The sequence below is a fragment of the Phascolarctos cinereus genome, unplaced genomic scaffold (genome assembly GCF_003287225.1).
Source record: "Phascolarctos cinereus isolate Bilbo 61053 unplaced genomic scaffold, phaCin_HiC Scaffold_2;HRSCAF=192, whole genome shotgun sequence".
Lineage (NCBI taxonomy): Eukaryota > Metazoa > Chordata > Mammalia > Diprotodontia > Phascolarctidae > Phascolarctos > Phascolarctos cinereus.
The window spans coordinates 209193598-209481955 of NW_027555625.1; the positions used below are offsets into that span (position 1 = coordinate 209193598).

The window sequence follows — 288358 nt, forward strand, 5'->3', positions numbered from 1 at the left end:
GGATAGATCATGCAAAAAAAAAATTTTTTTTGTCTCCAAACTTCTCTTGTCTGTGTTTCTATGTATCTGTCCCCAGAGCCACGCTAACATGGGAAAGTCCTTTTAAAACCTAAGAGTTTTATTTAAATATGACTAGTTTACTCATACAACTAATGTGGAGTGGAGGAGTCCACAGTAAGGTTTCCTTGAATCTGAGCTCTTTCTTACAATATGGTCATACAATTTAGGCCAAGGCAGATTCCTTTCTTTTTCTTTCTTTCTTTCTTTTTTTTTGTGTGTGATGAATTATCCAGACTGATGATTAGAGTTCAGTTTTCTCTAGAACAGGCATCCTTAGCGTGGGATATATGATTTTGCTTTTTAAAATATTTTGGTAAATATTATTCAGTATAATTGATTTCCTTTTGTAATACTTTTGTTTTTATTTCATGCATTTAAAAACATTGTTCTGAGAAGGGTCCATCGGTTTCACTAGACTGCCAAAGGCATCCATGACACAAAAAAGGTTAAGAATCTCTATTTAGAACCTTTAACTCTGTTTCAGGTGGGTGGATGCAAGTCCACAAAGTTTCAGTGATATATAATCAGTTCTTCCCTTAATCCTGATTTCTTCTCTCTAGCTCAAGAGATCTCAGTTGAAGCCATGCCATGTGTTTAAAAGCACAGCTGTTCCAAGTTGCAACCTGAAGTCACTAGATGGGAATATATAATTAGTTGACTTTGAAAATAATTTTGGTTAAATTTTTGGATTTCATCATCATCCTTTAGCATTACTAGTGGCAAGATCTCCATCAAATTTGTTCACTAATGTTCACTCAACCATTTGCTGGCTGCCCAAAGCACTCTGCTGCCACTAATGATCAAGGTAAGGAATCAAACATCTGTTAAAATCTCAGTTCTTTGCTTCATTGCTGTGTTGAAGTGTTGTTGCATTCTTGGAGGCTAAATAAATGGAGTACAAACTCAGGCAGGTCTAGCATCTAGAAAGACTCCCAGTACAGACCTTGGCATGGGTCATTTGTCTTTGAATTAACGACCAGCCTGACAGGCACTAAGCTTGCATTGGGGATGAAGGGAGTAGCAGGTGTTAGATTGAAGGCTTCTGTGCTTGCTGGTCAAGGAGTGGAGAGAAATTGGCTTATATGTGTGATTATGTAGAGCTTTGATTGAAGGACCATAGGTCATAGTATTATAGACTGAGCTAAAGTCCAATCCCCTTCCATTCCCCTGTCCTCCATTTTTACAAGAAAATTAAGGCCCAGAGAGATTAGATGACTTTCCCAAAACCACACATACAGTTAGTAACTGGTAAAGGACAGATTTGAACCTAGCTCCTGCACTTTATCGACCATCCACATTGCCTCTTAAGCAGAATGGAAAGAGTTATAGAGTTCATTCAGTTTTTAGAGAATTTGATAGTAGTGCAGACAAAATGAGGATGCACAGAGAGATTTAAAATGGGTTGGAGAATTGATTCAGGGTCTGGGTAGGGAGAATAAGTTGGTGCATTCCAAAGGCAGCTTCAGAGCTAGCAAGTGCTACTTGTGCATTGAACCATATAAGGGATCCAATGAGATTAGAGGTCATCAAGTAATAGAACTGGGATTTGAACCTTGGATTTGTCCCCAATATTCTTTCCATTACAGTGGGCTGATTCTACTGGAAATGCAAGATTGCCTTCACCTTCTGACCTTCCTGGGGAAAAAGATGCCCTAATTGGGCAATGGAGGCTAAGCTATCACTATATCTTCTGCTGGGTGTAGGCCCTTGGCTTACATATATGAAAGAAACAAGCATTTATTAAGCACTTACTTTGTGCTAGTTACTGTGCTAAGCAAGTAGTTTACAAATATCTCATTTGAGTATCACAAAAAAAAAAACTGGGAGGTAGGTGCTATTAGTATCTGCATTTTACAGTTAAGGAAAATGAGATAGACTGATATTCAAGTGATCTGTGCAGGGTCACATCTTAAGTGTCTGATGTTGGTTTTTAACTCTGGTCTTCCTGACTCCTGGATTCTGCTATCTAGTTGCCTCTATAGATAGAAATACTTTGCTAACAATCTTTGTGTTTGTACTGAGGCAGGTAGGTTACACAATAGATAGAGTACTGGGCCTGGAGTAAGGAAGTCCTAAGTTAAAATCTAGCCCCAGATACTCAGCAGTTATGTGACCCTGGGCAAATCACTTAACCTTTCTCAGACTCAGTTTCCTTGTCTACAAAGTGGTGATAATACTAGCACCTACCTTCCAGGGTTGTTGTGAAGATCAAACGAGATAATAATCATGAAGTGCCTGGCACACAGTAGGTGCTATATCCGTGTTAGCTCTTATAATGATTATTTCTGTCCTCCTGCATTAAAGCTGAAGAATGGTTTCCCTTGGATAGATGACTGGAGAGAAAACCATAAACCCTCCCTTTGCCACATGGCTCCGTTTTCTTTGTGCCTCATTTCCAAATCCATAGTCCCCATTTGTCCTCTCTGGCAATGTAATGCTTTCTGGGCAGCTCCCAGTGACTATCAAGCCTTCTTGGCCAGCCAGATCCCTGTGGCTCTAGTCTGTCTGCTGAACATCTTTACACAATGACTGTGATATGGTGCTGGGGGGCATCTCAGTTTGAATACAATAGAAATTATCAGTCCCAAACCACAATTTTCCTGTTCAAGCTCAACTCTTCTCTCTCCTCCCTCTCCTTCCCTCCTTCCCCACTGGCAGGTTGCAGAAGACAATACCACAGTTGTTCAAGGAATATGGCCCCGGGCCCTTCAGGTTGTTGTTTACGTGTGGCATTAAGTCAAGTATGATATAGCAAAGCTGTATGGGTGTGTTTAGTAAGGATTTTTCCTAATACTACCTGGAGGCTTTGGCTGTCTATTACTGTCCTCTGCCAGTAACTCTACCTGTTGTCTTTGAGATGCTGTAAGCACCCTGAAATAGATCCTCTCTTCTGAGGGAAACGAGAGCTGTTGTATTGATTAGAAAGACATAGAAAACACATACCACACGGTAGCCTCTGGAGCTGCTTATGCATCCATGGATGGTTCTTCTGTCCAAGGCACATTTTCTGCATGCTTAAGATGCCCACAAAATTCCCATGTGGCAGGTAACAGATTAAAATGTAATTGGGAAATATTTAGCAAAATAAATGAAAATACAGCACAATATAGACACGATTAATACGTTGTTTTCGAAGTCAGTATGTGGGTTGCAGGAATCTGTTTCTGTTGGAATGTGACTTACCTGCTTAAGAGAGTAGCAGAATTGTGCAAGGTTATCTCTCTGCCTTACTGGGTCACAGGGAAGGCCCATGGAATAACCGTATACTCCTGTGCGTTTCCTGCCCCTGAGGTGGACCCCTTACATTCACAGCAAGTTTGTTCAGTTTTGTTCTCAAACCTTGTGTCACAGTCAAAAGAGTTCTAGGTCTGTCAGAGGACCTGGGGTCCAATTCCATTTCTGCTACTTATTAGCTACATTCCCATCAGCACGTCACTAGGCCTCATTTTCCTCTGCTGATCCTAATTAATCACACCAAAATAAATTGCACTGAGGTGTTATGGGACCACGGCATGAAAGCCGAAGGTTTTCGCATTTTCCGAAGGGAACTCTGTTATTTCAGGAGTTGTCTGCTTGACAGGAGACAAAAAGATCAGGTGATTTTTCCAGATTTGTGATTCTGGTTTCAACATAGATGCAGGAGAATTAAGAAAAAGAAATAGATTTAAGAACTGCTTGCATAGGAAGATTTCCAGAGCCCAGCACAGGGCCTTTCACACAGTAAGCATTTAAATATTTTCTGAATTGAATTATTAAAGTTTTTCTTTGTATCCTCTCATTTTTGCATAAGCCTGGAATTCTGAATGCACATTTGGGGTGAAAGTGAGTGTATTGTGAACAACCAGGGTTGAGTGTTGGTGAAATGTTTTTTTTATTGACTATCATTCTACACTATTAATTTTATATTTTCCTTTATTGACTTCCTGACTGACATTTAATGAAGTACATTTTTCAGAACTTATTTTTGTTATTGTTGCTATTTTACAACTTGGGTGCCAGCTAGAATAGAAAATTTGCAGGACCATAGTACTGAGTCCTTCCAACATAGCTCTGTCAGTTAGATGCCAATAAATAACAGTGATTTCAAGGGTGATTAATCATAATCATTATAAAGCACTTTGGCCAATCCAGCATCTGTTTCCATGGATACAGCAGCTGGCTATCAAGGGTTTATAATTTATATGTTTTGGTTATTGTTCCCAGATGACTATGAGGATCATTGTATAAAGCACGACCTTTTAACTTTAGGCTTTGTAGCATACGGGAACCCTGAATTCTTTTGGATTAGTTTCCATTTACAATTTAGGGGAACTCTGAAGACACAAGGTAGGAACTCGTTACTGGCTTGAAGTAGTGAAATACAGAAAAAAAAATTAATTGTGTCAAGTTATCAAGTGATCACCGAAGGAGCAGCTCAGCTGAGGCTTGAACCCTAGCCCTCTGGATTTATAGCCAGTGATCTTTCCACTGAATCATTCTGCCTCCATTGGAAGTGAGAAAATCATCTTCACCTCCTTCCTACTTTTCTGGAGAAGCTGTCACCTGAGTTGCACAATAGGGGCCAAGTTATCATTAAATCCTTTGTTGACTGTAAGCTCCTGGCCTACATACAGAAACTCTTTGCAAGCATACTTTTGGTTTGTATTGTTGAGGTGCATCAAGACTCAGGAATGTTTTCCCTTAGATAATGGGAAGGCCACAAATCTTCCTTCTGTTCCATAGTTTTCTTTGTACCTCAGAGTTCATCTAGTCTGTAGGAAGTGAGGCCTAGTGAGGGTAAGTGACTTGTTCCTAATGATAAATCTGGTGAGTGCCTGGACCCATCCTGGATGAACTCTCTTAGACAGGCAGTACTAACAGCCACATGCTATTCGTGTTGCAGTGGAGGTTCATATAAGTCTGATCCTTTTATATTGGGTCATTTCAGAATCAGTATATGCGGAAGAGTAGCTCTGGACTAACTTGATTGGGACCCAGAGCAATTGCATTGGGATAGGATGTAGTGTTGTTGTTATCTATCATCTTCATTTCATCCCTTCCAGTTGACCTTCTCTTTAGAAATGCAGTGTGATTATCATTTGAATTATTGTAAATTTATAGGAGGAAGCCAATTGAAGACTTTCACAGACAGTGAACTTATCCCTTCCCTCTGCAAGAATAGTAGGAGAGGAATCCCCATGACTCTGGAGGATACTCCATGCCTCCTGCCCAGAAGGAAGGGGGAGAACTTCCACTTATTAGGTATCTATGTGACACTGGGTATGACCATTAACTTCTCTTTGCCTCAGTTTGCTCATCTGAGCAAATTAAATTTGTAAAATGAGAGGGGGTTGAACTAGATGCCCTCTAAGACCCCTTCCAGATCTAAATTTATGATCTGATGAACTGGGTAGATGAATATCTTCTACAGAACTTACTTTATTTATTATACTTATAGCCAAATTTCTATTATCTGTATTTGATTATAGGTACCTTATTTTCAACTCTCTTTTCAACTTAGAGTGTAATCTGGAGCACAGAGAGGCTCAGCAACTTGCCAAGAGATACATGGACAGTATGTCAGAAGCAGGATTTGAACCCTGACCTTGAGGCTGGCTCTCTGTGTATGCCATACTTCCTTTCCCCCTTACCCCAACTAGGTTAAAAACATTTCCTTTGCCATGGATGTGCAGGGTAATCAGGACATACAATGTTTATTCCCCTTCTTCACTTAATTATTTACTGCTAAAGCAAGCCTGATGAAATAATGCTTATTTCTTAAGGGCTTTCTTTGTGCAGAGCACTATATTAAACACTGGGAGAAACACAAGATTTTAATAACGCAGATACAGTTCCTGACCTCAGGGAGTTTATAGTCTGTTAGGGAGATGAAGATAGCAACACAGACATTACCTGATAAGTCCATTTGAGACTTAGAAAATAAAGTATTTCAAAAGATGGTAGAAGAAATGTAATTTAAGGCAAGGGCTGTTTTGTCTTTTGTCTGAGTATCTCTAGTGTTTAACTATGGGCAGAAGGCTTATGGTACAGTCATACCTAAAATCTCTCCCCAACTCCCTGAAATTCAAAACTTCATATTCACCAAAGACACTTCTCTCTCCTTTCATCCTTGTGACATGCACAACCTCAGCATCGTGCTTGACTCTCTGCTTTTCCCCTCTAGTTGTCACACTTCACTCCTCAGCCATTTGCTTAGTAGCTATCATACCACTCTGCCTTTCCCTCATCCTGCTTTCCAGTTCTGAAACCATAATCAAATCAACTGCCGTTCCTACTATGTGTTAATCTCCCCTCTGCCTCCAATCACTATCCCCATAACTTTCCAAAGCTAAATAATCTTTCCTGTTCTTTTCTTTAAATTGCTGAAATAGGTTTGATTTATTGTGAATCTAAATGAATACATTATATTCACTAAGGATACGAGAATACAAACCTCTTGGGAATGATCCCCTTTAGCTTGAGTGTGGGTGATAGAATCTGAAACGTTAGCATTTATTCCCTTCATCTTCATCACACAGATGATGTTTTTTCTTTTCCACAGGAAGCCTACAAATATAGTGACCACAATTTGTGACCCTGTTTGTATGTTGAGAATTCTTCCACAGCTAAGGTTCAGGGAGACAGCAAGTAGGAGCAGCCACAGATATTAGAATTCACAGGACAGATAGTCAAAGAAGCAACCTTTATTTCTGGTGCTAGTGAGCCAAGAGAAAAGATTGACTTAACAAGTTCTGTAAAAGGATAACAGTGGAATCTAAACAGGAAGAAACCTTTGAAAGCATTGTAAAACAGGAAGATGCCAGAAGCATTATCCAGAAATGCCCTCACCTTGGGCACAGGTGATCTCACTTGGTGTTTGAAGGATTAGGAGAACATTATGAAATAATAATTATCTTCATTTTTCAAAGACAAAAGCAGGACATTATCTATCTATCTATCTGTCTGTCTGTCTGTCTGTCTTCTGTCTGTCTATCTATCTATCAATCAATTGTCTCCCCTATTAGAAAGTAAGCTTATTAAAGGCAAGAAATATCTACCCTTTTGTATTTGTATCCCCAGTGCTTAGCATATTGTAAGGAGCACATAACAGGGGAAGGAGCCAAGATGGTAGAGTACAGGCAGCAACCCAGCTGAACTCTTCCAATATTCTCTTCCAAACAACTTTAAAGTAACTCCTCAAATCAAATTTTACAGCAGCAGAGCCAGCGAAAGGGAAGAGTGAGACATTTTTTTTCCAGCCAGAGACAACTTAGGAAGTCAGCAGGAGAGGTTGGTGACACTAGGGGGTGTGTTGGCCTGGAGCGTGCAGCAGAACCAGCAGCAGTGGAGGGTATTGGAGGTGGTCATGACAGCAGCAGCTTCAGCTTCAAGAGGTCTCAGCCCAGAGGAAGTAAGGGGGTTGGAAAACCGGTCAGAAAGAGATTATAGGGGACCTTTTGTAGGCACAGGATGCAGCTGGAGCTAATTGGCAACTCTATTACCCATAAGCAGTTCTGAATCACAGTTCCAGGGCAGAGAGGAGAGTTTGTAGTCATTCACAAGAGAGCAACACTTAGTTGTAAGGCAGAGAGAGCTAGTGCTTGTGGCTGTAGGTGAACAGGGAAACTGGTCATAGTTTCAGGGCCAAGAGGAATGCTAGTGATTACAACTGCAGTGGAAAAAGGGCCCTTCCTGGATAAAAAACAGAGTGCAAACTAAGACAGCAGTGACCACACCTCTCCCCAGATCATACCACCTTGGAAGCACCAAAAACTGGCAGAATCCCAGAACTAATTCTGAAAACAGCATCATAAAAAAGCCTGAAGCTTGGCACAGTGCTTCCCCACCCCCAGGTGTGCAGATACCAACTTTAACATAAAGTTCAAAGCCAAGAAATAGGCTAAAAATATTTGCAAACAACAACAAAAAGAATCTATTAAGCTGCTGGCAGCAGGAAAGATCAAGATATAAAAAGAAGGCCACAATGGGAAAACAGCTACAACCAAAGCCTCAAAAATTCTAATGGTACCCAAGCCCAACAATAATTCTTGGTAGAGTTAAAGAAAGAGATAAGAAAGATAGACAAAAAAATGGGAAAAGAAATGAGTGATGCAAGAACATTATGAAAAGAGAATTAACAGTTTGGTAAGAGAGGCACAAAAATACTGAAGAAAACACCTTAAAAAACAAAATTAGCCTAACGGTAAAAGAGGCACAAAAATTCATTGATTAATGAATTAATTCCTTAACAAGCAGAATAGGTTAAATGGAAAAAAAATGTTCAAGAGCTCACTAAAGAAAATAACTTTTTAACAATTAGAATTGGGGGGGGCAGCTAGGTGGCACAGTGAATAGAGCACTGGCCCTGGAGTCAGGAGGACCCGAGTTCAAATCTGACCTCAGACAATTAACACTAGCTGTGTGACCTTGGGCAAGTCACTTAACCCTAGCCTAGCCTAGCCCCCCCCAAAATAAAAAAAAAAGATTAGAATTGGGAAAGTTGAAGCTAATGACTCCATGAGACTTCATGAAACAATCAAACAAGGTCAAAAGAATGCAAAAAAAAAAAAAAAGAAAATGTGAAAAATCTCATCAGAAAAAAAATGACATGGAAAATAGATTGAGCTGAGGTAATTTAAGAATTATTAGACCACTTGAAAGCCATGATAAAAAAGAGCATACATATCATATTTCAAGAAATGATCAAGGACAACTGCCTCAATATCTTAGATCCAGATAATAAAAGAGAAATTCAAAGAATCCACGGGTCATCTCCTGAAAGAGATCTCATAATGAAAACTTCCAGGAATATTATAGCTAAATTCCAGGGTTCCCATATCAAGGAAAAATATTGCAAACAGCCAGAAATAAAAATTCAAATACCACAGTCAGGATCACACAAGATTTAGCAGCTTCTACATTAAAGAAACAGAACAGAAGGCTCGGAATGTGATGTTCTGAAAGGCAAAGGAGCTAAGACTATAACCAAGATAAAAACCTGTGCAGCAAAAGTGAGTATAATCCTTCAGGGGAAAAAAATCAACAGTTAATGAAATAGAGGCTTTCAAGCATTCCTGTTGAAAAGACCAGAATTGAATAGGATATTTGACATTGAAACAGAAGATTCAAGAGAAGTCATATAAGACACTCAAAGTTAAACTGTTTACATTCCTATATGGGAAGATGATACATGCAGTTCCTAAGAACTTTATCATTAGAGCAATTAGAAAGAGTCTAAATAGATGGAGAGCATTAGTGTGAGTTAATTATGTTGGGATGATCTAAAAGAAAAAAATGAAAGAGTGAGAAAGAAGAATGCTCTAGGAGAAAGTGGAAGGGAGAGGTAGACACATAAAACATGCATACAAGGAAGACCTTTTATAGTGGATGGGAAAATGGGGAGGGTGATGGGCAATACTTGAACTTCACTGTCATTGGAATTGGTTCAAAGAGGAAAAAAATATACACACTCAGTTGGGTATAGAATTCTATTTTACCCACTAGGGAAATAGAAAGGGAAGGGGATAAGTGGTGTGAGGGACAGGATGATAAAAAGGGAGGCCAAATTAAGAGAGGTAGTGGTCAGAAACAAAACAGACTTTTGAGGAGGAACTGGATAAAAAGAAAAAGAGAAGAAAAACAGAAGAAAATAGGATAGAGGGAAATGCACAGTAATAGTAAATATGAATGTGAATGGGATGAGCTCAAACATAAAATGGAAGTTGATAGCAGAATGGATTAGAAAACAGAATCCAACGATATGTTGTATACAAGAGACACACTTGAAACAGAAAGACACACAGAGTCAAAATAAAGGGCTGTAGCAGAATCTATTATGATTCAATTGAAGCACAACAGGGATAGCAATCCTGATCTCAGACAAAGCAAGAACTAAAGTAGACCATATTAAAAGAGATAATCAGGGAAACTATATTTTGATAAAAGGTACTAGAGACAATGAAGTAATTAAAAAAAATACAGCAAGTTTCTCTGATAAGGCCTCATTTCTCAAAGATATAGGAAGCTCAGTGAAATTTATGAAAATAAGAGCCATTTCCCAATTGATATCAAAGGATATGAACAGGCAGTTTTCAGAAGAAGAAATCAAAGTTATCTATAGTCATATGAGAAAATGCTCTAAATCACTACTAATAAGCTCAATAAAATTAAAACAACTCTCAGGTACCACGTCACACCTACTCAGAAATGACAAATACTGGAAGGGATGAGGGAAATAGGTACACTAATTAGTTGTTGGTGGAGTTTTCAATTAGTCCAACCATTCTGGAAAATGGTTTGAAACTATGCCCAAAGGGCCATAAAACTACATATACCCTTTGACTCAGCAATACCATTACTATGTCTATCCAAAAGAGATCAAAGGAAAAGAACCTATTTGTACAAAGATATTTATAGCAGCTCTTTTTTTATAGTGGCAAAGAATTGGAAATTGAGGGGATGCCCATCAGTTGGGGAATGGCTGAACAAGTTGTGCCATATGTCTGTGATAGAATACTATTGTGCTCTAAGAAATAACAAAGGAGGTGGTTTCAGAAAGAACATGGCAAGACCTATATGATCTGATGAAAAGTGATGTGAGAAGAACTGGGAGATTATTTTGCACAGTAATAGCAATGTTGTAATGGTGATTAACTGTGAAGGACTTGGCTACTTTGATCAATACAATGATCTGAGACTTCTGAAAGACTCATGATGAAAAAATGCCATCCACCTGTAGAGAGAGAACTGATGAACTCTGAGTGCAAATCAAAGCATGATTTTCTTGCTTTCTTTAGTTTTCTTTTTTGTTTTTTTTATGATATGATCAATATAAAAATGTATTTTTCATGATTTTACAAGCATAATCGATATTATTTTGTTTGCCTTCTCTGTGTATGCAGAAGGGTGGGAAGGAGGTAGAGAATTTGGAATTCAATTTAAAAAGAAAAAATGTTAAAAACAAATAATTAAATAATAAAAAACAAAAAAGGGCAATCATTCATATTGGCAATGAGTAATTATTTTTATAATTAAAATTCACATATTTTAATATGTGGTATATAGGAAACATAGGCATAATTCTGGAGTTTTCTCTAGCCTCCTCCATTTGGCAGAGATTAGGAAAGTGGTGTCAAACTCAAATAAAAACTGGGGCCATTAAACCATACATAAAGATCCCTGAAAGCTCTTTATTGACTTAGAAAATCATATATTTATGTTATTTATGTTCTGTTATATTATTTATTTTGTTCAATATTTCCCAATTATATTTTAATCTAGTTTGAGTCACACTGGAGTGTGTTTGCTCTCACAATGCAGCCCTTACCCTCCAGGCAAGTGTTTGATACCTCTGGACTAGAGCACCAGATTACCTACTAACTTTGACAGGAATAGAGAACGCGGTGCTATGGAGAAAAAGGAGAAGACAGGCGTGTCATATCAATGGCTTTTCACATTGAGAAGATCATGGCAGTGACAAAACTTAGCTGGAGGTATGGGCACCTATAAAAATTCCAGGTCAGGAATAGTGGACAATGGGGTCCTGAGGGTGCTGAGGAGGTAGTGGTGGGAACATAATTAGAAAAAATGAGACCATATTTAGCAAAAAAAAAAATCTACTTGATAATTTTCCTTCAGTATGATTGGGGTGGGCTGAATGCCTTAAGTTGTGTGTAGAAGCTTTAAGTAATTTATTTATTGGGAAATGGAGGGATCAATTCTTCTTCATCTTCAGAATAACCTTGAATTGAACTGGATGAAAAAATTCTCCCTCTCTGTTTCTCTTATAAGATTGGTAACACAAGATTCAATGGGTTGTTTAGACTTTTTTCTGCTTTGAGGCAGATAATATTTATGACGCTTTTTCTAGTCTCATTCCAGTGAGGAGTAAGCAATTCAATCATGAATAGAAAGAACCATGCAGGTGCATAAATTGGCACCGAAGGTATGGCTGCTGTTTCTCAGCTGAAAGTTCTCTAGGCCAACTTTCCATTGACCCATAAGTCAGAACGTCATTAATTAAGAAAGTGACCATTTATGACCAACCAGGCAAAACTAGATCCATTGGCAGATTAATTATTTTTCTACCTTTAAGTGTTACCAAAGCAGCAAAAGGAGCTAGGTGGGGGAAATAATAATGGAAGATTCTTCCTAGGAAAGGTGAGTTTGAATAGAGGTTTTAAAAGGGGAGAGAGAGGAGAGATTGGACTGAAGCTGTCCTAGAGTATACCAAATAAACATGATAAAGAAGTACTATTGTGAATGGTTTTAAAAAGTCCTAAGCCTATTACAGGCAATTCCAAAAGTATTTGTTTTAATGAATAAGTATGACTGATTATAGCTAATTGTAGTTTAATACAATTAATGGTTGGAAATTGAGGAAAAGATGGTGAGTAAGCCAGCTAGGAATACTTAGGTAACCTGAAGTCTGACTTTTGATCAGCTCTGATGTGCTTGAAATCATACTTGTTAAAAATTGTTTTCCGTGTACTTGGCATGACTTAGTGGTTACAGGGCCTACTGTATGGTCAGGAAGACCTGAGTTAACCTCACCTTGCCCCAAACCAGGCCATCTCCAAATCATGCCATCTGCATTCCTGCTCTCCTTTGCCTCCTCAGATTCTCACCTCTGGGACATATAGATGAATGTCCGTGGAGGTAAAACACTTAGCAAGAAATAGTGGAACCAATGTGCTTCTAATTTTGACAGCAAAGGAAGGGCTATAGTAGTAAATATTTTAGATAACTAAGCAACTTCCTGCTTTGATCACTGGAAGCCTAAATCTAATGGAACTTCTTGGAAATCATATTTGACTCTCCCCCTTTCCTTCCTGCCCTGCCCCATTGGACTGACATGGCTAAAATCAGATGCAGTCATAAATACTTCTGTCTTATCCACTCACCTGTTTTAGTTGTACCTTCCTCTTCCCTAGGCCTCCTGCATGTTGGGTGGATTCTCTTAGGAGGACAGATAGGGTGGAGTAGACTAGAACTGAACAGCAAGAGAAGGGTCATGGTTAGGTTGTGAGCTGCACTGGTAGAAGGAATACTTCGATTGGGAAGGAAGGTAGGAAGAGAACAAGCATTCACTACTATGTGCTAAGTGCTTTACAGATTTGACCCTCATGACAACCCTGGCAAGGAAGTGCTATTATTATCATCCCCATTTTACAGTTGAGGATACTGAGGCCAACAGAACTTAAGTTACTTTTCCAGGGTCACATAGCTACTAAGTATCTGAGGATGGATTTGAACTCACATCTTCTTTACTCCAGGTTTAGCCTTCTATTGACTGTGCCACCTAGCTTAGAAACATTATCAGTTGGAAATGGGGGGTGGGGTGGAGATTATGGAGTAGTGGCATGGTTTGAAGATGGCCAGGGAGTGGTATGGAGAAATAGTTCCAGGTCATCAGTCCTATTGACTTTTGTCTTGCTGCTGGACTTCAATGACTCTAGAAGAGAGAGTAAGCCTATGCCTTTGTGCAACTCTGCCTCACTTAAATTCAATTCACTTGAGAGTCAAGACATCAGCCTTGATGTCATTGGTCTGCTTCGAAATTGAAGGACAAACAACAATAACAACAAAAACAATGTGAGCCTCTCATTTGTCTTTATTATAGTCCTTTCCTTCATGGAGTCACTAAGCATTTTTTCCCATTTAGCCTATATTTTTCTTGGGCTGGCCTTCCCTTGATCTCAGTCTCTTCCAAATACATCTCTTTCATTTGCTCTTTTTCTGAACAAAGGAGAAAAAATGCCTGTCACCTCATTTCTCTCGTTCACCCGAACTACACTTGATTAAAAGCAACTTTCTCTAAAACCTCTAATGAATCTGACTTTTAAAGATCCTGACATTTGCTGAATTCCTAATAACTTTCCTTAAGGCCTATTTTTGTGGCCTCGCACCATTTCTTTGCAACTTGAAGGCAGAGTAATGTTTCGTACTTCTCATGAATTTACATCATTGCGTTGTTTCTAGCATCCTTTCTGGTGTAAGATAAAAATGGCTTGCATCCAAATTCCCCATGCCAAATTTAATTATGCCTTAATTCAGGCCCACTTTTAATAGAAGGTGATAAGAAAGACAGCTACTACTACACTCTTAATTACTTTCTGTTTCTCAAACTTATTCTTTTGCACTCTAATTCTGACCCATTGGAAGCCAAACATAAAAAAAAAATCCTATCACATCTCAGATTAAGAAAGATTGGAACTTTCCCTCCATTCTTCTCTCTCTTTCTTTATACATCCTTTCCCTTGATAAAAAAAGACAATAATGATAATATCAAAGTCAACCAATCAACAAGCATTTATTAAACTCCTACAATGTGCCTGGGAACTGAGCTAGCAGCTAGAGATAAAAAAGACAAAAATGAAAAACTGACTTCTGCCATTAGGGAATTTACAATGTACTGGGGTAGACAACGTGTGTTAACATGAAATATGATGGAAATAATCAGGGAAGCTTTTCTTATTGATTGGCATGATTCCCCTGCATGGAGCTGGCCACCTTCCAGTGTCACATGTGCTGTCAATCAATCGACAATAATATAATAATGATAGCTAACATTTATATTATGTTTATTATGTACCAGGTAACGTTAAATATTTTACACATACTATTTCATTTGATCCTTACAACAGCGGAAGGTACGTGTTATTATCACTCCTATTTTACAGAAGGGGAAACTGCGGCAAACACTGCTTAAGTGACTTGCCCAGGGTCATGCAGCTAGTAAATGCTTGAAGCCAGATTTGAACTCAGGGTTTCCTGACTCCAGGTCTACCTCTCTATCCTCTGTGCTATCTAGCATATATTAAATATCCACTACATGGAATTGGAGAGCAGATACTGGATTTGGAGTCAGAAGATTAGCTCTACCATTTACTAGCTTGGTTTGTGCAAGACACTTAAACTCTTTGAGGTTCAGTTTCCTTCTCTATAAAGTGGGGATGATATCAGCGGTACCACCTGCCTCGAAGGGTTGCTGGGCAAAAGAGAATGAATATAAAATGCTTTGTCATCATAATGTAAGTTTATTTATTTATTTTTGTTATTTCTCTTTCATGACATTCCACCTCCTTTCTTGGTGCCTTTGGGCAAGCTGTCCCTCCATGCTTTCAATGTACTTCTTCTACCAGTTCTAAAGATTGCTTAGGTTTCTTAGCAAAATCTCTTCAGGAAGCCATTTATGATGTGGACCCCACCCCCTACTTAAATTCTAGTACCTTCCACCTCTAAATAACCTTTTACATAAACCCTAACCAGAAAATTACCTTACAAATGCCTTTTATTGGGGGAGCCACTGTAAAAGAATGTAAACATACTGGAGTAGGGATTAATTCATTTTTCCATTGTGTCTTCAGTGTCTAGCACAATTCTTGTCACATGGTACTCATTTAATATGCACATGTTGATTAACTGATAGCATGTATGACATTGAAAGTGGGCCCACTCTAGGCATAGGGATGCAGACAAGTCTTCTTGGGGACATCCTTGGGAGATGTAGAATCTAGTTGAGTGGGACCAAAATGGTACGCAACAAGAAGTTCCTCTTGAAGACTTCTTGGGAGTTACAGAAGTATGCAATTTAATTAAAAAAACCCCTTTACATTATGGACTTTTTAATATGTCACTGGGATTATAACCATGAGAAACAGGAGTGTGGTACAGTGGAAAAAGCATCCACTCTGGGGTCAAAGGATGGAAGTTGAAATGCAGTGTCACTTCTCACCTGTATGACTTTGGGCAAGTCACTCACTTAACCTCCCTGTCCCTCAATTTCTTAGTCGAAGATAAAACTAGGTGGACTTAGAGGTCCATTTTAACTCTAGATCTATGATCCCTTAAGAGATCTCTTAAAGATTGCAATATAATGGGAGTGAGGTAAGACATGTACCCAAATAAGATGCTAGAGGCAGTGTGATGTAATGGAAAGAATGCTAGATTTGGATTTAGAAAGACTAGGTTCAGTGGCTTTGCCACTTGTGACCTGTATAACTTGGGGAAGTCATCAAATGTCTTTGGGCATCAGTTTCCTCACCTGAAAAAGAAGTGAGTTGCATTAAATGACCTCTAACAACCCTTCCAGTCCTAAATCTAGGATGATCATGTGTTTAAGTTCCAATGAAAATCCCACCTCTTATAGGAAGCCTTTTCCAACCTCTCTAAACTCCAGTGCCTTACCTCTGTTATTTCCTGTTTATCCTGTACATAGTTTGCTTTGTATATATTTGTTTGCATGTTGCTGCCATTAAATTAAGGACAAACAACAACAACAACAACAACAATAACCTTGAGGGGAGGGACTGTCCTTTGCCTCTCTTTGTAACCCCAGAACTTAGCACAGCATCTGGCACATAGGTGCTTAATAAATGTTTATTGAATAGAATCAAATTGATGAAGTGACCATGACCAGCTGCGTAATCTTGGGCAAACTATTCAAACCTTGCTGAACCTGAAGTTCTTTGTCTCTAAAATGGGAGAGTGTGGCTATATGACGTCCAAACCCTCTTCCCCAAATTTTATGATTCTAAGTAAAGTATGATATAGGCAAAGGAAAGATACACATTAAATGATGAATTAATTGTATATGTACTTATTTATTTGCATGTTGAACCCTCACAAAAAATTACTTCATACCCATCAGATCTCATAGCTTGATAGTTTTCCTATTAACAGAACTTAATAGGGGTGGTGTGTTACAATGGAGAGATCACTGGCTCTAGAGTCAGAAGACCTGGGTTCAAATCCTAATTCTGCCACTTAATTCTTGGGTTACCTTGACCTTGTGCAAGTCTCTCTACCTCTGTGGACCTCAGTTTTCCTCACCTATAAAATGAAGGGGTTAGACTAGATAATAACTTAGGTTTCTTCTATTCATCAATTTCCTTTTCTTCCAAAAAATTGTTGCTCCTACATATTTTCACAAGCTAAACTATATGAGCAATTGTCTTGGCTTATTTTATTCAAATAAAATTAAGATTTTATTAGAATTTTATGAAAATACACAATCTTAAACATGTGGCAATATATTAATAGAACTCTTTGGTAATTTTCATATCTGTAGCATAAAATAAGAAGCTCTTCTATGTTATCATTAGTATGATGGATGACCTTGTTTTTCAGTGCAAAGTTTCCTAAAACATGATGTCATTGATGATATTCTTTAATTATATCTTTCAGAGCATTAAAATATTCTCAAGAGGTGAAAGGGCAATAAGTCTCAATCATGCTGTGTAGTCTTCTATCAGACTGGAGACAGAAAAAAAAGGTTGTTACATATCTATTGAAATCTGAATAAATTCCCACATGGCACAACTCTAGGTTGTTTCTAAATCCATTAGATTGAGCTAAAATTCTCTGGAGACATCACATTCTCTCCAGGAGCTGTTGTGTTCTGTAGAATCCAAATAGCTGCTCTCCAAAAGTGCCAGATTCCCTTGCAGTGGTGGGAGCATCCCTGCCATGTGCTTGACTTTCCAATGGTAACAGACCAGAATGGGTTATTATTATTAGTATTGTTATTATTTTTTTGTTTTTTGGTGAGGCAATTGGGGTTAAGTGACTTGCTTAGGGTCAAACAGTAAGTGACAAGTGTCTGAGGCCGAATTTGAACTCAGGTCACCCTGATTCCAAGGCTGGAGCTCTACCCACTGTGCCCCCTAGCTGCCCCTGTGCGTCATTTTCACTGCTCCACCTTCACATCCCATTTCCCCACATAAATTTCTTGTACCATTTTCTCTGAGGGTCTTAATGAGAGGAAACCTTCCCACTTCTTCCTCCAGGTCAGTCAGAGAAGGCCCACTGCTTGAACTTCACACCAGTGTGTGTTTGCCCTGCATTTTCACTTTCATCAGGGTAAATCTTCAAGGGAAATTAAAGAAAAAAAGGCACCAAGATTAGTTAGGATGGCCTAGGAAAAGAGGATGTGAAGTGTTTCCTTCATCTCAAAAAGGAGATGATATACATGATGAGCTGCTGTCCCAGCTGGAAGATCTATTCTTTTCATTCAAGAATCTGTATGTCAGTGGGGTGAAAAAGTGATCAAAGTAAGGCAGCCCTCAGCACTATCCCTCAGGAAGGACTTTATTTTCAGTGGAAATTGGATGTACTCCCATGGGAGTTGTATTAGGAAATATTGTATCATTTGGCCATTGCTTCAGTGTAGAAAACTCTGCCCTAATTTCTAAGATGTGTGTGTGTGTGTGGGAGGAATAAGCATTTATCTGTTGCCTGTTATGTGCCAGACACCATGCTGAGCACTTTACGAGTATTATCTCATTCGATCCTCACAACTCTGAGAGGTAGGTGCTATTATTATTCCCATTTTATACTAGAGGAAACTGAGGCAGACAGAGATTAAACTACTTGCCCAGGATAACTCAGCTAGTAAAAGTCTGAGGCTGAATTTGAACTCGGGTCTTCCTGCCTCCAGATCTAGTACTTTATCTACTGCACTACCAGCTGCCTCAGGATTCTATGGGATAGCTATTAGAAAGTCATGTATGTTAAAAATCCACCTAAAGCCTCATCACAACAAATTAGGATTCTATTTGTAGCCCTTTATGGGCTGTATAGCCTACTGGGAGGCATAGATTCCCTACTGCCTCCAAAATAAGGAGAGTAGAGTCCTTCCATGTTCTGATTGCATTTTATTGCTGAAATGTATCAGTTACAAAACATGAGATTAACAAAACAGAAATATGTAAGAAAGATTTCCTGTTGCTGTATAAATAGTTAATTGCTGTACATTTATTGGGGCAGTTAGGTGGCACAGTGGATAAAGTATTGGGCCTAAAGTAAGGAAGACTCATCTTTTTGAGTTCAAATCTGGCTTTAGACACTTCCTAGCTGTGTGACCCTGGGCAAATCACTTAACCATGCTTGCCTCAGTTTCTCATCTGTAAAATGAACTGGAGAAGGAAATGGCAAACTACTCCAGTATCTTTGCCAGAAAAATCGCAAATGGGGTCATGAAGAGTTGGATGTGACTGAAAAATGACTCAACAACAACATGCATTTATTAAGCATTTACTACATGCCAGAAATTGTGCTAAGTGCTAAAATATAAAGCAATACAAATATACAGTCCCTCCTCTTGAAGACCTCACATTCTAATGGAGAAGATAACACGCAAATAACAATGTCCATACCAGATCTAGACAGTATATTTGGAAATTAATTTCTGTGGGATGGGTCAGGATGGGGCCAGGGAAAGGTCTCTGGCAGAAGTTGGGACTTGAACTCAGTCTTGAAAGAGGTCAGGAAAGCCAGTAGGCTGAAGAGATGAGAGTAGGAATGAGGGTAGCTACTGAAAAGGAATGGTGTTGGGAGATGGAATCTCCTATGTTCAAGCGGTCTTTGCCAGTTGTCTTGACTCAGGTCTTGCCACTGGACTCTGATGACTCTGCAGGAGATAGGCTGATGACTTTAGGTAGTTCTGCCTCACTTAAATCCAATTCATTTGCAAGTCAAGGCATCATCTCCTGATGATATTGACCTTCCTTGAGAACAAAGGAAGAACAATTAAGCCCTATGTGCAAGGAGCATCAAGAAGGCCAGTGTAAGCTTAAATCTGCATCATAGAATGTGTGGAAGGGCATTAAGTATAAGAATAATGTAAGAGGGAAGGAGTCAGGTTGTGAAGAGCTTTCAGAATCAAACAACTGATTTTATAGTTGATCCTAGAGGTAAAAGAGAGGCATTAGAGTTTATTGGGCATAGGCATGGTCAAATCTGCACTTTAGGAAAATCAGTTTAGCAGCTGAGTGGATGCTAGATTAGAGTGAGGAGAAATTTGAGGCAGGGAGACTAACCAGAAGGATATTTCAATAGTCCAGGCTTGAGGTGATCATGTCAGGATGGTGGCTGTGTTGGTGAACAGAAGGGGATTTATAATGAGATTTTATGGAGGTAGAAACTGACAAGACTTGACAATAGACTGGATATGTGAGTGAATGTGAAAAAGTACTGAGGATGACACCAAGATTGTGAATATGGATGGATGGGAGTATAGTTGTACCCTTGATAACGGTAGGGATATTCAGAAGAGGGGAAGGTTTTAATGGAAACTTCATGAGCTCTGTTTTGGATATCCAGTTTAAGATGTCTAAGAAGCTGTTGATTGATGTAAGACTGGGGCACAGAAGAAAGTTCAGTTTAGATGTATAGATCTGAGAGTCACCAGCATAGAGATGATAATTGAATCAATGGGAATGGATAAAATCACTAAGTGAGACAGTAGTGAGAAAGAAGAGATTTTATTATTGTTACACAAGGGGAGGCTGCATGGATAGTGGAAAGAAAACTAGCCTTGGAATCAAGAAGACGAGTTCAAGTCCTGCCTTTTACTCTAAGATGGCTCCCAAGATGGTTATGCCATCTTGGGTAAATCACTAAACTTCTCGGGGTCTTATCTGTAAACTGGTCTCTAAGATTTCGTCTATCTCTAGTTTTATGACCTCATGAGCCCTCAAAGCCATAGGCAACATAGTGCTGTCAATCTACACTGGTAGAGGCAATTGCCTCATAGGTAATACTCATACATATGCTATACTATATATACATATATATGTAAATATATATACACATACATATATACAATGTGTGCACCTGACCTATGAAATACATAATGCCCATACGTATGTGTATTACACACATATGTGCTTGTGTGATTTGTCTATTACTATATATATATATATATATATATATATATACATATATATATATATATATATATATATATTTGCATGGAAAAGGATATGTCATACCAGAATTGATGTTTTTAAAAACTTAAATATAAAACAAATATATATGGAGATAAATCCCTATCCCCCTCTGCTCCAGCCCACCAAGAAAACAAAGCATAAAATGAAACCAAGTCTCAGCAGACTCACTTTCTAATGGCAAACAACCTAGATTATTCATCATATCCTGTACTCAACTTCTTTATGTGTTTAATATTGTAAAATGATGGATAATCTTTGTAAAGCAGTAGAATGCTTGGTGTCTGGATTGACAGTTGCTAGAATAACTACTGAACCTCATGTAGACCTACTCAACCTACTAAACTATTGGGCACATTATATTAGCTCCTTCTTGAGACCTACTTTATGTTCTTTAATAACACATGATCTAATTTACCAAGTAAATATTAAATATTATTTCTACTATTGTAATATATTTTGACAGGAGAAATCTATTTTCAACATAGTAGTATTTCTTTCTTTCTCCTGAAGTAGTTCATAATATCAGGCATAGAAATAAAACCCCCAAGCCAAACTGCGTTAGTACATAATGGTTTCCTCACTTCAACATCCCTTTCCTAGAAAATCTCTTTGGTTTATTGGAGGTTAGGAGGTGTGAGAATAACTGAGTAATGTGAGTTTTCTCTCCCCTACTGGGTCTCTTTTCTCCTTATTTCTTCTTTCCTCTCTCCCCACTCTTTCCACCTCTCCCTTCTTTTCCTATTTCCTTTCTTCCTTCCCCCCCTCCTCTTTCTACTCTACCCTTTTCTATTTGTTTCCTTTACTCCTTCCTCTCTCCAGATGAGAGATGATAGCTATGACCATTTACCCTGCTCTCACATTCCTTCATCCTCTTAGGCTTCTCAGGCACTGAGGAATTTGAGCTCGTATTTTTTCTTGAGCCTCCATAGGCCATGTTGCCCCCTTTTTAGGGGCTAAGTGGCTAGCATCTCTATTCTATTTCAACACACATTAAGCAATGGCCCAGAATGGAGACTCCACTCCCTTTAGCTAGAATGGAAAAGAATAAATGAAATGGATAAAAATATGGGCCCTTTTCTTAGGATACATATAGCCTTGGAAGGGCAGAGATGAATAAGGAGGTCCTTATAAGGATCTCCTTCCTCCCTTACGACCAGCTGTGATTGAAGAAATCACAAACTCCTTTAGTCAAGAATGCATCAAGAGCCCCAGCAGGTGCTGCTCTGGCTCTTTGAAGATGCTGTGACAGTTCTGGGTATGCAGTCAATGGAAAAAGGCTTCTCCCATCCCTGTGGTAGTCTAGCACAGAATGTCCATTTGTGTTCCAGTCCTGTCTACCAAAAGCAGCTACCTGTCGTCTTTCACATGGATGATGCCTTCTCAAGTGGTCTGAGCACATTCCATATCCCCTTTACAATTTGTAATAAGAAAAAGAACAAAAACTTATGTTATAAGCTTACTGTATGTAATACATAGTGCTTTCAGGATTATATGGTGCTTCATATGTATTTTTCATTTGATCCTCACAACAGTCCTGTGAAATTGGCAGTGCTGGTATAATTATCTCCATTTTAAAGAAAAGGAAATAGAGGTTCAACAATGTTAAATGATGCACCCAAGATCACATGTCTGGCAAGTGGCAGAGCTTGGATGATAACAGGGGAACATGGTACAAATACTGACATTTCAGGGTAACAAAGAAAAAAAAGGGAAGGAGGAACATCTCTGCTTGGAATATTTTCAGATTGCAATTAACAACAGGTTATGGATGCTTTCATCATCATCTTCAGCATCACTTGTTGTTCAGTTGTTTCAGCAATGTATTTTAAGTAGGTTGAATGGCTGGATCAAAAGAGGAATCATTAATGCTTTATAGCTTGGAAGGAACTATTTAGTGGAGAGGTTCAGGGATCTGCCCTTGGTCTCATGCTAGTTATATGTGTGTGTATACATGTGTGTATGTGTATATATGTATAAGCATATCTATATCTATACATATTTTAATGATTTGTATAAAGGCATAGACAACACATATAATTTGCAGATTATACAAAACTGGCAGAGATAGCAAAACAGATTGGATGACAAAATCAGGACCCAAAAGATTAGTCCAGATAAAATAAAATTTAATAGGAGTGGTTATAAAGTTTTATACTTGGGTTCAAAGTATTGACTTCATCAGTATAAGTTGGTCTTGGTCTTCATTCCTCTCTAAGTTGCACTCTTAACTCTGTGGACTGGCCACAGAAATCTTTTCATCCTGCAAGTTCGCTCTTGGAAATCATCTTTGGACCTCTCACATTGGAAGTACCTTCCATCCCTATGACTTCTTTCTGCAACAGGCAGTCCCCCAAACCTCCATTTTAAGAAGCACACACAGGGCAGCCATGTCTTCATTTCTCTCTGGTCTGCATTCCTGACTCTGAATTTTCTTTACCATACCTAGAATGGTGTTCCCCATTTCCTTTTCCACCAATTTAGCTTCCTTTTTTATGTTGTCTTCTCCATTCTTCTAATAAAATCATATAATTCATGTTCTTAAATTTTACTTTTACATGTATGTGCATGCATCTCTCTCTATATATATACACACACATACACATATACATATATGTACCCACATGCTGTATATATTATATAAATTCATATATGCACTCATATACATATATTTTGATGGCAAAACTAAACCAGTCTTAACTGAGATGTAATTTTCTCTTATCTCTCATTTTCTCCACACACATTTATTTGTAAAGAGAATTAAATTACAAATACAAAATAGAAATGCATTTGTTAGCACCTGGTACCGTTGTTCTGAAAGAGATATTCATTTTCCCCTCCATGATTGCAAATGTTCCCCAAACTAAATATAACACAATTGAATTTCCACATAAAAAAAGAAGAAAATCAACAAAATATATTTGCATTGGTTTTGTAATTAAGGGCACGATTAACCTGTGCATTGAAACTTCCTCTAACAAGAATTTGCAATTTTTTTGTGGTTAATTTCACTCAACAAGAAAGTGAAAGTAATGGGTAATTATTTTTCTCTTACATGCCCTCCCATTAGATTGGATGTACATTCTGGGTCTGAGTTGTCATTTTTTTAAAAATTCCAGCCAAGTTTTCAAGTTGAGTTTAATATATTTTCCCATTTTTTTTTAATATGGGCTTATTTTCATGGGAACAGAAATAATTCTGGGCTACCCTGTCAATCATTTGCTTTACATGGTTTGCACCCATACATGAAAAACAGAGAAATTCTTGGACCTTCTGCTTCAAGCAGTCTACCTTATACATATATGAAAACCTCAGTTTAGAAACTTTGCTGTAATTGACCACCTGATGTGTAGCTGGTGAACGTGAACTGGTGAAGTGATGGTTAACGTCACAGACGGAAAATGATTATATATTTCATGCAAATAGGTCATCTCTTCTACTTCTGATGAAGTTCTGTCGTCTATGGCATTCATATAAGTAGTAGAGTAGACTAGGTTTCTTGGACCTTTCTGCCACTTCCCTGGAAGCACAAGGAATAAACTGGCAGTACTTCTAATTAAGGCAGTTTGTTGGTTCTTAAAGATGACTTATGATACTTTTATTTGACATGTACTGACATCTATACCTAATGGTAATGTTCTCTATTCATTGACTTCATTTATTTATTCATTCATTTGTTCATTCAATATATATTGATCAAGCATTTATTATCATTATAGCTATAGAGGCAGCATGCAATAGTGGATTGAGACTCACTTTCGGACTTCATTGGACTAAGCAAAACCTGTATCCATAGAGAGAGTACAAACCTGTATTGTTAGAAAGTTTCCTCACTGGGAGTTCCCTATACTGTAAGTCGAAAAACACCCCTTATGTAATGATTTATGGTTTTCATGCATACATCTCATACATAATTACATTTGATCCTTAAAATAGATCTAAGAAACAGATAAGCCAATACAGTATTACCCCATTTTACAGATGAGGAAGACAAGACTTAGAAAAGATTTTTGCTCACAATCATTCAGCTTGAAAACTAGAGAGTTTGGTTTTAAACTCAGATCTTCTGATGTAAAATCCAATGCTCTTTCTATTAAGTCATGACGCCTCTATATGCAAAGAACTGTATTAGGTGCTTTGGGGAACTTCAGAGAAGAATAAGGTAAGATTTTTGCCCTCAAAGAGGTTATAGTATGAGTCATAATATAAATACATGAATAATTATAAAACTAGTCAACATGTGAGAATTCACCCAAGTGCAGTGGATACTGTTGGGTTTGGAGTCAGGAAGGCCTGAATTTGAATGCTAGCTCAGACCCTGAGCAAGTCATTTAAACTCTCTCAGCCTCAGTTTCCTCATTTGTAAAATTGGATAATCATAGCACCTGCCTCAGATGGTTGTTGTGGGGATTTTATAAGATAAAATATATAAAGTGCTTTGAAAACCTTAGAAAAATATATATGTATATATATGTACATGTTAGCAATTACAATTAAGATTATTAAGTTCCATTAACTTCTCAGTACCTTAGCTAACTCTCTAAGAATTTTAGCACAGTTTCTGGCCTGCTTTGGTAGAAGTTTCCTCACTAGAAATTCCCTATACTAATGAAATCACAAATCAAGTTTTTAAGAAAGGAGTATCATAAACAAAGTTCTATAAGAATTCAGAGGATCTTTAACTCCAATAAAGTTACCTTGGAAGAGGTAACATTTGAATAAACTTTACATCAAAATTCCAAATTCTCAGCCAAAAGCTTCACTAATAGAACCTCATTTACTTCATTAGGAACTGTCTATTACTTCTTAGAACATATTAAGGAAGCTAACCCCTGGGCAAAATCAAAGATGGGAATTTGCTAGGCTAATTATACCCCTGGTCCATTATTTTTGTTATTTGACTTGGGCCTTAAAGGATGGGAAGATGGAAGTAATTTAGGGAAGGGCATTTGAATCTGAGGGAATAACAGGAACAAAATAAAGTTTGTGCAGGGAATGGTAAGCAGCCTAGCTTGACTGGAATTTAGGATGTATAAAGGAGGAGTGAGCAGCAAGCCTAGAAAACTAGACTATGGAGGGCCTTGAGTATTAGACTAAGAAGTTTTGATTTTATTCAGTAGATAATAGGGCACCACTGAAATCTTTTGATTATGGAAATTGTGATGAATGAAAAGCTTGAGAGATATTTTCTGGGTATTTAATCATTTTATTAATTATGGCTAGCAAATAATTAATAAAAGGATGGTCATTTGGCCATCTCTCTTAAACCAAAGACAGATCATGGAAGCCTATTGATGCTTATATGTCCTTGGAAGAATGGGTATTCCCATGGCAATCAACTCTGATTGGTTAACAATTAATGAGAAGTATAAATGTTATAATAAGAGGTGGACCTATTCTAATAAGGGGCTAGGGGATGTGACCTTGATTATGTCACTCTTACTCCCCTTCCCAGCCCTAGGGAATCTAGGCAAAGGATCTATCCCCGGCCCTACCCCCCCAACCCCCCACCCAAGCATGAGTAGAACACAATAGGCACTCCAGTTGGGTAGGATCTGAAAAAGATTGAGGACAACATTAAATCCAATCTCCTAATCAGCCCCATTATTCAGGGGGCTGATTTGACCTAGTAGAAAATAAGAAAATAGGAAGGGAAAAAATCCTGAATCTCCCCAACTAGTTATTAATATAAGAGAGAAATAATCATATTTCTCAGAATTAAGTAGTGAAAACATTGCTTCAGGGGGGTTTATATAATGGTGACATGTAGGAGAAGGTGAGAAAGGCTAGAGGCAGACAGGCCAATTAAAACTGTGACTATTAGTATATTTAGGGTAAGGTAACACAAAGGTTTGAACTAAGGTAGTAACAGTGAGAACAAAAAAGAAGGGATGAATGTGTGGCGTAGAAAAGGAATAACAAAGAGAACCTGGGAAATAATTATGAGTATGGTGACAGGGTATCTGATGAGATGACCTCCTCACAGATGACTGAAATTTTGAGCCCAGAGCACTGGGAAAAAGGTAACAAATATTAAGAAAAAGAAGCCATTTTTTTTCCTATTTGGAGGTGTGTGATTATGAGTTCTATTTTAGACACATTGAATTTGTCCTGACAGCATTAAACCTCCAAAGATTTGTCTGCCCAATAGGAAGATATAGTGTAAGATAGTAGTTCAAGTGATAAGTTGGAGATGCAGATGAAAGCGTGGAATCATCCTCACACAAGTGATATCTGAAGCCTGGAAATTTACTGAGGTAACTAAGAGACAGTGTTTGAAAGAGAAGAATGTAGAATTGAGCTTGCTATTTTTCACTATCTTCTAAGGGATAGGTCAGTTAAGCACTTTAGATTCATAAAATTAGGACTAGTGGATAGAACTTTGTACTGGGAGTATATATACTATATAGTAATAATACTAATTCATGTTTATATATCACTCTAAATTTTACAAATTGCAAAAAAGAAAACCAAAAACTTAGGTTATCTTATTACGGTTTCACAACAACCCTGTAAGGGACATAGTATGTTCCTTTTATGATGCCATTTTACATATTTAGAAACTGAGGCTGAGGGAAGTTAAGAACCTTCATAGCCTTACAGGGGTGGGGAGCCTCTGGTTGTGAGGCCACATGTGGCCCTCTAGGTCCTCAAGTGTGGTCCTTTGATTGAATCCAAACTTCACAGAACAAATCCGTACCCCTGCCTTAGTACATAATATGGTGCCTGGCACAGACTAGATGTTTAATAAAAGCTTGTTGAATTACGCTGAAGTGACACAAACGAGATAATGTTTATAAATCATTTAGCTCAGTGCCTGGTACATAGTAAGTGATTAATAAATGATTTTTCCTTTCTCATATGGGAATCAGACTTGGCCTTAGTAGTGTGGCACAGTGGTTCAAAGTGCTGGACTTAGAATCAGGAAGATCTAGGTTCAAATCTCACTTCTGAAACCATTGTATCAAGGACTTTAAATTATGGTTTCTGCCCATGGAGAAAAAAAAACCCAAAAGAAAACTCTTTTCCATTTTGGTTTGAGTTTTAAAAATTTTAGCTAAACACCTCTCAAATTGTGGTACTTTTCCTCAGTGGGAGTAGGCAAGAGTACCATGTACTGATATGGTGTCAGGAACATAATTCTGGTGCATGAAGTAGGTTACACAAAAACCCATACATATATGCACACACACACACACACACACACACACACACACACACACACACACACAGAACATTCCCATTCAACTGTAAAGTTATTTTTATCTTGTGTCTCCTTATGAATCTTAAGTTTTTAATCCCTTCTTTTTTAAGTTTGAAAATTATGATTATTCTGCATAATAAACTGAAGTGGGATCTAGTGTAGGGAAATGCTCTATAGCATCTATAGAATAGAATATGATAAAAGCAATATTGAGATTCTCATCAAAACCAAATGTATAAGAAAGGCACAGTGGGACTGAAAATGCATGTACTCTGATTCTCAAGAAGTTCTATCTAAGTTCACTTGGCAAAAATACCTGAAATGAAACTACTTAACCCTAAGATATTGGCCTTTGCTCTACAAACAAATTGTTTCATTTTATTTATTTATTTATTTTTATAAAAAAGTGGTTGCATAATCTTCTAGTTAAAGTTCTGAATCCTCAGTGAAAAACTTCCCCACTAGGACTGGTTGTAGTTTTAGTGGAAACCATCCATTAACTCTCAAAACATGTTAAGGAAGCTAATACAGGCAAAAGGAAAGTCACAGGTATTTAACAAGCTTGTGCTTTCGATCTATTATGTATATCATATTTTCAGACAAGCTTACATTAAAAGGCTCTTTAAAAAATGTTTTGGACAATGCAGGCTCCCAAACACTTACAGGCTTTCAACTTTGAATTTCTAATGAGCTGAAAAGGAAATTGAACTTTTCTCTGGGTAATTCAACTAGAATCCCCCCTTTTCTAATCTCCCTATGCATACCAGTTTTGGAAAATGACAGCTTGCTCAGGCCCTTGGCAGTGCCTCTGTGGGGTGAAGAATGCAAGAGGAGGAGAGCTCAGACTTGACTGGTTCACTTTAAGCTCATTGATCAACTTCTTCCTTAAAGGAGATTAGGTTACAGTACTTTGAGGAAGTCTGGGTAAAATTAGGTCAGGTGTTTTCACTAGGTAGTACTATTCAGTCCCCTGAGAAGTCTCTGTTTTAGTATGTGGAAGGAATTAAATGTGTTAATTAACTGGGGTATTGTTCTCCAAAAATAGCTTTACATCTACTCTGCTACATTGGAAGAGGAGAAGGAAGAGCTTTCACAGGAATCTTTAGTTGCTGAGGGAATGAGCTGAAAGGCAACTCATTTGGTATTATAGGCTTGGTATCTATCAAAGTCACACCATAGAAGTGGATATACATAAGACTGGATCTGCCTGGAATCTAAATTAAGGAACTTTAAATATTTGACATTGGTTTCTCTCTTCTCTTCCCCTGACCTGTGATTATAAATATTCTTCAACACTACTTTCTACTATCTCCTTGGGTCTTCATCCCTTGTTTATGCCTACACATGGAATATATGGGATATTAAAGAAGGACTAGCACCTCTGGTGTGAGGGCTTGCTGAGCCCTTTTTGTGACTGCTTATCCACTTTTGGTATTTATGTGGCATCCAACTCTCACCTGTGTCTCCAAGAAACTAGCATGCACAGTAGCCACACCCCAGTATAACCATTTTGGCAGATGGCCTAAACTAGGTTAAGCACAACCAACAGGCCTCACACCGATTGATGAATTAGGGGGATGTCTACCCCAAGCATGTAAAGATTTCTGCCAGTGGAATGGGTGGATGAGAACAATTTGTAACAATGGAAATGAAGGCAGAGGAAGCTGGCACTATGGAGCACTTAGAGCTTGGTCAGACATCGAAGATGCCAAGGTCATCCATTGCAAGCCAGGCTATCACTACTCATCTTGACTTTTGTCTTGCCACTGAACTTCAATGACTCTGCAAGAGAGAGTGAGGCTAATGACTTTGTGCAAGTCTACCTGACTTAAATTCAATGAATATGCAAATCAAGACATCACCCTGTGATGTCATTGGTCCTCTTCAAAAAACAAAAAAGAAGGAAGAGGAAGAGGAGGAGGAGGAGAAACAACAACAACAGTAACAAACAACAATGCCCACACATGTAAGCAACCTGAACCATTCCCTTCACTGGCTACTTAGCTACTCTTTATTTTCTCCTATTTCATACTTTTAATCTTGTTTTTCATCCTATTTTTTTATCCTATAACATACTTTTCTTACCTTGTTTACCCTTTCCCTGTTCATAGTTACCTAGGGCCTCTACCCAGGGATAGTAGTTAGCCATCAGAAGGGAGGAATGATAGGATTATCGGCCTAGAACTGGAAGAGATCTTAGAGGTTATCTACTCCAACTTCCTATTTTACAGAATGGGAGCCCAGAGGGATTAAGTGACTACTCCAGGTAATACAGAGAATGACAGATGGTATTTAAATACAAGTTCTGTGACTCCAAGTTCAGTCCTCTTTCTGCTGTACCTCATCATGTTGAATAGTGGCAGGAAATTGCTCTTAATATATGGATGCTGAGGACGTAAACAGATCATATTAAACCAAGGAAATGTAAAAGTAGAGTTGATTGGTTTACTCAGTCAAATCACTCCAACCCCACTTAAAGTTATTGATAAAATGTCTAGATACCTAAACAAAGTGAGAATATATCTTAATGAACCAATTGTTCATAAGCTTTAGAGTAAGTGTGAATAATATTTGAAACTTGAGTGAAGACACAGAAGAATGTATAACCTGAGAAAAACTGGTCATCTATAAATCCTCAGGTGAATTGAAAACTGAAGGAATTGGAGAGTTTGGAAGTAGATCAGGATTCTAGTAAAACTCCTGAAGAAGAATTCTCTAAATGGGCCAGGGGATGAGAGGCCTCAGTTTTAGTCTTGAACTAGGTCTATGTCTCCCAGCCCCCCCTACTCAATCCTCTTCTGCTGCATCCTTTTGGCTGACACAGGACCTTTCAAGCTGGGAAGGATCTGGAGAGTGGTAAAGCTTCCATCTTCCCATCAGTGTCTTATTAGCATCATCAATCAGACAAGGATAGGTGGACTTAGAGTTCCACAAAAGAGCCCAACAAGGAAATTACAGCATGCCTACTAAGGGATGTTTCTAGAATACTTGTGTCAATTGGAGAAAAGGACTTCCAGGAACTAGAAACTGAGTCATCACTTTGCCATATGCGCTTTCTAAGTTTGAGCACGCTTTTCCTGGGAGTCTGTGCATACTTGAGTTTGAGGGTTAACAGAGCCTTTGGGGGGAATGTTTTGTATCAAATGTTCTTACTGTAGCCCCTTAGTAAATACTCCTATCTAAAAGCTACTTAAGGCTGGCTGAGTAAAATGATTGGTAATCTTTGGAGAGAGTATACGAGTAGGGGTTTGAGCTAATGGCATTAGATAAATACTCCTTACTCTTTGAGGGTACCCCTATGACTTTAAAGAAAATATGTACCCTGAAAATATGGACCTGAAACTCACTTTGGAGAGTGAAGATTGAGATAACTACAACAGGAAAACCACAAACCCTACAAATAGGAAAAAAAGAACCAGAGTCACTTGGAAAGTCAGGACAGAAAAGGTAGTAGTAGAGGTATGAGTTGGCACCTTTTATTGAGAGTAGGGAGAGGGAATCATGATGGAGAGTTAACGCAATTTTGTGAAATTCTGCATACTGCTGAATCAGTGTTCATCCTCAGGTCTCAACCCCCATAACCATGAAGTTAGAGCTGGGAAGTAAGCATCTTGGATGGTATTTGTCCTTTATTTGCTAAAGCTCTGCCAACTGATTTAAGGACTTTCATTGCTTAGCAAGTGGAATTGCTTGGTGGCTGCTTAGGGTGATAGGTAGGAGAAGGAGGTGTGGGGCTTATGGCTTAAACAACACTGCCACTGAACTGATTGTCCTTATTTTTGACTAATCTTTGGCATCTACCCAGCTCAAATAGAATTCTGTTCATTAGTAGAAAGGAAAACTGGCATAATAAATTGCTTGACTATTTTTTCCCTTACAAGGCCATCCCTAGTAAACTCTTTTCTCCTGCTTTCTTCCATATCACATATTCCAATACCCTCATTTTACAGATGAGGAAACTGAGTCTCAGACAGTTAAACTGGCTTGCATAGTCCCACCAGGAGAGCATTCAAATAGGGGCTCTTTGACTTTAAAAAAAAATAAATTTCATTAAAAAAACCCTAATAAGCATTTATTTTATCCCTTCCCTTCCCTCTGCCCCTAAGGAAATAAAACCCTTTTAAACGCATAGTGCATAGTCAAGAAAATAAATTCCCACATTGGACTTTTAGTATAATAGAGCTATAAAGCAAACCTTAAAAGTTAGCATGTAGGGAAAGAGGTTAATAGTGTGAAGGATTGACAAACTGGTCAAATTGAAGAGGGATAATAATAATGATAATGATGATGATATCTGACATTTACATAATGCCTTAAAGTTTGTAAAGCATTTTATATGCATTATCTCATTTGATCTTTACAACAGCCCTATGCCACAGCTACTACAGGTTTTATTTCCCCGTTTTATAGATAAAGCAACTGAGGCTTAAAGAGGTTAAATGCCCCTGGTCATACAACTAGCAAATGTCTGAATTGGCATTTAAACTCAGGTTTCCCTAATTCTAAGTCCAGTATGCTGTCCCCTATGCCATTCTGCCTCTCCTTATATTCATTTAATCTATGTCTTAATTGAAAATGAAAACAGAAAGCAGAAAGTCCATTGTGACCTCAAGTGTTCCTTACTAATGATGATTAATCAGCCTGATTCTTCAATTCCAGCTCTGCAGGGCAATGTATTGGAGTGACTGAATGTGTGTGTGTATGTGTGTGTGTGTGTGTGTGTGTGTGTGTGTGTGTGTGTGTGTGTGTGTGTGAGAGAGAGAGAGAGATATTTAATATTCTCACATAAATCTATGACAGTCTTTCCTGCCTTGGTTTATGACTCCCACTCTCTAATGTCAAGTTAAAGAATCATATAGAACATCACTATTGTGCATTTATGTCTTGAGCTTTCACATCAAAAGAGCCTAATTGGTAATGCAGCAGGCAATGGATAACTGAGTTTGTTCTTGATAACTGCTACAATAGCCATGAAGTACTGGTGAAAAGACTATCTTTCAGCTCCTGAAATTTTGGGGAAGCTAAGAAAGGAGGCAACATGTGACAAAGTCAGAGTCATTGGGTATTCCGGTGAATGACATCTTATACTTGAGGCTAGTCTAGTTCCACTCCAAGCCTACATGTTCAAATTAAGGAAAGCTGGAGGTTGTATCAAAGAGTATAGAGCGCTGGGCCTGGAGTCAGGAAGACCTGAGTTCTAATTTGACCTTAGACGTTTACTAGCTGTGTGACCCTGGATCACTGAACCTTTTTTGCCTCAGTTTTCTCACTTGTAAAATTAGCTGGAGAAGGAAATGGTAAACCACTCCAGTATCTTTGCCAAGAAAACCCCAAATGGGGTCATGAAGAGTTGGGCACAACTGAAACAAGCAAGGAACAAATATATGCCTTGCCCAATCCCGAGCCACCTTACTCTGAAAACCCCCCACATTTACTTTAGTGCAGACCAGAATATCAGGCCCTTGTCAATCAGGCTCAAAATCTCAATCACTCTGACTTTTCCCTTCCTCCCTGCCATCCTTCCTCCCAAAACCAGTCAATTGCCAAGCATTATTAATTACTCTTTTGCATTGTCTTCATACCTGTCTTTCCCCCTTACTATCCCCCATCTTCACTCTCAACTCCACAACTATTACCATTTTTGGTTATTGTCATAAATCCCTATTGGCCTCTACAAATCCAATCTCTTTCCCTCTCTACTCTATACATTATGGATGGAGCAATACTCCTAAAGCACAGCTCAGATCACTCCCTTGCTCAGAAACCTTCAATGACTTCAATTTGCCTACATGACATTCAGATTCTTTACTGTAGCATTCAAGGCTTTTCATAATACAGCCACAACTTATCATGTCAACTTTGTCTTTCTCTACCTTCCCATCCATATACTATCTAACCAAATAGGGCTGCTCCCACAACATGCCTTGTGCTTTTCTTCTGGTGTATTTATTCATCCTCTTCATTCCCCCTGAAGTATTCTCCTCTGGCATCTCCATCTATTAAAAGCCTATCTATTTTAAAGTCCAGATCAAATACCATAAACTCCATAAAATCACCACTGATGGCCTCCATATGGATGTCACTCTTCTTCCTTTATACTTCCAAGAAAGGACTTTGCAAAGTTTAAAGTGAAATAGAACTATGTTATCATTATTATTTCATGGCAATTTCTATTTTTCTTATTGTTATTCTTCCCAACTTTGTAGTCATTTGCATACTTATCATATTTCCCTACTAGAATCTCACTCCTTAGAGGCAGAGACCATCTCTTACTTTGTATTCTTCTAGAGCACCTAGCACAGGGCATCACTCTTAGTAGACACTCAACAAATATTTGATATATTAAATTGAATTTTCACACTGAGCTGAGTTCTTGATGCCCTACAAATCAGAGATGTCCTTTGTAAATCCACTTCAGACTCAGTTTCTTGAGCTGCACTGGAACCAAAGTAGGAGGGCAGGTATTGCTAGTCAACCAGCTATGAACTGGAACATTCTCTATGTGATATTTGCCTCACTGGGGAACTCTAACTATTGGTTTTCCCCTGCCTGGAATTTTTATAATTATGGCTGTAGTGCAAATACAATCAATCTCTTGACATTTTAGGAGCCAGGGTCCTGAAATTCACATGGGGCTCTCAGACAGAAAAAAAAAAACCTCTGGGGAAGTTTTAAATGGTGTAAAAGGGAACCCTGTTGTCATAGAAATAATTGTACAGCCATCCCTTGACGTCAAGGGAGATTCTTGGTCTTGACCTTTGGCATTCCCAAATGCTTAATTGGACAGGAAAAAATGAATCAATGAGTTGTAAGCAAGATGGTGAACAGCTGTATTTTTAATGACTACTAAGATACTTTGAACAGGGCATAATAAGAGGCAGATATGTATGTGTTTTGCGTGATCTGAACAGTGCAGGGACCCTTACCTACATTGTTCTGCATACTATACTTCTATTAAAACAGTCTAAGATTACATTAGCTTTTTTTTTTTTTTGGCAGCCACATCACAAAATTGACTCATGTTGAGCTTGCATGCTTCCAGTGATTACCACTTCCCTTTCTAAGTCTTTGCAAGCCATCTGTTCCATAATCCGTTGTAGAATTTTGTTGGGATTAACAGAAAATTCACTGGTCTATAGTTTCTGACAGCAATGAGTTATCCATCCTGCCTCTTACCTGATAAACCTTGTTACCAGTGGCCCACATTGTGATTCACATGGCCAATATTATCTGCAATCTGTGGTTATGTAGGGACTGGCCCTGAGACTTTGGCCTTCATTAGTACAGTGTTCTTATGAATCAAACTGAGTAGCTCAATCTCCTAATAGCAATCCTATAGTATGATGCTTCCCCCCCCATCATTAATTCATACTATTAACTCATCATGATATTCCCAAAAGTGAGGGGATATGATCCTTTAATAGTATTATCTTTATTTTATGGGTAAGAGGTGGGGAAACGAAGTTCTAGAAGTGAAGTGCCTTGTCCAGCATCAGAAAGAACCAAGAAAGATCATTGTGTCAGACAGCTAGAGTGGGAAGAGACTTCTGAGGCCATCTAGTCCAGGATCAGCCTCATTTTACAGATGAGGAAACTGAAGTCCAAGAGCAGTTAATTGACTTGTTATATACTAGTATCAGAAGTGGGATCCTAAAGACAGGTTCCAAAGTAGCCTTCAAGCAGTAATAGACTATACCAGTACATAGCATGATATTCCCAAGAAGATACAGAGACAGAGTAATATGTCAGTGAAAGTGAAGGTAGAGATTCTTTTTGTTCTGCTAACTTAACACTCTAATCTATGGAAGTGACTCAGAATGATGAAAGGTGACTCAATGCATTTGGCTGGAGGCAATTCATGACAGATTCTGAAGAGTTATGAGTCCAGGAAGAATAATGAGGGACCACTGAGGACTCCCAAAGCAAGGACTAGAGCCTAAAAAGACCAGGTAACCTCATCTGAGATTGCTTGAGCCAGGATTTATATATGACATGATGGAATGTGCTTGTTATTGGACCAGTAGAGGTAGCAACAGAATTTATCCCCTTTGCTTTTGGGATCTACTGTTAATGACATATATTCCTATGAAAAGCAGGCTATTTATAAAATAGACAAAAAAAAATAAGCCTTAGGTTTGAAGCTCAGAAAACATGCATTATCTTTGAATAATTCATCTGGGATTTACATGAGATTTAAGGTCCACACAAGACATGTATAGTGTGGTGCAGATTGAAGGTCCATATAAGACATATATAGTGTGATGCAGTGGATAGAATGCTGGACTTGGAGTCATGAAGGCCTATGTTCAAATCTTGCCTCAGACACTTACTAGCTGTAGATCCTGGGCAAGTCACTTAAGTTTCTCAGTTTCCTCCTTTGTAAAATGGTGATGATCATAATAGCAGATAGCTCCCTCACAGGATTGCTATAAGGATAAAGGTAGATAATGTATGTAAAGCAGCTTGCAAACCTTATAAAGCAATATATAAAAATTAGATTATATATGTACACACACAGAAACACACATATGACCTTCTTTTGAGCTCCTTATACAGTGAAAGGATTAATCACTAGGGAAAGACCAAATCTGTCTGAAAGTCTAGATGTTCTGCTAATGAGCCCTTTCTCTAACATAGAAATCTAAGGACTAGATGGAGGGAGATTAAGCTGAGGGAGACATAGTAGGTATCTTGCCTCAAATCAAAAAAAGAAATGGACCCTCAAGTTAGCCAATATAATTAGATTCTGTAAGAACATATTCCAGTGAGGTCATTTCAGTTGAGTTTCATCCTGCCAAAAGGCAGTGTTAGGATAAAGCACTTATTTCCTTGGAGAAAAATTTAAGTATATTTTAATTCATGTCAAGGCTATTTTAATGCCTATCCATGTTGCACAACCCAGCCCTAAATATTAGAGATTGGGAGGAGTAGGGGTTGTGAGGGGGGAAGGGGTGGGATGTCCAATTTATGACTGTTTGCTAACAGCCTTCTGTAGTGAGCCCTAATCCAGTCTGTAAATGCCAATAAGGAGATTCTCTAGGGAATTCATTTGTGGAGCTGACCATTGGTGTAATAGTGCATCTGAGCTATTAAATTAGTGTATTGATGATTAAGTTACCTCTTGTGGAGGAGTGATTCTTTCCTAATTCCTGCTGCTTCTGCTTGCTTTTCCAGAATCACATCTCTACTTTTGTCTTTTTATATTTAGAACAAATGCACAACCATGAGAGAAGACTGTGAACTCTCTCCAGTGTCATTGGGGTTGCATTGTGCTGAACTCGATAAGCTGTACATTATAAAGTAGGAAGCAAAAACCTCTTTAGATTAAGCCCCTGGATTCTAGAGAGGGGGTGCAGTAAGACAGTCTTTCTTTCTATAATGTGCCACCACTCCTGGGGCGGTGTTTCACTATGAGCCTACCAAGAAGTTCCATGCTGAGCTAAATCACACTCCTTAATTAGACAGGAGACTGTAAGGCACTACTCAACATGGGTATTCTTCAGAGCTGTGCCAGTAGCTATTGAAGAGAGGTAGTTCACAGAAGCCTTCAAGTTGAGAGCAGTGGTAGTGTGAATGGAGGACATACTGAAGGGAATAATAAGAATCATATCTCTCATTTATATAGCACTTTAAAGTTTGCAAAAGTACTTTATAAATGTTATCTCATTTAATCTACACAACAACCCTAGGATGTAGGTGCTTTTATTATCTCCTTAAAAGGGGATATGCCTTAAGAGGGAGTTATTATTATCCCCATTTTACAGATGAAGAAACTGAAACAAACAGGTTGAGTGACTTTTCTTGAGTCACACAGCTATTAAGTGTCTAAGGGAAGATTTGAACTCAGGTCTTTCTGACTCCAGGTTCAGTGCTTTATTCTCAGTGACACCAAATACCTTCCTGTTTCAGGTAGGAAGACCAATTAAGAAGCTGTTGCAATAATCTAGGTGGGAGGTGATGAAAGCCTATGCTAAAAATTTAGCTGTGAGAAAAGAGATAAGAACTTAATTCTAAACTTTTATTAAATCTAGGCTTTCTTAATATGGGACTTCATTGAATTAGATTTTCTTCAACAGGTTTCACTGATATCTAAAGGGGAAACTAAAAAGTAGGTGCCCAAATAACTTCATAAACCTGAGTTTGGGGGAATAGACATCAGATTCCTATAATAAAATATAATAAATGTTTGTTGAATATTATTGAATTTATATTAACTTCTGGGAGATTTGGCTGGTTGGAAGATAAATAGCAGCTATGAGGAGCAATCTCTTTATGAGAGGTGGGCTACTTAGAAATCACTCTCCTCTCTAATTATCATGCAAGTAATTTCCTTTCATGTCATCCTAACTTGGTCAAGTACTGCTATTTATTTTGCATTAAGTACTATCATGTTTCATTTCCTATTTGACTTTCCACTGATAAGAATGGTGTCAGAATGAAAAGTACCTGGGCTACTAACTTATACAATGGTGCTGCTTCTAAAGTACCTTCAAAAACTGTTATTGTATTCATTCAAATGTGGGAAGCTAGAACCTCAGAGGAGCTTCCCTTTTATTAGTTCAACTACTTTCAAATCCAGCATGACTTTTATTATTTTTAAAAGAAAAACTTTATCATCTCATTCAATCAACATATACTAAGCCCCTACTATTTGCCAGACTATGAGGATAGAAAGAGAAAAGTGAAATCATTTTTGTCCTCAAGGAGCTTCCATTCTGCTGGGTTAGGGGAACAGAGATAAGACGTACATGTGTGTGTATGTTAATCTGTAAATATAAATACATGTATATATGTACAAACCAGATACAAAATAGAAGGTAATTTTGCAGGGGAAGATAGTGGCAGTGGATGTAAGGGGAGTCCGCAAAAAAGGCTGATATAGACAGTGGTTCTTGAGGCTTTGTGTGTGTGTGTGTGTGTGTGTGTGTGTGTGTGGCAATTGGGGTTAAATGACTTGTCCAGAGTCACACAGCTAATAAGTGTTATGTGTCTGAGGTCAGATTTGAACTCAGGTCCTCCTGACTCCAGGGCCAGTGCGCTATCCATTTCACCACCTCACTGTCCCGCTTGAGATTATTCTTGAAATAACAGGGATTCTATGAGATAGTGGTGAGGAGGGACAACCAATGGAAAGGGATATAGACAAGAGATAAAGTGTAGCATCCATGGAGCAGGAAGACAGCCAGTGTGGGGTTGATACTTTGAATGAAAGAAGGATAGTAATGTGTAATGAGCTGGGAATGTAGATAGACTAGGTATGTGTAATCTATGAGATAAGACTGTAGAAAGTACCACCTTAATTTTAACTAAAACTATCTCCTAAACAAAATGGTACCTTAAAAAAAGAAAAGAATGTTAGCACCATTTCCCACTGGGAAAGGCACTGAATGTTTTTGTGCTCTAGGCAACCTCTAAGACTATGAGTTGCTGAGAAGCCTCTGACTTGCATTAGTAGAGGAGTTTCTTCACTTGAAAGTTCACTCTATCAATAAAATCACAGGTCCAGTCTCTTCCCCTTTTCTCCTCCTTCAAACCTTTATAAGGTCCTATATTCATGTAGACCTGTACCTGAAAGCTGTTTCTCCTCACATGATGGTATTTTATTTGAAGTAATGCTTGGAGGTTGGAGTGTATCTACTCCTTGTCTGAAAGGCCTGTCTCACCAAATGAAAATGTTTTAAATGGTCTGAACATTTTAAAAGGGACAGAATTGTCACCATCATAAAGATCTCCTATCTATTGGTCCAATATTTGAAAAAAAAGTTGTTATATTCCAGGTTTATTTAATGAAAATATAATTACCCAGGCAAAAGTGAGTGGAGATCTAAAAAAATAAGGTTTCGGGAGGAAAAGGACAGGGCTTGTGGAGAGAGTACATTTTCAGGAGGAGTAGGCTGGGAGGGAGCCCTTTTCAAATATTTCCTGGGGACTCAGAATTTAAACTTGCATCACTATAATTCTGTGGTATATTTTACACTATCCCTCCATCCCTGTAGGGGATGGAGCTGTAACACAAGCCAGTGATTGGTCACTAGGCTGAGGAGGAAGTCCTCTCAAAGCAGAAGGTCAGGGTCCAAATTAACATCCCTGTAGGCACAAGATGAAAGTCCAGACTGGACCAATTGGTACTAGGAATTCCTTCTAATCCTAACATCTATGAAGGAGACTAAATAATAAGTAAAATGAAAGAAGTCTAAGCTAGGTACCTCATTTCACATGGGTACTTCCTCCTACCCCATAATGCTCCTTTATAAAATGCAAAACATGATAAAAAAATTATCACCAAGGATTTAATTGGCAGCTACCATGCACCCAAGACTAAATAAAGAGATTCAGGAGTACAAAGAAAATAAGAAACATGGCCTCTGCTCTCAGAAACTTTTAAGTTGGCAGAACAGAGAAACTTTGGTGACTGTATGTGGTGTGCAAAGAAGAGGAGCATCCATGGAGGCTTTTGAGATGTTAAGCCCAGGGCATAAGGAAAATGGTAATGCCATTAATTAAAAAATAGATGTCAGGAGAAGATCAAGGTTTGTGGGAGGAGAGGATGAATCCAGTTTTAAGCATGCTAAGTTTAGGGTGTTGGTTAGATATCCAGTTGGAGATGATCATTTTGTAGCCAGAAAAAAAATTGTTTATGTTGACTTGTATATTTTCTTGGGACAATTTTAGATTTTGGAAGTGACCTTCAAGATAATCTAGTATGATCTCATTATTGACAGATTAGGAAACTGAGGACTGGAAGAATTAAGCTGAATATGTTACTTAGGGATGGGTCCTAGAGCTGTGGTACAGTGGGTAGAGTGCCAGGCCTGGAGTCAGGAAGACTGACTCTTGAGGTCAAATCTGGCCTCAGATACTTACTAGCCATGTGACCTTGGGCAAGTCACTTAACCCTGTTTGTCTTAGTTTTCTCTGTAAACTAAGTTGGAGAAGGAAATGGCAAACCACTCCAGTATCTTTGCCAAGAAAACCCCAAATAGGGTCACGATGTCAGACATGAATGAAAAACAACTCAATAACAATATCAACAGCAACACTAGACCCATGATTTCATTAGTATAAGAGAACTCCCAAGTGAGGAAAATCCCTTTACAAATGGAGGTTGGTACTTTCTTTTCAATTTATAATCTTGGAGAGATGACCAGAACACTGAGATATTAAATGACTAGCCAAAGGTCACCATACATAGCAATATGTATCAGAAACAGGACTTGAACCCAGGACTTACTGGCTTTAAGCCCTGATTTCTATCTGTCTACTACGGTGTATTGACTTGATAGATGTTATAAACTCATGTAGATTTTACATTCTCAAGGTCAAAGAGTATATTTTATTTCTTTTATACCTTCTCATTAGCTCCTGGCACACTGCCCCATATCCAACAGGATTTAAGTAATTGATTTTTGGTTGATGGAATGAATGAAAATCTAGGTCATGATGCTTTAGAACAGGAGTGATCTAAATACATCTCCTGGATTTTCAGGGTTTTTCCTTGTTTCTGTAGCAGTTGCTTGAAATAAAGTGCGGCTGTGGTGAACATGATTAATTTGTGTGTGCTCTATTAGTGCCAAGTCCTGCAGGAGGCCTGTGGATCCATAGCATGAAGATTTATATAGTACTCAAACTATTATTACCAAAGAACCTCATAGTGAAATTTTTGTGGGTTCCTATCAATATAAGCTGTGATGAGGAAAGAAAACAAAACACTTTTTCTACAACTGAACTCCTGGTTGAAGTCAGGTTGATGTTCTAGCAATGTCTGCCTCCCCTACTAGAAGGCTGTATTCCTTGAAGACTGATATTTGAAAAGAGAGGGAGGGGGACTTCTGCTTCCGGAGCCAAGATGGCAGAGTAAAAAGGTAGTAGTTCTCATCCTCCCCTATTAACTTCTGAAAACCCAGAAAATATCGCCCCAGAAAAAACAAACAAACCCTGGAACAGCTGAACTAGAAGAAAGATGGGGAACAGCAGTGCAGCAGCCCAGCAAACGGGTCTCCCAGTGCTTCAGCAAAAGCAAGGGAAGCAGCACTACAAAGGGCCCCAGGTGGATAAGCACCCTACAGCATTCATCTGAAAGGAGCTAAAGAAAGCAACCTAGAGTCTTCCTAAAGTCCCAGCCTTGCTGATTCCAACCCAATACCAGGTAAGCTGTCAGAAACCTACAGCCTCTAACTGTCAAACAGGAAGAGATCCTGAAGCCCAGGTGGTAGAGCAGGCAAACACCAACACCTGGACCTCCAAGTGCCTCAGGGAGGGCAGGGGAACTGGTGGAAACCAGCTCAGAAAACCACCAGGTGCCTCGGCACTCTACCACAAAGGAGTCTCCCAGTGCATTAGCAGAAACCAGGGAGGCAGCACTGCAAGGGGCCCCAGGCAGTAAACACCCTGCAGCATCCGTCTAAAAGGAGCTGAAGAAAGCTAAAGGAAAGGAAAAGCAGGCAACCTAGAATTGCCTGAAAGTTCCAGCCTTGCTGATTCCAGCCCAACACAGGTAAGCTGCCAGAACCCTACAGCCTCCAATTGCCAACATAAGAGGCCCCAGCACACAAAGCCAGTGAGCAAGGCCTAGGCTCCCAACACAAGAAGCTTGGGTCAGTGCCTTCTGTTTCCCAGCAGGAGAGCTCAATCTCTTTAAAGGCCCGGGAATAAAGAAACCATGAGTAAAAAGAAATGTACTATAGATTCATATTATGAGAAGAGTGAAGATCAAGACAGAAATTCTAGAAAGGACAACATTGTCAACAAACCCACATCTGCAAATCAAAAGGGAATATGAACTGGTCTGAAGCCCAAAAAGCCTTCTTAGAAGAGCTCAAGAAGGATTTTAAAAGTCTAATGAGAGAGGTAGAAGAGTCCTTAAAAAATACAATTGGCCAATTGGAAAAAAAGTACACTGAAGAAAACAAGTCCCTAAAAAATACAATTGGCCAACTGAAGAAGGAAGTACAAAAACTAACAGAAGAAAACAATCTGTTAAAAACTAGAATTGGACAAATGGAAACTAATGACTCTATGAGAGAGCAAGAATCAGTCAACAGAAACAAAAAAATGAAAAAATAGATGAAAACATAAAATACCTCATCAGTAAAACAACTGACCTGGAAAATCGATCCAGGAGAGACAATTTAAAAATCATTGGACTACCTGAAAATCATGATAAAAAAGAGCCTGGACAGTATCTTTCAGGAAATCATAAAGGAAAACTGCCCTGAAGTCCTAAAACCAGAAGGTAAAATAACCACAGAAAGAACGTACCGCTCACCACCTGAAAGAGATCCCAAATTGACAATGCCAAGGAATATAATAGCAAAATTCTGAAATTACCAGATGAAAGAGAAGGTGCTGCAAGCAGCCAGAAAGAAACAATTTAAATATCATGGAACCACAGTCAGGATTACACAGGACCTTGCAGCTTCTACATTAAAAGACTGCAGGGCATGGAACATGATATTCCATAAGGCAAAGGAGCTTGGATTGCAGCCAAGGATCAACTACCCTGCAAAAATGAGCATGATTTTTCAAGGGAGGAGATGGATATTCAATGAAATAGGAAACTTCCAAACCTTCCTGATAAAAAGGACAGATCTCAAAAAAAAAAATTTGATCTTCAAGTACAAGATTCAAGAAAGACATAAAAAGGTAAATGGGACAGAAAGATACAAAATGTTGTTAATAAGGGTGGACTGTTTACATCCCTACAAGGGAAGATGACACTTGCAACTCTTGAGAACTGTATTGTTATTATACCATGTTAAAGGAGTATACATAAAGGGGGTGGATATTAGTTGACTTTGATGTAATGAAAAAAAAAATCTAATCAAGTGGGTTAAATGGATCCAAGTAAGTGGATTAGTCTGATCTTAGAAAATGTACTGAGAAAGGAGGAGGCAGACAAGGGTAAATTACATTACAGGAAAAGACAGAAAATCCTATTACAGCAGAGGGAAAGAAGGGAGGGGGGTGAGCATTGTTTGAACCTTAGTCTTGCCAGATATGGCTCAAGAAGGGAATAACATCATCAGTTAGGTGTAGAAATCTAACTTGCCCTATAGGCAGTAGGAAGGAAAAGGGGAAAGAAAAGGGGGGGGATAGAAGGGAGGGAAGAAGCAGTAAGGGCAAAGGGGAAGAAAAGGAAAAGGGATAATAGATGGGAGGAGAGACTGAAGGAAGCAGTGGTCAAAAGCAAAATACTAGTGGGGGGGAAGGAGAAAGGAGAAAGAAAGAAAAGCATAAATGGGTGAAAAAAAGGATGGAGAAAAAGACACTGATAGTAATCATAACTGGGAATGTGAATTTTCTTTTTCTCTTCTGTTGAGTTTTGTTTCCTCTTTCTGATGGTTTCTCCTATTGGTTTTAATTTTACTTACAACTTCACTAATGTGAAAATATGTTCAATAGGAATGTCAATGTGTAGCCTATATCAGATTGTGCACCATCTTGGGGAGGGTGGTAGGGAGGAAGAGGGAGAAAAATTTTAAACTCAAAAGCATATGGAAGCGATTGTTGATAAATCAAAATAAGTTAATAAAAAAAATTTAAAAAAAAGAAAAGAGAGGGAGGGACAATGAAAAAATATTCAGGGAAACGGAAGGTTTTTTGAACAGGTATGGTTAGTGTGTCCATCACTGGACATATCAACTCAGTCCTGTGGTTAGTGCATGGTGTTACTGAGACTTAATGGGAGCCGATTTTATTCCCACATAGGACAACAGACTTTGCTTTCTCCCCACCATAACCACAAGTTGCATTCTGACTTTAGCTGGTCATCATGCAATTGTATAGAGATATTTGTAAAATGCTAATAAGTGTGAGATTGATGATGATAATGGATGAAGATGTTGGAGGTTGTAGGAGGATGATGGTGGAGGTAGTATAAAAGGAATAATGATGACAGTGTTAGATGATTAGATGTTAGATAAAGGATGATGGCAATGATGGAGGATAATGGATGAGAGAACGGTGATGATGATGATGATGATGGTGGTGGTGGTGATAGATGATGAATTAGAATGTAGAACTGAGGAAGGTGATGATAGTAGAGAATGGCGATGATGACAAAGAAAATATGTAGCAGATATTGAGAGCAGTGTTGGATAGCAGAAATATCACCAGTTCTGGAGTCTGGAGAGACCTGGTTTCAATCCTTCTTCTAACATAAATTGTGTGACTATGAGTGAATCACTTCTCTGAGTTTCAATTTTCACCTTTGTAACTTAGGAATAACAACACAGTAACAACCATTACTGCTTTGCAGGAATGTTTGTAAAGTACTTTGCATGTAGCACTAGTTATTGAGTACTTTGCATATGATACTATGTGCCTTTTCTACTATTATGGTTTGCTAAATGTCCACTAAATGCAAAGTGCTATGCTAATCCCTTTGGGAGATAGAAAGATGTACTATGTCCTGGGACAAAACAAAATAATAGTGCTTATCCTGAAGAAGCTAATGTTGCTCAGGCAATTGGTGTGGGGAATGGCTCACATTTATATAACACTTTAAGATTTGCAAAGTTCTTTACACACTTAATCTAACCTTGATAAAGTAGTATATTATTATTATTCCCATTATATAGATGAAGAAACTGAGTGCATAAAAATAAAGAAATGAACAACTGAAAGGTCATACAGGTATAATTTGCATCTTGTTGGTCACAAGGGAGAATTTATGAAAGAGTTTATCCATCATGCCTACTGATCATGTACCTCATAGCATCTTTTGGTTTCGTCATTTCCATATCATCATTATAGTTCTCATCCAGCAAAAGTTCCCACCAATGCTGCTGTTTTCATTTTATCCCACTTGTCATTACTGTAGGAGAAATTTAATGGCCCAGAGTACAGACATGGTGAAGGGTATTTGTACTGGGGAGAATAGGATGAGAAATGCAGCCAATAAAGAAAACTTACCTAGGTAAACCAAAGAGCTTAATTGAAATATAGTGTTGAGAGTGGAGAGGGAATAAATGGAGACTAAAGAGCTGTTGAAAATTTTAAGATCTATTCAAATTTACAAAACTTTTACAGACAATCTGTGGATGATTCACTATGGAACATTGTTTATAAAAACAAATACGACACTTAGACATACGGGAGAACATTAACATCCCTTAATCTTTTTCTTTTTTGTAAGGGGGCATTTTGTTATTCTTTTTTTAGGGAACTCCCAGTGTGGAAACTTTCTGCCAGTGCAGATCAGCAGCTTCTTATATCCTAGTCTTCAAGGATTGTCTGGGAGCACTGAGGGGTAAAGTAAATTGCTCATATTTACACAGCTAGTATGCTTCAGGGACGGAACTTGAGCTCGGGTCTTCTTGACGCCAAAGAGGCCTCTTTAGACACTGCACACAGGATATTTCTTAGAATCAAGAGAAATTGAGAAACATTTAAGCTGATGCTAAGGCTCTTGGCCCTGAATGAGAAAAGGAGCTGTGGAGGATGAGCTCTCCTATGAAAAAGGGAATGAGGTTGTCTTTGAGCAGCATGTTTCTTTTCTCCAGATGACATTTTTCTATCTCCTTCCCCCTGCCTCCCAAGTCAAGCCTGGCTGAAAGATGGTATTTATTTAACATGTATTCAATATCTATTAAATATAGATATTGAAAGCAGTGGGGGTGGGAGTGGAAGAGAGGGTGGGGACAGAGTTGTCAAATAATGCTGGCTATCCCTCACCAGATTATAGAATCTAGAACTAGAAGGAACTTTCAGATTACTTAGTCTGAGAATCTAGGTTATGGTTCAAATCTATTTAAGAGTGTCATAATTGCATCTAGTAAGGTAACAATGAGCCTTCAGGGTATGGAGATCAAAGCTCTTGTCACTAAATCTGTGTTAAGGTCATTGTTCATTTTGCTATTCAGGGCACCAGACTGCTTGGACTTTTGCCCTTTCTGATCTAATGAACTTGAACTCCAAACCTACTGTTTTTCTTTACACTGAAATTTAGCGTTCTTGAGCTTCTCTATTTCCCGTTTTAGTTGGCTACTTAAGATGACTTGGAGAAGGAAATGGTAAACCATTCCAGTATCTTTGCCAAGAAAACCCCAAATGGGGTCATCGAGAGTTGGACACAATTGAAATGACTGCACAACTTAACCTGATTAGCCTCACTTAAGCCAATTTAAATATGTGGTCTATCTTGTCCATTCCTTTAGGACCTTAGTTGTCTGGTCTGGTTGCCAAAAGTATAATAATGTGAAAAAATGTCTATAAACAAAATCTTAAATGACTTTGTGACACATTGACTAGTCTAACTGTAGCTTGTGAGTAGCCACTTGGATGGTTCAGTGGATAGAGTACTGGACCTAGAGTCAAGAATATTTGAGTTTAAATTCTGTCTTAGACTCTTACTAGCTGTGTGACCCTTGTCAAGTCTCTGAGTTTCAGTTTCCTCATCTGGAATATTAGGTTAGTAAAAGCTATTGCTGGGGACAGCTAGGTGGTGCAGTGGATAGAACTCTGACCTTGGAGTCAAGAGGACCTAAGTTCAAATCTGACCTCAGACACTTGACACTTATTAGCTGTGTCACCCTGGGCAAGTCACTTAACTCCTGATTGGCTCACCAAAAAGAAAAAAAAAGCTATTGCCTCTCAAGATTGTTGTAAGGATCAAAGGAAATTATGTTTCTAAAGCACTTTGCACATTTTAAAGAGCTATAATAATAATGATGGCTAGTACATATCTAGCACTTCAAGGTTTGCAAAACACTTTGCATGGTTTATCTCATTTGATCCTCATGACATCACTATGAGTAGGTTGTAGGTTGTCCCCATTTTACAGACGAGTTACAGATAAGGCTGAGAAATTATTATTATATCTAGGACAGAATTTTTTGGGAGGTGGCACAATGGGGGTGCAGAGGATGTTCTGATTGTATATGCAGTTTTTCTGGGAGGGGAAATGGTTCACGTTTAAAAGTATGACAACCTCTTTGGTTGGGGAAAATATGGACACCAGGAGATGGGTGATATGGTAACAGCTTCCTGGAGCAGTGGTGGCATGGATTGATGGAAGGAAGGGAACTATGCTCAGATCAGGAATGAACCATGCCCATTCTCCCTTTCCCAAAGGAAACACACCTTTCTAGGAAAGCAGCATGTATTCTCTTGTCTCTACATTTTGAAACCTTGGGATAAAATTCTTATTGCCCTAGATCTGACAAGAAAGTAGAGCCATAAGAATGATCTACCTTAGACTAAGACCAGCTTGTGGCTACATGAAACTCACATGGCATGTGAAGTTAGTGGTATCATCACCTGGTGGGAAGGTGTTTGCAGCCCATGAATGAGTGACAAAGCCAGTCAATTGCAAAAAATGTGGGTGAGGTCTATAAACTCTTGAACTGGAGAGTTACGTCAAGACAATCCCCAGGGCTACTGAGGCCCAAGAAATCTCTCTCTGGCTAGAAGGCTAGACTGGGATCTCATTAACTAGAAAATGAAAATTTCTCTCTTTTTCATAGGGGTTGAAATTAGCTGCTTTCAGTAGTCAATGGTTGATAAACATTTATTAAGTGCCTACTGTGTGCTAGACACTGTGCTAAGTACTAGGCATACAAAAAGAGGCAAAAGACGAGGCTTCTGCCCTCAAAGGAGTTCATAATTTAATGGGGATGATAAAAAAGCAAACAGATATATTCAAACAAGCTATATACGAGATAATTAAGAACTAATCTACAAAGGGAAGGCACTAGAAATAAGAGGGTTTGGGAAAGACTTTCTGTAGCAGTTGGGATTTAAAAGGAAGCTGGGGAAGGCAGTAAGAAGGCAGAGATAAGGGCGGAGAGGATTCAAGACATAGACATAGGGAATAGAGAAAATGTCTGGAGCCAAGACATGGAGTGTCTTGTTCATGGAACAGCAAAGAGGCCAATGGTATTGGATCAAAGAGTATATTGAAGGGGTGTGTATGTGTGTGTGTGTGGTGTGTGTGTGTGTGTGTGTATGTAAAGTATAAGAAGATTTGAAAAGTGTGTGTGTGAGAATGTGTGTGTATGAAAGGCTGTGTATGCTAAAAGATTTCATATTGATCATAGAGGTGATAGGAAACCACTGGAGTTTATTGAATATGGGGTTGGCATGGTTACACTAATCACTTTGGGGGTTGAATGGAGGATGGATTTGAATGGGGAAAGACTGTTATCAGTCAGACCTACCAGCAGGTAACTTCAATGTTCTGCATATGAGGTAATCAAATCCATGGGAGCTGATGAGATCACCAAACAAAGTAGTACAGAGGGAGAAGAGAAGAGGGCCCAAGACAGAAACTTGTGGGATGCCTATGATTAGAAGGCATGACCTGGATGGGCATTGAGATAGATAGGAAGAGAATTAGCAGAGAGTGGTGTCCCAAAAGCCTAGAGAGGAGTGTTAAAGAGAAGAAGATAATCAACATTATCAAAAGCTTGAGAGTGGTCAAGGAGGATGAGGACTGAGAAAAAGCCACTGCATTTGGCAACTAAGTGATCACTAGTAACTTTGGAGTGAGCAGTTTTGTTGGAATAGTGAGAGGTTGGAAACCATATTGTAAGTGATTAAGAGGGCAGTGAGAAGAGAGAAAGTGGAGACACCTATCATAAATGGCCTTTTTGAGGTGTTTAGGCATAAAAGTCAGAAGAGATAGAGGATGATAGTTCTAGGGGATGGAAGGATGAAGTGAGGTTTTTTTTTCAGGGTGGGGGACATGATGTTTGTAGGCAGTAGGGAATAAGCCAATAGACAGGGAGAGATTGAAAATAGTTAATAGAGTGGGGATAATAAAGGAGACAATCTACCGAAACTCTGCCTATGAACTTTGATATTTAGTTGAGTGGGCAAACACACACACACAAATCTATACCTGTAGGAATTCTATCATAGCCTCAGGGATTGTTTTATCTTGGATTGGGTAAATTCACTCTTAGAACTTCAGGCTATGGGACAAGTACACATCTGCCTCTTCCATGTGGCTCTATGGAAATTCTATAACTGTCAAAGCTGCTGCCATATCTTGGGTTGGAAAAGTTCACTATCAAGTTTCTTGTCCCTGGTCTGCTCTCAGGAAATTAAGTAGGAAGAATGTGCTCAGGATCTTGAAGTCTGGGAAGTTAACTTTCATATTTAGTGGGCAAGAATACATAGTTTGACATGTACTTCTGAAGTAAATTGCCATTAGTATTTTGATGTTGAGGAGAGAGGGAAATCCCCTCCCCCTATTACACTTTAGGGAAAAAAGTCTCAATGGAAAAAGGGAAAAAGTAAAAAAAAAAAGTGGTGGTGATGGGGGGGAGAGTAGAGGGCCAAGACTGTACCAAGATAGTTACTGAAAGAACTGAAATTTTAAATTCTTCACTTAAAACCTTCTAATAGAAATGAAGATGCAGGTAAAAATTTCACAAGTAAGTTTGAAATACTTTCATGTATGTTAAATATTAGCCACCAAATATTACAGACCTTGAAATTTCAAAATCTCTGTGAGGCATAGATTCAATTGATTTCCTGCCTCTGCTGGTTTTAGAATAAACGTAATAAAAAGAAGAGCAAAAATTTCCAGAATTTTTTCATCCTGCAAATGTTTGAAATATTATGCACTCATACATTACCTTTTCTACTCACACCCTAAATCTTAGAAAGTGTGATTTGCAGGTATTACTTCCATTTTCTCACATAGTCTTCATAAGTAGAAGTTAAGCTTCTTGAGGGCAGGAATTATTTTGTTTTTGTAGCTTAACTTCCTCCTGCAAAGGAAGGAGAAGTAAAGAAATTCTAGAAAGAACTAGATAACCATCTCTAAATCAAATCAATATTTACTATAACATATGTTGATTTCAATATGGCAGTGGGCATAGGTTAGCATAGGAAGAAATATGTTGAAAAATATAGGTCAGAAATAGGAAATGAAAGAGGTAAAAGATTTGTAAATTGAACAGAAGTGTTATGTCTCCACCTCATGAATCAATTTTCTTTGAGAAAAAATAGTTGGTAGTCTCTGAACATGGTGAATACTGAATAACATCCCCCAAAAAAGGAAATTGATTATATTTTAGTGGACAGGAAAAGACTCATTCTTGTGTAAGAGTCATTCCTGAAGCAGCTATCTGTGTATAGTCATATCAGTAAAGAGAATGAGGGTGGGAAAAGCAGCTGGATTAAACCAAATATACTTGGCCAAGCAGTATACTAAATGAGGAGGAAATCGCTGCTTGCCTTGAAGTTATGAAGATTTGAATTCAAATCAGGTCTTGGACACTTACTAGATGTGTAAACTTGGGCATATCACTTAATCTTTGTCTACCTCAGTTTCCTCATCTGAAAAATGGCTATAACAGTAGCACTTATCTCCCAGGATTGTTGTGAGGGACAAAGTAAAATAATAAAGCCTTTGTAAACTTTAAAGTGTTATATAAATGCTTGACATTATTATGATTATTGTTATTATTAGATGTGGCTGAAGGAGGGGAAGATATTAAGTGAGTTGAAAAACATACCTTATTAATATAAAATACTGAGAGAATATTAACAACTATTATGATATAGTGTCTAGTTTCTCATCTATATAGCATCTTAATTTGAACAATCTTCACATTGTTTGAGGGAATTCTCACATAGATATGATTATAGTTTCATATGATTATATGGTAATTTGCAGTACCTGGTATTACACTTTGTGCATGGGAAGTGCTTAATACATGTTTTTAGCTGAAATATCGCAATGTTAACTCATATTGAGCTTGTGATCTACAAAAATGCCTAGATATATTTTAAATGAAATATTATTTAGCTATGCCTCTTCTGCTATTTTATACTTGAGAAGATGACTTTTTATACTCAAGTGTAAGATCTTATATTCATATTAAATTTCATCTAGTTAAAAACAAATATTCTAGCCTATCAAATCTTTTTTGAATCCTATTATTCATGTTATCTATTCATTCTAGCTTTGTGTCTTCTGCAAATTTTATAAACATGTCATCTATGTCTTTATTGAAGTCATTGATAAAATTATTAAAGAAGAGATTACTAAGTAGAGTATGTTGGACACCAGTGGGAACCTTTATCTAAGTTTGACATCAGAACATTCCTTGGATTTGGCTATTCAACCCATTCTGAAGAAATCTACTATCACCCAACCAACATCTTCATCTTTTCTAAAGAATAGAAAGGAATACTCTGTTTTTGCCTTGATAAAATGTGGGTAAACCATATCTAGAGCATACAGTTGATCTACCTATCTAACAAACTTGTAAAATATAAAAACAAAGAAATGAGGTTAATCTATTATTCCCTGTTCTTGATGAAACTCCTTGTGATGATGTTTTTCTAGGTTGAGTAACCATGCTTTAAAAAAACATATTTCAGCATTTTGCTAGGAGTTAAGAAGTCAAGGCTCACTCACCTATATTTGATATACTTTATTCTCTATATCTTTTGGAAAACTGGAATAGTAAAGGTAACTCTCTCATTAATTGAGTGTCTTGCAAAGATCACTTTTAGGAACTCAACAGTCTTATCTGCTAGTTCTTTCACTAGTCCTCCGTAGATTGAATTCAGTTCATTTGAGCTCAGAGCTTCAGTTCTGAGCCATGGGATACATTTAAAGTACTAAAGATTACAAGCTCAAGTTTTACAGAAATCCTCTCTATTTCTCATTTTCAAATGAGACACCAACCTAACTTCTAGCTTTAAATAAAAGAGAGGGACATGGAGGAAATTTCATTTTATTGTTTTGTGGGGGAATATTCTTATATTGTGGGATTTTTTGCACTTAATAGCATTTTATTTTTTCCAGTTACATGTAAAAATGGTTTTCGACATTCATTTCTGTAAGATTTTAAGTTCCAAATTTTTCTCTCTCTTTCCTTTTTCTCCCTCTCTTCCCAAAGACAGCAAGCAATCTGATACAGGTTATACACATACAATCATGTCATTAGTGATGTCGTGAAAGAAGCATCAGAATAAAAGGGAAAAGCCATGAGAAAGAAAACAAAACAAAACAAAACAAAATTGAAAATAGTATGCTTTGATCTGCATTCAGACTCCATAGCTCTTTCTCTGGATATAGTTAGCTTTTTCCATTACAAATCATTTGAAATCGTCTTGGATCATTGCATTGCTGAGAAAAGCTGAGTCAGTCACAGCTGATCATTGCACAATGTTGCTGTTACTGTGTACAATGTTCTAGTTCTGCTCACTTCATTCAGCATCACTTCATGTATGTCTTTACAGATTTTTCTGAAATCTTCATCTTTTTCATTTTTTATAGAACAGCAGTATTCCTTTTTCATGTACCACAACTTATTCAGTGATTCTCCAATTGATGGACATCCCCTCAGTTTCCAATTCTTTGCTACTGCAGAAATAGCTGCTATAAATATTTTTCTATATGTGAGTCTTTCCCCCCCCCTTTTATTACCTCTTTTTGGGATACAGACCCAGTAGTAGTATTGCTGGATCAAAAGGTATGCACAGTTTTATAGTCCTTTGGGCATAGTTCCAAATTGCTCTCCAGAATGCACAACTCCACCAACAATGCATTGGTGTTCCAATTTTCCCATATCTTCTCCAACATTTATCATTTTCCTTTTGTGTCATATTAGCTAATCTGATAAATGTGAGGTCGCACCTCAGAGTTGCTTTAATTTGCATTTCTCTAATCAATAGTGATTTAGATCATTTTTTTCATATGACTAGAGGTAGCTTTAATTTATTCATCTGAAAACTGACTGTTCATATCCTTTGACCATTTATCAATTGGGGAATATTGTGAGATTTTAGATGCTTACTACAAAAACATTTTTGTCAGATTGTATTTTGAAACTAAAGATGTAAATTATAATCAGTAAGCATTTATTAAGTGTCTACCAAGCACTGCACTGACTTCTTTCAGCTTAATTAAAAAGAAACATTAGATCTCCTTAATCTTTCACCATGATACTGGCATTTTAGTAATATAACAGTACATCTATGTGTTAACAAGAATTGTTTTAAATGCTCATCAGTCCATATCCTGCATCTTGTTTTTCACACTTATTTTGAGTGTGGTCAATGTTGATTGAACAAAGCAGTTATTTCTCATTTCTCCACTTTACGGTTCTTGGGAGAAAGTTGCATTGTTTTTGGCCCTCTTGATGTGGTCGTTCTTTGGTCATCTGCTCACATCAGCAGCTTTTTCTCTTCTCCATTTGCAAGTCAACTTGCCAATTTCTTACCATGTCATCTTTAATCAAGAGCAAATAATGTTGCGTGCTTAAGATTGCTGAGTTTCTAGGTTTTGAGCTTCATAAAGTTGAATTGCTAACATTTCAAATCCTAGTATTTAAGCTTGCTTTGCATACTGGAAGATTTCATATATCTTATAAGACAGCTTTTGTTTTGTTTTGTTCACACGTCAAATGTGGGATATACATATAAATATCATTGCTGGTCAGTAAATATGATTTAGCTTGCGTTTACAAGCATTAGCCTCATTACATTTTCCCAAAATCATTAATATTTTCAATTTTATTCAGAAAGTGAAAATCTAGATAGTCTCATATGGTTGATGATTGATTAAATTGACCTTGTTCTTGATCTGAAGAAGTAGAAGATTTTTAGACTACACATAGGTCTCCTAGTACTTAGCCCCTTATTAAACACAAAATTTCTGATGCTATTCATGGAAATAGAGAACTAAGAGAGTTCATTTTAGATATAATATACTAATATTTTTATGAAGCAGGTTCATATTTTTGTGAAATTTAGAAATTCATTGATTTTAAAGAGACAGAGGAACTAGAGACCAAATTTCCAATATTCACTGGATAATGGACAAAGCAAGGGAATTCTAGAAAAAAACCCCCATCTACCTCTGCTTCATTGATTACATTAAAGCCTTTGTGTGGATCACAACCAAATGTGGCAAGTCCTCAAAGAGATAGGGAAACCAGATCATCTTATTTGTCTCCTGAGGAACCTGTATACACATCAAGAAACAATAGTTAGAACCTAACATGGAAAAGGAGTACAACAAGACTATATGGTGTCACCTTATTTATTTAACTTATATGCAGAATATATTATGTGAAATGCCAGGCTGGATGAATCAAAAGCCAGAATTAGGGTTGCCAGGAGAAAAATATAACAATCTCAGATATGCAGAAGATACCACTCTGGTGGCAGAAAATAAAGAAGAATTAAGAAGCCTCTTGAGGGTGGAAGAGGAAAGGGTAAAAGCTAGCTTGAAGCTTAACATAAAAACACACACACACACACACACACACAAAAACCCCCTCTGAGATCATGGCAACTGGTCCTATCACTTCTTAGCAAATAGAGGGAGAAGAAATAAAAGCAGTACAGATTTTATATTTGTGAACTCAAAGATCACTGTAGATAGTGACTGCAGCCATGAAATTAAAAGACATTTGCTCCTAGGAAGGAAAACTATGGCAAATACTGACAGCACACTAAAAAGCAGAGATACCACCTTGCCAACAAAGGTCTGTGTAATCAAAGCTATGTTTTTTGCAGTGATAATGTGTGGCTGTGAGAGTTGGATTATAAAAAAAAGTTAAACACCACAGAATTGATGCTTTTGAATTGTTGTGCTGGAGAAGAATTTTTGAAAGTCCCATAGGAGATGGGAAGAGATCAAATCAATCAATACTTAAGGAGATCAAATCAGTCAAGGAGGTCAAATCAGTCAATATTTAAGTTAATTCTGACTATTTCTTGGAAGGACAAATACTAAAACTGAAGCTCAAGTATTTGTTCATATAAAGAGAAGATAGGATTCATTGGAAAAGACCCTGATGTTGGGAATGATGGAAAGCAAAAAGAGAAGTGGATGACAGAAGGTGAGATGGATAGATATGATCATGGAAGCAACAAATACGAACTTGGACAGACTTAGAGAGATAGTGGAGGATAGGAGGGCCTGGTGTGGTATGGTCCCTGGGGTCATGAAGAGTCAGACATGACTGAACCACTGAACAACAGCAACAGCAATGATGGATTCAGTTCTCTACAGCTTAAGCTTGTAGTGAGTGACCAGAAGGATACCCACTCTCATATTCTAAGACAACAGCCCCTGTGTCAGAGGTCCTGTTGCTATTTTCAGGAAAATCCAAAAGTTCATAGGGTTTAAGTCAGAATTATAGCCAAATTAAGTTTTTATCATTTACAAGAAGGTGCTTATCAATAGGATAAACAGGAATTTCAACAGTATAAATAGGAGATTCCAGAAACGAAGCCAATGTCAGTGCTTGGCCATTAGTGAGAAGCTGGGAAGGGAGGAAGTAATTTCAAGTCAACAAAGCATCTGGTGCACAGAAAAGGAACTTTCCAATGAGATTAGAGTAAGGGGCAATGAATCTGCCAGAGTTTGCTTACTTGGGAGTATCAGGTCTATCTGATTTTGCTCACATGGTCTCCTGGCAGGTGTAACTGCATGAAGACATGGCCTGAAGACAAAAACAGTCAAGGTCTTTATGGAGGAAAGGATCAGAAAGACCAATATATAGGCCAGGAGTCTCTTCCATGTTATTTTTATTGGTAAACGTTCTCATGTTGTGAGTGTTTAGAAGATTTCTACTAAATAGATTTTAATTCAATATATCATAATGCTTATTTAAATTTTTAATCTTAGCCTGGTGCCATTTGTAATTATGCCTTCCTGTTTCATTTTTATCTGATGCCTTTTCTTGAAAAGAACTATCCTACCTTAAATTGCTGTTATTTTCTAGCATTCTAAAATAAATGCCATAGCCTGGACACATCTTAACCAAATTGGGAAAGAGACAGTTTATCTCTAGTGCCACTCACTTTTTTCTTCATGTTCTCTCCCATTTCAGTATCTACATTGTTCATACTTTAGGGAGCATATCCTAGCAGATAAAGTAGAGTCAGGAAGCCCCGAGTCAAAATTCTACTCCTTATGCTTAATGGCTGTGTTATTTGGTGAAAGTCACTTAAACTTTCTGAACTTTAATTTTGTCATCTGTAAAATGTGGATAATCATACCTGTCAATGTGGCTCAAATGAGGTAATGTATGTAAAAAGATTCCTAAACCTTAAAGGGATATATAAATGCCAACAAGTATTATTTTAGTATCATCATGCTGCCCATTCACTGCTTAGTAGGCATCTAGGTAGTAGAGGAGAGAGAACATTGGATCTGGAGTCAGGAAAACTTGAGTTCAAATCCAAGCTCAGATGTTTAGTAGGTATGTGACCCTAGGGAATTCACTTAATCTCTGTCTGCCTCAGTTTCATCATAAAATGAGGATAATAATAGCACCTATCTCCCTGGGTTGTTATGAGGCTCAACTGAGGTGATATTTATAAAACACTTTGAAAACCTATAATTCTCCTCTTCCTCCTCCTCCTCCTCCTTCTTCTCCTCTTCCTCCTCCTCCTTCCCCTCCTGCCCCCCCCTTCCTTATCCTGGACAAGTTAACTCATTACTCTATGACTTAATTTTATTGTCTGTTAAACTAAACAATTTCTTAGTTCATTTTAAGTTTTAAATTCCAAATGTTTAAAATCTCTAATCTGTGCTGATAGAATAGTAGATCAATATGTTGCCCCCTCAGGCAAAAAAAAAAGTCCCCCCCCCAAACAACTCTTTTTTCAGGGAAGGAAAATGAAGAAGATATTTTTGGTAGGTGAGACTTATAATACCATTTAAGTTACTACTGTTCCTAATCCCTGGCCACAGCATTTTAAATTAATCTGGGTATCCAGAAGCTTTTCTTTTGTCCATGTGTTTTTGGCTATCCTACTTCCCCTTCTCCATATAAGAGTTTCTTAGGATAACAAATGGTTCTTTGCTATTCTGCTTTGTATTTTGAACAGTGCTCCATACCTGTGACCAACCACAAATATTTTAATGTGAATTTTTATCGTGTTATCTTTCTTAGGAATATTTGATTTTTTGGTCTCTGATTGTGGATTAAAAGACTCTCCCCTCCATCCCCAATTATAAGAAATTCAAGCATATATGGATAAGTGGGAAGGTATTAGAGATCAAGGATCTTATCATGTATGTGGGTGCCTAGTCTATATATGTGTAGGCCAACCCTAGGCAAAAAATAAACCTACCTTCAGTAGGCCAATTAAAATAACACACTGTCAGCATGTTCCCTAAGTTACCATTAAACATCTTCTGTACGCCCAAGAGTGACTTTTCCCATATTTGGAGTAACAAATCTTGGCTCACAAGTGACTATTAGGATCAGACCCAGGACATTGGGTAATTCTCATTGCATCCCATATGGCCTAGTCTGCAGGTGAATGTTTTCCTGGGTGACTGAAACTCAATGAAAAAGCCTTGAGCAAGAATGAGATGAAAATGATAGAGAATACAGATGAGCGCTCTACAGATAGATTGACATCATCTATGTCCATATCATGGATTGGATTCAACTGTCAGATGGTTATGTATTATTCATGATTAAACTCTGGGTAAAGGTACCAGATGGCAAAGGGATATTCATGGTCAGATCATAGTTGTTAGATTAATTATAAATCAACATGAGAATTAGATAATAATAATTTAGACCCATCAGAAAGAGATATGCTGTGGATTGTAGAGTATAATGGAAAGCATTTCAAAAATAAGGTTCATAGGTCATTAGGTGATTTTAGAGCTATTCTATTGTCAACCAGTTGCCTTTAAAATAGACTCTGAAGGAATATTAACTTTTCTCAGTTTCTGTTAGCATGTGGCTTTGGACATAAGTATTGTCTATTATAAACATTGGTTGGAAAATACTAATCCTTTAAGGGAACAACCCATATTAACCAAAGTGCTAAGAAATCCAAAGAATTGGTAGCAGGTTTCTTGAACTTTGGACAGTAAGGGTAGTTTTGCTGGCATAAACATACCAGACAAACTGAGCACCAAACACCGTAACTAATAATAGTGACTTAAATTTATATAATGCTTTAAGGCTTACAAAACACTTTATTCACAACAATCCTGTGACAGATACTGAAAGTATTTCTAACACAATTTTGAAGATGAGGAAACTGAGACACATGGTTATTAAATGACTTTCCCAGAGGCATGCAGCTAGTGTCAGAGAAGTGATAAAAACTAATCCAAGCTCCAGGATTTTCTCCACTGTACAACACTACTTCATTAAATGATTCTATGAACTAGTTCCACAGATGTACTCCTATCAATTCTCTTTGATTCTTATATTTGTAAAAATTCAATTTTGTTTTCAGCTCTGAGTTCTCTCCCTTTCCTCTTCCTTCTCTTGATTGAAAAATCAAGAAAACCCAAATCCCTTACAGACATGTATAGTCAAGTTTATAGTCAGACAATAAACATTTTTAAACATCTACTATGTGCCAGGCACTCTTAAGCAAAACAAATGCCTGAATTGGCAATATCTAAAATTACACATACACACACACACACACACACACACACATGCATTATGTATGTACATCTATATTTATCTTTGTCTCAATTTGTGCTCCGAGTCTATCACCTCTCTATTTGGAGCCAGTTAGGTGCTACAGTGGATAGAGCATTGGGCATGGAGTCAGTTGTGGTTGTGAGTATCAAAGGAAATAATATTTGTAAAGTGTTTAGCACATAACCTGGTATGTTGTATGCACTATATAAATGCTAGCTAATTGTTCTCATTGTCATATTTATTATTATTATTATAGCATGTTTTATCAAAAGTAGTTTCATTCATTCTCAAGGTGGTGAAGGTGAGGGGCTCAGGTCTTTTGGTTTCAGACAAGAGTTAATGAGTCAAACTTCATCACGAAGCAGTTTTGTAATGTAATATAAAGACCAGGATTTGAATCCATGCTCTGTTACAGCTCCTATGGAATTATTATCTCTGCTGATGATTGTCAAGTCTACTTATTCATCCCTAACTTCTCAAATGACCTCCAGTTTCACATCTCCGATTAGAGATATTAGATATCTCAAACTGGATGTCCTATACACATATTAAGCTTAATATATCCAAAATTGAACTCATTATCTTTTCCCCAAAATCTTCCTCTTTTCCTAACTTCCCTGTTACTGTTGAGGGTAACACCATATTCCCATTCACATAGGCTTGCAATCTAAATGTAATCCTTAACTCCTCATTTTCTCCCATTGCCCCTCCTACAACATCAAATTCTTTGACAAACCCCATTGATTTTACCTTTGCAACATCTCTCACATATGCCCTCCTTTTCCTTCTCTGACACTGCCGTCACAGGTGATGGTAAAGGCCCTCATCACTTCACGTCTGAACTTTTGCAATAGCTTTCTGGTTGGTCTCTTTGCCATGAATCTCTCACTACTTTAGTCCTCCCTTCAATTGTAAATGTAATCTTCCTAAAATGCAGATCTGACCATGTCAGCTCACCAGCTACCATTCAATAAAGCCAAGTGATTTCCTATTACCTCCAGAATCAAATATAAGACCTGCCATTCAAAGCCTTTCATAACCTGCTCTCCTCCCTTTTTCCAGTCTTTTTGCATCTTATACCCCCACCATACTCTCTTCAATCCAATGACATTGGCTTCTTTGCTGCTTTTTGAACAAGAAACTTCTTTCCTGACTGCAGACATTTTTCACTGGGTATTCCATATGCCTGGAATGTTCTCCCTCAACACCCTTATCTCCTGGATTCTCTAGATTCCTTCCCACCTAAAGTCCTGCCTTTCAAAGAAGCCTTTCCCAATCCCCTTTAATTGTAGTGTCTTCCCTCTATTGGTTATCTCCAGTTCATTCTGTATATTGTTTGTTTGTATGTAGTTGTTTGCATGTCTTTTGCTTTTTTTATATCCCCAGAATTAAGCACAGTACCTAATACGTAGTAAGTATTTAATAAATGTTTATTGACAGATTGACTACTACTTCCTGTTGTACCTTGGGCAAGTGTCTTAACCACTCTAAATCTTTGTTTACACAACTGTAAAATTAAGAATATGGACTAAATGATCTCTAAGGTCCCTTCTAGCTCTTAATCTCATGATTTTATTATCCTGCAAATGGCTCTACTAACCCAAGGCCACAACCTGAGGAACTGACTACATATAAACTCAAAGGGCCCCACAATAAGACTGTTATTCAAGGGACACATAATTCAAGTCAACCCTATCCTGAGCCAGTGACTGAAGCTCTAGGCCCTAGGCATTCGAGTATGTGATTACAGTATCTTTGATAACTCCTTCTTAAGTCCTTCTTCTTCTCTCTCTCCTCCTCCTCGTCCTACTCTTCCTCCCTCTCCCTTTCCCCCATTGCCCTCCCCCCCCATCATTTGGGCAATGTACATTCTTCATCTCCCTCCACTTCCTAGTCAAAATATATATTGGATTTTCATTATAAGATTTTTTTTTTTAGTCAGGTAAGCTAATTGAGCTTTGTTTCTGCAAAATTAATAAAACATCAAGATTAAAACAAAACAACCACAGCAAGAATGGAAATATTTTCCTTCTAGGATAAAACAAGCCTATCAATCCACCCAAGCCTACCATTTGAGTACCAAAAAGAGAAAGGGAATGAAAATCCTGACTTGAGGAAGACTTGATTTTTCCCATCCATGGTGTGTGCCATCAATTTTTTGGGGGGATTTCATCTTTATATATGATGATGACTACCCAAGTCTATTACTTACCATTGTATCTGAGGTAATAGAGAGAGTCCTTCCTGGCCCTGCCACTTGCTAGGTGTTGTGAGCCCCTTGTCAGGTTTTACTTCTCACTTCCCTCATCTGTAAAATGGGGATAATATCTCTTTTACCTGTTTCATGGAATTGTGATAATCAAAGGAGATTATATAGAGCAATATATAGGAATTTGGGATGCTACGAGACAGAGAGGAGATAGAAATAGGTGTTATCCTTTCTAGGAATATTTTATCTTCATTTCCAGGTATTTTGGTCATGGATAGAGTGATATAAATAAATAAAACTTTAAAAATAGTGACACAATATCATTCGAATTCCTTTTCATGAATTTCTGTTCTTTCCTCAGACAAGGATCAAGTGACCAAATGCATTCCCTCTCCTAAAAGTAATTGAAACATACATATACACATACACACTTATTTATATGTTAAATGTAAAACAATGACAACTTTTCAGGGAATAGTGAATTTGATTCACTAGTATTTATTAAGCATCTATTATATATAAGGCACTGAAAATAGTCATGATAATTGTTAACATGCAGTGAAGTAGTGCAACTCCCTCAGTGAAGATCTGCTAAGAGGGGATATGAGCAATTAAGTGGGAGTTGATCTTCAGTAGAGCCAGGTGGATTGAAGATGCTGAGAGACAGAATTATTGGAAGATAAGGACATAAACGACAATAACTTGATTCAGGTCTGAAGGGTAAAATCAGAATGGACTGCACAGAAGAGTTTAATTTCAAAGGGAAATGCCTTGAAGAAGGGCCTGAGGGCTTAAAAGAAAGTAGGGACAGGAAACAATTCTTTCATGTTTTAATCATATGCCCAACTGCATGGTGTATGATTCTAACGTTTTATTTATATCAGATGAATAGTTTGATCTGAAACTCATAATATCCTAAACAATTTACTTATCTTCTCAAACTGACTGAGGTTATTATTGTTACGTTAATTTTTAAGAATTTTGTACAAGCATGATACATTCTGCTACAACTGCTCATTTTAATTCTGTGTATCATTATGTGCTTCTTGTAAACTACGTATTGGATCCTACTTTCAGATCAATTTTGCTTCTTTCCTTTATTTTGTGAGTGAGCTCATCCCATTCACATTCATGGCGTCTACGGTTGTTTTTTCCTTTCTATCATATCCACTTACAATTTTTTTTTTCTTCACTCTGTCCCCAATCTTTACGAAGTAGAAGAAAACAGAGAAAGAATAGGCATGTGGATCAACACTGGTAATCTGTAATTAAAATGGTCTGATGCCATTTTTCTGTCCCTTCTGCCTTCACCCAGACTAGACCCCTTTACAGGTTGTTACACTTTCTCTACTTTTAATCTTCCTTTTATAATACGTCCTCTGAAGTTGAACTTGAATTGCATTTTTTCTAGCTCTATGAAATAATTAGGCAGCTTGATTGGTATAGCACTAAATAAAATTAATTTAGGTGGAATTGTCATCTTTATTATATTGGCTTGACCTATCCATGATAAATTAATATTGGTCCATTTGTTTAGATTTTTCTTTGTGCCAAAAATGTTTTACAGTTATGTTGATATAATCCCTAGTCTTGTCTGGTAGGTAGACTCTCAAGTATTTTATATTGACGACAGTTATTTTAAATAGAATTTCTTTTTTTTCTATATCTTCCTGCTGGATTTTGTTGGTAGTATATAGAAACACTAATGATTAACTTGGGTTTATTTTATATCCTGCAACTTTGCTGAAGTTAATTATTTCAACTAGTGTTTTTAGTTTATTACCTAGGATTCTTTAAGTATACCATCATATCTTCTGCAAAGAGTGATAGTTTTGTTTCCTCATCACCTGTTTTTATTCCTTCAATTTCTTTTTCTTGTCTTATTGCTATAGCTAATAGATGTACTTGCTTTACTCCTGATCTTATTAGGAAGGCTTCTTGTCTAATCCTATTATAGATAATGTTTACTCTGGGTTTTAGATAGGTGCTACTTATCATTTTAGGAGAGCCTTCATTGATTTCTATGCTTTCTAGTTTTTTTTTTAATAGTAATGTATTTTATCAAATTTTTTTTGCATGTTTTGAGATAATCATATGATTCTTGTTATTTTTGTTATTGATATGGTCAATTATGATATTTCCCTAATATTGAACCAGCCCTGCATTCTAGGTATAAATCCTGCCTGTTAATAGTATATGAGCTTTGTGATCTATTACTGTAATCTTCTTGTTAGTGTTTTATTTAAAATTTTTGCATCAGTGTTCATTAAGTAAATTGGTTTATAGTTCTCTTTTTTTGCTTTCCCTGGTTTAGGTATCAAAACCATATTCATGTCATAAAAGGAATTAAGTATGGTTTTTATGTCTATTTTTTCAAGTAATTAATACAGTACTGAAATTATTTTTTCCTCAAATGTTTGGTAGCATTCGCTTGTGCATCCATCTGGTCCTGTGGATTTTTTTTTCCCTCAGCGAACTCATTAATGTCTCTTTCCTTCTTTAAGATAGGGTAATTAAGTAATCTATTTCCTCTTCTGTTAATCTGAACAGCTTATATTTTTGTACATATTCATCTATTTTACTTAGACTATCAGTCTTACTGACATACAATTGGGCAAGATCACTCCTAATAATTGTTTTAATTTTATCTTCGTTGGTGGTGCATTCACTTTTTTCATTTATGATATTAATAGTTTGGCTTTTTCTTTTCTAAAAAAACAAATTAACCAATAGTTTGTCTATCTTACAGTATTTTCGCACAAAACCAGCTCCTAATTTTATTTGTTAGTTTGATATTTTTATTTTCAATTTTATTAATCTCCTTTGATTTTCAGGATTTCCATTTTGTTGTTTAACTAGGGATTTATAATTTTTCTTTTTCTAATATAGTTTTATTATTTGCTCATTAAATTAATTTAATTTTTCTTCTGAGAGTTTGGATGCTATGCCATTTGGTATATGCATGTTTAGTATTGATATTACTTCATTGTCTGTGGTTTCTTTTAGCAAAACGTAGTTTTTCTGATCATTCCTTTTATTTACTTATTTGTTTTAGCTTTTTTACTTGTCTGAGGTGATGATCACTACCCCTGCCTTTTTTTACTTCAGTTGAAGCATAATAGATTCAGTCCCAGACCCTTATTTTAACTCTGCATGTGTCTCTCTCTTTCAAGTGTGTTTCTTATAAACCACATATAGCTGGATTCTGGTTTCTAATCTATTCTGTTGTCTGCTTCCATTTTATGAGTGAGTTCATCTTATTCACTCTCGCTGTTATGATTTTTAACTGTACATTTCCGTCTATTCACTCTCGCTGTTATGATTTTTAACTGTACATTTCCATCTATCTTTTTTTCTTCTGTTTATCCTTTTTCTTTTTTTATGCTATCCCTCCTTTAAAGTCTATTTTACTTTTGTCCACTGTTTTCTTTTATCTTACTCAACAAGGAAGTAGGAAAAGAAGAAGATAAAAGAAAGGAGAGATAAAAAAAAGAGTGCAGATAGAAGTATATTTATACATACACATATACATATATTTTCTCTCTTTGAAACAACTTAGAAGTAAAGTTCCAGTGAAGTTCAAGCACTGAATTGCCTCACCACCACCGTTTCCCTGATTCACTATAAAAGGTCTTCCTTGCATGCCTCTTCTATGTGAGATAATTTCCTCCATTCTTCCTCTCCCTTCCCCTTTTCTCAGGGCACTCCTCTTTTTTGCCTAACCCAACATAATCTACTCACTCCTGCACCTTTCTTCTTTGTAGAATCCTTCCATCTATCCTAACAATGATAACGTTCTTAGAAGATATTTATTACCTTCCCATATGGAAAGGTACACAAAGTTTTACCTCAGTGAGTCCCTTATGATTTCTCTTTCATGTTTACCTTTTTTGTGCTTCTCTTGAGTCTTATATTTGAAAATCAAATTTTTCTATTCAACTCTTGTCTTTTCATCACAAATATTTGGTTGAAAGTCCTCTATTTTATTAAATATTTACTTTTTCCTTTGAAAGATTATACTCAGTTTTGCTTGGTAAGTTATTCTTGGTTGTAATCCCAGCTCTTGCTTGGCAGAATTTTATATTCTAAGCCCTCCACTACTTTAACGCAATAGTTGCTAAATCTTGTGTGATCTGGAGTATGCTCCACATTATTTGAGTAGTTTCTTTCTGTCTGCTTCCAATATTTTCTCTTTGAGGTAGAAACTCTAAATTTGGGCTATAATATTCCTGGAAGATTTTATTTTGGGATCATTTTCAGAAAGTGATCAGTGGATTCTTTCAATTTCTATTTATTCTCCAGTTCCAGGATGATATCAGGGCAGTTTTCCTGGATAATTTCTTGAAATATGGTGTCTAGGCTCTTTTTTTGGATCATGGATTTCAAGAAGCTCAATAATTATTAAATTCTCTCCCCTTAATCTATTTTCCAGATCAGTTGTTTTTTTTTCCTTCAATTAAATATTTCACATTTTCTTCAATTTTTAAGATTCTTTTGACTTTTTTTAAAATTATTGATGTCACTTTGAGTCATTGGCTTCAACTTGCCTAATTCTAATTTTTAAGGAATTTTTTTGGTGGGATTTTATACCCCTTTTTTTTTTATTTGGCCAATTCTGTTTTTTAGGGTATTATTTTCTTCGGTATAATTCTGTATTTCTTTTACCAGGCTGTTAGTTGTTGTTATTGTTTTTCCCCCCATAATTTTCATCCTTTGCTTTGATTTATTTATCCAATTTCCTCTATTATTGATATTGTTTTTGAAAACTTTTTTAGCTCTTTCAGGAATTCTTATTGGGCTTGTGTCTAATTCCTATCTTTTCTTTTAGGCTTTGCTTGTAGCTTTTTGACCTCTTTGTCTCCTGAATTTGTGTCTTGATTTTCTCTGTCAATTAGTAGCCTTTTTATGACCAGGCTTTTTTTTTTTTAAATTCTGTGATTACTTTTCCACCCTCTTCCTTGATTTTAATCTTTGTGTTAATGTCACACTCTGTTCTTGGTGTGAGGGGCGCTGTCTAAAGCTTCAAGCTTTTTCATACTAATATTTTCAAAGCTAGTTATGGGATTGTGGAAGTTTTCAGTGCTTCCAAGGTGATGTGTTCTGGGGAAAGGTATTAGTCACTGCTCTCTTGGTCTGCGCACTTGTTCTTATCCAAGGAAGGCCCCTGATCCCATGAGATTGAAATTGATGCTGTTCTTTAGGGCCTCTCATCCCTTAAGGTCAGAAATGATACTCAGGGTCCCTGATCCTTTGGAGCCAGAAATGATACTGCTTTTAGTGCTCCACTCCCTTTTGATTAAAAGTACTCCTCCCTGCCTAGATTTATAATTGATATATGAGTATAGGCAATAGAGTTACCAAACAGTTTCTGGTCCTATATCCATTACTAGCATGAGGCTATCTTGTACTATCTTTCTGACCAATTGTCAGGTACCATCTCTGGCTTGGGAGCTCCCAAAGTTGCTATTGCTTCTGTTAGTCCACTTAGTCCCTCCACTGGTGTTTCATCCACATGAGCTCTAGGCCAGCTTCCATCCCCATGTCACAGATCTCTCTTTCTGATCACCTATGTTGTTTTGGACTGGAAGAATATCTTACTCTGACCTTTTGTTGGCTCTACCACTCCAGAATTCGATTTGAGGCAACTTTAAAGTTATTTGGAGGAGAGTGTTGGGAGAGCTCAGTTAAGTGCTTTCTCTGATCCCCCATCTTGGCTTCACCATTGGAAGTTAATTCTTTTTATTTATACATTGTCTTCTGGTTATAAAAGGTCTAGACAATTTCTAAAAAATAATTTGTTGGGGGAAATGTTAACCAAGGATTTTTGTTTGTTCATAGTTTTTAAGGTTTTTGATAATTCTTAAATTATCTCTCCTGGACTTCTTTTCCAGGTAAGCTGTTTTTCATTCAATACTTCACATGTTATTTTTCAGTCTTTTGACTTTGTTCTAACATTTCTTTTTGTCTCATGCAGTCACTGAGTTCTTTTTGCTACATCCTGTTTTTCATTTCTACTTTGAATCCAAACTTCATAGAACAAATCCTTTTATTAAGGGAATTTGTTTTGCGAAGTTTGGATTCAATCAAAGGGCCATGCTTGAGGACCTAGAGGGCCACATGTGGCCTCAAGGCCACAGGTTCCCCACCCCTGGTCTAGATTCTGCTGACTTCAGGCCCTATTTACCCATACTATCCCTGGCTTCTTCCTTGCCTAGTACATTTCTTTTTCAAGTATCTTCAGGTTTCTAGTTGTCTTCTGGTACATTCCTGGAGTATCTTACCAGTGTTTGTCTTTGGTCTTCTTTACCAGTGTTCCATCTGGGGCCATATTATATTTTTGGACTCTTCTTGTAACTTCCATCTTAAGTGGAATGAAGTTTGTTCATTAATCTCTACTTCTCATTTCCCTTTTTCACCTTTGGAGGATAGCAATGGAGGTTAATCATGGCATGGCTAGGGTATTACTACGTCCGATTTTGCTTTCTTTCCTCCATGCAGTATCACAAACTTGTGGCATACACTGTGAATCCACAGTAAATGTTAAATGATTGGCTTACTAACAATATTTGGCTATTGATGCTATTTCAAATGCATTTGCTCAGTCCCTGATACTTAACATTTCTACCTATTCACATTTATAGCTGTTGGTGTTTCATTAGACACAATGAAAATATGCATGGGCAATAGTCAATGACCCAAATCAAAACAGACAAAGCCTATTTTCATCGGGCTTCACCCTGGCTCTCTGTGTCATCAATAGATATAATGCTTTGCATGACAAGACAGACAATATAGTAAGCATATTCAGTTCTTTCTTACAAATGCTTGGGAGGTGAGTATTTGGAGCAGCTAGGAGCAAGCTGAAAGCTCCCTATGGTGCTGTTCCCAGAAATGATTCTCAGCAAATCAGACAAAACTTGTTATTGGTGAATGATTCATTCCTCTTTCTGTACCCCTTTATTTATGGGACACCCTCACTTCTGAGCTAGTCTCCCCATGAAACTGTACAATGCTAGACATTCCCTTTTCCAGAAAGCACTATTTTTTTTCTTTAGTGCATTATATTAGAAGACAGCTTAGTGTAGTGACAAGAGCATTGGCTTTAGAATCAAAAGAGCTAAATTTGAACAAGCAGCTCTGTTAAACTCTGTCTCTGATTTTGGACACTTCAAATCTCAGCTTCCTCATCTGTAGAATGAAGTAGTTGAATTCTAATGTCCATTCAAGATTTCAGTCCTGTGAAACCTCTAGAGGATCTGATCTATTCAGAGATAATCTGATCAGCTTATTCATGCTAAGGTATTAAAAGATGAAAATAGTTTTTTCTGTGTAATAACTAGGGATACTGTGAAGCTCAAATGGATATAAAGGACCTTGGAAACTTTAAACTAACTATATAAATGCCAGTTATTATTATTATAATTAGCCTACAATCATTAAGCCTTCAATGATTGCTGACTTCACTTCTCGAACTATACAGCAATACAGGAGTGTTGGAAAATGTGTAACAACTGGCTCTCTGGAAAAAAAAATAAATATGCATGGACATTATTAGTTTAATCTATATTATTACTACTTTCTTAAGTTTAGACAATGAACAGAACAATAAATCAAGCTCTGATTTGCAGCAGTTGCTGATTTGTAAGATATAAATTCTCACACTAAAAATTTAACAATGGGCTCTTAAAAACTGGCTAAAGCTGACTCCAACATACCGTTGACTATAACATTCCTCCAAATATGAACAAAACACTACAATGTTTTGCCATGTCTAAAACAGAACTTGTTATATTTCCCTAAATCTATCCCTTTCCCAAATTTCCCTATTTCTGTTGAAGGCAATCCCTAGCCTTTAGTCACTTGGTTTCCAAATCTCATAGTAAACTTTGCCTCTTTAACCTCTTCCCTGGTTTGTCTATTTAGTTATTTGCCATGCCTTGTTAATTCCACCTCAATAAATTGGCTCATACCTATATCCTTATTTCAATTTATACAGATTGAATCCTACTTCATGTACTTCTGACCTGGACTAATTCTAATAACCTCCTAAATGGTTTCCTTTCTTCCAGTCTCTTCTCTAATTTAGCCTCCCTCCACAAAGCTACCAAGTTGATATTCCAGAAACAATGATATGATTTATCACTCCTCTGCACTATCTCCCAGGCATTGACAGAACCTTCTGTAGCCTCTCCTTGCCTCTAGAATAAAAAGCAATTACCTCAGGCTAGTATTCACATCTCTTTACTGTCTCACTCCTGCCTGACTTCTAATCTTATTTTATTGTACACCCTCAAACTTTGAGTATTCTTTGCTCCAATCAGATTGCTTTACTAGCTGTTCCCTATATACAACATTCCAGTTCCTGCTCCTATGTCTTTATATAGACCATTTCTAGAATTAATTTCCTCTTCATCTCTTGCTTGTAGAACACCTATCTTTCAAAGCACAGGTCACATATCACCTTTTATGTAAAACTTTTCCTGCCACCGCCAACACACTATAAAAACTCTTTCTCTCTTGGAATTACTTTACATTAATTTGTATATACTTTGCATTTAGCTATGTAACCTGGATTGATACATGTCTGGACCACACAAAATGGTGGCACCCATGTAGGACACTTTAGAGGCCTGCTTATGGGAGACAGGAAGACTGGTATAAGCACTGACTTTTTTTCTTTCCTTCTTTCTTTCTTTTTTTTTTTTTTTTTTTTTTTTTTTAAGTACTACATGGTTAGAAGCAGCCTCTTCCCATTAGCTACATGGCTGGAATTGTGTGTATCATTAAATTTACCTGGCTAAGTAAGCCCAGTTGCTTTTTATTTCTGGCTGTGTCTTTTAGGTGAAGGACTCCTTTATTAATAGCAGGTGATACCTTTTAATAAGTTGGGTAAGGCCCAAGGACCACCCCCTCCTTTTCCTTAGGCCATGTGGCCCCATGAAATAGGTTGGGGTCTTGGTTTTATCTTGCTTGTCCTTTCCAGTTCTAGGTGCAGGGAGTAGAGTTATCAACCTGGGATCTTGAGCCATGAGGATCTTGGATCCCAGAATTCCAGGCTAGTTATTGCAGCCAGCTCTGCAGGAAATATTTTAGGAACTTTAGGACTTTAGTGTCTCTCTCGGAGACTAAACCAGTGAACCTTTGAACTTGGTGGGACTAATGTTATATAGGAACTGAGTTAAGCTGTGTGCCAAATCACCATCAGCTCTCCAGAGACTTAGGTGGTGGTAGTGGTAAGACTATATCCTGAAATATTGGGGGACATGTTTATTGTTTTTACTCTACCTTTGAAAGAAATATTTCTTTGTAAAAGCTAATCTGTGCCTGGAAAAACTTACATGAACTGAGCAGAACCAGGAGAACACTGTACACAATAACAGCAACATTGTGCAATGACTGACTTTGATTGACTTAGCTCTTCTCAGCAATGCAAGGGTCTAAGACAACTCCAAAAGACTCATAATGGAAAATGCTATCTACATCCAGAAAAAGAACTATAGAGTTTGAATACAGATCAAAGCATACTATTTGCTCTTTCTTTATTTTTTTTTGTTGTTGTCATTTCTTTTTTCTTATAGTTTCTCCCCTTGGTTCTAATTCTTCTTTACAACATGACAAATGTGAAAATATCTTTAATATGAATAAGTATATATCATGCTGCACACCATCTTGGGGAGGGAGGAGGAGAGGGAGAGGTAGAAAATGTGGAACTCAAAGTCTTATGGAAGTGAATGTTGAAAACTAAAACTAACTAAATATTTTTAAAAAGGGAAAAAAAGCTAATCTGATGTTAAGTGGTTACTTGGAACTGGAGTGCTTGGACCCCTAAAACTGGGGGAAAATAATCTATGGGGGTTTCTAATAAATAGCCAAGACTAAGAATCCTTAAGAACCCTGGGGGAGGAAGGGGCAAAATGTAATAGAACTGCTTCTCAGACAATGGAGTCAGAGAAAGTCTATAGCACACTTTCTTGTGACCTTGTGGAGCAAGACATAAGCTTCTTGAGGGTAGGGCCAATTTAACTGATGAATTTGTATCTTTAGTGATTAGCATAGTACCTTGCACATAGTGAAATCTTAATAAACTGGGAAGGGAATGAGCATTTATATAGTACCTACTCTGTGCTAGGCATTGTGCTAAGTGATTTTACAAATGTTATCTCATTTGATCTTTGCAACAACCCTGAGAGGTAGGTGATATTATGATCTCCAGTTTACAGTTGAGGAAAGTGAGACAGATAGAGGGTAGGCGATTAGCCCAAGGCCATATAGCTAGTAAGCATCTGAGGTTAAATTTGAACTCGGGTGTTCTTGACTCCAGGTCCAGATTTCTATTTGATGTGCCAACTCCCTATCTCTAATCAATCACATCTATCGCAAATGAGGTATTTATAAAGCACTTAGCACAGTGTCTATCATTTTGTGGATGCTCTATAAATGCTTATTTCCTTCCCCTTAATAAATATTTGTTTAATTTAATTGAATCAAACGGTTTCAACTGCAGGGAGTGACTCTGTTGATAGAAATTTCAGGCATTATGTTAGGGGATTGAGGAGGAAACATTTAATGAGTTTCTTAGATCACATACCACATAGAAGTCCACTCAAAATGCTTATGAATGGGACTGATTTAAGCAGTCATGATTTTTGACTAAATGTAATCAAGGCAAGACCAAATGTAGCGCATTTTACAAGAGAAAATAATGGAAGACAAAAAAATACAATTCAATATTTTTTGAGTACCTAATATGTTCCTTTTCAATATTTTTTGAGTACCTAATATGTTCCTGGCACTACTGTGTATATGAATGCATTATAAGACATAGTTCTTGCTCTTAAAAAGCTTATAATGTAGCTTATAGTCTAGACAACGAGGTGGCACAGTAGATAGAATGCTGGCCTGGAGTCAAGAATCCCGAGTTCAAAACCTGGCTTAGACATTTACTAGCTATGTGACCCTGAGCAAATAATTTGATCTCTCAGTCTCATGATAACCTATATAAAGCACTTTGCAAACCTTAAAGCACTTTTTATAAGTGCTAGCATGATGATGATGACATGAAGCTAATAATAGGTACACAAAGGAAATGTATGCACAGACCCTGTTAATTTCATTTACATTATTAATACTTTCTTAAGTCTTGACAATCAATAAAACAATAAACCAAGCCCTGATTTGTAGCAACTACTGATTTGGGAGGTTAATTACAATTTAAGGGCATACATATATGATTAAGTCCCCAAATGAGTAGTATGATCAATAAATATTATGTAGACAGGAGTAGCTAAATAAATTTGAAAGAGATCAGATCTCAGAATATTAACAGAATCACAGAATTGAAGAATAGTAAGAGATGGTAAATGATGTAGGTATAAGGGGTGTTAAGGGAGCTCTAGTACCTTTGATGTGAGGGCTAGTTGAGTCCTTTTCATCCTCCTTTGGCATCCACCTGCCACCCAACTCTCACCTACGCCTCCAAAAACTTGTAGTATGCACAGCAGCCATACCTGGTAAAAACTATCTCAGCAGATGGGCTAAACCAGGTTAAGGGTAACTGACAGACCTCAAACCTGTTGGTCAGTGAGGGAGATGTCTACCCCAAGTAGATGTTACTTCCCTCAGCAGAATGGGAAGAAGAGAACAACTTGTTCTAGTGGCCGTGAAGGCAGCTTAAGCAGGCATTGTGGAACGCTTAGAGCTTGGTCTGACATCAAAGATGCCAAGGTCATCCACTGCAACCTGGGCCATCACCAGTCATCCTGACTTCTGTCTTGCCACTGGACTTAAATGACTGGAAGAGAGAGTGAGGTTGATAACTGTGCAATTCTGCCTCACATAAATCCAATTCTCATGCAAGTCAAGATATCACCCCATGATGTCATTGATCCTCTTCTCTTTAGAGAAAGGACAAAAGACAACAATAGTAAGAGATATTCTAGGTCAACTAGTACAAGTTATACCTGAGCAATAATAATCCCTTATATAATGTAGCTGACTCCAGGGAAGAAGGGCTTGCTACCTCCTAAGTATTTATACTTATACACACATTATACATTTATAAGACTACTTCAGCAAGTTTTTCCTTACACTGAACCTACAGCTGATGATTTCACCTTCTAACTGTTGTTCTCAGTTTTGTTCTCTGGGACCAAACTGAACTAATGGAGTACCTCTTCCTAAAGACATTATCTCAGATACGTGAAGATAGCTGTCATGCGTTCCTTAAGTCTTCTCTATGCTAAATATCTCCAAGTCTTCAAATGATTGTCATATAGCATGAATGTGGAAGCTTTCACCATCCTTGCTACCCTTCTCTCTCCAGCTTATCAATACCCTTACTAAAACATGATATTGGAACACTGTGATCCAAATGTACTTTGACCAGATCAGGGTGCAGAGGGAATTTCACCTTCCTAATTCTATATACTATACCTTTCTCACTGCAGTCTAGGATAGGATTAGATTTTTTTACTCAATTCTATACTGCACCAACTTCTGCAAAATCCTCTTCCAAAGACCCATTTTGGCAAGGAGGTGACCTTGGCTTTTGAAGGTTATGCTAGTAAGTGCAAGCTTTGGAGGGGGTCTCTATTTTGGAGAGACTTCAGGGACAATTAGGAATCAAACATTTATTCCCAAGAACCAGGTTAACTCATTATGGAGATAGGCTCATCAGAGGTAGGCTGGTGATGTAATGACTAATTCTTTGGTTATAGACACTCTTGAAACAAAGAAATATTCAGAACATCTGACTGTCCTGTGTTGCTTTCTGAATCTGCAGTGATAGGGGTAGTATGGTATAAAAGGTGCAGGCTGTGCTGTTATACAGTTTTAGACCATCCTGTAAACTTTAACTTAGCTCTTAGTATTACAAATATGAGTCACCAATGGACACACTATTGAAGGAAAAAAGGAAATGAGAAGTTATATAATGCCTACAACATACCAGGCATTGTGCTAAGCACTTACCAAATATCATCTCATTTGTTCCTCACAACAACACTCGAAGATAGGCACTGTTATTACCCTTATTTCTACAGTTGAGGAAACTGAGGCAAAGAGAGGTTAAATGACTTGTCCAGGATCACAAACTAGTAAGTGAGGCTGAATTTGAACTCAGGTCTTCCTGACCAGGCCCAGCGCTCTATCCACTGTGCCACCTTGCTGCTTCTGAATCATATAAATCTGGGCATTCTTGTTATAAATGAAACCAGGAGTGACCAAATAAATTGAAGGATGACAAGATCTGCTTGGAAGAACAGATAAAGTAGTTGGTAAAGTTCATTTAATCATGAACCCAAAGTCACTAGTCCTTGTCTCTGTTATGGGCATGCCATTTCCATATTTTAAGCTGTATTCCAGAAATCCAAATCCTTTTCTCAGATCTCCTTAATTAGCCTCATCACTTCCCAAATCCGTTTTTTGGTTTTGTTGTTTTGTTTTTGGTTTGCATCCCCTGTTTTTGAGGGTTAACAGTGCCAGAGATACCACTTATGCTTCTATGGTCTTTAGCTTCTTGCTTAAGATTTAATAATCTTCTACAATCCTCTCTAAATTCCTTCTGGCATTATCATCTGTGCCCATGTGAATTATCAGAAGTGGGCAGTAGTTGTCTATTAGGAGAAGTCCTGGAAGGTTCTCTGTCATAATTGGCCCAGGAAGGAAGCAGAACTCTCTATTGTTATCAGGTCAACAAGTAGCTATCTTGGCACCCTCAGTGAGGATTAAGCATGAACTAATCTTCATTTTTTTTCTTCAATCATCTTATTATATCATCTCTCAACTGATGCTATCTGTAAATCTCTTTTAGAAAGTAGAAGCAGCTGAATGTAAAGATGCTAATGGGATAAAAGATAGCATGCTGATCAAATTTGTCAATAACAAAAAAACAATAACTAACACACCAAGTAATAGGATGCTAAAAGACTCTTAATAGGTTCAGCAAACTATGGCCCAAGGGCCAAAGACTGTCTGCTACCTGTTTTTGTTGCTATTATTTTTGTTGAATCATTTTAGTAGTGTATGACCCTTTGACCTTTTTTGGATTTTCTTGGCAAAGACACTAGAGGGGTTTGCCATTTCCTTCTCTAGATCATTTTACAGATGAGGAACTGAGGTAAAAAGTGTTAAATGACCTGTTCAGAATCACGCAGCTGGTAAGTGTCTGAGGTCAGATTTAAACTTGGGACTTCCTGACTCCAGGCCTGGTGTTCTGTCTGCTGTACCACCTTGTTGTCCAACTATTTTTGTACAGACCCAGGACTAATAGTAGTTTGCTTGTAGGTCATGCAAAAACAGGTGGTGGACCATAGTTTGCTGACCCCTGGGCTGGAGCATTGGGCTGAATCTATTAAGATGCAATTTTATAAGTGTATCTATCTATCTATCTATCTATCTATCTATCTATCTATCTATCTATATCTATATGTATATATTTATGTATATGTATTTATGTACACATACGTATATATAACATGTATACATGTATACACATATTATATACACACACACACACACACACACACACACACACACATATATATATACACACATATATCTCCTTATATTTGAGTCAAAATTTATTTCACAAGTAAAAAATAGGACGTGGCTACATATCAATAAAAGATTTAGATTTTGTTTTCAAGAGTTCAATTTGAGCCAGTAGTATGATGCAGCAGCCCAAAAGGTCTTTGGGGACATGAAGAGAACCATTGTGTCTAGAACTAGGGAGGTCATGATTCTACCCTGGCCAGGCTATATGTATAGCAGAGTAGTGTGCTCGGTTCTGGGAATCGCATTTTAGGAAGGATTTTCTAGTCCAAAGAGTGTGCTGAATGAGAACATCAGGATGTTGAAAGGACTTGAGATAAAGCCATAGAAAAGGGACATTTGAAGGAAGTGGGGATGTTTAGCCTGGAAGAGAGTAATTTTCAAAAATATGAAAGCCTATTACAAGGAAGAGGGATTAGATGTGTTTTGCTTGGTCCCAGAAGTCAGAGCTACCAGAAATGAGCTGCAGACAAGCAGATTTAGGATTGACCTAATGGAAACCTTCTAACAGTTAGAGCTGCCCAATGGTACGACAGGCCCGGTAGTGGGTTCTCTCTACTGGGGATCTTCAAGTAAAGACTCGTTGGTGGCTTGTCAGGTATTTCATGGTGGGGATTCTTGCTTACATACGAGCTGGACTAAATGACCTTTGGGATTCCTTCCAATTCTGAATTTCTGGTCTTTTTTCTCCCTGAAATTGTAAAGATTGGAAACACTGTATAATTTTGAAATGACTGTTTCCTCAAATATAGGAGAGTTTTCTCAAGTGCAGACATCTTGACTATTTCAAAGTAGTGAAGACAGGACTAGATATGGAGGAGCACATGGATTAGAACATGAGTCTTCCATTTACTATATGTATGATTTTGGGCAAGTCATTTTTCCTCCCGAGGCCTTAGTATCCTTACTTATAAAATTTAGGTTTTGAACTAGATGATTTCTAAATTCCATTCTTTTTATTTATTTATTTTGTTTGCTTAATCCCATTTTATTTTTTAATTTATAATTTTTTTAGTATAATATTTTCCCCCAGTTAAATGTAACAATAATTTTTAACATTCATTTAAAAAAAAACTTTGAGATCCAAATTCTCTCCTTTCCTCTCTCCCCACTCCCCTTTCACTGAGAAGGTAAGCAATTCAACATGTCATACATGTATAGTCATGCAAAATGCATTTCCATATAAATTCCATTCTTAAACCCTATAATAAGAAAGAGAAGGGTAGTATCTACTAATTTAGTAGTAAATGCCTACCATGAAAAGGATCATGTTATTTATTCAGAATACAAAGAAATATGAAGCCTGATCCCTAGCCTCAGGTGTGGTTGGGGAAATAGAAGATACAGGTAGGAAGTTTCAAGGAGTGAAAGGTGAATCTTTATTTGGTAATGACAAGAGCTGCAAGGAAAGGACGGGATCGCAGGAAAAACAGTAGCTACTCCACACTGATGAGGTAGTCAGGGACCACCTGTCCCAGGACCAGTCTTGAACAGTATCCAGCATGGTATGAGTGTGGTCATTAAATCACTTTTCTGCAGATAAAATACTGAATGACCATAGATCCGGAAAGAAGAACAGAAATAACTTCAAGAATAAAACGTGAGATTGTTAGTAGCTCCCACCTTCTTCATGATATCCTCTCAGTCCTGCCTCCCTCTCCTTTTTTCCCTGCCATTCCCCTAGGATTGTTAGCAGAAAAAGAGAGGAAAGGAGAAAATGTTATTTGGATAATATTACTCAGTTACTATTATCAGGGAGAGAATAAAAAGAACTTTTGGCAAACACAAGGCCTTTGGAAGTACAGCAAACAATAATCCTTTTAGAAAAAAGAAGCCTCCTTCATATAAGAAAAAAAAATTATGGGTTTACAGCAGACTTTCATATATTTTTTCCCTCATTTCTTTTGGATTAATTATGAGGATTGCTGGGAATGCTATTAGGTTGTGCTCTGTACATGGAAATGTTCTCTCTCTCTTTCTCTCTCTCTCTCTCTCTCTCTCTCTCTCTCTCTCTCTCTCTCTCTCTTTTTGTCTTTTCACATTTAAGCTCAAAATGATTAAAAAAATAAATGGGTTGAAGCAACTGAGACTTAAAATAATTATTTTAAGAAGAAACAATGACATTCTCCAAAGAAAGAGATTTTTAGTTCGGATATTTTTCAAAATGATAGTTATAAAAGAAAGCATGCATTTCACACATCCGTATGTGTATATATGTGTGAATATATAGTATATGTACACACATTTATTCATTTATTTGTTTATTTTTATTGCAGGTGAACTTCCACATGTAAATAGTAACAATTTTCAGTGGGAATATACAGTAACTAATAATAATTTAAGCTTCTATTATGTTTGAAGATTTGCAAAGCGCTTTCCTCAAGGCAATCTTATGAGTTCTGCTGTTCAAATATTTTTATTTTATTATAGAAGTAAGTCTCAGAGGGGCGAGAGGACTTGCCTAATGTCACATAGCTAGTGAGCAAAGACACGGGGACTCAGACTCAGGCCAATGACTCCCATACCAGTGTTCTCACATGGCTCACTGCCTTAGTGAAGGCGATAGAGATTCTGAATAACAGTAGTGGTGAAGAAATGTATGACAAATGATGGGATCTTGATATTTCATTCTTCGCCTTTGTTTTTGTTAAAAGTTATCAACTATAGAGATAGTAATTTGGAAGTGGAAGGGATTTTGTAGGCTCATATCCTCAAAACACCTCATTTTATACATGAGGAAACAGGTCTACACAGGTGACATGACTTTCCAAGATCGAACAGAGAGCAAGATAGTAGAGTTGGGAATTTGAACTCAGGTCCTATGTATAGTGGTTCACTGCCCTATTTACTCTTCCACCTAGAAATGTAAACAACTCATGACTATATAAAAGCATGAAAAAATAAAAGAAATTAAAATAACAATAATCTTGAGGTTTTACTCCACACCCAGCAACTTTGCTGTTGGAGAGGAACAGTGAAATGGGGGAACATTAATATATCAGTGAATTGGTTCACCCATTCTGGAAAACAGTTTGGAATTCTATGAGAAACATCATTAATGTGGTTATGGTCACATGCTTCACAGAGGTCAAGACAAAAAGAAAGATCTTATATATGCCCAAATACCAACACAATTTATGGTGTCAAAGAACTGGAAATGAAGCGAAAGTCAATTGACTAATAATAAATGGATGAACAATTTCTGTTATGTGAATGTAGTATAATATTACCTTGTCATAACAGGTGTGTGTGTGTGTGTGTGTGTGTGTGTGTTGGAGCAGCTTGAAGATCTGATTGTTAAAATTTCAGTGTGAGCATTTACACTTGGGAAATTTGCAAATTTAACAAATCAGGACTTGGTTTATTGTTTTGTTGATTTCTAGACTTAAGAAAGTAATGGAGAAAATGTTAATAGTGTAATTAAACTAAAAATGTATCATACATTTATTTTCTTCCCAGACAGCTAGTTGTTACACATTTACTAGCATATAACTATATAAGAAATGACAAAAATGGTGAGATTAGGGAACCATGGAAAGACTGGAATGAATAGATGTGGACTAAAGTAAATACAACTGATAGTAACACAATGATTATAGCAACATAAACAAAAACATTGATACAACGAACATGAATGATCTATAATTGCAATGGTTGCAGAGAGGAGATAAGGAAATATTCTCTTTACATTTCAGAGGTAGGGATATTATGTATGTGAAATATTGTAAATGCAGTAAAACTCGATGACTGTGTTGGCCAGATTTACTTAACTATTTTTCTTTGTGAAAAAAGAAGGTTCAATGTGGGTGGGTGGTATTGTTTCTGGAAATAGTAAGATCATAGATTTAGAAATGGAAGAGACCTCAGAGGTTATCTAGTCCAAGTACCATATCTTACAGGTGAGAAAACTGATGCCTAAGGGGACAGGAAATTTGCTGGTGATCACACAGGAAACAAGCATCAGTGATGCTTTTTTGGTGGGATACACAGAGGTTGGATTTGAACCCAAATGACCAAATCTCAGCATGTGCTTTCCCCTCTGGTCTGCCTCATCAAAGGAAAACCCTAAATGGGGTCATGAAGTGTTGGACAAAACTGAAATGACACAACTTCTCCTGGATGTTGGTGAAGAGATTAGAATATGAGGAATTCTTGCCTCACTTCCACCCATCAAAAGTTCTTGTTTCTTTAAAGATTTACTTCAAGAAATACATTCTACCAACAGCTTTTCCTGCTCTTCCAGACCCCTAATCACTTTGCTTCAACATTATCTTGTATTTATGTTACTTATATTCTTCATATACTTATCTATGGATATTTTCTCTCCTGTAATTGAATGAAAGCCCCTTGAAGACAGGCACAGTTTAATTTTTGTCTATATTTGCCAGCATCTAGTTCAGTGGCTGTCACATAAGTAGCACTTAATAAATTCTTGTTGGGTAATAGATTGATTAGTCAAACTGCACGAAACTTTCACACGTAGGAATATCATGCGTGAAGAATAGCAGAAGTGCAGGAGGAGGTATGATATAAATGAAACTGGAAAAGTAGAGTGGGGGCCATGCTATGAAGGACTTTAAATGCCAAATGGAGAATTCTTTATTTTATCCTAAAAGTAATACAGACACACTGGAATTTATGGCAAGATATGAGCTTGGGCAGATAGGTGCACGGTGGATAGAGAGCCAATCTGGGACTGCAGTCAGGAAGACCTGAGTTCAAATCTGGCCCCAGACATTTACTAGCTGTGTGTCCCTGGCCAAGTCACTTAACCCTGTTTGCCTCAGTTTCCTCATCTGTAAAATGAGCTGGAGAAGGAAATGGCAAATCACTCCAGTATCTTTGCCAAGAAAACTCCAAATGACATGAAGAGTTGGACAAAACTGAAATGACACAGCAATAACAACAAATGGTAAGAGATACTCTTTAGGAAAATCATTTGGGCAACTATGTAGAGGATAAAGAGAGATGCATAGTGAGAGGTAATGAGGTCTGACTTACGGTAGTGACTGTGAATGGGAAGAAAGGATCAGATAAGAGAGACATTGTATAGGTATAATCAATAAGATCTGGTAACTGAATAAATATATAGGGTGAAAGACAGTGAGGGGTCAATTTTGCAAAGCTTGGAAAATAAGTTTGAAAGAGAGGCAGGTTTTTTTTTTGGAGGGGGCAGAGATAGTGAGTTTAGCTTTGCTCATTTTCAGGGATTCAGTTACTGACTCAGAATTGTCTTTTCATGTTTTAGCTTGGGATCTCATTTCTTGATCCCATTGGTCTGTGTGCCTTGGGGGTGGGAGGTGGGTGATATGAAACACCTCTCAGTGGTATTTAATACGCTCAGAGAATCGAGCTACAAGGTCTTACCCTTTATTTCATTTTAAACTCTTCTTTACATTTCTCCTTCTGAGCTTAGAGTTTGTTTTGTTCGACAAGACAATTCCTCTTCAAATATATCCTCCCTTTTATTCTCCTCTCTCCAATTCTCCCCATACTGTAGGTTTCCCTGTTTAATTAAATGCATTTCTAGACCAAACTTTTTGTCTGTATATATAAGCAAGTGTGTTTCATCCTTCTTTGACCAGTTGAGATGATCAGATGAAAGTGTCATTCAAGTTATATATGATGGACGTAAGCCTTAGTCTCACAACTAACCGATCTACTTGTTAGCACAATTAAAGATCTCCACTTCACTTTTCTTCCTTATTTCCCTCCTTCTCTCCTTCCCTTCCTGTCTCATTTCCCCTCCTTCCTTCCTTTCCTCTTTTCTTCTTTTTTTCTCCCTCCCTTTCCTTCCCTCCCTCCTTCCCTCCTCTTTCTTCTTCTTTCTTTTCCTCCTTTCTCCTTACTTCCTTCCCTCTTTCCTTCTTTCTTCTCTCCCTCATTTCTTCCTTCTTTTCCTCCCTTTCTATTTCCTTTCTTCCTTTCCTCCTTCCCTCTTTTCTTCCTTCCCTCCTTTTTTCCTTTCCTCCTTTCTTACTTTTCCTCTTTCCATGCCTCCCTCCCTCCTTCCTTTCTCCCCTCTCCCTTCCCCATCTTCATTTTCAGGAAGTTTAATTAACAAGGCAGTGGAGAATGCTTTGTAAATTTAGTCTGGGGAGCCTACTTCTTTTCTTTATCTCTTCCCTCACCATTCACCCTTCATCTTCTCCCTTTTAGAAGTATCTTCCCCTGTTCATCCCTCTCTGAGCTATGTTTCACTGGGGTCCCAACCATTCTGTCCCCTTTGGTGGGATACAGTCCCAAGAAGTATGAGTCTTGCTTAAAGAAGCTGTCCTCTCGAATTATCCTACACCAACCTTGCTCTTAACAAAAGAGTCCATTGCAAAACCCCTGTCACTCCTTCTTGCCTATGTGTAATATTGAAAGCACAATGCAATTTGCAACAATCCAGCCCATCTTCCTCTTTTAGCTTAATTCTTGACTCAGTTCATTATCATATACTTTTTTTGTACAAAATACATTTGCTGAGGGACAAACTTTAGAAGTTATCTATGCAACTGCTTATCACTTACCATGACAACCATGAAAGGTAAGTAGAGGCTAAGCCATTCAGCTCTGATTTCCACCCTGGGGTCATGTGTCTTCTGCCATCTTCTACCATCTTCTGCCTTGCTGCTTGTTACTGCTGTTCTAAGACCCTCCCAACCAGAATGTCAGAGATCATGCTCAGGAGAAGCTTAGTGACTCCTTTGTAAAATTTCACCTGGAAACAGTTTCTTCACTCTTCTTGGCCACTAATCACCTTTATATATTACCTACTTCTATTATAATGTAAACTCCTTTAGGACAGAGGCTATTGTATTTTTTTTAAACTATTGTACCTTTAAATTTATATCTTCACACTTAGCATAATGTCTGGCAAAGAGTAAATGCTTAATAATTTCTAATTAATTAATTAAATCAGTATTGTTCCTGTGAATAATAAGAGTCCTTGGATATATCTCCATTATTCAACCAGCATCTCCAATCCTATTCTTTCATATTACCCCCTAGGTTTTTAATATTCTCTACCTAAGAGCATGACTCAGTCAGTCTTTAGTTCAGCTACAAATAATTTGCCTGTATCTCTTATTTTGCCTTTCTTTCATGGTATTTATCCAACTTATCCATCTTTACTTGAAGCCATAATTGCTAAACACACAATAAATTTGTGGTAAAAACTGAACTGTTACTTATAGGTAATATAAATTGTACATCCTATTCAATCCCAGGTTCCAGCTCTTCCTAAGGCATAAAACCCCTTTAGGATGTATTCTATTTCTCCTTTCTTAAGTCTTCTGTCAGAGCTACAAATTGCTGTTTCTAACAAAAATCCCTCCCTTTCCTACCATCTTACACCCCAACCCCTGATCCATGACTCTCCTTTCACGGCCTTTCCCAGTGTGCTCAGCCTTGTGAATAGAGAAACGAAAGGGAGTAAACATGTTCAGGTACTATTCGTGAGTTTGGTCCTGCAACTGAAGCCCTAGAGTTTCCTGATGGTCTCTCTTTTTTTACTTTGCCTGGCAAGGTCTCTAGGGCTGCATTATCACAGCTTGCTCTTTCTATCAGGAGATAGACTTGCTTTCAGCTGGCTATTGCAGGGGACTTTCTGATTGTCCATGAAGACCTGGAGACCAAAGACCTAGAAGAGAAACCCCACTGGAGCCACTTCTCAGCATCCCTTGGTCTTTTACCTTCAAAACTGTACACAGGGATGTTCTCCTTTCATATCAGTAGTCCCACAAGTGTGTTAACACAATCTCAGTTGATACTGAGGCAGAATCTTCAATTGCCTTACTCCATCTCTATTTCCTTCCAGTGAGATACTGTAGCAAGGTACTATCCTATCCCCTAAACAACAGTTAAGTGGCTCAGTGGATAGAGTGCTGAACCTGGAACCAGGAAGATCTGTGTTTACGGCCTCAGACTCTAGCTGTGTGACCCTGGACAAGTCACTTAACCTGTTTGACTCAGTTTCCTTATATGTAAGATGGAGACAATAATAGCATTTACCTCCCAGGGCTGTTATTAGGATAAAATGAGCTAACATTTGTAAAGTGCTTTTCAAACTTTAAAGCAATATATGATTGTTAGCTAAATGTTAGGTATCTCCTTTGGTATATAAAAAAACTGAGGCTCAGAAAGCTTCTAGGACTTTGCTAAAGGGAAACAAAAAGGAAATGGGAGAGTCAGGACTTGAATCCAAGTCTTTTTACTCTAAATCTAGTTTCATTTCCCCTGTACTACAGCTGCTTGCTGCAATTGCACACTGCTCCCTTTTAGGCTGCTCTTATCGTGCAATAAATCAAAGCATTCTAGAAGAAAGATAAACATGTACTAGTAACTGTTTAGGGAAAGCTTAAAACATCTTAGAGCCTCAAGAATTATTCTTATTACTTGTCATTAATCACATTTATATTGACGCTGAGAAAAGAATGCTATGGTGAATCATTAAGCAATCCAGTTTCTCTTCAAAAACTTCAAAATCCATAGAGTTTAAAATTCACAGAGACTTTGCATCCTGGTTACTATATTACTTACCCACATTGCTAATGAAGGCATAGGGTAGGATGGTGCTCACAGAGATACATGACAGACCTGCCACCCTTTCCATGCCTTGAAGGCATCGATAAGGTAAGACTTGTTAGAATGTGTGGCTGGAATGTTGTTGTTGTTCACACTCATTTTTCAGTTGTGTCTGACTCTTCATGACCCTATTTGGGATTTTCTTAGCAAAGGTACTGGAATGGTTTACCATTCCTTCTTCAGCTCATTTTATAGATGAGGAAACTGAGGCAAATGGTATAAAGTGACTTGCCCAGTCACACAGCTAGTAAATTTTTGGGGCTAGATTTGAACTCTGAAAGATGAGTCTTCCTGATTCTAAATCCAGTTGCTCTGAGAACGTAACTGCCCCCTACATGGCTGGGATACCTAACCTCATCATCTGAGGCCAGTACTGGCTCTTGCTATGTTGTGAATTGTGTAATCTCATCAAAAGTGGTATTTCCTGCAATGATGGTGACCACAATACATGCATACCTTCTCATCCGGTATAAGCCTTGAACAAGTTTGATGGTTCCTCATCTAGTTGAATAGAAGCCAGTAGAACAGATGGACTGTCCATAACACGCACCTCACTTTTGCCACATGACTGGTCTACCTTCTTTTTCAGTCAGGCATTTTTCTGATGAAATTCTTTATGCTGCTTCTTTTGAGCATTTTTAGCTTGCATTTATATAGTGCTATAACATTTGCAACCGCCTTTTTAATCTCACTTTATTTTACAACAATGCTGGGAGATGGATATAATTGTATTATCCCCTTTTATATATGAGGAAACTGAGGCAAAGAAGTTATGTGACTTGCTCAGGGTCCCACAGCTGTTAAGTGTCTGAGGCTGGGTTTGAACTTAAGTTTTCCTTATTCCAAGTCTGGTGCTCTATCTACTATGTCACTTAGTTACCCCAACTATATTTTTCTATTAGTAATGTGCTACAGAGTAGTCATGCCCACTCTACATCTATTTGTTGTTCTTAGATTTAGCTACAACTTTAAATCTTTTGAGATTGTGATATTCCTTGACTTTCAGTCATACAGCATTATTTGATTTTATTATTCTTGTTTGTACATTATTTTGCTTGTGGAAGAAACTTTTAGTGAACAAACTCCACCTACTAATATAGATCAGTAACTGTTCTGCAACTTCTAGTCTTAAGCAGTTGTTAGAGTCCCTGGGAACTTCAGGATTTTCCCAGATCACACAGCCAGTTAGTTTCTGAGGCTGGACTTCCATTTTGGTTTTTTTTTTGACTGTGAGGCCATCTTTTGACTTACTATATCATGCTGCCTTTTCCACTGGGAGGATATTGGCTGTTTTTTTTTTTTAAACTAAAAATTTGCTCTATCTTTAAATCAGGACTTTGAGAGAAGTTGGATAAATGCAATAACATGAAGGGAACTCAAGGGTAGTGACATATGCAACTAAGGGAGGGAGCCAAACCACAGACTGACTGAGGCATGCTTTAAGATGCGTAATTTAAGTACCGAGGGGATAGCATTGAAGTGTAGAATGAGAGATGCTGGTTGAGTGGCAGAGATATATCCCAGGGTCAAGACTCTTGACTGTTCCTAGGAATTCAGGGTGTCTCAAAAGTCTTAGTGGAGTTTTAAGCTATTAAAGTTTATTAAAAGCCTATTGATTTAAATATAAGTTTTGTTATTGTTGTGTTGTGTCTGATTCTTTGTGACCCTGTGGACCATAGCATACCAATACCATCTGTGGGGTTTTCTTGGCAAAGGTACTGGAGCGGTTTGGCATTTCCCTCTTGAGGTGATTAAGGTAAACAGAGGTTAAGTTACTAGGCCTGAGTCACAAAACTAGTAAGTGTGTTAGGCCAGATTTAAACTCAGGTCTTCCTGATTATAGGGCCAGTGCTCTATCTATTCAGTCATCTAGCTGCCTCCAATATAACTATAAACAATATAAATATAAAGCTTATTATTTAAGCTAGTAAAGCTTAAAACAACACTAAGGTTTTTGAAATACCCTGTAATATTAGACACATAAGTAGACGAATTAATGTAGGAATGAAAAAAATATAAACGCATATTGCTTTCCAGGCATTGTGCTAAATACTGGAGTTACAAATACAAACAATATGAGAGTCCCTGTTGTTAAATTTACCTTCTTCCAATGTGGGAGAGAACACATATAAGAGGGTAGTTGCCGTTGAGGAAGGAGAAGCCTGGTCCTAGGAGTTGAGAGTTAAGAAACTTACCTCCTCTTGAATAGCTTACCTCCTTTTCCAAAGACTGTGAGGTTCTTATTTGGAGGTTGGAACAGAAACAATAGCAGTGGGGTGGTAATTTCAAACTGTATGACTTAGCCCCTACTTCCCTCACAGAGCTGTTGTGAGGATCAAATGAGATAGCATGTAGAAGGTGTTTTGTAATCATGAATTACTATATACATGTCAGGAATCAGAGAAGCCTTATGTTGCTGCTCCCTTTGTATAGCTCTGAATTATTTTCCTACAATCATTGCTTTGGATTACCAGCATCGGCAAGGACTTTTGCAGCAGATAACATGAGAAGCTTCTGATAAATATAACATCACAGCCAGTCACCCCAAGAATGTTTCCTTTCCTAGGCTGCTGAAATATATAAATGATTTGTTTTCTTTGAATGTCAAAAATCTTTCACAATTGGCAAAGGACACACAGAAATCCCTAAGGCACTGGCTACAGGAACCGATGGGCAACATTAACACTAGTATTTGGCCTCCAAGCTGAACTGACAGATCAGAATGATATTTTCCTTGCTTTTATTTAACACCTTATTGTTCTAATGAAGCACCAATTGAACATTGTTCTCTTAATTGTAAGACGGGCATATAACAGGTAATAATTGTATTACAGCATTGTAATTGTATTAAAACGTTCTACAGCATTTTTCTGACTACCCTGTGAAACAGGTAATAATTGTCAGAAAAATGCTGTAGAAATGTGAGGTGTTATCATTAGTGTTTATAGTTAAATGTGGTCTTTCTTACTCAAATAACTAATATTTTCTAGTATGGGTGTAAATTTACTACCAAATCACCCATTTGGATCACTGTTTGCTGATAAATGCAGTTATTTAATTGGACAAGAGAATCAGATTAGTACTTCTTTTCATTTTAAGGGAAAAAAAACTCAGAAAAAGCATCAGCAATTCAAAACTGTCATTTAAACTGAGGATGAGAGTGTGCAGGAGGACTGGGTAGCTAAGTGGTACAGTGGATAGAATGTAGGTCTTCAAGTCAGGGAGTACTGAATTCAAATTCTGCCTCAGAACTCCTAACTGTGTGACCCTGAGCAAGTTACCTAATCTCTCTGTGTCTCAGGTTCCTCACCTGTAAAGTAGGAATAATAACAACACCCACCTCACAAGATTTTTGTGAAGATCAAATGAGTTAATGTGTTTTAGATAATTTGTAAACCTTAAAGAGCTATACAAATTCTAGATCTTATGTCAAATGCTGCAGAGGAACTGAGAATTTAATTTAACACTTGGGACAAAGAAATTGAGGCAAAAGCTAAAAGGGATGGGTGGGAAGTATATTGAATATTAGCTTTCTAGTTATTAATTTAACTAGGATTGGTCTGACTGTAGGTGGGATTATGAGTTAGATATAATGCAGTAATAGTCAAAGAAGTGGAATTTGTAGGTACTGAAGAGTAGATAATGGTGATGATATTCTGGGATTGGCTTCTTCATTAAGCTTCTTGACCTGAAATATGATGACCAGTTTCTTTCCCAGACATGGAAACTACATTGAAAGCTAGTGAACAAAGCAGTAAATACAGCTTTTTGTTCAGTTTTATTCAACTGGTACATGCCTGGTGGAATTTTGTAGCTTTTTTTTTAAATGGCTGTTCTTTTCAAGTAGAAACCTTTTAATATACGTGAATTACAGGCAGTGCCTTTCTTTTGTAGGCCCCCCTAATGCTAGAACTGCCTCCTTTCCTACTCTTGTGAAGTCCTAGTTGGATAGACTTCAGGGCTTTTTGTGACACACTTTTGTTTTTTCTTTTTTGATACTTCCCAGAGTGTACATTTGGGATGTGAAGGAGAAACTTAGGAAACTTGACCAAACTTGACAACCATAACACACATTTTATGGCTTACACATGGGCAGATGGTATTGCCAGATATTACTTGAAAGTATTGCCAGAGTCTATGAAGTTGTGGGTAAGAATCAGAAGACTTTAGGGACACAGGGGTGTTTTCAGCCTTGTGACTAATTGCATCATTGGCAGGCTGAAGAATGAATGAAGGATGCAGAAGCAAGTATACTAGGAAAGCAAACAGGTGGTTAAGAATTTGATGACTGTTTGGGCAGCTAGGTGGCACAATGGATAGAGCACCAGCCCAGAAGTCAGGAGGACCTGAGATCAAATCCGGCCTCAGACCAAACACTTGACATTTACTAACTGTGTGACCCTGGGCAAGTCACTTAACCCAAATTGCCTAAAAATAATAAAAATTTAAAAAAAAAGAATTTGATGGCTGTGAAGGGGATTTGGATTTTGGGACTGTGATTTGAAATATGAATAATGAGTTTTTGGTCATAGATGGAGCTCACTTAACTAGGGTTTATAAAAATATACTTACACAGAATCTTATAGTTTTGGTGAAGGATTTAGTTGAAAATGAAAGAAAAAAGATCAAATTGTGTTTATTGGGGAGTGAATGTGCATAAATATAAATAGCCTACTCAATCTAGCCATCCCCAGGCCACCAGACTATAATGTGCTTCACCTCACATCTAGCCATCCACCTCAGCCATCTTGCCATTTGCCCTGCCATTTCTTTCCCACCTTCTTTTCTACCTCTTGCTCTGGACTCAATAAGCAAATTATTATTATTATATTACCATTGTTTTGGGGAAAGGAGTGCCAATTGACCACTGTATGGATTAATATACTGTCCCTGTGACTTCCCAGACATTCATTCCATTCCGCAGTGACTGATACTATATATGAATCATAGCCTCCATTAGAAAGTAAGCTCCTTCAGGGCAGCGACTGTCTCACTTTTACATTTGTTTCTTGAGTGCTTAGTGCAGTGTGTGGCACATGATAAGCATTTCAAAAATGATTTTTCATCTACTCACCCATCCATTCATATACTGCCATTTTGAAAACTGCTGCACGGGGAGCAAATATTTTCAATACACTATAGTTTTACATAGATTTCACTACAGATTTAAGTGAATTCAGGAAGCAGTTAGTATGTATGCGATTTGAAGGCCAACCCAGGGTGGAACAGTGCTCTCTGCACTTTGACAACTTCAGCCAATAGAAATTTCCCCTCCTTTAGTCTCACATGACACTTTTTGGCTTACTTAGTGTATGTAATTTTTTTTTTTGTAATTTTAGGAATCTTTTTAATAAGTATGGGCTTGATTTTTAACAGGACACTTGTTTGGAGAGCCAGGAGTATTATCTCCTATTTTGTAGCCCCCTCTGAACGTAGTATAGTGCCCAACACCTATTGGAATCAATCAACATGGATTTATTAAGTACTTACTACATACTTGGCATTCTCTAGGTATTAGAGATACAAAGACAAAAATGAAACAGACCTTGCCCTCAAGGAGCTTTTATTCTATTGGCAGTGACAACACATATTGAGATAAATATATGCAAAATAAATACAAGGTAAATTTTATAAAGAGAGAACAAAAGGAGCTAAGTAAGGTGGGGAAAGAACATGTTTTGTAAAAAGTGGTGTCTCAGCAGAAGAGGGGTGTGTGTGTGTGTGTGTGTGTGTGTGTGTGTGTGTGTGTGTGTGTACATGTGTGATTCAATCTCTCTATCTTGTCCAGGCTAGAAGTCATTCATGGGCTGGATCCCAATTTTGACTAGCATGTTTTTCTGTCCTTAGACAGTTTTCCCTTTCTTAGGCATCCTGGTGGCCTTATACTCCCAAGGTCTCACTATATTGGTGCTGGACTTATTGGAGACTTATGTTTGTTAGAACTTCTGAACTCAAGGAATTCAGCAGCCTCAGCCTCCCCAACTGTAGGGACTACAGGTATGCATCACCATGCACAGCTTGAGCAGAGATTTGAAAGAAACAAAATTCTAAAATGAGGGAAAGATAAGGGGGTGCATTCAAGCTATGGTGAATGGTGAGTGCAGGGGCATGGAGGAGAGATTTTGTACCTGTTTGCTGATTGATTGCATTTTGTAAATGAGTTGACTTTAGTGGGTTGGGCAATAGGATGAGTGTTCCAGGTACAAGATGTTATTTCAGAAGCTTTGTAGGTGGTGGGCATGAGCTATTTGGATGAGGTGGGTATTAAAGAATGAAGAACTGGTAGATGAGGACAAGGATGAAAGGTAATAAATCATAAGGGGAGACAACATATTGTAATGGAAAGAAGGTTGGCTTTGGAGTCAGAAGACTTTGATCAAATCTTGGTTGTGGGAATTCACTCCCTATTCCACTATGGGCAAATTGTCCCTATACCTCCTGAAGTATGCCTAAATTACTTCTAGGAATCTTAGTTGCCTCATTGGAAAATAAAAAGATTGGGTTATATAGTAGAAGAATGCCCAATTAGGAGTTACAGATTATATAATACTTACACGGCCTTGGATAATTACCTAACCTTGCTAGGCTTCAGTTTCTTCATCTGTAAAATGAGAGGGGTGGACTAGGTGCCCTCTTAGACGCCTTGTTGCTCTGAACCTATGATTTTAAGGATTCTTTCCAGCTTTAAATCTTGTTATTCTAAGTAATTTTCCATTTATTTTATTATTTTAATTTTCTTTTTATTGTGAGCTTAATCATAAACAAAGATTTCAATATACAAAGAACAAAAAAAAGATTGCATATAAAATGAATTTCTGTTTTGAGTATTTTGTTTTTTAAAATTATATTAAATTTAACAATGTAGTAACAAAATTGCCTGTTTGTCTTTCTCCTTAAATCATTTCAGTTGGTTGTGAAACATAGGGTTTCAGTTGTGGTTGTTAGGATAGTTATTATTGATAAAATAGAGGAATGCTTCATAGTTGAATGCATCTGGGAATTTGGATAGAAAATATAAGCCACCATTTGGATATGAAGACTAAGGATAATTGTAATACACTTATTGATTATTTTTTAATGTTACAGCTAACAAAACTAATTTATAAATTATATATACATATTATATATTATACATATATTATATAAGTTACACTATATAATCTATATCATAAAACAGACTAGATTTATAATTATGTATACATGTTGAAATAATTACTTGGAGGTGACAATGATACCAAATAGAAAGTCTGATTTGGTAGAATACTTGTTGCATTTGTCATAGTTTAAGTCTGATCCTATCTTTATTTGACTTTTATGTCTGGAAAGATCTAGCATACCACCTTCTGTGTGGCACAATGCCCCACTAACAGATGGGAACAAGTATAGTTATTTGAGTGATTTGGAATGTGCATCAATTTTAATGATCACAGCAATATTTTCTCTGTGTAGAATATCTATCTATGCATAAGGGTGAGCATATAAAATGCCATTATAACTCTAACTTGGAAATGAATTAACTTTGAAAACTTTATAATTACTTATATGAGGGAAGAGTTGGTGAAATTTCACTCAGGATTTTGTGCTTATCTGGGAAAAGGTAATATGATAATGAAGGCTTTCTATCTTCATTCATCTGTCTTTCTCTCCAAAGAACCCACATAAATCCATCTTAGAATCCAGCTGGATTTTTGTCAGGATAGATGAGTCAGGTACATAAAGTTAAACATGCACCTCTGCATACTTCATTTCTCATTTTTGCTTTTAAAATAAAACATGATCATCTAGTTGATCCAAAAGGGAAAAAAAGAGAAAAATATAAAAACTGAAACAAAAATAAGGAAGACCTCACCTCATACAGATATAAAATCAACTATCAAATTTGTGTGACAATAGTGTACTCTTATACCAACAAGAGAGCTATGGAGGCCAGGGAAGAACTCTAAATGCTGCCAGATAGGGTTCTAAGCACACTACTAATTGGGTTAGCAGCTAATAAACATTTTTTAAAAATTTATTTATTTTTTGTTTTCAACATTCACTTCTACAAGATTTTGAGTTCCAAATTTTCACCCCAACTCGCCACTCCCTCCACCCCAAGACTGCACGCATTCTAAATATCCCTGCCCCTAGTCTGCCCTCCCTTTTATCTCTCCCCCCTCTTCTTTTATCCCCTTCCCCTTCTGTTTTACTGTAGGGCAGGATACATTTCTGTACCCAATTTCCTGTGTTTCTTATTTACCAGTTGCATGTGAAAACATTTTTTTTAAACATGTGTTTTTAAAACTTTGGGTTCCAAATTTTCTCCCTTCCTCCCTCCCCACCCACTCTCATTGAAAAGGCAAGCAACTCAATATAGGCTATACGTGTGCAATTATGCAAAACACTTCCACAGTAGTCATGCTGTGAAAAACTAACTCTATTTCCCTTAATCCTATCCTACCCCCCATTTATTCTATTCTTTCTTTTGACCCTGTCCCTCCTCAGAAGTGTTTGCTTCTGATTACCCCCTTTCCCAATCTGCCCTCCTCTCTATCATTCCCCTGCTCTCTTGTCCCCTTCTCCCCCTATTTTTCTGTAAGGTAAGACACATTTCCATACCCGATTGAGTGTGTATGGTATTCCCTCCTTAAAACAAATCCTATCACAATAAGATTCACTTATTCCCTCTCACCTTCCCCTGTTTCCCCTCCACTGTAACAGCCTTTTCTTTTCTGATTTTTATTGTGAGATAATTTACCCCATTCTACCTCTCCCTTTCTCCTCCCAGTATAATCCTCTCTCACCCCTTAATTTTATTCTCCATATATGACCCCTTCATTTTCAACTCATCCTGTGTCATCTATCTATCTATCTATCTATCTATCTATCTATCTATCTAATCTACCAATATCTACCAATAATTTTCAGATTGTCTCCCCTGGACCTATTTTCCAGGTCTGTTGTTTTTCCAATGAGATATTTCACATTGTTTTCTAATTTTTTTCATTCTTTTGGATTTGTTTTACAGTGTCTTGATGTCTCATAAAGTCACTCACTTCCAATTGCTCTATTCTAATTTTTAAGGAAGTATTTTGTTCAGTAAGCTTTTGGACTTCCTTTAGCATTTGGCCAATTTTGCTTTTTAAGGCATTCTTCTCCTCATTGGCTTTTTGGACCTCTTTTGCCATTTGGGTTAGGCTATTTTTTAAGGTGTTATTTTTTTCAGTATTTTTTTGGGTCTCCTTTGGCAAGATGTTGACTTGTTTTTCATGATTTTCTTGCATCACTCTCATTTCTCTTCCCAGTTTTCCCTCTACTTTTCTTACTTGCTTCTCAAAATCCTTTCTGAGCTCTTCCAAGGCCTGGGACTGATTCTTATTTTTCTTGGAGGCTTTGGATGTAAGAGCTTTGACTTTGTCGTCTTCTTCTGGTTGAATGTTTTGATCTTCTTTGTTACCAAAAAAAGATTCTATGGTCTGACACTTCTTGGGGAGGTTTGCTCATGATCCCAGCCAATTACTTGAGTTATAAACTCTTTGTTAAGGTAGAGATCTGCTTCCAATGTGGAGAATGTACTGTCCCAAGCTTCGAGAATTTGTGCAGTTGTTTTTAGAGATACTTCTAGGGACCTGTAAATTTTCAGCTCTTCCAAGGTGCTATAATAAGGGGTGAGGGGTTCACTCCTTTCCTGGCCTGTGCTCTGGTCTGTAAGTGACTGCAAGCAGTCTTTTCTGTCTTGGAACTGTGGGGAGGATTTTCTCTGTACCACCACTACAAGCTCCACCATGCCAGCACTTCTCCTCACCCCAGGACCACCACCCAGAACTGTGACCCAGATCCAAGCACGGGCAAAGCAAGAGATTCCTGCCTCAGCACTGGCAAAGAGATTCCTGCAATTCCCCTCTGATCAGCCACTCGATTCCCGCTCAGTCAATGGGCCAGGAGCTTAGGAGGCACCTACTGCCCTGGGGCAATGCTCAGTGCTCTGCACTCTGGAACTGGCTCTGAGATGTAGCCCCTCTCTCACCGCAGAAACAGACTTTTCCCACTGACCTTCTAAGTTGTCTTTGGCATTCCTGGGTTGAGAAGTCTGGAAGCTGCCACAGCTTCCCGCGATTCAGTCCTCTGAGACCTGCTCCAGGTTCGCTGTGGCCTGCGTGCCCACGTTGAACTGTGCTTCTCTCACGGTCTGGCATGATATACCTTTCTGATCAACCATCCAGGTTGTCTCGGGCTGGAAATTTGTTTCACTCTGTGTTTTTGTGGGTTCTGCTGCTTTAGAATTTGTTTAGAGCCATTTTTTATAGGTGTTTGGAGGGATTTGGGGGAGAGCTCTAGCAAGTCACTGCTTTTACTCCACCATCTTGGATTCACCCCCCTAGTATACATTTATTTAAGCACCTACTATGTACCAGGTACAATGCTAAGCTCAAGCTTAGCAGCTACCCTCAAGAAGCTCATATTCTATTGGAAGAGATAAATCATTGAACAGAGAAGATATATACAATATAAATGGCAAGATTAAGATTATAACAATCTTCATGTTTAGCTGAGGTGGAGTACAGGAGTAAGTCATGGGAATTGGATAGATCAAGGAACTTGGAAGTTAGGGTAGTTGAGAGGTTGTTGGTAATTATGTTGAAGTCCCCCAGTATGACAATAAGAGTTGGGGTAGAGAGAAAGCCTATGAGTTAGAAAATGAACTCATTGAGGAAGGAATGACAATGTCCTGGGTGGGGGTATCTGTAGATAATAACTACTAGAATCTTGATTGGGAGAAAAATTTGGATTACATGAACCTAAAAGAAGAATTAAGTAATGTCAGTACAGGGAGGGTCTGAAAGTGCCAAAAAGGAGCAAGGAGTGTTCTGACTCCCCCACTATGAGCAGCAAGTCAATGGATATAAGTGAAAGATCAACTAGTACTGGGACGGGTACCCAGAGATACAACATTATTAGGAAAGAACCAGAAGATGGGAAATGATTTAGGTTTGTTAATTATGGAACAGGCACTTCAGAGAAGTTAGTGGAAGGGGGAGGTAGATCTAAAACAAATTTAGGGATTTAGGGCTGGGGGTGTTAAAGGAGATTCTGATGAGGGAGTGAGCTGTAGAGGGTGAGAAATTAGGTTTGTACAATAGCATCTAGGGGTCTAGACTCTCTGGAATGGAAAGAATATGAGAGAGTGAGAATATGCTAACCACTGAAAAAAATAATTCTGGCTAGAGTTATCATTGTCTGGAAAAAGGTCCATTGAAGGCAATAAGTGATTAGAGTATAACAGGTCCTCTCCTGACTTTCAACCTCGTGGCAGGTGGCAATATTGTGTCCTTAGGAGTCCTGACTTACAGAAGGCAGAAGCAATGGAAGTTATGGCCTAGTGGAGTCCTGACAGTGGGTAGGAGCTGGTAGTTTCACATGGCTCTAGCCGTTTGTCTGGTGTGATAATATTAACAATTCAAGAAAACTAAGAAATAGAGTTACATAGGTTGCAGACTTATACTACACAAAACTGTCATGATGACTAACTTGACACGGAGCACAACGGAAAAAATGGCCTTCTGGCATCAGGTAGCATAAGAAACAAGATAATCAGGAGAATTAAAAATACTTATCCCTCAATTACTGGAACTGCTTTGGCATTTACCACTAAAGTGGGTAGACTATGACTATGTATGTAATTAAATGAATATATAAATACCAAAAAAAGTCATAGGCATTTAAAGAGCAGATCATTACAATTCAATGACGATTGAACAAGCCATCTAAAAGTACCATAACGTTTACACCACCTTTATGTATTAGTTTAAAAAGAACACTGATTCAGTTGCATACTTGGTGATATTCTGCCAATATATAAAATTATGTGAGCAAATCACAATGGTAGCATATCTAATGTCCAAATAGAAAACTGTTTCCTACTTATAAAACATAACACCAATGCAATAATGTAAAGAACAACTGGTATAAAACATGACACCTTCCAGGGATACAATTTAAATTTGTTATTGTTCTTCCTACACTTAAACCCATTATCATCATTCACAATAACCCTGGGACTTAAGTGAGAGGCTAAGTGATTTGCCCAGGATCACATAGCTAGTAAATATCTGAAGCCAGATTTGAATTCAGGTCTTCTTGACTCTAGGCCCAACAGTCTATCCACTGAACATCTATTCTGTGCCTGCTGCCTCTAATTATTAAAGAAATTGTGTCAAATTTATAGCATATAACTGCAGGTTTCAAAGTTTTATCATCTATCACTTACCTAAGAAAGACATGATTATGTGGTTAGAATTATTCACCGGGAACTTTGCTATCCTTTGGAAGCAGTGTGAATAATACCCATGCTACAAATATAAACCCCTGACTATCCTTAAGATGTTAACAAATAAACTATATTTGAACCAAAGTGTCATCATAGACAGAACTTGCTCACAATTACCTGGACATAACATTGATCCACCAAAATTTAGTAGCAATTTAATAGATGTTATAATACAGAAGACCCATAATGTCTAAATAATGCAGAATGAAAAAAATCCAGAATATAGAGGCCTAGAGAAAAATTTAAACTCATGCAGGAATAGGACAATGTGCATGTCAACCCCGCTATCCTGTCAGTATAATTGTCTTGAAAATGCTTTTGAGATCTATAGATAAGTTTACATCCTGGTAATCTTTTTCAATGCTACAAACCAGTAATATTATACTCCTTTGCATAGTCTACAGAACACTGAACAAAAGTAGCAGGATAGGAGATTGTCTATTTTTATTTGAACTCCATGAAAATGATATAATAATAATATAGATATTACATCAATGTAAATTATGCAAAGATATGGTAGAAATTGCATCACACATCACAGCAGTATGTGAAAACTTAGTACCTATTGAATATTTAGCAAGAGATAACCTAGTGGTAGAATTATGTAACAACATCACTATCTTTCATGGACCGAAAGATGGAAGATCACTATACTACAAATATAGATTCAAAATACCCTGGAGAGCTGAACTAATAAGCTGTGTGGAGCACTGTTATCCACAATTGTCCAGTCATAACACTGATTCATAAAACAAGACAAAACAAGAGAACTTAAGAACAATGTATTTAACAGATACTGTCACACCAAATATACTATCCAGGCTGGATAAAATGAAAAGCTTTCAAAATATAGTCACTCAGCACAGTGATTCTCAAAGTATAAAAGAATAATAGTGAGATAGTGATTTGTTCTAGCACTGTGTCTATCAAAAGGATTAGAAAAAGATGAAAAAAAGAATAATATCTTCTATTTCTATAATACTTTAAAGTTTTTTTAAGTATTTTATGAACACTCTTTAATTTAAGCCCCACAACAGTTCTGGGGGTAGGTTCTATGGGTATCAGAGGCAAAAGTTATGGTATCAAGAACAACTAATATTTCTACAAAGTGTTAACATTTGAAATTAGATTAGTCATGAGAGTGACGAAAAACTATAGGCTAGAGATGTTGGTAATATTGCACTAATGCAAATCCAATTGAACAGATAAACAACATTTGTTAATTAGTTTTATCATCTAACAAACATTTAGTAAGCATCTTCACTTGCCAGGTCCTGTCCAAGGTCCTAGGGATACAAAATGAAGTAGTACTTGAATTCAAAGAGCTTATGTTCTGCTAGAGCAATGTATACCTCAAGATTCTACTTCAAGTAAGAAATGATGAACAGGGTGACTTCAGAAAAACCTGAAAGACTTATATGGTCTGATGCTGAGTGAAGTGAGCAGAACCAAGAGGACTTTGTACACAATAACAGCCATGTTATGCAATGACTAATATTGTTAAACTGAACCCTTCTCAGCATTACAAGGATCTAAGACATCTCCAGAAGCCTCGGGATGGAAAATGCTGTCCATATCCAAAGAAAGAACTGTGGAAGTCAAATTGCTATCACGAATTTTTACCTTCTGTTGAGTTTTGTTTCATCTTTCTGATGGTTCCTCCTATTGGTTTTAATTTTTACTTACAACTTCACTAATGTGAAAATATGTTCAATAGGAATGTAAATGTAAAGGCTATATCAGATTGTACACCATCTTGGGGAGGGTGTGGGAGAGGAAGGGGGAGAAAAATTTTCAACTCAAAACCATATGGAAATGATTGTTGATAAATCAAAATAAATTAATAAAATTTAAAAAAAGATTCTACTTCAAGATATCCTTTCTCCTTTTCTTAAAGCAGAATCTGTTCTATAACACCAATGTGCTACCTTATTTCATTTTTTCCCTCTAAGTTTACCACTAATCATTGATGCAAGCAGCACAGTAACTCAAATACATAGCTTGTGGTTCTGTGTTTGCCTTCCTCATTCAATTTTCTTTTTCCTACAACAATAAAGTTTGTTCTTATATATAGCCATTGTCATTGAACTTGGTCTTATGGAAAACTTGATCAACTGAAAGCCACTATATTTTTAAAATATGTGAAAATCTCAGTATGGTCACTTCTTGTCCAAAAACAAACCAAACAAAAAGTCATGTGTACCTTAATTATTTGGATGTTTCAGTTAAAATAAAAGTATTCAATTCAATAATTTCACTACCCCTTGTGCTTTATAAGTAGATATGTAACTTTAGGATAATAAGAGAACCAACTACTCAGGTAAATAAAAGATTCATGGTGTTAGATTTGTGTCACATGCACTAAATTAGTGATAGGGAAGCTAGCTAGTGCAGTGTGTAGCACCAAGCTTGGAGTCAGGAAAAATCTGAGTTCAAATCTGGATTCAGACATTACTAGCTGTGCGACCCTGGGCAAGTCACTTAACCCTGTTTGCCTTAGTTCCTCGTCTGTAAAATGAGCTAGAGAAGGAAGTAGCAAACCATTCCAGTATCTTTGCCAAGAAAACCCCAAATGGGGTCACAAAGAGTCAGATATGGTTGAAAAACAACTGAACAAAACAACAAATTAGTGACAAGTATTACCACTTTCATATTTTAGGTTATTTGCTTAAACCCAGATATTTTGGGTAACAAATTGATACCACTGTTCCCCCTTAGTAGTAGCCTTATGCAATGGAGTACATACATTTTCTTAGCTTAACAAATGTTGTCAGCCGAGTAGCCTGAAAGCCTCCTGTCTTTTAGGTAGATAAGAGTACTTCATTCAAGATTGAGCAACATTTAAAAGAGATGTCATCACCTCATTAGCTAAAAATGTTGGTAATGTCCCTGAAGACACAGTTGGATGAAATGATGGCCTGACTTTCATTTGGCAAAACACTTTGGTGTCTACTAACGATTTGCCATATATCAACCTGACCTCAAACCTTACCCCATCATGCTCCAGAGCACATAGGCCTAGCCATGCCTTTGACATTAGAGCCAGCCTTGGGAAAGAAATTGAAGCATTTGGAAAGCAAAAGCCATGGGATGATATAATAAGAATCTGAATGAAACATAGGAAAAATAAAACCAAAATATTCAAACATAAAAACAGTGTGCCCAATCTTGCATGGATATGGCTATTCATTTCTATCAATATGACTATAATTGAAGAGGCTGTATCTGAACGGTTCTTATATTCTGAAAAACTTAAGTGGTCCTTAAAAAGGGCACCTTCACAGCTGAGAATTTCCACACAGTCCTTGGGTATAAAGGAAAATTTTTGCATCTCACAGGATTTTTATTTTGAATCTTCTGTCAGCTCACATGAAAATGAGATCATAGCACCTAAAAGTGTGGCAATGTGGGTTTGTGACAATGAAGGAGGAGAGAATTTGAAAAGCATTAACAGCATATTTTTATCTTATTCTTTAGCGCCTGAAGAGCCATCATTTGATGTTTTTCATAAGTCAACACCCTTGAAGTCTTCCACTTGAATGTGTTTGAAGGGCTTGGGACCTGAGAGAGGTCAATTCAAAATGAGAAACTAATAACTCAAACACCCATTGAATTGGAAACTTATTGTTTCCTCCTTATCCCAGAGAAAAGATTGCCTGTTGTTTTGGCAATAGTGCACTTCTGAAGAGCTCAGAGCTTATTAGAATCATCTCTTTCTTGCCACCTTGCCTCTATGCCTCAGTCTTCTAAAGAAATGGTGAAGGGGAGGTATTATACTTCTCATTTTAGAGAAGGTAGAATTAAAACTCTCTCTGTTTTACCTTTTATATTGCTTTAATAATTTACCCACTCTACTTTTGTCTTTCTCATCTCTTATCTTTCTATGCCTGCCTCTCTTGTTTTCTCCACTTTTTCTTCCCACAATTTTTGTATGCTGTCCTATTCTTCTGACCATCTCTTTCCTTTCTTTTCATTTGCTCTAGACCAGTGATTTCATCAGTGTAGAGGTATCCTAATTGTGGAAACTTCCTCTACTAATGCAGCCGGACAATTAATTTTGAAAAATTATATACTTTTGTTTTTGCATCACTTTCATTTCTCAGCACTATTTCTCCATTCTCTTCCACCCAGAGAACTATTTCTTGTAAGAAATAATTAAAAAAAAACACAAGGGAAGAAAAGGTCATAAAAACTAACCAACATGTAAAGCAAGGCCAATAATCTAAGTTGTTCCCCACCTTAGGCTCCTACTTCCACAAAGAAGGGGGAGAGATGCATATTCACATGTCCTCTTTGCCAGGCTTATTCATCATAATGACATAATGTTCAGCTGTTGGTTTTGCAGTTGTTTTTTCCACTTACATTGTCTTAATTATTGGGTATATTGATTTTCTGTTTCTGCTTATTTTGCTTTGTATTGGTTTGTATAAGTCTTCTCCAGCAAATATCTCTGTAGCCTTCATTTCCATAAATTCTTATAGCAAATTAATATTTTATTTTTCTTCATTTACCACAACTTATTCACCCATTTCCTATTTAATGAACATCAATTTTGTTTCCAATTCTTTGCTTTACAAAAAGGGCTATCATAAGTATTTTGGTATGTAGGAGATCTCTCTTTTCTTACTATAGTTTTTGAGAGTTCCCCAGAACAGTGAACTTGATTTGACCATGTTTACATAGCCTTTATGGGTCAGGGGAAGGACTTGAACCCTGAGCCTCTTGACTTTAAGGCTGATCTTGTATCTGCTATATCTCTACTTGTCATAATAAAGTGTGGAACTAATAATTGGTCCCTGACCTATGAAGTCCTTTACATATTTATGGTTATTTCCTCAATTATTCCAATCTTAATTGCTGCTTCTTAACTCTGGTGGCAACCGGGGATTTCCCTTATTAGGAGATGGCAAAGGTGAAGGGAAAGACAAAAAGGAGAATAAAACCCTATGATCACTTCTTCCTCCTCATCACTACTATACCCATTCCCTACCCACCAGTCCCATCACCTTTCATAGGCACCATGTCCAGTTCTTAATATTTGCCATCCATTGAGCAATAAGGTAAGGAAGAGAACTAAGTAATTTATACATTCAATGCCATCCCAATTAAATTACCTAAAGATTATTACACTGAATTAGGAAAAAAATAACGAAATTCATTTGGAAGAGCAAAAAATTAAGAATATCAAAGGAACTAATAAAAAAAATGTAAAGGAAGGGGGTTTAGAGTCAGAGAGGATTTGAGGAGAATTATTTATGACCAAATCACTAAGTTAAGCAGTCACAGGCTCCGTTTTTCAATTCCCTTTTACATACACCCAGTACTCTGGTTGCTTTACTTGGAAATTTCTGGGTGAAAGAGTTGGAATCACTCTATCATTGTACTAGTAGAATTTTGGTAGAATAAGAGAGGGCTTTCAAATTGTAGTGGAATTTTTGACTTGGTGGAAAGGCTCATAACCTAGTAGGCAGGAGAACTAGTTTTCAGTCCTACCTCTTCAATTTATTAGGTGAATAAACTTGGGCAATTAACTTAAATAGTGGGGCATAAGTCTTTTCATCTGTTAAATGAGAGGGTTGGAAATGATGTTCTCTATGGTCCCCTTCATCTCTAATAATCTATGAATCAAGAACAATCTTTTTTTAAATCAGCAGATTGCAGATGAACCCATCTTAGGAAAGCAGGAAGGACATTCTTTTGGTTTCCAAAAAGAGTACATCCTTCTTCATATCTTTGATTATAATCACCATATAGCTCAGTTAAAAGATAGCCTCAAAAATACATCTGGATCACTTCTGTGCAAATGTGAATTATGCAACTAACAAAGGGCTTTTGTAATAAAAGCTTTAAACAAAGAAATAGCAGAAACTATACTTTCGACCATTTCTGAAAATAGCCAGATGCAGCTTATTTGAGAGGGTATATTCTCTTGATATATCTGAACACTTTTCTCCTCTGTGGTGGGACTTGTGTTTAACTTGTTGGTATTTGTGACCTAACAAATTATGAAGATACAGTTCTTCAATCAATTTTAATTCCTTGCAAGCATGTTGCTTGAGAATTAGAAGATGGAAGGTAATAGAAATTAGGGGGCTTGAAGAGATTTCTAGGAAATCTTTAACATAATTTCACACATCATTCCTCATAAAGGAAATAATTTTGCCCATGATGAAGCTTCCTTAGTTCCATCATTCCTTTCCAGTGTGTTAGCATTTCTGTGGAAATCCAAGCTGATATCTTCTTCCATATTACATTGAAATACTCAATGTGAGTATTCCCTCCTTCCAGTGGTATGGATTGCAACTCCTTCACACCTACCCAATGGCTTGTAACCTATTAAATAGCATACCACACTGTATACTTTACTAACAATCACTTAAGCTAACAGTATTACAAACATATTTTGCAAGTGTAATTATTTTCTTAATTGAATATAAATGTTCTGGTAAAGTTCTGTACAAAGCAAATTTATGTAATATGAATCTTGATGAATTTCAGTGTGTGTGTGTGTGTGTGTGTGTGTGTGTGTGTGTGTGTGTGTGTGTGTGATGAAGAGATGATGGTGGTTGTTAGTGCTATAGGATGGTGGAGAGAGTGGTGGACTTGGAGATTGAAAAAACCTAAGTTCAAACCATTCTTTAAATAGGTATTAGTTGTGTTTCCCTGGGCAAGTCACTTTATTTCTCTTGGTCTCATTTTTGTCATCTATGAAATGAAATCAATAATAGTACCCATTTCACAGAGTTATTGTGAAGAGGTACAGGTGAAATAACTTATACACAGTATATTGCATACCTTAAAGTGTTATATAAGCTCTTAATATTATTATTCCTAATAGCTAGCACTTGTATAACACATATAGCTAATGTTCATATAGCAATAAAAGGTAGCTATCATTACTACTACTACTACTACTACTAGCTAACATTTATACAACATTAAATTTTGCAAAGTATTTTATAAATATTAGCTTATTTCATGCTCACAAAGACTGAGAAGTAGGTGCTATTATTATCCACATTTTACAAATGAAGAAACTGAGGCAGCTATGGATTAAGTGATTTGACTAGGGTCACATAGCTTGTAAGTGACTGAGGCTAGATATGAACTCAGGTCTTCTTGACTCCAGGTCTGGGGATCTATACACTGTACCACCTTGCTGCCTTTATTTTTTGATGAAAATTCTATTGCTCATAGACCATAGTGACTGATGAGACAAGTTCAACAATAGAATTTGATCCACGTTCTCAGATCTTATGGGAAATGTATAGGACTTCATGTCAGGGGTCCATAGGTCAAATTCCTCCTCTGCTACCTTCCATCTGTGTGCTGCTGGGCAAATCATATAACTTTCCTGGGCCTCAATTTCTTCATCAGTAAAATGAGGAGTTTGGACTAGCTTGTAGTCTCCAAGGTCTCTTCTAACTATGAGTTATATGGTTGCCTTTGCTTTTGCCACCAGGCTGCTTCCCTTCTCTGGTTCCATCACTGTCCGTACTCCTGGTTCCTAAGATGGCTCCCAGGTCTGGTTCTTCCTCTTATAGTTAACAACTGACACCTTCTAGCTATTCAAATGGGGATCTATCCCCATTTGAATTCTTTCCCCCAATTGACCTACATCAATACTGGGATGATACTCAATGGATTATGCATTGAAGGGACAACTTTATGATCACAAACTTAGTAGAATTACCATTGCTTCAAAATGTCATCACCAATGAGTCATATAGACTGGCTTAAGGATGATTACTATTACAGTATCAGACCCCTTCAATTCAAAATCAGTGTCTTTGCTGGAAGAAGTAGGAATGCAGGAGATAACATTTACTGTTCTGTGGGGTAAAGGAGGAAAAGCTGATATTCTGACTTAGATTCTAGCAAGATATCATATGAGCTGTGTTAGAAGCACATGAAGGCACGCAATCTGATTAGACTTGCCTTAGTATGTGGAGTTTAAAGATTCAGGATTTTGGGCATCTATCTTCTTGATGTTATTCTCTTTTCCCTTTTAGTAAAACAAGAGAAAAATAGCACCTTAGGCCTGCCCTAACTTTATAATAAGTTTCTTAACAATAGATTTCTTTTCTTCTGGAAGGTGAAGTGGGGCAGGGTGTGAGGGACTGTAGGGCAATCATTGCTTCTCTGTGGGAGAGTTACTTACTTTTCTGATAGGTTGAGGAATGACAATCTTCTTGTTTTCTTCTCTTCCTTCTCTTCCTCCTCTTCCTCTCTGTTTGCAAAGAGCTTTAAATATATTACCTCATTTGATAACAACACTAATACCCCACTTTCCAGACTGAGAAAGGTTATGTGATTTGCTCAGGGTTACACAAATAGTGTATATCTAAGGCAGGATTTGAACACATGTTTCTCTGATTCCAAGTCTAGCACTCTATCTACTATGCCACCTAGTTGCCTTTACCACTAGTGCTTTCTTCAGGAAAAAAAAAAAAAGAAGTCTCTTCTCTACTTCCCAGTTCTATAAAGTTTTCAGGCTATTGACTGCTTAGCTTGAGATATATATTTTTTTTCAAAAATGATTGGAATGTCTTTCTGAGTTAGTGATTAGCAACTTGGGCCACTTCTCTTCCATTGCACAAACATCCCAATTCAATTTAATTCCATTCTATTCCTTTCAACTAGCATTTATTATAATGCCCCCAATAGGAGACTTGAATGTTTTGGGCTACCAATACCTTTTGGACTGGCTTCTCTCTCACCCCTTGTCTGAAATGCATTCCTTTCTCATCTCCCTTTCTCAGATTCTTTCAAGTATAAACTCAAACATTACCTTTTACATAAGGCCTTTATTTTCCCCTCCCCCCTCATTTTCAACTAATGCCTTCCACTCAAAAGTCATATTTTATGGGGTTTTTTGATGCCTTCTTGTTTGTCTACATGTTGTCCCCCCTCCTTTCCCTTCCCCTGGGCCAGGCTTTAAGCAACTTGAAGGCAAGAGCCATTTTTGCTTTTGTCCACTGCTTGACTTATTATTTCTAGTGTCTAGTATGGTGCTTAGAAAATAATAGATGCTTAATAAATACTTTCTAATAGACTGATAGATTTTTTTTTAATTTCAGGATTTATTTGTGAGCTTAAGATGGGATGTACAAATCCAAGATTAGGAATAAGGTACAATAACAAACTTCATCTTTATTTTAGTATCTTTTCTTCCTTCTTAGAAGGTAATCAAGCACCTCTTCCCTTTGGAACTATAACCTAATTGTCAGGATCTGTTAGGGTGCTCCATTCTAAGTCAATGCCACCTCCAAGTTTTCTCAGATTAAGCATTGTTTGGACTCTCAAGAAGATGTATCCAGATTAACCACCTTTACCTTATCCCAGGGTATAGAGGTATATATCCTGAGCATTTTTTTAGTTTTATATACTGTGAAAATATGCTCTTGACTGTTAGGTGTAAGCACCGAGAAAGTCAGTGAGTTTTCCAAATTCCTTTTCCAACTAAATGTAGTTAGACTCAGAGGTTAGAGGATATACATTTCTAAGGGACCTCATTTCTCTCAGATGCAAAATGTTATAGAAGAAAGAGTACTGGAACTGAAGCCAAGAGGCCCGTGCAATCCTGGGCAAGTAATGTCACCTCTAAGAGCCACGGTTTCCTCATCCATAAAAAAAGAGGATGACATACTGGTATACCTGCTTCACAGAGGAAAGTGTTTTGTAAATCTTGTAGTGCTCAATAGAAGTAAGTTATTTAATAACCATCCAGTACAATTCCATCATTTTACAGATGAGAAAACTGAGATCCAGAGAGTTGAAATAACCTGTCCAAGGTCACATAGCTAGTAATTGCAGACCTAGGACTAGAAACCAGATCTTCAGCTTCCCAGCCCAATGTTTTCCTAACCCAGCATTCTTTCCACTGTGTTGCCTCCCTGCAATCAGTCTGGAACAAACATGTACTGTTTGAAATCTGAGTTTGCAGGATCTCTCACCCACATGCCCTTCACCTACCAGTGAGATCAACACAATACAATGTGATTCAATTTTTCCACACCCCAAAGCCTCCAAGCTATGCTCTCATTCTGACAGGCATTGAAATCCAAACTTCAAAGTTTACTGAAATTTTCATTCACAAGCATTTGTAAACTTGAGTTTTCCAATTTTGTTCCTTGTACATGGCTGCCTTATTTTTATAGGCTTAACCTCTTATTCAATTATTCAATAGGAAAGGCAGTCTGCTCCTACTTCAAGGTCCAGTTTGGGGCCCCTTCGCCATCAACACTGGCATTTTCATTTTGGCAAAGATGAACAAAGATGATCTATCTTCCTTTTATCCATTCCATTTATGTTGTAACTGACTAAATAACTAAGTATTCCTGTACATTAGATCAGATTCATGTCATGCGGTTGCTTTGTAATGATGACCTGTCCCTTAAAATGGAACATTCATTGTATGAGTGCAGAACACAACTAGATTGATATTCTGACCTAAATAGCTTCCCTCACCCTCCACATTTATTCCTCCATACAAAAAAAAAAAAAGGATAGAAGAAAGAATGAAGGAAAGAAAAGGAAAGCAAAACTTGGTGCTATAAAATCATATCTTAGAGGCCCTAGTACCATGATTTCATTTTTGGTTTGACCAGGGTTTGTATCTGATTAGGAGAGATTAGGAAATCAAAGTGCCCACCTTCCTATCTTCAACCACAATCACCATAATCATAAATAGCTTTACCTCTCCTGAGCACCTGCAGCTCTTTTCCTTTCTTTCCTCTCAATACCCACAATGAGGAAGTGAGAATTCTGGGAGTCCTGCTTCTGGGGCATGGAGAAGCTATGCAGCTAAGCCTGTTTACAGAAAGGGCAGGTTTTTGACCTCTATGCAGTGCCTGGGTGTGAAGCTCTGAAAGATTTAATATTAAAAATGTGGTATGACCTGTCAGCTTGTGTTGTGATGAACTGCTATTACTGAAGGGTTGATTTTAGGGACTGACAAGCCTCTGACAGCTAGGTTTGGAAATAAACATCAGTGAAGCTCATCTACCCCAGCATCTTAAAAAACACTGCTTGGATTTGATAGAATAGTACTCTTGTGTATGTGTTTTTTAACTTCCCTTCACATTTTACATCGTCATGTATTAAAATATTGACATGGTTTCTCTTAGGAAATCATTCCCTACTCATTTTTCTAGGAGTTCTTCTTCCTTCTATCCCATTATTTCTCTTTAACACTTCAAACCACACAAATGGGGATATTCAGAATTGAAGAAACAGCCTGGTGTCTTTCTCTTCCCCCTTGGCATTAGAAATTTGTCTGTTTCTGGTCCCTTTATTAATCATTTAGTACAATTCCATCATTTTACAGATGATACATCTGCTGCCCTGCCTGGTTTCAGCTCCACAGAACAAGATGTCCCTCCCAGGACAAGCTCATCACTTTTAAACTCACTACTATGTTGCTATCTCAAGTCTTGATCGATGCCACCTCCTTCAGACTCTTCTCCCTTGTGTTGGAGGGGAGTGTAATACCAAACTCCTTCCAAAGCCTTCCTTTAGAGGGTAGAAACTGGATTCTCATATCACTCCACTTTGCATTTGTTACCCTGCCTAGTTTCAACCGCATGGAACAAGATGCCCCCATCCTGTGTACCCCATGGTGTCCCATCACCCTCTCCTCTCTCACCTCCTTTTTTTAATCTCCCCTTTTAGAGTATAAGCTCATTGAGAGAAGTGACTGTCTTATTACATTTATTTATTTAGCTCTTTGCATAGTGCCTGCTATGCCATAGTGCTTAACAAGTGCTTATTGAATTTATTGGAGAAAACTGAGGTCTACAGAGCTGCAATTCTCTGCCCAGGGTCACATAGCTATCAACTGAGAGACCTAGGAGACAACAACTAAAGATTTTTGCAATTAAAAAGATGATGGGTGAACATGTAGCAGAGCTGCTCTTGCTGGGCCTCTCAAGCCAGTAGTAGCCCTGTCAGGGTCAGCTCAGGGTCAAGGGTCTTGGTCCCCAGTTCCACGTAAAGGTATCCAATCTCTGGGAAACAATTCCTACAAATCAAGATCACAAGGCTGGCTAATAAACCAGAATGCCAGTTTATGTAATCTACAGTGGGAACTGCAACTGCTGAGTGGACGAGATATTTCTGTTGGCTGGTCAGCACATTCCCTTGGAAAGCCAAATTAATAACAGAAGGTTGCTTGGTGAGCTAGAACAAAGGGAGATAGAGGAGCTTTAGGGCTTTTATCCCGAAGCTACAAACAGCCTCAGTATCTTCTTGGGGCACCTTTTCTGCCATAAAACTGTAACTGCCAAGTGGACTAGATATTTGTGTTGGCTGCTTGGGGCACCTGCTCCTTGGAAGAATGATGGAGAAACACTCATACATCCTTACCCTTTCCTCTGTTTTTTGAAGACTATGCAGTCTGCCCCTTTTGTGTTTGGATTCTGTGTGTTTTAGTTGAGACCTACAATTTCATCAGGGTGGAGAATATGTTGGGGGGGAAGCTTCCTGATCCAATGAAGACAATCCAACTCCTTTGTAATGTCTGGTCTTAGTGGGTTATATAGGTCACTGAAAGGTTAAATGACTTGCCCAAGGTCATACAGATACTATGTGCCAGAGGCAGGGCTCAACCCAGAGCTTTCTGACTCCAAGGCTGGCTTTATCTGTTATGTTATACTGTTTATCCTTCACTTAGAATGACATTATTTTGCACATGTTTTTAGTAAAACTGAGTATATCATTGCTTTAAAAAAATTTTTTTTGACAAGGTGTGTTTTAATTTAGTGGCTCCCTCAAGAAGTTTTGAAAGATCTTTAATCTTTCAGGAATCCATTTACATGCTATTTCTTAGGGTGAGTTAATTCTTCAGATAGCTAATCTCACTCATTTTTACATTGATCCTTATTAGCTTCAATTTCAAAAGGTGACATTTCTGACTTTATCCTCAAATTCTATAGACATACTCTATGCAGCAATGACTCAGATCATGAAAAATATTAAAAAACCCCAACTTTCTCCTTTCTAGATTTCTTATTAGACGATCAAATAGACATAGAAATGTAGGGACAAACTTAAGTAAAATTGTGAAATAGGTAGAGTTTGTTTTACCATCTTGAGGACAGGGACCATGCCCTTACCTTCTATTCATCGCAATGAATGTGTAAGTTCCTTGAGGGCAGGGACTGTTTTTATCATCACTATCTATGTGGTAACTTTTAATGAATACTTGTTGATTTGGTCCAGGAAGTTTTTTTTTTCTTTCTGCAATCTTATGGCGATGACAGACTGAAATCTGACTTGTCATGTGTCTGAAACTACAGCTGTGTTGCCTTCTACATAGCAGTAAATCATATACTGCCATAATTATAAGTGTATTACTGTATCAGGAGTCTGTGCATGTGTAGAATACCTCAGGTAATATCTCTTCATGTGGCAAGACTGAGGAGCCTGCTTCTGGGAAAGTTGTGATGTTATGTAAGGGAAATTTCTTGGAGAGACCATCGAGAATGCTTAGACATTTTGAAATTAGTTTTGGTTCACCAAATGATAAATAGGAGGGTCTTGGATAGGCTTCAGTGACATTCAAAGACCTTAGTTAGCTTCTGTCATGCTCTTGCCTCACCAGCTGAGGCCTTTTCCCTTTTGAGAAACAAATCTTGGTCTATGGACTCTGCAATTGTTTACTTCTGCTCTAGATGGAGAGAGTTTTAAAAAGTCAGGGGAATAAGCAACAGGAGTTTGAGAGTCAGACATACCAAGTTTTGCAGTCAACCCAGCATTAAGGTCTGAGGAGCAAGGAGTAGCCTTGAAGAGTAACTTTAGGAACTTAGGCCAGGAGAAGCTGAAATGATATTGGTTCATCCAACAGTCAGGTGGCATCTGGGAGTGAACTTGGCGGTACTAATGTTATATACACATTGAGCTGAAGAGTGCGGCTCTAAGGGTTTGAGGAAAATATTTGTATGTGTGTTCTTATTATATCTATGAAGGAAATGTACCTTTGCAAAAGCTAACTGATGATAAGTGGTTAAATGGAACTGGGGTGCTAGTGTCTGGCACCTGAGGGCAGAACATAGCTGTAATAGGTCTTGCTCATATCTTTAGAGAAGAGACCCATAAACTCCTCAGGGCTTGTGGGGATAATATAGAAATCCTGGCCCTGGGAACATGATTCAGAACATAATTGCTACCTTAGTACTATGAGTTTAAGGCCATAAGGGACATTGGAAGTCATCTAATCCAACATCTTCTTGTTACATTTCCTCATAGAGGAAACTGGGGCCCAGAATAGTTAAGTGACTTGCTGAAGGTCACATAGGTAGTAAGTGGCAGGGCTAGGATTTGGACCTATAACTTCTGGATCCAAAACTAGCAATCTGCCCAGTGTGCCACATTGTCTCTAATACTAAGAATGACTTGTATTCAAAAAGTGGCATAAAAGACATTATGTTTATGACCAGAGAAGGAGATTGGGCCAGTTGTGCAGGGAAAATGAGCCATAACAGATGGCCAGCATAAGTTCTTCACTAGCATTCATGAAATATTAAAAGAACCAGAGGAAGGCCTCCAGCACATTGGAGGCTTTTGTAGGAGGGTTAAGGGGGAGAATCAGGCAGGAGGAGAAGGGGTTGATTGGTTGCAATATGCGCTGGTAAAAGAAATACTATTATCAGTGAGATTACAGATACCTCAAAATATCAAAAATGTGTTATTTCTGTCAAAGTCTAAGTAAGCATTTAATCACCATGTTCAAAAATTCTGCGACTTCTGGGTAAGTATGCCCAGAAGCCAGAGAACAGGAGTTGAAATCTCATCTCTTTTTCATAAGATTCCCACCAAACTTTGGTAAGTGACCTAATCCCTCTGCAATGCACTTTGTTAAACTGATCAAAGTAGATAGATCTGAATGCTATAGTAAAAGCAAGTGATACCTCAATAACATAAGGCTCCAGAGATTCATGCCATGTGTTCATGGCTATCAGAACTGCTTGGCTGTAGTCTTCTTATGAAGGCAGAAGTTGTAACCCTCAGTGGGAGAAAGGACATCTAGAAGAATTGAATTATGGGTGGGATGTTGCACATAATTCTCTGGAAATTGGAAGGTTAGGCATCAATGACTAGCTAGTCTACTATGAAGTTTGGCTACATATCAACATAAAATTGTATGAAGTGCTGGTGCTTATCTATGGCTATGATGAGACATATGTGGATATAGTCATTTCAGTTAGTCGATAGCCATTTATTAAGCACATTTCTATGTGGTAGATACTATGTTCAGTGCTGGAGATAGAAAGGCAAAGGACAGTCCCAGCTGTCAAGGAGCTGATAGTCTGATGGTGGAGAAAACATGCAAATAACTATGGACAAACATAATATATACAAGATAAATTGGAGATGATCTCAGAAGAAAGACACTAGCATTAAAGGGGACCAGAGAAGGCTCCTTGAAGAATGTAGAATTTTAGCTAAGACTTGAAGGAGGCCAAGCGAAATCCAAAGATGGAGATGAGGAGAGAAAATTTCAGGAGAGGGGTGACAGCTAGTGAAAATGCATGGAGTTGGATGATGGAGTGTCTTGTGCAAAGAATAACATTGAGGCCAGTGTCACCGAATTGCAGGGTACTTGGGGAACGTAGGGTAAGTAAGGTGCAAGGAGATTGTAAAGGTAGGAAGGGCCAGATTGTGAAGAGCTTTGAATGTCAAACAGAGGATTTTATATTCAATCCCTTGATATTTTAGAAATCTTAAAGTAGATGCATAATGAATGGTAAATAATATGCTTTATTTTCCTTGATTATATTCGGGGCTAATTTTAAGCACTTTAAGTATTGAAAACTCAGCAAAACACAAGAATAATTAAAAAAAAATCCTAATGACTATACATTGACAATGGAAAAATATACTTTTTGGTTGTTTACTAAAGCAGAGTTGGATTGCAGATATCCTCAATAATTTATCTGGAATGTTTCCATGGAAGGCACCATATGCTGCCATCTGAATTTTCTGTTTTATTAATTCAGAAAGGGAAAAATCCCAACTGCTATGAGCAAAGCACAGCCAAGTACAAAGGAAACATTTCCTTTTATTGAGTCAATTTGTGGGATGCGTCCGTACAGCTGCAAAAGTGGCATTACTGAATTGTATTTTTGAATGCAAAAAAGACACCAGAGGGGAAGTGAGCTAGACCACCTTCCAAACTGGAAAAGAAGATAGAAAATGGAGAGATTCCCTTGCCAAGCCCTAAAAGCCCCCTCCCCCTTCTTTGGGCTAGGCACAAATTGGGATTGGCTAAAAACAAGAGGAGACAAGGCTGCTGTGCTATGAATGCCCCATGGTTGGAGATATCTGGTTTGCCCCAGAACACCACCAATTTAGGAGATGGTTGGGGGAGAGGGAGTGATCATATCTGCTGGGTGATGATTAAGCTTTCAATTCAGCAAATATTTATAAAGTATGTATATTGTGCAGAACTATGTGTTGCAAAGGTGTTAGAGCTGGAAGAGATATTTACATTATCTAGTCCCGACTTCCTCATTTTAATGATGAAGTGGGTGAGGCTCAGAAATGTTGTGACTTACCTAAGATCACAAGTTAGTACAGCCAACAACAGCATAAAAGGACAAAAGCATTTATGAAGCAGATACCCATCAATTGGAGAAGGGCTACATTATGGAATATTACTGCACTGTAAGAAACAACTAATACTAGCTATGTGACATTGGGCAAGTCACTTAACCACATTGCCTCCCTGCCCCCCAAAAAGAAACAATGAATACCATGAATATGGAGAAGAATGGAAAGATTAGAACCAATTCAGAGTGAGGCAAGTACAGACAAGAAAACAACGCATACAATGATTACAACAATGCAAGCAGAAAGAGCAACCACAAAACAATTGAAAGTGAATGTTGCAAAATTGCAAAAAATAAGCAAGGCTCCAGATAAAAGACATGAGATGCTACCCTCAGCTCACCCCATTGCAAATCTGTGAGGTACATTGGAGTGATACATTGCACATATTTTCAGACTTTTTAAATGTATTTTCTAGTTTTATTAATTTTTCTTCTTTTTCTTTAAAAATGTTATTTGTGTGTGTGTGTGTGTGTGTGTGTGTGTGTGTTTGTGGAATGGTTCTTGGGAAGGAGATGAAGAGCGATACTAGGAGAAATTTTGATGCTATAAGAAAACCCCCCAAATCAATAAAATTTATTTAAAAAAATTAAAAAAAAAACAGAGGTAGGGAGGATAGCCATGGCATAATGGTTAGGGAACTGGGAGCTTCCCTTAGCATAAAAAACAAAACAAAACCTTAGGTTCAGGTCCCACCTTTAATGGATGTGTAACCTTAGGTAAATCATTTAATTTCTCAGTGCCCCAGGAAATTCTTTAAGATTATTAGCAGCCAATTTGTTGCAATTCTGAGGTGTTTTTTGTAATGGAGAAAATCACTGATCTAGTCCAAAAAACAAGCTATCATTAAATTTTGACATAGTCACATTTGCTCATTAGAGAGATGACTTTAGCATGGTGTGAAGTACATATTGTGGTGGAAGGCAGACAATTGAAAAGACTGTAACTGTCATCTATGTGAGCAGTGAGGGGGGCCTGGTCTACAATGGTGGCAATGGGAAGGGAAAGAAGAGGACAAAGGTGGGAGACAATTTACAGAGTAAATTCCTAGGACTAGAAAATCCACTAGATATAAGGGAGGAAGGAAAAGGAAGAAGCAAGAATGACTCTGAGGTTTTGAGATTGAATGATTGGAAGAATGGCTGTGCTATCATTAGAAGTGGACCCCTTATCCAAAGGCTAAAACAAGGGATTTGCATTGTCAAGGTCTATCTTAGTGAAACAAGAATGAGTGATCTGTTGTCAGTCAGTGTATGTGTGTTGTAGCGATGGTGGTGGTGATGAGGAGTGTGGTGGAGACTTCAAAATGTTTTCCTTTTCTTTTTAATTGTAATATTTGCAAATGTTTCCTTTTCCTTGTAATGTTTGATGCTCAATTGGCCCATTTCTTAAATACTTACTTATAACAGGAGAAGAGAACACAGCTTATAAACAGATAAAATTATAGCTTCCCTGCATCTCAGAAAAAATGACTAGGATGTTTCTGAAAATGGTAGCCCCAGAAGAGGGCACCTTTGGAAGAATTTTACTTGGGTGCTAAGTGTTGAACTTATAGTAGTATGCACAAGCTTCTGGGTATAATGCAGCCTTGAGAGGTTAAGTGCCTAGCTCTCATCTCCTCCATCACATACATTGCTTCTTACCATGCGTGAATAAAACATCTAAATCATCTACTGGAGACCACTTTGCCCACCAGGGGATGGAATCTGAAACCAGAGAGACAGGAGCTGGAGGAAAGAGGAAGAACATGCAGTGAGAAGGAGGAAATCAGTGTTTTAAATCTAAATATAGATTTTTACGAGGAAGGGTCATTGGTAGTGAAAATGTTTCAGATGGATAAAAATGTTCTGGATTTTAATGGAAAATTTTGCTAGATTATACTAGGTAAGGGCCTGGGTTTTGTCTGTAGCTATGCTTCAGGTGTGTAAGGGCCCATGATGGCACACACTTCAAGATGACAAAGTATATTGTCCTTAGGAGTCCTTGAAGCACTTTGGTAAATGTTTACCAAATATGCCCCAAGGATAGAGATTCACAAAGTGGGTAGGGCAAATTCTCCTAAGTCTAGCTACTGAGTGTAGTTTACAATAGAATGTCGCTAGTCTGACAAATGCCTGATAATTATCTGAGGAAATATGTGGCAGCCCTGCCCCACCTGAGACCGTGATCCCCTGGGAGTTTAGTGGCCAGAGCTCTGCCCTGGGGTAGAGAGAATGTGGCCAGGGTTTCTTCATCTTTTCATAGATTGTATTAAGCTTCCCCTACTTGATGATATTGAGTCAGGCCCACTATTCCAGCAAATTGAGCAACCATTCATGAAGGTTTTTATTTTTGTTGTCTATGTGAATACATTAAACACAGCAAACTAATCTTCTTTCCCCTCCCAGTGTCATGCTCAAGACATAGTTATATCAGGTCTGGGGTACATCTGAGCTGGGGAAGAAGCCACCTGGCTGAGCAACTGAAAGACTCTATATCCCTCCCTAGTGCATACCAACCTCAAGGAAGAGTAAGCAGGAATTTTTGAGTACTTGCTTAAGGTAATAAATGTTTATTGAATAAAATTGAAAGAGCATCTAATTGGTACAGTGGATAGAGTACTGAGCCTAAAGTCAGGAAGACTCATCTTCCTGAATTCAAATACAGCCTCAGACATATTAGTTTGTGACCTTGGGCAAGTCACTTAACCCTGTTTGCTCAGTTCCTCATCTCATCTGCAAAAGGAGCTAGAGAAGGAAATGGTAAATCACTCTAGAGTTTTTGTCAAGAAAACCCTAAATGGGGTCATGAAGAATCAGACACAACTGAAATGACTGAACAATAACTACTACTTAAAGGAGAAGAAAGGAAACAAGATGATAAATCTTCACTGGGGAGCTGAATTAAAAAAAAATCGAGCTCGACCCTCTTCCCCAAGTCCACTTCATTTTACAAATGAGAACACTGAGGGCTAGGGAAGTGAAATAATCTGCCCAAGGTCACACAGCTAGTAAATTAAAGAGTGGGGACTGGAATCTAGATATTCAAGATCCAAATCAGTTGCTTTTGCGTTATATGATCATAGCCTTAGAGCTGGATGGGACCTCAAACGCCATCTAGTCAGAGTGACAAGTCCAACCTTCTTGTTTTACTGATGAGCTAAATGGGGCGGAGGGAGGTTGGGTGACTTCTTGAGGATTTCACAGACAATAATTGTCAGAGGTGGGATTTTGCAGTGCCTTCCCCAGGCAGTTATACCAGAAATCGCCATGGGAAAGGCTGAGAAACAAGATAAAGGACAGTGGGGACAGCAAAAACAGAATATAGGGAGCTGAAAAATCCAAGTAAAACTGTAAGGAGGCAATCAGATTGACAGTGGTTGAAAATTTCTGATTCTGACCAGGGGTATAAGTCATTGATAGTCTCAATCTTTTCTGCTACTGAATTTAAGCTGCCTAATTCAAAAAGCCCCACTTACCTTAAGTGAAACTACATTCTAATCTATCCTGTATTTCACAAATTCAAAACCTGCGTGTTCTAGCAGCTTGGATGGCATCTGAGATGCACTCTCCTTGTTTATACCATTTCCCTGGCATTAGTTATTACTGCTTTCCATTGGGTGTGTTGCAATGCTGCAGAATGATTTTTCCCCCTCTCTTAAGGCAATTATTCCCTCCATATTTCAGATGATAAATTGTATTTTAAATTGAATTTAAAACCCGTAGGCAAAATATAGGCATTTTGAAGCATTTTAAAATAAGTCTGCTAGAGACATTGTGATTACTTTGGGGTTTGGAATCCTTTGAACATATTAAAGTTAGCGTCTTCTCTGTTAGTCATAGGCTGGGTCTATGTTTTGTCAGCTCAACCAGTTGGAAAGAGAAAAAAAAAAACAGTCAAAGAATCAATTTTGGAGGGATTTTCTACATAATGACAAATAAATTTTTTGACTGATTTCTTTTTTTCCATTAAACAGGGTGAACCCAACAAACCAATCAATTTAGTCACAAGAGCTAAATTTATGTTGCAATCTAGTTGGAGAGATAAGGAAACAGTATAACACATTAAAAAAAAACCTTTAGGAGTTTTATTTGTGAAGCAGTTTTTTTCTTAAGTATCAACCAATGACTTTATATTATTCATATGATAGGAAATACAGGGCAGTGGATAGGATATAGGACTTGAAGCCAAGAAGACCCGGGCTCGAATCTTGAGTCAGAAATCCACTAGCTGTCAAACCTTGCCTCATGCACATAAGTTCTCAGTGTCTCAGGCATCTCGGTACTAGAAACTATGGAGCAGGGGCTTGTCTTCATTGGTAGAAGGAAATCATTTACCTCATGGTGTAAACTCACATAGAAACAAAATTCTAAGGGTCACATATTGACTTAGAAAATCACAAATTAACATTATCTATGTTACATTGTTTATAGTTTATTTTAAAAATATTTCCCAATTACATTAACTACATGTTAACCTATTTTGGCTGGTGAGTATTGTGGGCAGCATGCAGCCTACAGGCAGTGAATTTGATATATTTGGCTTTTATGAATGAAATAAAAAAATAGAGTCCCTCCCAAAATTGTCCATGTATGTATGTGTATATATATTATATATATATATATATATATATATATATATATATATATATATATATATACACTTATATGTGTATACATGCAGTAATTTGTGTGCATGTATATATACATACATACATGCATGTGTATATATGCATATGGATATGTTCAAAATTTATATATGCATGTATGCATATGGTATTCCAAAAATCTTAGTGAAGTTTTAAGTTTTAATAACTTTAATAATAGTGTATATATATGCATATGTATAGATATATATGTACACATACACATACGCACACACACACGTGCACGCGCACACACACACACACACACACACACAACTATACCTATATATGTAATTAGGTTTGGTGCATGGCCAGATCATCTAGGATGACATCACCCGTGTGGGAGATGCTCGGGGACCTGCTTTGGGAAGATAGGAGAACTGGCAGATAAGTGGATATTTTGTGTTGTTTTGGGAGCACCCTTTTTTCCTTTGCATACATGGTTGGAACTTTCTTCATTGTTGGGATGCTTGGAACTCAGCAAGTCACACTTTTTTTCCCCTCTGCATTTGCATCAAGATGTAAAGAATTTCTTTACTTACAGAAGGCAATATTATGCAGTAAGGAGGCTTTAAATGCATCTTCCTTCCCACTCCTTCAGGTCCTTTGGACCCAAGAAATGAGCTTGGGATTTCGGTCTTCGATTTATCTTTTTAAATTATAGATTCAGAGAGAGTAGTCCCCAATACAGGAGCTCAAGCCATGGGAATCTTAGAGTATAGAATTACAGGGCAGATTTTGCAACAAGCCCAGCAAGGAAGGTCTGAGAAGTGGAGGAACCCTGACATTAATCCAAGGGGGCCTTTGGCTTTGAACTTGGTGGGTCTACTGCTATATAGCAGCTGACATGAGCTGTGAACCTAATCTCATTCTCTTCCAGATACTGAGGTGACATGGGGGGATTATGTCCTGAGATTTTGGGGAAATGTTTCTATGTTCTTGCCATATCTTTGAAGTAATATTCTTTTGTAAAAGCTAATCTGATGTTAAAAGGCTAAATGGAACTGGGGAATTAGTCACTTATTCCTAGGAAAGTGAGAACACCATTGGTAGCAACGCTTTCATGGTATTAGAGAATTCTGGGGGTAGGGATGGGTGAATATTACAAACCTGACCCTCAGAGTGGGGTCAGGATGAAACTGCTTGTTATATGTGTGTATGTACGTGTGTATATATGTGTATACTGTATTGTTAAATATATACTCATATATCCATATGTGTGTATAGTATATACAGTACATATAGTAAAGTAGAGGCAGGAGCCAAGAAGTTTTAGAATGGATTCTTTTTTAGGTGTGGGTTGGGCTAGATAAATTATCTCCGAGTTACCTTATATGCATATATGTACCTGTGATACATATACACAAAATGTTTTATGTTTCAGCCTCTGGTGTCATAGGTTTTCTAGCTTGGGGGAGGGAGTCAGAGAGCAAGCAATGAAATTACATCCATCCTTTCCTCCTCCCTATCCCTAAAACACAAACTCAACACTGCCCTCATCTTCTCTCTTCTACAAAAATGAAAGCAAAACACTGTAGGGGGATTTCTGTGTAGCCTTCCCACTCCCAATTTTCCGCTGATCAGTTTATGTCCTTGGGAAAAGTCTTCCATGTTTCAAAGCTGAAAACAAAACAAAAATCAGCCTGGATGTTTTTCTTGCTGAAATCTTCCTGAAAAAAAAAAATGTTGCTGAAAAGGAGTGTCTTCTTCATCTCTCTCTCTCTCTCTCTCTCTCTCTCTCTCTCTCTCTCTCTCTCTCTCTCTCTCTCTCTCACACACACACACACACACACACACAACACACACACATACACAGAAATGTCAAGTATAAAGGAGAAAATGGTACTGCCTTTTGCATTTTCTGTAGGTGCTTCCATGATTTGAAGAATCTGTGAATATTTTGCTCACATCTTTGTCTTTGTATCTCCACGGCCTCTTACAGTGTCTGTCATTTAATAAATACTTATTGATTGACTAATTGATGTCAACAACGTATATACACCTTCTGATATGTTACATTTATCCCATATGTACACATGTAATAGATGTCTGTGCATGTGCATATACATATATATGTATACAATGCAGCATATATGCACACACATACACAAATATATATGGATATATGCATATGCCATTGATATGTGTGTGTGTGTGTGTATATATATATTTATGTGCATATGCATATGTGTGAGACCCACGATTTCATGAAAGTAGGCAAATTCCTAGGGTGGAAACTTTCTAAACTGATGCACTACTACCAATAATACATTACTGTTCTTGTTTCTCCACACCTTTTCAACATTAACTATTTCATCTTTTATAAATTTTCCTAACTTTCTAGGTGTGAGGTAAAACTATTAGTGAAGGCATTAGTGAAACTAGAGTTTTTTTTGATGTGTAGTTCTCTTATTATTAGTGATTTGAAGTTTGTTGTTGTTAATATATGTTTGTTAATTAATATGTTGTTAACAGTTTGTTGTTCTTTTGAGTACTGTTTGTTCATAACCTTTGGCCAAGTCTTTACTGGACAATGACTTTTGGTCATATGTTTCTTTTAGATGTCTATATCTTGGGTGTGAAGCCCTTATGAGAGATATGAACACAAAGTTCAAATAAAAATATGTTTTCTCTCTGGTAAAGAAGATACAACACCAACACTAATGCATGTAATGTAAACTATTGTAAGATAAGTGCATTAGAGGAAGCATGATGTAACGCAAAGAGCACTGGACTGGAAGTATAAGAATGTAGGAGGCATATTTGGTTGGATAACTCAATGGGTATATAAGCTGCAACATGTATATTTCCTTTGAAATGTTATTAAACTATTTGCCCTCTTAGCTCCTTAGCTAATGTCTGGATTTCAAAACCATACCTTACTTTCTATTTCATTCTGTAACTCTCCTTAGCAACTGGGGCCTCTTCACCTTGGATCATCCAACTACCCCTCCGACCTTTTCATCAAGGAACACCCTCTGCCAGGCCCACATTCTTCTTTCATTTGTGAGGTCTTTCTGGGACCACCATTTTGTAGAAAGGCCTGGACCATGTATACTTTTCATTCTCCCAAGCCCTGCTACTGACTTCCAGACTTCAACTACTCTCTCATCGTGCAACTTCCTTCAGCATTAAGAGCTTTTTTATCCTAGAACATCCAACCATTTCAGCAGCCTGTAGCTTTCTTACCTTGGAATATCCCTCTCTTTGGCCTACCCTCTTCTTGATGAGTAACTCCTAGGGCCTCCATTTTGGGGAGGGGCTTCTGATGGTCAGCCTTCATTTCCCTCCCACTTCTAAATATCAAAACCATACCCCTTTTTTATCTTCTCTTCACCCACTTTTTAGCTTCTTTTTGCATATTTTTCCTTCATTAGAGTGTGAGCTCCTTGAAGGCAGAAACTGTGTTTCTTTTTGCTTGCAAGCAAGATCATTTTAGCACATCACTACTTAGCATAACACCTGGCACATAGTAAGCCCTTAATGAATTATTTCCTTCCTATTGCTTACTTTTGTGAATAATTCTATAATCAGTCAGTGAATCAATGAATAAGCATTTATTAATCACCTTCTATAATTCTCCTAGCAATCAGAATCTGAAACATGAACTTGGAAATTCACTTTTTTTTTTTTTGGTGAGGCAATTGGGATTAAGTGATTTGCCTAGGGTCACATAGCTACTGTCAAGTGAGGCTGGATTTGAACTCAGATCCTCCTGACTCCAGGGCCAGTGCTCTATCCACTGTGCCACCTAGCTGTCCCAGAAATTCAATTTCTTTGCTTATAAAAGAACAAACCCACTGTATGGGTTTAGCTAAAATGAAGGTTCCCTGATGCTAAAATTCTGCATTTTAAAATAATACCTACATGAAGATGTTTTTAGAATTGTGATGACTAGAGCATATTTCTAGGAAGATGAGACAGAGATAGTGGCATGGGATAGAATGAAGATTTATGAGAAAATTGATGAGTTCTGGAATAAAAGCTTGGAGGAAGAAAGAGGGGATGTTAAGGTGCTGAGAATATTTGAAGAGAAGAAGAAAGGGCCAGTGGAAGCTCCATTTCAGATAGTTTTAATCTTATCAGAGCAGTAGGAGGCTAGGTTTTATGTGTAAACATGAGAGTGGGTTTGGTGGCAAGAGGAGCGTTGTCACTGTGAGTGATGAGACAAGGAGTCTAAAGGTAGAGTATTCATTTGGGGGTAGCAACATGGGACTAGGTATGATCATGCATCATGAATATGTAATGGGAATTTTTTTTTAATAGTCTTCAGAGATAACCAGAATCCCTGAAGGAGGAGCAGGGAACAATCTATGGATAAGGCTCCATGATAAGAACCAATGGAAAGTCAGGCAGATAGACAATTTTAGTTTAAGACCATAGCTATTTGCAAACCATGGGGATAAGATTAGCAACCAAAACCAGAGTTGTGGAGATGGACTTGGAGAAGCTGAAGTGACTCATGGTAAAGGTAGAAAAATAAAGACAAAAATAACCATTGATTCTCCAACTTGAAAAGGATCCAAAGACCATCTCTACCTGTATAGCATGGGTATACATCAGTCCATACATGAATAAAAATTCCCTTTCCACAACATACCTGAGAAGTGTTCATTTCAGCCTTTGTATGAAGATCTGTAGTAAGGTGAATCCTACTCTTTCCAAAGGTTACCTATTCTACTTTGGGATGACTAATTGTTGTGAAGATTTTTCTCATAATGAGCCAAAACCAGCCTCTGGGCAAATTGTATAAAATTGCTTCTAGTTCTGCCTTCTTGAACTAAGCAGAACCATATATCTGATAACAGTAGTCATGTCTCACCTAAGTGTCCAGACCAAATGTCCTCATTTCCTTAAACCAGTCCTTGTCAAGGGGGATTTCAAGGCCCTTTTGAGGTAGCTGGTGGTGCAACTGAATGCTGGACCTGGAGTCAGGAAGATGTAAGTTTGTATCTTAGTCTCAGACACTTGTTAGCTGTGTAACCTTAGGAAAGTCACTTACCCTCTGTCTGCCTCAGTTTTTTTCAACTGTAAAATGGGGATAATAATAGCAATTACCTCACAGTGTTGTGAGGATAAAATGAGATAATACTTGTAAAAGCACATAGCAAAATGTCTGACACTATAAATGTAGGCACTATAAAAGTGATTATTCCCCTTCTTTCAGCTTTGTTATTTTGATTGCACAGTCCTAGACACCCTGACATTATCAGTGTCCTCACCAAAATGTGGTGGCACCTAAAACTAAATATAATCTCCCAGATGTTGTCTAACTAGGGCAGAACATAGTGGGACTATTATCTTCCTATCCTAGCTAAGGACGCTGCATTTCTCTTTTAAAACAAAACAAAACAAAACCCCCCAAATTTTCTTTCTTTTTTTTTTCTGAAGGACTTTAAGAATCATCAAGGAACACAAACATGAAATGTTTATAATTGGAAATTATAAAAAAAAATAAGAAAGTAAGAAAGAGGCTTGTAGGTTTATATAACAATCTGTGAACTCCTGTTGTGTATGTTTGTATGTTGCTCTCTCTCTCTCTCCCTCCCTCTCTCCCTCCCTCTCTCCCTCTCTCCCTCCCTCCCTCCTTCTCTCTCTGTCTCTCTGTCTCTCTCTTTCTCTGTCATTTAACATGGTAGTTACAAAACTACTCTATTTGTGTATCCTTCTGCACTTTTTTGTTTTCTTCTATGTATTTTAAAACATGATTTATTAAGCATCCTTTTTGAATATTTGCTACTTACTAACCTACCAGTGATGCAACACACCTCATTAAAAATACATTTTACTAATATATCCAAATTAACTTTTGTTATTATGATTCTGACAAATATCAACAAACATGAACATATCCATATACAAAGAATAAGAGGAAAGGAGGACTACATGTGAAATTATGAATTTTCACTTCACCTAACCTTTAAAAATGTGTTAAATTTAACATTGTCAAATTCAACAATCCTTTGTTTGTCTGGGTCACCTTCTGAACTTCCCTGTGCTCAATTATGTTTTTAAACATTCTTTTCTTTCCTTTCTTCTATTAACAAATATTACCATTACTACCATTGTATTCTGCCCCTTGCCAATCTTTTAGGAAAAAAAAAAACAACCCTCCCTTGAAACGTATGGATAGTCCCACAAAATGAATCCACACATTCCCCATATTTGAAAATGTATCTTATTTTTTGGTTTTAGGAATCTTTTTTTAAAAATATATCACCTTCATTTCCCATTGCTATATTTCCCTTTGCACCTCCCAGAGGGGCACCCTTTATAAAAAAGAACGAGAAAAAAAAAAGTCTGACATATACTGTGTTTTCCACCCATAGTCCCTCACCTCTGTACAGAAGGTGGATGTGCCATCTTAGATACTTTTGGGGATAACTAGCTTGATGATTATATTTTCATAACATTCAGTTTTGATTGTTATGTTGCTTCCTCCCCCCCTTTTCATTTATATCATTGAAATCATTGTGTATGTTCTTTTCATGCTTCTGGTTAACTCAATTTTATTCAGTTCCTGTAAATCTCCCTCTGCTTCTTTGTATTCATAATATTCATCATTCTTACAAAAATTGGTATATTCCCATATCACAACTTGTTGGCTAATCTCCAGCTGATGGAAATCTACATTGCTTCTAGTTTTTTTGCCACTATAAAAAGTTTTGCTATAAACATTTTGATCTATATTGGGTCATTATTTTCATCAATGACCTGGTGGGGTATATGATTACAAGTAGAATATCAAGGTAAGGAGTATGGACATTTTAGTCATATAACTTCAAATTGCTTTCCAGAACAATCTAATTCATAGCTATATCTACATTGCATTAGTGTGCCTGTCTTTCCACAATTCCTCCAGCATTTTCTTTAATCTTGTGTTATCTTTTCAAATTTGTTGAGTATGAGGTAAAATTTTAGAGTTGATTTAATTTGCATTTCTCATAATAGTTATCTGAATATTTCTCTTGACTATTAATATAATATTATGTAATTCTTTTGAGAGCTGTTTGCATTCTTTGGTTATGTATTAATCATTTGATCTTACATATTTGTTAGATTTCTATATATCTTGGATATCAGACCGTTTGCAGAGATATTTGATGCAAAGATTTTTCTTTCACGTTTCTGATTCTGATTGTATTAATTTTGTTCCTGCAAAAGCTTTCCAATTTCTTATAAACAAACTTATGTATTTTTATCTTTTTTAATAGCCTCTCTCACTTGCTGTATTCAATTATACTTCTCTTTATGCATGCTGAGGTTTCATGAATTTTTTTGAATGTCACATCCCACTGATGACTCAGTCCAGATCTTTTATTCCCCTCCCCAGAGGAATAAATATGAAATTGAGGAAGTAAAAATTTAGTTTGCCAGGGGGGTCATCAATATGAATAGGAGATTCCCTACCTACTATACTGAGTTATGAGGTGGATAAAAATAAAAAAATCATGGTTCAGACACTAAAGCCATTGAAAAGATTACAGAATGCCCAGATGTCAAGAGATTGCAGTAAATATGGAGAACAGAGCAGTGATACACATAGTTTTCATGTATATTCAGAGTAATGGTTTTGAGGGATGGTGCTAGAGGAATGCTATAGATGTGGCAGTGAGAAGCACAATATATTTCTTCTCACTGCCCCTAGTTGGGTAGGAGTAGGAGGAGTACACACGATTGGAGAAAATTGCAAGTGACATAGGATTTTCACAAAACAGTCAGCTTTTTGTAAAAATGAAAAGATGAAATTCAACAATCCTTGACTTTGTGGAGCTTACCATTTGGGTGTGAGGGGTGGAGAAGATAGTAAATGCAATGTAATTTTAGGGTAGAGGAAGCACTAATTGCTGGGGGAATTAGGAAAGGAGATGACACTTGAGTTTAACCTTATAGGGAGTTAGGTGTTCCAAAAGCTTAGGACAAGGATGGTGTATTCCAGGCATGTGGGACAGTTTGAGCAAAGGCATTGTAGATGTCTTTGGTAAGGTGGTAGGGGGAACAATAAGAAGGGCGATTTAGTTGAATCTGGCAGAGTGTATGAAGGAGAGTAATTTGCAATCACATGGAACTATAGGTAGCAACCAGGAGGTGGGAGGAATGTTGGTTGGAGAGAGTATGCTCAGACTCCTGTTAAATAGACTAGGCAGTAGATGTAATTTGGAGGAGTTGGTCTGGGTTTGTTGCTTGCACTTTAGGCTGTGAGCCTGGATGATTGGGGCAGGGAATTAAAATAACAGGAAGTAGACTGGTATAGCATACTCATTCAGCAGAACTCAAAATGATGAAAGCCTGCAGGGTGAGTCTTCCTCAGAATTCAAAATCAAATTTAGATCCTTGGCATTTAAAGCATGGGTCCCCAATACCAGGCATCTTCTCAAAGGGTTGTAGGTAGGCTTCTAGGCACTGAATCTAAGAGGTCTTAAGGATTCCTGGATGGGAGCCTGGCTTCTGCAAGGTTTCTTCTCTAGAGGACCATCAGTAGCTGATTGGCAGCTTCATTCAGTGGAAAGGGCACTGGCCTTAAAGTCTCTCCATCTCTGGGCATCTAAATTTTCTCATCTATAAAATATGGGGATGAAAGGCTCATGCATTTATGGCTTGAAAGGACCTAGAATTTATCTAGTCTAATCCCTTTGATGATTAAATAACATTAGATCAGAAGTCTTCTGAGTTCTTGAGGTCCGTGACCCTGTGGCTTAACTCAAATTTCTGCTCATCAGGCTTCTAGGATCTGAGTGGAAAAGGCTGAAAGCCTGGGTGGATTCTAGCCCCTCCAGATTTCTGATCCAGTTAAATCTCTGCATATCGATTGAATAGGTGGTGCACTGAATGTCTGTGCCTTGGTTGAAGGGGCGGGGTACTGAATGTCTTTGCTCTGTTCTTTCCAAGTTCTATGGGTACTTGGAATAATAGGAAAGAAATAAGCATTTATGGTCTGGCCCTGTGCTAAGTGCTTTCCAAAGATTATTTCATTGGATATTGGAATATCCATTTGAATCTCATTTCTTTCTTCTATGAGTAGAACAATAACATTTCACAAGTTACTCCTTGAATTGATGTTTCTTTAAAAACAAAACAAAAATAAAAAAATCTAGACTTCTCCTCCTCCTGGAGTTCAAATGGTTAAAAAAAGGAAAATATTTCTATATCTGCTCCCACTAGGGTATCCTTTCCTTCTGCCAACTTAGGATATCTTTCCTAGCATGTTTTATCTGAACCTACCAGGAAAAAACAAAACAAAACAAACAGATTGAGGGAAAAAAATTAGCAGAGTGAGGTCTTGCTTGGGTCAGGCTCCATCATTGCCACCAACTAATGATTCAGTTATCTGAATGTTTCTCCCTTTCCCCCACCTTCCCAAAGGGTAACTGAAGCCATCCTGGTTCATTTTTAATGAAACCACCTGTATACAACTACCCAAATAAATCCTTTCTTCAGTTATAGGGTTGGTTTTACCATGCTGTGCATATACCACATGGCATCTTCTGCATAAAAATGAAACTCTTAACTCTTTTCACGGGTGAATAGCAGCCAAAATGGAATTGTGTAATAATAACCAAGCTGCTTTCCTGGTGCATTAATACAGCTGCCTTAGGTACCATTTGAAGCATGAAGCTAGGTGAAGAGTGGCACCTTTTGTCTTTCATGGGTGAAGGGCATTCCAAGGCTGGGCTAAAGTCACTTCTACAGGGTTACAATTTTAGACCCAGATTGAAGGTGTGGAGAGGAAAATGAGCCTGCTTTTTTTTTTCTAATTTAATTCTTGTGAAATAGTTTTTTTTTTAATTAAGAATTTGAGTCCAAAGCTCTGCCTAATATACTTCATAAAGAAATGAAAGTGAAAAGTGGAAGGAAAGTCTTTGGTTTAGTTGGGTATTGTTTATCCATGACTCCAGATATTCAAATATTTTCAAATTCCAGAGGTTTTGAATCATGTAACCTGTAGTGTGCAGGAACTAGCTTCTACTGACTCTGCAGAGCTATTGTTTTATTTTCAATGTGAACATTCAAACCTCAGAAATCAGCAAATGTTACAAATCAGGGATTGATGCAGTGTGTTTTTTTTTTACTATCTAGAAAGTGAGGAAAAAGTGTTAATAATGCAAATTAAACTTACAAGTGAGTTGTCTAATTATTTTGTCCCCAAAGAGTCAATTGCTAAATATATACCAGCATACTATTGCCCAAATAGGTAAATGGTGGATGAAACATTACTACATTTCATCCTACTTTTTCAATGTTGTGTAGGGATGCAGTGTAAAGAATGCTGCTCTCAAAGTCAAAGGACCTGAGTGTGAAGTACAGGACAGTGAAGAGAGTTCTGGATCTTTAGTCAGAGTTCTTGGGTTCAAATCCTGCTTTTGAAACTTGCTAAATGTGTATTGGGCAAATCATTTAACCTTCTTGGACTTCAACTTCCTCAACTAAGAAATTAAGAAGTGGAACTACATGGCCTCTGAGATCCCTTCCACTCTAACTCTATGATCTTACTCTCCAAGGCCCTTCTACTTATGACCTATATGACCTTAGTTAAGTCACTTAACCTCTTTGTATGTCAGTTTTTTCAAATGTAAAAAGAGAAGGTTGAACTAATTGGCCTCTAAGTTCCCTTCTAACTCTATGTCCTATGATCCCATGACTAGATGACCTTTAATGTCCCTTCTGTTTCTAAATCTATGACCCTATGAGCTCAAGCTATCCCCCTACCCCACCTAACATATGTGGTATGTGTCTTAGTGCTACCACATTTAGAGATATAACTCTGACATAATCTCTAGGAATTCCAAAAATTCGTGTCTAGCAGATTAGTTTGGTTTAATCTTCAAAGTATCAGTTCAGTGAAGGAGGTATCAGGAGAAAGAGAAATAAATTAAAATTTTATTCCTATATCTATTTGAAGAAAATTGTAGGTCTGTGCTGTGTTGCACAACCTGCTTACATATTTTTCTCTGGCCGCAATAACTTCTTTACAGGCCAGCCTGAACTCAAATTTGTCAGACTCAATGTTTAGCTTTGCACTAAAGTATTCTCTTAATCCAGCTTTTTGCATCTCATGTATATTTGCTATACTTTCCAGCATAATTTTGGGCCCAGGAGAGTTCAATAATAAACTTTTCCCTCTGTTATCAGGTTCAATATCCATAGCATCTAAGTAATTTCAAATCTTCCCATCCATTTATTCTAAAGGCTTGCTGAATTACAAGCTTAAGTGCAATCAGAAACTGGGTATAGGCTTTAGTCTGCTTGCCTTCCATGCATATATTTCCCCTGTGCACACAGCTATGAAATAACTAATATCTCCAACAGCATATTCTTATTGCACATGATAGAATGTTACATCATGCTGTCCTGAGAGATGCTTGGAAATGGCTGCTTGCCAGCTATATCTTTTCTCCTCTTCAAAATCCAGCTCTAGAAAACCGGTTGAGAGATTGCACCATGGCACTTTTCCATCTCCTTTCGATTGGGTATATTTCACACTTAGACTCCTCATCTTTGGATGTTGTTTAGTGAAGAAGCAGCGTCTGTTTGTTGACTATTCCCTTAGCACTCATCTGTGGAGGGGTCATTACCTTAATTGTTATTAAAAATGGTCTCTGAGTTGAATACAGATGCAGCATCGCTGAATGTTTTTTGTTGAAGCCAATTTCAAGCTGTTGGTAAGAAACTACACTATAGATGAGTGAGGGATTAAACTATGGTAAATTTTCAATGAAAATTTGAAGGATGGTCACATGGATTTAAAAATACCTATTCTTTCTTTTAAAAATCCTATATTGGAAGCACATCTGCTTTTATTTAGCCTTGGTTCAGATGGGAATGTTAAAACATGGGACACTCCAGAGTTCAGCAGATATAATGGATTTCATGACCAGATATAGTCTATATCAATAAGTCATTGTATGTATCAATAATACATTTTTTCCCTAACTAGTTATTGGCTTTTTATAATGTGACTTCTTTAAGTCTTTCTGAGTTCTGCATTTGAGTAAATAGTCAAGGATCATTATCACTATGGCTCATATCCATATAGTGCTTTGGGGGAAAATGAGATACATTACAATGACAATTAGGTCTGGAGCCAGGAGACCCGGATTCAAATCCTGCCTCTGATGCTAATTGTATGATCCTGGACAAGTGATTTAGACTTATTGGTTCTTACTTTTCTAATCTATTAAATGAGAGAGCTGAGTTAGATGACCTCTAGCTTGTGATCATTTTGAAGACCATTGAGATTAGAAATGTAAGCAGTCTAGCAAGGTAAGACCTGGAGAAAGATTCAAGCTGGCAGTGAAGGGGATGGTAATTGTCTTTAACATTTGCAGGGCTGTCATGTGGAAGTGGGTCATATATGTTGTGTAACTTACATGTATAACCCAGAGAAAGTAACAACTTCTCTGTGACTCAGTTTCTTCATCTATAAAACAAAAATGAGAGATTTGAATTAGAGTATCCTTCAAATACCAAAAAGAGCTCTAGATTTATGATCCTATAAGCTTATTGTTCCTCCTGTGCACAGGAAGAGAGATTTTGATTTTCTTTTTTTCCCTTTTTTTTTGGTGAGTCAATGGGGTGAAGTGACTTGACCAGGGTCATACAGCTAGTAAATATCAAGTTTCTGAGGCCAGATTTGAACTCAGGTCTTCCTGACCAGGACTGGTGCTCTATGCACTATGCCATCTAACTGTCCCAGAGATTTTGATTTTATAGCTAGTGTCATCCCATAATCTAGTCTTCTAAAATTGAAGGTAGATTTCTTAGGCAACTACAGAATTGGGGTTGCTTTAATAATAACGCTGAGTTTGAAATTTTAGGAATTGGACCTTTTGGTTAGGGAAAGAGAGTTTCTAGGCCTCTTGGAGAAAGATGAGAATCACTCATGTGACTCCTTCTCTTTGGAATTTGCTTCTGACTCTCTGTTCTTTGCCATTATGTCTCAGTGCTTTCTGATCCAGAAACTTCCCTCAGTACCTGTGTCTTTCTCATCCTGGGATATCCCATAACCCTGTGGTCCTCTTCTCCCTTTGGCCAGTTCCTCCTGGTGCCTCCATTTAAAGGATGCATCCAGGCTGGCCATCCTTTAATCTCCCAGCTTTGCTTCTGACTCACTGGGATTCATCACCATGTCCCCATGAGAGTATCTTCCCTTTTCCATCTATGTAGGATTCTAGAGGATAGAGGAATTTCACCAGAATTCCAAGAAGTATCCCCACTAGCAATGGCAAATTCAATTCTCTTCTGAGAAGAGCTTTTAAGGTATTACATGTTTTATGCATTTTCTGTATCTGTTGGGTTCCTGTAAGTCTTTTCTGCTATCTTTACATGCACTTTTTGCGGGGTGAAAAATATTGTGCTTTACTAATATGCATTTGTTACCTTGAAGGCTTATGTGAGGACTGAAAACAGTGTTATTCCCATTTGAGGAAACCTAAATGAGCTCTATTTAAATGCTATTTGGAGATTTAACAGAGTTAAACATGGATGGTGGCATAATGAGCAGAGATATATTGACCTTTCTGGACTATTCTCCAAAATGAACCTGATCCATGTGGGTGCATAGCTTAGGGGTCCTTGGGCCATGGGTTATATTATTTTAAAATTCTAGGAGTCTATATTTAACCTAGATAAATGAAGATTTGGGGTAAATGTGGTAGCTGTCTTCAAGTACTAGAAGAGTTAATTCATGGATTAAATGTATTCTGATTGGCTTCAAAGGGGAAAATCATATGCCAGGAGTAGAAATTGAAAACATGCAAATTTAGGCTCCATATAAGGAAAACCTCTAAAAATGAGAGCTAATCAAAAGAGGAATGGGATGCCTCGGAAGGTAGTAAGTTCCCTGTTACTGGAGACAAGACTTGATGACCATGTCTCAAATGTATTGTAAAAGGATTTTTTGTTTAGATGTGATTTGAACTAGATGGCTTCTGAGATACTTTTTAAACTCTGAGATTCTCTGAAGGACATGGATGCTTACATACTTCAAAACCTTAACAAATATATGTGAGTCCTGTAGATGCAGATAGTGACTCAGTTGTAACCTGGTATGGGAAAAAATATCTTAAGCACTTGCTATATACTAGGCACTGTGCTAAAGGAAGATAGTTATAAATAGCAAAATAGCCCCTTCCCTCAAGAAGCTTACCTTTGAATAGGGAGAAAAAAAAACACATAAAGGCGTGGAGTGGTGTTGACAGGGTGTTTTGGTAACAGATATTTCAAAGATGGTGAGTAGAGTCATAGAGCAATTGGTCAGCATATATCCTTTTCAAGAATGGTAGTATTAAATTGATCATTTTTTCTAGAACTAGAGGTACAAAGGTGGAGTTGGTGCTGAATGGGTATGTTTGAGGAGGCATGACATAAAGATAGTCAGAAAGTGGCAGCAACACGATGGGCCTGTTTTGGGCTAGTTATATTGAAGTCTCACCAGTCAGAAGCCTAGGACAATACTTGTTTGAGGCAGAGAACTAGGCTTAAGAGATGCAAAATATACCAGGGGCAAAAAACAATAGTTTGAATTCACACTTTATAAAATAAAGCTCTGTATTCACACAAAAACAATTTGATAAGCAAATGGTCAAGTTTAGTATAAATAAACCAAAAAAAAACCCCCCAGTGTTTTGAAAATGTGCAACTGTGCTTTGAAAAATAATTATAACCAACCGGACACTTTCAAAATTACCAGTTATTTAACCAAATTCAACCTCTTTGCTCATCTGTTCCGCTCTCTGCCTCTGCCTTCAAAACACATGAAAACAAGAGAAGAGCTCACTAGACAGCCATGTTTATCTCTGAAATGGCAATGCTATCGAAGAAACTAAGACATAATTTGTTATGATGTAACAGTTCAATCACTTAGCATTTCTTGCCAGGCGCTGGCAGCCAGATGTAGACCTGCTGATCCACAGCTGGCTCTTTCACTGTCCTTACCCATCAGCCTGGTAATCTATGCTTACTCCTCCACAAAAACAGATTCTGAAGACTATTGGTTCAACTGAATTCATTTCAGCAAACAGAGTATTAAGTCTACTATAACAACACCTGTATGCTAGATGCTGGAGGCACAAAGGCAAAAAAGAGAGTCCTGGCCCTTAAAGAGTTTGCATTTGAATAGGAGGGAGGGGACTTACAGGTAAGTTGTTAGGAGCCAAGCTGATTGGCTATCCTTGTACTACTGCAAGTATCAACTGACAACCAGTTACTTTCTAGTTGGTTATAATAAATACATAATACTTTCTCCCTCCCCCAGAGCTATAGCTGAAACACAAAAGTCTGGTAGATTAGATTGCAGTAGTGAATTTCCCTTTAAAACCGGACAGAATTCTCTTGACTTAAATATGAATAGCAGCCATTGTTTACCTAGTGCTTTAAAGTGTGCAAAGTTCTTTAGATTTGCAAGTTCTTTAGAGGTTAGCATCTGAACTCTTTTTCTCTTGGTTCACTCACCCAACCTGTATGTAGGCTGGTAGATCAGGGTTTTTCTCAGACAGGAGCTCTCATGCTACTCCAATGCATTCTTAGGTTCTAAGGAGTAACTCTGATGTGGTAGGGTCGTATTTCTACTATTTACTTTAGTTCCTGAGGCCTTACAATTGTGTTTCTCATCTAAAAATCAGAAAAGATTAAATAATTAATTCTTAATCAGAAATATTTAATAAACAAACAAAAAGCATGGCAGTAACAGCACTAAGAAGGACCAATCTGGCTGGCATTAGTGTTACTACATATTCGGTCATACTTTGGGACCTGATCGAGTGAATATAATAAGGAATTGTTTCTGTTTTGGTCTTCCCCTCCAGTTTGATTTTTTTTTTTCTGGACTAGGTTAAAGAGACCATTATTTGCCTCTTTTTTTTTTTTTTTGCCTAACCTTAGTCATGGAATGGGTGTTGCCTCAGTCAAACTGAGACCTGCTAAAGACCTTAGCTTTAAAAGGCCAAAGTTTTCCACTGCATCTGGGGACATCTCCAGTCATGCTGATGTGTAGTTGGCCATTGGACCCAGATGACTCAGAGGAGAAAGCGAGGCTGGTGACATTGCACAGTCCTTCCTCACTTAAATCCAATTCACTTGCAAGTCATGGCATCACCTCTGATGTCATGCTCCTGTTTGAGAATGAAGGACACAACAACAACAGCAACAACAACATATACACACATGAGCTGAGGTCATTGCCCTGTGCATTTTTCACTTGCTGGATCTATTGTTCTAGGTTTCGGGGTGGGAAAGAGAGGGGAAAACAAGCATTTATTTAGCGCCTGTTACATGCAAAACACTGCTCCAACCCTGGGAGGTAGGTGCTTTTATTATTCCCAATTTGCAGTTGAGGAAAATGAGGCAAATGGGTTAAATGACTTACTCAGGGTCACACAGCTAGTAGTGTATGAGGTAATATTTAAACTCAAGTCTTCCTGACTCTGGGCCCAGTGCTCTATTCTAGCTACCTGTATCATAAGAATCTCTTTTGTTCTACCCTTCTAAGAATCTAAGAATGGTAACTAACATAGAAATGATGATGCATTGCTCTAGATTGAGTGCTGATATCCATGGTATAAACTTTATCTCCATAGCAGCCACGAGACCAACATCTCATCTTGTGGTCCTCTAACAGTTGTTGCAACACTCCCATTGCCATGGCATTCATCTCCTGGGCTTGGTCACACTCTTTTCACTGCCTGCTGGTGCTAGTGCACAAGATAGCCATTCTTCTTTCCATTTCCTTGCATACCCCCTAAAAGGGAATTACCAGAGTAATGTTTTCACTTTGACCTTTGTGGTATAGTTAATAAAACTAAACCTAAATAAACAAACAAACAAACAAAAACCCCTTTAGATTTGGGATCAGAGTACATGGGTTCAAATTTTATCTTTTGATCTCAATACTTATATTACCTTAGTCTCATCACAACCATTCTGGGTTTCGCTTTCCTCACTGTAAAATGAGGGGATTGAACTAAATGGGCTCTAGAGTCCTTTGCGAATCTATGCTGCTATTACATTTAGGAAAAGCAAAATATCAAATGATCTTGCTGCTAGCAAGAAATCACAGGGCTAGTCATTGTTTCATAAACAGAAACCATCAATGAAACATTCCTCATGAATATCTATAGATGCTAGCCTTCATTCACTAATATAATCTTTAGTAAAGGGAACACTGAATTGTGTCAGTTGGGAAAGGTAAAGCATCATTTAAAGAATATCACTACCTTTAATGTTCAATGCTATTATTAAATGAGTGTTCATGAAAAAATAAAGCTTGACAATTCTGAAAAACATGAGACCAGTTTGGGCCCTAATCCTCCAAGCATGATTTTATAAACTCGAACAACCCCAGACATAAATGGCTAAGTGGTATGCATTTTGAGTTTTGCAAAAGTACTGTTAAGTACAGATGAATTCACCTTTAGATGCTCAAATAAAATAGGATAAAAAAGTTATGTCAATGTACCTCTGTGAACTTCATTCTCAGAAAGGGAAAAAAAATTATTTTAACTTGGGGGCAATGATTCAGTCTTAATAGAAAAAAAGAGTGAAGATTTATTTTCTGAAGCAGCTTTGCTCTTCTGACATGGAAGTGACATCATGCTTCTTTTGTAATATGCTTTTGGAGAAGGGTAAATGAAAACATACTTTTCTCTTTACTTACTTCCTTTCCATCCTTCTCCCCCTCCCCCAGCCACACTTTCTGGTCTCTTCCTGTCTTTTCTCTCTTCCTTTTATCACTTTGATCTGATGCTTCTTATTCCTTTCCACCAATTGCTCTCTAATGTGAAACTCCCTTCTTTATTACTTCTATGCTGCAGCCTCTTCCTACTCTCTCACTTTGCTTCCCACTCACAGTGGGAAAGTCACAGTAATGGCAGGTAAGAAAAGGAAAACTGTAAGCAATACCACCTGCCTGTTATGTAACAAAATGCACATGCACCTAACCTAACAAAATCTGTTTCTTTATACTGAGAAAGCAACTGTCTTAATGTGTCTCTACAGCTTCCCTAGTTTTCTCTTCTCCTCCCTTCCCCTTTCTTCTCCTCTCCTTCTTCCTTCCTTTCTTTCTTTCTTTCTTTCTTTCTTTCTTTCTTTCTTTCTTTCTTTCTTTCTTTCTTTCTTTCTTTCTTTCTTTCTTTCTTTCTTTCTTTCTTTCTTTCTTTCTTTCTTTCTTTCTCCCTTTTTTCTTTTTTTAATTTTAGATTAAATTTTATTGAGAGAAAATATATTTCTTGGCTTTGTGGTGAATCAGATCTATAGTAATAGAATGAAGTGATTTCTCCCTTTCTTGTGAACCCAATAAGTAAGGGGCTAAAGGAAATCATGAGTACCATCCTGTTTATTGAGCACAAATAAATCTTCTAGAGTCTTATCAAGAAGTACTTGTAGCTCCCTTTGGCCTTAGGATAACTCAATCAATAAATCATTAAGCATTTGTTAAGTATTTACTATGTTCCAGGCACTCTACTAAGTGCTACAGATACAAAGACTTACAGTCTAGTACTGGTCTAGGGCTTACAGCTTAGGTAGGGGAGATACCTATGTTTAAAGATATAAACAAAATCGATACATGATAATTTTTGGGGTAGGGCACTGGCAACCAAGGGGATCAGTATAAGTTTGATGTAAAAGGTAATGGGAGCTGAGCCTTGAAGAAAGATAAGGATTCTGAGAGAGGTAGACATCAAGATGAATGATATTCCATGTATGGGAGAAAGGTAATTCAAAGGCGTAGAGACAGGAAATGGAGGGCTATATATGAAGAACAGCAAGAAGACCAGTTTGGCTAGACCATGGAATTCGTAAAGGGGAATAATGCACAAAAAAGTTGGAAGGGTAGGGTGGTACTGGGTTGGGAAAGACTTGAAGAAAGTGGGATTTTAGCTGAGTCCTAAAGGAGGGTGGGGAAATCAGGAGATACAGATGAGGGTGGAGAAAAGTCCAGGTATGTGGGACAACCAGTGAAAATGTTCACAAGTAAGAAATGGGAGATGGTGTGTCTTCTGCAAGGAACAGCAAGGAGGCCAGTGGAAAGCAGTGAGGTTTTGGAGGGCTTTAAAAACGAGAATATTTTATATTTTGTTATCGTATATTTAGGGAATTAGGCTATGTATTTCGTAAGGTTTCTTCCCCTTTATATGGATTATTTCTAACTCAAATATTCTATGATTCAGAACAGAATAGATCTTTGTAATGAGTGAAATCAACAGGACTGAAAATAGTCCTGAAACCTAGAAATCAGGTATATCTTCTATTATTCTGCAGATTTGAGCACACTCTTTTTTAACATTTAGCTGTGATTAGACAATAATTACCTGGTTTCTGTGGCACTGCAGGTACCAGCAAAGATATGTCTTTGTACTTGTAATTGTAGGTGGTGCTTATAATTTATAAAATATGGCCCTGTTAAATATAGCACTACTATTAAACCACGAAGAATCACACACACCAGATTTCCTTTTGCTGACAAGGTGCTATTATTCTCTGTTAATTCTGATCAATCTTTCCCCCAATATTATTGGTGAGGTTTTTGTAAAAAATCCATCTTTGGAAATCAATTACCTGAAAACTGAAGCCCCCCCCCCATACCTCTCAGCTAGAAACAAACGAAAAGGAAAATAAGTATCCTTTCTGAGTCTCATTCTACTGTTAAAGACCCAAAGAGCCATACTATGATCAATAAATCTGACGTTATACCCATCTTCCTATTGTAAGCCATAGAAAATAGATTGAAGTAAGTTGAAGAAAATGATTTTACTGAGGATTATAAGTTCTCTAAAATTAATACTTCCCATACCTTAATTCCACAACTAAAAAACAAATAGTAATCACACTTAAGACTTCAAAAAGCCACCTCTGAAACAGTATTCTGGATTTGTGGATGGGAACCGAGGGGAATTTCTCCTGCAAATAAAGAGGTGTTTAGGTTTTTACACATGGTGCTGTGGTGAGATTACCAAATTTTGAGTCAAAGGATCTGGGTTTGAATGCTGGCCCTGCCATTTACAAGCAGTGTGATTATGGGCATAACACTTAATATCATCTAAAATGGAGATGGTAATAACACCTATCTCCCAGAGTTGTGAGGATGAAATGAAATGATATTTGTAAAGCACTTTGCAAACCTTAAAATTATATACACACAAATACTATCATCATCATCAATCCCTTTCAGCTCCACATTAATCCATTTTCACCACAGCTTGAAATTAAAATTCAAAGGAATAAAGAGATCAAAAGCCTTATTTTTTTTCTTGTTCATCAGTTTTTGAGTGACAGATCTATCATGGTAAAGTACAGAATAAGTATGGATTAGGGATGTGTTTGACAGTGTAGTATTTGTCTTATATATTTGGCATATATTATTCATCCTTCATTTTTTGAAGAGGACCAATGACATCATAGGGTGATGTCTTGACTTGCACATGAATCAGATTTAAGTGAGGCAGAGTTGCATAAAGTCATCAGCCTCACCTTATCTTTCAGTGTCACCAAAGTCCCATGACATGGCAAAAGCCGGGAAGACTGACAATGGCCCATGATACAATGGGTGAGCTTGGCATCTTTGTTGTCAGACCAAGCTCTAAGTGCCCACAGTGCCTGCTGCAGCTGCCTTCATAGCCTCTGGAACAAATTGTTCTCATCCACATTTAGCATATATTTGTATAGGACAGGAAAGATCTCTCTTATTAAGGAATTTGAAACATGAAAGACAATCTTGATTTCGAAGAACTGATGGTGAAACCTTCCTCCTTCCTCTTCGTAGAGAGGCAGTGAACTAATGGTGTCATTTTGTCAGTTATGGACAATGTTTTGGTTTGCTTTGGTTGGCTGTAATACTTTGTGAAATAGAAGTTTCTATGGTTTGTGGTGAGACAGAGGAATCATTGGAAAGTGACAATAATATTTTAAGAATCCATAAAATGTTTATTAAAAATAAAGTTAAAAACGACAAAACTAAGAAAGAATAGACAAAAAAACCCCCATATTACCAACATGTATAGGTGATTGTAAAATTCTATAAGTATGTTGAGGATTGATGACTAAACTGCATTAGTGATGATCTTGCTAGGGAGATGACTCCAAATGGTCATCTATGCACTGGCTGGCAGCTATCATGACCTCCTCCATTCAGTTTACTAACACCATATCCTCTTCAGACTGTATCAGTGACATTCCTTCTTCTGATCTCACACAATCAATGATCTTTTTCACTTTAAAGAAACCAAAGGCAAACTATCTTCTGAAAAGAAAAGATGGTGCCCTCAATTTTAGGACTTCTGAAAATAAATCCAACAAGATAGGTCAGGGATTGTGCCTTTTACATCATTGTTTTCTCAGTGTCTAGCACAATGCCATGCACATAGAGGATACATACATACATATATATACACATACATACGTATATGTATGTATGTGCATATACATGCATATGTGTATATATATCCTCCCCCCCCCCGCCCCAGTGATGGGATATGCTTAGTAATCCTCTAGTGCAGTGGGAAGTCTGTCTGATGCAATGTTCTATTTTCAGAGTGACAGGCTGATCCTCTGGTGTTGCAGAAAGCTCAGTCTTCTGAGATGAACATTTTACTCAGGGAAACTATAGTTCTCTGAATCAAATCAATTGGATTGAATTCAGCAATTCATCTACTAGAAGCCAAACTCTATATTAGGTACTGGGGAGACAAAAGACAAAAGCATGAAATGTTAATAGCTAACACTTATGTAGTGTTTTAACACTTAAAAGTGCTACAAATAGTTCATTTTGTCCTTACAACAACCCTGGAAAGCAGGTGACATTATTATCTTCATTTTACAGGTGAAGAAACTGAGGCAAACAGAGGTGAAACAAATTGCCATGTTCACATAGCTAGTGATGCAAAATTTAAACTCAGGTCTTCCTGACTCCAGGCTCAGTGCTGATTCCACGGAGACACCAAATAGTACATACTGGTTAGGGAATGGTTCCCCTGGAGGAGAATAGCTGATGTGCTTGGGTAAGCCCCATTACTTTATTACCTGGGATGGCCTAGGGCTGCTTGATGGGTCCTCATAACAACCCTGTGAGCTTGGAATTATAGATATCATGGCCATTTTTCAGATGTGGAAATTGATGCTTAGAGTGGTCAAATAGCACATCTAGGATCACAGGGTAGAAGGGAAAAATATTTCTGTAGTGACTACTATATGCTAGATGCTTCAGAAATATTATCTCATTTGATCCTCAATAATCCTTTGAGATAGCTGCTATTATTATTCCCATTTTATGATTGAGGAAACTGAGGCAAATAGAGGTTAAATGACTTGCTAGAGGTCACATGCTAGTAAGTATGTGAGGTAACATCTGAACTCAGATCTTCCTGACTCCATGTCAAGTGTTCTAGCCACTATCACCTCACTACCTCTTTGCTTCTGGGTAAGGTAGCATCAGAAGTGGGGATTTGAACCCTTGGGAACTTTCATGGGACCTTGAAAAATATCAGTGTTTGACTGGTTTGAGTTCGAGTTGAAAATGAAATAACATTGGGAGTCCTGGGCTTTATTTGAAACTCTAACACAGCTAGCTGATATGTAGTTGGGAAACTTTTTTTTTCTTTTTTAAAGTAATTTTAAAGCCATCATTCCAAACAACAGGATTCTATCTGGCCAAAATTACAGTGTAGCAATGCGTCTCATCCCAATTGTCTGTAGTTTCCTTTATTTGATGAAAGAATATTTCATGGGGAAAAGAAATCCATTTTTTCTCCTGCTCCTCCTGTGAGACTGAATGTGTTGCAGATGTTAATGTCCCTTGGGCAAAACAGGCTCAGGAGACTTTTTTTTTTGAGAAGTTAGGTTGTACTCTAACTTTATTAACTTGAATCTAGTACAAGCAGTGCCTAACTCAAGGAAGACACTTGGGAATAACTCTTTCAGGCAGGTAGCCCCTTTCCCTGTTGCTACTCTTGGAATTTTTTTCTTTCCTTCTACCTTTCTCTTTTGTCTATAGAGACCTGTTGCTTCCTGGAACCATGTTCTCTTTCCCCCCACCAAGTTTTTTCTTCTCATCTCTTTACAGAAAGTTCTAGGATAGCTTCTTTGTGTCTTTAATGGCAAGCAGGCAGGACTTGTGGTGGTATAGGAAAATGAATAAAAACATTTATTAAGCATCTTATGTGCTGAGCCCTGTGCTAGGCCCTGGGGATACAAAAACAATAGGAAAGACAGTCTTCTCTCAAATAACTTATATTCCAATAGTAGAGATAATATACGTAGAAGAGTGGTGGTCAGAGAAGTGAATTTTGTCTATAGGGATGGTGAGAGGACTGTAGCTATGTAATCGGGACAGCTAATTCAGGAGCAATGGCAGAGTTGATTATGGATAATGAATGGTTCCTGAACTGGACCGGGGTGGTAGAGCAGGAAAGGGTAATCACAGGGCGGTAAAGTAGTTGAGGAGGTTGTGCAGGAGATGGCTAGAGAATACAGAATGAAATGAAGTATAATAGGGATTTCCTGAAGTAGTGGAAGAGGTGAGGCAGTCACCAATGAGGACAGCTGGGCCCCATGTGGAAGTTCCTTCAAGGTATGGTTTCTAGACTGTGTGTCTGGGAGTTGGCAGACTGAGTGGAGGAGATGGCTGAGGATAAATTCCTGGCAGAACTGCTTCTTCATTACTCTCCCTCCTTAACAAAGCTAGTCTTATCTTTGGCTTAAGTGTTGCTTTGCAATAAAATGAATACTGCTTTTGGATTTGAGAATCTGCTTTTGAATTCTAGTTCTACAATTTACAACACATGTAATACTGGGAAAGTCACTTAAGGTCCTTATGTCTCAATTTTCTTAGCTATAAAATCAGTATGGTTGTCCTGGATAACCTCTAAGGTCCCTCTCAGTTCTCTGATCCTGTTTTATATTCTCTCCTGTCCCTCTATATTTATTTGCAAATGTAAATAAATTTTCATTACCCAAATACTAACTTTTACTACCTTTGTGACCATTGATTTTATGGGTTCTAATTAAAAAAAAAAGATAGAGAGAGAAGGTATAAATCTGTGTGTGTGTCCACCCATATGTTGGAAACAACCTTGGATTTGAACTTAGAGGACATTAATCCAAATCCCAGCACTACTCCTTTATGCCTGTAAATAGTGATATATGTGTCATATCACTAGTAAGTTGCCCCCCTTCCCCACCCCTGAACCTCAGTTTCATCATCTGAAAAATAAGGGCCCTGGACAAAATAATTACTAACTTCTCTTCCTGTTCTAACTCTGACTCTTAGGGGGAGACTGAGTTAAGGAAGTCCCACAGCGTTCTACTCAAGCTACAGGGATAGATAGCTTCAAAGGAAGAAGAGAGCTTAAAGTTCCTTGGTCTGATCCTTTCATCTTACACATGAGGAAAGTGTGGCCCAGAGACTTGACCAAGTAGAATGGTAATTCAAATTGAGGTTTGGCTAATCCTGGTTCAGTGCTCTTTCCACCACCCCACGCTATTCTGTAACATTCAAGTAGGACCTCCTCCACCAACCCTCACTGTAATACTTCTATATAACAGTTTTTTTAAACATTGATCATGCTCAAGTACATTATGGGTTAAATAACAGTATGTGGCATTTATATTGTACCATAAGGGTGGCAAAGCATCTTAGAAATATCTCATTTTATCCTTACAACAAACCTGTGAAGTGATTGCTACTTATTTATCCCTATTTTGCAGATAAGGAAACGGAGGCTTAGAAAGGTGACATGACTTTCCTATGGTCCCACAGCCAGTATGTGTCTGAGGCTGGATTCGAATTTAGGTCTTTTTGACTCCAGGCCTGGGCATCTATCCATTGTCCTACTTAGCTGCCATAAATAGGCTTTTATGGACTGGCCTGGGGATTGAACTGACACTTACAGTGCTGTTTCCATGGGAAAAAGTGCTTTCCAACTTTTAGAGAACTGATATCAATGAACTTTTGAAACACATCCTATTCATAAGTTGGGGACAGTTTGTACATTGCAGTTACCTACAGACCTCTGGGAGGAACGGCTGAGTCATCCATTTGCTGAGTCATGTTCCAGCTGCTGAACAGCTCCATAAGGTCACTTAATATTATCCTCCCCCTAGAGCATGACTACATAGGTCCTTTGACCCAAATGAGTCACCCTGTTCTTTATTTCTGGCACTCTTGTGTCCTTAGTAAGCTTTCCCTTTATCATACACATGCGTAGGAAGCAACTTAATTCTTTGAAGTAGATAAAGCAACGCTTCTCCATTTCACCTGTCATTTCACCTCCACTCCAACCTGTCAAGAGGGAATTTATCTTTTCAATTCATTCAGACCAAAGTGAAGGTGAATGAAACACTTGTCTGATCCCTGCAGTTCTTAATGTTCTTTTCTCCCCTGAATTACTTTGTAGATATTTTAAATTTACTTATCTGTGAACACACCTTGCTTTCCTCAAGTAGAATATAAGCTCTTTGAGAGAGGGATAATTGAATTGTTTTTTTGAGGGAGGTGTACATAGTCTAGTTAACTCCAGTCCTCAAAACTGTGCCTAGAACAGAGCAGGTACTTAAAAGTGATTGTTAAATTTAATTTAGTTGACTGCATTGCCCTGAGGCAGCAGGGCTGTCATGGAAAGAACCACGGTAACAGAAGCAGGTGACCTGACTTTGAATCCTGCCTCTCATACTTATTGACAGTATGATGATGGACAAGTTTTCAACCTCTCTGAGCCTCAGATTCCTCATCTGTAAAATGGGAATAATAATTCATTATTTACCTTACAGGACTGTTGTGAGGAAAATGCATTGTAAAGCTTAAGGTTCTATATAAATATTACTTTTGCTATGAGGATTTACCTTTTAAAAGAAGAAAGTGAGGGGAAGGCAGTGCTTACCCCAAAGGAATAAATCACTCCTGATGAATTTTAGGTACAGTACCATAATATTGGAGTAGGGGAGATATTCTGGGAAGGGAAGCCCATCAAGGTGACTACTTATTTCACTGGCCTATTAGTTTGGCAGTGGCTAAGGTAGGGCTCCTTTGTGAGGTGACTAAGGATAGAGCAATAAGGTGATCACACTGGAGCCTAGCAGTTCTACTTTACTCCATGGAGTGGGAATGAAGTCCTGAGTTGAGGCTCTGGACATTAACTGTCTAGTATGCCATGAGACTCCTCAGCAGTTGTGTTCCATAGTGAATTCAATGTTCTTCCCCTTTATTCCTCTTTTGCTTGTGAAATACCTAGTATGATCCATACCTTGGTTTCAATAGTGCATTTCTATTTTTATTCTTAAGGCCATGAAATCACAAAATCTCAGAGTTGGGAGGAACTCAAAGTCCATCTAGTCTTGGGGTGTTCCTTATTTGGGGCCTTAATCTGGGTAGTTTTACAAAGTCATCAGCCTCACTCTCTTTCCCAGAGTCATCAAAGTCTAGTGGCAAGACAAAAGTCAAGACAACTTGTGATGGCCCAAGATATAGTGGATGACCTTGGTGTCTTTGATGTCTGACCAGGCTCTAAGCACTCCGCAGTGCCTGCTTCAAATTGTTCTCATCCACCCATTCTGCCAGGGGAAGTCTTCACCTGCTTGGGGTAGACAACCCACCAGTGGGTTTGAGGGCAGTCACTCTTAACCTGGTTTAGCTCATTTGCTGAGATGTTTTTTTTTTTTTTACCAAGGTGGGGCTGCTGTGCATGCTACATCTTCTTAAAGCCACAGGTGACATAGGCACAAGCAGTGCCTGACTCAGAGAAGACACTTGGGAATAGCTCCTGCAGGAAGTTCACCCCTTTTCCCATTACTACTCTTGTAATTTTGTGTTTCCCCTTTCCTCTTCTTTTTTTTGTCTATGGATACTTGTTGCTTCCTTAGACCATGTCTTCCTCCCTGCTCCATCCACTTAGGTCTTTTCTTCTCAACTCTTTACAACAAGTTCTAGTATAGCTTCTTTGTGATTTTTTGTTTGCTTGTTTGTTTTCAATAGTATTTTATTTTTTCCTTAATTACATGTCAGGAAAATTTTACCATTCATTTGAAAAAGATTTTGAGATCCAAATTTTTAAGACCCAAATCCTCCCTCCCTTCCCCTATTCCTGAAATGCAATTTGATATAGGTTATACATGTGCTATCATGTAAAACATATGTCAATATTAGTCACAGTTGTGAGAGAGGAAACAGATCAAAATGAAAAAAAACACAAAAAGGATAAAGTAAGTGAAAAAGTATGCTTTGATTTGCATTCAGAGTCTTTCAGTTCTTTACCTGGATGTGGATAGCATTTTTCTTTGTGAATCCTTTGTATTTGTTTTGGAACAATGTGTTGCTGAGAAGAACTGAGCTATTCATAGTTGATCATCACACAATGTGGCTGATATTGTGTACAATGTTTTCCTGGTTTTGCTCCTTTCATTTTGCATCAATTCATACAAATCTTTCCAGGTTTTTCTGAAATCTGCCTGTTCATCATTTCTTATTGCACAATAGTATTCCATTACATTCATATACTGTGGCTTATTCAGCCATTTCCCAATTGATTGGCATCCCCTCAGTTTCTAATATTTTGTAATCATGAAAAGGGCTGATACATACGCACACACATATATACAGTTCTGGTAGTGGTACTGCTGAATCAAAAGGTATGCACTGTTTGACACTCTTTGTTGTTTGGGCATAGTTCCGAATTGCTCTCCAGAATGGTTGGATTAGTTTACAACTCCAACAATAGTGCATTAGTGTCCCAATTTTCCCAAATCCTCCCTAGCATTTATTATTTTGCTTTTTTTTTGGTCATATTAACCAATCTGAGGTGTGCGGCGGTCCCTCAGAGTTTTAATTTGCATTTCTCTAACCAAAAGTGATTTAGAGCACTTCTTCATATGCCTATAGATAGTTTTGATTTCTTCATCTGAAAACTTCCCATTCATATCCTTGACCATTTATAAATTGGGGAATGGCTTACATTCTTAAGAATTTGACTCAGTTCTCTATATATTTTAGAAATGAGGCTTTTATCAGAGACCCTTGCTGCAAAGATTGTTTCCCAGTTTTCTGCTTTCCTTCTAATCTTGGTTGCATTGGTTGTCTCTGCGCAAAAGCTTTTTGATTTAATACAATCAAAATTATCTATTTTATATTTTGTAACGCTCTCTATCTCTTGTTTGGTCATTAACCTGTAACTCACTTAACTTCTCCTTTAAGAATTTGGATGCTATACCACTTGGTGCATATATGCTTAATATTGATATTACTTCATTGTCTGTGGTACATTTTAGCAAGATGTAGTTTCCTTCCTTATCTCTTTTAATTAGGTCTATTTTTGCTTTTACTTTGAGGTCAGGATTGCTACCGTTTTTGTTTTTTTTTTTACTTCAGCTGAGGCATAATAGATTCTGTTCCAGCCCTTTACCTTTACTCTGTGTGTGTCTCTCTGCTTCAAGTATGTTTCTTGTAAACAGCATATTATAGGATTCTGGTTTTTGATCCACTGTGCTATCCACTTCTGTTTTATGGGAGAGTTCATCCCATTCACATTTACAGTTATGATTGCTAGCTGTGTATTTCCCTTCATTCTATTTTTCCTCCTGTTTGTCCTCTGTTTCCTTTCACCCTTTCCCTCCTCAACAGTGTTTTGCTTCTGTCTACTGCCTCCCCAAGTCTGCCCTCTCTTCTGTCCATCTCCCACCTCTGCCTTTACTTAATCTCCTCCCCTCCTTCTTTCCTCTCAGGTAAGATAGATTTTTATCTTCAACTGACTGTATATATTGTTCCATCTTTGAGTCAATACTGATGACAGCAAGGTTCAAGTGATGCCCATCACCCACCCTCCCATCTTTCCCTCTACTGTAAGGTTTTTTGAGCCTATTCATGTGAAATAATTTTATCCCATTCTACCTTTCCCTTCCTTCTGTACCCAATGTACTTCTCTTTTTCATCCCTTAATAATTTTTAATGTTATTCCCTCAAATTCTCCTTATATCCATATCCTCTGTCTATATATATATATGTTATATATGTGTGTGTATATGTGTGTGTGTGTGTATATATATATATATATATATATATATATATATATATATATATTCCTTCTAGCTGTGCTATTTTTACGTGCAATTTTTTAAGAATGACAAGTATCATCTTCTCATGCAGGGATGTAAATAGTTCAGCTGCATTGAATCCCTTAAAGTTTTATTTTCCCCCCTTTCCTCTTTTTTTAGGCTTCTCTTGGGTCTTGATATTGGAGATCAAATTTTTTGTTCAATGCTGGTCTTCTCATTATGAAAGCTTGAAATCCTTCTATTTCATTAAATAATCATTTTTTCCTCTTGGAGTACTATGCTTTATTTTGCTGGGTAGGTGATTCTTGGTTGTAGTCCTAGCTCTTTTGCCTTCCAGAATATCACGTTCCATGATCTCTGATCCTTTAACGTTGCAGCTGCTAAGTCCTGGGAATCCTGGTTGTGGTTCACCAATATTTGAATAGTTTCTTTCTGGCCACTTGCAGTGTTTTTTACTTGATCTGATAGTTATGAAATTTGGCTATAATGTTCCTTGGAGTTTTTACTTTGGGATTTCTTTCCTGAGGTGGATTCTTGTAGTGTCTATTTTGCCCTCTGATTCCAGCATATTGGGGCAGTTTTCCTTGATATTTCATGAAAGATGCCATCCAGGTACTCCTTTTGATTATGGCTTCCAGGTAGTTTAATGCTTCTGGCATTATCTCTCCTGGATCTATTTTACAGGGCAGTAGTTTTTCCAACGAGGTACTTTACATTTTCTTCTATGTGTTCATTCTTTTGAATTTGTTTGATTGATTCTTGCTATCTCATGGAGCCATTAGCTGCCACTTGCCTAATTCTAACTTTTAAGGACTTGTTTTCCTAAGTTAGCCTTTGTACTTCTTTTTTCCATTTGGCATAATTCTCTTGCATCTCTCTCATTTCTTTTCCCCTTTTTCCTTCTACTTCTCTTTTATGATTTTTAAGTTCCTTTTTGAACTTTTCCATGAATTCTTTCTGGGCTTGAGACCACTTACCATTTTTCTTTGGGGTTTTGCCCAAAGGTGTTTTGACATTGTTGTCCTCTTCTGAGTTTGTGTCTTGATCTTCCCTATCACCACAATAACTTTCTATGGTCAGATTCTTTTTGTTGTTGTTGTTTTTTGCTCATCTTTTTTGGCCTTTCCCCTTTCTTTTAAATTTGAGCTCTCTTCCCAGGGTAGAAGGGTCAAGTCTCAGGCTTCTTGTGTCAGGGGTTGCAGGTCCTAGCTATTTACATGGTGCTGCACTGATGTTGTCCTGAAGCCCATAAGGGACCCTTGTGTCTGGTGCTATGCTGAGGGGGTAGGTGAGGGGTGGCTGGTACTGCTGGAGGCCATAAAGTCTGGCAGCTTACCTGGTTCTGAACTAGGATCCTAGGGCTGGTATTTTATCCACAGGCCCAGAGGTGGGTCTGATTATTTCAGCCAATCACAAAATTATGGGATCATAGATCAAGAGCAGGAACGGAATTCCAAGTTCATCTAATTCAAACTTTTCTCAGGTTCAATGCCTCTCTTCAAGGTCATAGAGATAGCAAGTGATAATCAAAATTTGAATTCAAGTCTCATAAGTCCAAGTTCAGTGGGAAATTCAATCTTCTTTCCTCTACGTCATATTGTTTCCCCCAATATTTCCTATATAGAATCATCTGTTTTGAGGAAAGCATTTTATTTCTGTTATAACTGATTTAAGGACCTATTTGTACATAGTTTTAGACCTTTGATTGATTGGTTGATTGATTCTCTCAGAGCTCTCTGGGGCCTTCTGTGATTACATTAATTGGAATGGGGGTGGTAACACCCACCTCTTATTCAGGCAAACAGCTTTGACACCCTGGAAAGCAAATACAAGATAAGTAAATATAGAAGTTATTTATTCCCAATAGCCTATTGTCTCCACATCAGCTGCTATTGAAGGGACTTGTTAGCTGTAAGGAAAATAATCCTGAGGTATTAGAATGGACTAATGGGAGAAGCTGTGGGATCTCCTTCCCTGGGAATATTTAAGGATAGATACATTTTTTGACTGGAAGAGTTTAGATGCAATGCTAACTAGAAGCAGATAATTTCTGGAATCCTTCCTAATTTCTTGATTCTCTTTTAATGCCACAATGGGAAAAGGTTTTTGTTTTCTGCTATTCCCATTTAGAATAAATTTGGCCTGTCAGAGGGTATTGGATTTCCTAACTAGTTGATTCATTCAGGGATCTATGAATATTTCAGAATGCAATCAATTGCATGTTTTATAAACTATAAACTATGTTTACTGCCTAATTTATTGAACTGAATCAAAATAACTTGCTAGCTAACTAGAAGAATACTCATAGCAGAACCAAGACACCATGGCTTCTTGTTGCTGAAAAGTTATATGAAAATCATTATTTCTCCAAAATAGGAAAATGATTGGGGTGGGGGGAGAAGGGAGAGCTGAAGGGAAGAATTCATAAAAGCAGTTTCTTAGGTTGCCTAAGGGCAGACAGGCTGCAAACTTTCTTATGGCTTCTCCTACCTTTCAATCCGATATCAATCAGGTACAGAAGGCATGCTGCTCTTATTAAAGAAGTACTTTCAGATCTCCTTCCAACCTAGCTGCTGCTTTGTCCAGAGATGTCGATAGACTCAAAGGTCATCTGTTTCTAAGCCTCCCTTTTCTCTGTGTGAAGAGTTGTTTCTGTTGGACTTGGAGGCATTGCTGCAGGGGTCTCCTTGGCCAATCTGGAGAGAAAATCACAATTCTTGGTCCAGCTCCCAGTGAGCCTTTTCAGATCCCCAGGGTGTTAACACTTAGAGTGATTTCATTATGTTTGGATATAGCTGAAGTATTGATTGGACTTTGAGGTAGCTAAGAAAGGTCTGGGCTATGTGTTGCATCCACTTATATCCACACAGGTGTCAAAGTCTGTCACCTTCCTGTTTGTCTGAAGGTAATAATAACCCTCATAATGAATCTCAAAGGAAAATTTAAAGCAAGCACTTTATTTATTTATTTATTTGTCTTTCTGGTGAGTGGATAGTTTCTTGCGGAAAAAAACCCTAAGTATAATAATTGGTTTCATGCAGGTGTTTTTCAGTGAATACTCATTAGTATTAGGTTACTCATTGAAAATTACTAGATCTTAGTTTTGACAAGATTATAGAACTGATGAGATTAGGAGTGGGAGACTTAATAGCACAGGGAGAAAGGACAAAATGTTATAGGAGAAAAAGCACAGGACAAGGAGGCCCTAGCATCCTTCAAGACTCAGCTCAGTTGCTTCCACCTATGAGGAATATTCCCTCCCTTTCTTCTTCTCCTCTCTCTTCCCTCTCTTCTGTCTCTTTTCTTTTTCTTTGTTTCTCCTCTTTCCTTTTGTTTCAATTGTTATTCAGTCATTTCATTCACGTTCAACCCTTCATGACTCCGTTTTGGTTTTTCTTGGCAAAGATACTGGAGTAGTTTGCATTTTCTCCTCCAATGGAGCCAGTGGATCCAGTTTGTCAGGCAAGGAAATCAGAGGTTAAGTGGCTTGCCCAAGGTTATACACTTAGGAAGTGTCTGAGGCTGGATTTGAACTTGGGTCTTCCTGCCTCTAGGCCTAGGGCTCTATCCACTGAGCAACTAGCTGCCTCTTTTTTTAAATTAACAAACTTTTTTTTTTTACCTTGCACCTTCCCCAATCCTTCTGGGGAAAAAAAAATAGAACCCTTGTAGCAAATATGCATAATTCCATTAGTTATTTTTCACAGCCAGCATTTATATGGTAGTACACACACAAATATAATCTTCTTTGTCACTGATAAGAGTTCTGTATTGCAGGTGCTATGATTATCCCCTTTTTACAGATAAAGAAATAGAATTTGGATAAGGTTAAATGCCTTGCTCTTTGTTACAGAGCTAGTATCTGAGACAGGATTTGAATTCAGGTCTTCCTGTCTCCAATTTAGTTTCTATCTATTGTATCACCTAATTACATATAATAATAGCTAGCATTTTTATAACACTTTTAGCTTTGTAAAAAGTTTCACAAATATTATCACATTTTATCCTCCACAACAACCCTGGGGGTTAGGTGCTATTATCCTTATTTTACAGATGAGGAAACTGAGGCAAACAGAATTTAAATGACCTGCTCAGGATCACACAGCTAGTAAATGTTTGAGACAGGATTCAAACTCATGTTTTCCTGACTACAAATCCAATGCTCTAGCTACTGTGCCATCTCACAATGTGTTTTTCTCTCCTTAGATTATCATATATCAATTAATCTATCTGCAGCTTCTATACCCCAAGTAGAATGTAAACTCTTTGAGGTTAAGGACTATTTTTATTTATTTGTTTTGGCTTTATGAACCTTATGCCTAGCACAGTGCCTTGAATATGTTAGTGCTTGGCAAATTCATGATGGATTAGACTGGTCTAGACTTGCGTTTAGGTTCTGGATCCATTACTAAAAAGCTGTGGGCAAGTCACTTGAAGCACTGTGCTAGGTACTGGGGTTACAATATATAAGCGAGACTAGTCCTTGAACTCAAGAAACTTCCATTCTAACTGATCAATGCAATACAGTGGAGAATAGTGACTAAGGAAGAGATTCTTTTGGTCTAGGCAATCATAGGGATTGTGAGAAGATCCATAGGCTTATACATTGTCATGAACTTTCTAGTAGCAATTGTAATTTGTATTTGATTATTATTCTCAGACCAAAAGATGATTAGAAAAAAAAAAGATGGTTAGGGGAATGGTGAGGGAGAATAATATCCGTGGTAACGAAGTAACTAGTATGATGCATTTACTGAATGGGCACTAGTGTTTTGGTTGGTGGCTAGATGCAATATGAGGTATGATTTTGAGGGCTGACCAGATATGTAGTAGACTAAGATAAATTTTCCCTAACTCATCCTCCAATCAGGACAACTCTTGCCCAGGCAGGACCCCAAAAGTGAAAGGATTAATTCTTCCTAGCTGCATGGGTGGAAGACATGGTCTCTGGAGTTGCAGGACTACAATCAGGGAGAACATTTATGACCACCCAGGATGATAGGATTAGGGTAGTATTAGAGGGAATAGAAAAGATAACAGAGACTGAAAGGAATGAACACAATTTGGTAACTAATTTTGTCTAGGTAAATAAAAAATTGCAAAACAAAATTCATTGATTTTGAAAGTTATTCTCATATACACCAAGAAATTCCATTCTAGTAATAAAGTCCTTGAACAGATACTAGGCCAAACATGTTGCTCCTCACTGCATTGAGGCACAGACTTCTCCATATCCCTACATCCTGGTATTTTGGAAAACATCAAGTTGAACAACAAACATTACTAAGCACCAAATATTTGCAGATTAAATATGAGTTGGTTTTAATTCAGTTTCAACAGCAATTATGAGGTGTTTATCATGTGCAATATAGGATGCTAGATACTTGTAATATTAAGACAAGAGGTAAGACAGTTCTTACCCTCAAGGAGCTTTCATTCTTCTTCCTCAAAATTCAGATCCATGCTGATGATAGAAACAATTCTTCAGTGCTATCTTTCAATCTAGTTGGCCCCAAATGTAGTATGTATTTATCATTGTGGAGAATGGAGTTGGACAGCCTTCAAAAAAACTATTCAGCTAAAGAGATATGAGTCTAAGAGGGAGAGGTGTTAGGGCTAGCAAGGAAGTCTATACTTTTAAAAACTATTACATTAATTTTATGTAGTGGCAAACTTCAATTTATTCAGTAGTGGATTTCAATTATGTTTCTAATTTGCAATGTTGCCCTTGAGTAGATCTCAAATTAGAGTGCCAAGTGCTGAGGAATGGCAAAACAATGACATTGCAATTAGAGACTCTTCTGAGATATTCAGTTTACTATTTGGGAAGTTTATAAATTGTTTCTTCTCAGTTGGTAAGTAATGATGAGTAACATTCACAGAATCACAGACTCACAGAATTTGAGAATAGAAAGGGAGCTCAGCAACCGTGTATCTAGTCCAACATCTCTCTGAAAATAATGTTCTCTATATGATACCTGACAAGTGATTATTCAGTTTCTGTTTGAACACCACTGAGGAGGAGGAACTAACATTCCTTTGAGGCAGTTTTTTTCACTTTTATACACATCTATTGTTAAGAGTTTTTTAAAAAAAATTTTTTCCTGGACATTATCCTTTAATTCACCCCTTTTCAATCTCTACCCATTACTCTAGACATTCATTTAGATTCCATCATATTTCCTTCAGATACTTAATATTTCCTTTCATAACTGGCACTGTTGACCACCTCCTTCTGGGTACACTTTCCTCACTATGGTTTTGTGACAATACTCTCTCCTGGTTCTTTTTCTATCTTTCTATCTGCACCTTCTCAGTTACCTTCACTGGTTCTCATCCATGCCATACTCTCTAATCATTAGTGTCTCCAAAGGCATTGTCCTAGGTATTCTTCTCTTTTCTCTTTCACGTCTTTCTTAGAGATCTCATAAACTTTCATGGGTTTAATTATCATCTCTGTGATTCACAGATTTACACATCCAGCCTATCTCTTGACCTTCATATCACCTATTGCCTTTTGGATGTCTTGAATTGGATGTCCCATAGGCATTTCAAAATCATGTTAACATGACCAAAATAGAACTCTAGCTTTCTTTAAAATCTCCTCTTCTTCTCAACTTTCCTATTACTATCAAGGGCAGTTGGAAGGGTTAGTATTTTGGGAGATCCTTCCATTTACCTAAATATGCAACTTAGGTATCATCTTCAAATCACTTATCCTACACATACTTTGTAGTTATTGTAGTTGCTGTTGTTTTCATGCAGTCATTCAGCAATGTCTGACTCTTCATGACTCCATAGACCATAGCACTCCAGACCTTTCTATACTCCACTATCTTTTGAATTCTGTCCAAGTTCATGTTCATTGTTTCCATGATACTATATATCCATCTCATCTTCTGACATCCCCCTTTCATTTTGTCTTCAACCTTTCCCAACACCAAGGTCTTTTCAATGAGTCTTCTAATTGTGCGGCCAAAGCATTTAAGTTTCAGCTTCAGTATTTGATCTTCCAGTGAATTACCTGAATTAATTTCTTATTTTTGACAGATTTGATCTCCTTGCTTTCCAAGAGACCTCAAAAGTCTTCTCCAGCACTATGCTTCAAAAGTGTCAATTCTGTGTTGCTTAACGTTTCTTATTGTCCAAACCTCACAGTCATACATTACTACTAGAAAAATCAAAAGCCATAGCTTTGGCTATATGGACCTTTGTTGGCGAGGTGATATCTCTGCTTTTCAATAGGCTGTTTGGATTTGCCATAGCTTTTCTTCAAATGAGCAAGCATCTTTTAATTTTATGACTGCAGTCACTGTCTGAAGTGATCATTGAGTCCAAGAATATAAAATCTGATAGTGCTTTCATTTCTTTTCTCTCTATTTGCCAAGAAGTTAAGGCACCAATTATTAAGATCTTAGTTTTTTTGTTGTTGTTAAGCTTCAAGCCAGCTTTTCCATTCTCCTCTTTCACCTTCATCAAGAGGCTTCTTAATTCCTCTTCACTTTCTGCCATCAGAGTGGCATTGTCTATGTATCTGAGATTATTGATATTTCTTGGAGCAACCTTGCTTCCAGCTTTTGATTCATCTATGCTGTCATTTCTCATGATGTGCTCTGCATATAAGTTAAATAAGGTGACAATATGAAGCCTTATTATGTTACATATCTAGTCCACTGCCAAATCTTGTCATTTCTAACTTCACAGAATCTATCTGCCCTCTTTTCTCCATTCAGGGTGTCTCAAGTGTGGTTCAAGATGTTATGACCTTTCACCTCGCTGATTACACTAGCACTCTAATATAACTGGTCTCTTTGCCTCTATTCTCTTCCCACTCTAATTCATTCTCCATTCAGTCTCCACTATTGCAATAGCCCAGATATGAGGTGAAGAGGGTCTCTACCAAGGTGATTACAAAGTCAGAGAGAAGGGGGCATATACAAGAGGTATTATGAAGGTAGAAATGACAAGACATGATAAATCACTGGATATTAGGAATAATGAGGAGTGAAAGAGTAAAAGAGAGTTAAGAGTTGAGGATGAATCTTAGGTTGATAGCCTGTGTGATTGGGCAAATGGCAGATCCTTGACAGTAATAGGGAAGTTAGGGAAAGTGAAGGTTTTTTAGGGAAAGACGATGAGTTTAGTTTTGGACATTGTTAACTTTAAGATGTCTATGCAACATCCATTTCAATATGTTTAATATGCAGTTGAAGATTTAAGATTAGAAGTCTGGAGAGTGGTTAGGACTGGACAAATAAATCTAAGAGTAATCTTCAAAGAGATGATAGTTGGAACCATGGGAGCTGATGAGATCACCAACTAAAACAGGTCAAGGTAATTTTTCTAAAGTGCAGGTCTGACCATGTCAGCCCCTTTGCTTCCTGTCACCTCCAGGATCCAATATAAACTCCTTTGTCTGGCATTTAAAACTTTTCATAGCCTGGCCTCTTTCTATATTTCCAGTCCTCTTATACACATTAAATCCAGGACACTGGCCTATTTGCACTTCCTTGGATGTATCACTCCATCTCCAATCTCCAGCTGTCTCCTGTGTCTGGAATGCTTTACTCCATTGAATGCTTTATCTTCTCACCTCTATCTCTTAGTTTCTCTGACTCCTTCAAGAATTCTCAAATCCTACCTACACTGAGAAGTTTTTCCTAGGCCCCTTCCCCCAGTCACTAATGCCTTCCCCTCTTATAACACCACCATTCTACTGTCTCTATATTTTATATGTACCTAATTTTTGTACCTAGTTATTTACGTGTTGTTTCCTCCATTTTAGTGTAAGCTCCTTGACTGCAAGAACAATGTTTTTGCTTTTGTTTGTGTTGCAAGTGCTTAGCACAGGGCTTGTCATATGATATGTACCTAATAAATACTTATTAACTTGACTTTATTAAAATTATTTCTTTTGTCTTTACTCCTACCTGTCTTATTGCTTATTTTAATATTCTTTTCTCGGTAAGGAATCACAGAATTTCACAGTTGGAGGATTATCTCAGTTGGCTCAGTTATTAGTTATTATCAGTTAGTTGAAGATATTTCTACTTTTGAGTTGTTCTAATGGGAAATCTTTCCTTATAGGATACCTAAATTTGCTTCTGCAATGTCTTCCCTTTACAGATTTTCTTCCCTCTGTGGTCAAGTAGTACAATTTTAATCCCTCTTCCATGTGGCAGCTTCAAATACTTGAAGGCTGTACTTCTGCTTCCCTTTTTCTTCTCTCTTCTAGGTTAAACAGCCCCAGTTCCATCAACCAATCTTCATACAGCCTCTTCACCCTCCTGCTTACCATCTTTTGGATGCCTTGTCCATTATTAATGGCCTTTCTAAGTAGGGACATTCAGAACTAAATACAATATTCACACTGTGGTCTGATCATGGTGGTATACAACCATAATTGTGATCATATGTAATCATAACATCCTCATTTCTGGATTCCATGCTTTTCATACAGCAGCCTAAGATTGCTTTAGCTTACAGATTGAGACATCACATTGATGACTCATATTAACCATTTGGTCCCCTAAAACTCCCGGATATTTTTTTTCAGATGCATTGCTATCTAGACACACGTACCCCATATTTCAATAGTGAAGGCTCATTTAAAAAAATTTTCTTTATATTTATCTCTTTTAAATGTCATCCTGGTGGTCATAGTGGTACATGTCTGTAATCCCTGTTGCCAAGGAAACTGAAGATGAGAGATGTCTTGAACTCAGGAGTTCTAAGGTACAGTGGGGTAAACTGATTGGCTGTCCACACAAAGTCTGTCATCTGCAGAGTGAGGCCCCTGAAGCAGGGGAGCCATATATGACATAGTTAATAGGTATGGCTATGCATATATATCTATATCTATATATCTATATCTATATACATATACACATACACACACATCTATATCTCACATAAATGACACATATACCTCCCCTGCTCCATGTATGTATATGTATAGATGTGTGCATGCCCATAAAAATTGCTAAATATATATATATATATATAAAATATATGTACATATATGTGTACACATACATATACATATATATACACACACATACACACACATACACATACATGTTGTTGGGTGAGTTCTTTGCACACCCATATCAGTTTCTTCAAGTAACTCAGAATTTTTTTTAGTACTATGTTGATGCCAGACTTAGCATGGGTACTTAGTTGACTTAGCCACTGCAACTCAGAATTTTGGAATTCAAGAGGTTCACTCGATTCAGCCTCCATGGTACCTGGGATTATAGGTGCACATAGCCATGAAGCTAGGTTGTGCAATGGATAGGGTACTGGGCCAGGAGTCAGGATGACCTGAACTCAAATTTGGCCTTAGACCCTCAGTTTCTTCAACTATAAAATAGAGATAATAATTTCATTTATGGTACAAGGTTGTTTTGAGGATCCAATGAGTTTATGTTTCTAAAGTGTTTAGTGCAGTACCTGGCACATAGTAGGCTTTTAACAAATGTATATTAGTTTCCTTCCCTTCCTCATGCTCAGGAAGAATTTTATTTTCAAGAGCTTTCCGTTCCTTCTGGGCTGACCTTGGCATGCAGTATGAGTGCATAGGATCATAGAGCTAGAGCTTTGAGTGGCTGTAGGAGTTATCTAATCTAATAGTCTTATTTTGTTCTTGTTGTTGTTGATCCTTCACTCTTGAAGCACACCAATGAAGTCACAGGGAAAGACCCTCTCATTTGATAGATGAAGAAACTTAGGATCAGTGAGAGTAAGCGCATTGCCAAGTCACAAGTTAGTAAATGTAAATGGTTGGATTTGAACCCATGTCCTTTGAGTCCAGATCCAGTGTTCATCCCACTGAACCTATAATGTCTTTGAATTCATTGAAATCTAAAATCACAAATTCTAAGATGCTTGCCAGACTGTTCTGGGTTTTTCTTATTTCTATGAAAAATACAGTGTCCCCATCCCTCATTTTAATACCCTTATGACCAGATTCCCATGATATCTGCCTCAGTACCAATTCCTTCTTATTAGTGAAAAATTAGGTCCACTGGATAATTCCCTCCCCCTCATTGGTTTCTCCACCTTTTTGAAAGTCACAATTATCTATAAAGCAAGTCAAGAAAATATTAGTAGTGCTGTTTTTGCTAAAGAGAGTCTCCTAGTAATTTGCTCAATTACTACTGTATCAGGCCTTTGTGTCAGGCTTTATATCTTTTTTTAAACATTTATTCTTAAGTTTTAGTTCCAAATTTTCTCCCTTCTTCCAGTCCCTCCCCAACTCATTGATAAAGAAGCAACATGATATTGATTATATATGTGAAGTCATGTGAAACTTAAAATCTATTATTTAACATTTATTTTCAAAAGGCTTTGCACCTGTTTCATAAACTCTTCATCTTTATCCTCTATCTGTCCAGAAATTCTGTAGTATACTCCAGTGATGGAGTGTTGCTTCTCAGTCCTTTGCAACCTTTGTTTTCAATCTCTATACTAGATTGAAAGTGCTTTCTCCAACATTATCTATGATTATCAAATCCAATGGCTTTTTTTCAATGCTCATCCTTCCTGTACCCTCTCCAGAATTTAACATCATTGATTGCTCTCTTTTACATGAGTTTTTATGATACTACCCTTTCTTTGTTCTCTTTCCTGTCTGGCCAGTCCTCAGTCTCATTTGCTGCATCACCAGGCCTGCCCCTCCCACTGCAGTGGGCTTCCTTGAGATAAAATGAGTTCCTCCTCCATGGGTGTCTTCAAGGAGAAGACGGATGAGCATTTGTTGCTTTTGCTGTGGTGTTATTCATTTTGTATTTAGGTTGTACTGCATCACTGAGGTTCCTTCCAACTCTCAAATCCTATGATTCAGTTCTCGTGGATCTTACTTTTATGAAAATGATATATTGATCTGTCTCTAAGCCCAATTTCTCATTTGAACTCTGATCCAATACCAAAAGGCCTATTGGACTTTTCAGACTATATCTCCCATAGGCATCTCAAACTCAACATGTCCAAAGTAGAATTAATGATTTTTTCCCCTGAAATCAAGCCACTTCTGAATGATCTATTTTCATCTTAGTACTACCATCTTTCTAGTCACAGAGGTTCATAACCTGAGTTATTCTCTACACTTCACCCCATATTTACAATTAATTAGAAAGTCTTTTTCTCCCACAATGTCTATCACATCTCTCCCTTTCTCTCTTCTCATGTACTTAATACCTAACTTCAAGCCTTCATCTCATCTTGCCTGGACTATTGTAATAGCCTCCTAATCTATGGATCTCTAGGCTCTTAACTCCACAAACCATGCTCCACACAATTGCTAAACTGATTTTGCTAAAGTACAGTTCTAACCATCATATACCATTACTCAAAAAGTTCTAGAGGCTATGTATTGCCTCTGAGATCAAATATAAACTACTCTGTCCTTTAACATCTTTTATGATAAGGTTCTAGCCTACCTTTCCAGGATTTTTGCACATTATTTCCTTCCTTATACTAAATAATTCAGACAAATAAATGTACGTCCTTTTTTTTTTTTTGGTAAGGCAATCTGGGTTAAGTGACTTGTCCGGGATTGAACAGCTGGTAGGTATCAAATGTCTGAGTCCAGACTTGAACTCAAGTCCTCTTGACTCAAAGGCCAAAGCTCTATCCACTGTGCCCCCTAGCTGCTCCCATGCTTTTCTGTATATATGATATACCACATACTGCTTCTATGCCTTTATACAATCTTTCTGTCATTCCTAGAACATAAATTCCTCCTCACCTTCAAAGCTTGGCTCAAGTGCAAGCTCCACAAATAGATTTTTCTTGATTATCCCTATTCTTCTAGTTGCTCACTACTTTTCCCCTTTCCTGAAATTGCTATGTATTTGCCACACAAATATTTTATATTTAATTATATACATATACATATACAAACATCTAGGTGGTGGGGTAGATAGAGTGCTAGGCTTGAATTCAGGAAGACTCATCTTCCAGATTTCAAATCCAGCCTTAGAAACTTACTGGCTGTGTGACTCTGAACAAGTCACTTAACCCTGTTTGCCTTAGATCCTTATCTGTAAAATGAGCTGGAGAAGGAAATGGCAGACCATTCCAGTATCTTTGCCAAGAAAACCCCAAATGGAGTCACAAAAAGTAAGACATGACTAAAAAGACTGAACAACAACAAAAATATACATTCCTTCAATAGAAAGTAAACTCATTGAGAGAAAGAACTACTCAGTTTTTGTCTTTGTATCCCTAACACCTAGAATATTGCCTGGCCCATTATAAACATGAATAAATGCTTGTTGATTGATTGATACAGACAACGTGTTGGCAGGTATTTACAGAATGAAGTCATCTGTGATGGCTACAACATTAATTTTGTTTCCTTTGAAGCTTGTGATCTGTTTCTAAGACTCCTCATTATTCTTCTCTGTCCAAGAAGTCTAGAATATACCCCCAAATTGTATTGCTTCTGTTTCAGCCTCTGTTTATCCTTAACCAAATATAGTCACCCTCATTTTTCTACTCTTGATTTCCTTACATGAGTGCATATATTAATGTACATTACTAACTCAACACCACTTTTATATATTCTGCTCCATTTGAAATGAGGTGTATCTTTCCTGAGTCAAATTTCAGTCATAATTCCAAAGCCCAGCTAAGTCTCAGAGACATCTGTAAGGTCAAATTTGACTTTTTTACTTTAGACTGTTTCTATTGTTTTTTTTAACCTATACTTTGTGAATTTATACATCTAGACATCAAAGGTCATGAGCTTTATTGATGGCTTTCTTCTTGAATTATTTGTCATTTCTTTTTTTCTTCTATATCGTACCTGCTATTCTTTGCTATATCTGTATCATTAGTTTTGTGTAGACAGTTTTCTTCCTCCATTTCCCTTTTTAATTTAAAGCTCATCTTTGTAGGCAAATATACTTTTACTAGCTCCTGTTAGGCGCATTACATCCATTTCCAATAGTCCATCATTTCTCTATTTCAAGACACAGTTCAGAAATCCAAAAACTGTTGTTAGGTACCATCTTCTCACCTTGCTCTTCATTTCCTAGATATGTCTTGCTCTTCTGAACCCTCTACTCTTAATTCTTCCCAGTGACGGAAATAAAACTAGTGTCTAAGGACTTCCGTTCCCTTCTCATCTTAATTGCTACTTAATCACCCTGCCCACGCCACTCAATTTATTATAATTATCAATGCTTCCTTGGTTTCTGGTTTAGTGGATAGAACCTGGAGTCAGGAAGACCTGAGTTCAAATCCAGCCTCAGATACTTATTAGCTATATGACCCTGGGCAAATCACTTCACTTTTTTCAGCCTTAATCTGCCAGAAAAGGAAATAGCAAACCATTCCAGTATCTTCCCCAAGAAAATCCCATGGATTTTCCATGGGGTCATGAAGAATCAAACATGACTGAACAACTGAACAACAACAATCATTTGTTCCCATATGACTCACTAGAAGAGAGTAATGATCATTATGTTTGGCAATTCTTGGATGTTCTCTATGACATCATATACATATGCATATACACATACATACATGTTTGTATCCATACATACACAGAGTTGTGTATATAAAGATACACATAGATGCACATGCATCTATGTGTACACACACACACACACACACACACACACACACATTAATATACACACAGTAAAGAAAATAACACCACAACTCTTTGTTGTTGTCAGGGGGACAAATAGCTACCTCATTGTCCCTCTGTGGGGACCCATCACAAGATGGCCTCTCATCAGTTAGCATCTGTAGATCTACATCTACAGGATTTGCTTCCTCCAGATATGATTCATTAGCGATGAGGAAGAGTCTCATATCTATCTCATTGCCTGGATGTTTAGTTGACCCTCTTCTGTATCTTTTCTATTTCATTTTTCCAACACGTAATTTGCTGACATGTAAGAATTCCCCTTTGCCTTATTCTATCCGTTTTTCTTCTTGTTTCTTTTTTCCTTGAAGTACTTCTTTTATTCTTTGCAGGAACACCTCTTTCTCTTGGATAACCTGGGGAGTCAACATGTGCTCCTCCAGCTCATGCTGTTTGATTTCTTGAATTGTTTGCTGATGGTTTCTGAGAAACTTACAGAAAAATAAAATCACTAAAGAGACAGCATGAACTAGTGTAAAGAATACTGGCTTGGGAGCCATGTTGCCATTAAGCTATACATGTGTGCATAGTCTTTGAAAACAGGATTAGTGTAGTACATAACTTGAAAATGTGCATATTTTGAGGTAAACCAAGTAGGCCCTAAGGAAATAGTGAAATGAGCAATGTTTCTGTCCTGGATTTGCTTTTTCAGGTACCTATATCCCTTCGAGCAGAAGCCTTCCCTGTTCAAGTACTGAGTGACTTCCTGCTCTCTAGCTCCTTTCCTTGTTTTTAAAATGGGGATGAGCTAGTATCAGCAATTTATACTTTATTGTGTATTCCTTTATCCAAATGTGTTGTCTTTTAAAGGCTTATCAGCATTTCAATCATTTTACATATAAATGAATGAAATACCTGTGAGTCAGAATGCAGAACAGCTCACAGAGTTTTTGTCAGCTTGGATAAGGGAAAAAATTTAATTTCAATGAATCAATCATCATACTCTTTAAAAATAAGGTATTGGTTATTAAGTCTTAATGGAGAAGTAATTTGATGTAGACTAAGCTTTTTTCTTTGTACAGAAATGTTGGTTTTCTCTTTTGGCAGAAAATAATATACACTGTTATTATATGATAGGGAATGACTTTATGTGTGAACCGTTATTGCAATAATTAATTAAAATGGTGGCTTAGCTGATAGAAACTCAGCAAAATGTTTGTTCTTATCATCATAGCCCCAAATGGACTGAAATTTGGCTCTCTTTGAAATAATTTAATGGACAAATGTATATTTAGAGTCTGTTCCTAGCTTAAAGACTGATCCTTTTCTTTAAGGATAAAGTACCTGAGTCACTGACAAATTGATGGACAGGCTATACTCCAACATGTACTTTTACTTTCCTAACAGTGTGCACCTTACTACTTAAAAGCTTTAACTTGGAGGTTGTTAAATAATAAGTTTAAGTCCAATTTATGGGTCTAAAAGTGTCTGCTCTAAAACTGTGTTTTCATCATGCCAAATTTGGTCATCACAAAGGGGGAAAGTCACTCAATTCACAGGTTGTTTTGCCTACACTGTCCTCACCTATTGAATCTGTTGTATTTCACAGAGGTATAGTATTTTGACCTTAGACTCACAGAATGGAGTGAGCCCTCCAAAGTGAACAGACAGATATGCCTTTTGGATATCTTGGATCAAATGTCTTGTAGACATTTAAAGTTCAATATTTCAACACCAAAACACTTCTCCCCTAACTCACTTCTCCCCCTAAATTCTCCCCTCTTCCAACTTCCCTATTAGTATGGAGGGGACTACCATCTTTCCAGTCACCCAGGCATGCAACATTGGTGTCATTCTTCACTGCTTTTTTGCAGTCACCCCGCATATCCAATCTTTTTGCCAAGGCTTGTGTTTTTACCTCACACCATTTCTCACCTATATTCTCTTCTCTCCACTCACACAGCTGCTACAGATAGCCTAGTACAGACTGTCTTAGATTAGCAAGCACTTCATGCTTGGATTATAGCAATAGCCTTCTGATTCATTTTTCTGCCTCAAGTCTCTCCCTATTCCTGTTCTTACTCCATTCAGCTGGCAAAGCGATCTGCCTAAAGTGCAGGTCTGACCACGTCACCTCTTCCCTCGTTAAAATCCAATGACTCCCTATTACCTCCAGGATCAAATAGAAAACACTTTATTTGGCTGATAAAGTCCTTCTCAAGGTGGCCCCTTCCTGTCTCTCTAGTCTTCTTATACTTTTCTGCCCATCACTTACTCTATAGTCCTTCTTGTTGTTCATAGCACATGATACTCCACCTCCTGATTCAATAACTTTTCTTTGACTCATGCTTGGATTACTCTTCCTCCTCATCTCTACTTCCTGACTTTCTTCAATTCTCAGTAGAAATCTCACATTTTGCAGAAGGTCTTTCTTGGTCTCCCTGTTGCGACTGCCTTAAGCTTGAGATTACCTTCCATTTACTCTGTATATAACTTGTATCATGTACCTAGTTAGTTATTTGTTCTCATCTCCATTTGAATATGAGCTCCTTGTTCCTTGCCTTACGCAGAGTAAGCAGTTAATCTTCTTCACTGACATGCTTAGGTATATACATGATTTTTACTCTTTGCATAGAGCCCACCAAAAATTAGTTAATAAATAATAGAGTGTTTACTATGTCCTTGTAGCCTCTCCTACATGCAGACTATATCTTAGTAGTATATAGGTGGTTTCAGAACCTGGGAATTTTAGAAATATATGATACAGTGGTGCAAACCTCCACAGCCACCATCCTCCTAGAAGTAAGCAAAAGAGTGGAGGAAATAAGGTAAATCTTAACTTCTGTTAGACTCACAACATTTAATAAAACTATCCATTAAATGAATGGAACTCTGGATATAGGACTTGGTTCCTCCTCACAGCATGAAGATGAGGACTCAGGTGAAGATTTTTGTGTAGACAAAACTCTTAGTATTTTCCATTCAGTGCCCTGGTTACAGGCAGATACTAGCCCTCCCCCCCCAACTCCTTTTTACAGTAGATAGCTTATCATTTATGGAGCTAAGGAAATAGATATGAACAAGAGTAAGGAGAGCCTGCTGCCATTTTCCCCTCTCATCTGTCCTTGAAACCCCATGGCACCATCCCCTTAATGTCATTTCTCCTCATTTTTTCTTGTACTCTTATTTTCTCACTTCTCGCCTGGCCACAGAAGATGGGCCGAGGAACAAGAGGCAGAAGGGTTTTGGCTTGCATGTCATGGGTACGTTCACAGTTGTCTTCATTTACCCTCTTCCTCTTTCCTTTGAACCAGTCCTGTTCTTTCCCTGTGGAGAGAGAGTGCTTATAGTTTACAACTGTGCTCAGTTCAGAGATATCACATCTGACTTGGCTTTTTCATCCCTGTCCCCAGAAAAATGGGATCCCTTCACAGGGAACACAGTAGGGCATAAAGAAGATTTGGTTTCACTGCTTAGCTGCATAATCTGGGTATTCATCTTCATCACTACCCTAATCCTTAAATTCACTTTGATCCTTATATCGAAGTTTACTCTATGGTCAAACTCAGTTTTATATTGATCTGACCCTGGCTTCAATCACTAACTACTCCGGCAGACTCATATAGCCGCGTCATTTTCTCATCACTCTCTTTCTCCTGCTATCACCCACTTTCACAATCCTGCCATTGATCTCTAACCCTGACTAGCTTTCTACACATTCTCCTAGCCTTGGAAAGGGACCAGTGATCAGAATTATGAAATTATCTTTACTATTCCTTTGTAACTCGTGGGAGGCAATTGGCAACCATGAGCTACTCTCTTCCATTCAAGTATGCAACATGTGCTAGAGACTAGAGTGGAACAAAACAAGTACTCAGGCCTGTAGAGGAGCTCTATTCTTTTGAGGAAATAGATGAAAGAGCATGGTCAGATATGGTGTATCTGAATGACACAGTTCTTAACTTTCAGTGCTCTTCATCTACAGGGAAAGAAGAAGATTAGGCAGTGGGAAGGAGGAAGTAATAAGTGAAGACATGAATGTGCCGATAATATGAAACCCAAATTCCTCAACACTTTAGTTGAGGGTCTCTGTGTAGTTCTGTCTTGCTGTTTGGAACACTCTTCTGGTGGTTGAGCTTCTGTGGCCAGGGACAGAGTGAGAAAGCAAGAGTACAAATGAAAGTGATGCAACAGCATTCAAGGGAAAGGTACCATGGGGTTTCAAGGTCAGATAAGAGGGGAGAATGGTAGAAGACTTCTTACTCAAGAACAAATTTAAATCTATCCCCTTTTAGACTATGTTATAGGTTCTGTTAAATGAATATTCACATTATCAAAATATTGATAAAAATAGTTTAACATATAATTTTTTAAAAAAGCAAGTCCTACTGGAAGTGAATTCATTATTAATATTTCTACCCCCTGCCTCTAGGGTTATAGTTATAGATTTATTTAGTTTCAAAACAGAAACCCTGAAGTCTACTAATCTATAACAGAAATATTAATTTTTGAAATATCAAAGTAGTACAACAATGCCCATTAAAATCAGGGCTTGGAAATCCACACAAACTTGTTGTTTGGCAACAAGTGTGTCATTTTAATGATATCATACCACTTTTTGGTAGTAATTATAGTGGGATCTGTTTTTAAGGGGAGGGGAGTCTATGAAAGAAACATCCAAACATCCATCTATCCATTCATCCATCTATCTATTTATCTATCTATCTATCTGTCTATCATCCATGAAAGAACAAATAGCATTTTTTCCTAAGGTAAGGAAAACCTTTCTTAAGGTGATTTTATCTTGCTGAAAAATTAACATGAAGGATAAAAGCAAACTTTTTCTACAATAAAAAATGAATCAACATGAGAATAGAAAATAGATAGCAACATCACAGCTCAAAGATCAAGAAACAATTGGCCACATTGCTCAATGATCTATGACAATATGAACAAATTGTTATGAATAATTATCACTATTTAGTATTCGAGAAGTAATTTTTAGTATTCAAAAATTATGACAATTCCAGGGAAAATGTTGCATTCCAAGCTAGAATGGTGAACAGGCACTAGAACTTGAAATTAAAAGTATTCTCCCCACTTAGACTAGTTACACATTTATATAGTTCTTTAAGGCTTGTAAGGTGCTTTTCCTATAACAACTTCTCAAGAGAGTTAGAAGGAATAATAATACACCCATTTTACAGATGAGGAAACTGAGTTCCAGGGACGTAAGGTACATTAGCCATGCTCACATATCTGGCAAGTGTCAGATGCAAAATTCAAGCCCTGATCTCCAATTCTAGGTACAGTACTCTTTCCATTGTAGCACACTGTCTTTAATGGAAGTATCAAAATGAGAATTAGTTTAATAATGAGAAATCCCAATGGTTAGTTCCTTCCCTGTACCTTAAGAAGGAAGATTTACATTTTCTTTTTCTTCCTTTCTTCGTCTTTTTCTTTCTTTTTAAATTTTGAATTCCAAACTATCTTCCTTCCTCAATGCTTTTCCCCACCCACCGAGAAAATAAAACTACAATATCAATTACACATGTGAAATCATGTAAAACATATTTCCATGTTAGCCATATTGCAAAAAAAAAATAAAGAAGATAACAAGCTTATACTTCAACTTGCACTTGGAGCTCAACAGTTCTCTCTTTGGAGGTGGACAGTATTTTTTCATCATGAATTCTTTGGAATCATCTTGGATCACTGTATTGATCAGAGTAGCCAAGTCTTTCACAGTTGATCATCATTATAACATTGCTGTTACTGTGCACAATGATCTCCTGGTTCTTCCCACTTCATTTTGCATCAGTTCACATAGATCATGCCATATTTTTTTTCTGAAACTATCCCCTCATCATTTCTTGTAGCACAATAATACTCCATCACAATCATGTACACCTTATTCAGCTATTCCCCAATTGATGAGCATCCCCACTATTTTTTTTAATTCTTTGCCACCAGGAAAAGATCTGATAAAAATATTTTTGTACATATAGGTCCCTTTCCTTTTCCTTTGATCTCTGCGACACAGACCTAGTAGTAATGTTGATGGGTCAAAGGGTTTTCACAGTTTTATAGCCCTTTGGACTTAGTTCCTAATTATTTTCCAGAATGGTTGGACTAGTTCACTACTCCACCCACAGTTCATTAGGGTACCTATTTTCGCTTATCCCCTCCAGCATTTCCTATTTCTGGTAGTGTGGGATAATACCTTAGAGTTGTTTTAATTTTCATTTCTCTAATCACTGGTGATTTAGAGCACTTTTCCCCAAATAATTGTTAAGTATCTTCGATTTCTTCTGAAAACTGCCTGTTCATATCCTTTGATCTTTTATTAATTGGAGAATGGCTCTTATTTTTATAAATTTGATTTGACTCAGTTCTCTGTATATTTGAGAAATGAGGTCTTTATAAGAGAAATTTGTTATAATTTTTTTAATATTATTTCATTCTTTGTGGTACCTATTAACAAAATGTGGTTTCCCTGATTATCTCTTTTAGTAAGGTTTATCTTTGTTTTTGCTTTGTCTGAGATCAAGATTGTTACCCTACCTTTTTTAGTACAGCTGAAGCATATTAGATTCTGTTCCAGCCCCTTATTTTAATTTAATTTTAATTTGTGTCTTTCTGTTTCAGGTGTGTCTCTTGTAAACAACACATTGTGGTATTCTGGTTTCTAATCCATTTTGCTCTCTGCTTCTGTTTTATGAGTGAGCTCATCCTATTCACATTCATAGCTATGATTACTAATTGTATATTTCTCTCCATTTCATTTTCTTCTTTTTATTCTTCTTTTCTCTTTTTATTCTGTCCCTCCTCAAAAGTCTATTTTGCTTCTAACTATTGATTCTATTATCATCCCCTTTTATCATTCCCCTTTCTCTTATACCCTTCCCTTCCTATTTCTCTATTGGATAAGATAAATGTCTATACACAGCTGAATGTGTGTTTGTGTGTATAAATAGATAAATGTATGTATATTTATATAGATGTGTGTGTGTATTCCCTCTTTAAACCTGTTCTGATGGCAGCTTCAAGCTTTGCACTCCCCCGCCTCTTTTCCCTCTACTGTAAAAGCTCTTTCTTACACATCTCTTTTATTTGAGAAAATTTTCCCCAGTCTACCTCTCCCTTCCAATTTCTCTCAGTGCAACCCTCTTCCTCACCCCTTCATTTTTTGAGATCATTCCAACATAATTGACTCACACCCATGTCCTCTGTCTATGTAAACTTTTAACTGCCCTAGTAATGATACACTTACTAGGAGATACATGAATCATCTTCCCTTATAGGAATGTAAAGTTTAACCTTATTAACTTCCCTATGATTTCTTTTTCATGTTTTTTTTTAAAATACTTCTCTTGAGTCTTCTGCTTGAATGTTGAATTTTCTATTCTGCTCTGTCTTTCCATCAGAAATGTTTGGAAGCCCACTATTTCATTAAATATCCATCTGGTTGTAATACTAGTTCCTTTGTTTTCTGGAATGTCTTATTCCAAATGCTCTGCTCCTTTATTGTGGAAGCTGCTAAATCTTTTTTTTATCCTGATCGTGGCTGTATGATATTTGGATCATTTCTTTCTGACAGCTTGCAATATTTTCTCCTTGACCTGGGAGCTCTGGAACTTTGGTATAATATTCCTGAGACTTTTCTTTTGGAGATCTCTTTCAGGAGGTGATTGGTGGATTCTTTCAATTTTTATTTTTCTCCTTGATAATTTCTTGAAGAATGATGTCTAGGCTTTTTTTTTTTGGTCATGGCTTTCTGGTGATGAAAAAATTACCTATTCTCAATTTATTTTCCAAATCAATTGTTTTTCCTATGAAAAATTTCACACTTCTGTGTTTTTCATTCTTTTGATTTTGTTTCATTGTTCCTTGGTGTTTCCTAGAGTCATAACCTTTCACTGAGCCAATTCTAGCTATTTGTTCTTTAAGGATTTCTTTTCTCCAGTGAATTTTTGTGCCTCTTATATCATTAAGGCAATTCTATTCTTTAATATTTTCTCCAGCAATTTTATGTGCCACTTTTACCAAGCTGTTAATTCTCTTTTCATAATTTGCTTGCATCACTTTCATTTCTTTCCTTCAATTTTTCCTCTACCACTTTTATCTTTTTCTTAAACTCTTTCAGGAATTTTTGTTGGGCTTGCATCCAATCAACATTTTTCTTTGAGGACTTTTTTTGTTTTTTGGAGCAGCTGTTGTCACAATGTTTCTTCTGAATTTATGTCTAGGCCTTCCCTGTTATTATAGTAGCTATTTATGGTCAAATTCTTTCTTTTTTTTGTCGTTGTTTGCTAATCTTTTTCAGCCTATTTCTTAGTTTGAACTTTCTGTTAAAATTGGGTTCTGCTTATCTGGCAGTGTGGAAGCACTGTCCTGAGCTTCAGGCTTTTTCTTTGCTGCTGTTTTCAGAGCTAATTCTGTGGGTCTGAAAGTTTCAGTGTTTCCAAAGTGGTATAATTTGGGAGAGGTTTGGTTTCTGCTTTTCTGGTCTGTGCACTTGTCTTTACCCAGGAAGATTCCCTGCTTCCCCATAGCCACAAGCACTAACACTCCTCTTGGCCCTGGAACTGCAACTACATCCTCTGTTCCTCTGGGACTGCAAGTGCTAGTGTTCTGTTTTACCCTGGAACTGTGACCATGTCCCTTGTTTTCCTGCAGCTACAAGCATTAGCACTCCTCTTGGCCCTGGAACTGTGACCAAGGCACCTACACCTTTGTGACCTACCACAAGTACTCCTCTCCATTGTGGAACTATGTGTGGGCAATGGTGTTGTCAATCAGTGCCAGCTGTACCTAGCACCAGCAAAGGAATCCCTCTAATCCTCTAACCAGTTGTTTAATCCCCTTACCATCTCTGGGCTGAGAGCTCCTGAAGCTGCTGCTGCTACCGCCACTATTGCTGTCATTGTATGAGTGTGCTCTAGGCAGGCTTCTGCCTCAGTGTCATGGACTTTTCCTATGGATTTCCTCAGTTTTCTTAGGCCAGAAAAATGTCTCACCCTGACATTTTCTTTGCTCTGACACCCAAATTTTGATTTGAGGTGTTATTTTAGAGTTGCTTGGAGAGGAATGTTAAAAGAGTTCAGCTGCGTTTCTGCCTCTAATCTGCATCTTGGCTCCCCCCAATGTTTTCTCAATTCATAATTTTCAGAGCCTGGAATTTTAATTCCAATATCACTATAAGTTTCTGTTTTTCATATTTTATTGAAGTTCAAGTGACTTTGGAGGTAAGTATGGGTCTAGTACATTCTGATTTATGAATTCATAAATAAACAGTTTGAATTTGTGTCTTTTATTCTTCATGTCAGTGGGAGATGAAGATAATGGCATAAGATTATCTTATGGTATATATGTTTTTCTCTTAAAGATAAAGGTATCAGTGGCATTAGCTGAAACTGTAGTCCTGATTTATTCTGCATTTTAAGAATAAGGTAATTTTTAGTTTCTGTTTACAGAAAAACCATAATGTGTTTAGGTAAGAGCAGAACCCTGACAATAGGCGGGAACCAGGTGGTCCTGGAAACATTTTTCAGAGGAATACTTTTTTAAGCCAGACTGTGTAGTCCTAAGGAATCACCTTCTCTAATTATTTCCTTTGATGCTCTAACTTATTACCCCCTTGACAACCAAGGAAACCACTTATGAGCAGAATTGTCTTAGATTTTGTTCCACATGAGGAATGACTAAGTTTTGCAGCAGCTCTCTGTCAGACAGCCAGTTTTAACCTTTCATAGCAGTTACAGGAGGAGACTATAAGCTCTTTGAGGTGAAGGAGTAGATTTCTTTCATATCCTTGGCCTCCTAACCTATAGCAGTACTTTAGTACATGGTAGGAATATAATATATCTTGGTTGATTTGCACCAAATATGAAAACCTTATATAGGAAGCCATCTGCAGCTAAGTTGTCAGAATATAATTAAACAACTAAAATGTACTGTATTAATAAGATTTGAAAATGTCATGTTCCTTTTAAAAAATGCAAGCACTGTTCTAAAGGAGTCAATTTTCAAGTCTACTTCTCTCACCAGTCATTCGTATGATTTTCTTTTAACATTAATGGGAGATTCTATGTGAAGAGGAAAGTGAGAAACTGATCCGGCTAATTCATTCTCCAATCCTTGTCTTACAAGGAGGACTCAAACCTTGACTGTTAAATGAGGATGTTGGTTGACTTCGGGGATGTTTAAATTTCTGTCACATTTTACCTTTGTGGACTTAAAGCAAAAATCAGGAATGTATTCACTAATTCATAGATGATTATGGCTTTAGATATGGAAAGGACCTCAGAGGTTATCTAGTCCAACTAAGTCAATTTACAGGTGAGAAAACTATGGTCTAAAGAGGTTAAGTAGCTATTTCCTGTGGGGGGTGAAAAGCCAGTGGGACTAGGAAAAACATATTGAAAGTTGTCTAGGAAGTGTCCTCTTTCTGAGATTCTCAAATAGAAGTCACCATCTCTGAACTTGGTGAGCACTTTTAGAGCAATGGGAACCCACAGTCATGAGCATGGTATACAAATACCATTAAACTGGGGGTGGGGCAGAAATTGAAGAGTAGATGCAGGGAATCAAAACCTGTTCTCTTACTCCCTGTTCCCATGAAATCTTTTCCCGAAGGAAAGGGAACTGGCTAACTTTATGATCAAGATATTTTCTTGTGTATGGGTACTGGACCTATAATTTCATTGGCATAGAGAATTAATTACAAGGTAACCTTCAGACAATGTGGGCTGGCATATTCTTTCAAATTATAGTCTTAGAGCTCTTCCTCTTCACTGTCCATGAAGCTGTGCAGTTTCAGCGAGTCCAAGATCTATCCAGGTCACAGGAGGCACTGTTTTCCAATTTTTGAATGTAAAATGCAAGCCTGCATTCCTTTCAAAGAGGAACCTCCGGCAAATCAATTAGACTGTCCTGTATAGGAGAAAACACAAGAAGGGACAATCGGAAGAGATTCAAAAGAAAAGAACTCGCTGGGCTGTTAAATTCCAAAGGGCCATCACTGGGGCTTCTCTTGCTGATATAATGGCCAAGAGGAACCAGAAACCTGAAGTTCAAAAGGCCCAATGAGAACAAGCCATCAGGGCTGCCAAGGAAGCAAAAGAGGCTAAGCAAGCAACTAAGAAGATAGCTGCATCTGCTGCTAAGGCTCCTACAAAGGCTGTACCTAAACAAAAAATCGTGAAGCCTGTGGAAGTTTCTGCACCCCGAATTGGTGGAAAACATTAGTTATCTACTAAATTGGATTAAGTCAAATAAAATTTAAAGCAACAAAAAAAATTATAGTCTTAGAGAAATCTTATATATAAAACATGGAACAATGGGTACAGCGTTGGACTTGTATCAATGAATTCTAAGGTTAGTCCCTATCCCTAACACTAACAGTAATCATTGGTTTCAGCAAATGGAGAAATTTTGAATGCTGTGGATAAGTTCACTTGCCTTGGCAGTATAATTTCCAGGGATGTCCACATAGATGGTGTGGTTGACACAAACATTGCCAGAGCTAGCTCAGTGTTTGGAGACTCCAAAGCAAAGTGTGAAAGAGAAGAGTTATTTGGCTGCCTACCAAACTGAAGGTCTACAGAGCTGTTATGCTGGCCTTATTGCCGTATGCCTGTGAAACCTGGACAGGCTACCAGTGCCATTTCAGGAAACTGAATCAATTCCATTTAAATTGTCTTAGGAAGATTCTGAAGATCACCTGGCAAGATACCAGACACTGAGGTCCTTTCTCAAGCTGAGCTGCCAAGCATTTAAACTCTACTGCAAGGTACAATATTGATGAGCTGGCCACATTGTTTGAATACCAAAAGTATATTTGCCTAAAAGGCCATCTTATGGAGAACTTATATAAGGCAAATGTTCATATAGAGGTCAGAAGGACATTCTCAAGGTCTCTCTGATGAACTTCGGAATTGATTGTGAGACATGGGAGATGTTAGCACATGACTGCCTAGCATGGCCTGCCCAAAGTTACTCTGCTCTATGAGCAAAGTAGAATTGCAGTTGCTTAAAAGAAATGTGATACACAAATTTAAAGACATCTCCACTCCAAATGTTCATGTGGACTATTTGTGCCCAACCTGTGGTAGTCTTCTGAACTTGTATTGGTCTGATCAACCACAGTTGGACTCACTGTATCTTGACCCCAGCATAGTGATGTCATTTTGGTCCTTTTCAAGCATGAAGGACAACAATCAGAAGAACAGTGATACAGTAGAAAGAACATTGGCTCTGGAATCTGAAGACCAGTGTTCAAATCGGTCTCTGAGACTTATTGGCCATGTGACCTTGGGCAAATTACTTAGCTTCCCTAGGCCTCAGTTTCCTTCAATTTAAAATGAAGAGTTTGGGCAAGATATTCTCTAAGGTCCTTTCCAGCTCGAAATCTAAGATCTTCTAATTGCCTTTGTATAGTTGCCAAGAAAATATCCACAGATCTTAAAGCCCTACATAAATATGTGTTGTTGTTATACCAAGTACCAAACTAACATTGTAGATAAGGGAAAGGTTGCATGGTATACAGTATAATGAGCAATGAGGTTGTCATCAGAAGACCTTAGTTTCTGTTTTGACTTAGATATTTACTGTTTCTGAACAAGAATCTCCCTAAAACATATTTGACAAGTGGTCATTTAACCTTTGTAAGAAGATGCCTAATAAGAGGGTAACTAACAAACTATTTCATTTTGGGATAGTTCTGATTGTTAGTATGTTTTTTCTTCACATGACATCTATATTTGTCTTTTGTGATTTACATTCATTGTTCCTAGTTGTGTATTTAGGGAAAAGTAGATCAAATCTAATTTCTTGGTGGCAGCTTTTCAAATTTTTGAAGGTAGTTACCATATCATACTGATCCCAGGCTGAATGTGCCTAGCTTCCTGAGGTATGATATTAAAACCCTTAACTAGACTTAGCTGTCTTATTTTGTATTTTCTCCCTAAAATGTGATATCCAGATTTAATGGTTAACAAACAAAGAGGTCAATCAGTGGAACAGATTAAATATGTAATATGTGTAAGCAACTGAGCATAGCAACTTAAGCTTTGATAAACCCAAAGATCCCAAATGTTGGATAAGAACTCACTATTTTACCAAAAAGACCCCAAAAACCTGCTAGGAAATGGGAAAGCAGGTAAAAAAATAAGTTTAGACCAATATCTCATACCACATACCTAGATAAACTTCAAATAAATACATGACAAGCATAAATGGTGAAACAAACAAATTGTAGGAGCAAGGAAGAAATCACCTTTCAGATCTATGGATTGGAGAAGAATTAATGATTAAAGAAAAAAATAAAATCACAGAAGATAAAATGTACAATTTTATTATGTAAAACTAAGATTTTTGCATAAACAAAATGAGTAACTAAAATTAGAAGAGAAGCAGATAAATTGGAAAAAAATCTTTGCCGCACACTTCTATGATATATTTCATTTCCAAGATATATAAGAAAAAGATTCAGATTGATCAGGTAAGAGCTATTCCCCAAATGTTACATAGTCAATTGATAGGAACAGTCAGTTTTCTAATAGAGAAATCCAATCTATCAATAGACATAGGAAGAATGTTCCAAATCACTATTAATTAAAGAAATGCAAATTAAGTCAAGTCCGAAGTTCCATATCATACTCATACAATTGGCAAAATTGACAAGAAAAGAAAATGACAAATGATGGAGGGGCTTTGTGAAAACAGGTGTATTAATGCACTCTTGGTGGATCTGTGGACTAATCTAGACATTCTGGAAAGCAATTTGGAACCATGCTTCAAAAGTCACTAAACTGTAAACATTACTATTAGTTCAATACTCTAAAGATAAAAGAAATAGCAAAAGAAATAATATATACAAAAATATTTATAACAACTTTTTGTGGTGACAAAGATTGGAAACAAAGTGAGTGATCAATTAAGGAATAGCTGGGCAAAATCATGGTACATGAATGTGATGGAATACTGTTATGTTGTAAGAAATGTTAAAAGGGATAATATCAGAGAAATCTGGGAAGACTTGTATGAGTTGATTTGGAGGGAGGTAAGCAGAACCGGGAGAACAGTGTATACAACAAAAACATTGTTAAGACAAATAGCTTAGAAAGAGTTAAGAAATCTGATAAATGATTTGACCAACCACAATTCCAGAGGACTCATGGTGAAACATGTTCCTTATGCCCTGACAAAATAGTGATGAACTCAGTGCACAAATTGAGGCATGACCAATGCAGTAATTTGTTTTATAATACATGGATAATATAACGCAAATTTGGTACAAAAGTTTTTTTTATTTCTGTTTCAATGAAGGAACGAGAGAGAAAATGATTTTTGTTATTCAAAAAAAATAAATTAAATTTAAAAGGTGGCACCTGAACTCAACACAATATTCCGTATATTGTTTGATCAGGGTATATAGTACATCACTGCTACCTCCCTAGTTCTCATTCTATGCTTCTGTTAATGAAGCCCAGCATCAGACTAATTCTTTTTAACTTCAATTTCATATTGTTGGCTTATATTGAGCTTGTAGTCAACTAAACCATATCTTTTTCAGACAAACTACTCTCTAGAAATGACACCAATATTTTGGACTTTTGAAATTGACTTTTTGAATCCAAGTATGAGACTTCAACAGCTATGTGACCTTATCAATATTCAACATTATGGCTGCTCTGTCCATCAATATAAATTGCAACTTATCCACATGTTATCATTCCATATGATTCTTGTTCTTGTTTTTCCATAGGTCTTTAATAGAGGGCCTACCAGATACCCGACACTCTGGAGTCATTTCTTTAGGCTCTTTTAAATCTGGTTGATGTTGTACCTAAGATGTACTGTTAAACAGTCATCTCATTCTCAGCTACTATATACATCAACAAAGATGAGAGGAGACCCTGAGGTAACCACTAAGCTCTCTTTGATTCCCAAGGATAAGGCTGCCTCTGTTCCCAAAGCCCTTTTGTCAAAGGCCACACTAATCAAATTAATCTAGCATTCCTTTGTGTGGGCCTCACCCAATCAGATCTTGCCTTGGCTCCCACCAACCACACATAAATAGTTCCTCTTTATCCTATCTCTGTTGTATGTATTATTCCCATTTGCTGAAAACTTCATTCACAATCAGAAAGAGCATTTTAGTGGAATAAAATAAACAATAATTAATTTTAAGCAGTGAACACATGTATTTCAGAAACAGCAAACATTTCAGTTCTCCCCAGCCTTTATTGGAGCACACCTTCACTGTGACTGCCTTCAGTAGCAAGGTTAAACAAAACACAGATGAAGTGTTTAATATAAACTTCTCAATTCTCTTGACTCATGGATCAAGGACAGGTCATTCACCCATGAGTTCTGAACAGCAAAGATCTGTGGTTCTCAGGTTGTGCCTACTTCTAGTTGTCTTCTGACTACAGAGTGAATACTCTTCCTTTTACCCTTTGCCTCTTTGTTTTCTCACCTATAAAATGAAAATGTTGTTTTAAATAATCTCAGTGGTCCCTACCAGGTCTAATAATCTGCGATTCATAATTCATTTGGAAATCTTTGCTCACTCTTGAGAAAGGGCAACCACATATCACCTGTATAAAAAGAGTTGGAGGAGGGTACTCACTCACCCCAAGAGAACACAGATGCATTGAAATATGAGAAGAGACAAAGGCCACTGAATGGGTGTGGGGAACAAGTAGGCATGAAAAGAATGAAAACATTTACCAAAAATGAATAAACAGTATAGAGTAATGGATAGAAGGTCAGCTTTAGTCAGGAAGACTTAGGTGCTACCTCTGACATCTAATGGCTGCCTAATCTCAGATAAATCACTCAACCTCTCAGCACCCAAGACAAATCTTTAAGGCCACAAGCTCCAGGACAGCTGTTGATCTACATTTGTAGAGGCAATTTCCTCACTGAGTGCTCCCAGGCAGATGAAATCACTGTTATGAACACACCTGAAAAAGAAAGGAAAACAAAACACACACACACACACGCATATGTATGTATAACATACGTACATATATGTACACATATACATACAGATGGAGAGAAATACAGAGAGAGAGAGAGAGAGAGAGAGAGAGAGAGAGAGAGAAATGTCTTCAAAATCCATGCTCTATTCTTTGAGATTCCCAAGCTACTAGGAAACTGCATCCTGGAGTACTGGCTGGTTCCCAGATTTTCTTTACAGAACATTGGCCATAGCCATGCCTGGTTTGCGTGTTCTGATGCAGAAGGGAGCTGTATTATATAACGACATTGGCTATCGACATTTTATCTGCAGTTTAGGGTGGTTGATGTTGCATTTTAGGTTTTGAGATATTAGAGCCCCCAAACACACAGTTTTGTGGCCTTAATGGCAAAAGGAAAAAGCTTCTTAATAATAGACTCACTGCAAGTGAGATCTATTTTTTTAAAAATTATTTTACATTTTAAATCAGACTAAGTTCCAGTTCTTTGATCATTCCTTTATCTCAGAGGGAGGCTCTTAGATAATTGAGAAAGGATGAATCATAATGAGTTCTCAATGATGCATGTTGCAGCTATCACTAATTCCACTGGTGCCCTAAGGGGAACTTAAGGAATCTCTCATCTAGCTGATCTGTTGTAAAAGCTTACATCTGATATATCAAATTGGAGTCTCCTCTTCATGACCAAGAATAGGCCCATCATTGCTCTCACCTGGGGGGCTAACAGGAACAAAGTTTTGTGCCTGCCCTCTCAGGTGCACTTGAATCCACTCTGATTTATGCTTCACAGATTAGACATTCCTAGACAGCTATGATCTCTTAGGATCCTTTGTGACATCTTACCCTCCTTTGCACCTGCCATCAATTGCTATTCAGTTAGACCCCATCACAGATTGTCTGAGTAAGCATGGGTAAGCACTCTGATATCCTATGTCAGACTTTCCCATTCACTGAAAAATGTTTTTTTTTTTTTCCCATCTCCCTAACTCTTTTCTAGTCAGCTCACCTCACATAAGATTTTCCCCATGGACAGTTGAGAAATGTGTTTGTATACATTCTTGGCAAACTTGTATACAAATACATATTTTTCCACCTGAGTTTTGAAGACTAAATTGTAAATGAAGAGCCTAATAAGAACTCTGTATTTTGTAGCATTCTATCTCCATTATATTCTATTTATTTTTATATATTTACTTGTATATGCCTACATTTCTCCAGATAGAATGTGATCTTCTAGAGAGCAGAGACTATTTCATTTTTTTTTTTTTGGTATTTCAAGTGCTTAGCACAGTGCCTAGAACGTAATAGGCACTTAAATTAGTGTTAATTTATTGTCTGATTCAATTAGATTCAATTAAACTTTTTAAAGAATATGCTATATTATGTGCTAGACACTAGAGACACAAAGACAGATGAAATGCTGTCAACAAGCTTCCAATCTATTGTGGGAAAAGACATAGACACAAATATCCATAATACAAGGCAGAATGTGATAAGGAGAAAAAGAGAGTCAGGCAGGGTATTTTTTAAAATTTGAGTAAGATGGAACCCTTTCATCCTAGGAGAGAAGGTCAGAGAGGATTTGAATTACATGGCCACAGTGGAGGGAAGTCAACAAGAGGTTGCATGACCAATACTGTGGAGATATAGGGGAGAGGAGGACAGAGAGTGAGAGACAGAGAGCAGGGGGAGAAGAGAGAGAGAGAGAGAGAGAGAGAGAGAGAGAGAGAGAAGAGAGAGAGAGAGACAGACAGACAGACAGACAGACAGACAGACAGACAGAGACACAGAGAGAGAGAGACAGAGAGAGGGAGAGTCAGGCCCAGGACCAATACCCTCTTATGCAGGGAGTACTATTGGTTCTGCTCTAGCCTTATAATCCAGTTCCAGGACTTGGGCTTTTACCTTTATCCCTTATAACTGAGACCCTTACTTGTACTCTAATTCTAGTAATGACATCTCACCATGCCAGAGTCCCTGCATGGGTTTCTTGCCTGGAAATTTAGTTCTTCTAGGATTATAGTCTTGTCCCTCATCCTGATGCTAAATCTTCCTGAGGCAGTTGTCCCCTGTACTTACCTCCATGGTTTGCCACCTTGAGCCATTTTCTTGACTCTCCAAGATTGTCTTTGGGTGATCTTTCGGTCTTGAGCTGTCCTTATGTGTCCTCTCTTGCCACCAATTTACATCACAATTTTGTACTAGATTAATTATATGCTCCTTGAAGGCAGAGACTATATTCATATTCATATTCACATCTTCCCCAATACCTAATACAGTGCCTTAAACATAGTAGGTACTAAATAAATATTGAATGATTGAATCTGACTTCTGGCAATATTCAGTTCTTTCTTGGAAAGAGGAAATGACAAATTACGTGGTGGACATTTTGTTTAAAGTAACACTTTAAAAAATGATAAACCACACAAATAAAGATGAAAAGAAGTGGATTAAAATCAGTCTCTGAATATTTTGTCCAGAACAAAACAGTCCTTGTCACTTCTGTAGGACCCTGTCATAACAAAAACAATATAACATTTAATATGTTTAAGAAAGATTTCTATCAGTGGCTAAAATATTTTGGCATTCAATATGGGGTAAGATTTTGGTATCGGAAAAATTCACTGATATGAAATGCCTTTTAAATATAAATATATGAATACATCCATATGCACGTAGGTATTGCACTTATAACACCCACAAAGATGAATTTTCTGAGTTTGGTAATATTTAGTGACTATGGTGCCCTTATTACTTAAAGAATATCTCTGATGGGACTGACTATATAAGTTAGGGGCAGTGAGGTACAGTGGAAATAGAGCTAAACTGGATTCACAGGACCTGAGTTCAAGTCAAAAATTCAAAGCTTTTCTACTTACTAGCTCTGTGACCTTAGGCAAGTCACTTAATGTCTCTGGGCCTCAGTTTCCTTATCTATAGAATGAATACATTGGATTAGATAACCTCTAAGGATTCTTTCAGCTCTAGCTCCGTGATTCTGTGATATTTATAGACACTTAGAGCTGGAAGTCATCTTGGTTAGATATTATTTTATAGACCAGAGAAGTGAATTTGGCCAAGATCATGCAGCTGCTAAGGAGCAGAGTTGGGACTGTAGCCTTCCTCTCTTAAATAAGGCACTGACTTTAAGTGAAAAGTCTCTATGTTGTTGTTTTCCTCTCTGTGTAGTAAAGTCTAGAGTTGTGAGAATATGCAGGTAAATGTGATATATAGGCAATTTTTGTTTAAATATTAAGGTTTGAATTATTTTAGTATTGGAAATCACCATGTTTCCATAAACCAATTTCTCTCACTGGGGTTTAGACTAAAGATATTCATTCATTCAGTCCTAAGTTACTTCCTTCTTCAAGTAGACTCATAGCTATTATTGCTGTGGTTTCTTTTGACTCTAAAATGGTTTTTACCCCTGCCTAAGAGCTCTACTTGATGCTAGAAAGCATTATAAACATTCAGATATACAGAGAATCAATTATTTGCATATTTATGTATTATTCTTTAAATTACAGATAAAACACACAGGTAAAATTTTTATAATTACTTATACATTTATATAGCATTTGGTTTTGTTTCCTCAATTGTTAGAAATACTTCAGAATCATTTTTCATTATATTTCTGAATTTTCAAAAAGTGTGGTAAAAGGTAGAAGGGGTACTCATGTTTATTTTTTAATTTTTTTTTCCTTTTGCCTTTTTTCCTCTTATTCTTTCAACCACACAGAACAATAACTTGAATGGAGCATTGGCATGTAGGAAGGGTGAACTTTTCCCCTTCCCAGTGCCACCTTCCCTCCCTAAGTTATCTGTAGGCGTGTAAAGACATGTAATGCAAGCCCCCTTGGGTCACATTAGATAATTCACCCTCCAACCCTTGATCTCCCTCAAGCAGGATGCTGTCCCTTTTGGGGTAGGATAAGACTACTCCTTGGGCTATCCTCTGAACTGCTACTAATTTTACCCTACCCTTACCAGTTCAGTAATTTTTTCTTATCAGATAATAACATTCTTAGGTACCATTCTGTACCAGAATATGGATAGTAATAGTATAAGGCTGGCCAGCAAGGGACAGGATGGGGAGTTCAAGAAGTATTTAGGAGATCCTGAAATTTTAGGGGGGAAAGATGACAAGCTCAGAGAGATGGATAGAAGCTAAGAAGGATGGAAACAAGTAACCTAGGTTAAATCTAAAACCTTTCCTGGACAAACTGGATAAACTACATCTATGTGTAGTGGAAAAAGTTACTGAAAGTTACAATAGGTGGTACTTAGCATTATCACTGTTTTTGTCTAGGTCATTTCAACCCTCTAAGGGTAAATCTCCTAAATAAAAGGAGAGAGGTGGGCAAGCTGAACTTTTCCTCAAAATTTTGAGATTCTACTTTTTTGGTTCAAAATTTTTTTGGCAAATAACAAACACAGCTTGGCATAGTAGAAAAGAACTGGTCTCAGGAACAAGAAGTGCATATACTGGTGGTATGACCCTGTGCAAGTCTTTTAACCTCTCCAGATTCTAGATGACTCTCCAAAACTACACATTTCATAGATGGTCCTAGCTTATATTGGTAGAGGGAGTTTACTTGTTGGCAGGACCTCCTATCAGTGGAATCACAGATCTAGTCCTTATGTCTTTGTGCTAGGTAAGGAAAACTATGGCAAATCTGGACAACATACTAAAAAGCAGAGATATTACCTTGCCAAAAAAGGTCCATATAGTCAAAGCTATGGTTTTTCAAGTAGTATTGTATGGCTGTGAAAGTTGGGTTTTAAGGAAAATTGAGCACCACAAAATCAACGTTTTGAAATTGTGGTGCTGGAGGACGTTTGAGAGTTCCTGGACAGCAAGGAGATCAAACCAGGCAATAGTTAAAGAAATTAATTGAGGCTATTCATTGGAAGGACAAATACTGAAGCTGAAGCTTGAATACTTAATGAGAAGATGGGCCTCATTGGAAAAGACCCTGATGTTGAGAAAGGTTGAAGGGAAAAGGAAAGGAGCATGGCAGAGGATGAGATAGATAGATAGTATCATGGAAACAATGAACATGAACTTGGACAGACTTCAAGGAATAGTGGATGATAGAAGGGCCTGGCATGCTATGGTCTGTGGGGTCACAAAGAGTTGGACATGACTGAACAACTGGAGACAAAGATGAAAATGAACTAGTCCCTGCCCTCAAGGAGCTTTGTTTTTGTTCACTCTTCGTGATCCTATTTGGGGTTTTCTTGGCAAAGATACTGAATGATTTTCCATTCCCTTCTGCTGGTTTTATAGATGAGGAAACTAGGTCAAACAATGTTAACTAACTTGCCCAGGGTTACATAGCTAGTAAGTGTCTGAGGCTGGATTTGAACTCAGGTCTTCCTGACTCCAGGCCTGGTGCTCTATCCACTGTGCCTACCCTCTATCTGCCCTACCATCCATCAAAATGATAGGAATCCAGAAGTTAAAAACAAAACACTACCTCCTTTAATGTGGTCACTATGGTGAATATGATTTGAAATAAGAATAATGACTCATAGAACCAATCCCACTCAATACATTCCGTTTCATCTTACCACTTGTTCTTTAGATGTCCCCAGGCACAGAATCAAGAGAATTTTCAGAGCTGCAAGGAATCTAGGTATCCAACTATATATTCAATAAGAGATTATAAAACTTTTGCTTGGAAACAGGTAAGGAGGAAAAATCTACCACCTCCAGAAGCAGAGAAGAATAATGTTCATTAAGAGGCACTTATTAATCACCTCTAATGGGCCAGGTGCCAGGCACACAAAGAGAAAACAATTCATGCCCTCACATGGTTCCAGCCTTTTAACTGATTGACATTCAAAAATTGTTTTGTTGCTCTCCATTACATAATTCTTATATTCAGATAAAAAGCATCCATTCTTCTGGTTGTTTCTTTCCTTCTTAAACCTTTGGGCCCCGAGGTTGATAGGGAAGCTAAAAGTTAAGCTGAGTACTAAGGGGGAGGAGTTGGTGGTTGACTTACCCCACCTTGCCTTTTGTTTTTTTCTGTTAGAGAAGTGGGTGGGGGTGGCAAATGGGTGTCAAAGGAAAAAGGACCAAATGCTAAGGAGCTACTGTCATTCCTCACTTCCAAAATGAGGGCCCCAGTTCTGGAAGCTGGGGCAGGTTGCTTATGGATAAATACAATCTCTTAGAGTCTTCAACTTTGTGAAACTGCTGCATTCCCTTAGGTGCATCAATATGATAAGCTTATCACCTCACCTTCACCTACAGATTTAAAAAAAAAAACTTATGGTATGGCTGCCTCTTATCTTCTTACTGCCCATATTTTCCCTAAAATATGAATATTTCTCTAGCCTAACACACATGAATTTAACCAATAATGAGAAAGAGAGAGAGAGAGAGAGAGAGAGAGAGAGAGAGAGAGAGAGAGAGAGAGAGAGAGAGCTTATTTTTTTGTTTTGAGTCCACTGCCAGATATTTCTTCAGCTGTAATTTCCATGGCCAGTGCATTGCACGTTTAGACATACAAGTGTCTCCTCAATCTTCTACATCTATGTAGAGCTCTTTGCCCTGTCATTTCAGGGTTCTTAGCAGACTAGACTGCAACATATCGTTCCCTAACCAGGAATTGAATCTGGGCCATGCCATATGTTGCAGTCTAGGGGTTCTAAAAACCCCAAAATGACTGGTCAAAGGGCACAGTCTGCCTTGAAAGAATTCGAGCACTCAAGCCTTCTTTCAATCAGAGACAAGTTTATTGTGTTGACAATGGAAGTGGGCAGGATTTTAAGAATCTGCATAATTAAATGGGGGCAAAATGGACGCTTTTATACAGAAAGACTGTAGGAAGAACTGGATGGGATTTAGGGGTGGCAAGTAGCCTAGGTGGTCAGGAGGTAACAGAGAAAAGGATCTAGATGGGATTAAGGAGTGGCAAGTAGCCTGGGGTGGGCCAGATGCAGAGAATGAGGCCAGGATTGAGTGAAGCAGATAATTTTTAGGGCATCTTTTCTAGCCCTTCCTCATACGAAGGAGTGAGCAGTGCCTTCCTTCAAAAAGGCTGCTCAGACACCCAGTGGTCTTCTGAATCCCACTGCTGCTTCAGTTTAGTAAGAAGATGACCCTATAATCTGGGCTGCCCATGTACAGATTGTGACTACAGTTTCCAGTGTATCTGCATCTGCTGCTTCATTACTTGCCTGTCACCACAGGACTTTGAGGCAGGTAAAAATGGTAAAATGGTATTGGTGATGTCTTTGAGGCAGAGTTGTGCAAAGTCACTTGTCACACTCTAGCTTTCAGAGTCATTGAAGTCCAGTGGCAAGAAAAAGTCAAGATAACTGGAAATGGCTGAGGATGCAGTGAATGACCTTCATGTCTTTGATGTCTAACAAAGTTTTAAGCACTCCACAGTGCCTGCTTCAGTCACCTTCATGGCTGTTGGAACAAATTGTTCCCATACACCTGTCCTACCTGGGGAAGTCTTCACATGATTGGAGTATACACCCTCCTAACTCACTGAAGAGTTTGAGACCCCTTGATTGCCCTCAACCTGGTTTAGCTAGTCTGCCAAAGTGGTTTACCAAGGTATGGCCCCTGTGCATGCTACAGCTTCTTGGTGCTACAGGTGAGAGTTGGGTGAAGCAAGTAGACACCAAATGTGGAAAGCAGCCCTGAAAAGGGCTCATCAACCCTCACACCAGAGGTACTAGTCTTTCCTAGGCATTCTACACCCCTGTTGGGGAGTAAACAGAACCTGGAGAGAGCAGAGAATGACATATTGAAACATTCTTTATCCAATTTTATTTAAAAAAAAAAGTTGGCTTTATATTACACTAACTGAGATAACTCATCTAAGGTTAATGGACTTGCTCTTCATCAGTTTTAACCAAGCTATTCAAAGTAGTGATAGCATCTTTCATTGTTACCTGGCTGTCTTTCAGTCTGCCCTTCTCTCCTTACCCTAATTCATGAGGTTTATAATGATTATGGGTGTCATCCATAGATTCTACAAATATTTATTTTTCTTAATAATTTGTCCTATTTCTTTATTAAAAAATTCAACTCTTTGCTACAATTGAAATAAAGTATTAAATTTTTTCTATCTTTTATAGTTATTTTAAGTGAAAAAAAAATATATATACACTTAATTACATTGTTAAAACAACTTTTAACATTTAAAAAAAAATTTTGAATTCCAAATTCTCTCCTTTTCTCTTCCCCTACCCCTTTGAGAAGGGAAGCAATTTGATATAGATTGTATATGTGCAGTCATGCCAAACTTATTTCCATACTAGCCATGTTGTGAAAGACAACATGGACAAAAAACCAAAAGCAAGAAAAATAAAGTCAAAAAAAATCTTTCAATCTGTGTTCAGATGCCATCTGTTCTTTCCTTTTTATTAATTATTTATTTTTAGTTTTCAACATTCACTTTTTTAAGATTTTGAGTTTCAAATTTCACCCCCATCTTTCCCCTCCTCCCACCTCAAAAGAGCATGCAATTTGATATAGGCTGTACATATATATTCATATTAAACCTATTTTCAAGTTAGTCATGTTGTAAAGAAGAATTAGAACCAATGGGAGAAAGCACAAGAAAGAAACAAACAAAAAAGAGAGAGAGAGCAAAAACATGCTTCAGTCTGCATTTAGACTCCAGAGTTCTTTCTTCTTCTTCTTCTTCTTCTTCTTCTTCTTCTTCTTCTTCTCTTCTTCTTCTTCTTCTTCTTCTTCTTCTTCTTCTTCTTCTTCTTCTTCTTCTTCTTCTTCTTCTTCTTCTTCTTCTTCTTCTTCTTCTTCTTCTTCTTCTTTTTTTGGATGTGGAAAGCATTTTCCATTATGAGTCTTTTGGAGGTGTCATAGATCCTTGCATTGCTAAGAAGAGACAAGTCTATCAAAGTTAGTCATTGCATAATGTGGCTGTTACTGTGTACAATATTCTCCTGGTTCTGCTCACTCCACTCAGCATCAGTTCACATAAGTCTTTCCAGGCTTTTTTGAAGTCTGCCTATTCATCATTTCTTACAGCACAACAGTATTCCATTACATCCATATGCTGCAATTTGTTCAGTCATTCCTCAACTGATGGGCATCTCCTCAATTTCCAATTCTTTGCCACCACAAAAAGAGCTGCTATAAACATTTTCACACATGTGGGCCCTTTTCCTATTTGTATGATCCCTTTGGGATATAGACCTAGAAGTGGTGTTGCTGGGTCAAAGGGTATGCACATTTTTATAGTCCTTTGGGCATAGTTCCAAATTGCTCTCCAAAATGGTTGGGTCATTTCACATTCACATTTCACAACTCCACCAACAATGCATTAGTGTTCCAATTTTCTCACATTTTCTCCAGCATTTATCATTTTCCTGTTTTGTCATGTTAGTTAATCTGATAGGTGAGATGTGGTTTCATCAGTTCTTTCTTTGGAAGTGAATTGTATTTTTTTTTAATCATAAGTCCTTCAGAGTTTTATTAGATCATTGTATTGCTGAGGATAGCTAAGTCATTCACAGTTGTTCATCATATAATATTGCTTTTACTGTGTACAGAGTTCTCCTGGTTCTATTTATTTCACTTTGTTTTAGTTCATGTAAGTCTTCCCAGGTTTTTCTGAAATCTACCTGCTCAAAATATTGTGTAGCACAATATTATTCCATCACAATTATATACCACAACTTGTTCAGCCATCCACCAATTGATGGACATCCTCTCTATTGCTACTTCTTTTTTACCCTGAAAAGAACTGCTATAAATATTTTTGTACAAATAGTTCCTTTTTAAAATTTTTTATCTCTTTGGGATACAGACTAGTACTGGTATTGCTGGATCAAAGGGTATGCATGGTTTTATAGCCTATTGTGCCTAGCTCCAAATTGCTCTTCAGAACTGGATCAATTCACAACTCTATCAACAGTGCCTAAGTGTTCCAATTTTTCCACATTCCCTCCAACATTGCTCATTTTCCTTTTCTGTCATATTAGCCAATATGATAGGTATGAATTAGTCCCTCAGAGTTGTTTTAATATGCATTTTTCTAATCAGTAGTGATTTAGAGCTTTTTTTATATGACTATAGATAGCTTTGATTTCTTCTTCTGAAAATTGCCTGTGCATATCCTTTGAACATTTATTAATTGGTGACTAACAAGTATTTATTAAGCACCTACCACACACATGCACACACACATAACTGGAATCTGGTAAGGTCAGTTCTTTGGAACATTTGCTTTATATTCAAATAGTAATTCACTTCAAAAAGTTGGCTCTCAAGAGAGATTTGCCAAATAAGAAATTTCACACTTACTGATTTCAGGAAAGGATTAACATGTATGTGTGTGTGTAGGCATATATGCTCTCCCTCTATTATCCCCAACCAGAATGCCTGTAGGCAGATATGTTCTCTCTCTACTATTCGCATGCAGAATGTGCTGTATGCACTGTGCTAAGATCACACACGATAAGCATTTGGTAAAATTTTGTTGTTTGTTTGATTAGGGGGATGTGTGTGAAATAAATAACTCTTTGTTATCTGAAGGACATATTGTGAGTAAAGTAGCCATATATATGTAACATAAATATATATGTATATATAAAATTTATATATAATTTTTTGTATGCCCTATGAAATCACCAGAATATTTCTCTTTGCCATCCACTAATATTCTGTCCTCTGATAAAAGAGAGAGCAATATGGTTTAGCCAAAATGGAAATCAACTAGGAGTGAGGAGGCAAAATCTTTTACTTATCACCTCTGTGGAAATGGGCATGTTATTTAACATTTCATCCTGAGTTTCTCCATCTATAAAGTGGGAATACAAAACCTATATTGCCTATTTCTACAATTTATGGCTATACCACCCCAGACTTGACCGATCTTGTCTAATACTAGATGTTAAGCAATGTTAGGTTTGGGTAGTGCTTGAATGGGATATCACCTGGGAATACTACTTCTCAGATGAAGAGAGGTGATATTGTTGGTGAACTCACCTTGGTATTCAAGTCTTACTTCTGACCCATACTGGCTGTGTGCCCATGTGCATTTTACCTAAATTTTCAGTGCCTAAGGAAATGCTTTAACCATACAACTTGTAGAACAATGACACTTGCGTTGGTAGAGGGAGTTTCCTCACTAGGAGTTCCACATGCCAATGAAATAAAAAGTCCAATCATTGCTAAGAAAAAAAAATCCCCATTCACAAAGTTGTTTTATCTATCAAGGGAAATAACATATAGGAAATTGTTTTGAGAATTTTCAAATACTACATAGTTGTAAGTTGTTGTTATTTTTGGAAGTAGGACTCTTCATTTGGCAGAAGATGTGAGAAAATGGAAGATGAATAGTTCTCCTGGATGGAACTAGATGATTTGAAAAAGCATAACTCTAAGCTTCATCTCAGGAAAACGTTTCCTAATAGTTAGGAAAGTTAGTCCAAAAGTGTATGCTCCATCAGAAAATGGTAGGTTTCCAGTCTTTGGAGATCTGTGTACAGAGGCTAGATGTCCACTTGTTGGGTATTTTACAGTATGGATTTTTTTTTTTTAAGGTATGAGTTGGACTAGGTGGCTGCTAAGGTCCTTTTTCACTGTGACATTCTGTAATTCTGTGATTACTTCACATTATTGGTGATGCTTTCTTGAGGGACATGGGAAGGAAATCTCACCAGTGACTAAGGACTCCATGAATGTTATTCTTTTAGATGTTTGTCTTGCTTTAAAAGATTCACTTCAAAGATTTGGATCTCAGTAGACATTTGTCAAATATCAGAAGAATTTTATGCTTATAGATTCCAGGGAAGGGCCAATTTTTGTAAATCCAGTTTTTCTTATTTTACTATTTTCTTCCTGACAAAGAAAGATATAAGCTCCTGGGATTGTGGCATTTGAAGTTAAAAAAAAACAGTTGAAGTGGTATTTTCCCTGTCTAATGATTGTCTCTAGTTTAGGATAAGTTTCCTGGCCCTCACCTTAGCAGCTCTTGCTCTCCTAGGCATATGTAGCTAATATCAAAGAGAAATTTCAGACTTCTATTTTAGGTAATAACTGCACTGCTTTTTTTGTAGGAGAAACTATAGCCCTTATCTGTTATCTGTACTTTTTCTATATACTATTAAGATTAAAGAAACAGAGATAATATGAACTATTTAGGGGAAAAAAAAAGAAATGGAAGGTTATCAAGTTAGGAGAAGGTATTTGGTGGTATTTACTCCTGGTGGTGTCACTGTTGAAGTCATTAACACAAAACCAGAGTTAAATTTGAATTTGTAGAGGCTGTTTGACAGTAAGTAAATTGCTGTTTTTTTTTTCCTGTATTATTCAGGTGACTTATGATGCAAATACTCTTCCTTTCTAAAATTATAGCACCACATTAAGCTTCAAAAAGCCTCAATTACTGTACTTTATTAATCTAATTGCCCTTCCCCTATCCCATACACACAAAAAGACACACATGCAGATACACACACACACATAATTCTTCTAACTTCTGGGATAAAATGCACACCGGTAGCTTTTGGTGTGCTCTTACTTATAAAGTCTTCACTTCCATTAGTATTTGGAGAAAATAGAACAAAACAAACCATTTTGCCTTTTGTTCTTTACCTAAATTAGCATATTGAGGTGAGAGGGAGTAGAAAGTAGTGAGAAGAATGAAGGAACCCTTTATTATTATTAACAATGTGATTTATTCAGCTTGCTTTGTTTCACCTGTATATATAGCCCCTAATCATTTTGTTCATAACATTGATTGAGCTCTATGGGAACATTTAGATGAAAGAGCTCAGTAAATGCCTGTTATTTATTATCTCCATTATGGTGATATAATGCAGTAATAACAGAAATGTTACAATTGATTTAATGGAGCTCACTAATTTGAAACAAGTCTTAAAAATCATTCATGTGAATTCAGTTTTGAATCTTGAATGCTTTCTTATCAACTCAAATTCAGTGCCTCATTGTATCATAAAGATAACCCATGGTTCTCTGAAGGATAAGGGTGCTGAGTGCAAGATCCAGTAGGTTCTATCAAGTTAGAAGGGCATCGAATATAGGCCCAGTGAAGGAATGTGTCTATCTGTTGTCTGAGGACCAATTGACTAATCAACATACATGAAGTACCTACTATGTGCCAGAGGCTACTAAGCATTAGGATAGAAATACAAAATTGAAACAGTCCTTGTCCTCGAGGGACTTATGTTTTGTTGGGGGAAACAACATGCATATGAAAAATATATACAAAACAAATGCTAGTTAATTTTTTTTTTCGGGGGAGGCACCAGTAGCTGGGAGAAGCAGGAAAGGCCTCACATAGAAGATATTGCTTGAGTTGAGCTTTGAGGGGATCTGGGGATGGACAGGTGCAGCACTAGAAATTGGAACTCGAATGATGAATGTTTCAACTGCAGCTACTCATAAAATTATTTACTAAGCCATGGAATGAGCAGGAACTGTAGAAATATCCACACCACTGAAATTGTGGATTGTTAGGGTTCAGCCTTCATTTTTGAAGAAGACTGATGACATCACAATGTTGGAGGAGTGGTTAATGTGTGATGTCTTTACTTGTGGGTGAATTTGATTTAAGTGAGGCAGTGCACAGAGTTGTTGGCTTCTCTGTCTTACAACATCATCAGTGTCTAGCGGCAAGATAGAAGTCAAGATGACTGGCAAAAGCCTGGAATGCAGTGGATGACCTCGGTGTCTTTTATGTCTAGCTACCTCTGTCTTCATTTTCCGTATCTGTAAAATGGGGATAATAAGAGGACTTATTTCCCAGTGTTTTTGTGAAGCTCAACTGAGAATATGTATAAAGAGTTTGGCAAGCATTAAAATAGCATATAAATGCTAACTTGTAGTATTATTAGTTATCATCATCATTATTGTTATTGTTATTATCCCCTCACACTTACCATATATTTCTCCATTGCTTTCTAAGTAACATTCATTCTTGATTCTCCAGAGACAATATTGTTTCATGACCCAAAGTTATACTACACTCTTAGACTACTGATACTAAAGAGAAAGTCTTTTGTTTCAAGGATCAGTTTGGGATCGTTAGAGAAGCTTTGCAATTTCCCAAAGACAATTCAGTCCATTCGTGTCATGTTTAATTCTTAGTCCAATTCATTGTCTATTCACAATGTTTATCCAAAATATATTCATATATTCACATCCATCTCTATCTGTCTGTCATCTATATTTATAGTCATGGAAAAAAGACTTGCTTACTCATAGCAGGTCAATCACACATTATCATGGGGACTGTATTAAGAAAGCAGCACCTCCTTTTCAGGGCTTGAAGGAACATTTATATCATCGAGGAATGATGTCTATCTTCTATTAATATCACCCTTGCAATAGGTTTGTCTTGCATTTCAGCCTTATTGCAGGATTTTACTGTTATCCGGAAAAGTGATCTCCAAAGTTTTTGATTTCACAAGCTGTTGTAAAAGATTTTGAGCAACCACCCAATATATGCATGTTTACATATTATAACATTATCTCTCTCTCTCTCTCTCTCTCTCTCTCTATATATATATATATATATATATATATATATATATTCCAATGTTATATACTTTTTAAATATATGCATATAATGGTACTGTGCTGATAATTTTAACCATTATAAAACACAAAAAATAAATTAAAAGGGAAGAGATAAAGGTAAAGTAATATTTGATCCTTAAATTGATAGGGAACTATTGAAATTTATTGAATAAGGACCATTCACGGACTTCACAAAAATCACTTTGGAATCTGTGTGGAGGATGGATTTGAGAGTAGAAATTTGAGTTAAAAGGACCAATTAGTGAGTTCTTTTAATGATGGAAGCCTTAACTGGGGTGGTGGTTATATTAGTAGAAGGCAGAGGACAGATGAGAGAGTTGTTGTTAATCTCTTATTTGAGGTTTGGATCCTAGAGCAAGATGCCTAAATCAGGGAATTTGGGGAATTGGATCCAGCTGAGGTGGATTGCTTTCCACATGGTATCACGAGAGAATGGAGACAGGCCACTGTGACTATTGCAGGGCTCTTTCCCTTGATTTTCACTGAGTGAAGTAGTACAAGGGATGTCATATTCCAGCACAGGCAGGTTCCTTTGTCATAGGATTTATGGGTCAATATCTGATGTCCTTGGCAATAGATAGCAATGTTGACAATTAGCAGAAGTTGAGCTGGATCTCAAGTAGTACTGACAGGCATTCTGACTCTTTGCTGATGGGCCCATTCTCCTAGTCTGGAGGTTGGGATGGGGGTATTAGGGGTTTATGAAGAACTTCTCATACCTATAGATGAACATATTTCATCAGCACCTTCATCATAGTCTCATCTAATGGTTGGAGATCTATTTGGTATAGGCAAAAGGAGTGAGGGTGGTATCTAGCAGGAATTTTTATAAAAGACATGCTATGAAAATCTTATATGGTGTCAAGCCATGATTTTTTGTATGAGATATTTGCAGTGTTCATGACCACAGTGGAAGAACAGCAGGTTACATAATTCCAGTCAGCACAGATTTTAGCTATCTTATTCTAAAAGGGTTGTCTTTTGTTGTTCTGCCCCTGCAGACTCATGGTGATATGGGCAGTGAGAATGCTGTTGCATCTGAAAAGTCTTTCAACTTTTCTTATTATTTCTTATATAAAATGGGTGCCTCACACTGCTGGTAGACACAGAGATTCAAGTCTATGAGTAGATTTCTTTAAAGTCTTGTAATAATCACAATAGTATTTGCTGTCTTTCAAGAGCAAACTTCAATTCATCTTAAATATTAGACAATTACAAGTACTTATTCAACCCCTCCCCCCCAACATTTGGTGTTAATAAAAATCAGTACGTAATTTTACAAAGGTTTCCTGATGGAAGATAAGGTACTCATTTCACCTTTCCATGCTACACAATTTGTCTAACAGATAGGGCAGCTGGAATAGTACTGTTGGGCTTACAAAAGGAAATTCAAAGCAAGTAATGGTGTCTAATTGTTTCAATTATAATCATTCTCTCTTTGCTCATGGTACACATGAGTAAAATATAGTTCTGAGGACAAGATTGGGCAAAAGTGTCCTGGAATCAGGACAAGGCTTCAGGGCATGTGTTTAGTAATTTCAATTTCCACAATGAACCTTAATAATGACAATTCTTTGGGAGGTTTCTTTCCATTGTTCCATTTTTTGTGTATCCTGGATGAGCTACACACATACACACACACACACAAACATATATACACATATAACTATATATACATATATATTTGCATATACACACATATATTGATCAAATCTCAAAAACATTACTTTTAAGAGGAACTTTTTGTTTTCAACTCTTAGTATGATCAAATCTTAATATTACCACAACTACTTAGTATTTTCTGTGAGTTTCTGGGACTCATATGGCTTTATTGAATGAAATTTATGTTTCAATTCTATTCAAAGTAACATAGTTATTTCTAAAATGAAATGATATTGGAAATTTCTTCAGTTGAATTATAATTCTATCACCATGGCACCCTGCAATCCTATTTTGACTAGACCTTGCCAGATAAGTGGTAGTGGCTTAGCTTGAAATAAATCTAGCAAGCTCAGCTAATATAACTAGCATATATAGCTGATATAGCTAGTATTTACATAGCCTTTTAAGTTTGCAAGGTGCTGTATTCCATTTGATTCTCACAATAACACTATGAGGTACATGCTATTATTATCCCCATTTTACAGATGAGGAAGAAGAGGCTCAGTTGCTTGGGTCACAAAACTAGTAAGAGTCTGAAGCAGGATTTGAAGATAGGTGTTCTTGACTCTAAGTCTAGCACCCTTACCCACTGTGCCACACAGCTGTCTACTTTAAATGAAAAAAAAAATCATGAGCTATAGTGCCTTAAGCAACCATGTCCTTAACATGGATACAGGAGCTGGTTTATACTCACTCTTTATTCCACATAAGTGAAACAAAACAAAACAGAACATGATAAAACATTGTGCTTATTTTTGAAACACTTCTTTTCTACTGCTAGATTCATGATCATCTTGGGTTCAAGAATGGAGGCTTAACTGGACATGTTTCAAGGTAAAAGATAGCTAATAGAATAATTTGGCTACTAATGGTTAACCATTTAAATCTGTTTAACTTCCTTTCCAAAAGGCAACTTGAAATGATAGTCCAGAATTTAACATTCTTTTTTTTCTGTTAAGTAGCCTTAATATGTCACATTTTTTTCTAAATAAGAATTTTATACTCCTGTGAACAAAGGTGAATGGTTTTGTAAAGGTGTGGTTGCACACACACACACACACACACACACACACACACACACACTCTCCAGTGGCCTTGTTCTGCATATACAATCTGTATACAAGGCATTCTTCTTTATGATTTTTCCTGTATGTAGGGTTAAGTCGAAACCCTGTTGCATAATTATGGATTTTATTCATGAGGCTCTGCAATATTCTAGAATTTGGTGCAAGAAATACAATGCCACCTTAAATGGAGGTTCTAGGAAGAGTCATCTCTTCAGGGGGAGAAATCACAGGGGCAGAGGATGCTTTCAATGTGTGAATTTCAGGGCTGCAGTGAACTTCAGGATGAAGAGATTTCTGGGTAATGGTAGAGAAAATCTGAGTTTAGACTGGAGAAGAATGAACTGGAGAAGAATGTTCTTTGTTCCCTAGCTTTTGATGGTTGTGATACTATTAGCATTTCTAATGTGATAAATTTTATTTTTCCCAAGAAATGAGCAGCATGTTATAGAAAGTACATTTCATTTGGGGTGAACATGAACATCACAGGGAAATGAATATCAGGGGGATTGGGATCAACTTGGCATAAGAACTGGTCGACTTCTGCTTTGTTGCTTGATAAAGTAAGTGTTTGTTAACCTAAAGGAGCTTATCCTTAAAGGAAATGAGGATGTAAGGAACAGAGTTTAAGAAGACCTTGAAGGACTAAGTTGAGTCAATTGACACAATGCATTTGCATATACTAGAGATGGCAGGGTAAAACTTTTTATTTCAAAGTAAAAGTAAAATCTTCTTATACTTATTTGTATTTAAAGTGCATGTATACAGATAGAAGAAATTATAATATAATGATTTTTAAAAGCTATATTGCATCAACGGATTCAAGTTGTCCCTAGTTCTTCTAGTGTTACTTAACCTACAGAAGAATTGGGGGTGTGAGAGAGGCATCACAGATGTCTTCTAGATGTGTAGGGCTCTCATATGAAAGGGGGAGTAAACTTGTCTTGCTTGGTGCCAGGGACCAATGGGTTGAAGGGTCAAAGCAGCAGATTTTGTTTGAATGTAAAAAGAAAAATCCATACTTCATACAGGTAATAGAATAACCATTTTCACGTTTAGAGTTGTCCATTTCACTTCTCTGTTCAAAATATTCAGTGGCTCCCTATTCCCTACTGATTATAGTAAAAGATCCTATGCCTGGTGTTTAAGATCCTCTATAATCTGGTACCACCCTACCTTTTTTATTCTCATATTTCTTTATTTAGGTTCCTTCTTCTTTCTATAATTATCTCCTTACCTTAGGAATAGAGACTTTGCAAACCTCAAAATGCTACATAAATGCTGATTATTATTGTTGTTCTTATCCTACTGTGATTAAGCCTCCAGTCTGGTGATGACTTCATTCACTGAATCTTCTACTACACTCCTACTGAGTTCAAGTAATGTTTCTTGAACAATATGAGGGTATGCTGTTAAATGTTTAAAAACCAAGCTCTCTGGAAGAAAAAAAATATTGTATATACATATACGTATACACACACATATATTGTACGTATATGTATGCATATGCCTTTTAAAATTCTCCATCGCTTTCTTAATCTCGATAATCAACAAAACAATAAATCAAGCTCTAATCTGTAGCAATTAGGGTTTTCTTTCTTTCTTTCTTTCTTTTTTTTTTGGTGAGGCAATTGGGGTTAAGTGACTTGCCCAGGGTCACACATCTAGTAAGTGTCAAGTGTCAAGTGTGTGGTTTGAGAGCGCATTTGAACTCAGGTCCTCCTGACTCCAGGGCTGGTGCTCTACCCACAGGGCCACCTAGTTACCCAGCAATTGCTGATTTCGGAGTTGTTAATGTTCACACGGAAAATTTAACAACAGGCTCTAGTAAGCTTATTAGAATTGGCTCCTGTATACTCCTGCCTTAGCTCTCTTTACATGGCAATTTCTTATTCATTCTGTAAAACCCAGATCAAATTCCATCTTATTTCTGATAGCTTCCCAGATTGCCTAGACATGCACACATATATGTACACCTTCCTTTGGGAGTTTCATATAACACTTGGTTTTGTGCCTTTCTAACGTATTTCCAATGCATTTTGTTTTATTGTAGTTATTTGTAGTATTATCCCAAAGTAGATTTTAAGTTCCATGAGTCCAGGGCTCATGTCTCATCTAAATCTTGTATTTTTCTGAGTGCCCAGCAAAGTGCTCTGCAAATACCAAATGTTTAAGGTTGAATGAATGAATTAAAGCATCTCATTCAGTGTGCATTCTGTGATGCTTAAGCACAATATCTGTGATGATGGAAAGAGTGATTTAAATGCTAAAGTTAAACAAATACACTTTGGCAAATGTGTCCCGCATAGCTGACTCAGAAGTATGCATTTGAAGGAATGCAAGCTATAGTCAGAAGGAGATAAATTTACATTACCAAAAACTGAGACTTTTAAATGGTCTGTTTTTGTGCAGTAGGATTTGTTTAGGTTATGGTGGTGCATTGAATAAGAAGACAATGGGGAATATTTTTCATAACCATAAGAATATGGGAAATACTGCCTACCAAAATCCTAGTCATCCTTTGAGATCCACCTTAACTTCTACCTCCTGAAAGAAAGATGAAAATGCAATTCTATATTTGGGGGGAGTGTGGCGGCTTGGAATCAGGAATAACTGAGTTCAAATTTTAATTTTTAAGCTTACTATCTCCATGAAGATTGGCAAGTCATTTAGTGACCCTCAATTTCCTCACCTTTGAAATGGAGATTGTAACTCCTATAGTATTTACTTTACCTGTTATCATCAGGCTCAAATAAGGTAATGTTTATGAAATGCTTTGCAAATTTTAAAATGCTTATCTAAATATAACTTGTTCTTAGTTGTCTGTTAGGCATATTACACAGTTTTTGTGTAAATTGATTTTTTGATGTTATAGACCTATAATGATAGGATTCCAGAAGCCAAGTCTGAGAACCCAGGTTCAAATTCCATCTCTGATGATTACCTTATGTATAACCTTGGGTAAGTCAATTAACCTCCCTCAGCTTCAGCTTCTTCATCTGTAAAATCAAAAGGTTGTATTAAATAGCCTCTGAGGTCCCTTCTGGTTCTAGATTATAAGCCAATTAGAAATGAAAAATCAGTGAAAAACCAGGAGAACTGGGAAGAGCAGGTATCATAGAATAGGAAATCTGTGTCCAGTTATTTGGTCTGGATATGTCAGTCAGCTTTGCTTTGCAAATGTGGCAAGATATGGGGACATTCTCACAGACAGAAAATAGGAACCTTCTGTGTTATCCAGCTTATTGGAAGAAGTTTTAAAACAAAAAGTGCTAGAGACCTGCCGCTTTTGGTTGTTTTTTACTGCTAGCAGAAGGTAGACCTGCTCTAAGAATGAGGGCAGTGGTGCTACATAACTACCTATAAAACATTATGAGTCCAGGCCCACATGTGAGCTTAGAACCACGGCTGGGAAAAAAATAAAACGAGCTTTGCTGAGGGGTAGCAGCATCTTTAACAAATAGCTAGGAATGTGTTTCAGATAAACTAAATGATACTCATGAAATAAGCCTTCTTGAATTGTGACTACAATTCCCAATGTGTTTGCACCTACTGCTTCATCACTTGCCCATTGTCACAGGGCTTTGAGGTAGGTAAAAATGGTAAAGTGGTATGGGTGATGTCTTTTGATTCACACATGAATTGGACTTAAGTGAGGCAGAGTTTCTCCAAGCTATGGGACTCACTCTCTCTTTCAGAGTCATCTAAGTCCAGTGGCAAGGCAAAAGTCAAGATGACCTTTGCATCTTCAATGCTCAACCAACCTCTAAGCCCTCCACAGTGTCTGCTTCCAATGCCTTCATCATCCATTGGAACAAATTGTTCATATCCACTCATTCTATTGGAGGAAGTCTTTACTTTCACATGCTTGGGATAGACACCCCACTGACTCACTTATGAGTTTGAGGCCTATAAGTTACTGTCAACTTGATTTAGCCTGCCGAAATAGTCTACCAGGGTATGGCTCCTGTGCATGCTATAGCTTCTTGGAGCCATAGGTGAAAGTTGGGTGGCAGGTGGACACAAAACATGGAAAGGACCCCTGAAAAGGGTTTAGCAGTCTTTATACCTGAACACTCATATATTCCCAAAAAGTCAGCATCATTTCAGCTAGAAAGTCATGACAACCCTTTCCTAGTACCCCTAATTATTAGTTTTCTTCTCTCCCTCAATCAACTGCGTTTAATTTGCACCAAGATTGTGGTTAACTATCTGTGTAATGGCATTTCCTTATCCCCAATAGAATGTAATCTCTGTGAGGGCATGGATGATTTCCATTTCCATCTTTACATCCCATGAATAGTGTTTTGCATGGAGTAGACATTTAATAAGTGGTCTTTGCATTTTATTGAAGGTGAACTCTGATTAGTGTATAGATTCTGCACCTGACCTCCATAAAACTGACTAATATTTTGGTGGCCCAGATATTTATTTCTACTATACAGAATGGGTTTAAAAGCTATTCTAGTCTTCCATTAACAAGTTACAAAAGAATCCAAATTATTTTTCTCAAGTAACCTTTCTGTATGTGTATGTTTACATTTATGTGACTATATGTGTCACTTTCTCTAGACATGTCTGTAAATATTTCTCTCTATAGATCTATCTACATATTTATATCCATATCTATGTCTAGATATATCCATGTCTATAGAGACTTGTACGTGTATACATATATATATATACACACACACACACATGTAGATATATCTATAACCATAGAGAGACATATATTTATCTCTTTATATAGAAACATGCATATATAGATATACAACCACATATACATGTATAAACATATGATAGATGTAGACACATAAATGTTTATATAGTCATATAATCACAATACATATATAAGTCTATATCTATGTGTATGTATATGTGCACACACACACACATATACACACACACACACACACACATATCCAAATATGCATATATTTGACTGGACTTCTGATTTCATTAGAATATGGAACTTCCATTGAAGAATTTCCTCTACCAATGCAGAATGGTACCTTCTATGCAACTTACAGTCTTAGAGATACCTGGGCACTGAAAGATTAAATGATTTGCTTAGGGTCACATAGGCAATAAGTTTTTCTGACTTAAAGGCCAACTCTCTATCTACCACAAAACCATGCTACCTCTCATGAATGTATAACACATAATATATAAATACTACTATAATGATATGAATATACACAGCAATATAAAGAGACATAAAATTACTTTGGGACTGTAATTTTCACATGCAATTCTTGACTATTAGACATTTTATTGTACTGGAGGAGAAGATATTATATTTGAATGTACAATGCATTTTTATGCATCAATTTATATTCTCCTCTGATATAGTAATCAAATGTTTAATGACCAGTCATTGCATGTGAAACTTATGGTCACAATGTAATTGAAATCAGTTTGAATGAAGGTATGAGAAACCTTGTTAAATACTTGTAAACCATCACATGGATATAGTATTTCTTGGCAGCTTTGGGAACATGTAATGCTTACCATAAATATCATGTTTCTTAAAGAAATGGTGTTCCATATGGCCATTCCCATTTATTCAAAATGAGAGGAAAACTTTCTTTGACAACGTATGACATTCTTCCCATTAGTCCTTAGATATAGGCTCAGTATAGAAAGATTTTCTCTACAAGTTTCTATCTTATCTTTATTTCCAGCTGTTATGATTCCCCTAAAATCAACTTCTGGTTGGTTCTGTTAATAGGTAATAAGACCAGTGATTTAAATCCCTGATTACTCTCTTTAAGCTTTCAAACTGCTCTAACACACTCATAGTTAGAATAATGATTCAAATGGCAAGTCAATGAGAGAAGATGGTAATTTTACACATTAATGCACATTGAGCTTCTTAGATTTACATTAGCTTTTGCAATAATAAAAAAAAATGTGCTAATAGTAGAAGAAATATTTATGGTCATCTGAAATGTATAACTGCCCTGCAGGGATATTTGAGGCCTGCATGGGGTTTATAAGACTTTACTTTGTTGATACAAAGTATTTCCAATACTGGGAAGTGATTTATATTCTCATGCTTTTATTATGTTCAATAGCTCACGATGCTATAATTTCCCCCCACCCCAGGCCTAACTAGCTATAGCTACCTCTGAGGGAACTATTTATACCAGATGAATGCAAATTATCTAAGACCCACAAGCCTAGGGCCTCCAAGAATAAGATCTGGTTCAAAGTAAATTCTAGAATCCTAGAACGTGAGATTTGGAAAAGACTTCAGTAGCAATTTGTCCCAACACACAGACAGAAGGGAAATCCATCATGACATACCTGACAAATGATAATCTAGCCCCTGCTTGAAGGTTTCACTGTGGGAGAGCCCATTGCTTTCTAAACTGCTTATTCTAACGTGAGATAGCACTAACTGTTAAGAATTTCTTTTTCACATCAGACCTAATTTTGCCACTTTGCAGGTAACTTCTACCCATTGCTCCTGGTTTTGCTCTCTTGAGCCAAACAGAAAAAGTTTAGTCACTTTTCTGAATGACAGCTTTTCAAATAATTGAATGCAGTTATAATGTTCCCCCTTCTTTATCCAGGCTAAACATCCCTAGGTTTTGCAATTAATGCTCTTATGACATGTCCTTGTAAAGTGATATCCCTTTATGATTTGGTTAATTTTGTTTTTAGAAAAAGGCAGAAACAAAAAAGATACTTTGATTCATGATGACTGAAGTATGTTATCCCCCAACATTTAATTTACTTATACTTGATGCAAGAACTTTTAGATTGGTAGCTGGGAATCCCTGATATCTAGCATTGTTTGATGATTATGGGGTAAATATATATTGCCTAATTGTGATTTTGCTGCCTGAAGATAGAGATAAGTTAATTCACACACAGGATTCTTCTTTGAAGTAGTAGGTTTGGTCAAGATCAGACCTCTGCATGCATCAGAAGAGATGTCATAGCTAGTTTTAGGAAGAATCCTCAGAGCCAGGACCAGGAGAGACCTTGTCACTTGCAATTGATAGCTGAGCTGAGCAGAGGTAAGCTTAAGGCTCAGAAAAGAGGTGAGCTGGAATGGAATTGAGGAGAACTGAACTAAGAACTGGGAACTCAGAGGAGACCTCTAGTCAAGTCTGGGAATGAACCTCAGAGTTTGTATTGCCATCTTCTACCTGAGAGGTAAAAACCTCAGCAAACCTCGAAAAACCTCTGCATATCTTAGGCTTGCTATTTCTGTTTTGTTGAAAGAGCTCGTCACTACTTTGGCCAAGAAGAAGAGCAGTCAACAGAGAAGAGGTCATGGCCAGCAGTAAAACTGAGAATCTAGAAAAGAAAGGGCCTTACCTAGCAGTGAATTTTTGTACAAATAATTTCCAAAGGGAGAAATGACACCAACTCATGAAGCTCAGAATTATGAGTTGCCCTTGGTAAACATATTTCCTTATATAAATGTCTCCCTGCTATGGTTATGTCAGTTTATGCCTACTTTCCCCCCCATCTAATTGATATTGTATATATTAGTGAGGGAGTATGTCTCTATTTTATGGATTGAATGTTATGTTTTAATTATCCTTGCTTTATCTTTTCTTCAGTAAATGTTTCTAATTAAAAGTGAATAGTGCTATCTTGATTGATTTGTTAAATGGAAAGCCCACCAATGGGGACTCAGGATCTATCATGTGAGGAATAGGAGTATATTTTCTCTACCAAAATTACCTCAGGATTTTGGAAGAGTGAACTCTAGCAGTAGGGCTGACCTGTTACAGAAATTCTCCAATCTACCAGTGTGAGTGTGGATTGGATGAGCTAGCCAAACCAGAGAAAGAAGGGAAAGTTTGAGTGGCTACAACCCACTTCACTCAAGTACCTTCACCATCTTGGATGCCATCCTCCAGATGATCTCTAATTTATCAATATTTTTCTTAAACCGTGGCACCCAGAATCAAACACAAACCTACAGATAAGGTCTCACTATGGGAGACTACAGAGGGATTATCTCCTTGTGCCTGGAAGCTATGATTCTCTTAATACATCCTGATGGTATATCTAATAAGTTTTAAGAAAAAAAATAAAATTACCTATTCCTGCTTCACATTTTCTCCCCATCACAACCTTCCCAATCATTACACACACATGTACATATGCACATACAAAAATACCACACAGTTTAAACTACAGAGACTGCAATTGCTGCTAGACACCTTTACTTGGGTATGCAGTAGGACCTGAAATTCAACCTGTTCAAAGTGGAAACCATCATTTCTCATGCCCCCCACCCCACCCAATATCTGGCTGTCTATCCTCCCAAATCCTCAATTTCCATTGATGGCTATAATTTTTCCCAATAACAAAGGCTTTGGAATCATGTAGACAGCTTTGACATTTTCTTCTCACTGATCACCTTCAATTGGTCCTTAAGTCCTATCTTTCCTACAATACCTCCTATATCTGTCCACCTCCTCTTCTGTAGTCACTACTCTAAATCATATCCTTATCATCTTTCATCCATAGTATTGTAATATCTTTCTGTCTAATCTCCCTATCTCCAATTCTGTCTCTTAAATATTTATTTTAGATGGGGTCACCCTTTCTTTTTCTTTCTATTCTTTCCTTTCTTTCTTTCTTTCCAAACTCTCTCTCTCTCCCTCTCTCATAGCTATACCGAGGTTAGAAGTACAAGGCAATTCGACTACTAATTAGCCCTGTAACTTTGACCTGATCCATTTCCTAACTTGTACTAGTTCACCCCTTCTTAGACAATTTGGTGCTTCCTTCTCCCCACTCCCCAATTTCTAGGGACCCATTATATTAATATAAAACAGTATAAATACCTGACCAGCATAGCCCACTATATCTCAAAACTCTCAAACTCAAGAGATCTATCTGCCTTTCTCCTAGGTAGCTGGGATTACTGATAGGTGCCACCATACCCAACCTTCCATTGGATTTCACACATTTCCCACTATACTTTGTACAACCATTGGTTGCTAGATGAGTATATTTTATTAGTATAGAGTGTTATCCTGCCCACCCCCCATGCTGATTTTTTTAAAGAAAGTGTGCTTTTGTATATCTACATTTTTGTCATATTTCCCAATCTATCAAGTCTCAATGATACCTGAAGTCTAAGTTGCATTTTTGCTATTAGGATCTCAAAGCATAGTGAATAGAGTGCTGGATATGGAGTCAGGAAAAACTGCTTTTCAATCCTTCCTCAAACACATTACCTTTGATAAGTCATTTACTTTTTGAGTTTTAGTTTCCCTAACTGTAAAATTGGGATAATCATGGGTCCCATGTTATAGTTTTGTAGTGAGGATCAAATGAAAAAATGTGTATAAAGTGCTTTTCAAACTTTAAAGTTCTATACAAGTGGAAACTATTAATACTATTAATTGTATTTGTTATCTATATTTTGTACATTTGTTTATAGATATTTGGGGCCATGGGAGAAACAATATGGCATAATGGATAGAAAGTTGTTTTCCAAAGAAGACATAGGTCACTCCTTGAGTCATACATGCTGTCTACAAACACACCCAGGTTTCCCCCATCCCCATTTTTTTTGGCTGCTCTTCTTTCAAATAACATTTTATTTTCCCCCAATTAAATGTAAAAACAATTTTTAACATTCGCTTTTTAAATAAAAATTTGAATCCTAAATTCTCTCCCTTCTTCCATCTTCTCCCTCCTACCTGAGACATTAAGTCTGATATAAATTATATATGTGCAATCATGTAAACCATATTTCCATATTAGTCATTTTATGGAGGAAAACATGAATTAGAAAAAAAGAAAGTGAAAAATAGTATGCTTCCCTCTATTTTTAAATTCCACCAGTTCTTTCTTTTTTTATTAATTTATTTTGATTTATCACTTCCATAAGCTTTTGAGTTTTAAATTTTACTCCCCCTCCCTTCTTACCTCCCTCCCTAAGATGTGCACAATCTGATATAGGTTATACATACACATTTCTATTAAACATATTTTCACATTAGTCATGTTGTAAGGAAGAATTAGAACCAATAGAAGGAACCACAAGAAAGAGGAAACAAAGCAAAACAGAAGAATAAAAAACAGCAAATAGTATGCCTCTATCTGCGTTCAAACTCCATAGTTCTTTCTTTGGATGTGGATAACATTTTCCATCTTGAGACTTTCAGAGATGTCTTAGATCCTTGTATTGCTGAGAAAGGCTAAGTCTATCAAAGTTAGTCATTGCACAATGTGGCTGTTACTGTATACAACATTTCCTAGTCCTGCTTACTTCACTCAGCATCAGTCTGTACAAGTCTTTCCAGGTTTTTCTGAAGTCTGCCTGCTCATTATTTCTTACAGCACAATAGTATTCCATTACATTCATATACCACAACTTGTCCAACCATTCCCCAATTCTTTGCCACCACAAAAAGAGCTGGTATAAATATTTTTGTACATATGGGTCCTTTTCCCATTTGTTTGATCTCTTTGGGATATAGCCCTAGAAGTGCTATTGCTAGGTCAAAGGGTATGCAATTTTTATAGCCCTTTGGGCATAGATTCAAATTGTTCTCTAGAATGGTTGGATCACTTCACAACTCCACCAACAATGCATTAGTGCTCCAATTTTCCCATATCTTCTCCGACATTTGTCATTTTCCTGTTTTGTCATGTTGGCCAATCTGATAGGTGTGATGTGGTACCTCAGGGGTTGTTTTGATTTGCATTTCTCTAATCAATAGTGATTTAGAACATTTTTTCATATGACTATAGATGGCTTTAAGTTCTTCCTCTGAGAACTGTCTGTTCATATCCTTTGACCATTTATAAATTGGGGGAATGACTTGTATTCTTATAAATTTGACTTAGTTCTCTATATATTTTAGAAATGAGGCCCTTATCACAGACACTCATTGAAAAGATTTTTTTCCCGGTTTTCTGCTTCCCTCCTAGTCTTGGTTGCATTTTCTTTGTTTGTGCAAAACCTTTTCAATTTAATGTAATCAAAATCATCCATTTTGCATTTCATAATGTTCTCTATCTCCTGTTTGGTCATGAATTCTTCTGTTCTCCATAAATCTGACAGTAAACTATTCCTTGTTCTCCCAGTTTGCTTATAGTATCAGCCTTTATATCTAAATTATGAACCCATTTTGACTTTATTTTGGTATATGGTATGAGATTTTGGTCTATGTCTAGTTTCTTCCTTACTCTTTTCCAGTTTTCCCAGCAGTGTTTGTCAAATAGTGAGTTATTATCCCAGAAGCTGGGGTCTTTGGGTTCACCAAATAATAGATTACTATAGTCATTGACTATGGTATTTTGCATACTCAGCCTGTTCCACTGTTCTACCATTCTATTTCTTTGCCTGTACAAAGCAGTTTTGATGATTGCTGCTTTATGAGATAATTTAAGATCTGAAATAGCTAGGCCACCTTCCCTTGCATTTCTTTTCATTAGTTCCCTTGATATTCTGGAACTTTTGTTATTTCAAATGAATCTTGTTATTATTTTTTCTAGCTCTATAAAATAATTTTTGGTAGTTTGATTGGTATAGCACTGAATAAGTAAATTACCTTAGGTAGAATTATCATTTGTATCATATTAGCTTGGCCTACCCATGAGCAACTGAAGTTTTTCCAATTATTTAGATCTGACTTAGTGTGAAAAGTATTTTCTAATTCTGTTCATATAGTTCCACCAGTTCTTTCTCTGGAGACAGATAACATTTCTCATCATTAGTCCTTTGAGATCGTCTTAGATCTTTGTGTTGCTGAGAATAGCTAAGTCATTCACAGTTGTTCATCACACAATGTTGCTGTTACTACGAACAATGTTCTGGTTCTGTTCACTTTAGTTTGCATCAGTTCATGTAAGTATTTCCAGGTTTTTTTGAAATCATCCTACTCATCATTTCTTATAACAAAATACTATTCTACCACAACATATACCACAACATATTCAGCCATTCCCCAATTGATGGACATCCCCTCAATTTTCAATTCTTAGCCATAACAACAAAAAAAAGAACCTGCTATAAATATCCTTGTACAAATAAGTCCCTTCCCCCCCCCATTTTTTAGTCTCTTCAGGATACAGACCTAGTAGTGGTATTGTTGGATCAAAGGGTACACACAGTTTGATAGCTCTTTAAGCATATTTCCAAATTGCTCTCCAGAATGGTTAGATCAATTCACAACTCTACTAACAGTACATCAATGTCCCAATATTGCAACATCCCTTTCAACATTTGTCACTTTCTTCTTCTGTCATATGAATGAATCTGATAGGTGTGAGCCCTCTGACATTGTTAAACTGAACTTCACTGTACCACCCACTCAACCTATTCTATATCTCTTCCTAATTTTATAGGGAAATTCCTGGAAATTGGAAGAAAGAAAACAAGCATTTATTAAGTGCATACTATATGCCTGTGCTACAAACTTCATAAATATCTCATTTGCTTCTCATAACAATCCTCAGAGGTAAATGCTAACATTATCCCCATTTTACTGGGCCACCTAGCTGCTTCTCTGGCTGCCTGTACTTGTTGCCTCCATTTTTTAAAATCTCATTCAACTCACCTTTTAATCCCTGCAATCTATTTCATAACCTCATCACTCAACTAGAAGTGCTCTCTCAAGCATTACCAGCTATCTCTTAATTCCCAGCTCTCATGGCCTTTTCTTAAAATTGATCCTTCTTGTTTCCTCTGCAATATTTGTAGCTGTTGGCATTGGGTAGTTTCTCCTCCCTGGGTTTTTATGATGTTGCTCTCTTGTTTCTTTTTCTACATGTTTAACTATTCCTTTCTAATTACTGCCTTTTAATCTTCTTTGATGGACCATTAACCGTATCCTACTCCCTAACTGTGGGTACAAATCAAGGCAGTGTCCGGAGCCCTCTTCTCTTTTCTCTTCTTAATACACTTTCTTTCAGTGATCTCATTAGCCTCTTTGGTTTTAGTTGTCACCTCTACGTAGATGTCGCTCAGATCTATCAGTGCTATTCTCTCCCCTTAACTGTAGCCCTGATAGCTCAGAGTGAATGCAAATAGTAATTGTTTCTTTTTCAGCCAGCAACCCTGAGGATCTTCCCCTCCAAGTTTTATTTTTATTTTTATTTTTAGTATTAAAAGGACCATCCATTGATTCACTTTTTAAACAGGACTAATCCCTGAATGGGCATTGCCTCAGTCAAAAGGCCAAGGTCCCCCACTGCATCCTGGGCCATCTCCAGTTGTTTTGATCTATATCTGGACCCAGATGGCTCTGGAGAAGAAAGTGAGGTTGGTGACTTTGTACAGCCCTCCCTCACTCAAATCCAATTCAATTGCAAGTCATGGCATCATCTTCCTGATGTCATAGTCCTTTTTGAGAATGAAGGACAAACCACACAGAAATCTTGTACCACCAAATTGCCCATTGGACATTTTGAACCGAATATCCTATAGACATCTTAAAATTAATTTGTCAAAACATAACTCTTTATGTTTCCCCTCAAATCCATCTCTTTTTCCTAACTTCCCTTTTTGTCAAGGCTCAGACAATCTTTCAAATAACCTAGGTTTTCAGTGTCTCTCTCAACTGTTTACTCTTCCTCATCCCACACATCCATTCAGTTGCCAAGTCTTATTGATTATATTTCCACAATAACTCTCATACCCCTCTTCTCTCTACCCATATAGCCACCTCCCTAGTTAGGACTGGTAATACTTCTTATCTGGATTATTGCTATAGCCTTCCAACTATTTTTCCTGCCTACAGTCTCTCTCTTCTGCAATCCATTCTCCTCATAGTTGTCAAACTGATACTCATAAAGCATAGCTCTAACCTGTATGTTGTATTGTTGCCCAAGAATCTCCAGTGGCTCCATATTACCTCTAGGATCAAATGCAAACTAATTTATTTGCATTAAAATCCATCACAATCCAGGTCTAACATCTCATTCTCACCTTATTATGTAACATTCTCTTTTATGTTCTCTACAGTATATCCAAACTTCCCTACTTGTTTGTGAAATGTTCCATTTCCATGATTAGACTGCCCTCCGTATTCATCTTTATACCTTAGAATTCCTAACCTCCTTCAGACCTCACCTCTAGCTCTACTTCTTACTTGAGGGCTTTTCTGATCCTCTCAGCTACTGACTCCCCCAACATAAGTCCACAAAATTTTCTTTTTGTGTATTTGCCTATGTGTATATATTTGTTTGAAGCCATAATATAGATTCCTTGAGGAACAAGGATTATTTTCATTATAGCCATAGTGCCTGGTTCATTATAGATATCTAATAAATACTTGTTAATTAATTGATTGCTTCAAAGTGAACACTAACATGACTGCTACTGTTACTACTGCTGCAACTAATGATGATGATTGATAATAGATCTGAGGCAAATCTTAATCTGAGTCAAGTGGCTGGAAGGTAGAAAAACATGACTCAGAAACTGAAAGGACAGGAAAAAGGGCAAGTTCCTTAACCTCTCTTTTGCTTCCATTCCTTATCTTCTATCCTATCATATGGGACTTAGACTACAGACCACTGAGGTCCCTTTAGGCTCTAATCATCCCTCATGTATAGTCTGATGAACTAGGAAAAGGAAATGCCACCTTCTACATGTGTACTTATGGAAAAAGCCAGATTGACTGGACCTTATGGACTTAGTCCAAAGCTCAATTTTATCTGCTAATAGTAAATATAGTTTAGAAAGCAATGTTTTTCTTTTGCATATAATATATTGTCATATGGGAATCCTTTAATCAGTTGGCAGCTAGATGAGCCCAGGAGTCCCATCTAGAAACCTACTAAAATTGGACTTGCTCTGTTTCTGACCTGAACTGGTTTGTATCCTGTAATGAAAACTGTTATCCTTCTGTTCCTGAGGTTCACCTAATTGGTGCCAGACTTTCTGGGGACATGTAATTGGCTTAACCCACAGTCTTCAAGGTAGCTTATATATAGACATATACCCACCATGCATGGCTAAAAGGTCTAGAATCTTAAGGGAAATATTGACAAAAAGCAAGAATTAAGGGAGACAAGCATAGCACCACTAGATCTCAAACTATATTATAAAACAATAATCATCAAAAACTACTACTGGTTAAAAATAGAAAAGCAGATAAGTGAAACAGATTAGATAAGCAAGACCCACGAGGGATCAAATATAGCTATTCTAAAAACCTGTATTTTATTGTCTAAAGCCTGCAAAGGAAAAAAAAATATCATTAGAATTCAATGTTAAAGGGTTTACTAATGTGAATTATAGCCATCAAAGAGCATAAAATTAGAGTGTGAAACTTTAATGCTGATCTTGAGTAGCAGTTTTTAGGTACCCTATTTCATCTTTAAATTCACTTTTAGACATTCCATTGTACAACTTATTTTAGAAATAGTCATTGCTTCTCATTGATTCTTGAACTTTTCATCTTTTATATTATGCCAAGCTTAGAGGAAATATGTTAATTTTATTTTGTTTTATTTATCTTCTCCATCTTGGTTCATTAAACTTAGATACAGTTATCAGAAATAATATTGCCATTGTGAAAGCTGGGTTTCTAAACATACTAAACTGAGAAATTTGCCGATAAAAATTGTGTATAACTGAAATAATTTTGAGGATGATCCCCTTTACAATTTCCATCCATAAATGGATTTGATTTAATCTCAAATCACCAGAAGATCCAGTTAACCAGACCATCCTTATTTCCCCAGGGGACAAACTACAAGAACTATTTTTTTTTTTTTGGTATCACAGAATGTTATTTTCTTTTTCTTCTTTCTTTTTTATCCGAACATATGATTTCATCAATATAGGGAGCTACCAGATAAGAAAACTACCCACACTAACACAAATCAGGGACAACTATTCTGGAACTTGTAATCTTAGAAAATCATCTGGGGCTCTGAGAAATTGAACAGCTTACTCAGGGTCACATAGCTGGTCTTTGTCAGATGCAGGCCTTGAACTCAGTCAGGTCTTTTCTATCCCCACAGCCAATTTTCTATCCACTGTTTCATATTGCCTCCTTCTCTTCTTTGTTTTCTCTTGCAGAACACATTTATATTTAGTGAAGGAAACTACATATTTTAGTGGAATTGCATGTGTTTTATTTTTTTATTGAGAAGGCAAAATGATATAATGGAAAGCAGAGTTGTAAGTAGGGCAGGGTGAGTGGGATTTTTCTCCCAGGTTCTGAATTTAGAGGTTGTATAAAGTACTTCCATCAGCAGAAATAGGAACAAAAGATTCTTGACTGAATTATTAATAATCATTAGTTAAAACAGGGAACTACCAAGTGGTAGATGGTTACCTCTCTCACCTTACCTGACTTTCATAGAATCTTTGTTTTGTCTAGGCCTGTATTTTCACCATTATTGGCAAATCCCTAAGATGCAAAATCCCTTAACTAATGCAAATTACCAACTGTCATTTCTGTCTATCATTTATATCATTATACATTTGCCTGGGCCACTGAAAAGTCAAATCACTTGCCTATTATCACATAATACTATGAAAGGCAAGAATTGAACCCAAGTCTTCCTGACTTCAAGGCTAGAATGTTACTTATAATTCCATGTTGTATCTCCATAAAAATCATGGAAATTTGGAATTGGAAGAGACCACTTAATACATTTCATGTCTAAAAAGGAATCCCTGCCTCAATACTCTTCACAAACAGTCATCAGATGAAAATGCAATGAGGTTAAGTGTCTTGTATAAGAAAGAAAAAAAAAAAAGGAAGGAAAAAAACATTTATCAAGTGTTTACCTTGTAAGTTATTAAGTGTTTACCAGATGTTGTGTTAAGCACTGGAGATACAAATAGAAACAAAAAGAAAGACAGCCCCTTCTCTCAAGGAGCTTATATTCTAGTGGAGGAAGACAACATGCAAAAGTGAACTGAAAATGAGGGGTGAGGTGGGGAGAGAAAAAGTAATCAGTATGAGGCTAGGGTTTTGAATTCCAGAGAAATACAGGAACAAGACAAGAAAGGAAAAGGAAGGGAACAAACACTTATTTAGCACTTACTGTGTGCCAGGCACTGTGCTATGTTTTACAAATATTAACTTATTTGCTGAGAAGAGAATGAAGGCAATTCATTCTGAGCCTCTCCACAAAACAGAGGCTCTGTGAAGAATTCATCAATAGGAGAAGGTGGGACCAACCTTATGGAGGTACTCCTTGGTGAATAGGCCTCAGGGGTGGTAGGTAGGCTGTTCCAGACCCAAGGTATTACGACATCAATAAAGGGGACATGATTTTGTAGTTCAGAGCAAGTCAGGAATAGGTTTGAGAGAGGAAAGAGAAAGGAAGGAGGCCAGTGTCACTGGATTGTAGAGTACATGGGGTGGAGTAAGGTATAAGAAGACTTGGAAAAGTAGGAGGGAGGTGGATTTAGAAGGGCTTTGAATGCTAAACAGAGAAATTTATATTTGATTCTGGAGGTTTTACAGTTGATTACAGACTTGCATTTTAGGGAGATCAATTTAACTTCTTAGTGGAGGATGGGCTAGAATGGAGAGAGACTTGAGGCAGAGGTAGACCAGTAATCCAGGCTGGAAATGATGAGGGCATATACTCTGGTAGCAGTGTTAGAGGAGAGAAGAGTGTATACATGAGAGATGTTAGGAAGGTAGAACTGGAGGGTATTGACAACAAATTGGAAATGGGGAAGGTAGACAGAGTGAGTTAAGGATGAAATCTAGATTTTTAGCCTGATTGATTGGGAGGACAGTTATACCCTCTACATTAATAGGAAAATTAGCAAGAGGAAAGGGATTGAGGGTAGAGGCACAGATAGTTAATTCAGTTTGGGACATATTGAATTAAAATGTCTACAAGATATACAGTTTAAAATGTCTAGAAGGCAGTTGGCAATGTGAGCCTGGAAGTTGAGAGATTAGGACTGGATAAATGGACCTGGGAATCATTAGCACAGAGATAATAATTAAAACCTTGAGAGCTGGTGAGGTCACCAAGTTAAATAATATAGAAGAAGAGCAGAGGGCCGAGAGAGAGAGAAAGAGAGAGAGAGATTCTGGGGACATCCATAATTAGTGGATGTGACTTGGAGCAAGATCCAGCAAAGAAGATTACTTTATTACCTTCTCTATAAGCAGGCTACTTAGCTTTTCCCATTCTGGTGCTCAACTGAGCCATGGCTTTTTAAAAGTTTCTCTCCCACCCTCTCCTACCAATACACCTTTTTGTCTGGACCTGTGATTTCACTGGAGTGGAGTTTTTCACTGGGATTTCAGTAGTCTTCTCTCTTCCTCAAGTCTCTCTCTACTTCAATCTATCCTACTTAGCTGCCAAAGGGATTTTCCTAAAGCATAAGTCTGACCATGTTACCCCCTCACCTCAGTGATTTCCAGGGTCTCCCTATTGTCTCCAGAATAAAATATAAAATTATCTGAATGGCATGTAAAGCCCTTTGACATCTAGCCCTCTTCTTTATTGACTTCTTACTATGTTCCATATAAACTTTGCATGTCTTTATCCCAATTCCTAGTCACATTGGAATTAAGGTCCTTAGAAAGCAGCTACATTTTGACTCTCAGGGTTCTAGGAATAATGCCAAGGGATTGGAGTAGCTCTAATGATATTGGCTAAAGCCCCCATTCCCATGTGTTCTAATATCAATCACCAGTTAATACTTCCTCAAAATTAGTAACACCAGTAATCGCTATCAATTTAAATAGTTGATATCATTGCAGTAGCACAATCTCCCTTCTACTACCTCAGTCCTTGGGAAAAACACTTCAAGTGGTTGTTACAAGGATTTGCCCCACCAAGATAATACCTGAAAGTGACATTGCAGATAGATGGAGTTACTTTCTTGCTTGAAGGATGTGGCTTCTCATCTGTTTGGTTCGTTCACTACCAAGTTGAATCCTGTAGGTTGCTCCTCTGGGCAGTGCTGATGCCTTACCTGGCTCAGTTGCAGCAGCTACAACAGCCTTGGGCATGGACTTCTGGTGGCTGCTCCAACCTATCAAACTTCATGAAGTTATTCTTTCCCTAATACTTCTTTACCTAAGAGCAGGAAAGACTAGACATAACAGAAAGAGAAGCAACATAGGCAGCATGTGGCTTCAATGCCACATATGACCAGGTTGGGGAGAGGTTTTTCATAATTGAGAGTTCTAATAGTTCTTCCTTCTTACTTGAACTTCCAGGGTGAGAAAGAAGCTATTTAGTAGGGTAGTGACTTTTGCATGCACTTTCAAATTCAACTCAAAAGACTTTTATTTATCATAAGGTGAGACGATAGGAAACAATTACAGAATGCATACACTCTGAAGTGGAGGCAGGTGCCCTCCATTCATATCACCAGGCCCTTTTAGAAGCGGGCTGTCCAAATGTACTCCTTTGTATATGTAACTAAGATTGGGCCATCACTGCACAGATGAGTTACATTACACTTTATCCTCTTCATGCACTCTCATTGCTATTTACTAATAACAAATAGATATTGCTAATAGCTAGATTAGTTTATTTCCTGGTCTTCAAACACAAGCCTCCATCTCCTAACTTTATCCATTTACATTAGCTGTCTTCCATGTTTGGTATGCTCTCCCTTCTCATTTCTACCTTTTGGCTTCCTTCTAGACTCAATTTAAATCTTACCTTCTATAAGAGGTCTCTCCTTATCTTTCACGCTATTAATGCCTTTCCTCTGAGATACTCCCATTTAAGATATATATATATATATATACATATATATGTATATATATATACATATATATACATATATATATATATGTGTATATATGTATACATATATGTATATATATATATACATACATGCACACACACATACTCACATATGTGTATGTATGTACGTATATCTTCCCATAGTCACTTATATGTTCTTTCTCCCACTAGAATGTGAGCTCTTTGAAGGCAAGGACTATGTTTTTGCCTTTCATAGAGTTCCTAGCACTCAGCATAGTTTCTGGCACACTGTTCCCCTATGTCTTGTTTCTGCAGTTAGATTGTAAGCTCTTTGAGGACAAAGGCCATATATCCCAATGTACTTAGTCCTGTTTTCTACATAAACATTCAATAAATTGATAAGTTGAGGTATTAACACATGTACAGCCTGGTTAATATAGCAAAAATATAAAAAAGCATCAGAAATTTGGAACTATACTAGTATATAATTTGAAATAATTCAGGCAAGAATTGGGCTAAAGTGTACCTTTGCTTAGACAATACTTTTAAAAAAGCTAGCATAATTAATTTATCATGTACCAAGTGGGGAGAGTGTTTGACACAAGAAAGAATAATCTTTCTAGCATCACTGGAATGAATGTATTAATTATTGATTAATTATATGAATTAAAAAGCTTTTATTAAGTCTTTACTATCTACCAAACACTGTTATGTTCTAGGGATAAAAATAGAAAAAAATAGAGATGGTCATACCTCCTAAAGCCATCACACTCAAGCAACATTTATAAAGTGCCTACTATGTTACTCACTGTGCTAAGTGCTGGAAAGAGACAACAAATAAAAGAAAGCTCAGGTTCAGGGAAGATGGCAAAGCCTCGAAGTTCTGAGGATATAGAGGTGTGGTGAATGGCAAGGCCCAGTGGCCCTTAGATTACACAAGTATGCCACTTGACAGTGTCCGGGAACTTGAGAAATTTGAAGCAGATCAGATAATAATCGCTGGTGGTATGTTACCTCATCTTAAGGAATATTATCATTGACCTCCATCTCATCTAAGTTGTGTGAGCAGTCAAGCAGCCTGGGTGAAGAGGGAAGATAAAGGGAGAAGAAATCTTCTGGTGATGGTGAGTCTGATATCTACCGTCTCTCCCTCCCCCTCCTCCCCAGTAACATGGAATTTGGGATCTCAAGCTAAGGTAGTGGAAACAGGGGAGGCAAGTAGGGAAGTGTACTTCCAGCAAAATTGATTCTTCCTGCCTCCATCTGTGTCCTAAAATGAATTCCTATGCACCTCTCCAAGGCATAGTTTAATTGATTAAATTAAATTTGTTAGTTTTATTAGTCATTTTTGGAATTTGATAGCAATAAAACTATATTTTAAAATATTCTATAATTTAATCTTTTTAAAGGTTTTAACTGGTCTTCCTGGTTATTAGTCTGAACTGCTGAGAATTCACTTGCCATTGGCAAATTTGCTATTCAAATACCATCAAATGACTTCTTTTTTGGAGTATGTGGGACCTGTTAATGATTAGCTTGACTCAATTTTTGCTTCTTTCAGTTAACAGACCAATTACCAAATACTTATTGGGATTTATTTTCCTTCATTCATCCATTCCACCTTAGAAAATCAAGCCAATGCAGTGGGAAGAGTACCTGATTTGAAATCAAAAGACTTGGATTTCTACTCTGTCTTTGCCACTTACCCAGGAGGCTATTCTCCTTTAGGGAGGCAGCATAGAGTGAGTATAAGACTTAGAATTAGGAAGACTTGAATTGCATCTCAGACACTTATTAGCTATATGATCCCGGGGTAAGTCACTTAATTTCTCTTATCCCTGGTGCCTTATCTATAAAAAGGGAATAAAGAACCTACCTCATTGGGTTTATAATGTATATGAAATGCTTTCCAAATTTAAAATAATATATGCAATCACAGATCTAGAGATAGAAGCAGTATCAGATATAATCTAGTCTATCTCAGTCCTTTTATAGATGAGGAAACTGAAGCCTAAGGTGCTTGAGGTCACCCAGGTAGTAAGGACCAGAAGTAGATCTTCTGCTTCCAGACTTAGTCCCATTCCTCCTGTATTATGTCACCTCTATATAAATTTAAATTTGAAATATTTCTATTACTATCTTTGAGACTTTGGGGAACTTCTCTGGGTTTTAGTTTTCTTAGCTATAAAATGAGAAGGTTGAATTAAGATAATCCCTAATGTCTCTTCCAGCTCTAAGCCTAAAACCTTATGGTTCCGTGTTATATATTTCCTAGTTTAAGATCTGAAAGAGAGATCATGCAATTTATTAAAATGAGAAATAGAATTAGAGTAATGATGAGGTACATTTTTGGTATAACTGCATAATAATGACCATTGATAGTCACTAATGTCTGGCTGATGATAGGAAACATATGGCAACTTCGAGTAGAAATTAAAAGAAGTAAATTAATTATATACACAGGAAAATAAATCATAACAAAAGTTGTGAAGCCCATAGGCAGAAATAAAAAATTCCCTTTGTTATACTTTAAAAGATTGAATGCTATTCCTTGTAGTTCTTTGAGTCACCAATTTCCCCTTCTACCTAGTACTAGCTTTCTTTAATAACACCTAATTATTGTGATCTCAGACAGAAAATGTAAAGACCTATATATTCATTAATCTGTGACTCCAGCTTAATGAGGACTGAGATTTGGGATTTTGCAGCTACTAATGAAGTCCTCCTTTCATCAGCTTCGTTATCTCATTGCTAGTTAAACATAACCTTGTTAGTATATACTCTTCTGGTCATGTATTAATAAGTCTTGAGAGAGCCATGCCATAAAACTCCATTCAATATACCTTTATGTAGATATATTACTCGACCAGTAATCAGTAGATCAAATATATTTAGGCATGAACATTTTAATGTCAGGAAATGAATTTTTTACTCAGTTCCATAATGTGCAACTCTAAATAGTCCAGCACCTCCATTTTTCTCTATTTCTATGACTTTTAGATTAGATTCTATATTAAACTTCCCCTGTGGCTTAAGACTTCTGTCTTTCTTCATTTAATAGCTTGAACCTAGCTGACCAATCCATTGTGATTTGGGGTATTATGTGACCTATGATTATCTTACTGAGGAAAATAAATATTATGATATATCATATTAACCCGAAATCCATCCTTTCCCCCCATTTTGTCATACCACTCTTCTAAATCACCAGGCAGTTCCTAATAGGCCATCTAGTAAGAACTAGCTTGGGGTGGGCCCTTCTCAAGTAAGACCCTCATTTCTATTTAATCAGTAAATAGAAACCAGGTTGGGTGAGTCTGTCCCCAGCAGACAACTCTCCTGTCCTTGCTTCTCCTTTTCAAAGTTAGGGGTGACTTGGTCTTCAAGGGGGAGGCCAAGCTGGGTAGGGGTTCCTGATTGGGATGGTTTTGTTTTCTAGCCAAGATTATTAGAGACAGTTGATACTAATCAAACAATTAACATTCCTAAACTGCCAGAGGGGTGTGATCATCTACACCTGAGGGCCAACCCACCTACCAATTGGAATTTGTCTTACCATTGTTAGGGGAGGGCCAAATGATGTAATGTTAGGTCAATCAGAAGGAAGACACACCTCGGTTTAAAAATCCCTGTCAGTCCTCACTTGAGGTCTCTAGTGCTTGGAAGATGGCATTGACCCAATTTCTTGTTACTGCTAGCCTAACTAGTAAATTGATCATTCTCAGTTTCTGGGCATTTTGCTGAAGTGCCAGTGCAACCCATTTTACTAACAGTATCTGTCACTGTTAATAAAATGGTATCTTGCCCTGGAGAGAACTGTGACTTGGCATCATTTTTACTCAGTGCATCACTCAATACAGATATTTGCCGCTAATGCTCAGAATGACTCAGAGACATTGTTAACTTGGAAGGAAAGGAAGGCTCAGTCATTGTCTTTTGTACTAGAAGAGGACCAAAATGACATCATGATATCAAGGTAAAAGTACAGTGTGTCCAACTGTGACTGATTAGAACAATATGAACTTGGGAAGCTCTATCACAAGTTAGGCACAAATAGCCAATGTGAACAATTGCAAAAGAGATGTCTCTAAATTTGTGCATCTCACATTTCTTTTGAGCTACTGCAATTCTGCTTTGCTCATAGAGCACAGTGCCATGATAGGTGGTCCTGTCAACAACACAACATATAAGGAAAACAGGCACTACAGAACAGTTCCTGCCGTTGTTGCTGCTGCTGTTGTCTTGGGCATTTTAGAAAATGTGTCTCAGCGTATTTGGATGGGTACAGGCTGAATCTATGCCTCCACTTTGTTGCTGAAATTCCATTTATTAGACTTAATTTCATAATGTTTTTAACCCATTTTTCACACCTTTGGTTCAGAATGGCATGTCTCTCCAGCAATTTAAGTGTCTGATACAAAGTACAAAGTGTAAAATCCTCTTTTTTTTTCCTCTGGCTGCTGCTACTCCTATTGGCTGTTCTTTTTTTTTCCTTTTTCTTTTTCTTTTTTAAACAAAGCTGCAAAAAGACATGCCAGTGTCTTCCAAGTCTCACAATCAGTACCAAAGTTTTTCAGAGAGACCATGATAGTGTCCTTGTATTGCTTCGTCTGACGTTTGTGTGAGTACTTGCCTTGTGTGAGTAGGCAAATATACATTTGACATTCAAACAACATGGCCAGCTCATTGGAATTGTATTCTCTGTAGTATAATTTGAATGCTTGGTAGTTCAGCTCAAGAAAGGAACTCAGTATCTGGCACTTCATTTTGCCAGATGATCTTCAGAATCTCCCTCAGATCATTCGGATGGAAGTGGTTCAATTTTCTGGCAAGGCACTGGTAGACTATCTAGATTTCAGAGGTATACAACAATGAGGTCAGCATAATGTCTTTGTAGACCTTTAGTCTGGTAAGCAGCCTAATACCTCTTCTCTCCCACACTTTCCTTCAGAGCTTCCTCAATGCTGAGCTAACTCTGGCAATGCTTGTGTCAACCTCATCATTTATGTGGACATCCCTGGAAAGTATACTGCCAAGGTAAATGAACTTATCCACAGCATTCAAAATTTCTAAATTTGCTGTAATTGATAGTTTCACATATGGATGGTGTGGTGCTGGTTGGTGGAGAACCTTTATTTTCTTGGTGTTAATTGTCAGGCCAAAATTAGTGCGAGTGGCACAGAATCAAACCATTGCATCTCAGCCTCAGGGGATGCATTGATTACACAATTATTGTGAAAAAAAAAATGTCATGCACCAACTCTCCCTCCACCTGAGTCTTGTCTTGTAGCCTTTTCAAGTGAAGTAGTATATGGTAACTGTGGTGGTTGACCTTGATGATGCTTTTGTCCTTGTTAAAGATGTTTGATGACATTGCAGAAAACATCATGCTAAAAGGCACAGGGACATGCATACAGTCCTGCTTCCCTCCATTGGTGACTGAGAAGGAGTGAGAGCATTTCCATTATCCAGAACCAATTCAAGCATGCTACCATGAAACTGGCATACAGAACTGATGAACTTCTCTGGGGAACCAAATTTTGCAATGATCTTCCATAAGCCCTCAAGATTGATAGTATCAAAGGCCTTGGTCACATTGACAAATATTCTATACAGATGTCTAAAGTTGTTGGACAGCAAACACCATGTTGATCATTCCTTAGCCCTTTCTGAAGCCACATTGGCTGTCAAGTAGGTGACCATCATCCATATAAAGTATCACCTGATTAAAGAGGATATTGCTAAGAATCTTGCTGCCAATGACTAAGAGAGAGACTGTCCCCCTCCATGATTGTCACCGGACAACCTATTTCCTTTTTCTGTTTTGAGATGGAAAAAAGGGAATAGTAAGGCTTGTTGTAAGCTCTTAACTGTATTTAATCAGTTTTTCTGGTCAGTCTTTAGAGCTGGCCCATTTCTACATATCTTTTGGTCAGATTATCCATATGAACAATCAGCTAGCTTAGAAATGGACAGAAAGAGGAAAGCAGGCTAGACTGGGAAATTTCAAAGTTCTTTTTTACCGACTCTAAGATTCTCCTTTAAATTTTTTTAGCATGAATATTCTTTTAGTAGTGTTGTACAGCTCCTAATCATGTACAGTATGATTCTAGATTTCTGCAAGTGTTATTGACCATTTTTGCATGATGGACACTTTTAGAAGTCTCTTACAGCCAATAGGCCCTTTTCGAAACAGTATTTTAAGTGTATAAAATAAAATCTATAGAATTGCCAAGAAAAACAATTATACTGAAATGCAGTTATCAATTTTTTTAAAAGTTCATGGATCTCAGGCTAAGAACCGCTGGACTGGTAGACGGGGCAGAGGAGCTGGAGCAGTTCAAATTTAAAAACAATAATGAGAAGTGTGCTATAGCCACTTTAGGAAAGTGTAGAGAGAAGATTAAAAGCAAGAAGACAAGTAGTATGGGGTATGAGCTAGAATCATAAAAGAATGAACAGAGGAAAGTCATGGTCTGGTAGTTTTCAATTTGAAATGGTTAAGATGTTCCAATGACTTCTTTGGTGAAGAAGAAGAAGAGGAAGAGTAGGAGGAGGAAGAGGAAGAAGACGACAAAATCAGTCTCATATAAAATAAAATTATACTTGGGAACAGTAAGTTACAATTAAACAACACTTCACTGGACAGACCTTTCTGTGCGATGAAAACTCCAATTACATAAACTCCCAATTATCCAGACTAATTTGGTGTGACCCAAAGCAATTCACATAACATTATATCTGTCTGAAGGGGAAAAATGAAAATATTTAAGGAACTGTTTAGAAAATAACAGATAAAAATGATTATCTTCTCTTTCTAGAATTCACAAAGAAGAATTATGACAAAAAAACCTTAGCTAGGTTGCAGAGTTTATGAACACAAGGTAGAAACCTGAAAACAGAAATTGAAGAACCAGAAATCAGCATAAAAAAGCTGGGAGAGGGTTTAAATGAAGCTAGAATATCATCATTACCATTTAAAGATGTTGCCTCACTCTTGATTTGTGTTTTTTACCCCCAATAAAGAAGCTTGGGAAACAATAACTGTATGTTTTATCCCTGGGTTTAAACATTTTCTATATTTTCTAGATGATTAGAATTTATTATTAGAAATGTACCTAGAGTGTCCTGGCTTCTCTTCCCCCTATCCCCCACCCCACCACTTCTCCTCCAACTCCATCATGGATTATGCCAATAGAATATGGGAATTTTTAGAGCCTAGTCAGTCAAGTGGGAGGTATAGGTAAGGGAGCTTCCTGGAGTACAGGAGTTCTTGTCCCTTGTTATTGGGGAAGAGACAGGGAAGGATGGTCTGCTTCTCCATTAGTCATTAAGGGTCAGTAGAATCTATTGTCTGACTCCCACTACTTTAAAAATATTTGGGGGTTTGTCAGTGTGCTGGGTTTGGAGACACAACATGAAGGTTCAAAGCTTGGCTCTGGCACTTGCTTCCTGTTAACTTAGACAATTCACTTACCCTCTCTAACGTTAACTTTCTTCATCTGTAATGCAACCTTACTCTCTTGAACACTCCACTCAGATGCTACCCTCTACATTAGGACTATCCTAATTCAATCCAACTTTTGGTGCCTTTGTACCTAGATACTTTTTTTTTTATTTCATGACTATTTTGCACATCTACGTATATACTATGTACCATGAGGTCTATTATACTTAGGGAAAATGCACATATCGTCTTCCCTGGCTACAATGTAAGTTCCTTGAGAGAAGGGACTGTTTTTATTTTTGTTTCTGTATCCCCAGTGCTAATACAGTATTATACACATAGAAAGTATTTACTAAATCCTTGTTAATTAATTGATAAATAGATAATATCTATAATACTTCCTTAATCTATGATCCAATGCTTACTCACTCTAAAGTCTTCATATGCTATTCAACAGGAGTCCATTATTCCAAAACTATACCTCTAAAGAGAGGAGAGGGAGTCTGGTTAATAAACTGTCCTATAGGGAGCCATATCAACACCTGCTATCAACCCTCTCAGATATCTCTTGTTATTTTTGTTGGTGATGATGATGATGATGATGAATCATTTCAGTCATGTCTGCTTTTTCATGACCCCATTGGGATTTTGTAGGTGAAAATACTGGAGTGGTTTGCCATTTCCTTCTCCAGTTCATTTTACAGATGAGGAACTGAGCAAACAATTAGGTGACTTGCCTAGGGTCACATAGCTACTAAATGTCTGAGGCCAGACCTGAACTTAAGAAGATGAGTCTTCTCAGATATCTCCTAGTTTAAGTCAACTCAATTCAAGAACCATTCATAACACCTACAGAATGTGAGACATTGGGGACAAGAATGAAATAATTGCTGCTCTCAAGGAACTTATATTCTTTTGAAGGGAAATAACATAGATTTGAAGTTTCATGTGCAATCATCCTTTTAAAAAATTCTGCTGTTATAAAAATGCTTGTTTTATTTCTTAAATTTAAAATAATTTTTTTTAAAAAAAGAAAAGAAATTGCAGGACATACAAGCAAGTGGTATGGTACAGTGGAAAAATCTGTGATATTTGGAGACAGAGTACTTTGGTTCAAATCCAGGCTCTGTGTGACCTTAAGCAAGCCACTTAAACTGTCTGACCCCCAGTTTTCTCATCTATAAAATGAAGGGCTTGGATCAGATGATGTTGAAGATCCCATCTAGCTTGAAATATGTAATTTTATGAGCTATAAATAAATGCAAAACAATCATTGGGGTGCATGTTTATTGTATGTGGATGTGTGTGTGTGTGTGTGTATGCATGTGTGGGTATCACATATGTGTAGAGACGGAGAGCACTAACAACTCAAGGGGCCCAGTAGATAGGAGGTCATGCCTGAAGTGAGCCTTGAAGTGAACTATGAGTGTCAAACGGCAGAGCTGAGGAAAGAGAGTAATAGACATAATGAGCAGCCTATTCAAAGGCACAGTGGTGGGAGATGGGCCATCATATTTAGGGAATAGCAAGTATTTCAATTTAGCTGGAGGATAGAATACATAAGATGGAGTAAAGGGAGCTATCTGGAAAAACAAGTTGGGACTGGATTGGGAAGGGTTTTAAATGCAAACAGAGGATTTAAATTGGATCCCACCATCTACAGGAAGCCTTTCTAGATTCCCCTTAATGACAGTGCTTTCATTCTGTTGATTATTTCCAATTATATATATATATATATATATATGTATATATATATATATATATATATATATTTGGTAAATAGTTGTTTGTATGTTGTCTCTTCTACTAGATAGTGAGCACCTTGAGAATAGGGTTTTTTGTTTTTTGATTTTGTTCTTTTTGCTCTTTTTGTATCCCCAGTACTTAGCACAGTGTCTGGCACAGTAGGAACTCAATAAATACTTGCTCACTAATTTGAAGCAAGAGATATTATTGGAAAAGAGAATGACTCTCTTTGGAGAACCGCCTTCTTAAAATTGCTTAGGACTATGTTTTGTCTGTGTGAAGCTAATTTACGTGTAGCCCTCTCTTTGTAGTCAATGACAGCTCTGTACCATAATAAAAATCAGCAGGAAGGCAAAAGAAGATGGGGACAGCTCCTTTGTATAGAACATATGTGAGCTGAGTCACTCTGAAGTCACATTCACACAATTTCATTAATACACAGCATCACTATCCTACATCTATTTGAGAAGGTGCAGAACTGCCATGACCTGATCACAGAACCAGACCTCCCTGTCTCTGCAACTTAGCTATACTTATCTTCTTTTTTTCTTCTCTTTTTCTAGGCCAGCCTTGTGATTATAAGGAAATCTAGGTGAAGAAACACACTCTACCAATACAGGTCATTGCTCTTCAGGTCTTAGGTAAGCTGCCTAATTCCAAGCAACTTTCGCAGGGTCACATGTCTCATATGTGTCAGATAAAAGACAAACCCAGGTCTTCTGTTGGGTCAGATCTCTATCCATTTCACCAGGGGTTCTTAACCTTGGTATCGTGAACTTATTTTTTAAATTATCATTTTGATAAATCTATTTCAACATAATTGATTTCCTTTATAATCACTATATTTTATAGTACACGTTTACATTTACGCATTTCATTTTTATACATTTATTTTGTGCATTATTATGAGAAAGAATACATAGGCTTCACCAAACTGCCAAAGGAAGTTGATGACCAAAAAAAAAAAAAAGATTCAGAATCTCTGATTTACACTATGCTACCTTTCAACAAGGCTAAAGATATGAATGGAAACAGCATATTTGAGAGTTGGCTATTGATTGTTGGAGGATGCCTGAGAAAACATAGGAAAGGGAATGGTAGATAATGTTATCACTTTCTACCACCATGGAAACTATATATAATGGCAGGGTCTGCTCTCCTTTCCCCTACCCCTCACCCCTATTCTGAAACATGGATAACAAGTTTTGTAAAACAGACAAAAGGGATATATTGCTAGAAAAGAAATGTTAGGAGCACTAGAACCAATAAAAAATGCAACAAAACAAACTCCAAGAGAATCTAATGAAATGCTTACTTGAGGGTTGGAGCAGCTCTTAAGAAGGGATATAATGTAAAATTTGAATAACTAAACACTCATGGGAACTTGCCACCATACACAATCTCCCAGACTGTTCTCATACAAATCAAAACCAAGAAATATCAGTTCTCAAGATCATAGAACTAGAAGGGACCATAGATATTATCCTGCCAATCTGAGTCATTTTACAGAGGAAAAAAATTGAGAACCTGAAGGCTGAAGCAACTTGCCTGAATTTACATAGTTGATATATATGTATTAACCCTGGCACCCAGGGCAAGATCCACAATGAATGAATCAAAAAGCATTTATTTATATCTACTATGTGACAGACACTTGTCAAGAACTGTTTCTTTATGGTACCTAGCAGAGTGTCCATCTCATAGTCGATGATTGGTTAATGTCCCTGCTTAATAAATGCTAATTGATTGAGTATCAGGAGCTGAGGACACAAATGGGCAAAAATGAAATGGTCCCTTCCCTTCTATAGGCAGATACAATACACAAAATGTGTCCAGGGAAATCAAGAGAGGAAACCTCAGGTTTGCTGTTATGGACCTCTAGTTGCAGGGGCCTCAGACCCAAGAAGGTAAGTCCTCCTGGGAGAAGAAACAGAAAGAAACTTTCTTGTGTTTGTGAAGACATCCAAGACTCTATGACTATGGGCCCATGTTGTTGGGAGTGAACAGAGACTAGAATAGTGCAAAGTCTGTTGGCATCCTGTAGGGTGAAGAATCTGTGGCCTGGAGGCCACATGTGGCCCTCTAGGTCCTCAAGTGTAGCCCTGTGACTGAATCCAATCCTTAAGGACCTAGAGGGCCACATGTGGCCTCAAGGCCACAGATTCCCCACTCCTGCTCTCAACTTTGGTGCCCTGAGGGCAATGCCCTGGTTACATTGAAGTAGTCCAATTAAGATTTAAAGCTATATCCTCCAACTCCAAATCCACTGATATTTCCTTCACACCATTGTTGCCCAATCATATAGATTGTTAGAACTGGGTAAGACGATAGGGATCATCTGCCATTGCCTCATTTTAAAGATGATGAAACTGCCATCTGAAAAGGTAAAGTGATGTCCAGGGATGTACCACTAATCACTAATTACAGGCAACCCTGAGATTACACTCTGCATCTCCTGACTCTCAAATCTATTGTTCATTTTATTGAGCTGCAGCTGCCAAGGCCAATTCATTCATTCTCACATGCTAAAAAAAATGGACAGTTTTTGATTCCCCCAAGGCTTGTTGGCTTTGTGGCAAAAGATTAAAAAAAAAGTGATAACCTAAATGAACACCTGTCTATCCTGAATCCTTCAAATCCTTCTCTAGTCTGTGTTATTCCAATAACCCTCCGAGGGCCCCACTTATCCTTTTACCACTAGGAATATGATCTTGCTTCTGAAGAAATAATATATTTTATGCTTTCTTTTCATCAGACCTTTTCATGTCAATAACTCTTTTCAGCAAGGCACTCTTTCAGGAAGTCAGCAAGAGCAAGCTTTATGGCAATTATGATCCACTGGGCTCGATTTATCTGCCTACCAACACAATGCACAGTTTATCGTATTGATATCCTCCAAGGGCACTTATTAATAAAGAACTCTCCATTTCTGCCTCTCAAATCTTCTTTAAATAGATCATCTTTCTCCTGTGCAGTTTTGTATGATCTTAGCCAAGTTTGAAAGTTGAGGTTTTGTTTATTGTGTGTGGTCATTGTGATATATTTCAGGGTTGACAACCCAGTGTATGTTCATGAAAACCATCACGTTTAAATTGGAGAAACATTCAAAAAGTATAAGTTTAACCCAAAGGACCCACTCCTATCATGTTCTTATTTTTTTAAATTATAATATATAGACAGAATCACACTGGCACCCAAAGTCAGAAACATGTGCCCAATTGGTCAAAGGTCAACAAACATTGATTAAATACCCTCTTGTGTGAAGACAGTTATAGTAGGCACAACAGAAATTAAAAACATGGGACTTGTCCTCTCAGGCTCTTAATCTAATTAGGGGACATTAAATATACACATGTGAGAAAAGGGTAGCCACCTTGATGCCAAAAGAAATTTTACTGGGAACATTGCTTAGTTTTCCTGCAAGATTCTGAGTTGACATGGAGTAGGAAAGTTTATATTAAAAAATAGATTGATGGACTCATATTTTTGGACACTGATAGGCAATTACTTATGTGGTGAAGGAGACATGCTTTGAGACCATGAGCTTGCCAAATTCTATTTTACATTTGCTAAAAATCGGCCTTGGTTAAAAAACCATGTGGTTTTGATCACAGATGCCTGGATGATTTTCACAAGTCTTTCAGCACTTATTGATTATGAAAAAAATCCTTTTGACATCATAGTCTATATTTGGTCCAATTTCATATTACTAGCATGATTTCCTTCCTTGTGGTCCCTAAAACAATTTAGCTTCAAATCTGAAAAGGATTTAAGGACAGAGACAAAAGAGAAAATGTCTTCACTTATTCTGATAGATTATTTATTCTATTTTGCATTTTGTTCTCTTGATATACTCTTCTATTTATCACAAATTCCAACTATTTTCACACTTGAAGCTTTGCACGCTTGATTTTGTGAGGTCTTTCAAATGGATAATCAGCCACTTTAATTTTCTAGCTCAAGCTGCAGACCATCATTGAATAGGTTTTTATGCACCTAGATCATATTTTCCCCCTCTAGACTATCTTTTTCCTTATTTTTTTCCTGTAACTCTAACATCTAAGCAGCAGCTTTAATTTATTATAAAGTCTCTCTCTCCCCTTCTGCTTTCCTCTCCTCCCTTCTCCTTTCCCTCTGGTCTTCCTCCCTCTCTCCATTATCTCATTTTTGTTGTTGTTATTTCCCCTCCTTTAGTGTTGCCAACATTTGGTTCAGCTGCATTTTGAGAGTACATAATTTAGTATCTTAATTTTCACTCTTCTTTTCCATCCAATGAAAGATAATAGTTGGGGAGGTTTTTTTTTTAAATCCTTTACAACAATACAACATTATCATTAGGGTTTTCTTCCACTGAGAACACAGAAACAGTCTTTTTATTATCTTCAGTATTCTTATTTCCTCCAGGGCTACTATTTCCTTCAGCATTATTTCTAACATGGTAGATTTTGATAGTTTTTGTTAATTTCACCAGGATAATGCATTTCCCACTTATTAAAAATGGGGAAATTTACAAAATATGAGAGAAAGCTGGCTAAATATTTGGTTAAATAGCGTTACAGACACAGTTCTACTAGAAAAGCATTTTCTACTATTCTACTATTCTTAATGCATTGGGAAGATTACTATTGGGATAACGGAAACAGCTCACAACCCCTCTTACTGAATATTCCCTGGCTATGAGAGATATAGGGATCTCAGTGGCTGCCAGCTTACAGGAATATATTGAAAACAATTAATATTCCATTAATTCCTGTGTCTTACTAATTGTGCCTCCACAAAATCTACTTCTCTGCACCCTCATGGCCACTAACCTAGTTTAGGTCCTCATCTCCACTTGGATTATTGCAATGGCCTAATTGATCTCCCTGAACCTGGCTTCTCCCTGATCTAATTCATCCTTTGCATAGATATCAAAATGAAGTTCCTAAAGCACGTCTATGTCACTACCCTGCTCAATAAACTTGAGTGGTTCCCAATTATGTTTAGGGCCAAAATCAGACTTCTTTGTTTGCTATTTAAAGCCCTTCATGCTGGCTCTAATATGCCTCCTCCTCATCAGCTCTACAGTCCTGAACTTTTTGCTGTTCCTTCTGTTTCTCCCCCCACTTCCCATTAGGCTATACTCTTCTAGATTTTCTTCATCATATCCCAGAAAGTTCTTCATCGTGGGAGATAACTTAAGCCATAGATATCATAGTTCGCAAGTAACCTTTGCCCTTGGAGCCCTTCCCTCTGATTGAAGGGTGGAGGATTCCTCCCAGAAACTCTATTAAGGAAGTTGCCCATCTCTAGAATTCCATCTCTTAAATTCCAAATAGGCTTTGCTCTTCTGAACTTCTCCATCATTTCTCCAGGCCAAAGATCCTCCCTCTTCCCCACCTTTTTATGTATGTTTTCCCTAATAGAATGTAAGCTCTCTGAAGGAAGAAGTTATTTTTTTGCCTGTACTTGTATTGCTAAAGCTTCGCCTGGTGTCTGGCATGTAGTAAATGCTTACTGGCTTGACTTGATATGACAGTCTACCTCCCATTTATGTGCTTTTGCTTACTGTTCCTCACACTTAAAATGTACTCTTTCCTCACCTACACATCATAGAGTCCTCTAAGTTTACCTCTAAAATTACCTCCTGCATGAGGACTTTCTGGAGCCCTCCAGTGTCTTCCTTCTTAAAATTATCTTGTTTTATACACATACACATATGTAGCATATTCTTATATGTGTATATATATCATCTTCTCTAACAAAATGTAAGCTCCTTGAGGGCAGGGATTATTTTATTTTTGACCTTGCATGCTCAATACTGGGCATAGTGATTTGTAAGAGGTAAGGAAATATGTGTGTGTGTGTGTGTGTGTGTGTGTGTGTGTGTGTGTGTGTGTGTGTGTGTTTATGATACTTATCCTGTAAGTAGTGTTGTAAGGTGTAATATTGCCATTTGGATTTGCACTAGATGGCTGAATATTTTTCCTTCCTTTAACACAGTGCTTGGCATATAGTGGATGTCTATAAATGCAAGTTGACTTTTTTTTGTGATTCCCTGAGGGTACCCATATAATTCAATGAGAAAGAGTGACATTTACAGGGAAGAATCAACATGGAGAGAATATTTTCTCTGCTATTGATTTCAGATCCTTCTAATGAAGTACTTGAAGCATATTTTTTTTTTCTCATGGATCTGCAATCTTATTGATGGGAGTGCTCCCTTCATCACAGTTCACCTATTCACCTGCTACAGTTTTTGGCCACTTTTTGTTTGCTCATTTTCAGTTGTGTCTCACTCTTTGTGATCCCATTTGGGATTTACTTGGCAGAAGTACTGGAGGGGTTTGCCATTTCCTTCTCTGGCTCATTTTACAGATGAGGAAACTGAGGCAAACAGAGCTAAGTGACTTGCCCAGGGTCACATAACTCTAGACCTGGCACTCTATCCATTGTGCCACCTTTCTGCCCCCTATACATATATATATATATATATATATATATATATATATATATATATATATATATATATATATATATATATACACACACACACACATATACGTATATATACCCATGTATCCATACACATACATATACATTTCCTGGCCATCTCTGTGCTCTCTGTTATATAGCCATTTCCTCTCCTCCCTTAGGTCCAGGCCTTCATGCCACTCCCACACAACTTTATTGTTTGCTACCATACTTTCAACCACCCCTCCCCTGCTTTCCATCCCATTGTTTCTGCCATTAGATGGTATACTCCTTGATATCAAGGATTGCCTTGCTTGTATTTATATTCCCATCATATACTACAAATATCTAGATAACCCATATTTTGGCTAACATGTGAACCAAAAGACAGCAAGGTACAGTGGAAAGAGCACTGTGTTTGGAGTCAGGAATGTCGGAATTTAAATCTTTCTTCACACAGCCACTACCCATGTGACTTTAGACAAGTCACTTCCCTTCTCTGACCCTTCTTCTGGCAAAAGAGAATGATGATTAGAAGGCTTATGAGATTCTCTCCAAATCTTGGTCTATGGTCCTAGGAAGCTATAGAATCTTATATCATTTCACCTTGTGTATGAAAGACATCTTGTTGGAAGACAGCTGACAAGGCAGCTGTTCCCTTCTCATACCTTTATCAAAGACATCCTCAATATGTAATTTCATAGATATATAAACACTATTTAGAGATCAGAAAGTGGTTATTAGGATCACCAATTATTGAAATTTTCTTGATCATCTCTTTTGGGAGTATTAACAATGTCCTGAAACTTTTCAAAACATTTGGCATATTCTCCTTTTATTGATTTCCTAAGAATTGATCCCCCAGGAATCTCCAATCTTTCAGCTCTAAATTTACAATTCTTTGATTCCCAAAGAGCATCAAGTATTTGATTTCCATTTTTGGGACTCACTTTACTTTGGACTAGATGTCTTTTTTTTTTTTTTGCAAGGCAGTTGGGGTTAAGTGACTTTCCCAGAGTCACACAGCCAGTGAATGTTATGTTATGTGTCAGAGGCTGGATTTGAACTAAGGTCTTCCTGACTCCAGGACTGGTGCTGTATTTACTACTCCACCTAGTTGCCCCTGGACTAGATGTCTTGTACATAATTAATCAATCAAACAAGTACTTATTAACTACCTACTCTTTATCAAGCACTGTGCTGGGTGGTATACATACAAAAGGGGAAAAAAAAAAGAATCAGTCCCAGCTATCGAGGAGCTTACATTCTGGTAGGTCTGTAACAGGCAATTAGGTGGCACAGTAGATATGTGCCAGGCCTGGGGTTAGGAGGACTCGTCTTTCTGAGTTCAAATATGGCCTCAAACACTTATTAGCTACGTGACTCTGGGGATATCACTTAACCCTGTTTGCCTCAGTCTTGTCATCACAAAATGAGCTAGAGAAGGAAATGGTTAACCACTCCAGTATCTTTGGCAAGAAAATCCCAGATGAGGCCATGAAGAGTCAGACACAACTCAACAACAACAATTTAGAGCAGCCAGGTGGTGAGGTGGATAGAGTGTTGTGCCTAGAGTCAGGAAGACTCATCTTGAATTTAAATCTAGCCTCAGACACTATTAGCTGTGTGACCCTGGGCAAGTCATTTAATCTTGTTTGCCTCATTTTTCTCATTTATAAAATGAGCTGGAGAAGGAAATGACAAATCACTCCAGTAACTTTGCAAAGAAAACCCTAAATGGGGTCATGAAGAGTGGGGCATGACTGAAAAACAAGTCAACAACAACAACAACAACAACAACAACAACAACAACAACAACAACGTTTTATAATACTTAAAAAGAAAAAAAATGAATTGCTTACCAATCGGTGAGAACATATCCAGAGCTCTCAGCCCTGGAGGGCTACTCTAGTTTACGAATCATTTTTGGAAGTTTAGCACTCCTCATGGAATGACACTCTTTTGGTGGCTCTCAACATGGACCTCATCACAACTTGTCCCTAATGACTTCTTCCTTTGATTCTCAAGTACCTCCTGAATGGCATTGGGGAAGCACTCATGCCAACTCTGCACCTTGATGTTCAAGCTCCCTTTTATGTGTTATTTCCCCCCACTAGAACTTAAACTCTTTGAAGGCTTTTTTTTTTTTTTTGGTGAGGCAATCAGGGTTAAGTGACTAGCCTAGGGTTACACAGCTAGGAAGTGTCAAGTGTCTGAGGCTGGATTTGAACTCAGGTCCTCCTGACTCCAGGGCACTGGTGTTCTATCCACTGCACCACCTACCTACCCCTCTTTGAAAGTATTTATCACAGTGCTTAGCTCACAGTAAATGCTTAGTAAATTCTTTATTAACCTATCAGTTTAATTTGCATCTCCAAAACTGCAATGCCTATCTGGAACCACCTGGGTCTCTAGGTTTTAGGGGTAGAGTGGCCATCTTGATGAGCCCCTGAAGCTTGCTTGCAACAAAATGATATTCCCAAGTCATCTCGAGCCACCCCCTATACTTTGAACTTGGTGTGTCCTCTCCTTCCCCCACTTTCTCCAACCTTATTGGTTGAGAAAACATGGTACAATTCTGTTTAGGAAAAATCTACATGCTTTGAGAGCCAGGAACCATTCAAGGGATATTTGTTGCAACCTATCATGAATCTTCTAATTTAATACTAGCATCCTAGAGAAATAATACCTCCTCACCTCATTTCCCCCCAAAGGCTCCTCCTATTTCAATTTAATTCCCTTGTCTGTCAATGTTGGGAGAATTGGAAGATATTGACATTTTTCCTATGGTTACCCAGGGAGTTGCTAGACAAAGGAAAATAGAATTCAAGAGGAATTGCAAGCCCTGTTTCCCTTCTTTTCAACCACTAAAATTCAGAATTTCCCTCAAAAAAACTAATTGACTAAAATTTAAAGCAGTGCAACTTAAGTATGAGCACAGTGCAACTTTTATGGGCTCTTGCACTGTCATAATCATATGTCATCCTTTGCCTGATGTTTCTCATTTGATCTATTCTAATGTATATGTCCAGAGATGAGACTACTCTCATTCACCACTTTCATGATAAAATACAGAAATAATTACAGGAATAGATAGAGATGCAGAAAAACAGATAAATGGACAAATAAATTAATGAATGAATATATATTTATTATATTAAATCATAAGTGGTCATATTTATTTATCCCAGCCCTCTTGAGTTCACTCCACAGAGACATAGGGTCACAGGATCACATAATTAAATCTAGAAAGAATTTCAGAGGCCATCTCCTTATTTTACTGATGAGAGAACTGAGGCACTCTTTTGCCTTTACATACCCGATGCTTATCATAGTTCCTGGCACATATTAAGTGCTTAATAAATGCACATGGACTGATTGATTTAAATGACTTGCCCTTGGAGTCCCATAGCTAGTAAGTATCATAGAGGAACTAGAACCATGCAGTCTCTCTATAGCTGTCTATGTTCCCCTCTTGTTAGGGGTTGCTGAATTTTCCTATTACTAAGAAATTAGCTGATTTTACTTTTTTCACTTGGCCTTATGCTATGCAACAAATTAATCAGTAAACATTTATAAACACCTACTACGTGCCAGGCACTTTGCTAAGTGATGGGAATATAAATACAAAAAAAAAAATAAAAGCCAGGTCCTACACTTACAACCTAATGGCAAAAGACAAAAGAACCTGAAAAGCAGAATGGAAATATGGGGAAGAGGTGAAGGCACTTACTTTGAGTGTATGGTGGAGAAGTCAGAGAAATTCTGAGATAGTACAGCCAGGTGAGAAATGAAATATGTCTTTTTTTTTTTTTAAATCAGTGACTTGGATGCAGGAAGAGAATACATATTTAACAAATGTTCAGGTGACACAAAAATAAGATGGACAGGTAATATGTTAGATGACAGAGTCAAAGTCTAAACTAATCTTGACAGACTAAAATGATCGGCCAAAGCTAGTTAGGTGAATTGTAATAAGAATAAATGTAAAATCATATGGTTGGATTCAAATAATCACTTGTACAAGTATAAAATGGGGAAGGTATGATTAGACAGTGGTTTGTGTGAAAACACATGGGGCTTTTAGTGGAGGGTAAATTTACTATGATTCAATAATATTCCATGGCTGTCAAACCTAACATCATGTTATAGACTGACCTGTATTACTAGATATCTAGCACAACCATCTAATTCTCTGTAGATAAAACAGCTGAGACTCATTGAGGTTGTTTCTGGCCCAAGATAAGGTAGTTATTAAATGAGAAGTCCAAGGTTCAAATCCAGATCCCTAGTCCAGCAGTCTTTCCAATTTACCAACATTGCTTTGTATCATTAAAAGAATCGTAACGTGAATAATAAAGGAAGTGGAAGTCCTGCCCTTCTCTGCCCTTGTTCAGTTCTGGGTTCTCCATTCCAGAAAAGATGTTACTGCACACAAGGTTCCCATGAAGGCACTTGAATGTAGGACAAAAAGCTTTTTGGGTTAGCCTATACCAACACTGGTGCATGTGTTAGACAGCCGACCTAATCTTTGAAATTTCAGATTGCTCACATCTCCAAGATCTGTCCATCTCCAAAAAGCTTTGTTGGTTTCAAGGTAACTTTGTGCTTCGTGTGTGTCTGTTTCTGTACCTCTTCAAATGTACATACTTGAGTCAGGTAATAGCAACAAAGTTTTTTTTTTATTAACAAAATATCAATATGGCTAATGCAGAAGTATGTTTTGTGTGACTTCATATGTTTAATCGGTGCTGTATTTCTTGCCTTCTCAATGGGTGAGTGGGGGAGAGAAAGAATTTGGAATTGAAAATAATAAATTTTTTTAAAAAATTCAATAACCATCACCAAATAATATAAACATGCTTAGGTCATGAAGATTTTTTGGATATGTCTAAGGACATACTTCTATCCTCTCTGGGTCCGTGCTCACATTTTATTGTGATATAACGATCCCTATCCCTGAGAGAGGGCCTACAAAACTGGCAATTAATATTTAGACTACTTTATTCCGACTGATAGAATACTTCTATCAATCTTTCTTCATGTTCCTTCAGGGCCTTCTTAAAGAAAATGAGGCCATCAGGGCACACTAGCATTTGTAGGTCATTTATGTTTTCAACTCCTCTCGTTTGGCAACATTCCCTGGAGGCTAAGGGGCCCGGAAACATGCAACTGTCTTAATTCTTTACCTGCAATCTTAGTGGCTCGGAGTTGTCCTCTGGGAAAAGGCTGACTTATTATAGAGGAAGCAGGCCTCCCATTTTTACATTCACTGGCTCATTATCCCCTTGACTTCCTTAGGAAAGTTGTTCATTTCAGTGATGATGCTTTTGCTTTTGGTGTGGCTTCCTCAAAAGGAAACTGGTGAATATTTATCTATCTATAAATACAAAAACAAATTAAGTATGACATAGATGGTTTATACCAACCAGAAAAAGGATAAAGAACAGTAGAGAATCAAAGACCAGTAAGAGCAGAATCTGGTAACCACATTACTAATACAATCATTTAAGTATCTGCTATTAAAGCCTCAATGAGACAAGGGGTTTTTTTGTTTGTTTTTTGCGAAGCTACTGGTTAGCTGTTTTACATTTCACCTTCTCTGTGCATAATTACAAACAACATAGCAAGATTTTTTTTCCCAAATGCCACCCCCACCCCCAACCAAATCTTTCCTTGGCAACAGCCTGGTGCTGTCATTGATAAGTTCCTCTCTCCTGTTGGTGGTCAAGCTGCCCATTACAGGCACTTACCATCTGATTCCTTCCCCCGTCCTTCCCCTGAGCCATTGTCACTCTGGGTGAGTTAATGCCACCTGCTTATCAGCCACTTTTGCAACTACATGCCTCCAGAACTTCAGTTCTCAAAAAGTCTTGTACCAAAGGCATGATGCAAAAAGGGAGATAGTTGCATTTAAGATACAAGCTTACCTAGGAAGGCCATATGTTTACACCTTGTGGAAATGTTGGGGGAGGTGCAAACAAGACCGCCCATACAGCTCAGAGAATTATTCTCACACTTTGAAAGAGGAAAGAAGAGAGTGCCGAACACTAGGTTTCCCCTTTAATGTATCTATTAAGTTCTAGTTCAGTAACCAATGGGGGGATTAGATGAGTGATACATAGCTAAAAGTTGTCAAAGAATATCTGGGCATTCTCAAATTTTCACACAGACCCCCAGGGGAAAGTAGAAAACATCTACACGTGCTCCAAGGTAGAGGTGGGCTGGAGAGAGAGATGGGCACATATGAAACTCCTATTGCATATGTGAGAGATTGTGACACTGTGTATATGCTTCTGAGAGCTAATAAGGGACAAGGTACTGTATGATTAGTACAAGGAGAGGAAAAGATTTTAATGGACATGATAACTATTTTTCAGATATTTAAAATGTTATCACACAGAAGCAGGATTACATTTGTTCTTTTTGGCCCCTGAGAACACAAATAGGGCCAAAATGTAGAATTTTCAGAGGCAGATTTAAGCTTTAGGAAAGAGAAAGCTAGGTATTAGTAATGAAAGTGGTGCAAAAGTAGCCTGTTCCGTTAGAGTGGAAGCAGTTTTTGTGTTACCATGTGCCAAGATTTCATAGAGAAAATCCCTATCCTGGTACAGGTTGGACTAAATGAGCTCTGAATTGCTTTCCTACCCAGGGGTTCTTTGACTCTATGTTTCTAGGGAGGAGCATGCCAACCTATAATTTATTGATTGGTGGCTAATCAGAGCTTATTTTGAATAGGTAGCTTATCTTTATGTATCACCCTACTCCTTTAAGTAACATCATACCCATATTCTTCAAATTACATCCCCTTATTAAAGAGAATTTTCAGTGGTTGCTTTGCAATTATAAGTGTATCTAAGTCTATGTTCTTTTCCTTCTGTCTTTAAAATTTTTCCCTTTTCTTCTAAGTATAAATATAAACCTTTATTATTTACCTCCTTCAATCTTTCAATAAACATCCACTTCTTTATTCCTTTGATCTGCTTGTATTATTCTCTACACTCTTTCTAATTTTTCAATGTCTTGTTATATGCTTTAGATATAATTCTTGTCTGTAGCTAACTTCTTATTATTTCATAATTGTTTTGATTTATTTTCTTAATTTCTCTTGGCCCAATGAAATTTTATAATCTCTTTTTAACATTCCTAGCTCCTTAGTATAGCTTTTTAACTAGACACCTGACTATATTGCTATGATACTATATTAGAAACTCTGATGTTTATATCTAGGACTTAGTAACTTTTATTTAACTTTTAAAGATTTATTTTGTAAGGAACTCATTGAAACTGAGTGTTGTCTTTCTAACAACAACACTCCATGTCTTGTCTTTGTGACTTTACACTGTCTGTTTTGCATGTCTGGAATACACTATCTACTCACTGTTGCAATTTGGAATCCCAAGTTTCCTTTAAGATCAGCTACAATGCCAGCATTTGTACATAATCTTTCCTGATGATGTGTGTGTGTGTGTGTGTGTGTGTGTGTGTGTGTTTGTGTGTGTGTGTGTGTGTGTATTATATATGGGGGAGAGAGAGAGAGAGAGAGAGAGAGAGAGAGAGAGAGAGAGAGAGAGAGAGAGAGAGAGAGAGAGAGAGAGAGAGAGGGAGAGGTTTATTCATTTCAGTCATGTCCAACTCTTCATGACTTCATTTTGGATTTTCTTGGCAGAAATACTGGAATGGTTTGCCATTTCTTTCTCTAGTCCATTTTACAGATGAGGAACTAAGGCAAACAGGATTAAATGACTTGCCCAGGGTCACACAGCTAGTTAGCATCTGAGGCCAGATTTGAATTCAGGAAGATAAATCTTCTTGATGCCATGTCCAGCACACAGTGTCTCTCTCTCTCTCTCTCTCTCTCTCTCTCTCTCTCTCTCTCTCTCTCTCTCTCTCTCTCTCTCTCTCTCACACACACACACACACACACACACACACACACACACACACACACATACACACACACACATACACACACACACACACACACACACACATCTTCTATAAGCTACTCTTCTTGGTTTTGATCCCACAAACACCATGCTCCACTGAAGCATCTCTGGCAGCTGCTCCCCCACCCCATTCAGGCTTTTTTGTATTTCTTTTGTATTTCCTTTTTTCCCTAAGAAAATTGTAAGGTCGTTGAGGCCAGGGACTGTCTTTCATTTTCTTATTTGTATACCCAGCACTTAGCATGGTGCCTGGAACATAATAGGCACTTAACAAATGTTTCTTGACTATAAATATGACTCTACCTACCAACCTACCTATTTACCTATCTGTATCTGTGAAGTAGATGATCATGTGTGTAGGAGTCCTCTGGTGATGCTTGGGCTGGTTGTCTTGCACCTAAGAACTTGGGAGTTATATTTTCTTCCCTTCTAGGGAACAGAGGAGAGTAACATGAAAGAGTTGGCTAAATGGCAAAGTTTTTGGCTACAGTGGAACAAAAAGGGGAGCATGTGAAGGTGAAGGGAGACAAATCACAAGGGGAGGAAAGAGGTGACAGTAATTTGCCCTGGAGGCCTTATGGAACAGCAGTGGCTATGGAAAACTGTAGCAGACAGCAATGGTGACAACATTGGTAGTTTTCCTTCTCGAAACATCACCTTCAGGAAAGCTAAAGCAGAAAGAAGCATACTATAGTTTTATCACAGGTGGTCTTAGGCGACTGGAGTGCTGGGGGTAGGATTAAGGTGGGAGTGGGATGAAACAGATACAGAGGAACTGGTAGTCCTTATCTCTTATCCCTGTCTTACTGAAGTGCAACAGGTAACAATTTCTAAGTTCATTAAAAAAATACAGCTAAAGACACTTCTGAGTTATTTAATCTTATTTTTGATAAGCAACTGTGGTTGATGCTATCCATGCATCCATGGATTTTCTTGTGCCCTTTTGTTTGAGATATGAGGGTACAGGACAACTTTGGGAGCTGAGTCTGGGAGGATGAGGAATATAATCATGAACTATTTATTAGTTTCATAACTACATTTCTATGGGAAGAATTACTAGGAACTTGGGGCCTTTAAATGTGTCCTCAGAGCATGAGTTTAGTATAGCAGTACCTACAGTTAAAATTACCCCATTTCACCACATAATTGTTGCAAATTTTTATGCCAACTGTTTTGCAAAAAAGTGGGGCACAACCCTTATGTGAAGCTTTTTTTAAAAAATTGTGCCAGTATTATTTGAAAATCATTTATTACTAAACTGTATTGCTGGCAGACAACCTGTACAGTTTAGCTAGCAGAGGAAGATGTAAATCTTACCATGTTGTGACTTACTCATGGAAGCTTTACCTGCCCTCCTGCTCCCCTTGTGCCTGCGGCTCTTTATTGGGTTGAGTGACAATACCATTAGTTCTGCAGCACTCTAAACAAATCAAGCAAGTCAGCTTTCAGAAATATACTAACAATGCAAGTTTAACAATGCCCATGCACTGAGAATTCTGGGCTTATGGCTAGCAATTCACAAGAGATAAATGTGTATACGCATGCCACTGGTGAATATATTGCTTCTCTGTTTACCTTTTAAGTGGCTGATGAACAGAATTATACTGTGCGATGATTATGTGATGTTATGCTACAAACCAATCTTTGGGCTGAAAAAAAAAAACCAGGGTGTGTCGATTATGAGGTAGTGATGATTATGAGGTGGCAATGATTTATGTGGTGAAATTTGGCAGTATTTTTAGGGTTCCAGGAATATCTGCTTCCCTAAAGATAACTTCACCTACTACCTACTACAATATCTGAAATTTCAAGAATGATGCTCTATAGGAAGGTAAGGTAAATATTTGTGCAGTTCTTCCCCGACCCCCTCCCCCCCGCCACCTTTTCCACTTTCCCCAGCACTGGAACTGGACGTGGTAGTAGAAAATGAAGAAGAGAGACAGTTGTGACAGAGGTGTGTCAAGCACAAGGTCAAAGAGGGAAGAAAGATCAGGAGTGGTAATGGCTACATTGTCCCTTTCCAGGGCTGGCTTTTAATTCCATTTTAATTCCATTTAATTCCATTAAACCCCAGAGAGAGGTCACCTGAAGACAAACTTCATCTGCTTTTTTTTTTAATGTCTGCATGGATCTACAATATATATCACCATTAAGGTACCTTTTGAGTAATGGAGACTAATGAAGGTGTAGTGTTAGTTTCCATTATCTCTCGTGATTTCTGCAAGGGATATTTTCAGTCAGTAAATTAACAAGTATATGAGTGGTTTGCACTAGCAGCTGTGCGGGTGTGTGGAGAGAATAAAATAACTGTAAACTGCTTGCTGATCGTTTCCAACAGGATAACCCTATAGACAAGAAGGTGCCAGTCTCAGTGGTTAAATTTTCATTGTAATCATTTACACCTCAGAAATTAACTACAAATCAGGGTTTGATTTATCATGTTACAGATTGTTTAGACTTAAAACATATTATTAATGAAAATTAAACTTAAAAGTTAGTGTATACTTTTTTTCCTGAGAAATTCTAGTTGTTAAACATTTACTAGTATACCCCTGTATTACTCTATAAATATTGCTTGAGCTCAGCCATGAGTTAGGGATCATCAGAGAATGAAGTCATCACCAGACTAGAGGCTTGGTACTGGAGGGTAACAGTAACAACAGCAGCAGCAGCAACAACAGCTGGCATTTATATTGGGCTTTGAGGCTTGCAAGTGTTTTATATTCCTTATTTCATTTGAGCTTCATAATGCCTCTATAGGTGTCTCAAATTTAATGTGTCCAAAATAAAACTCATTATGTTTCCCTCTTTACCCATTCTTCTTTCAAAATTTCTCATTCCTATTGATAACACCATTATCCTTCCACTCACCCATCTTTAAAACCTAGAATTTTTCTTTGACTCCTCATTCTTCCTCAACCCTCATATTCAATAAGTTGTACAGTTTTATTAATCCTACTTCCAGTCAGAGATTTTACAAAGGCAGAATTGACAGGTTTTGGCAACAAATGGTTATTGTGGGTAAGAGTGTGATGTAGAAGATGATGTCTAGTTTTCAAGCCTGTGTAACTGTCAGGATGGTGGTGTGCTTGATAGTAAATTTCTCATATTCATCCCTTACCCCATTCATTCTCTCTTGCCTGGATAAATCTAATAACCTCATAATTGGTCTGCATGCCTCTAGCCTTTTCCTTCTCCAATCCGTCTTATACTTAGCTACAATATTCCTAAAATAGTTCCAACCATGTCAATCTCCTTGCCCCTCAAAAATCTTCAGTGGGACTCTCTTCCCACTAGGATGAAATACAAAATACTCAGCTTGTCATTTGAAATCACTCACAATCTGGTTCACACCTATATTTCCATTTATTTCTTATTGCTCCTCTTCTCCCTTCTAGTTCAAGTGTCTTGCTAGCTATTCCTCATATATCACACCTGTCATTCCATCTATTACCTCTGTGCCTATATATGAGTGGTCATCTGTGTTTGAATCATACTTCCTTTTTCCTTCAAAGCATAGCTCCCACCCCTTATACAAAACCTGTCCTGATTCCCCCATAGCCATGAGTATTCTTTTTCTTTTGAAATTAGTCCTCATTCATCTGTCTATGCTTTCATATTTCCCTATTTGTGTACATGTATAGGTAGTGTGGTATAGTAGAAAAATATGGGTTTGAATTTAGAAAATATGGGTTCAAATCCTAGCTCTGACTCTCCCACACTACTTGTGTGATTTTGGGAAAGTCACTTGAACTCTTGGTACCTTAAAACAATGAGGGGGTTAGATTCAGGGCTTCTTAAGCTTTTTCCACTTGGGACCCCTTTTCATGTTTCATGGATTTGCAAAGTGTACATGTCATGTGTTCAAAGCCAAGGCTGCAGTGAAATTGCATGATTCAGCATGGACAAAGGCTGCTAGAAACACCTCAGATTCATCATGCATTTAATTTTTAATTAATTTTTAGTCATTGTGTTCAGAAACCTTTTACTGTCGCCAAATTTTTTGAGACCCCATGGGGTCGTGACACACAGTTTAAGAAGCTCTGGATTAGATGACCTCTAAGCAAAGGTCCTTTCCAACTCTATATGTTTGGTCAAATGATCCTATGTGGTGTCCTACAAGGGAACATTAGTTCCTTGAGGACAGGGTCTGTTTGTTTTTGCCATTGTAACCCGCTTCAGTAGTGTAGTGTCTTTCAAATAATGTTTATTGTATTCAATTGAATTGAACAGAATCTAACTGAATAATCCATAGCCCGATTCCTCAGGGATCTTCCAGTTCAGCTGGGGAGAACAAACTAAGAGATTAAATAATCAGAGAAGATTCATGTGCTAAACCATGAGCTAAATCCAAAGAAGGAAGAGATCAGTATAGACTTGGGTAACTGGAGAAGGCTGGTTGCAGGATATGGTTGGCCCTTAAAGGCTTTATCTAAATGGAGTTGATCTGGATTTGAAGCCAGTAGCTCTAAGGTTTAAATTTTTACTTTTACACATTTCTACTCATATAAACTTGGGAAGTTGCTTTAATTTCCTCACCTATAAAATCAGCTGGGTCAGAATACATGATCTTTCATCTCTAACTCCTATGAGGAAGGGCATTCTAGGTAGAAGATGGAAAGAAAATAGACAAAAATAGAGACAATGGACAATACCTAATATTAACTTGAGAGTGGATTGTGTATGACTTCATGGTCCACATGAAAAACTCATGCTTAGGGGCCTATGCTTTTGCAGTGACATGGTTGGTTAGTTCTTTTTGTTATAGTAGCACGTGACTGTGGCTAAAGACATGAGGAGTGGGTCAGCTTTGTTCTGACTGATGACCACTTTGTCCTATGGCCACAGAACAAGGAACTCATCTCAATCCACCATCTTAAAATGCATGCCTTCCATCACAAAGGGAACTGGGTGGGGAAATACCCATTGATCAATTTGAATCCTTTACAACAGTTAGAAAACATAATGTTAACAGCATGCCTTAATTAGAGGTCAGTATGGACCATCTTTGCCTTTGAAGGCCATCCAATTTTTGTCTGCTCTGTTTTAGGACCCAGAAGAGTTGGAGACCTAAGAATACAGAAAGCATATTGAAAATTGCTCTTTTAGCATCTCCTGACTTAAAGCTATGTCATTTTTATTCTTCCCAAACCCAGATCCAAATTAAAATGTAAAGTAGCTATTTTAACTTGGGCAAACATATATTAAACATGCCATTGGTTAGGTCTTAGATTATAAGCTTCTTAAAGCCAAGGTTAGTGCCTACTTAACTTATCTTTTTAGGGTTCATGTAGGTATGAGGAAGAGATGTTTGATCACTTACAGAAAATGAACTTTGACTCATTGCAGACTAGAATTCTTGAGAGATGGAATTTGGGTATTAATCTTTATATTACTTTAAAAAGAATGTGATTTGGATGTCCAGTGAAGGGATAATTTTTTTAAAAACCTGTGTGGTTTAATATTGACTTGCAATCCTGAAGCAACCTTATATTATATTTTAAATGAATATAAATATTGGATATGTAAATACATGTACAAAATTTCTCTAACTCTTTAAAGTCTGTAAAGTGCTTTAAATATGTAATTTCATCTGAACCTCACAAAAACTCTGTGAAGTGAGTAAAATATGGTTTAAATAAATTAACTACTAATGGTCACACAACTAGTAAGGATCAGAGGGAAGTTCTAAACCTAGGCCTTTCTCATTCAGAGTCTAGCATTCTATTATGCATCATACACATATATGTCTGTGAATGTATACATACTCATTTTAAGATATAGTAGCAAGATAAGTAACAGATTGCAAGTCAGTCAAATATCACATTTCATTTTAGTCACATATTTATTTAAATCTTCCTCTACTCTCTCTTTGTCCCTCTCTCTTCTACCTTGTTCTCCTTTCCCCTTCCTCCTCCCTCTTTTTCATCCTCTTTCTTATTATCTCTCTTTCTCTCCTACTCTGAATCTCTCAGTGTCTCTCTATTTCTGTATCTCTATGTATGTCTCTCTTAAATATTATATCATGTATACACAAATACATATATAAATACAGACTTCAATTTGCAGCTGAAAGGGACCTTTGAGGTCAATTAGCCATCTAATTCAACCTCTTCCTTTTATAGTTGGTGGAACAGAGACTCAGAGAGATTAAGTAACTTAACCAAGGACACATCCGTAGCCTATTTTAGAACTCAGGTCTCCTGGCTACACTCTCTACTGCACCATACAGTATGCATTCATATGTATACATGTACATATATGTATAGGTAGAAAGGCAGTTTTTAAGCAAAATGGTGGTGAAATAATGCCTTGAGACCTAGAGGCCCCTACCCTAAGGGACCTCGGGCTCACATTAATCTGGATTCGTCCTTTGACTCTGTCCTCACCTTAGAGTAAAACTCCATGGAAATCTCTAAAAAACACAGCTTAGGTATGTTTCATAAACAGGAGGATTCCCTCAAAGCAGGAAATAAGGTCTCATCTCATAGAGTTATTTATTACATAAACTAGTTATTATGTATTAGACCTAACTCTCATTTCTACTCCTCCCAAAAATGTATAAAAGAGAAAGCACTCCAAAGCAGGAATGAACAGAGATAGTATCACAAAAACAAAAACAAAAAACCTCAACCCACTACATGCATTCTACTCCTCCCAAAAGGTAAAGATCCCTTAAAAGAGTACTGAACAGGTATTTTGCTTTATCCTAGCGCCTGTACCTAGCACCTAGGATTGTAAAGCAAATTTCAAGGAGGGTTTGCAAAATCTAGGTCCCCTGGCCCCTCCTCACATGGCTTTAGTCCTTCAGCCTAAATGTGACTCTAGATGTGGTCCTCTGAGAAGCTTGCTTTTGAGGAAATCTTTCTCTTGGCTACTACTCAAATCCCCACCTCAGGATCTCTCTATCCACTAGGTTCCCAGACTGGAAATGTTGATTCTTCAGGATTCCTCAGTGCTTTTCTGAGTGCACTGGCTTGCACTTAGAAAAGGAAACAGAAAGGCAGAAGATAGCAGCCAGAAAGTACAAGAACAACAACTAGCAACTCCAATCTCAGCCTCACCAGAAAAAGGATATGTCTTTCCTTGCCATGGGCTTCTGTCGCAAATTGACTTTACTGGTGATAGAGGATGGCTAGGGAAAAATTCCCTCCCCTTCTTTGCTGGAAATCTAAGAAAGAGAAAGCAGTGGGTTGGTGGGTGAGAATATGACAATCTTCTACTACCCAGTTGCCAATCATCTTCAATGCATTCCCTCCCTCTCACTGAGACCCAATCACAAGAGTTCACCCTATCTTCTCCCTCAGTGAGGAATCATGGAAGTATGTATGTGTATATAAATCTATCAACAAGTAAATCACTTAATCTCTCAGCTTCAGTTCCCTCATCTGTAAAATGGGGATAATAATCGCACCTCCTTCAAAGTGTTGGGTTAAGGATCAAATGAAGAAGTATAAATAAAACATTTTTTCAAACTTTAAAATGCTTAAATATGTAATTAACATTGCATTTATATGAATATAATCTTTTATTATTAAGCATTCATTATTCATCTTCTATGTGCACAATGCACTGTGCATATGTATATGTAAAATTATGATACAAATTTATGTATTCAATTGTATAAAGAACTTGTGAGTGTGGAGAAGGCCCTCCACTGATGCAGATCAATATCTAACTTGTACATTACAATGTTAGAGAGTTTCCTGGGGGAACTATAAGATTCATTGACTTGCCCATATTCATACAACAAATAAGTGTAAGAAGCAGTAATTGAACCCATGTCTTTCTGACTCTAAGGCCAGGCCTCTATCTACCATATTATACAATATCTCATAAATATAATACTACTCATTTTGATATAAACAATGTAATATAATTTTGTGTTTACACATGTATAGAGTGACATAAAACAGCTTATATTTGTATAGTGCCTTCTAGTTTATAAAATATAATCACATATCCTATAGGTATCTGTATACATGATTTTATTTCACTTGTGTGCATATATATAATATATATGTATATATCTCTGCTTATATAATATAAATCGTGCACATATATGCATGAAATAAAATAATGTATATGGATTCTAATAATATAAGTAATTATGTTTTCTGTGTCTATATGCATATACACATATAGGATTATATTTCTCAGAATTATTTTAAACTCCTTTTCTTAAAAGGAATCAGAGAAGTGATATTTAAGAATAAGTATAAACCATGGATGATAAAGTTCTGTTATATTACCTGAGTATGTTAAATGGATTGTACAGCAATATCACTGTGACAATTCTATATTTAAGGTTGAAAAAGTCATTTCCATTTTAAATCTCTATTTTCTGTGCCCAATAACTTTTCTTTTTCGAAAAAGTCTTTTCTGTTGAATTTTTTTTCATGCTTCATGTCTATCTCAGCAACATATTGGAAAGTTTCATTAAAAAAAAATCCATTTGGCCATTTATAAATTACCTAAATGTGAAAGAGGGCATTTGTGAGGTTGGTGAAGTTTTTAAAAGAATTTATTTTAAAATTCTATCATTCAGAAATAGCTTGGCCCTTACCTTAAGTAAGGCCTTTTACCTTACTTTAAAAAAAATGTTTTGAAAGCACAAATACATGGCCTTTTGGAAATGATTTACTGCAGAGGAGAAATAAACAATTTCTCCTTCAAGAAGATGTCCTAGCGAGACATTCACAAGTTGGTATATTTGAAAAGGCTAAAATCCACCTGGCAATCAGTGGTGCAATGAAGGTATCATTCAAGAGCTAGTTTGATACAACTTTTTGTTTTGTTAATGGTCCCCATCCTATGGGCTACTGACTGCTGTGAAGACATGAGGCTTTTATCAGGGCTCTGAAAATTTATTAATAAATAAACACCTTTCTTTACACATCCCACACATCCTTATTATTATTTTTCAAATGCATGTAAAAACTTCTGCCATTAATAAAATATACATTTATTGACATACATTAATGGGTAACAGTAGTTTCTTCTAATTAAATATATTTTCAGACAATGGGTACTAATACCATGACTACTGTAATATGGGAGGTCCATAACATTGTTTTTTAGTGTTAGGAAGGAATCTTAATAGTCAAAATGTTGGAGGCCATTGGTCTCATCGATTGCTGCATGTCCTTTGACTTCAATCTTGTACTGTGTCACTCAATCAAGCGATCAACAAGCATGAGCTGGCCAAAGCTGGGCAGAGAAATGCATTGGATGAAACAATCTCTACTGTCAAGGTGCTTTCAGGGCCCATTGATCAGTTTTGTCACTTACATAATACAAATCATTCTGTGGACTAATCTAGCACAAGCAAGTACAATCCACATGGTTCCAGGCATTGGGCTAAACAGGTCTGACAATTAATTTTCAAATTCCTGTGCCTGTGTAACTTTCATTGTGCTTCATTGTTCTGAGGGAGTAGGAATGCAGCTATAAGAAAAGCAAACAAAAAAAAATCCAAAAAAACAACTGAAAATAAAACTGATAAGCTGAGACAGTTTTTGAACAATGTCCAAGAAATAACAAAATACATTTATAATAATTATATGCTAAATGTACCTTAATATTTCTTTTTTCTCCTCCTGAGTCTCTATCCTTTAGCTTAATTAGCTTCTCAAAGGTTCGGATGGATTGCAGGTCTGTTCTCTAACCATTAAGGGTCAAGGTCACCTCAGGTGCGTACTCAATGCTTAGTACACTACTAGCATCATGGTTTTGTACCTTTATTCCTAATGGAAACCTATCATCTTCTCACTTCTCACCTGCCTGGAGGTGGATTGATTGTGAGAAATCTATCCAGGGACAAATCAACCAAACAAAATGATGGAGCAATTCACTGATCACCCAGACCTTTAGAGATATTCTTATCTAGGCTGTTGGCCAGTTTGTGTTACAATTTAAGCCAGTTTAGAGTCCCAGAGGATTTTTAGCTAAGTATTCAGTTAAGGTTAAAAAACAAACCCATAATCTGGAAAGGGAAAGTGATTCCAAGGGTGCCAGGATTGTAGTTAGGAAAGACTGATTATATCCCAGTTGACGAAGTAAATTTGCCAAGGATATATAAAACTGAACATCTTTTCAAATAGCTGGAAGTGACAGTTTGTTCTCTATGAGGAAAAGAATGATGCAATGAGGAAAGTGATAATTTTGGAGTCAAAGCATATGAATTCAAATCTTGGCCCTGTTTCTTACTTAGGTGACCCTGGGAAAATCATTTGCCTTTCTGACCCTCAATTTTCTCCCCTGTGGAATGAGGAAGTTGGATTATTTGATCTTTATGATTCCTTCCACTTCTAAATCTGAAATTGTATGTCGAATAAGAAGAAGGAAGATACGCATTTTTCCTTCTATATCAAGTAGTCCAGGCTCAAAGGGAAAATGTGGTCTGTATGTTACATATAGATAAATGAAACAAAGGAAGTCCATCACAGTGGATAGAAGACTAAATATTTTGTTACATAAGGATTGGTCAAAGCAGGAGCTCTTATGCTAGAGTCTGTGAGCCTACAAAAGTAGACAACTACTTCAATATGATTGGTTTCCTTTATAATCCGATGCATCTAAATTTTTTTTTTTTGCATTTGAAAACATAATTCTAAGAATGGATCCATGGTTTCATCAGATTTTCAGAGGAGTCCATGTCACAAAAAAATGTTAAAGGCCCCTGGGTTAAGGAATTGGGAATGTTTAATCTGGACAAGAAGAAGGGATAGGAGAGACACTATAGCTGGCTTCAAACATTTGAAGGTTGATGTGTGGGAGGGTGATTAGGATTGTTTTATTTAGTCTGACGTAGCAACATCAGATATACTGGGTAAAAATAAAACAGATTTGTGCTCAAAATGAGGAAAAATTTCTTATCAATTATTACTGTCTAAATGTGGAATGAGATGCTTCAGAAGGCTGTAAGTTCTTCACCACCAGAGGCTGTCAAATAGAAGCAGGATGATCACTTATTAGTGATTCCAGAATATCAGGGTTGAAAGGTTAATCTTTGAGAATGAAGCTTCAGGACCTTAGAAGTCATCTAGTCCAACCCATGTTAGAAAAAAAAAATGATCTCTACATCCTCAACATGAAGTATGTGTCTTCTTTGTATGGTCTTCAGCTTATGGATATACTGTACATAAGACTTCAGATGTGGACCAGATAAGGTGTGATGAGGACTTCAGTTGGGAGGGTCTTGATCAGATATGAACTGGGCTAGATAGATAACTTTTAGGTTTCATCTATGTCCAAGTTTTTATGATTCAATAAATAAGGTTAAGTGTATCAGTATGTTTGTATGAGCATGTGTATGTGAAGAATAGGAGCATGTATATACAAAGACAGGCTTTACAATGTCAGGTTTTCACTCAAGAATGATGGGAGTTCAGCTTCATTATTTGTATATCAACATGTAATGTTGCAGAAATAACTGCACTTCTCTTGGATCATTAGGTGGAGATGGAAACACAAGAGACACAACTTGTGCTTACCCTGGAACCGTATCCTTGGGCTTATCACAAGCTTCTGATAGAAGGGACCTAGATGGTTACTTTTCCCCTCCTCCAACATAGCACAGTTGCTTCCTGCAAGCCCTGTTCCTAACAACAAAGCCAGACTGTTAAGACAGAAAGTCAGGTCAGGGTAGAAGTTAATGAAACAATTAAAAAAAGAAAGGTGAGAGAGTAAAATTAACCTGGGCTACTGTTCCTACCAACAATTCTTCTAATCTGCAAGGCTAAATCGTAAACAGCTTAGTAAGAAAAATTCCTCCCTGCTAAAGGGGGTAGCTCAGCCCTGTCCACCTCATTCTGAATGCTAAGCACTACATTTAGAAACCACCATTTGGCAATGATATGTACTTGCAGAGTTAAATCATTTGGGATTACATGGCAATGATTAGTATACCATCAATACATTTTTGGTAGGGGGATAGGGGACTTCTAGTAATGAATATGTCACAACTTTTATGGACAAATTCTATGTAACTTAATTTTAGAGTTAACATATTTCACGTGTGGATTATGGTGCCTAAAAAATTCATTTATTACCTTTATCAGGATCCAAGGAATTTAGACTGTATTTGCTTCCCTACACCCCCTGCAGTGTACTCTCACTGTGTGACTATCCCCTAGAATTTCTCCTCTTTTTCTCTCCTTGTCGTTCTTTGGGTGTTTAACAGTTCCCTCAGGGCATTGCCAATTATTTATGACATACTTGTCCATGTAAGATCTAGTCGGAAAACCTGTTCCTATGGAAACTGCTGTTTTCAAACAGGCTGGCACCAACTTCAAAACAATATTATCAAATGTACAATAGTGGGGACATCTTTAAATGGAGACACACTCTAATGATTCAGACAACCCCAGAGAACGTGCAAAACTAAGAACAAAATGATGCTCATGCTACCACTGACCAAGTAGAGAGTGCAGTGCCAATTAGGAAATACAGGCAATAATTTTGCCTATGTACATGTAGGAAATCCAAATAGAAAGCAGGTTAAACTTAGAAAACAAAGCTTCAGAAGATATTCTCAGAAAATGCATAGTACATTTGTGCTTGTATTAGCAGAATTAGGTGAAAAATTATAGATTAACTTATTATTAATATTTTTTTCTGCATTGAAACATATACTCTGGCCTAAAACCTCTCCTGAAATCCTTTGTCTAGAATCCTTGCTACTGAAAACAAAGCCTCTGAAACTACATTTTATAATCAGGGTATTTATTAGCTCATTACCCATTCCTAGTTTGTTTCCTTTGTCCCACTGTTCATTTTGACACTGAGAAATAAAGCACAATGGAAATGCTGAGTTAGACTGCTCACAAAGAGTTTGGTTAATCAGGTTACTAAGGCAGAAATCATTCTATACCCTAGACTAAGATTTTTTTCCTTTTGTTTGTTGGAAGACACTCATTTTCCTCTGCTGCATTTAGAACCAAATTTCACTAGTTGCCATGGCAATATTTTTGAAGTCAGTATCTCTCTAATGTTCTGTCATGACCTATTATGATATAGCCTGGATTTGCTGTAGACTTCATTTGTCCATCAGTCATACCAAAGAACACTGAAAGGGATGGGGAGGGAAGAGAGAGCTGTATTTTATTATTTCACAGAAATGATCCGAGTTTTCTTTAAGGTGTTATGAGAGGTTGGAGGGTAAATGTCCTTTTAAAAATCAACTCCATTACACAGTAAAGCATTCTAAATTTTGGCTCAAATGTTAAATCTGTAGGCATGAACATACTTATATCATGGTTTTGTACTTCATAAACTGAGAGACTAACTGGGATAAATACGAACATGAGGAAAACTCAAAGATGTCCAATTTGAAGATGAAATACAAGAGTTCCTGCTGTGGGATTTGTTTCAGGAAAAGATAAAGGGAAAAAAAACCCAACAACAACAACAAACCTAGTTTGTTCACTCCAGGACCTGATTCATGGTTTGTATCTCTTGTGATTAGTCATCCTGCCCTAATTTGTACCCTTCCTGTGGGCTATAACAGAAGTGCTGGTTCTTTTGGGAGATAAATGAGCTAAAATGGAAGACATTTCCAAGGAAAGACTTTTATATCTAATGTTGAGAATGTGCAGAGAGGCAACATTAGCATTCAGGCAAGATTTGAAACTTGTGGCCTGACTGGCCAAAAGGTAATGGTTAGCCCTTGAATTATGATGAAGAACCAGACATGACCAGAATGGCTTTTGACTTGGACTTGATTCCTTCATCCCCATCAACCCTTAACATCAATCACTCAGGGAGTACACCAACTCCTCTTCCACCCCACCAAGTGTGAAGCATCATTCTAGGTTCTTAGAAGATTAGATAGAGGTTATCTAAGATGCAAATTATTTACCTTGGTATTTTCTTATCCTTTTTCTCTCCTCCTTGAATTTAAAAAAAAATTCATTTAAATAATTACATAACATACATCCCACGGATTCCCCCTCCCCCCCCAATTAGGACATAAAGTTCCTTGATGACAGGGAATGTTTTTGTTTTTAATCCACAATATTTAGCACAGTTCGTGGCACATAGCAAATGCTTAATAAATCCCTGTTGGTTGATTGAAAATACATATTTTTTTTCTATTTAAAAGTCTACGCACTGATGTAGAATCATAGGCATTTGGGAACTGAAAAGTCCCTTTCATTTTGCAGATGAGATATCTGGATATTCATGGAGCTGGTATTAGTTTGAGTCATGAGAATGAATGAGATTATCTTTGTTCTCATGACTCAAACTAATACCAGCTCCATGAATATAATCCATGTGTGTGTGTGTGTGTGTATGCATATAGCCCAGGTCTCTTTTGTGAGATCCAGACTCCCCTCTCACCTACTTCAAGTTTCTCTAAGCCTAGATGTTCTCCTGGCACCTTAAACTTATTAAGTTTAAAACGAGTTTATTGTTTTTCATCCTGAACAATCTCTTCCTTACGATACCCTATTTCCTTCTGTGGCACTGCCTAGTATTTAATATTAGTAATCTTTGCTTTCTGGGTGAAACTAATTATATAAATCCCCTACTGGTTAAATTATATGAAATTATAACTCAAGAATCTTTTTTTCATTCTTTTTTTTTGGTGAGGGCAATTGGGGTTAAGTGACTTGAGCAGAGTCACACCACTATGAGTGTTATGTGTCTGAGGCTGGATTTGAATTCAGGTCCTCCTGACTCCAGGGCCAGTGCTGTACCCACTGTGCCATCTAGCTGACCCTTAACTCACTAATCTTGTTTCTGTTATATTGCCTTTACTTACCCAACCCTATCCCATCTCTTTAACATTTCTCAAATGAGTACTATTCTCTCCCTTTCCACTGTGTACTTTCCTAGTAAAGGCTTTAATTACCACCACCAAGGACTATTACAATATCTCTTATAGTTCTTTCCATCTTGACTTCCTTTTATTCCTTATCAAGCCATTTTTGTACTATTGCTAGAATGAATGAATGAATGAATGAATACACGAATGAAAAATATTTAGTAAGGTTTTACTGAATTCTGGGGATACAAATACTAAAAGTAAAGTAGTCCTTTCCTTAAAGGAATAGAAGGGAGTGTTGGCCAGGTATGGGTATTTTGGTCTAGGAAGTCATAAAAATATAAAATACTCTTTCATATGCATTTATTTAAGGTCATGTAATACCATGACTAAAAAAAAAATCAGCTTCTCTCTATTGTCTATTAAATAGAATTCCAACTGACATTCAAATCTTCCACAACCTAGCATCACTTTTCCTCTACCTAATATCATATTACTTTCTTACACACTCCAGCTAAACTGAATAACTTTTTGTTTCCTGGCCACTCTCTGTGTTCTTCTATATTCCAATTTTCTCAGGCTGTGTCTTATGATAGGAATGTTTCTCTCTCTCTCTGTCTCTCTGTCTCTGTCTGTCTGTCTGTCTCTCTCTGTGTGTCTCTCTCTCCCTCCCCTCCTCCCTCCCCTCCCTTTATCTCTCTCTCTGTCTCTCTGTCTCTCTCTCTCCCTCTCTCTCTCTCCCTCCCTTCCTCTCTCCTCTCTCTCTTTATATCTGTTAAATTTCTGTTTATCTTTTAAAACCTAACTTAATATCTCCTCCAGGAAACCTTACTTATTTAACACTTTGTCTTATAAGTCTCAAATATACTTAGTTTGTGATATTGTGTACTGTAGTCTTCTGTGTAGGTTTTATCTCCCACTTAACTGTAAGATACTTGAGGATAGAGACTATGTTTCATCTAGATTTGTATCTTGCTCAGTTTTTAAGAAAGTGTTGTGAACGCACTAAGTGTTTAATATGTACAGGCATATTCAAACAAAAGCAAAACAAGATAAAAACAAATGGGTAAAGAATACATATTATCCAGACTTTAAAATGTAATCGAATGGAGAAACTATTGAGCTTTTTCATTGGTATATATGTCTTGGAGAGTCACTACAAATGGGAAATGAGTTGAGGCCAACATTACGGAGGAGGAGAGGAAGCTTGATTGCCTTTGGGAAATTAGAGAGTTCCCTTAGGGATTCCAGAAGTCTACATGAAACAAAGGCCTCCCAGAGTAATACTCCTGTTCTCTTTCTACTATGTGACTGTAAAACTTTGAATACCTTGACTTTTGAAGAATTTAACCTCAGCATCACCAAGAGGACTACGAAAAGGAGAATGGTGGGTGTGAGCAGGATGCAGACTATGGCACTTTACAGAGGCTTACAAAGAAGAAGTAAAGATCTCATTTAAGGAATATGTAAAAGAAAAATAAGATGGAATAGTTATAAAGTGAGAGATGGAGATAATTAAGGTGTTCTGATGGTATTGTTGAGGTATCAAGAAAAGGCAAGGAAGGCTCCCAGAACATTGGATAGCCCTCCAATGAACTTGAAGGAAAATGTGGACAAAAGTTGCATAAGAAGGCATGGATAAGTTGTGAACTTCATTGTTGGAGGGAGCACCTATATTAATTAGATAGACCAAAAATCCATTTGATTATGTATGTGTCTATGTACATATAATGACACCTCTACCACTGATGATAATAACATAATCACTTCTTCCGCTAACAAGTCACATTACTGGTAGCGCTGAGACTTGAACCCAGGTCTTTAAATTCATAGTCTACTGTTCTTTTCACTATCCTGCTTTTGCCTACATACTATGCTACTTTGCTCTCATTGAAAGGCTGCTCTTGTAATAGCATTCGTCAGGTGTTTTGGCGTTATGCTCTCCCTTTCCCTAATGAGGGTCAGGGTCAGAATTGTGTCTTCATTCTTTGAGGTTTCCTCTGCCATACCCTGTATACTCATAAAAAGTGCTCTCTCACTTTAATTACTTGATGGTACCTAATTAGAATATGGCAATATTTCTCTAGCCAATCATCTCTTGATTCTCTTGAAGGGAATTTTTCTGTCAATCTGTGTTAGACTTCTGGTAAGGTTTGCCAACACACTAAAAAAATGCCTCTCTTGCTTATGCCAGTCCTGAGTCAGATTCTGGGATATTTGAGATCAGTGAAAAAGAGATTGGTACAAGTTCTATTTGTGGCACAGCAGGAAGAACACTGATTTTGGAGTCTGAATACCTGTATTTAAACCCTAGATCTAGAATTTACTACCTGTGTACCTTGGACACATAATTTAACCTCTCTGAGCCTAGATTTCTTCCTCTTTGAATGGTAGGAGTTGGACAAGGTGAACTCTAAGTTTCTTTCCAGCAATCCTCTGATCTTATGATTTATATGAGGGCCATAAATAAATATAACTGATAGAGTCCTCTGGTGGGCTGGATAATGAATAGAGTATATTACCTGTAATAGGAATTACCTATAATCCCATTATATATAATGGGAATAATCAGAGGAACTTTCCCCCTTTCCCATCTGCTTTACTGGGGCACAGCTCCTGAGGTTCAGAATTCAGCTTTGTGCCTTGTCGCTTACTGGTAAGCAGTCGCCTTGCTAAAGGACGTGTGAAACCAGAGGTATATGTTTGGCCTCCAAGTATACTCTCAACTCTGAATAGAATGCTATTTTTTTCTTTTCTTCCTTTTTAAAAGATTCATTATTTATTTTCAGTTTTCAACATTCACATCCACAAGATTTTGAGTTCCAAATTTTCTCCCCATTTCATCCCTTCCCCAACCCCAAGACAGCGTTCATTTTGAATACCCTTTCCCTTAATCTGCCCTCCATTCTATCTCCCCCCAACTTCTCTTATCCCCTTCCTCTTCTATTTTCCTGTAGGGCAGGATGGATTTCTATACCCCATTGCCTATGTATCTTATTTCTCAGTTGCATGTGAAAATGATTTTTTAGCATTTGTTTTTAAAACTTTGGGTTCCAAATTTTCTTCCTCCGTCACTACCCACGCTCATTGAGAAGGCAAGCAACTCGATACAGGTTATACTTGTGTAGCCATGCAAAACACTTCCATAGTAGTCATGTTGTGGAAAACTAACTATATTTCCCTTCATCTATCTTGCCCCCATTTATTCTATTCTTTCTTTTGACCCTGTCCCTCCTCAGAAATGTTTGCTTCTGATTATCCCCTCCTCCAATCTGCCCTTCCCTCTATCATCCCCCTGCTCTCTTGTCCCCTTTCCCCTTTATTTTCCTATAGGGTAAGATAGATTTCCATACCCAATTGTCTATGTTATTCCCTTCTTAAGCCAAATCCTATGAAAATATGATTCACTCATTCCCTCTCACCTTCCCATTTTCTGTCCACTGTAAAAGCCTTTTCTTTTCTATTTTATGTGAGATAATTTACCCTATTCTACCTCCCCCTTTCTCCTTCTCCCAGTATAATCCTCTCTCATCCCTTAATTTTACTCTCAAGATATCACCCATTCATCTTCAACTCACTCTGTGCCCTCTATCTATCAATCTATCTGTACATATAATTTTTTCCCCTCCAACTACCCTAATACTGACAAAGGTCTCATGAGTTACAAATATTATCTTTCTATGCAGGAATGTAAACAGTTCAACCTTAATAAGTCCCTTATGATTCCCCTTTCCTGCTTACCTCTTCATGCTTCTCTTGAGTCATGTATTTGAAAATCGAATTTTCTATTCAGCTCCTGTCTTTTCATCAAGAATGCTTGAAAGCCCTCTATTTCACTGAATTTCCATTTTTTTCCGCTGAAGGATTATACTCAGTTTTGCTTGGTAGGTGATTCTTGATTGCAATCCTATCTCCTTTTCCCTCCAGAATATCATGTTCCAAGCCCTGCGGTCCCTTAATGTAGAAGCTGCTAAATCCTGTGTTCCTGGTTGTGTTTCCACAATACTTGAATTGTTTCTTTCTGGCTGCTTGCAATATTTTCTCCTTGACCCAGGAACTCCGGAATTTGGCTACAATATTCCTAGGAGTTTTCCTTTGGGAATTTCTTCAGGAGGTGATTGGTGGATTCTTTCCATTTCTATTTTAACCTCTGGTTCTAGAATATCAGGGCATTTTCCCTTGATAATTTCTTGAAAAATGTCTAGGCTTTCTTTTTGATCCTGACTTTCAGATAGTCCAACAATTTTTAAATTATCTCTCCTGGATCTATTTTCCAGGTCAGTTGTTTTTCCAATGAGATATTTCATATTGTCTTCTATTTTTTCATTCTTTTGGTTTTGTTTTACAATGTCTTGATTTCTCACAAAGTCACTAGCTTCCAATTGCTGTCTTCTAATTTTTAAGGAAGTATTTTCTTCACTGAGCTTTTGGACTTCCTTTTCTATTTGTCCCATTCTTCTTTTTAAGACATTCTTCTTCTCATTGGCTTTTTGGACCTCTTTTCCCATCTGGGTTAGGCTATTTTTTAAGGTGTTATTTTCTTCAGTATTTTTTGAGGGGGTCTCCTTTAGCAAGCTGTTAACTAATTTTTCATGATTTTCTTGCATCACTCTCATTTCTCTTCCCAATTTTTCTTCTACTTCTTTTACTTGCTTCTCAAAATCCTTTTTGAGTTCTTCCATGGCCTGGAACCAGTTCCTATTTTTCTTGGGGCATTGGATGTGGGGAGCTTTGACTTTGTTGTCTTCTTCTGGTTGTATGTTTTGATCTTTGTCAGCAAAGAAAGGTTCTACGGTCTGAGAATTTTTTTGCACTGTTTGCTCATGATCCCAGCCAATTACTTGAATTTTAAACTCTTTTTTAAGATAGGGGTCTGCCTCCAGTGTGGAGAATGTACTGTTCCAAGCTTCAGGGGTTTTGTTCTGTTATTTTCAGAGATTCTTCTAGGGACCTGTAAGTTTTCAGTTCTTCCAAAGTGTTTATTCCTTTCCTGGCTGTGCTCTGGTCTATGAGTAAGCAGAAGCACTCTTTGCTGCCTTGGAACTGTGAGGAGGATTCACTCTACACTGCCACCAGAGGCTCTACCATGCCAGCACTCTTCCTTGACTCAGGATCGACACCCAGAACTATGATCCATATCCAAGCACAGGCAAAGCAAGAGAATCCTGTGTCAGCACCAGCAAAGAGATCCCTGCAATCCCTCTCTAATCTGCCACTTGATTCCCCCTCAGTCTGCATGCTGGAAGCTTGGGAAGCAGCTACCTCCCTGGGGTGAGCTGGGACTGGGGTTAGGACAGAGCTTCTCTCTCAAGGTGGTCAGAGACTTTTCCTACTGACCTCCTAAGTTGTCTTTGGTGTTTGTGGATTGAGAAGTCTGGAAACTACCACAGCTGCTTGTGGTTGAGTCCGCTGAGCCCTGCTGCAGGTTGACTGAGGCCTGTTTTGCCTGCATGCTTACGCTAAGCTGCATTTCTCTCCCAGCCTGGCTCGATAGACCTTTCTAATCCACCATCCAGGTTGTCTTGGGCTGGAAATTTGTTTCACTCTGTCTTTTTGTGGGCTCTGCTCCTCTAGAATTTGTTTAGAGCCATTTTTTTACAGGTATTTGAAGGGGTTTGGGGGAGAGCTCAAGCAAGTCATTGCTTTTACTCCTCCGTCTTGGCTCCACTGTCAACAGGGTGATATTCCAAAGGGAACTGGCCAATAAGTAGCAAGAAATATCTACTTAGTAGACATTAAAGGAAAAGGCAATTTCTATTCACCCTGTCTTCTATTCTGAATGTGTGGGTTTGGGCCTCTCTCTTCTGTGGTGGTGGTGGTAGCAGTGGTGGGGAAGGTTCTCTCTCCCCCTGTGTGAGTATTGTTGCTATAAGTACATGGCAGTAAGTATATACACTCACCTAGGTGAATCCAAGCCAAGTCTCTGACTGAGTATTCTGCTTTGTTTTTCTTGTTTTTTTTTTTTTGTGGGACAATTGGGGTTAAGTGACTTGCCCAAGGTCACACAGCTAGTAAGTGTGTCTGAGGCCAGATTTGAACTCAGGTCCTCCTGACTCCAAGGCTGGAGCTTCATCCACTGCGCCATCTAGCTGTCCTGCTTTGTTTTTCTTTTGCTGATTACAGGTAACTGCATCGTCATCTTGAAATGCTTTTTTTCTAGCCTAGTGGCCACCTTGAGAGGTCAGGAGCATCTGGGTCTTTGTGCTGGTTGCTCAGGTGGAGATAACCTCAGGAACAACTTCTTGGAGAAGGTGACAACCAACAGGAAGATGAATTCATTGTACTCAGTCTTACCAAAAGAATTGTTTGAAGAGCACAGAGCCAAAACGAAGGTGAAATGCCATTTCAACAATCATATATGGTGTTTCATGTTTTAATATATAAACATCAACAAGTAATAGGTTATATGTCATGTTTTAAGAATTTATTAATGTGTGCTTATAAAACTTCTATGCCTTAAGAATATTGTTGGTATAGTGGAGGAAATAAATAATTACCTTATACCTGATTTATGTTGTATATTGAGTACTTTTATAGAAAGTACCTTGTACCTTAGACATGAGTCATACTAAATTTTAAGAGATTGTCTCCTGAATTCTACACTGCGGTGAGAGTCTAAACCACAGACTACATGGGGGAAAAAAAAAAAGATTGGCCTCTATCTTTTGAGGTTTATCTCTCTTTAGGAATAAATCAAATCCATGTGAACACAAAGTTAGGGTACCTAGGTGGGAAAGGATGACCTTTACAGATTGGAAGGGGAACAAATATTTTGTCCTGATGTCAGGATTGCCAGAAGAGGACTCAAGGAAAAGCAACATGGCAATGGAAAGGACCAAAAATGAGAGATCAAATGTTTATTTTTAGCATCAAAGAAATGCCTCCAGTGACCCAGGCTGTTTGTGTAGACCTATTCCCTGGCCCTGAGGCTGAGAAGAAATAAAAGAAAATTACCTTGTCCTAATCTAAGTAGGAGTCAGGACTGGAGACCTTCTGTGGAGTAGCCTAAGGAAATGCCTTACAGCAACTAAATGGGCACCACCAAAGAGGCAGGTGAAATGTCCAATCAAAGACTGAGGTGAATAGTACCTAGGTCAATGGCTCAAATAATATGTGAAGGAGTTAATTCTTGGGAGATTTCCCAGACTTGCAGCTTGGGAAGATTGAAGCTAAAAGAACATTTACCTAAAGTAGAAACAACAGAAAGAAGAACTTGATCAGAAAGCAGCAAAGCCCAAGGTGAGCAGGGACATTTGGAAGTTGGGAGGCAGTTAGGTGATGCAGTGGATAGAGCACTGGGCCTGGAGTCAGGAAGACCCCAGTTCAAATTCTACCTCAGACACTTGATAGCTGTGAGATCCCAAGTAAGTCACTTAATTGTTGTCTGCTTTAGTTTTCTCAACTGTAAAATGAAAATAAATAGTACCTACATCCCAGGGTTGTTATGAGGATGAAATGAGATATTGATTGTAAAGGGCTTAGCATTGTGCCTGGCACAAGAAGCAGCATGGGGCAATATCAAGTTAAGGAGCATTTATTAAGCACTTACTATATATCTGGCACTATCCTAAGCTATGGGAATCAAATACAAGCAGAAAAATATTCCTTACCCTCAAGGAACTTGCATTCTAACGGGGGAAGACAACGCATAAAACTTTTGGACTTCAATTCCCTTATCTGTAAAATGAAGGAATTGAATAAGATACCCTTTAAGATTTTTTTCTAGGGGGCACCAAGACGGTGCAGTGGATAGAGCACCAGCCCTGGATTCAGGAGGACCTGAGTTCAAATGTGGCCTCAGACACATAACACTTACAAGCTGTGTGACCCTGTGCTTAGCCAAAAAAAAAAAATAGATAAATAAATAAGTTTTTTTTTTCTAGGTCTAAATCTCTGATCTGTTCTGTTCTAACATCAGTGGTGGCTAAATAAGTGATGCTTTGGTGACTGGTGGTAGAGAATTCACTTTAGGTCTACAGGAAGGGAATAAGCATTTATATAATGCCTACTATGTTGATTAGTACTACATGTAAATAAGCTCCCATAAACAAACCAACCATATCAAAATTTCAGATAGGGTCAGTCTGGTATATTTTTCACTTGCTACTGCTGCTTTTGTTGGATGGTTGAGATGGAAGCTGCTAGTATTATCAAACAAAAGTCAGTACACATTCCCTCCTCCTCCATGTACTCTTCCTTTTTGTGGGGTCTTGTATAGGATGATACGCAATCAAGCTAATGGTATCTGTACTAACACTGTAAGCACTCGTTGAGACATTTTTTCTCTGTTTTCATGGTTTAGACTATAATTTAGCAGCAATTTTTTAGATTTTCTTTTTAAAGATTTATTTGGGCAAAGTCCTATTAGGAGTTCAGGCAACTTGTTTTAGGGCATGAGTGTTGAACAGTGGTAACATCAAGATGATATATTCTATTAAAGTGTAATGATATAATTTGTTGCACTACCATGGCACATTTGAATAGCCACCATGGCCAACTAATGATTGGGGAACTAGCTGTCAGTGGGAGCCTATACTCACATCAAGGACTGTGAGTTTTGGGAGGAGTGTGCATTGATGATGATAGTGATGACCTGGAGGGCGTTTGACATCATGTTATAGGAAATGCATTGTGTGAGCCACTAGGAACTGTGAAGCATTTCCAGATTCTCAGAAAAAGAGTTGGAGAGTCAAGAAGAAGCCTGATGCGATGAAAAGATGACTGAATTCAAAATCAGAGGAATTGGGTTCAAACCCAGGTTCTGCCACTTATAACCTGTGTGACTCTGAGCAAATCATTTCAACATTGTGGAGTACAATTTCCTCCTCTATAAAAAGCTCAGGTCTAGCTGACATTCATAGCCTTTTTTCAACTCTAAATCTATTACCCTACATCCTAGAAGAGCTGGTGAACTAAGGGAGTTGAGAAAATGATAGCTTGAGGGGCCTGTGGCATAAGACAGGCACTCAGGCCAGTAGACTTAAGGGTAACAACGATACAGACGAAAAGTTACCAGAGAAATGTTGGAGTTATTCAGCTAGTGACCAAGCTGACATAGATTGTTCTTAGGTGAAGAAGTTACACATCACCAGATAGTGACCTTTAATGGAATGCATATAATGTGTACTTTGTACGTAACTCCAACATGTTAGGTAACATATTTAAATGTAACCTCTTTTCCTGCTTTACCATATGCATCTTGGGATGCTATGTAGGTACTCTATGTACCTAAGATTTATGTGTTTGCTATATTGTTTACCATTTTAATTTCTGAATTAGGTATTACACTGGCATAATGTGCATGGAACCCAACTGTGTGCAAACGAATGGACAGTCCGACAGATTACGAATTAAAACCATCAATCAGTTATTTCAAGAACAGCAAAGTTTACCTCGAGGGAGAGCGTAAAGGGGACCAGGGCTTTACTATGAGGCCTGGAATGCTAGAAGAGGATTCACTGCTTATACCATTTTCTGTTTTGTTGTCCTCTTGAAGCTTATCGAATGGATACAAGAATATGTGGAAGGCAGGGCATTGTAGAAGACAGGGCATATGTAAGGTGAAACTATAAAGAACAGTGTGTGAGTGTGTGTAAGTTTATTCCCAAACTCAGGGAAAACAAAGCCAAACCAAAAATAAAAACCAAGTAAATGGAAGGCTAGGACCTTGGGGGTAAAGGTGGAAAGAGGGGTTATACTATTTGTTCCTGAGTCAGGGAAGAAATTAAAGAAAATCATTCACCCTGGAGAATCTCTCCAGAAGTAACTCAAGGCATCCCTCTCTACAATTTCCAAAGAGAAGTAGGTTGAGGCAAATTACTGCCTGGAGAAGTATTCCAGTAGCAATATATGGAAGCTTTCTCTCTACTATCTTTGGAATATGAGTGTCCTTCCTCCCTGGTCTGGGAACTTATATTCTCTTCCTTGCCTCTCCCCCAGCAAAAGAGCCTATGAGGGAATTATTTTCCTTTAATTTATGATGGGTAAAGAAAATTTTAAAAAAAGGTATATTGTGTTAGTATGGTTCAATTATGTACTTTTTTATTTGATTTCTAGTTATTTGCCTGATGTGCAAATAGAGTTTGCTTTAGATAATGGTTCAAGCCAAGAACATATTGTCCTCTTATTTTGAATCTTAGGTGAGTGTGGGGAGTTCTAGGGCAGAAGCAGAATTAGTAATGAAAAAAAAAAGGAAGTGGACTTAATTGAAACATTAAGGAGATTAATTTTATCCAGGCTCAAAAATTATGATGTTTGAATATTATTAAAAATATATTCTCCAATGGCCTTTACTGAAGACACATGAGTAATCTTCTTTATTTACTAAGAGGATGAAAGTTATCATTGTTAACCTCAGGTCTCTTTTTATGCTTATGGAGAGTAGGTTATTGCTTCTGTGAAATGATTTGAAGGATAGGCTTATGCAATCATAGTTTAGAAATTGGAAGGTATATTCGAGTTCTAATCCAACCCTCTCATGTTACAGATAAGGAATGGAACTTCACAGAATCAAGTTATCTGACCAAGGTCACATAGGTAATTAGATGAATGAAAAGTCCTAGAGACAGAGTTTCTGGGTAATTAATAATCAATTTATTAATTAGACCATCAGTACATTGATGGTCAATGGTCTCTCTTGGTGACCAAAGACAAACCATGGAGATCATCAAATGCTTAAGTACCTTTGGAAAAGTAGGTGCCCCATTGGCAAAGGTCAACCTGGATGGTGACAATCAATGAAGGTGTGGACTTTCAAATGAGGAAGTGGGCTGAGAATGTGTCTTGATCTTGAGAGACTCAGTTGTTTTGAGCCATCTGGACAAAAAGAATCGTTCTCCACCAGACCACTTAAAATTGAACAATATGGGGGGGCGGGGTGGGGGTGAGGGGGATAGGAGAGTATTTAGGATTAAAGGACAAGAGGGCAAGAGCCTAGTATTTTTTTTTTAGGGCTAGAATTCACCTAGATTAGATTCTCTTTACACTTTAATCAGAAATGACCTTTCCCTGTTGGGTGGGATCCTGCCCAAGATTGAGGAGAATGTTCTGGAGGGTTAGGCCAATCTCATCATTGGCCTTGTACTTCAGAGACTTGCTAACCTGCAAGGTCTGGTCCCTGAATGAGGAAGTAAAAAGAGAAAATAAAAACATTGGATCCTGATACCAATAATTGGTTATTAATAAAAGAAAAATAATCACTTCTCTCAGTGATAGGTGACAAAACTGAGATAAAGGAAGATATCTATAGTAGCAAATAACTGCCACCTTCCTCCATCAATTGATACTTGGAGATTAGTTTAGGGCTTTCAGATCCACTAATTTTTAATCTGGGCCAATCAGTTGGGCCTCCTGTTCTGATACACATCGCACCCCAGAGTTGTCAGTCATTCACAATGGAGAGGAGTATGGAAATGATCAACTCCCTCATTCAGGGGCAGTGGAATTAATACTTAGAGAATAAAGAGGGGGAAGAGACAGGAAGAAACAGGGCTCAAGGTATCAATAATGAGTGCCCATTCTCTAGAAAGGCAGAGTAATGTAGTGGAAAAAAAAGTACAAGGCTTGGAGTCAGGAGGTTAGGGTTCAAATCTTGCTTCAGAGACTCACTGGCTATGTGACCAAGGGCAAGTAACTTCTCTGAGCCTCAGTTTCCTTACCTGCAAAATGGGGATGATGATATCTGGAAACCTCTCTCAGTGTTGTTATTGTGGAGCAAATAAGACAGTCAGTCAATAAGTATTTCTTAAGTTTATATTCTGTGTTAAGCACTGGGGTACAAAGAATAACATGAAATTCCTAATCTCAAGGAGCTTACATTCTACAGACAATGTATTTAAGTCACATAACGTTAGCTGTTATTATTTTCATCTTTTTTCACTTAAAGGAAGTGAAAAGTAAATCTCAGCAAAGAACTACATGACCTTTTCTTAAGAGGACTATGGTCCCTATCAAAATGAAAATACTCCTGAGAGAGGTAACCCATGAAGTGGTAATCAGCCATTTCCACATTCTTGGGAACATGTTTTTGACTCTTTTCTGTTGAGTATGGAGAATATCTTAGAAATGTCAAATACCTGTGGAGGAAGGAGTACTTTGAAGGCAAAGGTTATTGAAGAATAATTTCACTTAGCTCCTTATCAGCAGCTTGTTCCCATTTGAAAGTAGAGTTAGGGCAGCATAATGTACTGTCACAGGAGCTTAGTTTAAATCCTGACTTTATCACCTAGGGACCTTGGATAAGTCATTTAGCTTCCATGGTCTTCTCTTTTCTCATCTCAAAAGAATGGGATGGTCTAGATGACTTCTAAGGTCTCTTTCATCTCTAAATCTATGATCTATCTCTGGTTCTGTGGATGGTAAAATGCATGGCAGTTTATGAAGAGAGGATGCCTGCTGTCCAGAACTCTTACAGACTGGCCAGAAGTTGGAGATGATGATATGAAAGTCTTGGTTGGTGTGTTAGGGTTGTAGACTGCAGGAATCCTATCATATATTTCACCAGAGACCAGAGGTGTATATAAACTCACATATACACATACTTATCTAATTTTTTGCTTGAACCCCCATCTAGCACAGACACACACACACACACACACACACACACACACTCACACATAATGTGTATGTATCTATATCTATCTGTGTAGAAATATATGTACACGTATACGTGTGTGTGTATACAGGATGGTCCAAATCAGTACAGGTTTATGCTTTAAACTTTAAGCTTCAAATTACATGAAGAACTTCAGGACATTTTGTACATGCAGTATGTAATATGTATACATATATGTGTGTGTGTGTGTATTATGCATATATGTGTATGTGTTTATATAATACTTTGCAGATTTGCAAAATGTCTTATAATATTATTCTCATTTGGTCATCTTAATAACCCTCTGAGGTAGGTGTTATTATTATCCATATTTTACAAAGGAGGAAATTGAGGCCAAAAGAGGTTAAGTCACTTGCTCAACTAGTAAATAACTGTAGTAGGATTTGAAATCAATTCTTCCTGACTCCAAGCCAACTATGCTATCTATCTATCTATCTATCTATCTATCTATCTATCTATCTATCTATCTATCTATCTATCTATCTATCTATCTATCTCTCTCTCTATCTAGGGTTGAGGTAGAAGTAGTCAAGAGACTGTGGGAAGCACCCTTGCTAATTGCAAGCTGCTGAAGGTTTTTGAAAGCCCAGTGACTCCTTCATAAGACCTTTCTTTTCCTCTCTCCCTCTCACCCTCCCTTCTTTCCTTCCTTTCTTCCTACCTTCCTATTTTTTTTCTTCTTCTACTTAATATGTCAAAAGCTAGGTAAGCGTTTCAATAATCCAACTTCAGTTCAATCTTTGAAGTTACAGGCTGGTATATATGTATATTCTCAGGCTAAATGCATTGATCAGAAGGGGATTGTTTCCTGGTTAGAAATGTTGGTACTGTTACTCAGGAGGCTGTCAGGAAGAACTACAGTGATTCAGAAAAACCTAATCTTCCAGTTGCATCCAATCCCATGGAGCACAGACAGACAGGTCTTTAGAAAGTACACTCTTGCTGTGGCAAAATTAAGAATATGAAAATTATCTCTTGGCTGGAAGGGGAACTGTTGTAAATACCAGGTAATGAGACTTGAATATAACATTTCAAGATTCTCTTGAATTCCATTGTGAGCAAAAGCATACTCTGAAACAGGAAGAAAGGAAATTAGCTGTTCCAAGGTAGCACATTTTGCTTTGTGGCAAGCACTTACAAAAAGGGGATCAGCCTTCTTTAATTTTCAGATAGAGAGTTCTTGTTTCTTTAGGGGGAGAAGCAAGAAACTGAATACTAAATTGCAGTACAAATGTCAGAGCAAAACTGCCTACCTGTGAATCCTTTAGTATTTTAATCCTTGGAAATTGCAAGATTCTAAGCTTGAAGTGAGTCAGGATATAAAATTCTCATCTCTTTAGTTTCAGCTCTTAGCATGAAATTATGACATTTGTTTTGCAAAATTATGGTCTTGTCCTCTACATTTTCTGCTCAGTAGCAGAAATACTATATTGAATATTTGGAAGCTGAGGATGACAAAGGATTTGCCTGATGCTATGGTAATTTTACTTGTCTTTCTTCTGCAGCCTTCACTGGGCTGCCTCTACCATCCCTTCCCCAAAGATGGACTATTTCTTGGATGGGATAAATAATTGTGCCTCAAAATACTTGCTAACATCTGAACAGAGAATCTGTTTGGCAGAATAGATATTTTTCATGGAGAAAATGATATTTAACAAACACATTAACTTAAGAGCTTTTGCCCCAGTGACACTGAGAAGATTCTGGGAGTATGTGTGTGTGTGTGTTGTGTAAGTGTGAGAGAGAGAGAGAGTTCTTGATGAGTGAACTAAACCACATTAAGTTCAATTGTGGCTTGTTCTCCTTTATTCTTTATTTCTCACAAATTAGGATAGATTATGTAACCAAGCATGCCAAAAACTCTTCCAAATTGAAATTGACAGACTCAGTCTGAGTCACACTGTCATAATGTGTGTGTTTTAAGTGAGACATATAAAAAGATAGAAAGGCGTTTTAAGCCAGAACCATATTAATGAAGCTTCTGCAAAAAGTTCTGTGGCTATTACCCAAAACTGAATTTTATAATATTCATTTTTGCTCTTCCTACATAGCTCCAAGTGGCACAAGGACAACCTTCCTTCCTAGGAGTCATGGAAAGGTGACAGCATCTTCTATCTCCCCCTTCAAGAGTCTATGTATGATTTTGTAAGACTTCTGCACAGTTTGACTAGGGGGGGAAATATCACAGAAACAGAGCCAGTTGACACCAAATTTTTTCTCTTCTTTCTCTAGGAGAAGAATGTAGGAAGCTAGTTATAAAGCACTGCCTCCCCCCTATCACCCCAGGATTCCTGAGAGGTGTAAATATATCTATTTTCTTAGAGGAAAAGGGGGGAAGGTGTCAAGTACTCTTAGCTCCTAGGAAGAAGTGTTGCATTTCCTTGAGTGAAGTTTAGCATTTCCCCCTTCTGTACACAAGCTCAGGAAGTTTCCTCTTGAAAATTGTGTGTGTGTGTGTGTGTGTGTGTGTGTGTGTGTGAGTGTTGAATGTTGAGTAGGAAAATAAAGAAATAAGGAAAGCAAAGTGGGAATAATGAAACCTAGAAAGGACTGATTGACTGCACGGGCAGAAGAACTGACAATATAAGCTGATACTGTGAATTATTATACAGCTACATACTTCCCAGAAATTGATCCAGTATATCAAGGGGTGAGATCTTTAACTCCCTTAAATGATCTCAGGGAACTGGGAAAAACAAAACAAAACAAAAACAAAAAATCAAATAAACAGAAAGTGTTCACCAAATCTGTAAGTGGGTTGGGGCCGCTAGGACTTTGCTCCAGGGCAAGGGATTTGGAGGGAATTTATAGTTTTCTTTCCTGCCTATTGCTGTCCCAGTGGATGAAGCCTCATCCTTTCAGTAGCTTTGAAATTTCTAGGTGCTCTATAGCCCTAGACCCCATTCTCTTTTCTCTTTTTTTTGGGGGGGGCTAGGCGATGGGGTTAAGTGACTTGTCCAGGATCACTCAGCTAGTAAGTATTATGTGTCTGAGGCCAGATTTGTACTCAGGTCCTCCTGAATCTAGGGCTGGTGATCTATCCACTGTGCCACCTACCTGCCCCTGTGGTTCTTTTCTTTTTTTTTTCCCATTCTCTTTTCTCAACAGAAAACTGCCCCATCAGCCAACACCAGATGAGCTTTTGAGGTTTGAAGGTGTCCAACATGCTACTAGGGAAGAGCAGAGGATAACTACAAATAGCTCTAGTACTAATGAAGTAGTTGGGTGTAAGATGAAAAGAAGCTCAACTGAGGATGCATGTGATGATGAAAGAAAATTCTGATGCTATAAAGATCAATATCACATAGGAACCTGGAATGTATAAGATCTATGAACCAAGGTAAACCAGAGATGGTGAAAGAGGAGATGGAAAGGTTAAACTTCAACATTTTGGATGTCAGTGAACTTAAATGGATGACAATGGGTGAATTTAGTTCAGTTAGTCATTACATACGCTACTGTGGGCATGAGTCCCTTGGTAGAAATAGAGAAATAGAGTCAATAAAAGCATGAGAAAAGTGGTATTGAGGTATAATCTCAAAATGACAGAATATCTGTTCAAATCCAAGGCAAACCTCTCAACATCATGCTATCCTTTGGATAGCAAGGAGATCAAATCAATCACTACTTAATGTAGTTAATTCAGTCTCTTCACTGGATGGTCAAATACTGAAGCTGAAACTTAAAAATGTTGGCCACATAATGAGAAGATGGGAATCCCTGGAAAAGACATTCATGTTGGGAAAGATTGAAGGCAAAAGGAAAAGGGGATGGCAGAGGATGAGCTGGGAAGATAGTGTCATGGAAGTAATGAACATGAGCTTGGACAGACTTTGAGAGATAGTTGAGGATACAAGGGCCTGACATGTTATTGTTCTTGGGGCCACAAAGAGTCTCCATGACTGAATGACTGAACAATAGCCACAATAACAAGTATAGAAGCCAGTCCAAAAAGATTCAGCAGTTTTTTTCTCAGTCACATGCTTTTAAGTGGTAGTCAGCATGAGCAATACTGAAACATGGCAATTGTAGTTTACTGAATCAATGCTATATCCTTACTGAATATCCTTTCTATGCTATGGCTAAGTAAACTTCCTTCTACTGGTTGTTTCATTTTGAACTGATCCCAAACTTAAAGAACCATACCAGCCTGTGGCAAGTCAAGTAAAGCACACCATCTTATTTTTATTATATTAAAAGACTAAAATGGATCTGTGATTTCATCAATGTAGACTTTTTAAAATGATGTCATCCCAAACCCAAGTGCTACTCATTTATATACACTAATAAGGTTTCTGTAGACCACCCACCAACCATGCTACGGGGGTTCCTCATTATATACTGACATTGCAAAGATGCCATCACCGTCACCATCATCAGTAGGACAAAATCTACTTTTTTCTCCTCAAACAAGGGGCATTTTATGAATTTGTAAAGATCATAAAAATTCTATGACAGATTGGATCATAGAGGTAATGTTGTTCCATTACTATTAATATATTAATAACAAGTAGATAATCATATAAAGAGCTATGTGTTAACCAAAGATATTTGCCTTTATCATGGAGAAAACCTTGTAAAATTTCCAAATAGGAATATATATTACCTATTGTCAGTTTTTTCCAGATAATTGGTTTTTTTTTCTGATTTATATTGTATTGATAGTAATGAGCCTTATAAAACTATAATATCTTCTCAATGACAATGATCATTCAAAAGATTCAATTAATCATCCATATAGTAAAAAAGAAAAACCAAAATGGGTGAAAAACACATTTCCCACATATACAATTGAATAATCAATCCATTTAATTAGTACATCATTAAATATATCTAGGACAGACACTACACAGAGACAATGAAACTGTTGAGCATTTTCAATGATCTGAAGGTATTTCAAACCATAGACTCATTTTTCTAATAACTCTTCTTTCTAATATTGCTACAAATTATTAAACATTGGGATGATTTCCTATAAGTAGGGATTAATATTATAAGTTCTGAAAAAAGGTTTTATTTTTAATTACCTTGGCCCAGTCTTTGAGTTTTCTTCTTCCTGAAATCTTTGGTAATTTCAATTACCCTGCCCCCCTTGTTTTCTTTATCACTCACTTCTTGACACCCTCCACTCTGACTGTGATTTTCTTGGGAGCTGAATCTCAAAGTGTCTCAGCCTCCTCCCACACTGAGCAATTCATGGTTCACTTCCCTAGATCTCTGCTCCAAAAGTGGCTTCGGCTGTGTGCTGTGCTCTTCTCTTTAAGGTGTGGTGGAGTGCTGCACAGCCTTTCATATACATTCTGTCCTGTCCTGATGACTTGTCCCACTCCTTCTGTTCCTCTGTTTTCTGGCCCAGTGCCACCAATTCAGAGCCACTTTTTCCTGTCACTACCACTTTAGAGCTTTGCAGCACTGATGCTTCTTGGTTACAGCTCTGGTACACTTTGCTACTTTTTTTTTGAGTATGATAGTAATTTTTTTATATAAATTTATTTATTTTTAGTTTTCAACATTTACTTCCATAAGATTTTGAATTCCAAATTTTCACCCCATCTTGCCCCTCCCCCACACCACGATGGCATGTATTCTGAATACCCCTTCCCATAGTCTGCCCTCCCTTCTATCTCTCCCCTCCTTCTCTTATCCCCTTCCCCTTCTATTTTCCTGTAGGGCAGGATAGATTTCTGTACCTCATTTCCTGTATTTCTTATTTCCCAGTTGTATGTAAAAACATTTTTTTTTAAAACATGCATTTGTAAAACTTTGGGTTCCAAATTTTCTCCCTTACTTCCACCCCACCCACCCTCATTGAAAAGGCAAACAGCTGAATACAGGCCATACATATGCAGTTATGCAAAACACTTCCATAATAGACATGTTGTGAAAAACTAACTCTATTTCCCTTAATCCTATCCTGCCCTCCCATTTATTCTATTCTTTCTTTTGACCCTGTCCCTCCTCAGAAGTATTTCCTTCTGTTTACCCCTTTCCCAATCTGCTCTTTTCTCTATCATCCCCCTGCTCCCTTGTCCCCCCCCCCATTTTCCTGTAGGGTAAGACAGATTTCCATACCCAATTGAGTGTGTATATTATTCCCTCCTTAAGCCAAATCCTATGAGAATAAGATACCCTCATTTCCTCTCAACTTCCCCTGTTTCCCCTTCACTGTAACAGCCTTTTCTTGTCTGTTTTGTGTGAGATAATGTACCCCATTCTAGCTCTCCCTTTCTCTTTCTCTTAGTATAATCCTTTCTCACCCCTTAATTTTATTCTCCAGATATGACCCCTTCATCTGCAATTCACCCTGTGCCCTCTATCTATCTATCTATCTATCTATCTATCTATCTATCTATCTATCTATCTATTCACGCATATAATTTTTCCCCCTTCCACTACCCTAATACTGACAGAGGTCCATGAGTTATAAATATCATCTTTCCATGCAGGAATGTAAACAGTTCAATCTCAATAAGTCTCTTATGAGTTCTCTTTCCTGTTTACCTCTTCATGTTCCACTTGAGTCTTGTATTTGAAAGTCAATATTTTTATTCAGCTCTGGTCTTTTCATCAAGAATTCTTGAAAGTCCTCTATTTCACTGAATAACCATTTTTTCCCCTGAAGGATTATACTCAGTTTTGCTGGGTGGGTGATTCTTAGTTGTAATCCTATCTCCTTTGCCTTCTGGAATATTATATTCCATGCCGTGTGGTCCTTTAATGTAGAAGATGCTAAATCTTGTGTTATCCTGATTGTGTTTCCACAATATTTGAATTGTTTCTTTCTGGCTGCTTGCAATATTTTCTCCTTGACCTGGGAACTCTGGAATTTTACTACAATATTCCTAGGAGTTTTCCTTTGGGGATTTCTTTCAGGAGGAGATTAGTGGATTCTTTCAATTTCTATTTTACCCTCTGGTTCTGAAATATCAGGGCAGTTTTCCTTGATAATTTCTTGAAAGATGATGTCTAGGCTCTTTTTTTTTGATCATGGCTTTCAGATAGTCAATAATTTTTAAATTCTCTGTCCTGGATCTATTTTCAAGATCAGTTGTTTTTCCAGTGAGGTATTTCACATTGTTTTCTAATTTTTCATTCATTTGGATTTGTTTTACAATGTCTTGATTTCTCCTAAAGTCACTAGCTTCCAATTGCTCTATTCTAATTTTTAAGGAAGTATTTTCTTCAGTAATCTTTTGGACTTCCTTTTCCATTTGGCCAATTTTTCTTTTTAGGGCATTCTTCTCCTCATTGGCTTTTTGGACCTCTTTTGCCATTTGGGTTAGGCTATTTTTTAAGGTGTTATTTTCTTCAGTATTTTTTTGGGTCTCCTTTAGCAAGCTGTTGACTTGTTTTTCATGATTTTCTTGCATCACTCTCATTTCTCTTCCCAGTTTTTCCTCTACTCTCTTACTTGCTTCTCAAAATCCCTTTTGAACTCTTCCAAGGCCTGGGACTGATTCATATTTTTCTTGGAGGCTTTGGATGTAGGAGCTTTGACTTTGTTGTCTTCTTCTGGTTGTATGTTTTGATCTTCTTTGTCACCAAAGTAAGATAATATAGTCTGAGTCTTTTTGTGAGGTTTGCTCATGATCCCAGCCAACTACTTGAGCTTTAAACTCTTTGTCAAGGTAAGAGTCTGCTTCCAGTGTGGAGAATGTACTGTCCCAAGCTTCAGGGGTTTGTGCAGCTGTTTTCAGAGATACTTGTAGGGATGTGTAAATATTCAGTTCTTCCAAGGCGGTATGATAAGGGGTGAGGTGGTTACTCCTTTCCTGGCCTGTGTTCTGGTCTATGAGTGACCACAAGCAGTCTTTTCTGTCTTGAAAGTGTGAGGAGGGTTTTCTCTCCACAGCCAGTACAAGCTCCTTCGCACCAACTCTCCTCCTCGTTCCAGGACTGCCATCTAGAACTGTGACCCAGATCCAAGCATGGGCCAAGCAAGAGATTCCTGCCTCAGCACTGGCAAAGAGATCCCTGCAATCCACCCCTGATCAGCCACATGATTCCCCCTCAGTCTGTGGGCAGGGAGCTCAGGAGGCAGCCACCACCCTGGGGCAGTGCTATGAGTAGATCGCTGGGGCAATGGCTCTGAGACCTAGATCCTCAGAAGAACCTCAGAAACAGACTTTTCCCACTGACCTTCTAAGTTGTCTTTGGCGTTCATGGGTTGAGAAGTCTGGAAGCTGCCACAGCTGCCCACAATTCAGTCCTTTAAGGCCTGCTCCAGATTTGCTGTGGCCTGTGGGCCCACTTCACACTGTGCTCTTCTTGCCGCAAGGCGCGATATACCTTTCCGATCAACCATCCATTTTGTCTTGGGCTGTAAATTTGTTTTACTCTGCCTTTTTGTGGGTTCTGCTACTTTAGAATTTGTTTGGAGCCATTTTTTTATGGGTGTTTGGAGGGGTTTGGGGGAGAGCTTAAGCAAGTCACTGCTTTCACTCTGCCATCTTGACTCTGCCCCACACACTTTTGCTCCTTAATGGGTGTGGCTAAGCTGGCTGTTGAGCCCTAAGCAAACTTCTGCAGACTGGATATAGGGTCTCCACAGCACTGGAAAGAGGGGGAGGGAACTAGGGAATAGGAGTGGGTTTTGATGTAAGTCTATATTATGTCGTTGAGTCTGCTAGAGCAGCTTCACTATTTTTTTTTCGTGATCTAATCCTACCTTCTTGCTCCTCTTTATTTTTGAAAATTTTACTTATTCTATTCTGAACTTAAGAAATAAAACAAACATTTCTATAACATAGTAGAATAGAAAAATGATTGCACATGAAACAGCAAATCTACTATGTACAACTTGCTATTCTTTAAAAATATATAATAAAATTATCATGTAACTTTTTTCCTTTTTTTCTCTCCCCTACCCTGGAAGTGGCTACCATTAGATACAGATATGTATATACACATATGTAAAATCATTGTATACACCTTTCCGTTTATCAGTCCTTTGTCTGGATGCAAATGGCATCTTCCTTCATAGGTCCTTTGGTAGTTGTGGAAGTAGGGGAGGGGTGCTGAGTGAGGTCAGTGTCAGTGAGAATCTGTTCCTGTTTTTTCTTTTTCTTTTTTTTTTTACCCTCCCCCCTGTTTTTGGATTCTGGGTGTTCCAGACCTTGGATATAGTTGAAGTTGATTTATCTTTGGTGCATATTTTCTGTTTTGGAGGGGTTTGAGAGGTCAGAAAAAAAAAACCATCTAATCTGAGATCATGTTGCTCATATGACCCAAAAAATTCCTGTGATATATTGGTTTAATGACTCCTAGCATGAAAATTTGGATGACCATTGGCAACTCTTCTTTAACTTATCATCTTACATGCAAGGAGGACAGATAAATTTAACGACTTGCCTATGGCTACATGGTTTGTGTGACAGAGCCAGAACTTAAACCTCCTTCCTTCCAATTATTTTGTATCTACGTTGCATATATTTTGAGTTTACTTTTTTGTTTATATGTTGTCTGCTCTGATGGAATGTAAAATCACTGAGATTAGGGACTAGTTAATTTTTATAATTGCACTCCCAATGTTTAGCATAATGTCAGGTACATTGTAGGTGCTTACTGAATGCTTATTGAATGAGTGAATGAATGAACCTAAATCTTTCTCACTCCAAGGCTGGCCTTCTACCCATTATGCTATCCTATTTCTGCTGGAAAATTTAACATTAGGAAATATGTAAAATAAAATAATAAGCTCAAGGACTAAGTACTATAATGCATTCCTGTTTTTAAATAAATCGTCAAGTTATCTATTAAATGTACATCTCTGTACTTGTATTCTCTTTCTATTTTATTACCTTTTTACTTTTTTAGAGGCAATTGGGGTTAAGTGACTTGTCCAGGGTCACATAGCTAATAAGTGGTTGAGGCTGGAGTTGAACTCAGGCCCTTGTGACTCCAGGGCTAGTGCTCTACACACTGTCCCTAGCTGTCCCTCTGCTTTATTACAGTAAACAATCTCTGTCCCCTGAGACTTCATCTTTCTCACATGAGAGAGTATTGACTTCTTTGCATCATTCTCTATGTCTCAATTAATTAATTCTGACCAGCAAAAGACCAGGAAATCTATTTCAATTGTATTGATACATATTTTTTCTTATGTATAAACATCCATTGTGGATGAAGAATGTGGAAGAGAAAAAAAATATACATAAACTAAGACTTTTGCTTGAAAACAATGTTTCTTTTTTAATAAAACTTTTTTCATGTGGTTTTATATACTGGACTTCAGAAGTGGAGAGTAAGATGGGTGTTAGCTAAATGTGTTATAGTACAATGATAACAAAATACAAAATAATAGGGCCAGAAGGGACTCACCTCACTCTATAGTTTCTTCCTTATTCCTTTCCAGAAAAAAATAGCTTTAATATCTCATTCTTTAATATTTCTCAAGAGATAGAAGTTCAATGAACTTTACTGGTCAACTTTAAAATGTATTGTGATTCTGAAAAGAATTTTAAATCTCAACCAAAGGTAGTTCTTAATTTGGATTCAGTTAATCATTGTCCAGTTTGCCCTGTTACTCCTTAGAGCCATCCTTGAACTAGCAAGGATAATTCTTTATTGCTTGTTTCCAAAGGCCTTTAATGATACCACTTGTTCAAGGGTGCGTGCATAATACAGTACAGTATAGCATAATAATGTAGGGTAATTCTGGCATCTGGTGCAAACTCTTAAAATCTGGTAGTGATGGTGGCAGCCATACGGCCTCTAGGTTAGTTTGTCTCAATGATGAGGCTGAATAGATAGTCCCTAAATGGGAATTAGGAATATCAGGACCTCTCTAACTGACTGTTCCAAGTTCAGAGGCAGGTGAAGGAAGTTAGCAATAACCTTTTCTTCATGCATAAGATGCTGTTTGGTACTGGAGATATCCAACATTTACCAATTCTTTTCTTGAAGAAAGTATTCATGATGCAAAGGTTGGAATTTTTTGGTAGTCTTTGAATTCTCTAATTCTGCTCACACCTACTCTTAAGGGGCCTGTTGTTCTATTTTCTGTACTTCTAGTTGGCCTGTAGTCCATGCAGATATAGCATTTAACCACTTATATTGGATTAGTTCTACACACTTTGATACCACAGCCTGGTTTACATCTGCCTGGGTCAGGGAGAGTCACAATGAGCACAACATTCTTGTGATGGTACAGGATCTGAGGATGGTACAGGTAGCTATAACATTTGATAATGTGGGATAGACTTGAGGTTCTTTGGGCTAATTTTTCCCTCAACCACATCATAAGTTAGAAGGGCAAGGAGGGATAGTTCAGTGACTCCCGCTAGGTTCTCTATTTCTCTAATTTCTTTATTCCTAGATTCAGGTAGCTCACATTTTCTCAAACTCTTATTGAAGTAAAAATAATGATTTTGAGTGAGGAAAATTTCTTATAAGTATATAGAAACAGTTCTTATAAAACGTCATCATCATCAGAAATAATCACATATGTTCTGCCTTAAAGTACTTTGCACATATTTTCTATACATTTTAAATTTACTTTTTTGTATGGTAAGAGACAACATGGAGTAGGGGAAGGATAACTGGCTTTGGAGTCAGAATAGCATGGGTCCAAGTCCAGAAGAAAGACTAAAAACCCAAAACAGATGTTGTGTATAATTTGTCTTTATTTTTTCTTTTAATTTTTATATTGGGAGACAACATGGCATAGTGGAACTAGCATTGGCTTCAGAGTCAAGAAGCCCTGGGTGTAAGTCCTACTTCTAATAAATACTAATCACATAAACATATAAGCTCTCACCACTCCAGGTAACTCTCTATGATTATAAATGACAGGATAGTTGCCCATCTGCATTGGAAGAGGCAGTTTCCTCATCAAGGTCTTTCTACTCTCATGAAATCACAAGTTCTGAACATCTATTTATCTGAGTACATTTTTTTTTATCTGAGTAGAAGACAACTTCTTTGAAGGGTGGTAACATTTTCATTTTGTCTTTCCATTTGTCTGTCCATTCCATTTTGTCTTTTCCATCTTCCCAAAATATACCACTCTGGTTGGCACATATTAGATTATTAATAAATTCCTGATGGATTGAATTATATTGAAATTTACAACTAATACAAATACTTTGAGGATATCTTCATAGCATTTCCATTTCATATTATTCAATTCAACAAATATTTCTCAATTATTCACCACGTGAGGTGCTAAAAAATAATGGCTTACATATATTATTTTAGATTATATTCATATTTAATACTTTAATCTTGACTAACTCATTTCCCATTTCATCCATGCAAGATCTTTGTGAAATAGATAAATTTTTGGATTATTAAGATGCACTTTTCAGATGGGAAAACAGTTTCAGAGATGTTAAATAACCTGCCTAAGGTCACACAGCCAGGAAATGTTGAAGTAAAACTTGGCTCCATGTTTCTGGGTTTTCTCATTCTAAAATCAGTGAAAATTTCAGTACGCCACACAATCACAACATTCCTATAGGCAAAAGTCAGGGCTCAAGATGAAAGGTTTTCAGCTTAAGTATGCCTTACTCCATCCCCAAATACTCCCAATAGAAGTGGCAAAAATAGCATTTCAATATGATTTTTAACAAAAGCAGGGAAAGCCACCTTCTGACTTTCTGAATGAATATAATTAATATCACAAACCAAATGTACTTCATAATTAGGCATTCAGATTAATAACTGAGGGAAAAATTTGTGTGTATTTCAATAATACAGAGAAACTAACAGAATTTGAGCTGCAGATGATTAAAGCTGAAAAGCCAAGTATAGTGTTTGAAAATATAAACAAATAGCAAAGCAGGCCCTCAGAACAAAAGCTGGCCATATGCAAAGGACTGGCATCGGGATTCTTAACCTTTGTTAGGTCATGAATTCCACTGGAAGTTTGGTGAAGCCCATAGGCATATACATATACATATACATATACATATACATGTATATATAACGTGTATATGTGTGTGTAAATGTGTGTGTGTGTGTGTATGAAACATTACAAATGAAATAAATTACATTGAAATAAAGATGTAAATTTTTTTCCATCCAAGTTTATGGACTCCTTAAAATCTATCATTGTGACCTTTGGAGATCTGTTGAGCCCATGTTAAGCACCCTTCAACACATGCTAAGACATATTTGAATCAAATCACTGAATTAATCATGATGATTTAAAACCATTCAAATTAAAAATACAATCATTTTAGTACCTGCCTTGTTCAGTATATTCTACTGGTCCAAAGATTAAAAACAACATAATCCTTGCCTTCAAAGAGCTTATAAGCAAGTAGGAGGAAAACATGGACACAAGATCAATATTCTTCCTGTGACACCGTATGGCTGTCACAGTTTCTGAAGGATGCAGACCCAAAGGTCAATGGAGAGTAATAAACTTAGTTTGAGCAATGATAATCTGTGGATAAGTGATTTAAAATGTATTATTCAGAGAATATATGATTGGAAACAAAGGTTATTTGGTCATGTTACAAGAGCAAGGAATAACACATGGAAAGTTTACTTGGTGGTGTGACCCAGATCATTATAAAAGACCTAGGCCTCTAGCATGTGGGTGGATCATGAATGGAATATTAATAGGTATATATTTACAAGATGAGAAGTCATGTATAGCATTCTATCACTCTACATAGATAATACTGTGGAGTCTTTACAATTTGTATAACCCAGTTCCAAAAATTATTTGAAATGTTGTTTTTAGCAAACATTGTTTATGCCTTTTTTCATTGTATTTGTTTACCATCTTATTTAGATTAGTGTTTTTATTTCTTGTTTTTCTTGTTTACAAAAATTGCGGGGGAAACAATTTTGAGTTGACCAATACGCCTCTTTCTTTTTCTTATTTGAGTTTAAATTCATATCACTTCTCTTATAAAGTGGAAGATGAATTTTACTTTGCCACTACTAACACATCTTCCCAGGCACATTGCTTAGTCCCTAGTTGACATTTTGTTGCCAGACAGAACTAACTCATTGATATTAATCAATCAATTGAGTTTACCTGGGTTCAAAGGTTCTAATACACCTTAAATGGGTAGGTCTTGAAAACAATCAATCCAACTCCATAAAGTTTAAATCTGTTGTGGAATGAGGCATGGGTTTCCCATCATTTTTTAGGTGTGGTAAAATAAATTGTGGCTCCCCATTATAATAATAGGTAAGAAGACATGATTAACAGTAATTGTGCAAGCATATCACATGAGGTTTTATTCAGCTTAGGATCATAGACACAGAGTCAAAAGGATCCTTCAACGTCATTTATTCTTAACCACCCATTTGTAGAAGAAGAAACAGATGGGCCATAGAAGTTAATTGACTAACCCAACATCACACAGGAGGAGACAGTATTAAAAATAGATCCTCCAGCTCCAAACAGGAAGAACCAGTACTAAAAGTAGGTTCTCCAGCTCCAAACCTGGAGCTCCTTCTAATGCACAATAATTTCTTTTATGTTTGTTGGGAGATAACAGTTTGACCCATGATGTATGAAAAACACTTGTAATGACAGGCCGTGTTCAAAGAAGGATCTAATGCACTGTAGTTAATGGTCACAAGTGGAAAATAGGTGGGCATCAGATTTCTGTTACACTACTTGATTTGGATACATTGAACTTCTTTAAAATGAAAAACAAAACAAAACAAACACATCCTTTCAAACTCAAACTTAATACATCCCACAAGCTAATGTCAAACTCAACTTACAAAAAATGCAAATGTTATGATAAGGATGACAACAGTTGTGTAATATTTCACCATACAATGAGCAATCAGAGAGATCGTATCTTGTTAAGTTGTGAATTTGTTGTTGTTCTACATTATACTTTCTCTTCTGGTTTAACTGTTTTCTGTATCAAAGCTTTTTGAGATGGTATTGCCAAGCTTCAAGCTTGAGGTCCTGAAAAGAACTTTGGAGGACACTTGTATTCTCTTATGGCTATGCAACACACTACTATTCTTTGGAGGATGATTAAGCCTGTTACTTCCCATGCCTGGAATTCACATCTCCCCCACTTCTGCCTCTTTAAATTCCTAATTTCCTTTAAAATTCAGTTCAAGTTCTGTTTTATATATGAAACCTTTTCTGAATCCTACAGCTACTAATAACTCCCATCCCCACAGAAAAGTAAAGACAAAAAGGTGCCAAAATAGAAACAAAAGCAAAAAACTGACCCTACATTTCTTTCACACTTATTTTACATATACTTACACATGTTATAATATCTGATAGAATATAAAGTCCTTGTGGTCAGGGATTAAGTTGTCTTTGTATTCCCAATGCCTAGAAAAGTATTTGGCACATAGTAGGCACTTGATAAACCCTTATTGAATGATTGTTATTTTGTGTCAATATCACATGGCTAAGGCTTGATGAGAAATGGCAAATTTAGACAAAAGACCTGAACCAGGATCTCTCGTGATGGGGCTCAGAGCTAATTATGATTAAGTAAATCTATGTTAGCTACATTCCTATAGCTAACAAGACTGTATGTTCACCCAGAGAAATGTAAAACAGGAAGATGGAAGATTGTTTATCTGTTCCTTACAATTTACATTTCCTCAGCAATTCCTGTCAGCCCAGTATTCATAATGTGTACAACTTCTGATCCTTCTTGTAGGAAAACAAAGATAGTTGCCATCTATTTCATTTGGTAGTAAAACTTACTAACATACAACGATACCTTTGCAGTTGTCTCTTAGCTCCTCTTCCTGTCTCCAATCTTTTCCCACTGCTGACAAAGTTCTGTCAGGATAATTTTTATATATCATTTCCTTCATCATGTCACTACCCTAATAAAAAAGTCAAATGTCTAAACAATACCTACAAAATGAAGTTCAAACTCGTCTGCTCTTGTCAACGTGGATATAACCTACTTTCATAGTTTTATCTATCACCATTGCCCTAGAGGGCCATTGTATACTAGTTAACTTGATATATACTACATGTTCCATGAACAAATGCATAGTCTGTGGCTTTGCTTATGTCATTCTTCCTGACTAGGGAACCCCGCCCTTAATAACAACAAACATTAACATAGCACTTCGAAGTATTCCTCACCTTGCCATTGCCAGTATTACAATCTCATCTACCCTTAAAGACCTACATCAAATACTCCCATGAAACCTTTCCCAGTGAATTCAGTCACAAATTTTCTCTCTGATTCTGAACATTTATATCTATATATGTAAATGTATGTATATACATACATATACATGCATATATGTATACATACACACATATACCACAATAATGATGGGTTTTTTTTTTGTATGTGCATTTTCCCCTATAGCACGTAAGCTCTTCAGGGGCAAGGATCATGGTTAATACATGTTTTTTGTACTCCCTTTCCACTCTGCCCAAGTGTTTCTGGAACCCTGAACCCTGAACATTACATTGCACATAGTTGAATATAATGAATGAGTGATTATCAAAGAGGTTGAAAATGAGTATATGGCAGCATAGGCAATAAAGCATTGACTTTGGAATCAAAGGGTCAACTGATAGTCTGTCAGTAACATTGTGTCAATTACAGTCTGTCAGTTCCTACCAATGTGACCTTGGACAAGTCACTTAGGCTCTCTGGACTTCAGTTTCTTCATTTTAAAAATGAAAGGATTGGACTAACTGGTCTTTAATGTCCTGTCTAGCTCAAAATCTATTATCCTATGAACGTTTAAATCAATTTCTGAAGAGTTAAATAGGTTTTCCCTTATATTGACACAGAAATTATTCTGACTTTTTCATTAAAAGTTATGAATTAGTCACATATTCTCTATTCATTCTATTAAAAAGAACTATATTATGGACTTCAGAGGTCTCTTCCAACTTTAGATCTATTAATATATTAATTACCTGATTCAATGACCTAAGACATCACCTTTACCCTCTGAGGGCCAAGTCTGGTGGTTTGAGAGAAAAAAAGATCATTAAATAAGGGCTCATGATGGCAGTGTTGGTTCTATAGAATGCAGAGGATTGATGGTCACCAGGACAACACAGAAAATTTAGCACAGTGACTGTTAATTTAAATCAAAAAAAATCAAGAAGGAGAAATGAAAAAAAAACTATCTCAATGAATAAGTAATTTTCAAGTAAAAGAAAATGAGTTGTAATTCCCTGAGAAGAGGAAAGTATTATAACAAATTATGGACTGCACCTAAGTAATGATGGAGTATTAGAATGGTTCAGAAAAGCAGTCAAAGAATTAAGTGAAAATATCAAGGATAGATGCAGAGAAATTAGAGTTTTCAAGGAAGAGAGCTATAAGACCAATGTAATACTAGTTATGCCACTATCAAAATTAGAATTAGCCAGTAAGTACTAAATCCTTCTTCCATATTGAGTATGGACAGAGAGAGCAGCATCCTTCCCAAGGCTTTTCTGTACTCCTTCAGGTGACTGACTTCAGGTTTAGGATCTCTCTTCCTTCTCTTACTTATCCCCTGTGTCTCTTGATTTAACCATCCATATCTTATTATTAAAAATAACTCATTTTGTAGCTTTGGATCAATATAATGACCCTCAGATCCTGAGGTCCTTTTATCTATTTTATAAAGCTAGCTGTCTAATCACAATGGTTTAGAATCCACAGTTAAACAATTCCCAACATTCAGATGGAGGTTTGGCTCTCTGACCTAATTTAAACTTTTGTTCCTCTCTAACTGACTACTGGTCATTTTATATTTGAAGCAAAAACTAGGGTATGGGACATGTTTGGGTATAATAAGTAAGTGCAATACATTACAGAGGCAGTTACTAGATAAAAAAAAAGTCTGCTCTTTCTCCAACTTTTTTTCTTATCTGGAACAGCTAGGAGATAGGTGGCACAGTGCAAAGAGTAATGTGCATGGAGTTAGGAAGTCCTGAGTTCAAATCTAGTTTCAGACATTTGCTAGCTGTATGACTTTAGATAAATAACTTAACTTCTGTCTTCCTCATTCTCCTCAACTTTAAAATGAAAATAATAATAGCACCCACTTCACAAGGCTGTGAGGACCAAGTGAGATTCTTGTAAAGCACAGTGCCTGGTACCTGGTAGGTGTTTGCTTAATGCCTGATGAACCAGGGGAATCTGTGGGTTGTCAGTAGAGCATGGGACTAAAGCAGAATGTTCCTAGATGGCTTAAAAGAGAAGTAAGAATTGTGAAAGTAGATTTCTTTGGCCTGCACAGATGAAATAATTAGTAATACAGAAAAAAAAACACCCTCTCAAATGCACAATCTCTCCAAAGAAACAAAAAGAAAGAATAACCAATTGGAAATGCAGATACACAGAGAAGTGAAAGACAACTGGAAGAAGAGAAGCAAAAAACAACATCAAAAGAAAACATAATCTCTATACAAGTAAAATATGCTAATCTCAGAGACACAATCTCAATGGATACAATTTAAGAATTACAGGTATCCCAGAAGACCACACTAAGTCAAAAAACCTGAATGATATAATGCAAAAAATAACACAAGAGAGCTGCTCAGAAATCTTAACACCTAAAACAAAGTGCCAGCTATAAGAATCCATACTTTGCTTGGGGGTAGGGGGAACCTATGATTTAGTCTTTCAGATATAATGTGGTTAAAGTGACAAATTCCATAGACAAACAATAAATTCCACAAGTGGCCAGGGGAAAGATCTTTAACTATAAAAGAGGGGATTTGAATAATATGTTAGGACTCTTCTGTATGCACCAGAAACCACAGGAAGAAATGGAATGATGTATTCTGAACACAAAATGGCATACCTTGCAAAGCTGAGTCTAACCATTAATGAAAAAAGGACAATCAATGAAAAAAAGATGCATTTGAAGCATTCATATAAGAATAGACTTGAAGAAATTATTTCCTTTTCAATTATCCAATACAAAACAAATATAAGAAAGGTAAATACATATAGTATCCAAGGACAACAAATACAAAATAATAATAGAACATTAAGAAATTTCTCTTTAAAATTATAAAAGATAAAGGTAAGAGCAGAAGTCAAATAGAAGTGATGGTGGAGAAATAGGCCTGATATATCATGGGCTAATCCTCTCCACAGCCTACCTTTAGTTGAATTTTTTTTTTTTGTGAAGCTAAATTGCACAATGGGAGGTTCATGAAAGGAGAGAGCAGAAGAGATAGAAGGGAATATAGGATTACTCTAATCAAGGCAGAGGCTAACAATAAATAGAAAATAATTCCTCTAGTCTCTAAAGAAGAATAGAATCTATGGGAGAATGGATGAAGAGGTAAAGAGAGGGATTAAAACTTGAGAAGAAAATAGGGAAATTTTATTTTAGTGATGGGATAAGGTTCCATAAGGGAAGAGAGATTTTATATAAATGGTGATGGGGACCTTAAAATGGGTATAACCTGTAGGGATTTGGTGCTTAGAAAGAACACTCATACTGCCTCAGGATGGAAGGAAACAAACATTTATTATGTGCCAAATGTTATGCTAAGTGGTTTATGAATATCTCATTTGATTCTCATAACAATCCTGGGAAGGAGATACTGTTATCACCCCCATTTTATTATTGAGGAAACTGAGGCAAACAGTGACTGGTTCAGGATTACACAGCTAGTGTCTGAGACCAGATATTTATTCAGGTCTTCTTGACTTTAGGTCCAGTGTTCTATCCCCTGCTTTATTGAGTCATCTCAGGAGAAGGAGAAGCAGAGTTCGGGGTGGGGGTGGTTGTCTCAAAAGAGTGGGAAGAAATGGATCAAGGGAGATGATTTCAATCATAAGGGATAGAGTGATCATAAGGGTGGTCAAAGGTAATAATAAATTTCATTATCAGGGACACACACACACACTCAAACACATACACACACAAATCCTACCATCATGTAATATCTTCTCTATCACCCGACTGGATTGTTATTTCTAAGATTTAGGTGCAACAGAAATAAGGGGTAAAGGAGACATGATCTACATGGCAATAACATAGAAAATGTTTAGAGGAGGGAACCCACAATATGGATGTATTTTAATTTCATGATGAATATAATGAATAAAGAAGAACTAAATAGGTATCAGGTCATGAATCAAAGAACAAAAGTTTAGACTAGACAGAAAGGGAAAAATAAGTAATGAAGTCTATGAGGGCAAAGAAATCCATTTTGAGTAAAAAAAATGCAGGAAATGAACAAAACAATTTGAAGAGAAATAGAGAGGAAGAATGATTTCCTTGTCTGTTTAACTGAGAAGAAAAAAAAAGGAGGAAGAATTAAATACTCAGATAAAAAGAAGAAATATAAAGCAACTAATAAGTAAAAGTCCAAAATTAGAGAAAGCAGTAATGCGTTTAAGGGATAACTTTAGAGTGAAGGGAAAAGTTGGTGGGAATAGGGCTGTCTTATAGTAGATTAAACTAGAATAAATGAAGAGACTAGTAGTGTCCCTGCTGAGGAAGAGGCAAAAAATTATATTTCCTTGGAAAAATTCCTAACCATATTAGAAATAAGTAGAAGAAAGTATAAATCTCATGTTCACAACTTTAAACATGAATGGATTAAATAGTGTGACAAAATGAGAAAAGAATGACTAATTAGATAAGAAAACAAACCCCACAATTTACCGCTTACAGGAAAGACACCTAAGAACAAAGTCAGACAGAATTAAAAATGAGCAGTTGGAGAAAAATAATCTGCATCAAATGAGTGCAAAAAATAAAGCACAATTTGCAATCATAATGTCATATAATGCAAGGAGAGATATTCAAAAAATAAAAAAAGGATAAACAATGAAACTATATTAAGCTGAAAGGAATCAGATAACAAAATATCAATATTGAACTTGTATACCCTAAATTCTTTAGCATCTATATTGATGAAGGAAAAGTTCATGCATATAGATATAGAACACAATAGTGACAGGAGTTTTTAATGTCCCTCTCTCAGTTTTGGATAAGTTTAACATAAAAATAAACATAAGGAAAAATATAGGATTGAATAAATTGTTCAAGAAACTAGAGATAAAAGAATAATCTATGGGATCTTCTAAATGGGACTGCTAAAGAATATTACACACATATGTATATGTAAATATGTGAGTGCACATATATATGTGTATGTGTACATATATGTGTGTGTTTTCTCAGCGGTACATGGAACTTTTAACAAACTGGACCATGCATTAGAGCACAGACATATTTCATGCAAATGTAAAAAGTCAGAAGTAGGAAACATATCCTTTATAGATCACAGCACAACAAAAATAGAAATTAGTTCAGAGAACACAAAGACGCAGAGCCAAATGGAGACTTAAGAATAAAATCTCATTAATGAGTGAGTCAAAGAACAAATCACAGAAACAATAATTATGTGTAAGAAAATTATGATGATGAAACAACATAATTTTCTGGGATGCAGCAAAAGCAGCATTTAGGGGGAAATCATATCTCTAAACCCATTTATTATCAAAAGAGACAAAAATTAATGAATTGAATATGTATTTAAAAACTAAAAAGCCTAGAAATAAATAAATTTAAAATATGCAGGAAAGAGTTAATATTAAAATTAGTCAAAAATAAATAAATTGGAAGAAAAAACTATCAAAGTAATAAAGCTGAAGTCTAGTTTATTGAAAAGGATAATAAAATTGATAAACCTTCAGGCAATCTGCAAAGAAAGGCAGAAAGTTAAATAAATAAAATGGCAAATGAGGATGGCAAAATTACAACAAACCAGAAGAAATAAACTAATTATCAGAACATCCTATGCACTGTTTTATGCTTTTAACAACCATGAGAACACAAAGAAATAAATGAATGCCTTCAAAAACAAAAAATACCCAAAATAATAAAAGACTAAGTAGAGATCTTAAATTATCAATTTCAGAAAAGGAAATAGCTGTTTAAGACTATTAAAACAAAGTAAAAACTACTAGTTCTTATGGATTCACAGGAAAATTCTATCAATTTTGCAAGAATAATTAGTACCAATACTACTACTATTAGTATCAAAAATTGAGAAGGAAAGAACTCTACCAAATTGTTTTAGGACAAATCTTTCAGAATGGGACACATATTTAGGATTAGGACAAATTTAGTCCTACTATGTAAACCAGAGAAAGAAAAAAGCATAGAAGAAGTATGATTGAATTACAGTAATGAATATAGATTCAAAATTTAATCCTGTCCAGCAAATTATTCAAGAAATCAATGAGTGCAACCAATTTGGATTTATACCTGGGATGCAAAGATGGTTCAATATTAGGAAAATAATCAACATAATTTATCATTTAAACCCAATTATCTAAAATCACATGATTATCTCAGTAGCCTAAAGAAATATCTTTGATAAGGGGCAACGCTCATTTATGCTTTTAAAAAAGACCCTACAAAGTATTACCATAGAAAGATCTTTTAAAAATATTGTAAGAAGTGTATTGTCAAAGCCAAGAACAAGCATAATATGCAATCAAGATACACCAGAGCCTTTCCTAATAAATTCAGGAGTAACGCAATAATGCCCATTTTCATCACTATTATTTGATATAATTCTAAAAATGCTGGCAATAACAATAAAATAAACAAAAAAAGTACAAAAACAACTAAAGAGGAGATTAAGTTATTCCTATTTGCTAAAGACATGATAGTTTACTTTTAAAATTCGAGACT

The 288358-nt window shown here is 37.4% G+C and overlaps 1 pseudogene; it reads left to right on the forward strand.

Moving 5' to 3' along the window:
• The first annotated feature begins 3572 nt into the window (after positions 1-3572).
• On the forward strand, positions 3573-173106 carry LOC110212676 (large ribosomal subunit protein eL24 pseudogene; annotated as a pseudogene).
• The last annotated feature ends 115252 nt before the right edge of the window (positions 173107-288358 follow it).